The sequence below is a fragment of the Saccopteryx bilineata genome, chromosome 2, assembly GCF_036850765.1.
Source record: "Saccopteryx bilineata isolate mSacBil1 chromosome 2, mSacBil1_pri_phased_curated, whole genome shotgun sequence".
Lineage (NCBI taxonomy): Eukaryota > Metazoa > Chordata > Mammalia > Chiroptera > Emballonuridae > Saccopteryx > Saccopteryx bilineata.
Genome location: NC_089491.1, coordinates 288,949,367 through 289,200,766, shown reverse-complemented (window position 1 = coordinate 289,200,766; position 251,400 = coordinate 288,949,367). Strand labels below are relative to the sequence as shown.

The following is a 251,400-nucleotide window of genomic DNA, read 5'->3' as shown; positions in this document are numbered from 1 at the left end:
TGATAATTTTGTTGTTGTTTTGGGTGTGTGTTTTTTCCTTCTTTTCCAAGTGAGAGGAGAAGAGATAGAGAGACAGACTCTCGCATATGCCCTGACCAAGATCAACCCAGCAACCCTGTCTAGGGCTGATGCTCTGCCCATCTGGGGCCTTGCTTGATACTAAGGTAGCACCCAGGGCCAACGTGCTCGAACCAATAGAGCCATGGCTGCAGGAAAGGAAGAGAAAGAGAGAGAGAGAGAGAGAGAGAGAGAGAGAGAGAGAGAGAGCAGTAGGAAGGGTAGAGAAACAGATGGTCACGTCTCCAATGTGCCCTGATCAAGAATCAAACTCCAGATATCCATGCGCCGAGCTGACACTCTACCACTGAGCAAACCAGCCAGGCCCTTGTGATAATGCTTTAAAATACTTTCTTCTCTCCATATTATTTTTCTCCATGAGATATTTTGATATCCAACTATGATTCTCAGTTTGGGAATCTTCCTCTTTCAAATGTAATACTTAAAAGTGCAAAATATTTAGAAGTGAATCCTTCCTTCTTATCCCTAAATCTTTGGTTTGCTGTCATTAAGACAAGATCCAACAAGAAGGTTAATGGAAAATTCATATACTTTCTCAATGTAATACTGTGGGAGTAAGAAAGTAGGTTTAGGAAGGATAAAAGGAGGATAATTGAAATTTCTTAAGCTATTAGCAGAGCTGTCTTAATAATGTTTATGTTAATAATTATTAGGGTGACCACATGTTCCAGTTTGCCCAGGAGAGTCCTGGTCTGTGCCTGTGGTCCTAGTATAATAATTAATAGCACCCACTTTCTCTTTCAAAATCGTTATGGCTTGGGCACAAAATTAAGTGGTTACTTTATTAAGTATGTAAGACAGTATTCTGCCATCACAATGAAAGTAGGATCATATAACAGCTATACATTGAACAGTATATTAATGACAGTTTTCTGTCAAAACTTTAATTGCACATAAACTTTATCCTAGAAAATTTTCTCCTATGGATTTGTTCTATAGAAGTTCTCATGTTATGATCAGATTTTATATATATATATACAAATACGTAGTAAAAACTGGAAAAAATCTAAATGTTTGTCAATAGTCTAGTTAGACAGAATGGCATCCTATGTAGGCATTACAAAAGGAGACAGTATGAGTCTATGTGTTGATGACATAGTAAAATGTTCAAGACATATTTCTGAATCAAAAAAGTAAATTGTGGGCCCTGGCCGGTTGGCTCAGTGGTAGAGCGTCGGCCTGGCGTGCGGGGGACCTGGGTTCGATTCCCGGCCAGAGCACATAGGAGAAGCACCCATTTGCTTCTCCACCCCCACCCCCTCCTTCCTCTCTGTCTCTCTCTTCCCCTCCCGCAGCCAAGGCTCCATTGGAGCAAAGATGGCCCAGGCGCTGGGGATGGCTCCTTGGCCTCTACCCCAGGCGCTAGAGTGGCTCTGGTCTCGGCAGAGCGACGCCCCGGAGGGGTAGAGCATCGCCCCCTGGTGGGCAGAGCATCGCTCCTGGTGGGCGTGCCGGGTGCATCCCGGTCGGGCGCATGCGGGAGTCTGTCTGACTGTCTCTCCCCGTTTCCAGCTTCAGAAAAATACAAAAAAAAAAAAAAAAGTAAATTGTGAAATTATACATATGGCAGTACTTGTTATGGCTGGACCTGAGAAGCATTTGTTTTTTCATAATCTCCTCCAGCCCCCACCCTCACAAACCACAACAAATCATCATCAACCTAAATACTAACTGGTTACTATGCAAATGAAACTTCCTGTCTAACCAGACTGCCCCTTCCAAGCCTCTCCAATATAGTGATAGAAATTTTGGAGATGCCATATCCTACAATATGAATCCTGTTGTAATATGTATCTAGGAGGAAGATTCACAAAGCTATTGACTACTTCTAGGGAGTGACTGTTATTACCTTCTGTGCTTTTATGTTAACCCATAGTTATATATATTGCTTATAATTTTAAAAAGTAGTTTAAAAGAAATACATGTCAAGTCAGTTTTCCATGTGAGATCAGATATTTTAAGTGTATCTAGAGCATCTGGGAATCCTTTATTTACAGAGAAAGATTAAAGAACCAGATCTCTGGCATTTTTCCTGTAAATATACTTGTAGTGAATGTGGCATATTTTATAGTTATCTCCGAATTATCAGGGTAATTGAGGAAATAAAGTTAAAATGCAGCTTTGTGTTTCCAACTTTTTCACAATTATTTTAACTGGATCAGCTAAACACAATTACATTAGTCTCTTCCCCTGAATCTCTTTGGAAATGAATTATAAAATATAAACCAACTATTTGTAAAGGATGAACTTTCACTTTTATTTTTCCTTTCACTTTTCTGCTCTGTCTTCTAGGACAAGGGTGACTTCAAAGACTCATAGTAGAGGAGTGAAGATTTGAAGAAACTTCACTGTGAAATTCACAGATCAAATTGTACCGTCTCAATTTTTAAGGGTTACAAAATGTTCCCACTTAGTTTGTTTTTTTTTTAATTTTTTTTAAATTTTATTTATTCATTTTAGAGAGGAGAGAGAAAGGGAGAGAGAGAGAGAGACAGAGAGGGAGACAGAGAGGAGAGAGAGACAGAGAGAGAAGGTGGGGAGGAGCTGGAAGCATCAACTCCCATACGTGCCTTGGCCAGGCAAGCCCAGGGTTTCAAACCGGCGACCTCAGCATTTCTAGGTTGATGCTTTATCCACTGCGCCACCACAGGTCAGGCTTCCCACTTAGTTTTAACTTTAGAGTGAAACAAGAAACAAAAGAAAAATAAGCTGATATAAAAATCTAGAGTTAGAACTATCTTCCATAGATAAACGTACTTTAATTTTCATCTCTCCCTCTTCACTTGCACCTTCCTATCTACTTGGTTAACAATTATTCTTGGATTGAAGATGTCACTCAGGGTCACCTCCTCCTTCCTGCCTCCCTGCTCCCCTCCTACCCACTGACCCCCATTCCCACCTCTTCCTCCTTCCTGGCATGAGAACTTTTATTTATTTATTTATTTATTTACAGAGACAGAGAGTCAGAGTGAGGGATAGACAGGGACAGACAGACAGGAATGGAGAGATGAGAAGCATCAATCATTAGTTTTTCGTTGCATGTCGCAACACCTTAGTTGTTCATTGATTGTCCCTCATATGTGCCTTGATTGCGGGCCTTCAGCAGACTGAGTAACCCCTTGCTCGAGCCAGTAACCTTGGGCTCAAGCTGGTGAGCTTTTGCTCAAACCAGATAAGCCCTCGCTCAGGCTGGCGACCTCGGGGTCTCGAACCTGGGTCTTCCGCATCCCAGTCTGACGCTCTATCCACTGCGCCACCGCCTGGTCAGGCGGCACGAATACATTTTTAGAAAGTGCCACCTCTGTGCTACAGAAAGAAGTTGCAGAAAACACTCCAAACCATTTCAAGGTCTCCCAGGAAGGGATTCTCTTGGGCAGGTACAAGGGATTCTCTTGTTTTCCATTGGCTTGTTGGCTGGGGTTCAAAACCTTGTCTTCGTTTTTTTCCCCTTGTAGGTATTGGTTTGAAATACTTTTTGTAATTACTGCATTTTGTAGTTTCTCTACCCCATCCCCCTTTTTTTCTGGGAAATCTTGAGTTTGAGCCTTGAAACTAATCATAGCAGCAACATGCATTTTGCATACACCTGTTGTTATTGGCTTAGATGTGCACAACACTCTGGGTGAGCTGACTCAGGAGACACAGTGACTCATGTCATTTTCTTTCAAACCAAGGGTGACCTAGAGCACTTTAGGCCAGGAAAAAATTAGTTTTTCTCACTCCTGCTCTGTAGCTCTGACTGTAGATGAGTCTGAGCACCATCTCGGCCTCTATCAACATGACAGAATTACTTGTTGCTCTGTCTGATGGTAATGGCGATAGCACCTGGCAATAGGAAACCTTCCCTGCATGGCTAAAAGAGGTTGTGACCTGCTTGTACATGGATATAATGGGAGCGTGAAAATCTGCATTTGACTAGGTTAGAGACACAGTAATATTGTCTATGGCCATACCACCCTGAACACATCTGATCTCAGAAGCTAAGCAGGGTCGGGCCTGGTTAGTACTTGGATGGGAGACACAGTAATATTAACTGCGCAACTTTTATAAAGCTCAGTGAGTATGAAGCTATTAGATAGTCAAATCAGTTTAACACTTATTGACTGTTTCTAACATCTAACTGAGAAAGTAGACACTTGAATGGAGGGTGGGGAATGAGAGAACACAGGAAATGCCAGTCAGGGAAGTGAGATTTGGGAGCATAGAGATTGGTTATTAAAGACCATAGTGCTGGCCCTGGCTAGTTGGCTCAGTGATAGACCATCAGACCGGCATGTGGAAGTCCCGGGTTCGATTTCCAGTCAGGGCACACAGGAGAAATGCCCATCTGCTTCTCCACTCTTCCTCCTCTCCCTTCTCTCTGTCTCTCTCTTCCCCTTCGCAGCCAAGGTTCCATTGGAGCAAAGTTGGCCTGGGCGCTGAGGACAGCTCCATGGCCTCCGCCTCAGGCACTAGAATGGCTCTGGCTGCAACGGAGCAACACTTCAGATGGGCAGAGCATCGCCTCTGGTGGGCATGTCACATGGATCCTGGTTGGGCACATTTGGGAGTCTGTCTACCTCCCCGTTTCTCACTTCAGAAAAATACCAAAAAAAGACCATAGTCCTGGCACTATGGAGAAGATGGGGAGGGGGGTGGCTTGAAGGTCAATGCTCTATCCACTGCACCACCACAGGTCAGACTAACCTTACCATTTCCACATGTATACTCATGTCTATGCTCATATGTGTTTCTGTGCATATCTTTTCTAGAATGTAAACCACACCTTACTGCACATACTATTCTACGGTCTGGGCCTCGTGTATCTGGAAATGTGTGAGTGAAGAAGTGGCTGGGGGAAATTGTCCTCCCTCCCTCTGTTCTGCACACTCCACCCTTCCCACCCCGCCTCGCTGCCCTGTTGCAGGGAGGTTGATTGCTGTAGACCCGGTCCCTGCTCACTCAGGGGCCTCTTTGTTCACTGACAGGGTACAATGGCTCTGCTTAAGAAGATGACAAGGCTCTGCTGATTTGTACATTACTTTGCATATATTTTCTTTCGAAGTATAAGAGGCTTTTAAGTGAGCATGTTAGATGAAACAAAATAGTTTGATTAATGTAATCTATAGCCTGCCATTCAGGGCCTCCCATTTGTGGAATTAAACCTTGTAATCACAGCCCGGGGTAAGGAAGCCGAGCCTGCACACAGAGGGGAAGAGCTGGGATGTGTCGAATGAGACAAAGTCAGCAGGAAACAGCATGCCTGTCCTATAACTTCTCCCTTCTCTTATGCTTTGGACTGGACACTGGCCAGTGGGGCAAAGTGGGGAGCACAAGAGCTTCTCATTTGGGCCCTGCCTTTCCTTCCTACCCCTATAGCAGGGGTCGGAACCTATGGCTCATGAGCCAGATGTGGCTCTTTTTTTTTTTTTTTTTTTTTTTTTTAACAGAGACAGAGAGAGAGTCAGAGAGAGGGATAGACAGGGACACACAGACAGGAATGGAGAGAGATGAGAAGCATCAATCATCAGTTTTTCGTGGCAACACCTTAGTTGTTCATTGATTGCTTTCCCACATGTGCCTTGACCACGGGCCTCCAGCTGACAGAGTAACCCCTTGCTCGAGCCAGCGACCTTGGGTCCAAGCTGGTGAGCTTTTGCTCAAACCAGATGAGTCCACACTCAAGCTGGTGACCTCGGGGTCTTGAACCTGGGTCCTTCAGCATCCCAGTTCGACGCTCTATCCACTGCGCCACCGCCTGGTCAGGCCAGATGTGGCTCTTTTGATGCCTGCATCTGGCTTGCAGAAAAATCTTTAATAAAAAAATAATAACGTTAAAAATATAAAACATTCTCATGTATTACAATCCATTCATTTCCTACCGCTCATGTTCGTGGTTGTGGGTGGCTGGAACCAATCACAGCTGTCCTCCAGACAACACCAAATTTTTATTGGATAATGCATAATGTACACGGGTCATTGTATGGTTGTCATGGCATTACATTTTAAAATATGTGGCGTTCATGGCTCTCTCAGCCAAAAAGTTTCCCAACCTCTTCCCTATAGCCTTAATTTAACACTTTGTTCGCATGGGGATTGCTGCAAAAGCCTCATACATTTGTTGTCTCCCTGCCACTAACCTTGCCCCCTTTTGCTCCATCCTTAACATCTGTAGATAAATGAACTTTCTAGCATGAATATTTGTCTGTTTCTGTTGCCTGGTACTATGTAACAAGCCATGCCCAAACTTGGTGGAAAAAGACCAGCACCACTTTATCGTGCTCACAGACCCTGTGGGTCAGGGTTCAGACAGAGCACAGCAGGGCTGGTGTTCCTCTGCCCTGTGAGATCTAGTGCTGGAAAGACTTGAGAAGCTGAGACTGGAACCGCTGGATTTGGAAGATGGACTCCTAAGATGACCGCTGAGCTGTGCAGGGCATGCAAAGACCTGATGAAACAGTCCTGCCTGGATCAGTGTGTTACCCACCTTTGGGCTATAGAAGAGAAGCTACAAATACCCATCTCCTCCCCACTCGGCCATTAGAAACATTCCCCTCACCTTCAACCAGGGGTCTCAAACTCAACTCAGCATGTGGGCCGCAGAGCAAGATCACAGCCATTCGCACTAGGTCTACAAAAGGCAACTGTTACGCAACACTTTTCTCACTGCAGTTGAAAACAAAAAAAATCAGTACAAGCAGCACAATCATACATGCAGTTTACTCAGTGTCACAAAATGACCAGAAATGACTGTAGTTCGCATCACAACTGCTGTTAACTAAGCTAATATCTAGCTAGGATGCTAGAGAAATGAAAAATACAAGTAGGCCCCTAGGCTTACTTAATTTTATCCAAAATATTTTGAACTTCGTGGATTAGTCTGTGGGCCGCACAAAATTGTTCGCCGGGCCGCTTGCGGCCCATGGGCCGTGAGTTTGAGACCCCTGCCTTAAACCAAGTGAGAGGTCTTCACAAAAACCATTTGGAGATGTTAACCTGTGACTCCTGGAGTTTAAGGGACACAGGGACAGGAGATCAACTTTTATCTGAAGAAGCCTCACGATGAAAGGCTGGCTGGAAAGGCCGGCCTTGTACAGAACAAAGAGGACTCGTTGGCAGGAAGCTGCAATGTCACTGATGGATGGGCCGTGGAATGGAGGAAACCCCTCCATGGACCACCTGTGAATAGCATGATGGATGCCACCCAAGAGAACCACCTGGCAGGTAAGGAGACCTGGCAGAAGTGCACTATAGCCAAGGGTCCCTAGTAGTTAGATCTCCGAGGTGCAGATACCACAGCAGATGACAACCATTATCAGTCACACAAGTTGGAGACATTTGGCCCTAATTCTTCCTCAAAGACAAAAGAAAAGAGCAGCTAGTGGTGAAGGAAGGAAGAGAAAATACTGACCATGTGTTCCTCCTCCACTCCATGCTTCCAATACTGAAGCAAGCCTATCTGGAGGAATGAGAGGCTTAAAATGAATGAAAGATTGAAGGTTTAATACTAGACTTGACATGATTTTTACAGTACTCAAACGAGGGCATTCTTGTGACTGAATAGGATCAGAAAAACTATGAATTTCATTCTAGAATGGATTTTCTAGAGCAGAAGGAAAGAGGGTAAAAAGTTGCTTCTTCCTAGAGCTATAGTGTGTCCAGTACATTCAATAAACCTATAATGTGTTTTTTGTGCTTCTCCTGAACCTGTTTCCTGCTAAGGGGACTTGATCATATTTGGGGTGATGAACTTAGGTTGCTAAGGATCCCGTGAGACCTTTTGAATGTGAGTTAAAGGTCTAGAAATCATGTGCAGAGAAAATTGAAGCACACAAGAGTTTAGGTAACTTCTAATTGTGCTTCAGAACTTGATGTTACACATATGTTGCATACTTTTTGCATTTCAGTTTAATAAAATACATTCGTGGTTTTGTTTTGCTTTCTCTTGTTTCATTTTACAGCAAGCCATATTTCCTTATTAAGCAGGTGGTTGTTACCGTTCCAGATGTAGCCACTGAAGTTGCAGGCTTCATTTCTGACTTGATTTAGACCTGCCTGCTTCTTGGTACTCTTCCACTGTTAATATTAATAAGCAGCCATGAGGTTCTCAGATTCTTAGATCAGAAGGACTACAATCCTTCACATTTGTGAAAGGTTTAAAGGTTTGCAGATATTCTGGAATTTTAAAATATATCATATCATCTGATTTTCACAAAAACCTATGAAAGAAGTGCTGTCATCATTTAAAGAATTTATAAATGAAGAAAGTGAGAAGCAACTAAGTCAGGTGATTTGTCTGAGGTTACAGAGTTAATTAGTACCAGAGCCAGGACTCTGCTAACTCTGAACTGAGTGTCTGCCTGCAGTGAACACTATGGCTTTCTCTATCTTACTTAATACCCAGCCCTGTGTCAATATGATAAGGCCATTAATAACAGACTTTATAACCACTTGTGGTCGAGAGTTCAGAACAAAATTAACAATGACCGTGCCCCTGGAATGACTGTTTCAAAATCCTTCCAGGAGGCAATTGAGCCACCTGAAGTGTCTAAGTAAGTAAGAATTATATCAAGAATTCAGTTTAACATGGTGATTTTCCTGAAGCCAGCAGAGTTTAGGGTTCAAGTCATTCTAATAAAGAAGTCAGAAGCATGTCCTATCGCCTTAATAACTGGCCACACCCCCTTCCTTTCCTCTGGCAGTGGAACTTGGCCAGCAGCATATTAGAAAAAGTTATGCCTCCTTAGAGAGCTTCTCACCAGTCCCCTGGGATAAATTTGCAGGACAAGTTAAGCATGATTTTCATTATGGAAAATTTGCTATTGATTCATTTACTCTAATTATGCATTCTTTTCTTTATTTATTTAAAGAGTAAACAGATCTCTTCTGAATAAATGGAACAACAAATATGGCTTGTTAAATATGACAGACAGGATTCAAGCTTCTGCTCTGCCAATGATTAGCAGTGACCTTGGGCAAGTGATTTAAACCTTCAAGCCTCAGTTTCCTCATCTATTAAATTGGAATGACTCCAGAGAGACTCCTTGAGGTCCCAGCCATGAGACAAGTTTATGGAAGACTATTTGACCCCATCTAATTAGAGCACATGTAAGTGCTCTGGAGGAAGCTCTCTGTTTCCTGCTGAGAACATAGACACTGGAAGACCATCTGGCTGGAGCAGCTCCAGCCATATGCCCACATGGAACCAGAGAACAAAGCCAAAATGCACAAAGGAAGGCAGAATCGTTCCAGAAGATGGCGGGAAACAAGGTTCTGCTAACATTGTGTGAGTTCAGTCATGTCTGAAGCCGGCCTTATACCCAGACTTCCCAGCCTAGTGAGCCTATAAAAACCCTTTGCATTTATACCTCTTTGGTTCAGGTCAAACAAGAGAATCCTAAATGATATTCTACTTAAATTTGTAAAGAAAATAATGTAAAGCACTTAGCTAAATACCTGGTACATAGTAAGTGCTCAATAAAATTGTTTGGTTGTGCTTCTTCTGGAGTTTAGTTCAGAAAAGAAGAGAGTTCATAACTTGTTTTGAATACTGAGCAACTTTTGCCAGGAGAGGCTGAATCCCACGAGGTGTAATATCACAGATACCAAGAAGCCATTTCCATTCTCCAAAACACCTCTCTTTCCTTGGTACTGATAGCTCTAGATGTCAAAAAATAGTCATTAAGCTCTTAGTTTCAAGATCTTTCCATAGAAGTTTCTCATTTAAACATAGCAGCTATGTCAATGAGTTCCTTATCTCCATTCCTGGGGGTAGGTTTTAACAGTCAGAGGCCCATGGAGATAAATGGAGGCCAATGGGTGCCCTGAGGGAGCAAAGGGGACATGACTACACTCAAAGGATACTTCAGCACTGAAAGTCCAGCTATTTCTCTGGCAGTTTTGCTCTGTCCATCTTTGATGGGCAACCACAAGAAGCTCTCGGCTGAGATTTTTAGAAGGTATGTACTTTTTTTGAACTTAAAGATGCACATTTGGTTAAAATGGCTAGACAAGCCTTCCTTAAATGGAAAGCATCACATATAACCCAGTCCTCTCCTTCTGCCCACGTAGCCCCCAGATCCTTGCCCTCAGCTGCAGACACTAAAGACCATAAAGGGCGAGGCAGACAGACAGAGGACAATGGAAATAGACCAACCTGGTAGGGTCAAGGACTGTGTGATAAGAGAATGAAAACTTTGCCCCTGGCCCTGGCCAGATAGCTCAGTTGGTTAGATCAGTGGTCCCCAACCTTTTTTGGGCCATGGACCAGTTTAATGTCAGAAAATATTTTCACGGACCGGCCTTTAGGGTGGGACGGATAAATGTATCACGTGACCGAGACAAGTGTCAAGAGTGAGTCTTAGGCGGATGTAACAGAGGGAATCTGGTCATTTTTAAAAAATAAAACATCATTCAGACTTAAATATAAATAAAACAGAAATAATGTAAGTTATTTATTCTTTCTCTGCAGACCAGTACCAAATGGCCCACAGACCGGTACTGGTCCGCGGCCTGGGGGTTGGGGACCACTGAGTTATATCATTGTCCCAATGCACCAAGGTTGCAGGTTTGATCCCCAGTCAGGGCACATGCAGGAATCAATCAATAAATGCATAACTAAGTGGGACAGCAAATCTACCTTCTCTCTCTCCTAAAACAAAACAAAACAAAACAACTTTGCTCCTCTCAGGTGTGCAAGAGGCTAGTATCTTGATCATCTATGATTCTTGCCTCCAAGGGAGATGGCTGGATACGATGAATGGAGAAGCTGCTGGACCCAATATGGAGTAAACAGTTTAAAGTTCTGCCAGAACAAGAACAGACGTGCCCTAAGGGAAGGACCTGAGTCATATTTCAAAGAAATTAGGCAGATTCCTGGAAGCAACAATCTAAACAACTTTAGACAACTTATTTAACTCTCAAAGCTTCAATTTCCCTCTTCCTTCCTCACTCCTCCCTCCCCCTTTCCTCCATTCCTTCCTTCTTTCCTTCCTTCCTTTATCTTTCCTTTATTCCATGTTTCCTTTTTTTCTTACATTCTTTAACTTAGATCCCTTGTTTTCTTCCTGGTTTGGAGGATCAGAAAGGCTTTACAAAGCTGGGAATATTTCAGTTAAATTTTCTGAGAAGAATGAGAATTCATAAGATTATCAAGGGAAGGAGGACATTCCAGGCAGAGGGAACAGCATGTGCAAAGTCATAGAGGACTGTTCTGAAAGCGTGAGTGGCTCCATATGGTTAGAGCACAAGGCAGAGAAAGAAGAATGGCAGAAGATGAAACAGTGTAAGCTCGCATCCCACGAGCTGTTCTTCCTTGCTAACAGAATTTTGATCGTCTTGTTCAGGTGGTAAAGTGCCCAGAGCCAGAACATAAATCACAATTGCCCTAAGCCAATCATAGCAATCCCCCTTACCTTTGAGGATAATGCTTGGCCTAGGGTTGGGTATGGCACTCAGTACTAGCCAGAAAACTAGAAGAAATCTGGTGGAATGCATTGAGGAAAGAGCTTTATCCCTGATTTTAAAAAAGAAAGAAAACAAATTCTGTACCAAGAAGAGTTCCCTTTACTCTGCCTCCTTCCCTTTGTGCTTTGGATGCAGTTATAAGAGGATGTGATATCTAGAGTTGCCATCTATGACCTTAGTGAGAAGCCTGGGGTTGGACACCACACACTGAGGGTGGTAGAGAAAGAAAAGACGGTCAGAAAGTGGCCAGGCCAATGGTAAGACTGCCTGCCTTAGGACTTTTAGGTAAGAAAACAACAACTATCCTGTGGTTAAAGTCACTATTAATAGTGCTTGTAGGCCTGGCCAGGCAGTGGCGCAGTGGATAGAGCGTCGGACTGGGATATGGAAGACCCAGGTTCGAGACCCCAAGGTCGCCAGCTTGAGCATGGGCTCGTCTGGTGTGAGCAAAAAGCTCATCAGCTTGGACTCAAGGTTGCTGGCTCAAGCAAGGGGTTACTCGGTCTGCTGAAGGCCCACGGTCAAGGCACATATGAGAAAGCAATCAATGAACAACTAAGAAGTTGCAACGCACAACGAAAAACTAATGATTGATGCTTCTCATCTCTCTCTGTTCCTGTCTGTCTGTCCCTCTCTCTGTCTCTGTAAAAAAAAAAAAAAAGTGCTTGTAGTCAAATTTGTCACAGCTGCTATCACTCCAAAGATGACACGTGGGTATGGCTGTGGAATTTGGACCTTATACTGAAGACGAATGGAGCTACAGGAAGCTTTAGGCAGGAAAATGAGTTGTTGGATCTGTGCCTGTAAACCAGGGCTCTGGCTGCAGAGTGCAGAAGGGGCTGCAAAGGGAGAAAGCAGGCAGAGAGGATGGTTAGGAAGCTACTGCCATCGCCCAAGAGGTTAGGGAGGACCTAAACCAAAGAGGTGACGATAACTAGTGAGGGAGGGAAGAAGTGTGAGAGCTATTTTTAAGTCAAAATAACATAACTTAGTGACTAAGTGGATGTGAGATATGGGGAAGGCAGGCGAGTCAAGGACAGCTTGTGGATTCTGGCTCAACTGACTTGAGAGATGGGAGATCTGACTGTGATTCTGGCTTTGCCACAAGCTAGTCGAATGATCCTAGGCTACTTTCTGCATTTCAAGGAGGTCCGATTAAAAATATGAAAGCAGGTAGGTCTCATCTCCCCTGACAGCTCGACGCCCAGGAGCACATTTTGCTGAGAGGACTAAAAGAGTTCACGAGGACCACCTTGGAGAGAGAAAATCCTCTCTTTTCCTCCTGGATCCTCAGATTTATTTCTGCAGAGCTGGGTGGTGGGCGGCTTGGAGCTTTTGTCTTCCTTTCCAGTTTAGGCTGACAACAATGTGAGAAGTGGGGCGGAGAGCTCGGTGCTGCGTGAGTGATGCCCAAACACGTAAATTAAAACAAGCAATGCATCATTTCCCACACACCCTCAAGACTTATCCTTTATTAAAGTTCTCATAAAAAGTCTTGTCCACATCCCTAGGACTCACTGCTGGACATGAGCTCTTCTTCCCCTTCTGCAGTTTCTTTCCCATCCAGACCTGCCAGGTGCAGGGGGCAGCTATTTCCTTTAGACAAAACAGCTGTGCCTTTTTTTCCTAATGGCAAAATCAAAATAAAACAAACAATGGAACAGGTAACAGTGATGTCTTTACCCCAGTGGGGGATGATGAAAACCAGGCAGAAAGCCCAGAGACCGTTGCCAGGATACATGGATGCTGGTGGCAGAGGTCACAGAACCATGGAAAGGGTTGCACAAATAATTAATTAGTTCTGTTTTATTTCTCCTTCTAGAAGGATTGCTTTGGGCTCCCGAGACTTACTACAGTTGAAGTACTTACTCCTCTCTCCCTCCTATGCCACATTTTATATTAGTGTCACATGCTATCTCATGTGTGGGAGGAAGGGTTGAGGAAGGAACGCAAGGGTCCAGATTCCTCCCTGTACTCAGGGCAATTCTGAAGGCATCTAGCTCCAGAGCTCCCCACAGGACCAGCTGAGATCTCTGTGGCAACTGCATTATAATTCAATGTCTCCCTCTGCCTGGTTCTCTCCCACCCTTGGAGGTGTTGTTCCTGATACCCCCCCACCCCCATAAAATCCCTGTATGTATCAAAGAAAAACCAGAGCTGCACAGCAGTCAAAGGGGTAAAAACATTCTATTTACGACTATTGCAAATAGGAGAAAAGAGATCTCCATATAAAACTGGGTTCAATTCTGAATACAAGAAGGACAAGTGAGGTTTGTTTGTTTTTTGTTTTTTTGTTTTGTTTTTTTTTTTTCAGAGACAGAGAGAGAGTTAGAGAGAGGGATAGATAGGGACAGACAGGAACGAAGCAAGATGAGAGGAATCAATCATCAGTTTTTCGCTGACACCTTAGTTGTTCATTCATTGCTTTCTCATATGTGCCTTGACCGTGGGCCTTCAGTATACCGAGTAACCCTTTGCTCAAGCCAGCGACCTTGGGTCCAAGCTGGTGAGCTTTGCTCAAACCAGATGAGCCTGCGCTCAAGCTGGCAAGCTCAGGGTCTCAAACCTGGGTCCTCTGCATCCCAGTCCGACACTCTATCCACTGCACCACCGCCTGGTCAGAAACAAGTGAGGTTTTATAGCCAGAGTAGGGTGGGGGTCGGTGGATGGGAAATTACTAATAGGAAACATCAGGGGTAAGAGGGGATTCTGACTAAATCAGCCTAACAGAATTCTTGCTGAAGGCAGGCCAGGGGGGGTCACACATCACATGGGGGTGGTAGGGGATAAAGAATTTGATTAGATATCGAGGGTGATCAGGTATTGAGGGTAGGAGGTTCTCTTCAAACTGACTTAATAGGATTCTTGCTAAAACTGAGTGATGCCAACCTTACAAGGATATATGCTGAAGTCAAAGGTCAACACCTAGTTGAGAAGAAGCCTTGGAGGAGACCCTGTAGAATCTGGTCAAAGACAGAGTCTGTCACATGCAAATTTCTATTTCCTGGGAAACTTGACTTATGACACCAACATAGAATCATCAGTCAACTCTATTTTACTCCGTGTACACACACACACACACACACTCTCTCTCTCTCTCTCTCTTCTGTCTATTCTTATTGTCATCATTTTATTATTTTAAAAATATATTTTTTAATTCCAACAAAGAAGCACAATCTCAGAATAAATTTAAAATGCTTTGAGTCAAATAAGTTTAGTTTAAATGAAACTAAAACCACTGGTTGACAAAGATTTCTTAGAAATGACATAAAAAGCATTAATCATAAAAGAAAAACTTGGTAGATCAGACTATTAATATTTAAAACTCTGCCCTTTGAATGTCACTAAGAACAGATTAGGAGAAAATATTTTTCAAAAACATATTTGGTAAAGGATATATTTGATAAAGGACAAGAATATATAAAGTGCTCTTACAAAGCATGAAGAATATAAACAACTAAATTTTTTTTTTTTTTTACAGGGACAGAGAGAGAGTCAGAGAGAGGGATAGACAGGGACAGGCAGACAGGAACAGAGAGAGATGAGAAGCATCAATCATCAGTTTTTTGTTGTGACACCTTAGTTGTTCATTGATTGCTTTCTCATATGTGCCTTGACTGCAGGCCTTCAGCAGACTGAATAACCCCTTGCTCGAGCCAGCGAGCTTGGGTCCAAGTTGGTGAGCTTTTTGCTCAAACCAGATGAGCCTGTGCTCAAGCTGGCAACCTCGGGGTCTCGAACCTGGGTCCTCGGCATCCCAGTCTGACGCTCTAACCACTGTGCCACCGCCTGGTCAGACTAAACAACTCAATTTTTTATTTATTTATTTATTTATTTTTTAAACAACTCAATTTTTTAAAGGGGCAAAGGTCTCTTAATCAAAAAAGAGATAAAGATCGCAAATAAGCCAACAAAAAGATGCTCAACATCATTAATTATTAGGGACATACAAAGTAAAATCACAATGAAATGTAGCTACAAACCCATTAGCATGGCAAAAAGGAAGCAAGCAACCAACCAACCAAAAACAAACCCTAATAATACCAAGTGCTGACAAGGACATAGAGTAACTTGAACTCTCACACATGCCATTAATAATGCAAAATGGTACAGCCATTTTGGAAAAACAGATTTTATAAAGTTAAGCATGCATTTTCCAAATAACCCAGCAATCCAGGGCCTGAATTGTACACTTTAAATGGGTGAATTGTATGGTATGTGAATTATTTTTAAAAAGGAATAAATGGGGGCCCTGACCTGTTGGCTCAGCGGTAGAGTGTCGGCCTGGTGTGTGGAAGTCCTGGGTTCGATTCCCAGCCAGGGCACGCAGGAGACATATCCATCTGCTTCTCCACCCTTCCCCCTCTCCTTCCTCTCTATCTCTTCTTCCCCTCTGGCAATCAAGGCTTCATTAGAGCAAAGTTGGCCCGGGCACTGAGGATGGCTTCATGGCCTCCACCTCAGGTGTTAGAATGGCTCCGGTTGCAACAGAGCATCACCCCCTAGTGGGCATACTGGGTGGATCCCAGGAGACTGTCTCTGCCTCCCCACTTCTCACTTTGGAAAACTACAAAAAAAAAAAAAAAAGGAATAAACAGGGAAGTAAAGCCTAAGAAATACAATCAATAAGAGTGTGATAACTATGTATGGTGCCTATTGGGCGTATCAGAAATACCGAGGGAAACACTATGGAAAGTATCTGATTGTCTAACCACTAAGCTGTACACCCGAAACCAATTCTAAATAAATAAATAATACATACATAAGCAAAGGAATAAAGATTATTCTACTCACCAGCATATATTGTGAAGAATTTTTAAAAATCAGAGTAAACAAACACAAAAATGAACTAATGAAACACAGTAACATGATGAATCTCAAAATAACAATACTAAGTAAAAGAACCCAGACACAAAAGACTAATTACAGTATGATTGCATTTATAGGACATTCTGACAGAGAAAACTAGGGGGACAGAAGTTAGATCAGTGTTCGCCAGGGCTTGGGGGAGAGGTTTACTCTAAAGAGATAACAGGGAATTTGGGGGTGATACAAATATACTATATCTAGATTATTGTTGGTTACACAACTGTTTACTGTTCTCAATTCTCGTAGAGCTATATACATAAAAGAGTAAATTTTATTGTATTAAATGAGACCTCAGTAAACCAAACTTAAAACAAACCTCACTGCATTGTCCTTTTTGTTTTGTTTTAACTCAGACTAGTGACAACTTAGTCACATAGCAAGCCTGGCTTGTGCATATGAAGGGAAGCTGGGAGAGCGGATAGTGGCTCTAGGATCCAAACAGAGTCCCCTAGACAGGTGGAGCCTGCGGCCCGTGCATAGGCTGAGGGAAGGAGTTCGCTGTGAGGGAGGAGACCAAACTTGCTGGAGGGGAGGAGGGGCTGAGGATGGAGAAAGAAGATAACTTGAATCAGGATTCTTGATGGTAAACAACAGAAACCCAATTCAAACAACCTTAAGCAAAGAGGGAAGTATTTGGCTTTCATAACTGAAAAATCCCAAAAATGTAAAAGCAATGTTGTCAGTACTTGTTTTCGCCCAGGCTGTTAAAACAAAATAGCATAATCTGGGTGGCTTAAACAGCAGACATTTTTTTCTCACTATTCTGGAGCCTGGAAAGGCTGTGATCAGGATGCCAGTATGGTCAGGTTCTGGTGAGAGCCCTATTCCTGGTTTGCAGATGGCTACAGGCTTACTATACTCTCTCATAACAGAGAGGGATGGAGACTCTGGTCCCTTCCTCATCTTTTTTTTTATTTAAGATTTTAGATATTGATTTTTAGAGAGAGGAAAGAGAGAGAAAGAGAGTGGGGGGAAGCGGGAAGCATTAACTCATAGTAGCTACTTCCCATTCCCATATGTGCCTTGACCGGGCAAGCCCAGGGTTTCGAACCGGTGACCTCAGCATTCCAGGTTGTGTGCTTTTACCCATTGTACCACCACAGGTCAGGCCCTTCTGTGTCTTATAAAAAGCACAAATCCCAGCATGAAGACCCTACTTTCATGACCCCATTTAAATAAATTACCTCCCAAAGAGCACACCTCCAAACACTATCACATTAAGGGTTAAGGCTTCAACACATGAATTTGGAGGGGACACAAAACATTTATCCGTAACAGTACTCTAGCTCTGTATGTCCTAGCCTCTTTGCCTCTCCTCAGCCTCTCTCTGAGTCTGGCTCCCTCCATTTAAGATAGGCAGGCTCATTCTGGTCTTATGGCTGGCAATTCCAGAGAGAAGAATTCAGCCAACTGTCTTCTGGTGCCCCTACCCATCCTTGAAACAGACTCTAATTGCCCTTATTTGGGTCAGGCCTCACTTTGAGATAGGGAAAGCAGAGTCACACCGACAGCCAACAGCACATGGGAAGGGGCAGGGGGAGTTAGAAAGGAATGAATGCAGGGTAGACAAGAAAATAAAAAAACATGGTAGGTGCTTATCATATACCTGCAAACTTGGGAGAGGATCAAATTCCAAGGACAAGTGAAGAAGCCACTTTGCAGGGGGATTCTTTGAGACAGATGGGAATAAGATAAGGATGGATGAAACACAGAAAGGGTGGGTGGTTTTTATTGAAGAGAGGCGAATAGGGTCAGGAAAATGAAGTTACAGTATTTGCATCTGTCAGCTCCTTTTTTCCTCTGTGAAGAAGTAAGGTCATTTGCTGGAAGTGAATGAATGGGGAAGTAGAGGTGGAGCCCTTGAAAGAATGGTTAAAGTTTTGGAGGAACTGGTAGAGAGATTTGGGGAAGGAGTATATAGGGACAAATAAAGGGATTACCAAATGGTACTGAAGTTGGAGATAAAAAACATCCCATCCATCCCTCAAGGCCTTGATTGAAATACGTTCTCAACAAAATTGTACCCCTATTGGAAGATTGCTTACACTCCTCTAAGCTTCCTGCCCTTTGGGGTCACTCTTAGAGCCCTTACATTTCCACAGTATTAAGTATTCTGCTAGGCACATTCATCAGTTTCCTGAGTTTGGAGACTGACAGTTTGGATAGTGAATTTAAATACTGATTACCTGAGGTCCTTGAGTTTTGGAAAGTGAGTAGAAAAAGTTTGGAAAGAGATGAATTTATTTTAAAATGGATCTGCATCTATTCAGTTCTTAAGTTTGGTTAGCAAAAGTTCTGCTAAAGAGTTTGAATAGTGAGGATAACACAGCTGTGTGCATACGTGTGGACATGCATGCATGACTGCATGTGTGTGTGTGCATGCCTGTTAATTTGCCTGCTGTATTGTACTCTCTTGAAGACAAAACCCTTGTGTGACTAATTTTCATGTTTCCACAGGTCCTAAGGTGGTGGGTGCTGAACACTTGTTAAATGAATAAATAAAAGCCAGCTTTCCTTTCCCCACTCTTCTTTGTTCTTACAAAACCTTACTGCTCCATTAAGACACTTTACGGTGAAACTAAAAGAACAACTTTAAAGAACTACTCTCGTAATTGGGACTGCTTCCAACTGCAATTATAAGCATGTGTTTTTCTTTTTCTTTACCCGCCCTCCTCATTGGACAAAACCTGAATCAATTCCAGGGGATGGATTTTGCTGCTTGTGTAAAATGTTCTGGCTTCTAGTCAAATGGACATTGCAGGAGTGTATAAAAATGGCTTTGTTCTCCTCACGAATGAATTCATTTAAGCAGCGCAGTTTCGATTTCTTATTACCTTTTGGGAGGAAGAGCATTAGGGAATTTAAAGGTATCATTATTGTATGAAAAGTGCTGAATAAGGAATATCTACGTGGTAAACAACTCCCTGAACTGCCTGAGTACATCTGAGATAAGGGAGCACATTCTTTATTGTGCCTGAAACCTGCTTCCTATGCAAGGACAGTCCACGCCTTGCTTACAGAGGAACAATAACATGTAACCTTGAACATACAGAACAGCTCTGTTGCTTGTTCCTCATTTGTAACTGTATCCTTAGACAAGGCTGAATCTCTGTGACACCAACGAAAAGATTAAAGGAGTCTGATAAATGGCTGCAACATCTTTGTTTCTGTGTTTGCGTGTGAACGAGACTAACACTAACACGTTGTTGCTGTTTAATAAATAGTCACTGGGAGAGTAGATGAATAAAGAAACAGACGCCCCTGTTAGATCCAAGCTTTATAAAGGCATTTTCCCAGGAGAAGGCAAAGAACTGAGTCCCCTAGACTCTATGTTTTGTAAGTATCCTAGGATTGGGTTCAGGGACTCACGAATTTGGGAAAAGGGAAGAAATACACATTTCTGACATTGGACTCAGGATGGAGGTGAACCCACTCCAAAGTGGGTGCTTCCATATTTCAATTCTTAACAGCCAAAAATGTGGTTTGTCTAAATAGGAACACAGGGAAGCAAAACATCAGATTTAATCTCCATTTACACTTCTAACTAGCTTTGTGGCTTTTGTCACATCATGCAATTCTCTTGAGCCTCAGTTTCCCAATTGTAAAAAGAATACATCTCATAGGGGCTTTATGAGAATTAAATACTATATATAAACATGTGTAAGATTAAGCCTGGCATATTTGTTCACTAAACAAATATTTATGTGCCAGGTGCTAGGGACGTAAATACAAAAGAGACAAGATTATAGTCTCGTAGGAAAGACATAAAATAAACAAATATGGAGATAATTATGGATGGTGCATTATGGGAGCAAGAAGAAGGACATTTAAATCAGATCAGGGAACCTAGGAACACTTCCTGGCGGAAGCAATGCTCAAGCTGAGTTTTGAAGAAGTAGGAGTTACATAGACAAAAATGGGAAGGTCATTCCAGCCAGTGGGCTATATATGCAAAGGCAGGAGGGTGTAAAACCACTGACTGTTTAGGGCACAACAGATAGTTCAGTAAGAGTGGAGCAAAGGTGTGTGTGTGAGAGAGAGACAGAGACAGAAAGAGTCAGAGAGAGACAGAGACAGAGTCAGAGAGGCAGCTCATGAGGTGAGGCAGTCAGAGGTCAGATCATGAAGAGCTTTGTGAACTTTATCACCAAAGGTATGGGTACGGGAGGGGAGGGGCAAATGAGGTTTATGTTGAAAAAGAGTACCCTGGTGAAATGTGGGAAAAAGATTGTAGGGGTGCAGCTTAGAGGCATGGGGCTCAATTTGAGACCCCTATGGTGATTCAGACCAGAAAAAAATCATAGTCTGAGTTAAAGTAATGGGGATGGGGAGGAGGAGACAAACATAGAGCTGTTTGGGATGTTAGAGCTTACAGGGCAGGAACATAGGGCAGGCTGTGAAGAAAGTGAAAGTGTCTAAAGATGATTCACATCCAACTAGGTGGATGACATTGCCATTCACTGAGAAGGAGATCACAGGAGAAGGAGCAGGTCTGAGATGGGAGTGGAGTGGGTAAACACAGTGCTTTCCATTTAGGGCATGCTCAATGTTATTGTTTGGATGATTTACAGATTATATGGATTTGGATTAAAAGTGTGAATTGGGAAGAACAACCAAGACTGCTAATTGTTCCAGTGATCACATTTAATCTTCATTTGCACTTCTAACTAGCTTTATGGCTTCTTATTCTTCAGTACTGGAATTCCTCCCCTTTCTTCCTCCTTCCCTCCTTCCTTCCTACTTTCTTTCCTTTACTTCTTTCTTTTGGTTGTTGTTGCCAATTATATGGGCACCTAGAATAGAAACTACATTTCCCAGCATCTTTTGCAACTGGGTGTGGTCATATGACTAAGGTCTAGACCAGTGGTAGTCAACCTGGTCCCTACCACCCACTAGTGGGCGTTCCAGCTTTTATGGTGGGTGGTAGCAGAGCAACCAAAGTATAAGTAAAAATATAGATTTAACTAGAGTAAGTTGTTTTATAAAGATTTATTCTGCCAAACTTAGCAAAAATCCGACATAAAGGACTTGGTAAGTAATTATTATTATATGCTTTAACTTGCTGTAACTCTGCTTTATAAATTTTATAAAGTAAAGTTACTTCCCTACTTTATAAATCACTATTACTGTGGAACCAGTGGGTGGTTAGAAAATTTTACTACTAACAGAGATACAAAAGTGGGCGGTAGATATAAAAAGGTTGACTACCCCTGATCTAGAGAATGACATGCAAGTGAAGTTTCATGTGAGAAGTTCTGCAAACTCAGGTTCAGCCCATGGGCACCCTGTTCCCTTCCTTTGGCATCTGTCCCTCTCTCCATCTTACTGCCTGGAAGGTGACAGATGTTGCAATCTTAGACAATAAGGTTGAGGCCACTTAAAGGAGAAAACCAGAGAGAAGGCTCCTGGGCAGAGCCATCACGTTGCCCCCCTCCAGAAGGGATTACTCATTCTGGATGTGTACATAACGCTTCCCATGAGGCTGTAAATGGAGTCCAGAGTCTGGGTCTCTGATAACAGCTCTGGACTATTTCTCAGACATTTACGTGAAAAAGAAAAAAATCTCAAACTTCTCCTTTTGTTGAAGCTTTTTAAACTAGCCATATTTGAGTTTTCTCCTGCTTGCTGCAACATCTCATCATAAACCACACAAAGAGTCAGCAACCCATGGGAGAGAGTTGAAGTCACCAACATGGGTCCAGTCACCCAGGCGCAGTGCCCAGAGTGAGAGGAGCAGAGGGTGACGACAGAGCCTGGAAGGCAGGCAGTCTAGGGGTCCCTCAGACTGTGTTCTTCCTGAGAGGCTCCTTGGCTGGTTGCTCTTTTCTTTCCTGCCTCTGGGAGGAGAGAAAGTCCTCTCTACTCTTCCAGATGTGAAAGCATCACAGCTGTCACAGACCTGCTACTCTAGCCATAGAGTTGTGGTTGGGTGCGGGGTGAGGAAAGGAGCAGCAATGATTTTAACAGGTTTATTGAAATAGAATTCACATATCATGTAGTTCAGCCATTCAAAGTGCACAATCCAATGCTTTTTATTATTGTCACAGGGTTAGTCAACCATCACCACAATCTAATTTTACAACAATTTTACCCTCCGAAAAGAAATGGAATTTGATGCTCCTTAGCAGCTGCTCCCTGTTCTGAAGCAATGATTTTTAACTGTGTCATTGGCTGTCCCTTGTAAATTTGTTATATATATATATATCAAGAGAGAGAGAAGAAGGGAGAGAGTGAGAGAGGGAGAGGGAGAGAAAGAAACATTGATTCATTGCCCCACTCATTCATGCTGTCACTGGTTGATTCTCATATGTGCCCTAATCCGGGATCTAACCTGCCACCTTGGCATGTTGGGATGTTGCTCCAACCAACTGAGCTACCCAGCCAGGGCCCGCTTTTCAGTTTTAAAGCAAAAGCAAACCCACTCGTGATACCAATGCCTTGAGCACAGAGAGGGAGAGGATGAGATGCTGAGGACACTGAGGTTCTCGGGTAACATGGAGAGTGGACCAGGTCTTCTACCTTTCTCTTTAATGCCCTTTGACCTTTGTGAGTAACGCTGTGGGCATAAAGACTCTAAATGAAAGTTAAGGTACCATGAAAGTATAATGACCTTTTTTTTCTTTATTATTTTATTTATTTATTTATTTATTTATTTATTTATTTATTTAGTATTTTTCTGAAGCTGGAAACGGGGAGAGACAGTCAGACAGACTCCCACATGCGCCCGACTGGGATCCACCCGGCACGCCCACTAGGGGCGACGCTCTGCCCACCAGGGGCGATGCTCTGCCCCTCTGGGGCGTCGCTCTGCCACGACCAGAGCCACTCTAGTGCCTGGGGCAGAGGCCAAGGAGCCATCCCCAGCGCCCGGGCCATCTTTGCTCCAATGGAGCCTTGGCTGCGGGAGGGGAAGAGAGAGACAGAGAGGAAGGAGGGAGGGGGGAGTGGAGAAGCAAATGGGCGCTTCTCCTATGTGCCCTGGCCGGAATCAAACCCAGGTCCCCCGCATGCCAGGCCGACGCTCTGCCGCTGAGCCAACCGGCCAGGGCGACCTTTTTTTTCTTTAGAAATAATTTCAAACTCACAAAAATGCTGTAAGGACACTCTGAGGAACTCTGATATATCCTTCACCCAGATTACCCAGTTGTTAACATTTTACCACATTTGTATTTCATTCTAAGTATTTATATACTTTGTTTTTTTCTGAAAATTTTGAGAGGTAGTTAAAGACATAATGCCCCAGTATAACTTAATACTTTAGTATAAATTTTCTAAAAACAAGGACATTTTCCGACATAACTACAGTACAAACATTGATGCAGTGTTACCATCTAAACCACAAACAATATTCAAATTTTACCATCTGTTCCAACAATATCCTTTATGGGTCTAGAATCACAGCCAGGATTAGGAATTGCATTTAATCTTTATGTCTCTTTGGTCTCCTTTCATTTGGAATGGTTTCTTAGCCTTTCCTTGTCCTACATATTTTAAATATTTGTGGGGAGAACAGCCATTTATTATGTGGAATATTCCTCAGTTTGGGGTATGTCTGATATTTCCTCATGATTAGCTTGTCGTCGTGCATTTTTGGCAGGGCTAACACAGGGTAATGCTTCGTTTTTCTCAATGTTTCATATCGGGGTCCTTGATGTTGATTTGTCCCACTATTGGTGCCATTAAATTTGGTCACTTAGTCAAGCTGGAATTTGCCAAATTTCTCTACAGTAAACTTAATTAATAAGCATTTTGTATATAATAATGAGTTAACCAGTATTTTATTGGGAGATACTATGAGAAGTTGTAAATATTCTGTTTCTCATTAAATTTTTCTCCACTAGTTTCAGCACCCATTGATGATTCTTGCCTAAATCAATTGTTATTATGACAAATGGTTTTCTATATTTATTAGTTGGCATTCTCCTACGAGGTAGAGTTCTCTCTTATTTATTTATATCATTTTGTATGGATTTATATGGACTCTTGTTTTATTTATAGTGGGTTCTGATCATTAGCCTTGCCATTTACTTTGATTCTTAATTGCTCTCAATTTGGCCAATGGAGTACTCTTCAGGTTTGATATGTCTTCATCATGCGTGAGTATTATCTCACTTTCTGGTACATCAAGATATTCTGAGTTCATTCATTGTCCTAGCCTTGCATAATAGTTCCTGTAACAAATGATCACTGACTCTGAGGCTTAATAAACAGAGATTTATTCTCTCACAAATTTGGGAGCCAGAATTCTGAAAGCAGTATCATTAGACTGAATTCTAGATGTCAACAGGACCTTACTTCCTCTGGAGGCTCTAGGGAAAATAGATTCCCTGTCTCTTTCAACTTTGGCCATGTCACTTTAGTCTCTGCGGCTGTGATCATATTGTCTCGTCCTCTTTTGCCTGTAATCTCTTTCTGCCTCTCTTATAGGGGTGCTTGTGATAGCATTTAGGGCCCACCCAGATACTCCAGGACAATCTCCTCATTTTAAGGAGAAATTTAGTCACATTTGCAATGATTCTTTTTCTAAAAAATGATAACATTTACAGGTCCCAGGGACTAGGATGTGAATATCAATTACTGGGCCATTTTTTAGCCTACCATACTCTGGAATCAGTCATTTATTGAAGGACTGTTGGGTTCTTTTAATGAAGAATGATATTCAGTAGCCAAGATGTGGATGCTCGTTGTTACTTGAGTGTCCTTATTCTCAGAAACTCTGCACCTGAGCTAGGAAATAGATAAATAGATAGATAGATAGACAGATGACAGAGATGTATGTCTGTAAATATGAATTCTATTATGTATATATCTACTTATACACACCCATAAATACACATTAATCTATTCACATAAAACCCAGGAGATCACACAAATATCTTCAATCCCAATCCAGGACCACAGAGTCTGTCCAGCCTTCCTCCTTTCTGTATCTGTAACTCAAACGTAGATCTGTCTAACAGTGAGAGACCTGGCTCCCATTATTCTCAGTATGCTTACTTATTTGCTCGATTCCCCCATAAGCAATCTCCTGGCCATGCCAGCTAAGTCCATACAGCCCTGCCGTCCACACTGGCTTTAGGGGATAAATCCCATCAGCCTAGGGAAAGTGGGAGGGCAGATAGAATTGTCTAATGGAAAGAGGCACAGTATGATTTTGTTAGAGAAAGAGAATTGTCTGTGTGAAAGATAAATCTTTCATTAGCTCAAAGCACCTTTAATTGTCATCTTGCATTTGTTATGCTCAAAGAGGGGTTCCCAAATCCCAGTAATGAGGGAACAATTTTCATTATCCAACATCCTTAAGAGCCTCCCTCCTAAAGACTCACGGTGACAGTGAAGGGTTCAGAAGTTTCTTTACACAGTATGCATATTCACATTCAGGGCTGCATTGTCTCATCCTCTAAAAAAAATGTGAATTGCCAGACACGCTGAATCTTAAATTGCTTATAGACATGAAATTTTTCAGTTGGATGAACAGCTTCCTATTAAAAAACCCTAGAAGACCCTGGAGGGGAGCAATTTTAAAATCCTCTCAGAAACACTAACAGCTGATTTTGCCCCTCACTAACTCCTCTTCTGATGTTAGCAGGAGGAAGGGTGGGGTTCTGCAGTGCCATTTAACTTCTGGACAAACACTGGATTTATAGTTCTATTGTATAATGTCATTGTCTAACACCGAAAATGGTTTTCCTATCGGGAAACAGAGACTGGTGGTGGTGTGACAAGCAAGGGGAAATTAGTGGATTAGATGCATTTGCGTAACTCTTCCAGACAAAGTTCTTCAGGCATAATTTTGTTCTTTACTCTCTAGATTAAAAAAAAAAAAAGGTCAGATTGAGGGGTGGGGGTGGGGAGAGCTACCTTAGCTGTCACAATTCCTGGACTGCTTACACGTTAATAATGTTACAAAAATACAACAGATTTTGTTTTTGCTGCTATCGTGTATGCCAGGCATCTGGGGTGAGAAGAGGAAAATGGAAACCTGAAAGCCTCCTGAAATTGTGGGATGATGACAGTAGCTTTTGATGGCAGGGACTGAGTCTGATATCCCTTTTCAGTTACCAAGTTTCGAAAATTAAAGGGGGACAAAAACAGGCTGCTACACAGCACAGTTCTGAAAAGGAAGACTGCATGTCAGGACTGAGAGGAAATGACAAGGCAGATTTGCAGTAATTTAGCCTTTTTTTTTTTTTTTGCTGGGTCCAGCTATGTGGTGTGACTTTACTTAAACATTCAGAGGAGTTGTATCCACTTCAAAGCGACCACCCAGGGAGCCCACGCACAACTCCAAAGCGCATGTGGTCTTTCAGAGCACTTTGGAAGCATCTGCTGGAGTTAACTTCAGAATTGCTTTATAAGCCACATTAAATTGTAGGCTGTGACTATAGTAACATCTATTTTTCCCCATCAAAACTAGAATTTCCAGCCACTTATTATCCACTATTATTCCACTAATTTAACCTTAAAGACTTGAAATTTCTACACACGAAAAAAATCTTGCTCAAAAGTCTGGTAATGCAATTCAAAAGCATATGCCACTAGCAGTGGTTATGACATTTATACTTATTGGGCTACCTGGAATATGCAAACACTTTCCATGCATTTTTTCTATCATTTTGCCAATGAGGAAACTGAGGCTCAGAGGAAAGTTAAGCAACTAGGTCAAGGTCCCACAGTTAAAAAGTGGCAGAACTTGATTGGCAGCCAGGTCACCTGCCTCCAAAGCCCATGCTTTTTGCCCTGTGCTACGCCTAAATGAGCACGCCACGATTTTTTTTTATAATGGCATTAGCCCTAGAAACACGTATTGACCCACAAGGTGGACATTTGAAAAGCACCGTGCTCATTTGGTTGTATACCTTCTTTCTTCTGTGTTTAAAGCCTGTCACATTGTGTTATTGGTCACATCTCACCTTTTACGTTGCAGCAGAGAAAATGTTTACAACTGAAAATGCTAATGGCTCGTTATCCGCAAATGAAGATGGTAAATGCTAATATTACCATTGAGAACAAGGATTCTTAGGAACTGGAGGTGGGGGGAGGGAGTTCAGACTCTCACATGTGCCCCCAGCAGGCATCTCAAGGGGGCCCGGTTGTGGGCTTGGTTTGGAAACAAAGCAGTGCTTTGTCCTAGCGCACTTGTTACCCACCCACCCATTGAAATTTATGATTAATTTCAGAAAATGAAAGGAGAGCCCACGATGTTTTAAAGTTTAGCACAGGGGTTTTAAAACGCAGCTCTGAGAAGGGAAGGCAGCCTCTGTTTCAGCGTTCTAGAAATCTCTGCCTCTGCACCAGAGAACGCTGACTGTGAAAGCCAGCGGTAAGGAGGTCAAAGAAAACATATCTTCTGTGCCCATTGTTTAATAATTCAGTGCAAACCCTCCTTCTTATGCCTCTAAAAATCATTATTGTTCTGAGAGGGGAGCCGCTGAGCCAGGCAGCAGCCCCTGGGCACAGACAAAAACAGAACGGAACGTGTGAAGTTCCAAAAACTACAGACATTCCAACCTGCCCGCTCCTCTCGACTGAGACCCCCGCAGTGAGAGACAGGTGCTCCTGAGCGTCTGTTACATAGACAGTTGTGAATGGTGGGGTGCTCTTTCCCTACAGATTTGTAGCCACCACGTAAACAGTTGGGTTTAAGAAATATCTCCGTTTGCATCAGCCTATTATTGTTCGATTAGAGAATTTGAGTGTGTGGCCTTGCGCCTCCGGAAAAAGTCAGGGTGGTCGATTGTTTTCCGGGTGATGTGCTGCATTTGAAAAGCACTGTGAGTTCAGGCACCTTGTATCCGCCCTCATTCTGCTCCTGGATTTCCATCCTGGTTTTCTTCCGGATTCATCTTATTTTCAATAATCTGTGACTAGATAATAAGATTCATAAGCTTCAGGGACCGTATGTTTTATTCACCAATGTGTGCTCAGCCTGTAGCTTAGTATTTGGCACAGAGTAGGTATTCAGTGAATAAATAATCCAGAAGCCTTGCTGTATCCCACTTGGGCTCTGAGCTGGTCATTACCCAAAGCCTGTCTGAGTTCACGCAGTCGAATTTCAGAGAGAAGGGGGGGGGGGAGTCAGTTTTCAATGATGCATGGGCCAGGCCCTCCTTGCTACCACTTGGAAGGCACCACTGTGTACCCTGCCAGCTTGTTGGAAGGAAATTGGTGCTTGGAGGGGTCCACCAATTCCTGTTTTGAAAATATAAAATCTGAATTTTTCTCTATGGCTCAAGGCTCAATCTGCAACGTGGTCCCCACTGGGGCGGAAGCCAGGGAGCCCTGGACAGCTGCCAGTGCCATCCACATGGTCTGCAGCGATAGTTCTCCAGAGGGGGTTCTTGGTCCAAGCCAAAGAGGCCAGTCCTTGGATGGCCCTGAGAACAGGAGACCAGCTGCAAAGTGGGAAACGATGTGTTATGAGCAGAGAAGCGTGAGACAGGGTATGCCAAAGCTAAAGAGAAGCCGGAGCAGGCAGGAGGCCCGGACGGAGCCAGGACCCAGCAGAAGGCAGGTCCCGCGTGGACAGAGAACCGTTCCGGTGAATCTCATCTATGTCCCCATTCTGACATGAAGCCTGTGTTCTATTCATATTTTCTGGACTATAAAATAGCTGCTACTACTGGAAGGGTACTCAAAAAAGAGAAATTAGCCTGACCTGTGGTGGCGCAGTGGATAAAGCCTTGACCTGGAAATGCTGAGGTCGCCGGTTCGAAACCCTGGGCTTGCCTGGTCAAGGCACATATGGGAGTTGATGCTTCCTGCTCCTCCCCCCTTCTCTCTCTCTGTCTCTCCTCTCTCTCTCTCTCCCTCTCCTCTCTAAAGTGAATAAATAAAAAAATAAAAATAAATAAAAATTTAAAAAAAAAAAAAGAGAAATTAAGTAAGAAGAACAGAAGCCACAGGGCTCAGAGTGAGGGCACAGGACAATAATTCTCATTAGAACATGAACATCACCTGGGGAGCTTTTGCAATCCATCGATGCTGGGCCCCACCCCTAGAGATTCTTATTTAATTGATTGGAAGTGGGGCCCAAGCACCAGTAAATTTTAAAAGCTCCCAAGGTGATCCTAATGTACGCTAGCTAAGATCAAGCAAAAGTGGAACAGGAAGCAGGGAGAATATGCCTACCCACTTCACTTCTTGTCCTGCGGCTGTGCACGCACCCTAGTCCACCCCACGCACTGCGACCTTGTCCCGCCTCTTCCTAGTCCACACATTGGAGGAAGCTGATTTTGTAGCTCAGGCGACCTGGTTAATTGGGACAGTCCCCTCGCTTTCTCTTTTTGGCAACCAATGTCCTAAGTCAGGTGAAGACTAAAAGCCTTACATTGGAATCAGTATGATGGAATTAGCATGTAATACAGTGGTTTCGTTTTAGACCTGGGTTGCCAGTAGCAGATAAAAATATAGAACAGCCAATTTAGTTTTAACTTTTAAATAAGCAAAGAATAACGTCAGTATAAGTATGCACTATGCAATATGTGGGACAGAGTTATGCTTTAAAAAATTATTTATCTAAAATTCAAGTTTAACAGGGCACCTGGTATTTTATCTGGCAATCCTACTTTAGACTCAAAGGTTATGTTTGAATTTAAGAGCATGACTAACTTTTTATAATAAAATTGAAAGGATTGGGTTACGGTGCATGCATTCGGTAGCTATAGGTCTTGATTTGCCAGAGATGTCCAACAGAAGTAGTAAGCCCCCTTTCACCTCAAAGGTGTCTAGTTTCTATGATAAATTTATGTGGTCATCTTTGCATGGTGACCCAGGCTGAGATACCTTGCTGTCCTCAGTAAGACAAGGCTCACACTTGTTTAGTTCTATAAAGGGGATAATCTCGGCTTCTCTCTCTGGAAGCTTGGGCAACAAAACATGAATCCATGTAGGCTGCTCCTGTTAAACCCCTTGTACCTTGCTGCCTTGCTATTACCCTACTCTGTCTGGGGGAGGGGGCCCTACCCATCTGAGGGTCTGCAGGAGGCTGGGATAACAAATCTCTCTGTTCCCAGCGTACCTTGTATGTGCCAAGAGCTTCACACCTTACTCTCCCTTGGGCTACAGAACTCCTCTTACTTGCTCACCAGATCCAGAGACTAAGGGAGGTAATTACCTTTAACTTGTGTTTTATTTGCCTGGACAGGACCACTGGTCTAGAAGAAAAAGAACATATTCTTAATTCCACCTTTAAAACTAGGAAACTAGTCTTTAACCAGATGAAAACAGTCAGTACTAACCTGACTGCTGTTTGTTCTATGCTGCCCTTCTGTCTGTGTCCCTCTAACTATAGTGGGTTGACCATCCATAACACCTTAGACTCCTCAGAAGAATCAGCCGGGGCCATGGCCCTGATTTAGATATTGTTGGCCTGCCTCCCTGTGTGTATCCCAGCCATTACGGGATGGCATGTGTTACAAAATGCCTCAACTTCATACTCTGCCCAATATTAGCCTTACATTTGCCTCTTGCTTGGATCACCAGACTTTCTTCTCTGGTTTATCCCTCTACCTGTCCCTCTCCTTGGGTTAGGGCTTTCTAGATCCCTGAGTTACAGCATTCTTAAAGCTATAAGATACATAAGAGATAAGTCCTCTTTTATCTTTGGTCTCATGGGACTCCTCAGGACATTATACCTGAGTCCCTGGATTACCTATCGCCTACCTGTTAGCTAATTGGGAGCACCATGCTGTCTGGGGGACTGTTTCCAGCCCAGCCATGTTACTCAGCGTCTCAGATCTCACCAGGCTGGGAGAACCATACAGGGTCATATTTCTTCTCACTTCATAGCCTATTCAGTCTTGTCTCCACTTTCTCTATCCTCTCTCTCTCCAAATATTGCCAAGAAAGCCTGGGTTGCTCATCTGGTCCACACATCAGCCTCCTGACATATAGCTGCCTCCTGAAACGAAATAAGAACTCTGATGAGTCCTTGCAGGCCACCCTCCACGCCTGCTGATCCTAAATCCTAATGCCAACTATCATAAATGTGGTTGGCTAGTCTCCCTGCAGACACCTGGACAGGTTAAGAAAGCCAAAGGGGAGTGAGGGTAGGGAAGAACTCTAGTTTGCAAAATCATTTTAATTATGTGACTATAATTATGTTACCTAGTTGCTGATCTTGGATTTGCTGAACCAACTTGTTTGGGTATCATTCCCCCACTGGGCCGTTGGGGCACCAACAGCTTCTCATGCCGCAGAATGGACAAAGACAGGGAAGGTTTCCCAGACATGCCCCAGCCAGGCTGAGTACCCAAGTGTATCATATGGCTGGCCTGTGCAAATGCCTGCTCAGAGCTGCCAGACAACCGGATGCTGAGAGTCATCTGCATATGTGGATCTCCATGGATCCCCTGTTCTCTAAACCCCTGCTGCGTACTCCGCCCATTTCCTGCAACACCACCTGTTACCATGGCTGGATTGTCCTGTCAGTGAATATGGGGTCCTTGCACCCACCCCAAGGGATTCACAGAGATTCCCTTGGCCCCACTTCTTGCCATACATGTAGCTTGGCTGCCAATAAGCATCTTGTCACCACTGTGGTTTAGATTTGGCCTTTCCAATAACCCTCAGCCGAATGCCTTCTGGGCTTCCATCTCAATGGCATGGTGGAGGGGGCGGCAGATGGAAAAGTGGAGCACGTTCAGGCAAGAGCAAGCACTGAGAGGTGCCAGGAGGGAGCGGAGTAAATATACCAGATAACCCTGCTTCCCGATAACCTTTTTGTTTCCTTTCCTCTTATCGCTAATTCACTGAGCCTGGAATGTGGTGACTCAAATCCCGCAGTAGAACTGAAAATAAAAAGGCCAGTACAGATTTTTCCCACCCTAAGACGACTGGTAATATGACACCTTAAAAAATGTAAGCATGGCCCTGGCCGGTTGGCTCAGTGGTAGAGCGTCGGCCTGGCGTGCAGGGGACCCGGGTTTGATTTCCGGCCAGGGCACACAGTTGAAACGCCCATTTGCTTCTCCACCCCCCACCCCCTCCTTCCTCTCTGTCTCTCTCTTCCCCTCCTGCAGCCAAGGCTCCATTGGAGCAAAAGATGGCCCGGGCGCTGGGGATGGCTCCTTGGCCTCTGCCCCAGGCGCTAGAGTGGCTCTGGTCGCGGCAGAGCGACGCCCCGGAAGGGCAGAGCATCGCCCCTGGTGGGCGTGCCGGGTGGATCCCGAAAAATACAAAAAAAAAAAAAAAAAAAGTAAGCATAATGTTTTTGATCTTCCTAAAGAACTAAAAAGTTGAGTTAAGCAGATATTTAAAACATAATTTAATTGACCCAAAACTTTAATTTATACCCTTACTTTTTCAATTTATTCCTTTCATTTACCACTTTTCAAAATAACCCGTTGCTTTTTAATTTTATTTTTCTTTTTTTTTCTTTTTTTTGCATTTTTCTGAAGCTGGAAACAGGGAGAGACAGTCAGACAGACTCCCGCATGCGCCCGACCGGGATCCACCCGGCACGCCCACCAGGGGCGAAGCTCTGCCCATCCTGGGCGTCGCCATGTTGCGACCAGAGCCACTCTAGCGCCTGAGGCAGAGGCCACAGAGCCATCCCCAGCGCCCGGGCCATCTTTGCTCCAATGGAGCCTTGGCTGCAGGAGGGGAAGAGAGAGACAGAGAGGAAGGCGCGGCGGAGGAGTGGAGAAGCAAATGGGCGCTTCTCCTGTGTGCCCTGGCCGGGAATCGAACCCGGGTCCTCCGCACGCTAGGCCGACGCTCTACCGCTGAGCCAACCGGCCAGGGCCTAATTTTATTTTTCAATTATAGTTTACATTCAATATTATTTTGCATTAGTTTCAGGTGTACAATGTATATACTTTTTTAAAAAGAGCTTTACTGGGGTGGGGGGGGAGGAGAGGGAAGGGGGAGGGGGAGGGGAGAGGCACAAAGAAAACCAGTTAGAAGGTGATGGAAGACAATTGGACTTTGGGTGATGGGAATGCAGCATAATCAAATGTCAAAATAACCTAGAGATGTTTTCTCTGAACATATGTACCCTGATTTATCAATGTCACCCCATTAAAATTAATTTAAAAAAAAATTAAAAAAAACATAAAAAGAGCTTTACTACCATGAAAGGCTAAATACCAACTTAACTTGTTGGAGGGCAAAGTTACACCATCTTATAAGTAAATGCTACTGAACACTTAGGGAACTGGATTTTCCCTATGTTAACTTAGCCAGCAATGGCATAGGTCATGCAGAGTCATTTCTGATGCATATCATCTGTGCAAAACTCTAACTTCAGTAGCTCCTGGGCCAGAATAGGAACATTCCATCAGAGCTCAGGTGGAGCCCCAAATCCAAATGCCAAGTATCTCTAAATGTAACTTATAGTATTTTTTTAATTTATTGATTAATTTTAGAGAGAGGAAGGGAAAACAAGACTAAAACATTGATCTGTTTTTGTATGTGCCCTGACCATGGATCGAACCTACAACCTTTGTGTTTTAGGATGGGACTTTAACCACCAAGCATCCAGCCAGGGCTAGTCTTTCTTTTGTTATTGAGACACCCTCGGAGGCCATTATTATTATTTGTTTCCTTCATAAGTATTAAAAATAATTTCGCTGTAAAAAGGAGGGAAGTGTTTAAAGTCATCTCTTCTGGGCATAAAATATAGTTGGGCATCAGATGAGCTGATTCTATGGAAGCTCAGTGATGGGTACTGGGTTTTGTTACACTATATCCTTTCTCTGTCTCCTTCTATCTCTGTCTCTGTCTCTCTGTTCTATCTATACACCTATCTATACATGTATATAGAATTTTCCATAATAAAAAGTTTTAAAAATTATAGAGGCCCTGGCCGGTTGGCTCAGCGGTAGAGCGTCGGCCTAGCGTGCGGAGGACCCGGGTTCGATTCCCAGCCAGGGCACATAGGAGAAGCGCCCATTTGCTTCTCCACCCCTCCGCCGCGCTTTCCTCTCTGTCTCTCTCTTCCCCTCCCGCAGCCAAGGCTCCATTGGAGCAAAGATGGCCCGGGCGCTGGGGATGGCTCTGTGGCCTCTACCTCAGGCGCTAGAGTGGCTCTGGTTGCAACATGGCGACGCCCAGGATGGGCAGAGCATCGCCCCCTGGTGGGCAGAGCGTCGCCCCTGGTGGGCGTGCGGGGTGGATCCCGGTCGGGCGCATGCGGGAGTCTGTCTGACTGTCTCTCCCTGTTTCCAGCTTCAGAAAAATGAAAAAAATAAATAAATAAATAAATAAAAAATTATAGAGATGTAATGTACAAAGATATCAAGTGCCTGAATCTGGAGGAACTAGAGGGTCAGGATTATAATGGCCAGCAGTGAGATCAAACAGTAAACAGAAGTTGAACTGAAATAAATTCCTACATCATTTAATGTGCCTGCTTAAGTAAACTGAGTGAGATGGAACGTATAGTCAAAGGTTCAGAGATGGAGCAGACTCAGGGAAACAATTGTCAATACAACTTTGAAAATGACAAGAGTAGCTTTCAGATATTTATTTTTACAGCACTGTGCATACTCCTGAGAGGTTCTGGAGACCCCAGGATGAAAGAATCTATACTAGACAATATATTATTTTCCTTTGGGGTTTATACCCAAGCAGCTAGTTAGGGTAAAGGGGGTAGCAATAACTGAGGACTACCAATAACATGAGCAACTACAGAGTTCTGGTGGTAAAGGGTCTTTCTCTGGATCCGGCTTCAATGAACAAGATCTGCTATAGTGTAGAGTGCTTTGATGTCTAAAATTAAGAACATTAGACTCAGAGCTGTAGAGCCAAGAGCACAGGCCAGTCCAGGCAGCAGGGATGATGCCTGCTTCCTCACTTCCTCCCTGAGCAGTCATGTCATGTGTAGTAACTTCCAAGAACTTGCATTTGTGGGGCTGTTGGCTAAATGCAGGGTTTCTCACTGAGATCTACAGAAGTGCCATCATTTTGTTTCATTGAGAAAATGAGCTATTTGTAAATGGATTTCACTATGCAGACTTTCCAAGTTGCTTCCTTAGAACCACCTGTTTAATGTGATCTTTTTTTACTTCAGGGCAATCTTTCTTCCACAGCTCTCCCAATGGAAGGCTCTTGGGTAACACTTTTACTAAAAGTTAGGGTGATGTGGCAGAGAAGTACAATTATACCATCACCCAGCCAACTCCTTAGAATTGAACAACACCTATTTCTGTTCTAATGATTGTGGGTTAGCCCTTTGAGGATCTCACCCTGGCCACCTTTCCCCTACAGGGTACTGGCTGTCCACCCTGCTTAGACTTTTCCCTGATCTCTTTTTTTTGTGAAATTAATAAATAAATATTACAAGCATAGTTCCGTTCAATTTTTTTGAGGTGCCTGAGCCATTCTAGCGTCTGAGGTAGAGGCCATGGAGCCGTCCTCAGTGCCCGGGCCAACTTTGCTCCAATGGAGCCTTGGCTGCGGGAGGGAAAGAGAGAGACAGAGAGGAAGGAGAGGGGGAAGGGTGGAGAAGCAGATGGGCGCTTCTGCGGTGTGCCCTGACCAGGAATCAAACCCGAGACTTCCACACGCCAGGCCAGCGCTCTACCACTGAGCCAACATGCCAGAGCCCCTGATCTCTTTATATCTTTTCTATCTTTCCGTTATTGGCCACCAGTTAACACTCTCATATGGAATCATAGGACTTTAGAGGCCAAAAGGGCTGTAGACAATGATAGGATTCAGCTGGTTTGCACTGGTTTGGCAGAACCGATACCTAATTTTTTGTTGAGTTGGGTGAACCAGTTGTTAAAACAGCCCTTGGAATCAAGGTTCTCTCTAAGGTGGGCACCTGGCCAGTTGCCCAACGTGGAAATCACAAATTTACATTCCTTATTCTTTTTTAACATTCATTTGCGCAACAGCATGTTCTAAACTCCCATAGTTATGTTCATTCAGTTCATAGGGGAAAAAAACTGGATGGAACTATGCTTGTAATATTTATTTATTCATTTCACAAAACCATTATACCTTTGATGAAATATTACATTTTAATTCCCTTGCATTTGTCACTTCAGTAAAAAACATATAACCTAAAGAGAAAAAGTGCCAAACAACCAGGGAGTGACAAGCTGTCATTGGAAATATCTTAAATAACAGTTTTATTGTTTTCTGTCAGGTATTATTTAATGTTTTTTCATTAATCTGTTAAAACTCTTTCTTATAACACAATCTAGTTTTGTGTACCTCTTTCATTGTTCTTATTTAAGTATTAAATGCATGAAATAATAAACTACCTTTTGGTGTATCTTTTTTTTATACTTAAAATGGTCATTAGGGCAGAGAACTGATTGTTAAATTATTTGAATCCCACCACTAGCCTTACAGCTAATTTAAGCCAACCCCCTCACTTATTAGAGGAAAGGAACAGAAATCCTAGGGCAATTGGCCTGCAATATAACAGCCAGGCCAAGGCAGAGCAGGGCCTAAAAATGAGGTTTGCCTCCTCATCGGGGACTCTTACACAAAACTATGCTGTTGCCATGGTTCTGAAGCTAGCAAGTCAGACCAATTTGAGATGCTTATGGATGGATGAATGCATAGCATCAAACAATAGCTCTCTCTGGATGAAAAGAAAACCTGGCTGGTAATTGAGACCTCTGAACCACACATGATGAAAGGAGTGAAAGGCTCGGCAGGCTGCTGCCCTGCCCCGGGGGGTGGGTGGATGCAGGAGGTGTGGGGAGTGGACCGACAGAGACTGTGGTGAAGCCGTGGCTCCACTGTGTCCCAGATGGATCATGTGGGATGCCCCTTGGTTGCATGACACTGTTGTAGGCACCCTGTGGATTTTACATCACCCAAAGCTATAAATGGCTTTGCACTTAAAAAAAAAAAAATTACAGGTCTCCCACAGCCCACAAAAATATGCTCCACCCAAAAAGAAGCCCGTAATTTGGCTGCATCCAGCTGGGTTAAACAAAATCGGAGCCAGGGTTGGCCTGTATTGTCCTGAGAGGTGGCCTAGCATTAGCAGGATGAAAGAAATGTGAAATTACTCACAATGGGCCGGGCGTTCTCTCAGAGTTACACAGCAAGATCTTGGCTTCAGCCAGGTAAGGTCTGCTAGCTGCATGAAAATCACCTCCCAGCTATTATTTATAATTGTATAGCACTTCACATTTGCAAATTGCCTAGCGATGAATTGAGGCAATTTCTTGTAACAATTCTGAGTGGGAGGTTGAAGATTTTAACCCTTGTTTTTACTGAGACGCAAAGATACTGAGACAAATATGCATCAACCATAAAAATACCTGGACAGTCTATTTATTTTGGCACGGTCTGTGGTCTGTGACTTGGCTCCCGTTAGATGACCAAATGTTCCGTTTGTCTGGGATAGAGGGGTTTCCTGAGCCGTGGGACTCTTAGGGCTAAACGCAGGGCAGTCCCAGGCAAACCAAGACAGTTAGTCACCCCCTACACTGAATGATGTTATCTGTGCCTGGTGCTAATTCCTGGGCCATTTCTGTCTGCATTTTTAAACAAATATGGCTCTATTTTTTTTTAAACCCTAATTCATTTTAGCTTGCTGTGTTTCAGAAGGCAGAATCTGGAATTGAGTTTTTGTTGCGTTCTCACATTAGAATCCTTTAACAAAAGAGGTTTGCCATCATTTTTACTTGCTGATTGATTGTTCAGTAGTGTTTCATTTAGGGAGTTCATATGCCTATCACTGACTTCTGAAGTGTTTTTAATGTTAAGTGTCTTATAGATGGCTTAAAGCAAAACATGCACAAGAGAATATGATTTTTTTGTTTTTAAGTAATCTGACTTGAACACCATTCTCTGTCTCCCTAGACACAAAGGTCACACTTCCTTATCTGGGATAGATATTTTCTTTGATAGGAGAACATTGGAAGTTACAAAATTCAGATGGCCACCAGGGTAGATATAAAGGAATAATTTACTTTTGGCTAAGAAACCCTAGAGTCAAAATCAGCCCCAACTAGAGTCATAGACTATTTTATCACCAGTCAAGAGGACAGCTAAGAGACATGCATGCCAACATTTTTAACAGTAGGATGTCATAAATTGGATGAAGTTTTCATTAGCATTACAACATTAAAAATTCAGAAAGGTCTAAGTGAGGCAATATAACCACTGGCAGGGGCAGGGCCTGCTGATGTGAGGCCTCAGGAGACAGGTTGGTGGGAAGGTGGGCCCCCATCACTTGGTGAGTTACAGGGACAGCTACAGATTAGACTTTATCAGCAGAGCTCTGTTGTTAATACAGTCCATTGTCCCGGGTGGGAGATTGCACAATCTCTTTAAAGAAGGTCAGGGAAGCATAGAGGGTACAAAAAAGGACTCATATAGACACAGAACTGGACTGAGGGTCAGGTCAGACAGACAGCTGGTTTAGGTATCAATTTCTAAGGAGCACTTTCAAGAATAAACTAGAAAAAGGGTCCCAGGTAAATTCATCACCAGATTCCACATATAACTGGTAAATTGCCCAAGTGGCCTCACCCCAGTGAAGTATACTACCACTCTTCCCCTGTGTCAGCACTAAGTCAATTTGAAAATCACTGAATTCTTAACCCACCTGGGATCCCTGCATTGTTTGGTCTGTCTCAGAGAAAGGCCTAGAGTATTTTCTCATGCCAAGTACAGGCTGGTCCAAAGAAGGCCCTGCTTCCACCTCTGAGTATCGGGTTGTCTCTGAAGAACTTATTCTCTAAGATTCCAGTGTAAATGGTAGGGATTAACACTGTGGGCCTTGAGGAAGGGACTTAACAGTTCTAACAGCCTGGGCTATATCTAGAGGTGACTTCCGATCACCTTGAGGCAGCTTTTTTTCTCTCTTGCCTGGTCCTTGCATGGTCCCTGCCTGGTTATCCAGGTGTAATTGTGTGCAGGCATCTGTTATCTTGGGAAAAAGGGAAAAAATGGATCTTTCTATGATCTACAAGCGCCCATCCAGATGCTACTTCATCTTAAGGGTGTTTAGGTCTTGGCACAGGGTCAGCAGCCCCAAATCCTCTTTTTGTCCTGGTGAGTTTCTCTTTTGGGGTACCCTGTCCTCAGGTGGATTGGTTCATCCTTACCAATCTGGTGGATTGGTCCAGAAGCACTGTCTGAGGCTTGGCTTTGACAATCAAAGGAGCTTCTGTTGTCCTGGGACTTTGACTGTGCTCAGGCCAGCCTACAGCTACACAGGAAGGCCCTCAGGATGTAGCTGCCCTGGCCGGGCACCGAGAGTGTGAACTTACCACAGAGCCAGGGGTTTGTTGCACCAAACCAACAAGGATGTCTCTGTAGAGAAGACGAGTTTTGTTGGATTGTGCAATGCTAGCCTTTGACAGCCCCTATTGGCCTGCTTAGGCCATTTGTCTACCTCTAAATTAATGACAATGGTTGGAATGATATCCTTGGTTAGTCACCTTGGTCACCTTGGGTTAGCATATTCTTCAGTACAACTAGCAGAGGGATGGGGCACTGTGGTTGTGCAAGAGACAGCCTCCCTAGGACCTGAGGACATGGGGAGGGATGAGTCAAAACAAAAGGGGAACCATTTCTGGGTGAACTATTCTTTCGGTGCTCTCTCACAAGCCAGTGGTTTTGCAGGATTCCCACTCCACACAGAAGAGAAAGATCAACAATGTGATGGTGTCCTTCCCCTTCCCCTTGCTCCATGTAAGAGACGAACATGAGTTTACTACAACCCATTTGGAACATTGTTCTATTGACCTGCTAGTGGGAACCCAACCTAGCTTTTCTTTAAAAATATAGTTGAGGCCTGACCTGTGGTGGTGCAGTGGATAAAACATCTACCTGGAATGCTGAGGTCGCCAGTTCGAAACCCTGGGCTTGCCTGGTCAAGGCACATATGGGAGTTGATGCTTCCTGATCCTTCCCCCTTCTCTCTCTGTCTTGTCTCTCTCTCCCCACTCTCTAAAATGAATATGTAAAATATGAACTATATATATATAATTGAGTCAGAAAGTACAATAGTGAAAACTAAATTCCTTTCTATTCCCCAAATAGGGTGGTTAGTAGAAAGGACATCTGGAGAAAACAAGAAAGAAAATGACTCCATTTCCAGTACACATAGATGTATCTTTTACCAGGGGGCCTGGTATAGTCACTATTTTATTAATTCTTCTAAAACCTCAGAGTGGGAAGAGGCAAATATAGAAATGTGGTATTCTCTCTCTTTCTCTCTCTCTCTTTCTCTGTTTGTCTTTCTCCATTTCAGAAATTCAAGAAAAGTGATCAAGTCACGGTAGAACACAAGGAGTGTCCTTGGTTGCTATGTGTATGGCTGGCATCCCGACAATTCAGACCATTGAGTTGGAAGAGGAAGAATGTGATATAGAACAGCTCTTTGAAGAAGTTAGTAGTCCAAGTTTTAAAGAAAGCTTTTTGCCTTGAGGCATGCAGGTCAGTGAGGGTGTCTGAGAGCTCTCTCTAGCCCCAGCAGCAATAAGAACAACAATAAATGTGCTGACTATGAGAACACCCCTCTGATTAACGTGTTGATGAGAGAGGACTGGGAAATCATTTACAGCAGGGTCTTAACAGAACATACCATGGCCATGCAGGAGGGATTGGAGTCCAGGAGAGCATCTTGGGAACCACTGGAATGTAATGAAACGCATCACTGAGTTCCAGGTACAAAGAAGAGCTAAGTATTGTATCATCACGATGGGCTAGAACATAGGATTTCTTGATTTGAACTCATCAAGCATACTAACAAAGAAGTTAAGCCGTTGGAATTATAATTTTTAAAATAAATCCATTGAATTGCATGTGAAAAATCAAAATTTTTTTTCTGAACAGGGCTTGGGAGAGAGGAGGCATCCCTGATGCTGAGTCACTGGTGAAATGTATGTTCTCTCATACAGGCCCTTTTCGCCTTCATCAGTGTTTTCTGACAACAGGCAAGGCTGCACCCTGCCTATCCACTTCCACTTGGCCCGTAGATTTAGGTAACCAGTATTCAGCAAGGTTGTGAAGCAGGTAATTTAAATTGGTCTTTAGCCTCCCAGTGCTCAGGGCCCCTGCAGTGTGCCGGTTTTCCTCAGCCTGGGAGGGAAGGGTGGGATCTTGGTCCTTTTAGTTTAAGGTGAATGAGCTGCAGTCATGACCTAAGAATGTTAACATCATGAACTTAACTGTAAATAGTAAATGAAAGACCTTGCCCCTTTAAAATAGAATTTTAGGTAAAGAGGAGCAGCCCTTCCCAAGCCTCCTGGAATCACATCATACTTATTCCTAAAAGCACTGTTGAGAGAATTTGTCATTTTAGGACATGTGAACTCTAGGGAAAGCGGTAATTCCTATTTTTTACTCCCAACAAGTTTCCTCTGTTTCCAGAGAAAAAAAAAAACTACAACAAATAAACAAACCAGCCAAGGACTAGATTATAGAAAGAGGGTGGCTGATTTGAAGAAGCTGTGAACAAAATGGCCTGGATGCCACCTCACAAGCAGAAGTGGTTTCCCTGTAGGCACTCTGTGTTGGATCTCTCTCCTCTTCCTCAATCCCTGCCAAGGCGCTGGTCTCAGGTCACTGGGCTTCTCTCTCCCCCAGACTCCAAGGATCCAGAATTCCAACTCACCCCAGCCTCTTACCACCTCTCCCCCACTGGTCCAGGGCTCTCCACTCTGGTCCAGGTTTCAATCATCCTTCTGCATGCATTACTTGCAGCTGCTTAACTAGCTGATCATAGCTTCACACCCTTGTTTCCAGTGTTCAAAACTCAAATCTACAAGTTATTGATCAGTAACATTTTTTTTTGCATAAGGACCAATTCAGTCAAGGAGAGAAATAATATAGGAAACCATTATATTTCCATCACCCATACTCAATAATTACCAAGGGTTTGCCATAGTTACTTGACTTCTCCCCCTTTTTTGTTTATTTGTTTTATTTGCTGAAGTGCTTTAAAGTAAATCCCAGACATCATATTATTTCACCTCTGAAGCTCTCAAAATAGTGACTTTTGAAAACATGACCACAATGCCATTATCACACCTACCAAAATTAACAACAGTACTTAGGTATCATGAATACCCAGTCTGTAATTAGCTGCCCCTTGTTGGCTCTGTAATGTCTTTTTACAGTTGCCTTGTTTGAATTAGGACCCAAACAGGATCCCCACATTACATTCGGTTATCGTTTATGCCATTAAAATTAATTTTCCGAACCCCAGTGGTTTTGCTTTGAGCTCATTTCAAAAAGCAACGTCAATGACACACCTTAGTATATGTGATTATAATGCTCAGGGCTGTTGTTTCTGTTGCTGTTATTGTTGTTTGTTTGTTTGTTTTTTTCATTGAGATGAGACTTGGTGGTGTGTGTGGGGGAGGCTTGGGAGAGAAGGGCATTAAGATATTGGCATGCGAGGAGGCAAATGGCACTGAATTATCAGCAGACGAGAGTCAAAAATAATAATTATAGCTAGCACGTGTTCAATGCTTAGTACGTGCCAGCCATTGTTTTAAATGCTTCACATGTAATTACCTCATTTTTTTTAAAGGTAACTGCATTGGGAGATTTTAGGATGCTGGTGAGACAGAAAGAAAGTGCTGCCTGCTTTGGCTGGGTGAAGGCTATCTAAAGGGGGTCATGGAGCTCGGGAAGGTGTTGGGGAGGGAGCATGGGTGGGTGCAAAATACTCTGAAGACTGAATTGTTTTCTCTACTCTCAAATGTAAAATACTATAAAGGGAAGGTTTTTGCTGCCAAAAATATATTCTTGGAAGGTCAGGGGAAGGGGAGGAGTAAATTATTGGTGTCCCTTTAATTCTTATTCCAGACAAGTCTCATTCTTTCCCCCCTCTCCCCCTGTGTCTGAAGTCATATGTGCATGGTCTCAAAATGTCACATCCCGGGTGACAGCCTCTGTGATTCATCACCGGTGTTGGTCGCAGAAGGCCGGCTGGAATGGCTTAGCCCTGTGAGTAAGTGGGATTGTTATTCAACAATATAATAATTCTGGCTTCTTAGCCCTGCAATGGGACCACTGGCTGTATTGCAAAACTTGGAGGGCCAAGCATTGTTAAATACTGCTTAAAGGGCTCCAGATCCTGACCTTGAAAAATGAGGACAGAAGGCAGCTGAAGGTGGTGCTGAGGACTCCAGCTCGAAGCACCATGGAAAGTGGCCTAAGCCCAGGGAAACCTCTGGGCTTGAGATGAGTCAGGGGCAGGGGTTTCCAGGGGGCCTGACTACTGGGACACCGTGAAGATCAAGTCAGGGACAGGCTGAGTTTGGTGCCGGGGAAAGCTGGGTCTGGACACTCGAATCTCATCTATGAAACAAATGTAAAATTGAGGCAGTCCAAGTTCAGGTAACAGCTACATAACCTCGGGACGAAGCTAGCAGAAGATGTTAAGATGAGGGATAGCCCTGGCCAGTTGGCTCAGCGGTAAAGCGTCAGCCCAGTGTGTGGAAGTCCTGGGTTCGATTCCCGGCCAGGTAACAGAGGAGAAGCGCCCATCTGCTTCTCCACCCTTCCCCCTCTCCTTTCTCTGTATCTCTCTCCTCCCCCTCCCGCAGCCAAGGCTCCATTGGAGCAAAGTTGGCCTGGGTGTCAAGGATCGCTCCCTGGCCTCTGCCTCAGGTTCTAGAATGGCTCCCATTGCAGCAGAGCTACAACAGCCCCTGGTGGGCATGCCGGGTGGATCCCGGTTGGGTGCATGCGGGAGTCTGTCTGCCTTCCTGCTTCTCACTTCAGAAAAATTTAAAAATAAAAATAAAAAAAGATGAAGGACAAAACCAGGGTGATAACAATCAACACAGAACAGTTCCTCTCAGTAGAATTGCCTTCCATCTGGCTTCTGCAGCAGATCAGAGGACCTGACATGACAGTAGGATTTAGAGGCATTGTTCTCTGAACCTAGTGTTTTTCCTACATGACCATCCTGTGGGCAGGCATCCCGGACCTCTCCCAGTGCACCTACTCTTGCTGTAAGGATCCACAAAGAACCGAGTACAGCTTGTGGCAGGTGGGTAAATACAAGGGAAGAATTGCTTCTCTGGGGAAGTTCCTGGGCATCAATCATTGTTGGTGCAAAATATTTGGGTCCCAGCAATCCCTCTACTGGGTATATACCCCCAAAACTCAGAAACATTGATTCGTAAAGACACATGCAGCCCCATGTTCATTGCAGCATTGTTCACAGTGGCCAGGACATGGAAACAACCAAAAAGCCCGTCAAGAAACTGATAAAGAAGATGATTGGATAAAGAAGATGTGGCACATATACACTATGGAATACTACTCAGCCATAAGAAATGACGACATCGGATCATTTATAGCAAAATGGTGGAATCTTGATAACATTACACGGAGTGAAATAAGTAAATCAGAAAAAACCAGGAACTGCATTATTCCATATGTAGGTGGGACATAAAAGTGAGACCAAGAGACATTGATAAGAGTGTGGTGGTTACGGGGGGAGGGGGGAGAGGGAGAGTGAAGGGGGGAGGGGGAGGGGCACAAAGAACTAGATAGAAGGTGACAGAGGACAATCTGACTTTGGGTGATGGGTATGCAACATAATTGAATGACCAGGACATGTTATCTTTGAATATATGTATCTTGATTTACTGATGTCACCCCATTAAAAATAAATAAATAAATAAAATTATAAAAAAAAATAACGTTAAAAATATTTAAAAAAAAATTGGGTCCATCCAAGCTTCCAACATTTATCACAGCCCTGGTTACACTATTCATTTGACCTTCGAGTAAATACAAGTTTAAGATGCATAAATATCATTATCTTATTTTCTGCCTTAGGGACGCAAATCTATCTAGAGATCTACCACCAAAATATAAATATAAAATCAAATGGGTTTGCACACCTAATGACCCCCTTCAGTGGTAGAACTGTTTAATGATAGTTTAGTCTATGGAAACCCCAGTGACCAGGTTTCAAACAGTCTCAGCTGGGAAACCCAAGTCTTTTTCTTTTGGAAATTCTCAATGATATGTTTTCAAAGCAGCTGATAAAACAGTTAATTATAGTGAGGTGTTTGGGCTCCTCTGTAACATACACTTTCTCCTAGTCTATGATTGGAGCTTCTTGTCCTGTACCCTGAGCAGGACTAGCTAATGCTACCATATATTTTTCTCCCCTTGGGGGAAAACCTCCTTAAATTACCACATAGGTAGAACTTCAGATAAAAAGGCAAAATCTAGCATAAGAGCATTCAATTGATTTTCATTAAAAGTCTGGAGAGCTAAGTACCACACTCTCTCCATTTTTCCAAAGCCAGGATCTTCTCTCTGTAGTGGAAGTTACTCGGACTGAGCCTGGAGAGCTCTTAGCCGGTTAAGAAAGAAAACCCCCCTTTGGAAATGTGAACTGTAAAGAAACAGGCAGCGACATGTGACTTATGTCTCAATAAACCTGTTTAATTTTAAAAAAGAAACAGGCAGCGAGAGGACTAAGAACTCTGACATCACCCTTGATTTGAAATTAGCAGAATCACTTAGTGCTCTTGGTGGAAATTGGTTCTCCATCTAACAAAGAATGATGAAAAGTTGATTCAATTCAATACAGGCTCATATATCCAACATCCAATATCCAACGGCTTACTCCTCATCTCCATTGTGGAAGTGGAATGAACATATCAAACACGTCCCAAACTAAACTTCCAGTTTCGTTGACGTCCTACCTCCTTGCCGCTGACCACAAACCTGGTTCCACTGCATTTTTCCCCATCTCAGTTCATCATCACTTAACCTTCCAGTGATTCAAGACAGAAACAGCTTTGCCATCTCCAGGGGAGTGAATCTTACTGGTTTCTGCTTAACTCCACTCCTTTCTCCCCACCCCACCACCACCATTTGGCTTTTACATATAGGAAGTTAAAGCAGAAAAGGACCTCACAAGTCTTGGATCTTACCCTTGTTTCAAATAAGAAAACTAAGGTCCAAAGAAATTAAATTATTTGCCTACAGGAAAGCTAGGGGCAGGGTGAAACCAAAGTGTGTTCTGTTCTCTCTGCAGAGTGACTTTTGCAGAGTGACTTTTGGAAAGGCTGGATGGACAAGGGTCCTGGTTTCTTGGTAAAGCTGGTGGGCAATGCTGGTGTTGTCAGGTGGCACCTTGGTAAGCTGGCCTTTTCCTTCTGGTGGCTGTCATCACCACTGCCCGATGCTTCATAGAGCCAATCTACATCACGTGGCAAAACTCATGTGTTCAGACAAGATGGCTAGAAGCAGTTATGGCTTGCTCTGATGCAGCAGCCAAAGGTCCCAGTTTAGAGGGCCCGAAGGCAGCAGGGGACAGGCTGAACAATGGCTGAGAGCTCCCGGTTGCAGTAGGAAACTGATGTACCAGCTCTGGTGTTCGCAGAGTGTGAGATCATGGGTGCAAGTCTCCGGTCTCCAAGGTCTTTTCATACAAAAGGGAGATCCTAAGACCCTTTAAAATGCTCACAAAAGGATCACAGCTACCATTTGCTGGAAGTTGATAAGGACATGGAATGCACAACCACAGTGCTGAGGACATTTCTATAGAGCCAGTCACCTGACGCTGATGATGCTTGGGGTTCATATTTGTAAGAGACATAGAAATGGAGGTGGAGTGAGGTCTCTCAGAACAAGTCCTGGTGTTGGAAACAGGGCAAATGCCTGATTGACCTAAATTTGATGGAAGTTTGCCATTCTGCCCACTCCTTTGAAAAAACCCCAAAAAGGCTTCCAGCGAATTCCTCAAACTGTTCTCTAGTTGAATCAACTTTAAAAATGACCATAACCTGCCTGACCAGGAGGTGGCACAGTGGATAGAGCATTGGACTGGGATGCCGAGGACCCAGGTTCGAGACCCCGAGGTCGCCAGCTTGAGTGCAGGCTCATCTGGCTTGAGCAAAAGCTCAACAGCTTGGACCCAAGGTTGCTGGCTCAAGCAAGGGGTTACTTGGTCTGCTGAAGGCCTGCAGTCAAGGCACATATGAGAAAGCAATCAATGAACAACTAAGGTGTCATAAACGAAAAACTGATAATTGATGCTTCTCATCTCTCCGTTCTTGTCTGTACCTATCTATCCCTCTCTCTGACTCTATCTCTGTCCCTGTATTAAAAAAAAAAAAAATTGATCATAACCTTAGGGTAGTTTTAAAATCAGTCCTCTCCTGCACTTCTGTATAACATTGACCATGTCACTAAAATGGGCTCTGAAAGCTGCTTCTCCACATTATAACATAGCAATAGTTCAATCCAGAGCCTCACTGCATAGAGTAGACGCGCAATGAACATTTATTAAATTACAGTACTTCTTGAAAAAACTGTTTCCTCTTCTGAACTGGAAGCTTATAAAAAACATGGCCCTTTTTGTTGTTTTGTTAATCCTTTCAAAGTTCATCTCTTGTGCTCACTTATGCAAAATTCTTAGCTCCGTGCTGAGCATGCGATAGGTATCCAGGGCATATTTGCCGGCCCAGAGGGAGCAGGAATGATCTACAGTCTTATTCATATGGGTCTCTCAGTATTCCCTTTCTGTGTTCTCCTCCCCCCACCTCAGGACCTCACACCACACATACACACACATTCAGCACACGCCCTCTGCCATCCACCCTGGCCGGGGCACCAGTGAGGGCCACCGGAGTGCTTTTTCTATATGGATGCACCCAAGACTACAGCCCTGCAAAATACTTACTTTCCAGGAACCATACGACTCAGTTCTGCTTTTGTAATGCAGCCAGAGTGCTGTGCCAACAAGCTCCATGCACGGATGGATCTTACTCTTCATGCTACTCTATCAGAAAACTCCACCGGGCCATTTGCCCATTCATTAAATTGTCTCGTGTGGACGGAAGGATGGGGGATGGAGCTGGGAAAGCAAGCTGTCTGTTCTATGTTTAAGTGAATTTATATTAAATTTTGAAGGGATTGTGATTCTCTCTTTTTTTTTTTTTGAGGTTGAAACCATTTTATGAGTAGACACCGGAGAAGAAATGTGATTATGTGATTTTTCATTTTCTATTGTATTATTCTCACGGCTGTTTATTGTTCTGATGTCTTCCTTAAACAATAATCTACCTTCAAGATGAAGGCTGGATCTTATTCCAGAATGACTGGAGGAAAGAGCCCTGGCTTTTCAGAACCATTCAAGGTTTCAACACTGACTTAACCTCCCCAAGCCAAGATGTCTGTTCTCAAAACAGTGATGATAATAACTGCCCTGCCTCCCTGAGGAGGTTCATTTGAATAATATATAGTCCTCTTGAATATTCCTTGAAAAAATGTCCTTGTGTAATTAAGAATGTGGCCCTTTGATTTTTTTTTTTTAAGAAACTGCTGAGACTGGTAATGACCATAACATAAGACAGACCAGAAACCAGGTCAACAAAGACAATGGGAAAATGGTGATGGGAAGGGACAGAGGCATTAGAGTGCCCCCCAGTGACAATTTAGGCATGCCTTCTAAAGGCAGAGGGCAAGGATGACCCTGTTAGTGCGACCTGTAGTGAAAAAAGGAAACAATCTAATACTCATCTCTCATAGGAGCATTTAAATGCCATAAAGAAAAACACACACAAAAAAAACTAACGTATTTCATGCGGTCAAATTGTGCTCCAACTTGCTGGCTTCCTTTCTAAGGCTTGCCACTTGGTATTCAAGTTGCTGCTCTGGGAACACAATGAAGTGTTTAGATTCCATTAAGAAACCTCAAAAAAAAACCAAGCAAACCTTGGACCTTTTGAGTTAGCAGGAAAGCTTTTAAAAGCTTCTCACAAGCTATCATTTGTGCATTCAGAAAACCATTAGGACTTCCTCCTTTGGAAATACATGTGATTTTTTTTTCTTTTTAGCTTCTGATTTTAAACATTAATGTTTTCTTACAATGACCCTTATCCTCAAGAACAAATTTCCCATGCCTTATCAGACGATGCAATCAATTTCTGAGATGCTGAGGTGTGGACTGGATTTTTAACAGTAAAGTGACATATCTTTATATATAGATAATATATAGTGATGGGAGGAAATCTGGAGACAGGAATTGGAGTAAAAAAGTGGGACACATAAGCAACTTGAATACTTAGACATGCAGTAGGAATCACAAGGGCTTGGGAGAGCCTCATGCCTGAGAGGGGGTATTTGCCAGTTGTGTGGTGGAGACATGGGGACCAGACAAAACCACAGGTAGCAAACATGTTCTCTTCACTCCTAATGCTCTCAAGAAATGTGGACTTGGGCAGACACCCCAAGAATCATCATGCAATGGTTGACAAAAGCATGCAAACTCTGGAGCAAGCTCTTGGGCTTGACCCTAGCTCTCTTGCTACCTGCATGAGCTTGGGCAGCCAGTGTCTACAGAGCCCCAAGAGCAAAATAGCAGACAGTTCATATCAAATTCCACAATTTCCTATTGCACATGACTAATAGCCTCTTCTTCACGCAACAAACCTGACTACTAAATTTATGAATTAGCTGGGCCTTCCACGTTCTTTGCAAAGGAGAAAGAATATATGTGTAGTTATAAAAAGTGTAGGCTTTGGAGCCAGACTGCCAGGATTCGAATGCCAACCTTATCACCTACGAGCGGGGTGGTAGGTATATTTAATATTTATATATTATTAAATATAAACATAAATGTGTATATTTTAATCAAAACTGAACTCATACTATGCACAGTTCTATAATTGGCTTTTTTTCTCACTTAACAATATGTTGTGAACACAGTAAAAATTGTACTTTAAAAACATAATGTTAATTTCTGTTCACATTTTATTGATGAATATGCAAAGTTTAATCAATGCTGTGTTGTCAAACATTTAGATTATTTCCAGTTTTATCCTATTTCATTTTTCTAGTATAGGTGCTACCAAAATAAGTGCTATAACACTTATTTCTTTTTAATTTTTCATTGATATGAGAGAGAGAGAGAGAGAGAGAGAAAGAGAAAGATATGAAAGGGGGGGAGGAAGAAGGGGGTGGAGAAGAAAGAGAGAGAGATAAGCATCAATTCATATAACACTTATTTCCTAAGGATAAAAATTCCAGTGGAGAAAGAGATAAACATTTTAAGGGTTTTAATTCGTATTGCCAGAGTTCCCATTAGAGAAGCGGTACTAATTCGTCTTTCCCTAGTGGTTTTTTAATGCTGCTTCTCTGCATACTATTCAAATGTTTGCCAACTTGCTAAGTGGAAATGAAATGTCATCAGTTATTTTGCATTTTTTGATATCTAAAGAATTTGAATAATTTAAATATATATATCACATATTTCTTTTTTTAATACAACTGATAATCAATTTATTAAAAAAGCTGATTTAAGCATCTGCAATGGTGACTTCAATCTCAACTCCTGGCTCAATAATGATGGAAGTAATTTGTTTAACAATCTCAGAAGGGCTGTGCAAGTCAATGGACATTTGTGGATCCTCATCTGAAACCGATCCCAAGTCTTAGAACCCTCCCTGCAGGGAGTTTTTCTTGTAGTGATTCTCAGAGTCTTGGTAGGCATCCGAACGGGTCCTTGCACTTTGAGATTCTTTTCCCTTGAACCTTTCATCAAGTCAGCACACACCTCCAGAGATTTTACGTTGCAGCTGGTTAGAGTAGTTCTAATTTGGTGACTAGCCACCTCTGGTTCCACAGGTGTCTTTCTGGTATCTTTAAAAGCACAACTTGTTCCTCAGTGAGAGCGAACAGCGGTGAGTCAGGAGCAGGAGCAAGCAGGATGCAGTTCGCTAAAAGAGCAACAGGATCTTCCTGAAAGAGTCACATATTTCTTTTTTGGTGACTTATCTACAGTATTTATGAGTTCTTTGCCCATTTTACGGAAATTTTATTTTCCTTAATTTGTAAGAGCCCTTATCTGTATGATAGGTTGTAAAGTTCTAAGAGAGGGTTAAAATCTTTCTTTACCAATTCTCACAGTAAGTAAGAATAGGTGGAAGAAGCAGAATACAAAATTGTATACATAGTTGGGAAGACAAGATGGCGATGGAGTAGGCGGATGTACCAACTTCCACCTCCCAGAATCAAAGTGGATTACAAATTGATTTTAAGAACCATCATCTGGAAAAACCAACTTTGGACTAAACTAAGAGGACTCTTCAACCAAAGAACACTGAAGAAGCCACACTGAGACTGGTAGGAAAAGCAGAAACGTGGAGAGGGCTGCCCAGCTCCCCGGAGCAAATGGCAGCAGGAGAGACTCATGTGGTGGGAAGTTAGTTTAGCAGAGAAGGGAGGGTCCTGAGTCCCAGGAACAAAGCCCCAGCCTGCAGGCCCAGAGCCTAGAAGAGGCGTGTGGACAGTATTTAGCTGAAAACAAGACAGGATACTGTTTGTGAGAAACTTATTTCTCAGACCCGAGATTCTTCTTAAAGGGACTGCGCAGAAAACCTCTCTCACAACCACTCACCCAGGGCTCCAGGGAATGGGGAGAGAGGAGAGGACTGGAGTAGCAGGAAGAGAGTGTAATCTAGGAGGCACAGGGAGAAGCATTTTGAGAGACAGCCACCCTAACCCCTGGAACGAGTCACTCCCCAAATCTGAAGTGAATATTTCCCCTGGAAACAGCAATACCAGCAAAGGGAAGCAGGACACCAGCCAAACAAGCTCTCGTGCGGCACTCAGAGCAGAGTCACTTAGAAGGAGAGAGCCTTCGGGAATACAGTAGTGAGTCTTAGGGTCTGAGCTGCAGCGCCCCCACCCACACAGCTGAGGGCTCACCCAAGGGTGGGCAGCCGTGGGACACATAAGTGTGGTTCTATCAGCAAGGGCGGAAGCCAGCTGACCACCACTGAGGCCCAGGTGTGAGCTCAGTCTTGCCCGGTTGGGGAGAAGGGGATGTGCAAAAGTGGTCAAGCCCAGCTGCGGGCCGCCTGCAATCCAGCCTGCAGGGAAAGGGCAGGAGCCCCGGAAGGGGCGGAGACCTGCCCTTGAGCAAATGCACTGGAGCACAGCCTTGCCACGCCTGTGGAACCAAGGCTTGTGGCCTGACTTGGGAGCAGGCTCCTCCCCAGGGGTGGAGCCAAAAGCCCAGAACAGGCGGAGTTCCACTACTGAGCATAGGCAAGCAGTCCCGCCTGGCCTGTGGAGCAAAGGCTTGCAGCCATCCCACGAGCAGGCTCCTACTGCAAGGGCAGGGCAAAAGCCCGGAATCAGGCGGAGACCCGCTACTGAGTGTGGGCACACAGTCCCACCTGGCCTGTGGAGCCAAGGCTTGCAGCCATCCCATGAGTGGGCTCCTCCTGCAGGGGTGGGCGAAAACCTGGAATCAGGCAGAGACCCGCAGTTGAGCAAAGGTGCTCACCCCTGCCCTCAGGGCTGAGCATAACGCCACCTGCGGGGGTGGGGCGAAGGCCAAGGCTAATGAGGCGTATACACCTGAGCACGTGATCACAGCCACTCCTGTGAAGGAGAGGCAGAAACCACAGCAACAGCCACAGTGGGAAGGCACCCCAACGCCCATACCCAAACACCCTAGGCAGCAACAGAGAGGAGGTGGCGGGTCTGCAGACAGACCACACCTAGGGAACACAGAGGCCATACCCAGTGGACTCCAGTGGCCAAAACCTTCTTTACACAGACAAAATGAGAAAGCAGAGAAATGCAACACAAATGAATCAAGAGAAATCCCCAGAAAAGGACCTGAATGAGTCAGATATAACCAAATTACCAGATGCAGAGTTTAAAGTAACGATTGTTAGGATGCTCAAAGATATATTTTTAAATTATTTTATTTATTCATTTCAGAGAAGAGAGAGAGAGAGAGAGAGAAGGGGGAAGGAGCAGGAAGCATCAACTCCCGTATGTGCCTTGACCAGGCAAGCCCAGGGTTTCAAACCGGCAACCTCAGCATTCCAGGTCAAGGCTTTATCCACTGTGCCACCACAGGTCAGGCAGGATGCTCAAAGATATTAGAACGACAATAGATGGTCATTACAAACACCTAAATAAAGAGATAGCAAATATAAAAAAGGACATTGAGCCCTGGCCGGGTGGCTCAGTGGTAGAGCGTCGGCCTGGCGTGTGGGGGACCCGGGTTTGATTCCCGGCCAGGGCACATAGGAGAGGTGCCCATCTGTTTCTCCACCCTCCACCCCCCCTCCTTCCTCTCTGTCTCTCTCTTCCCCTCCCGCAGCCAAGGCTCCATTGGAGCAAAGATGGCCTGGGTGCTGAGGATGGCTCCTTGGCCTCTGCCCCAGGTGCTGGAGTGGCTCTGGTCATGGCAGAGCGACACCCCGGAGGGGCAGAGCATCGCCCCTGCTGGGCGTGCCAGGTGGATCCCGGTCGGGCACATGCGGGAGTCTGTCTGACTGTCTCTCCCCGTTTACAGCTTCAGAAAAAAATACAAAAATACAAAAATAAAAAATAAATAAAAATAAAAAAGGACATTGAAATAATAAAAAAGAATCAGTCAGAAATGACAAATACAATATCAGAAATGAAGAACACAATGGAAGAAATTAAAAGCAGGATGGATAAAGCTAAGAATCAAATCAGCGAGTTGGAGGACAAGATAAATAGAGGCATGGAAGCAGAGCTGAAAAAAGAAAAGAGACTCAAAAAGTCTGAGGAAACTCTAAGAGAGTTCTGTGACAACATGAAGAGAAATAACATCTGCATCATAGGGGTTCCTGAGGAAGAAGAGAAAGAACAAGGGATAGAGGCTTTGTTCAAACAAATCATAGCTGAAAAATTCCCTCAATTTTTCCCTCAAAAGGCAGGAAAACATCTCACAAGTACAAGAAGCACAGAGAACTCCATTAAAGAGAAACCCAAAGAAATCTACACCAAGACACATCATAATTAAAAAACCAAAGCTAAGTGATAAAGAGAAAATATTAAAAGCTGCTAGAGAAAAAAAGACTATCACCTACAAAGGAGCCCCCATAAGGATGACTTCTGACTTCTCAACAGAAACACTTGAGGCCAGAAGGGAATGGCAAGAAATATTCAAAGTAATGCAAAACAAGAGCCTACAACCAAGACTACTTTATCCAGCAAGGCTATTGTTTAAAATTAAAGGAGAAATGAAAAGCTTTCCAGACAAAAAAAAAACAAAAAACTGAAGGAATTCACTACAACCAAACCAAGGCTGCAAGAAATGCTAAGGGGCCTGTTGTAAACAGATCAAAGAAGAAAAATAATATAGCAAAAGAGGAATACAGTTTTAAAAAATAAAATGGCAAGAAACAATTACATATCAATAATAACCTTAAAATGTTAATGGATTAAATTATCCAATCAAAAGACATAGGGTAGCTGCATGGATAGGAAAATAGGACCCATACATATGCTGTCTACAAGAGACACACCTTAAAACCAAAGATGCACATAGACTGAAAATAAAAGGATGAAAAAAAATATTTCATGCAAATGAAAATGAAAAAAAATCTGTGGTAGCAATACTTATATCAGACAAAATGGACTTTAAAACAAAGACTATAGTAAGAGATAAAGAAGGTCACTACATAATGATAAAGGGAGCAATCCAACAGGAAAATATAACCATTATAAATATCTACACATCTAATATAGAAGCACCTAAATATATAAGGCAGACTTTGATGGATATAAAGGACAAGATCAACAGCAATACTATAATAGTAGGGGATTTCAATACCCCACTAACATCACTAGATAGATCCTCAAGAAAAAAAATTAACAAAGAAACAGCAGACTTAAAGGACATACTAGATCAACTCAATTTAATAAATATCTTCAGAACATTTCACCCTAAAGCAACAGAATATACATTCTTTTCAAGTGCTCATGGTACATTCTCTAGGATAGACCACATGTTAGGGTACAAAAGTGGTCTCAACAAATTTAAGAAGATTGAAATCATATCGAGCACTTTCTCTGATCACAATGGCATGAAACTAGAAATCAACCACAACAGAAAAACTGAAAAATACTCAAACACTTGGAAAGTAAATAGCATGTTATTAAATAACAAATGGGTTAACAATGAGATCAAAGAAGAAATTTAAAAATTCCTAGAAACAAACAATAACAAGCATACATCAACTCAAAATTTATGGGACACATCAAAAGCAGTCCTGAGAGGGAAGTTCATAGCATTACAGGCATACCTCAAGAAGCTAGAAAAAGCTCAAATAAACAACTTGACCCTGCATCTGAAAAAAACTAGAAAAAGAACAGCAAGTAAAGCCCAGAGCTAGTAGAAGGAAGGAAATAATAAAGATCAGAGCAGAAATAAATGACATAGAGGCTAAAGAAACAATTCAGAGGATCAATGAAACCAGGAGCTGGTTCTTTGAAAAGATAAACAAGATTGATGAACCTTTAACCAGACTCACCAAGAAAAAGAGAGAGAGGACTCAAATAAATAAAGTTAGAAATGAGAGTGGAGAAATAACAACTGACACAACAGAAATACAAAATATCATAAGAAAATACTATGAAGAACTGTACGTGAAAAAACTAGACAACCTAGATGAAATGGACAAATTCCTTGAAACAGATAATCCTTCAAAAATTAATCTGGAAGGGCCCTGGCCGGTTGGCTCAGCGGTAGAGCGTCGGCCTGGCATGTGGGGGACCCGGGTTCGATTCCCGGCCGGGGCACATAGGAGAAGCGCCCATTTGCTTCTCCACCCCCCCCTCCTTTCTCTCTGTCTCTCTCTTCCCCTCCTGCAGCCAAGGCTCCATTGGAGCAAAAGATGGCCCGGGCGCTGGGGATGGCTCCTTGGCCTCTGCCCCAGGCGCTAGAGTGGCTCTGGTTGCAGCAGAGCGACGCCCCGAAGGGCAGAGCGTCGCCCCTAGTGGGCATGCCGGGTGGATCCCGGTCGGGCGCATGTGGGAGTCTGTCTGACTGTCTCTCCCCGTTTCCAGCTTCAGAAAAATACAAAAAAAAAAACCCCCCCAAAAAAAATTAATCTGGAAGAATCAGAAAACCTAAACAGACCAATTACAACAAATGAGATTGAAACAATTATCAAAAAACTCCAAAACAGAAAAGTCCTGAGCCTGATGGCTTCACAGGTGAATTCTACCAAACATTCAAAGAACTAACTCCTATCCTTCTCAACCTATTTCAAAAAATTTAAGAGGAAAGAAGACTTCCAAGCTCCTTTTATGTGGCGAGTATAATTCTGATTCCAAAACCTGGCAAAGACAGCACAAAAAAAGAAAATTATAGGCCAATATCCCTGATGAATTTAGAAGCTAAAATCCTCAACAAAATATTAGCAAACCGGATCCAGCAATATATGAAAAAAATCATACACCATGATCAAGTGGGATTTATTCTGGGGAAGCAAGGCTGGTACAATATTTGCAAATCAATCAATGTGATTCATCACATAAACAAAAGGAAGGACAAAAACCACACGATAATTTCAACAGATGCAGAAAAAGCATTTGATAAAATCCAGCACCCATTCATGATCAAAACTCTCAGCAAAGTGGGAATACAGGGAACAAACCTCAACATGATAAAGGCCATCTATGACAAACCCACAGCCAACATCATACTCAATGGGAAAAAGTCAAAAGCAATCCCCTTAAGATCAGGAAGATGGCAGGGGTGCCCTTTTTCACCACTCTTCTTCAACATAATTCTGGAAGTCATAGCCTCAGCAATCAGACAAGAAAAAAAAAAGGCATCCAAATTGAAAAAGAAGAAGTAAAACTATCATTATTTGCAGATGATATGACATTGTATATAGAAAACCCTAAAGTCTCAGTCAAAAAACTACTAGACCAGATAAATGAATTCAGCAAGGTGGCAGGATATAAAATTAATACTCAGAAACCAGAGGCTTTTTTTTTTTTCATTTTTCTGAAGCTGGAAACGGGGAGAGACAGTCAGACAGACTCCCGCATGCACCCGACTGGGATCCACCCGGCACGCCCACCAGGGGCGACGCTCTGCCCACCAGGGGGCAATGCTCTGCCCATCCTGAACATCGCCATGTTGCGACCAGAGCCACTCTAGCGCCTGGGGCAGAGGCCACAGAGCCATCCCCAGCGCCCGGGCCATCTTTGCTCCAATGGAGCCTTGGCTGCGGGAGGGGAAGAGAGAGACAGAGAGCAAAGCGCGGCGGAGGGGTGGAGAAGCAAATGAGCGCTTCTCTTATGTGCCCTGGCCAGGAATCGAACCCGGGTCCTCCGCACGCTAGGCCGATGCTCTACCGCTGAGCCAACCGGCCAGGACCAGAGGCATTTTTATACACTAACAATGAACTGTCAGAGAAATTAAGGAAGCAATCTCCTTTACCATTGCAAGCAAAAAAAAAAATACCTAGGAATAAATTTAACCAGGGAGATTAAAGCCTTGTACTCGGAAAGTTATAAAACATTGATAAAAGAAATCAGGGAAGATACAAACAAGTGGAAGCATATACCGTGCTCATGGTTAGGAAGAATAAACATCATTAAAATGTCTATATTACCCAAAGCAATCTATAAATTCAATGCAATACCGATTAAAATACCAATGACTTACTTCAAAGATGTAAAACACATATTCCAAAAATTTATATGGAACCAAAAGAGAACACAAATAGCCCCAGCAATCTTGAAAAAGAAGAATAAAGTGGGAGGTATCACACTTCTGGATATCAAGTTATACTATAAGGCCATTGTACTCAAAACAGCCTGGTACTGGCATAAGAATAGGCATATAGATCAATGGAACAGAACTGAGAACCCAGAAATAAAACCACACTTTTATGAACAACCGATATTTGACAAAGGAGGTAAGAGCATACATTGGAGTAAAGACAGCCTCTTCAACAAATGGTGTTGGGAAAATTGGAAAGCTACCTGCACAAAAATGAAACTAGACCACCAACTTACACCATTCACAAAAATAAACTCAAAATGGATAAAAGACTTAAATGTAAGCCATAAAATCATAAGCATCTTAGAAGAAAACATAGGCAGTAAGCTCTCTGACATCTCTCATAGCAATATATTTGCCAATTTATCTCCACGGGCAAGTGAAATAAAAGACAAGATAAACAAATGGGACTGTATCAAACTAAAAAGTTTCTGCACAGCTAAAGACAATAAGAACAGAATAAAAAGACAAATACACAATGGGAGAATATATTTGACAATATGTCTGATAAGGTGTTAATAACCAAAATTTATAAAGAACTTGTAAAACTCAACACCAGGAAGACAAACAATCCAATTCAAAAATGGGAAAAAGAAATGAATAGACACTTCTCCAAAGAGGACATACAGATGGCCCATAGGCATATGAAAAAATGCTCAACACCACTAATCATTAAAGAAATGCAAATTAAAACCACTATGAGATATCACCTCTCACCAGTCAATGGTGCTCATCAACAAAACAACACAGAATAAGTGCTGGCGAGGATGTGGAGAAAAGAGAACCCTCCTGCACTGCTGGTGGGAATGCAGGCTGTTGCAGCCACTGTGGAAAACAGTATGGAGATTCCTCAAGAAATTAAAAATCGAACTGCCTTTTGACTCAGCTATACCACTTTTAGGAATATACCCCAAGAACACCATAGCACTGTTTGAAAAGAAGAAATGCACCCCCATGTTTATGGCAGCATTGTTCACAATAGCGAAGATCTGGAAACAGCCCAAGTGTTTGTCAGTGGACGAGTGGATTAAAAAGCTTTGGTACATATATACTATGAAATACTACTCAGGCATAAGAAATGATGACATCGGATCATTTATAACATGGATGGACCTTGATAACATTATACTGAGCGAAATAAATAAATCAGAAAAAAACTAAGAACTATTTGATTCCTTTTATAGGTGGGATATAAAAATGAGATTCAGAGACATGGACAAGAGTGTGGGGGTTATGGGGTGGGGGGGAGGAGAGGAAGGGGGTTGGGGGAGGAGAGAGGCATAAAGAAAACCAGTTAGAAGAGGACAGAAGACAATTGGACTTTGGGTGATGGGAATGCAGCATAATGAAATGTCAAAATAACCTAGAGATATTTTTTCTGAACATGTGTACCCTGATTTATCAATGTCACCCCATTAAAATTAATTTTTTAAAAAAACTATATACATAGTATGATAGCAGTTTTATTTTTTATTGTTTTTAAATTTATTGTGTTAACATGGATTCAAGTGTTCCATTCAATATAACATCCTCACCCCCCAACAATGAGTTTTATCTTTCTAAGCACATAAAAACAAAGTAAAACCTGACCAGGTGGTGGTGCAGTGGCTAGAGCGTTGGACTGGGATGTGGAGGACCCAGGTTCGAGACCCCAAGGTTGCCAGCTTGAGCGTGAGCTCATCTGGTTTGGGCAAAAGCTCACCAGCTTGGACACAAGGTTGCTGGCTCAAGCAAGGGGTTACTCGGTCTGCTGAAGGCACACGGTCAAGGCACATATGAGAAAGCAATCAATGAACAACTAAGGTGTTGCAATGCACAATGAAAAACTAATGATTGATGCTTCTCATCTCTCTGTTCCTGTCTGTCCCTATCTATCCCTCTCTCTGACTCTCTCTGTCTCTGTAAAAAACAAACAAACAAAAAACAACAATGTAAAGCCACAGCCAGTTGGCTCAGAGGTAGAGCACTGGCCCAGCCTGTGGATGTCCCAGCTTTGATTCTGGCCAGGGCACACAGGAGAAGTGCTCATCTGCCTTTCCACTCACCCCCTCTCTCTTCTCTCTCTCTCTCTCTCTCTCTCTCTCTCTCTCTCTCTCTTTTCCCCTCCTGCAGCCATGGCTCAATGGGAGTGTGTTGTGGACCGTAAATGGCAAAAAGCCATTGTAGATTCAAACTTAGCAAAAGATTAAGTTCTCCCCCCTCCATCTCCATATTTGGCTATTATGCTGAGTATTTGCACCCACTCTACTTGCTTCCTTGGGTTGCTGGAAGCAATATACATGCCCTTCCTCTGACTCTTTGTTTGTTTCAGATGTTGGTAGATTTCACTAATGTATCCTGTTTTTTCCTTGGGAGAGTTCCTGTCTTAGCCTTGGATTTGCAACTTTGTATCAAGGTCCTTGATTTGCATATGGCTATATAATAAAGCAACCTGGGGCTATGGGGCACTCGGATACTGCCAGGCATTTTGAAGAGTCCTCCCAGTCCCATCGTTTTTGTTTTGATAAGTGTGTTTCCTTAATTCTGCACCATTATTAGGAGCCGCGCTGGTCCAAGGCAAGTGGCACCTGAACAGGGACTTGAGTACAAGGAAACTAAAACTGAAGGAAGGTGACGGAACTCCCCAACATGAAGTGCGCACAGTGAGTAAAGAAAGTTTTTGGGGAAAGTGTAGTCAGGAGTAAAAGGTTATGAGACAGATAGGGTAAAAAATAAGGGACCTTTATGTAGAAATGTTTCCGTATGAAGACAAATCATTGTCTGAAGAGTATCAGGGTGAGCTGGAAACAGAGGGATGTGAATATGAGGATAACTTGAAGTCTGAGGATGACAGGGGGGATGAAAAATCTGTAGCTATGGCTGCCTTAGCTGCAGGGCCTCTGCTGCCTTCATCTCCTTCCTACATTCAACCCTCTGCTCCTCCGTTCCCTTATTGGGTTGATTGCAGAGTCTATAGCTCAAAATCTGGGAAATCCTCTCTCCAAAAATCTATAGACCAGGCTCAAAATGTAGGGGAAACAATAAATGATGGCTTTACTCATTTTCCTGTTGTAGAAGGACAGGATGATACAGGGAGACTAGTGAGAGAACATGAACCTGTACCTTTTAGAACTCTGAAAGAGCTTAAACTTTTTGTGTTCAGTCTGAGCCTACTGCCCCTTTTTCACTTGGATTATTAGATACTATTAGGGCAAAGGCTCTTCCCCCAAATGACTGGAAGGTGATTGCTTGTGCTTGCCTCTCAGAGGGTGATTATTTGCTGTGGAAGTCAGACTTCCATGAAAAGGCCGTAGAGGTAGGAGAGAAATCTCAGCATAGTCAACCTGATCTGCCGGTTACAGCAACTATAGAATTTGAGAATGGATAGGAGATTCAGATATTAGGAAAGTTACAGCTTTTCCTGTCATAATTTGATTTTCTTTAATGTTTTAACTATGATCTTCTGAGCTATCATTTTGTTTCTTTCTTATTCTTTGCCTGGAAATTGAGGCAGGGGACCTGTGTTGGATCTGACTATAGAAAATATCCCAGCAACTGCTGAGAGCAAATTTTCTCAGGGAGATTTTGTTTATTCACATCCTTCAGTCCCTCTGTCAGAAAATGCCCTGACTAATATCAGGCAGGCATCTTTCTAATCTGGATGTGCTCTGAAATCCCGGGTTTCTCTCTGGTTTTTCTGGTTCATCTAATTCTTGTCTCTGTTTAGTCTTTGTTTAATGTTGTCTAAAATGTGTCTGTTTTTAAGGCCAGAATTAAGTTTTTTTGCATGCAAAAATTGGAAATGCTGGCTCTAATATTTAGAAAAAATAAAATGTTTTTAGAACTTGTAAGGAGAGCTCATTTAAATTTAAATAGAATAGAATGTAGATCCTTAAGACTTACTGATTTGGTTAGTGCATTGTGAGGTGTGTTCAGAGTTAGGAGCCAAATAACAATTTAAGTATTAGGATTGATCAAAGTTATATGTTATACTTGTGTTTTTTGTGTGTAAATTGTCTTGTTTATGTGTAAGGTTATACTCAGTTAGGCAAAACAAAAGAATTGAGCAAAATTAAGCAAGGCCCTAATAAGTCATTTCAAGAATTTGTCTCATGGCTAATTCAGGCACTTAGAAGAATAGTATAAGGATGCTAATTCTGCTTTTCAGGCCACACCCTGCAAAAGGGTCCCAAGAAAATTGGTGATTTAGCTCCTCTGATTTTGCCAATTGATTAAAATAAGTAAATAAATAAAAATAGGTCAGGAATGCCCTGAAATGGAACTAACAATACAAGGGTGTAAATTTAAAGGACTTTTAGATACTGGTGGAGCTGATGTATCTGTTATTGCTGAGCTACATTGGCCTCCTTCCTGGCCCACTCATGTAGCAGCCACAGAATTACAAGGTGTATAGGGCAGAGTAAATCCCCTCAACAAAGTTCTAGTTTTTTACATTGGGAAGATTAAGAAGGTCATTCTGGATTTTTCAGCCTTATGTGCTCCCTGGATTGCCAGTTAATTTGTGGGGTAGAGATGTTTTAAAAAATAAGGGAGCGTTGCTTGTCAGTCCTAATAATTTAGTCAGCACTCAAATGCTTGATCAGGAATTTTTGCCCACTAAGGGACTAGGGAAATAACAGTGGGGAAATCTCACCCCCATAGAAGTGGCACCCAATACCAAAAGGTGTGGATTAGGATATCAAAATTTAGCATAGGGGCCTTGGTAGCTCCTGCTACCCCAGAAAGGCATTGTGCAGACCCAATTACTTGGAAATCAGATAATCCTGTATGGGTAGACCAATGGCCCCTTTCTCAGGAGAAACTTAGGGCAGCTGCTCAATTGGTACAAGAGCAGTTACAGCTTGGGCACATTTAACCATCCAATAGTTCGTGGAAGAATATGCCTATATTTGTCATTAAAAAGAAATCAGGAAACTGGAGACTATTACAAGATTTGAGAACAATAAATAAGACTGGAAATTATGGGTCCTCTCCAGCTAGGACTCCCTTCTCCTACTGCCATTCCATGGAATTTTTACCTTGTAATCATTGACTTGAAGGATTGCTTTTTTACTATTCCTTTAAGCCCTCATGATTGCAAGTGTTTTGCATTCAGTGTTCCTTCACTTAATTTCCAGGCTCTAATAAAGCAATACCAGTGGAGAGTTTTGCCTCAAGGTATGGCTAACAGTCCCACCTTGTGCCAAAAATACGTTTCTCAAGCTATCTCTCCAGTATGAAGGCAGCACCCTAAGATATATATAATCCATTATATATATGGATAATATTCTTATTACTCATTCAGATAAAGACACTGTGTTGACCATTTTGCAACAACTAGAATATTCTTTGAAAGAATCAGGATTTTATATAGCTCCTGAGAAGGTATAGCAATCTTTACCTTTTTCTTATTTAGGACAAATTATTGAGGGACAACAAATTCATCCACAAAAATTAGAAATCAGAAAAGATCATTTTCAAACTTTAAACAATTTCCAGAAATTATTAGGAGATATTAATTGACTTAGACCTTCTTTCAAATTAACTACCGGGGAACTGAAGCCACTTTTTGATATTCTTAGAGGCTCAGCTGAACCATCTTCTCCTCGGCTACTTACACCTGCGGGATAACAAGCTTTAAAGCTTGTAGCCTTGCAGCAAGCACAATTAAAATGCATAAATCCTGAAGAATCAATTGCCTTACTAACTTGTCCCTCAAGTTACACTCCAACGGGACTATTGTGGCAAGCTTCACGTCCTATGAATGGATTCATTTAGCTGTTCTCCATATTTTGATCTTGTTGCCTCCTTGATTATCAAGGGGCATAGGCGACCCTTACAGTTTATAGGTTTTGAGCCTCAAATTATTGTTGTTCCTTTTTTCAAAGGATCAACAACAATGGTTCTGGGAAACTTCCACTAAATGGCAAATTGCTTTTGCAAATTTTACAGGCCAAATTGATTCTCACTATTTACTTATGGTTGTTTCCACTATAGAGATTGCTATCTTAGGGACAACTGCTGATGAACTATTTCAGCAATTTCTCCTTCTTCAAAGACTTGTACATCAACATAGAGCTCCATGTTTTATAGGACATACTTGAGCTCACTCTATGCTCCCTGGAGCTTTAGCACAAGAGAATGCCCTTTTTGATCAAACTACCCAAAAGAAAATTATTGGAGCAACCATGATAGATCAAGCAATTCAGTCTCATACTATTCATCACCCAAACGCTGCAGCCCTGCGTAAACAGTTTCAACTTTCTCGGGAAGCAGCACGGCAGATTGGTAAATCCTGTCCAAGGTGTCCTATACTACAATCTGTCCCTTCATTTGGAGTTAATCCTCAAGAACTCCTATCAGGACAACTTTGGCAAATGGATGTTACTCATGCACCTTCATTTGGCAAACAGTCCGTTGTCCACATTACAGTGGATACTTATTCTGGATTTATAGTAGCCTTTGCTAGAACAGGAGAGGCTGCTATACATGTTATAGCTCATTGTCTGTATGCATTTTTTATTATTGGACTTCCTGATGTGATTAAAGCTGACAATGCTCCTGAATATGTAGCAAAAGCATTTACTGTATTTTGTCAAACCTTTCAAATTGCGGGTATTTCTTAAAATCTTTAAAGTCAAGGTATTATTAAAGTGTAGCCAGCAAATATTTAAGGTCAATTTTAAAAAACATATAGAAGGGGGAGTCATATCCTGAAATTCCTGCAAATCTACCTTATCTTTAAAAAAATTTCTTTTGAATGCTGATGAACAGGAGATGCCAAATCTTTTTCTCCTGCAAACTTCTACCCTCTTTTATTTGATCCAGCTAATAACACTGTTTTGTCTTTTTCCAAATACAATAGCTCCAGATATTTAGGCAGATAGGGACCCTCAAGCCCTTCAGCGAGATCTTCTGAGCATGGCTTTTAAGGTACCAAGAGGCAGAAAAAGCCCAAAGGACATCAGGTAAAATACTAGCTCTTGGGATACACCCTCAAAAGGCTCCAACGCCCCAACGGGGCCTCATAGGACTCCATCTGGGCCCTGCTTCAATAGTGGAAAGGAAGGTCATTGAGCTAAAGCCTGCCAGACTTACATGCCTCTGCTGTGAAGAAACAGGGACACTGGAAGGTAGGCTTCCCCCTCGCTCCTCTAAGGGAGGGCTCAGTCTCTTCCAGCCCTGCTCCAGCCACCTGTGACTTAACCTTGCCCAGAATGCTGGAATTTGCCACTGAAGGCTGAATGTGCCCAGGGCCATCGGCCCCATCTACGATACTGTGGACAAGCCTAGGGTATTTCTTCCAAGAAGCAGGTAAACTGATCTCATTTACACAAGGGCCACTTAACTATGTCTTGCCTAAATATTCAGGTTTTTTATTCTTCCCTCGAAGATCTCTGTTGTGGGTGTTGATAGTCCTATTTTCTGCTGCTTTGTTTAATATATAGTGTTTCCTTTATTCCTCCTACCTCAATGCCCCACTCATATTTTAGGCTATGACCTACTCCTAATTTAGAGCTCCTTTTTTCCTTTTTTGCCAACTTACAAATTTACTTCTGCCACCCAGCTTAGTGTATCCCAAGGTTCTCCTCACCACCCCATGGCTGTAAAGCTCCAGTATAAGGCCCCCTGGGTTCATCTTTCCAATTTAAAGAAAAGGGAAGCTCCATCTTCATGCGTGTTGTGGATGGCTGTGGAGTCTACCTGGGTCATCACCAGCTAGAAGCAGCGGTCATTGGGACTTTGACACTAGCTGCAGAGTGTGGAAGTGTGACAGCAATTCCAGTGCCATGTGGACTTTTCCTGGATTTGTTTCCTGGACTCCTGCTCCTGTGACAGCTTTTGATGGACTGAATGGGGTTGGGTTGCATTTGCAGAGATTTGGAATGGTGTTGGTGCCAATTTGAACTTGGTGAACATGTTAAGGACACTACTCTTTTATGGATTCTTGTTGTATTGGCCAAGAGTTTGCTTAAAGGCTTTAATCACTGTAATGTATTAGAATGTTTGTTTGGGTATCTGTTAGCATTGACTATACTAATTTTGTGTTTGTTCTGTATTTTTTCAGCCTGCCTCCAAATTAGAATCTGGGAAACTAGGAAATCAGATGAGTGCAAATTTCAGCACACAAATTAAAAAGAAAAAAGAAAAGGGGGATATGTTGTGGATTGTAAATGGCAAAAAGCCATTGTAGATTCGAGGCTTAGCAAAAGGCTAAGTTCTCCCCCCTCCAGCTCCATATTTGGCTATGATGCTGAGTATTTGCACCCACTCTACTTGCTTCCTTGGGTTGCTGGAAGCAATATATTGATACATGCCCTTCCTCTGACTCTTTGTTTGTTTCAGATGTTGGTAGATTTCACTAATGTATCCTGTTTTTTCCTTGGGAGAGTTCCCGTCTTAGCCTTGGATGTGCAACTTTGTATCAAGGTCCTTGATTTGCATATGGCTATATAATAAAGCAAACTGGGGCTATGGGGCTCTCAGATACTGCCAGGCATTTTGAAGAGACCTCCCAGTCCCATCGTTTTTGTTTTGATAAGTGTGTTTCCTTAATTCCACACCGTTATTAGGAGCCGCGCTGGTCCATGGCAGGAGTGAGTTGACCCTGGGCACGGAGGATAGCTCCATGGCCTCCACCTCAGGTGCTATGAAGAGCTCGGTTGCTGAACAACAGAGCAATGCCCCAGATTGGTAAAGCATTACCCTCTAGTGGGCTTGCCAGGTGGATTCCAGTTGGGGCTCATGCAGGAGTTTGTCTCTGCCTCCCCTCCTCTCACTGAATGGAAAAAAAAGAAATAAAAGGAACTCTATAAAAATGTTAATAATTTTCTTTTTTCATACTTTTTCTTATTTTCCAAATTTTTGCAATGACATATTTAAATTACAATAATTGTGTACTTTTTCTCCCAATTAGATTGTAAGTTCCTAAGGAACAGAGATACCAATGCTTCATTTGTTCCCTGCAGTGGTTGACAAGTATTTGTCAAATAAATAAGTGAACTAATGATTTTGTTTTATTTGATCATAGAAGCTTTATTCTCAGTGACATGTTCATATGTTACTTCACTGTGGTCTCGGTTAGCCAACCTGACAAGCAGAGAAATTAGTTTAAGAAACGAATTTTAGAAGAGGCAGTTGGTGGTATTCAGGTTATATCTACAGGAAGCAACCTTAGAAGTTGTCAATAAACATCATCAATTAACTTCCTCCCCCTCACACCTGGTCTGAAGCTTGCTCATGGGGGATAGTACTTCATAGACACTAACACGATACAGGAACATGTAATAATGTCACTCATATCTTACTGTTAGATAAAAGACCACTCATATAAAAATTTCCTTGTCTGCTTTTTAATAAAAAATCAGTCTCAGAGTTGTCACCATGGTTTCTAAAGATGAAAAAGAACCAAGACTTTGGACTTGTGGATATGAGATGAAGAGGTGGTGGGTGGATAAAGTGGTACTGGGTAAAACACTATTCTCTGGGCACCACATTGTGACAGGGAACTTCCTTCATGATGTGGGGCAGAAAGGAAATTTCTGGGACTACTTCGAATCCAGGCTCGTTGGCAGCGCAGCAAATGGGATGCCATCACTGTGTGAAGCAGTCCTGATAGCTATCGTAGGGTGTGATCAGGCTGCTTGCATCTGAGTCTCCTACTATGGGCAAGGGCAACTGTTAAGGAATATTGAAAAGTAGCCAAGAAATGGTATTTCACTTAGTCAAGCTGGGGTCACAGTTGCCTTGCCTCCAACGACAATGAGTCAGAAGTTCAGCTCTTTGAGGATCAGCTCCAGGTGGGAACAGGGGCCAGTGGATGTTTAGTGCCCCTGGGTTTAGGAAGCAAAGCCAAGCCTTGGGAGATTGGTGCATGGACCCTGCAGGGAGGACTCTCTTTCCTGAATAACACAGCCCTCTAGGAAGGTGCGCTGTGCCATTCTTGTTGATCAGGGGTTTTTTTTTGTTGTTGTTGTTGTTTTGATTAGTTTTTTAAAAAAAGAGCAGAGTGGTGGGGAACAGAGGTGGGGTCAGTTGAAGCCCAGACACCTTCCCAGGCAGATGGGGACTTGCCAAAATGCCCCGTTGACCCAGGAGGGGCCTTGTCTAATCAACTACAATTTTGAAGATGTCCAGTACAACTGCCTGATACTCCTGGTCAGCTCCCTTTGACATTATTTTCTCTTCCTTTGCCTACACCTACCCCTCAACACCTCCCTGCATGTGACTTGCTGAAACACCCTCTATTTGCTTACTTTAGTTGGAAACATTATATTATATGGTCAAATAAATCAGTGTGTTCAGCTGGTGTATTTGAGGTACAGCACAAAACGCCTTGTGTCGCTGGACAGAAGACACTTAGAAAAAAATCTCACTCATTGTCTTCCAGGTAATTTGTTTATTTAAATACTTCTCTTCCATGGAGCCAGATCAGGTGGTGGCACAATGAATAGAGTGTCAACCTGGGATGCTGAGGACCCAGATTTGAAACCCTGAGGGCACTAGCTTGAGCATGAGCTCACCAGCTTGAGTGCAGGGTCACTGGTTTGAGCATGGGATCACAGACATGACCCCATGGTTGCTGGCTTGAGCCCAAAGATCACTGGCTTGAATCTCAAGGTCACTGGAGTGAAACCTAAGGTCGCTAGCTTGAGCCCAACACTACTGGCTTAAGCAAGGGGTCACTGGTTTGGCTATAGCCCCCTAGTCAAGGTATATATGAGAAAGCAATCAATGAACAACTAAGAAGCCGCAATGAAGAGTTGATGCTTCTCATCTCTCTCCCTTCCTGTCTGTCTGTCCCTATCTGTCCCTCTCTCTCCTATGCTCTCTCAATAAATAAATAAATAAATACATACATACTGTTCTTCCATGGAGAAAATTCCAAATGACAGTAAAAAGAGAAAGGGTTCATTTAGAAAACACAGTAATAGTATAACAGTATTTTCTTAGGGTATTAATTAATGATCCTCTAGTTGCTAAATTTAAATCCCATACAATGGTAGATATTAAAATCACTTTTTTTTTTTTTTAATTTTTTTTTGATATTTTATTTATTAATTTTTAGAGAGAGAGGAGAGAGAGAGAGAGAAGGGGAGGGAGGAGCAGGAAGCATCAACTCCCATATGTGCCTTGACCGGGCAAGCCCAAGGTTTCGAACCGGCAACCTCAGTGTTCCAGGTCGACGCTTTATCCCACTGCGCCACCACAGGTCAGGCTAAAATCACTTTTTTAAAAAGGGAGCTTTGCACATATTTCATCTTTCCCAAAGAGCCACCTCTACAATTCCTTTAAGTATTCTAGAAAACAATCTGCAGTTTACAAAGTGCTTTTGCACATATAGGTATTTTCTCTTGGTCATTATGTGTTAACGCACGATGGCATTTCCCTCATGTTTTCAATCAGGATGCCCAGATAGGTGAGGTGAGTTGCTCAAGGTCACCCAGCTCCCTGCTGCTCAGATTTGATCAACACTAGTTCCCTGAATGTTCACAGCAACTCTGTGTTGCCTTCTGGTGTTTAAAACAAAATGGAAAACAACGTATTATCCTTGGCACTATTGTATGGCCTGATTATATTTGACTTAGCTTTGCACCTAGACACCCTTTGAAATGTGATTCTGAGCTAGGAAAAGAGCTATTTTAATACACCCAATGGGAAGCTTAGTTGAATTTTTCCTAGTATGTGCCCATGACTAAGAGAACACAATGCCTCAAGTAGTTGTTCCTTCTGCATGCACTCTGGTAACCTTTGCTACAATGGCAAAGTGAGAATTAATTTGCTCTATAAAAACACTAGAAATGTATTGTAACAGTTCAGGAGAGGCAAGTGGGTTAAAAATTATTTTTAAAAGATGATAAAATAAAGGAGAAAAATTTCCTACTTATGTCTTAGAGAAATGTCTCTGTTCCGGCTGGGGAGACCATACAACAACCCCCACCATTAATACCTATCCGGAAATTCAGTAACAGAGGACAGCCCACATCAGAAGCAGCTCTCTAAATCCTCAGGAAATGCACCTTATAATGCACACACCTCCCCCACAACAACTGCTGACTTGCCAACACTAAGACATTTGTGTAGGTAATATTACCAGGATTAGTTTCCTCATAGAGACATTTCCTGGCTCCAAATAGCTTTCAAGTATTTTAAAACAGCTGAAAAGTTTGTGATCAATTATGACAAAGCCAAAATAGTTGTTTGACGCTGTGCTTAGCAATAAAGACAGGGTTTGATCAGGTTATTCACCAGATTTCTCAAAGAACAGACTCTTGTCCAACAGCGTTCAATAAATTGAGTTTCCAGCAAACAAAGATGAGAAGTTGTCAGGGTTCAAGTTCATACTGGGTTCAGGAATTCTCACCTCCTGCGTGTCACCGGGCACAGCCATCACAGGTATCTTTTCTCTATTGAGAATTTGGGCCTTATTGTATCTTTGCGGGTTTGTTTTTTTTTTTAAAGAAAACATAACCTGTTATGTGCCCACTATTTTGTGGCAACTGTTAAGAAAGCCCGGGGGATGACTCATTGTCCTTTGAACACATCATTCTCATTCCTGCCCCCACACTTTGGCTCACGCGCTTCTCCTCGAGGTGTCCTTGCCCCTTCTGGCCTGCCCAGAAAGGCTACGTGCCTGCGAGCCTCAGCCCCAGCCAAAACACTCATCTTCCTCCCCCAGGTCAGTGCTGCCTCCCTCCCCTGGAGTCTCAGAGCCCTCACTGTCTGCCTAACACATTTACAACTCGGCATATCCTCTCCAGTATGGATAATTATCTTCCCCAGCCTGTCTCTGGAAATAGGCTATAAGTCCCATCAGGCCATCTTTCTTTAAAAAATTTCCCTAATGGCATGCCTCCATCCCAATAGGTACTCAAAACCATCTCTTGTAGGTTCATGAATCCTAATCTGTCTGTGCTTGGAGATAGGACTATCAGTTTGGGTAGCAGAGCTGTCATCTCCCAGCATTCCCCGGTTTAAGGTGTCTGTGGACTGTGGACTCGTGTTTACAGTGTCTCAGGACAAGGTCAGGGAGGAGAAGCAGTGTTTACTTTATAACTCCATTTGAATGTGTGCTGTCTCCTGTATGCCTGTCAGCGCAACCGGTGGCAAGGACGTAACTAAGAATTATGAGGATTCAGGAGGGCTGAGTGTCCTGGCTTAATGGAATGCCAAGCTCAGCTCCAAGAAGGTCAAGGAGACGGGAGGAAGAAAAGACAGCTTCAGGTTGGGAAGGGTGCCTCCTCCTCTGCCCCCGGCCACTGGAGAAGACACCTGGAAGATTCAGCACTGCACTCAAACTCCCTGTTGTTGCTTTTTCTGTGGGGCTCAATTCACCTGTTTCAAGAAGCAAGGGGGCAGATAGCTCCAAGTTCCTGGGATTAACTGAGGCTTTTTCCATGGAAGAGCTGACAAAGCAAAGACATTGGGAGGAGGGGAGCAGAGACAGCAGAAAGTTATCTCTAGGAGCAAGTGAGGAGAAACAGCCCCGTGGAAATATCAAAGTGGATATGACAGAAACCCCAGGAGAGGGAGGGTCGTTTTTGAGTGAGAGTTGTTGGGGAAAGGATTCAATTGCGTGGAAGGAGGTTGGGGAAATTTTTACCTGACTCTACAGAAAACTTTGCTGAGTTAAGGGGTGAGTAATAGATTTGAATTCTGATGACCTAAGGAGTATGTAAAGAATTTAACTACGCAAGGAGGCAGCAACTGTAGCAGTAAGAGCATGAGCCCGGAGTAGACAGAGCTAGCTGGTTTAAAATCTTAGCTCTGTGTCCAGGGCCAAGTTACTATCTCTGAGTTTCAGCTTCTTCATGTGTAAAATGGGTGTTGTCCAGAAGATTAAGGGAGGTAATATAAGCAGGTAGCGTAGTCCCTGGCCCTTAACAAACTATAGAAATGATCCCTGAAAGTATAGTCTTGCCTGGTCCTTAATAAGTGGTAGTACCATCCATATGGAAGGATGGAATATTTCTTAGTCTCTTTGGGGGCAACTTGGGCTTTGAAGCCTCTTGAGAAAATGAAGGAGGGACACAGTCAGAAAGAAATGCCTCATGGAGGGAAGGGCCTTGCACTTCCAGGAACTGATGACGTCCGATGTTGCATTTGAAATTATTTCCTGCCCCAGACTATAATAGCTCTGTCTGCTCCCATTAGCCACATCTTCAGAAAAGTCTGTTATGTGCAACTGCTTTGTGTCAATGATGTTTTGCAAGAGAAAGGAGACAAGCGGAGTCTGTGTGTGTAAAGCAGAATGCAGACAGGAAGGGACTGCGCAGGAGGCAGGACTTCAGGAATTGATGGGTGTATTAAGGAAGGCAATAACATTTTTTCAGTGAATGTCAGAGGCAAGAAGGGAAGTGGACTTGGTAACGACCAGATTATACTAACACATGCAACTGTCTCAGGTAGAGGAAATTGAGAAATAATCCCTAGTTATTGAACTAACCAACCCAGAGCCCAAAGTCGATAGGAAGGCTTTTCTTGGACTCTCTGCCCAGAGGCAGTTCATCACTTACTGATTAAGTTAGGTCGAACTGACTCACCTGGAGTAGCTCTAGTACATTCTAATTAGCTGGTACCCGCTAAGCTTGCAAAGCCAGCATCTCTGAGTGTCAGCTGTGGCTCTGTGCACTCAGCCTTCTCATCTGTGTGACAAGAAGTTTCCCCCAGGTCACCAGCCTCAGGGGTAGGCAGAATAAAAATGAATACTAGCACGCAAATGACTTGACTCAAAGTGGGGAAGAAGGATTTCTAGGATGGCTTCCAACGGCCATCATGTTGTGTACAGGGCTGCAGTGACTCTCTCTGACTCCGGCCTCCACTAAGGAAATGATTCATGAAAGCCCTCCTATAATGCACCAGCCCTGCGGCTGCTGCCCTCACCACTGGCTTGCCGTAGGGCAGGGATCTTACACATAGGAGCCTCCTCCTGAGGGCTGGGAGCATCGCCCACCCCCGGAAGCAGCAAGCAGGGACAGGACATTCTCAGGCTCTTACTTACTCAGGTGCCGCCCATGACGTCTTCAAGAAGGTCAGCAGCTCCATCAAGGGCACTTGGTCAACTGCCGTCATTCATTTCCTATCTTATTCGCCCACATGGGTGGCTGGAAAGCCCCTCACAGCCTAAGTCTCCGGCATTTCTCCAGGCTGCCCCCATAGGCACGCCTGCTGCTACTCTGCCATTCTTCGCTCTCCCATCAGTGGCCTCTCCCTGCCTCTCACTTTGTCCGTCTCTCCAATTTCCACCTACACCTGAGCTTCTGTCCTTCTCATTGGAACTGATGCCAGTTTCAAACCCCGGACTCCTTTGGACAGAATCCCAGCTTTCTTCTCTCTCACACACCTAGGACTGGACTAACCTTTGCAATTGCAAGCAATGAAAAGAAAAAAGAATACATCAGCTATCATTTTAAAATTAAAAACCACAAAGTAAATATAAACTCCAATGAATTAAATGATGAACACTTCAGTGGTTTATTTTTTCTTTTTAACTGTCAAATTCTCCTCCTGCCCAAATATTTTGGAAGCTTGATTTGCTGGTACTCAAAGCCTGCATTTTGTCTGCCTATTAGTGAAGCAAGTATGCTCCCCCCACCTCCACATCTCCCCTCCCAAGCCCACCCCCATGCTCCCCTGGATCTTAGAGGCCCATAAGGACTGACCAGCCCTTACTTCTCACTTTTTTCTCCATCTTGTCGCTCCCTCCCCATTCACACAGACCAGGTATGTGTGTGTGTGTGTGTGTGTGTGTGTGTGTGTGTGTGTGTGTGTGTATATATATAGCTGTGTTGTCTTATGCTCACTGAATTAATGGCTACTCATTGCGATTCAAACCAAGACAACCAGAATACCACGCACAAGATAAGCATTAGCCTAGAGATATGTGTTGACTCTCTACTAATAGCCATTTCCTCTCTAGCCAGCCCCAGTCCTCCCAGGTGACAATTGGCATAGGGAGAACAATTTAAGCAACAGGCTGCCATGATTGTTTTGACCCCAAGCAAATTTACACAGGTCACCAGAGCATCCATCATTTCTCATTGCAAGTGTTTTAATGCCAGTAGAGATGGTTATGCATAATTTATTATCTAATTGACTTGACCAAAAAGCCATGAGAGAAATCACAGACATACCCAGAAGCCCTCCTCTTCCATTCCTTCCCTCTCTGCCCCTGCTTCTCTTTACCTTTTTTAAATCAAAGTGTATTCAAACTGAGTTGACTTTTTATGTATAACTCAAATATTTATCTCATGACCTCATTCTTTGTGGCATAACCCCCTTCCTTCTCTTTCTCAGAACTTCCTTGAATCAAACGTAACTATTGGACCGTACCTAGCTCTGCCTTTAATTAGTTATTTCACTTGCAAGCAGCATCTCACGGTGGTATCATTACCGGTGAGGGAGCCTTTTTGCTGGGGAAACCAGGAGCTATGTCTGCTCACTTGGGCAGTGCAGCCATTCCTGGAACCTTAACCCTGCCTTTAAAAAGTATTTTTGTGTCCCAGTTTTGATTTCCGGTCAGGGCACACAGAAGAGTGACCATCTGTTTCTCCACTCCTCCCTCTCTCCTTTCTTTCTCTCTCTAACTCTCTCTTCCCCTCCTGCAGCCATGGCTCAGTTGGAGCAAGTTGGCCCTGGGTGCTGAGGATGGCTTCATGGCCTCACCTCAGGCACTAAAATAGCTTAGTTGCTGAGCAACGGAGCAGCGCTCCATATGGGCAGAGCATTGCCTGGTAGGGGGCTTGCCTGTGGATCCTGGGGAGCATGTGGGAATCTGTCTCTCTGCTTCCCTGCTTCTCACTTAAGAAAAAAAAATAAGTATTTTTCAACAAACTCTTTTTGTGTTCCTGGCCTGCCTTCTTGTTTTCTTAATGACCAATATGCTTTTCCCCCAATTTACTCGCTCACTTTGTTTCTCCTAACTAACCTTGATATCTTGAGAGTCCTCTTTTCCAAATTCCCTGCCTGTCCATCACTCACTCTCCATTAGACAGAGGTGCTGCAGGAGGGAAGAGGAGTCAGCCAGGCTAACATTTCAGAGATGATTTAGAGATTCTACTCATAGAAAAGAGGTTCTCAAGATGTACAGCAGGGTGAAGACCAGGTAGAGGAAGCAAAGCTCACAGCATAAAGAGTATGTTTGTTTCCCAGAGCTGCTATAACAAAGAGCCCCCAACTGGGTGACTTAAACAACAAAAATTCATTGCCTCAGTTCTGGAAGCTACAAGTCTGAAATCAAAGTGTTAGTAGGACCATGCTCCCTCTGACCCCTGGAGAAGAGCATCTTTCTTTGCCTCTGCCAGCTTCTGGTCATTTGCTGGCAGTATTCAGTGTTACTTGGCTTGTAGCTTTGTTACTCCAGTATCTGCCTTTGTTGTCACATGACATCCTCCTGTGTGTCTCTGTCTTTACATGGCTATCACATAAGGACACCAGTCATATTGGATTAGGGTTCAACCTACTCCAGTATGACCTCATCTTAACTAATTACATCTGCAACAACCCTTTTTTTCCAAATAGGGTCTCATTTTGAATTGCTGGGGGCTAGGACTTCAATGTTTCGTTTTATGGGGTGGGGGTGGGGGGACACATTCAAACCATAACAAGGAGCAGGCCCATTCTGAGAGTACTTGGTAGTTCCATTTGGCAGGAAAACTGAGTATGACCAGGGAGTGGAGGGAGATAAAAACAATCTAGCAGCTAAAATAATGGAGAGTGTCACTGTGGACTTGTTAGCTCACTGTAACGTGGGAAAGGCCTCTGCATGTCTCATTCTAGTCCAGAAGCTTACACTTTTCCACCATCGATCAAAGGAAAATAGAGAACTAGCACGCAGGTAAGCCAACGATGTCTTCTCTATCTATCTGTGATTTCTTCTTTCATTAAATCCATAATATTTATTGAGCGTCATGTGCCAGGAACCATCCCAGGCTATGGGGATTCAGCATCAAACAAAACAGATCCGACTTCTGCCCTTCTGGGAAAAGTACTCAAAGTGTAGTCTTACTAGACTTTAGCTGTGACCTTCCTCATCAACGTGTAACAGTGTTTAGGAGGAATTCTGAAGTAGAGAAATTTAAAACCAACAGGTGGCAAAATGGAAAACAAAACATGAAGTCACTTTAATAGCAGAAAGTAAGTAATCATACATGGGTGGCAAGCTTGTGTAAAGCTCTTTCTATGTCAAGGCCAGTGCCCTTGACATACCATAAAGGATCAGATAACAAGCTCCTCCTGGCTGCTAGGGCATGCTCGTCATTCCCATAATGAAAACAGAAAACCCTCAACTGACCCTGCAGCAAGGTGACAACATAACACATCGCCCAGGACTCAGCCAGCAGCTGAAGTTCAAGATGTACAGTGGGAAATACACAGCTATTTCTCCCATGCATTAAGGATAATTGGACCGTGCCTGGACAAGCACCATGCGTTGGAAGCAAGCCTTCGACTCTAATCTGGCAGCACACTTGTTGATAAATTGCAAAATGTCTCCTGGTTTCCATGGCAAAGAGGAAGATGTTGCTGACATGTGACTCAGTGCCATTATGTTCACTACAGTTAATATTTTCCATAAACTGCAGATAGACTCCGAATTGGCCGATATTTGCAGAAATATATATTCTAGCCCTACAAAATACTCTGTAGAATCACCTTTCAAAGGAATAAAGAAATAAAGTACATGAGGCAGCTCATCTCTTATCATTCAGCAAGTGCCCCCCCCCCCACCGGCAGAGAGTTTTCCATTAAATAATAGAATATATCTTCACAAAAAATAGGGAGGAAGGAAGGAAAAACAAGTAAGATAGTCACCGTCATGACAGAGATTCACAAATAAGTCTGCTTTTCTCTCTTTCCAAAAACATATTATAATAGACTGTGTTTCTCTGTGCTTTTTGAAGGTAGCGGTGAACACATGATTTACTTTGGCTGATGAAATGTGTGCAGAAGTGGCTTACGTCAAGTAAAAGCTTGAAGAGCCAGTGCACAATTTGCTACATTCTCCTTTACTGCTGCTTTAGAAATTGTGGACACAGGTATCAAGACCGCTTCTGTCAGTGTGTGTCCCTGATGGCTCTGATGGACCGAGGAATAGAGCGTGGGTGAAAGCAAAGATTTATGGTGTTAAGCCATGGAAGTTTTTTGGGGGGTTGTTACTGACATAAAACCTATGCTGTTGTGACTGACATTAGCAGTAATTTTTTTCATATCAACTCCTACTAATCAACACTCTCCATGTTAATGCAGCAGAATTCTCAGATGGGTGAATAGTGCCTCTTACAGGAGACTGACTCCTCTGTAAGAATCAGTGTGCACCTGCCTTGGTACATCTGTCAGGGATGCCAAGGTTGGTCTTCAGATAGATTTTAAAGGCTTTAATAGGAAGCTACTAGAATATATTTATTTTTACTACTCAGTTGTAATATATGCTTTGACTATAACTATGGAGTACTTCAAAATGATAAAAATTAATATAATTTTTTAGTCAGTACTCAAATATGAAGAATAAAGGAAAGGAATAAAGGATTATTGTGAAGAACAAAGGGATAAAGGAAAAAGAAGGAAAACCAAGTCAACCGAGTGCTATTTGAATAGATTGTAGCCATTGAGTTAATGTTATTTGTTAATTTACAAATACTCAAGAAAAGAATAAACAAAAACAACAACCAATAACAATTAAGAAAGGGTAATGACAGAAACTCAAAGCTAAGTATATCTCACTCTACATTTTAAGACCTCTATTTCTTACTGTGATGTTCAGAATACTAAGTGGATAATCAAGCACATCTTAAACCAAGCACATCTTAACAAAACCTTTTTTCCTCTTCATTCTCAATTCTTGGGTTCCAAGTCTAAAGAAGAAACAAAATTAAGGTTTGTCTGCTGTTTAAAATTAATATATAACTACATAAACAATTGTTCTGTTCACTATGTCATACCATATGCAAGGTCTGTGTACTTCCTAAGCATTAAGATCGGAAGGACAAAGAAAATCCAGCAAGCCCATCACATTTAAGAAAAACAAACCTAGCTCTATGTCGCCATCATGTGGTCAATATGTATATTACGTTTCCAATCATCAGGTGCCCCCAGCAAGATGGGCATCTGGAATCTTGAACCACCCAGAGAGAAAACTCAATCTCATAGGATTCATTTTTCATACCCCCCCCCCCCGCTCCTCTCTCTCTCTCTCTCTCTCTCTCTCTCTTCTCTTCTCTTTTCTTCTCTTCTCTTCTCTTCTCTTCTCTTCTCTTCTCTTCCTGCAGCCATGCCTCGATTGGAGCAAATTGGCCCCAGGTGCTGAGGATGGCTCCATGGCCTCCACCTCAGGTGCTAACAAGAGTCGGTTGCTGAGCAATGCCACGAATGGGCAGAGCATCACCCCCTCCCCGTCGAGGTGCAGGCAGCAGTCTGCCTCTCTGCCTCCCCTCCTCTCACTGAGTAAAAGAAAAGAAAAATAAATTATATTTTATAAGAAAACAAGGTTTCAGTCATGTTTTTATGGCTCCTTTATCCATCAAACCAGTAACTGTATCATCCCCCTCCCCAAATTAGAGATGAATAAGAAAGTTTTTAATTTCTTACTTTCAAGTTCAAAGATACTTTCCTTAAACATCTTGACTCCTAATGCACATGCAAATAGTTCATTTTAGCTTCTGCCAATCGACTAATAGCTCCCTTTGCATTTAATGAATTCAGATCACAGTGTTTATTTCTATTTAAAATTTTTTTATTAATTTATTGTGTTTACATAGATTCTAATGTTGCCCATGTTTCGCAGTACATCCTCGCTGTCTCCTTCCCCGTAAAGCCCTCCCACCTTCGCTCCAGGGTTTGCTTTTCTGCTCTTGTCCCATCCTATCACCTTATCATCCCCTTTCCCTCTGTCCACTTTCCCTCTGTATCATTTGATCCCGCCTCTGTCTCTATTCCGCTCCTCAGTTCATATTGTTCGTCGCATTCCTCATATGAGTGAGGTCATATGATATTTTTCTTTCTCTGCCTGGCTTATTTCACTTAACATAATAGTTTCCAGTTCCATCCATGTTGTCTCAAAAAATAATATTTCCTTCTTTTTCATAGTATTCCATTGTGTATATGTACCACTGCTTTTTAATCCAATCATCCACTGACAGACACTTGGGCTGTTTCCAGGTCTTGGCTATTGTAAACAATGCTGCCATAAACATGGGGGTGCATTTCTCCTTTTCAAACTGTGCTATGGTATTCTTGGGGTATATTCCCAAAAGTGGGATGGCTGGGTCAAAAGGCAGTTCGAGCCTGACCAGGCAGTGGCGCAGTGGATAGAGCGTTGGACTGGGATGCGGAAGGACCCAGGTTCGAAACCCCGAGGTCACCAGCTTGAGCGCGGGCTCATCTGGTTTGAGCAAAAGCTCACCAGCTTGGACCCAAGGTCGCTGGCTCCAGCAAGGGGTTACTTGGTCTGCTGAAGGCCCATGGTCAAGGCACATATGAGAAAGCAATCAATGAACAACTAAGGTGTTGCAACGCACAACAAAAAACTGATGATTGATGCTTCTCATCTCTCTCCATTCCTGTCTATCCCTCTCTCTGACTCTCTCTCTGTCTCTATAAAAAATAATAATAATAAATAAATAAATTTTAAAAAAGGCAGTTTGATTTTTAATTTTTAAAGGAATCTCCATCCTGTTTTCCACCAGTTTGCATTTCCACCAGCAGTGCAGGAGGGTTCCCTTTTCTCCACATCCTCGCCAGCACTTATTCTGTGTTGTTTTGTTGATGAACACCATTCTTACTGGTGAGAGGTGATATCTCATTGTGGTTTTAATTTGCATTTCTCTAATGATTAATGATGTTGAGCATTTTTTCATATGCCTATAGGCCATCTGTATATACTCTTTGGAGAAGTGTCCATTCATCTCTTTTGCCCATTTTTTGATTGAACTGTTTATCTTCCTGGTGTTGAGTTTTACAAGTTCTTTATAAATTTTGGTTATTAACCCCTTATCAGACATATTGTCGAATATGTTCTCCCATTGTGTGGTTTGCCTTTTTATTTTGTTCATATTGTGTTTAGTTGTGCAAAAGCTTTTTAGTTTGATATAGTCCCATTTGTTTATTCTGTCCTTTATTTCCCTTGCGCGTGGAAATAAATCAGCAAATATATTGCTGCGAGTGATGTCGGAGAGCTTACTGCCTAGGTTTTCCTCTAGGATGCTTATGGTTTCACGACTTACATTTAAGTCTTTTATCCATTTTGAGTTTATTTTTGTGAATGGTGTAAGTTGGTGGTCTAGTTTCATTTTTTTGCAGGTAGCTGACCAATTTTCCCAACACCATTTGTTAAAGAGACTGTCTTTACTACATTGTATGCTATCACCACTCTTGTCAAATATCAATTGTTCATAAAGGTACGAGTTTATTTCTGGGTTCTCTGTTCTGTTCCATTGATCTATATGCCTGTTCTTAAGCCAGGACCAAGCTGTTTTGAGTACAACGGCCTTGTAGTATAAGTTGATGTCCAGAAGTGTGATACCACCCACTTTTATTCTTCTTTTTCAAGATTGCTGAGGCTATTTGTGTTCTTTTTTGGTTCCATATGAATTTTTGGAATATTTGTTTTATATCTTTGAAGTATGTCCTTGGTATTTTAATAGAAATTGTATTGAATTTATCAATTGCTTTGGGTAATATGGACATTTTAATGATGTTTATTCTTCCTAGCCACTAATGTGAAATCTACCTTCTCCTAGCCACTTCTTTGTAGCTTCCTTGATTTCTTTCTCTTTTTTTTTTTTTTTTTTTTTTTTTATTTTTCTGAAGTTGGAAATGGGGAGGCAGTCAGACAGACTCCCGCATGCACCCGACAGAGATCCACCCTGCATGCCCACCAGGGGGCGATGCTCTGCCCATCTGGGGCGTTGTTCTGTTGCAACCAGAGCCATTCTAGCACCTGAGGCAGAAGCCATAGAGCCATCCTCAGTGCCCAGGCCAACTTTGCTCCAATGGAGCCTTGGCTGTGGGAGGGGAAAAGAGAGACAGAGAGGAATGAGAGGGGGAGGGGTGGAGAAGCAGATGGGTGCTTCTCCTGTGTGCCCTGGCTGGGAATTGAACCCGGACTCCTGCATGCCAGGCCGATGCTCTACCACTGAGCCAACAGGCCAGGGCCAGATTTCTTTTATCAATGTTTTATAATTTTCCGAGTACAAATCTTTAAACTCCTTGGTTAAATTTACTCTTAGTATTTTATTTTATTTTTTTGTTGTTGCAATAATAAAGGGTATTGTTTTCTTAATTTCTCTTTCAGATAGATCATTGTTGGTGTATAAATATGCCTCTGTTTTCTGAGTATTAATTTTATATCCTGCCACCTTGATGAATTCATTTATCAGGTCCAGTAGTTTTTTTACTGTGGCTTTAGCGTTTTCTAGGTACAGTAATATATCATCAGCAAATAATGATAGTTTTACTTCTTCTTTTCCAATTTGGATGCCTTTTATTTCTTCTTCTTGTCTGATTGCTATGGCTAGGACTTCCAGAACTATATTGAATAAGAGTGGTGAAAGGGGACACCCCTGCTTGGTTCCTGATCTTAAGGGGATTGCTTTTAACTTTTGCCCATTGAGTATGATGTTGGCTCTGGGCCTGTCATAGATGGCCTTTATCATGTTGAGGTATGTTCCCTGTATTTCCACTTTGCCAAGAGTTTTTATCATAACTGGGTGCTGGATTTTCTTGAATGCTTTTTCTGCATCTGTTGAAATTATCATGTGGTTTTTGTCCTTCCTTCTGTTTATGTGATGAATCACATTGATTGATTTGCAAATATTGTACCAGCCTTGCCTCCCCAAAATAAATCCCACTGATCATGGTGTATAATTTTTTTCCTGTATTGCTGGATCCAGTTTGCTAATATTTTGTTGAGAATTTTAGCATCTACATTCATCTGGGATATTGGCCTACAGTTCTCTTTCTTTGTGTTGTCTTTGCCTGGTTTTGGAATCAGAATTATGCTTACCTTGTAAAAGGAGCTTAGAAGTTTTCCCTCCTCTTGAATTTTTGAAATAGCTTGAGAAGGATAGGAGTTAGTTCTTCTTTGAATGTTTGGTAGAATTCACCTGTGAAGCCATTTGGCCCAGGGCTTTTGTTTGTTGGGAGTTGATAACTGTTTTGATCTCATTTGTTGTAATTGGTCTACTTAGGTTTTCTGATTCTTCTGATTGAGTTTTGAAAGATTACATTTTTCAAGGAATTTGTCCATTTCACCCAGGTTGTCTAATTTTTTGGCATACAGTTCTTCATAGTATTTTCTTACAATCCTTTGTATTTCTGTTGTGTCCGTTGTTATTTCTCCACCCTCATTTCTAATTTTATTTATTTGAGTCCTTTCTCTTTTTCTCTTGGTGAGCCTGGCTAAGGGTTTATTGATCTTATTTACTTTTTCAAAGAATCAGCTCTTGGTTTCATTGATCCTCTCTATTGTTTATTTAGTCTCTATGTCATTTATTTCTGCTCTGATCTTTATTATTTCCTTCCTTCTTCTTCCTCTAGGTTTACTTGCTGTTTTTTTTCTAGTTCTTTTAGTTGCAGGATTAAGCTGGGTTGTTGTTTTTTTTTAGCTTTTTCTAGCTTCTTAAGGTATGCCTGTAATGCTATGAACTTCCCTCTCAGGACTGCTTTTGCTGTGTCCCACAGATTTTGAGTTATTGAATGCTCATTTTAATTTGTTTCAAGGAAATTTTTTATTTCTCTTTTGAACTCATTGTTGACGCAGTCCTTGTTTAATAACATGCTGTTTAGTTCCAAGTGTTTGATTGTTTTTCAGTTTCCCTACTGTAGTTGATTTCTAGTTTCATGCCACTGTGGTCAGAGAAGATGCTTGATATGGTTTCAATCTTCTTAAATTTGTTGAGACTCATTCAACAAGCCCTAATATGTGGTCTATCCTAGAGAATGTACCATAAGCACTTGAAAAGAATGTATATTCTGCTGCTTTATGGTGGAAAGTTCTGAAGATATCTATTAAATCCAGTTGATCTAGTATATCCCTTAATTCTGTTGTTTGTTAATTTTCTTTCTTGAGGATCTATCCATTGATGTTAAGGGGGTATTGAAATTCCCTACTATTATAGTATTGCTGTTGATCTCTCCCTTTACGTCCATCAAAATCTGCTTTATATATTTAGGTGCTCCTATATTAGGTGCATAGAAATTTATAATGGTTATCTCTTCCTGTTGGATTGCTCCCTTTATCATTATGTAGTGACCTTCTTTATCCCTTACTATAGTCTTTGTTTTAAAGTCTATTTTGTCAAATATAAGTATTGCTACCCCAGCTTTTTTTTCCATTTCCATTTGCATAACTTTTTTTTTTCATCCTTTTACTTTCAGTCTATGTGTATCTTTTGTTTTGAGGTGTGTCTCTTGTAGACAGCATATGTACGGGTCCTGTTTTCTTATCTATTCAGCTATCCTATGTCTTTTGATTGGAGCATTTAATTCATTTATATTTAAGGTTATTATTGATATGTAGTTGCTTATTGCCATTTTATTCTTTAAAGTTATATTCCTCTTTTACTATATTCTTTTCCCCCTTTGTTCTGTTTACAACAAGCCCCTTAACATTTCTTGCAGCATTAGTTTAGTTGTAATGAATTTCTTGAGTTTTTTTTTTTTTTTTTGCCTGGGAAGCTTTCTATTTCTCCTTCAATTTTAAACAATAGTCTTGCTGGATAAAGAAGTCTTGGTTGTAGGATCTTGTTCTGCATTACTTTGAACGTGTTTTGCCATTCCCTTCTGGCCTCAAGTGTTTCTGTTGCGAAGTCAGATGTTATCCGTATGGGGGCTCCTTTGTAGGTGATAGCTTCTTTTTCTCTAGCAGCTTTTAATATTTTCTCTTTATCTCTTAGCTTTGGTATTTTAATTATGATGTATAGGTGATAGCCTCTTTTTATCTAGCAGCTTTTAATATTTTCTCTTTATCTCTTAGCTTTGGTATTTTAATTATGATGTGTTTTGATGTAGATTTTTGGGGGGGGTTCTCTTTAGTGGAATTCTCTGTGCTTCTTGAACTTGTGTGTGACTTTTTCCTACATCAATTTAGGGAAGTTTTCAGCTATGATTTCATTGAACAAGGTCTCTAACCCTTGTTTTTTTTCTTCCTCTTCAGAAACCCCTATCATGCAGATGTTGTTTCTCTTTAGGTTGTCACAGAGCTCTCTTAGAGTTTCCTCAGATTTTTTCAGTCTCTTTTCTTTTTGCTGCTCTGCTTCTGTGCTTTCACTTAACTTGTCCTGTAAGTTGCTGATTCGATCCTCTGCTTCATCCAGCCTGCTTTTAATTCCTTCCAGTGTAGTCTTCATTTCTGATATTGTGTTTGTCATTTCTGTCTGGTTCGTCTTTATGATTTCCGTATCCTTTTTGATGCTTTCAATTTTTTTTACTAAAGTGTTCATTAAGTCCATCCATTGTAGCTTTGAGATCTTTAAGCATCCTAAAAATCATTATTTTATACTCTGCATCCAGTAATTTGATTACTTCTGATTCGTCCAAGTCTTTATCAGAGGGTTTATCTTGAAGCATATGACTTATGCTTCTCTGCCTACCCATTATTCTCTATGACTTGTAGGCTTCTTACAACTGTGATCTCCTTACCTAGTAGAGCCTCTTTGAAGTCTTAATTTGTCTGTTTTCTTAACTCAGTGGTAGTCTTGTTTATTGATCTCAGCAGGGGGCTTATTTGGAGTTGTATCCAGAAATGCAGTGGGTGTAACCTGAGACTCTGAAGCCAGCTTCTCTGGCCAGCTTCTCTCCAGGGGTGGGGTGCTTTCTCTGTTTCAGTAGGGGAAGGTGTATCTCAGATATTCATGGAGACCTTAGTTACTGCCCCTTCTCCCCACTTCCTGTTTTCAGCTGTGTCTTGTTTGCTCTGATTGGAGTTGGAGAGCTTTCTGGAGGTGGGTCACCCAGAACCACTGTAGGCTTGTGCTTTATTGACGGTTCAAACCATCCCCCAGCTATGGCTGCCTCCGCACTGGATGAGTCAGCTTCTCAGGTCATCCATGCATTCCTCTGCCTGTCACCGTCTGTCTCTCTCTCCCCACTTTCCTTTTGGAAGACAAGCCAGCCCTCTCAGCTCACCTCATTCCCAGGTCCCCAGGCAAGGAGCTGTGAGTGATATTCTCTGCTCTTCTGTTGTGGACTGTAAATGGCAAAAAGCCATTGTAGACTTGAGGCTTAGCAAAAGGCTAAGTTCTCCTCCCTTCATCTCCATATTTGGCTATGATGCTGAGTATTTGTACCCACTTTACTTGCTTCCTTGGGTTGCTGGAAGCAATATACATGCCCTTCCTCTGACTCTTTGTTGGTTTAGATGTTGGTAGATTTCACTAATGTATCCTGTTTTTGCCTTGGGAGAGTTCCCGTCTTAGCCTTGGATGTGCAACTTTGTATCAAGGTCCTTGATTTGCATATGGATATATAATAAAGCAAACTGGGGCTATGGGGCTCTCAGATACTGCCAGGCATTTTGAAGAGTCCTCCTGGTCCCATCGTTTTTGTTTTGATAAGTGTGTTTCCTTAATTTCGCACCATTATTAGGAGCCGCACTGGTCTGCGGCAAGTGGCGCCTGAACAGATGACTTGAGTATGAGTACGAGGAAACTAAAACTGAAGGAAGGTGACGGAACTCCCCAATGTGAAGTACGCACAGTGAGTAAAAAAAAGTTTTTGAGGAAAGTGTAGTTGGGAGTAAAAGATTATGGGACAGATAGGGTAAAAAATAAGGGACCTTTATGTAGAAAGGTCCATATGAAGACATATCTTTCCATATGAAGACAAATCGTTGTCTGAAGAGTATCAGGGTGAGCTGGAAACAGAGGGATGTGAAAACGAGGATAACTTGGAGTCTGAGGATGACAGGGGGGATGAAAAATCCGTGGCTATAGCTGCCTTAGCCACGGGGCCTCTGCTGCCCTCAACTCCTTCTTACATTCAACCTTATGCTCCTCCATTCCCTTATCAGGCTGATTGCAGAGTTTATAGCTCAAAATCTGGGAAATCCCCTCTCCAACAATCTATAGACCAGGCTCGAAATGTAGGGGAAACAATAAATGATGGCTTTACCCATTTTCCTGTTGTAGAAAAACAGGATACATTAGTGAAATCTACCAACATCTGAACCAACAAAGAGTCAGAGGAAGGGCATGTATATTGCTTCCAGCAACCCAAGGAAGCAAGTAGAGTGGGTACAAATACTCAGCATCATAGCCAAATATGGAGATGGAGGGGGGAGAACTTAGCCTTTTGCTAAGCCTCAAATCTACAATGGCTTTTTGCCATTTACGGTCCACAACACTCTTCTCCTTATAATGAGAGCCCTTCTGGGCTCTCTGTCTCACCCCACCTTCATTCCTGGAAGCAGGGGAGACCCTCCACACCTTGGCGCTCACTACCAGGTTCGGTGTGGCTTCTTCTTTGCTTCTTAGTTTTTGAGACCTGTTCTTTTAATCCAAAGTTGGTTTTTCATGCTGATTGTTTCTAAATTAATTTGTAATCTAGTTTGGTGGTGTGAGCTGGGAGTCTGTGCGTCTGCCTACTCTGCTGCCATCTTGGTTCTCCCACAGTGTGTTTTAGTAGATATAAAAGGCCCAGACTGCTTACAAGACTGTAGTGTTAGATGCTCTTGGTCACTCACTTAAATGTAAGGCTAATGTATATCACTTAATCTTTAAAGGGCACCTTCTGGAAAAAGAATAGAACCCAACTGAGGACTTTTATGAGAAAATTATCCAGATTTTTTTTTAAAAACCTACCATTATTTAAGTGTGCATCACAAGACTTAGCACTTAATTTTACTACCTTACTTGATTTTCTTATTTTTTCATGAATCCTAATATTATTTCTCCAACTAAAATTTGTTACTTGATGGCAAGAATGATGTCAGTCTCCCCAACTTCTGTACTTTTTACTGTATTACATTACCTGAAAGATTAATAAGTCAGCATTTAATAGTTTATTTTTAATTTTTAGGTCAAAATAACAATATGAAAATTTAAAAATACGTTTACTAATAAAGAATGCTTGCTAAATACCATCAGTGTACTGGGTACCATCAGTGTACGAGCTGCTATTAACAACCACCAAAATGTTCCAAATGTTGGACAGAAGTCAGCTGACACTATGCACTAAATTGAGTCTACTGGTTTCCTGTGGTCCAGATTTATCAAGCAAAATGGAACCTCTGAAAGACTAATTATCTAAGAGTTTGCTAGAATTTTGTTTTATAATGGTGTTTCATTTTGCGGCATGTGATTTGCCCTTATAATTGTATCCATGTAATGATGATGTGTAGCATTACACAAGACTCTACCATAAAGTTAGTTTCTAAACCCACAAGCTCATCCCCAAGAAGACTGTGATTTGTGTTGAATCAAGCTGTCCATTATCATCAAACAGACTCTGTTGCAGTGGTCTCAAATTTAATCACATTTTCTTAAATTTTTAGTAGGAAATATCTAATTATTCCTGAGAACTTGAGGATGTGATTTTTCAAAATTAAATTTTGCTCATTATACAGATTTCATAAAAACTCCAAGATCAGGAGTCTGATTTTCCTGTTGTGATCCTTGTTCCTTTTTGCATATAGTATAATTCTGCTGGTTATTTTATTTGAAGGTGGTCCAGTGAACTTCAAGATTATGCAAATTAGATAATATAATCTGACTCTCTACCTGCTTATCTGTCTATATTCTAGGATCCTACTAATGTGCTTAAAGCATTGGATTAAAGGCCACGGGTCCTAGAAGATTATGTCCTAGGTAAATGCTGTCAATTTGATTTAGTGTAATAAAAATAAGCCACTGACCTATAAGAACCCTATTCCTTTATTACTTGCAAAAATAATGCAGTCTTTGTTAAGCAAGGTTATTCCTCTTAGGAGTAGGTTAACATATATTCCAATTTTTAGTTTATGCTGGGTAAGAAAGAAAAATGGCCAACTACATTTCTGCTGTTTTCTTATTGAATTTTATTTATTATTAAGTGAAAACAAGCGACATTGCTTAATATTATTATACCACTGTGCTTTTGCTCATTATACTTCTGCCTGATACGCCTTTTCCACATTACTTGTAATATTTTATTGTCCTTATCCATTTTCTATTTGTAAGCCCTTAAAGATCTATGACTTTTACATATTCAACCATTTATTCAATAAAGATTTAGCTATGTGCTAGGTCTGGAGAATATAGCAATAATAAAAACAGACAAAAATCCCTGCCTTCATGGAACTTATATAAAAAGGACATAATAAATTAGTAAAATACATTGTAAGTTAGATGGCGGTAAGTGTTAAAGAATGAGATAGAGAGTGTCCATGAGGATGGGGTCGCAACTTTTAATAGGGCGGTCAAAGAAGATTTGACTAATATGACATTTGAGCGAAGACCTGAAGGAGTCAAGGACAAACTATGTGGATATTTGGAGATAGAATGCTCCAGAAAGAGAGACTAGCAAGTGAAAAGGCACTAAAATGGGATTGTGCTGGATTATGCCTGGTTTGTAGAACCATAGGAGGCTCAAGTGGCTGGAGCAGAGAGAGGAATAAATAATAGTGTCTAAAACAATAGGACTTTACATTTTTATAAATTAATGAATATTCTGATAGTAATATAAAAAATGTCAATTAGTCACAAAACTAGAATTATACTAAACCCAAACAGTTACTTTTGAATGGAAATATTCTGCCTGCTTGCCCAAACTTTGGTTTTGCCACCAAAAAAGATATGACTTTTATTCATCTAGATTTCAGGTTAGTTCAGGATGTTGTGTCAAAGTATTTCACAAACCAATTCACAGCTTCTTCTCTTTGCATGTCTTCTGTAAAGTACAGTGTGTCCATAAAGTCATGGTGCACTTTTGACCGGTCACAGGAAAGCAACAAAAGACAATAGAGCCTGACCTGTGGTGGCGCAGTGGATAAAGTGTCAACCTGGAAATGCTGAGGTCGCCGGTTCAAAACCCTGGGCTTGCCTGGTCAAGGCACATATGTGAGTTGATGCTTCCTGTTCCTCCCCACCTACTCTCTCTCTCTTTCTAATGAATAAAAGCTTTAAAAAAATGTAAAAAAAAAAAAAAGACAATAGAAATGCGAAATCTGCACCAAATAAAAGGAAAACCCTCCCAGTTTCTGTAGGATGATGTGGCAGCATGTGCGCATGCACAGATGATGACGTAACACCGTGTATACAGCAGAGCAGCCCACGGCCATGCCAGTCGAGATGTGGACGGTGCAGAGGAAAGTTCAGTGTGTTCTGTGGCTCACTAAATTCTAATCTATGACCAAAGTGCAACGTGAATATCAGCGTGTTTATAACAAAGCGCCACCACATAGGAATAACATTACTTGATGGGATAAGCAGTTGAAGGAAACCGGCAGTTTGGTGGAGAAACCCTGTTCTGGTAGGCCATCAGTCAGTAACAAGTCTGTAGAGGCTATACGGGATAGCTACCTAAGGAACCCTAAAAAATCTGTGCATGAGCCCACATCGAACTGCACTGAATAGGTATGAAACTGGGAGAGTTTTCCTTTTATTTGGTGCAGACTTCACATTTCTATCATCTTTTGTTGTTTTCCTGTGGCTGGTCCAAAGTGTGCCATAACTTTATGGATACAATGTTCTTATGAAGAACTAGAGCCAATAGCGAATATAAACATAGGAAAATGCCAGCAAACATTGTCTAATATAACATTCAGATCTCTCAGCAAACTTTAACAGTACTATTCAGAGTCACTTAAAGAAATTGCCAGTTTAAGAACTTACTTTGCCTCCAAAACTTATTTCTCAGAACATCACTCAGAATTTGTATAAAGTATACTATACATATAATACTTATTTTATTTGCTGGAAAAACTCACTGTTAGCAGAAGATGGGGCCATGAACATGTGTACAACCCGGAAACCACTACAAGCAAAACTGATGAGAACTAGACCCTTTTCTCCTGCTTGCTCTTTTCCCTGGCTCACTTTGGACTCCAGATGTTAACATTTTCCTGCCACTGCTTTCAATTCAATTCGTTAGTGGATCCCTTTAAATTGTAACCCTATATGTTGATTGTTAAACTTTAATTCTAGCAGAATTATAATACTTTCTCCTGTCTTCCTGGTTTCTCGGGTGATTTTTCTTGAGATTCAGAAAAACATATACAGTTCCCAAGAAATGCTTGAATGGAACACTAATTGTAAAAGATCTAGTCCCTCAAACTCACCAGATCCTGATAGTTTTGGAGTTTTGATAGCATCTTCAAGAAATCAAAAGTTCTCAACTGTCAACGCCCTCCAGCTGGATACCTCTAGGAAGGCACCTGTAGCAAACAGAGTTGTACTTACTACTTCTTGTAGCAAAGGAGAACACAAACCATGGGGAACGGTGGGCTGGCTCATTAAGAACATGCTCAGTAAGAACTATTATGGGATTTGGGCTTTCGTTGGTGATTTGGGGGAGAGGGCAAGGAAGCAGGGATTTATTCTTGATTGGATGCTGTCAGAAAGCCAGGGCAACCCTGCAATTGGGCATCTTAATAAAATCTTATCTGTAGGAAGAGAAGACTAGCAGGAGCATAAAGCTATAATACATAGTAAAGAAGTAGTAATTTTTAAATTTTATTTTATTTTTTTTGCCAAAAAAAGGATTGTTTGATGTTTTATGGTTGGCAGAATGATTTTGTTTTTGTCTGTGCTTAGGCAAACTTATGGAGTGCTTTGCTTGGTCTTACCATGTTTTCAGAATGCCCTTGTTTGAACTTGGTATTTCAAGAGATTATTTCTATTTTATAGGAGAGTAACATGGTTTAGCTGTGAGTAACAGTACTGCTTCTGACTACCAGAAGCTTCTCTTATTACCTTCTCTACTTACTAGCCTCTCTACCTTGCTTTCCTACTCATTAGTTGTGCAGCCTTGGCTGAACCATTCTGTGCTAACTTCCTATGTCTAATGTGAAAATGATTCTATCTACCTAAAGTAGTAAGAATTAAGTCCCTTAAACAGTAGGGGATTCAATTAGTTATCACTTTTTAATTTCTAGAATATGTTCATCAGTTAACCCTAAATTGGATTATGAGCGCCTTGAGGGCAGGGACTAAGAATGGCACACCTGGATACTGTTAAAATCAAACTCAAAAGGCAATCAGATGTGAAAATTCCCTGAGCAGACAAAACCAGTTTAGTCATACAAGTAAAGCCAATTTAGCTTATTTTGCAAGGCAAACGAGGCAAACTTGACCTGGGCCATTTTTTGTTTATGCCTTTGAAAATCACAAGCAAAATTTAAATTCTTCCCCCAAACTGATATGAGTTAGCCACTAACCAATTCTCTTTTAAGAAAATTCTTATATTAGGACCGATCACTGTGACAAATAAACAGTGACTGCCTCTACACTATATAAGCTGCTTTATAACACTATCTCTCTGAGTCTCATTCCATGTTTGAGAGCTCTGAGCTTACAAACTGTCTCTTTGGTGTGTGCATAACAGACTTTTACTAATTGTTGCTTAAGTGATTCATTGGTTTTAACTTTTTTTAATGAACTTTGACAATATTCAAGCTATGTTAAATCCTGATCCAAACTCTCATCTCCCTGCCTTTTCTCCTTGTTCTCTCATCCTTTCTACCCTTTTCTCCTGCCCACCTTCTAATGTCTAACCCCAAAGGGTCAATAACCATTTAGAATACTTTCTTTTTACCATTCTGATGGTGCTCATTGCAGTGTTTTGAGTACTAAAGGACTGTAGTGTTCTGTCTTGTTTTTTAACACTTAGGACATAACTACTCAGTAAATGTTAACTATTATAATCATGTTACGGCTCTTTTATTTTTGTAAGTTAAGGACAGATCTGTATCTTCCCTTTTGGTTTCACTACAGTGTCTACTTTAAAGCACAGTGACAAAGGTTGAACTTGTTAGGACAATCGTGCTGAGGGCCAAGGATTGGGGGCTAAAGCCTGTGAGTTGGGGGGATTTCTCTCCAGTGCAAAGCAGGACACAGAGAAGAAATGACTTGGCAAATCGATCACAGTTGGGTGAGACGTGAAGGCCCCATCTCCCAATTTTTCAGTCGTTATTCAAGTTACAGCCTGTCAGCTGAGCTTAAGTGATTTCAAGAGGCTTTGGCTAGAAATAAAAGATGCTTATTCAGGGTATTAAGGTTTCAACCAGAAATACAACTGGAGAGAAGAAAGAAAAACTGATGGTTCTTAAAGTAAAAAGTACATTTCTGAGAAGAATCAGTCCTGCAGTGAACGTTCTTCTGTATGCCTTCACGGCGTTACCATAAGTTATCTGAAAGTCTAATGTCTATCCAGTCATTTTTGCAGAATTGGAAAGTTCAAAAATTTCCATTTGCAGGCTGGTTAGAAACAAGAATGGAATCATTTCCTCATAAGTCAATCTATTTGATTTTAATAATTTAGCAGTTTGTCTATCGTGACTCCATTTTATTTCTTCCAGCCAAACTCTCAAACAACTAGATGCAGGGATCCCAACCCTCTTTGGGGGCGCCTGGGACACAAACTCGGGGAAGCGGGCGCGCAGGCGGAACCTTAGTCCTTCCCTCTATGATTCCGTGACTCCACTCCTACAGCTACACTACCGACTCGAAGGCCTCCTTCCCCCGCGTTCCAGGGGGCTATTCTGAGAACGGGTAGGAGTTTGTGACTACTAATTTGAGCTAAACGATGAAGGGACACCCCAACACAGAACAATTTCTCCAAAGGGCGTATGCCCGGGACACTCCACGAGTCCCATAAAAAAGACGCCGCCTAACGGGGGACTGCGCACGTTACCCGCACCTGCGCCAAGCGTGGCGGGGCGCGTGCTCGTGCGCGCGCTCAGGGCGCACGCCGCCCGCGCTCACGTCGCCCCGCCCCTGCCGCACGGCGCCCCCTCTTCAGGACCCACTGGCCGCGCCGCTTGCTGGACCCGCGCCGTTGGAGGGTCCCCGGGCTGCCCCGAGCCCACAGTTAGCCTCAGGAAACCGGAGGAGACCTGGTCACCGCGGGAGAGCTGCGGAGGGGAGCGGAGCCTGCCCTGCACGCCCCGGGAGAGACGGGGCCGGGGGCGGAGTTTGGGGAGGGAGCGCAGAGTGAGTGAGCCGGGTTCCGGCTCCGGCTTGGGCTACGGAGCCAACCCGGTCGGCCGGGCCCGTGAGCCGGCGTCACACCCGACCTGAAGAGGACCGAGTGGACGCAGAGGGTCGGAGGGGGGCGAGGACACATGGCCTCTCCGTTGCTGGCCGCGGGGACCACCACGGGCGACAGTAGCGGGGAACTGAGCTCGGGGGACGACTCCGGCGACGTGGACTCCCTCCCGAGCCCCGAGACCGAGGCGGCCCGGAGCCTGGCGGAGCTGTTTGAGAAGGCTGCGGCGCACCTCCGGGGCTTGCTGCACGTGGCCAGCAGGGAGCAGCTCCTGTACTTGTACGCCAGGTACAAACAGGTAAAGTCGCGGGGAGGCCTGGGTGCGGGAGAGCGACGAGGGGCCTTCTCTTTCCAACACAAACTAATAGGAAACGTGCTTGGTACATGGCCAGTAATGAAGTAAGAGTGTGTGTGCGTGCGTGTGTTCTGTTTTGTTTGCTTCTTCGTCATCCTATAAAAATAAGCATCATTACGGACATGGAAAGAACCTGTCGGCTGTCCTCGGAGTGATGTTTAGCAGAATAACTGTTTCTCTGTGTCTTCGAGTTGCTGAGTGACCATGCGCTAACGCTTTTACCAGTTTTAGGGTCTTTATGGAATGAGGGTGACAAAGTAAGATTTGTCATTCATTCTTGCCAAAAGGGTCATATGGATGTAAAGTGAAAAAAATTATTTTGAGATCCGAGAGAATAATATGATTGTAGTAAAAAGGGTGAATGCAATACAACATAAGGTATTATTACTTTTGTTGTACTTTTTTTTTTTAAACCCCAACTACCTTAGCTGATTAGGCTTCTGTCTGTTAGAGACGACTCTAAAAATTTTAGAGCTCAAAAACAGATGAAATAATGGCCCTCTTTTACTGAAAAATGATTCTCGGAGAGCGTAGATAACTTGCTTAGGGTCATACAGCTAAATCAGAACTACAACTACCTTGTAGCTCCTGACTCTAAGACCCAGGACTTTACTTGGAAATGTGGAAATACAAATAGTAGTCATGTCATGTAAGACCTATTTAATTTGTCGTTTGGTTAGGTAACAGAGGGAAAAATTATTACTTCATTGTAATCAACAAATACGTGTTCAGCATCTTTTATATGTGAAACACTTGTGTGTGATGCCTGTGGGGAATGCAGAGAAGCAAGGGCATCACTAGACTTGCCTTCAATATACAGAGTTACTTGCAGTCCAGATTTAAGCACTGAAAACTTATTGACAGGAGTGAAATAACAATTCAGGAAAACTCAAAGCTCACTTCACTGGAAGCAATGAAGTGCTGGATAATAGCCCATTTTATTTTATTAAATTTTTAAAAACTTTTCTTTTACCTCATGGTATTTATTTCCCCTGTGTTCTTTTTCTTTCTTTAATAGTTGTGGGCTCCCCTCTGTATTATTCTTCAACTGAATATACTGAATAGAGATGAACCTTTTTTTTTTTTCTTTTGTGGATTGATGAATATCAATTGAATTGACCTGAGAGATACTGTTGTAGATACAAGCAGTATAAATCATAGTGTTGAATGAAAATTGCCCCTGAATTGGCCCTGGCATTTGCTTTCTTGGGTAAGTTCTGGATGTCTGTTTTCTCTTTGGTCACTTACCCTGTCCTAATAATATTAAAATGAGAATCTCAATTATTTAACAAGAATTGATTGAGCACTTGTACTAGGTCCTGGAGCATGGCTGTCTGATGATTCTCTGAGCAGCTTAAGAATAATTTTCTCCAAATTCCCTAGAAAACATTTTCTCTCGGACATATCTTTAATATTGTCATTAGTGTCATCATTGTTAAAGGTCTGATTTCTTAGTAATCAGTAAAATAGTCGCCTGTTAACCACTCTGTCTCAAGTGTACTCTCTTCATCCTGACAGTCGGAAAGAGGCGTGTCCCTCACCCTTACAAGAACTTAACAGTAGGATGTCTACTAAAGATATTCTGTATCTGGAAAATAAAACTTCATTATTAGAGAATAAGATAATGCTTATTTAGCTATGACACAGTTTTCATCAATAGCTTCTAAAATATTTTATTTTTAGCAAAATTCTGACTGTTAAAAATAACATCTTTGATAGAAAAAGTTGAAAGTCCAATCTAATTCCTGCATGACGGATCAGAATTTCTCTTGAAATAATTACATTTTGTATTCAGAATAGCATCCTATATTGTGGGCTGAATGAGATAAGGTTGTCAGCAGGAAGGTGATGAAAATAAGCTATGAATCATTTTTCCTCAGGCAGAGCCCTAAACTTACTTAATAACTGTTTTTGTCTCAGATAACTTTTTAGCTCCAAAATCATCTTTTAGTGAAATTTCAAAAAGATCACACCAATTAACAGGGTGTTTTTTTGTTGTTGTTTGTTTTTTGTGCACTAGCATACATTCTCCCAACAGAAGATAAGTAATTAACATGTGAAAATCATAGGACAATGAAAATTTTAAACTCCTTTTGGCTTCATTGTATAGGTACTGTCAGCACTAATACAAGTTAAACTACTCATGTCCCCCTACTTTAACCTGGGTACACTTGATTCACCTTTGGCAATCTTTGTTGAAATATTCTGTTTCAAGGACACTGGATATATATCATTTATCATAGAGAACAGAGTTTAGATGCTCAGTTAAAGTGGTACATTTTATAACTCTGCTTTATAGCTTAGGGTTGATTATCTAATACTTTGGAAACTCTTACTCATGATGTCCTAAAATCCTATAGTTTTATTTTCTCTGTTGTTTCTGGATCCAGAACTGTTCTTCGAATTTGGGCATGCAAACACTGTGTCAGTTGGGATATAGGGTCAGCTGCTGGACTTGTATTTTCAGCTCACCATGGTCTAGAGCAGTGGTAGTCAACCTGGTCCCTACCACCCACAGGTAGGCGTTCCGGCTTTCATGGTGGGTGGTAGCGGAGCAACCAAAGTATAAAATAAAATAAAAAGATAGATTTAACTATAGTAAGTTGTTTCATAAAGATTTATTCTGCCAAACTTAGCGAAAATCCAACATAAAGTACTTGGTAAGTAATTATTATTATGTGCTTTAACTTGCTGTAACTCTGCTTTATAAATTTTATGAAGTAAAGTTACTTCCCTACTTTATAAATTACCATTACTGTGGAACTGGTGGGCGGTTAGAAAATTTTACTACTAACAGAGATACGAAAGTGGGCGGTAGGTATAAAAAGGTTGACTACCCCTGGTCTGGAGGTAGGTGACCGAGAACTGGTAGGGTGTCTGCCTCATGCAACCTCCAGCAGTCTGGTTTCTTTCTGTTCTGTAGCCTGGCCTTCCCCCAAGGCTGCAGTTCTCAAATTATGGTCTATAGACCCCAGAGAATGCCTGTGACTTAGGGGATCTGTAAGATTAGACTATTTTCATAACGCTAAGACACTCTTTGCCTTTTCTCTGTGCTGTCATGGTGGATAAAACTGCTGATACATTAGCATGAATCAAGGCACTCGCAGTAAATTGTACTAGTAATCATATTTCTTTGCCACCATGTACTTAGAGAAGAAAAAAGCCAGTTTCACTTAAAAATGTCTTTGTTGAAGCAGTAAAAATTATTGATTTTTATTGAATATGAACTCAACTACAAGTCTCTTTAATATCGTGTGTGATGAAATAGGGGGTACACACAAAGCACTTTGGCCGCACACTGAATTATATTGGCTATTTTGAGAAAAATACTTGTGTAATTTTGGGGTTGCAAGCTGAGCTATCCACTGTCTAATTAAATATTTTTACTTAATAGAACAACTCACAGGTGACTTGTACTTATTCAGATTTGAGTATTTAGCAGAAAGTTTCTTGAAAATGAATGAAGTGACTGTATCACTTTAAGGAAAACAGCTGACAGTATTTGTTGCTAATGATAACATTTAAGCCTTCAAGTGAAAATTAGGAATTTGGAAAATCTTCCACATGAGCTTGACAGCTTCCTAATAGTTAAATACATTTTTTTTGATTAGTAGTGATTTTGATTATTGTGAACTTTTGTAGTATAATGAACTGTGTCAACATTTGGGAAGTCTGCATAACCTAATTTGCTTAATACTGCTTGGAATAATATCACAAATTATGTAAGGATAAAAGAACCTTTCAAAGTGCAAGTCAGACCAGTGGATTTAATGTACCAGAAATGAAAATTTCATTAATATAACTTCAGATTCCAGATTGCAACTAACCTTAAACTGCCACTTACTAAGTTTGGTATGGTATCAAAAATGAGTATCAACAGTTACCTGAAAATGCTACTAAAATACCACTTTCTTTTCTAACAGCATATCTGTGTGAAGCTGAATTTTCTTCATATATCATACTTCAACCAAAGCAACATATTGCAGTAGATTTCTGAGACTGTTTTAGGCAGTCGTTAGAGATTTGAGAAATGTAAAACAGTTTCACTTTTTTTACTATATTTTGTTTTTTGCTTTAGACTATATGGTTGTTTGTGTTTTTTTTTACAAAATTTTGTTATTTATGTTAACATATAATGAGTTTTTTATTTGTAAATGAATTGATACGTATTTTTAAGTGTCTTAATTTCTAATGTGTAAATATCAATAGATATGAGACCAAAATGTTTGAGAACTGCTGCTATATGACCCTTTTCCTATGTCCAGAGATAGCTCACCATTGCCACATGCATGTCCTAGAAGGGCAAAGGAAAAGGGAAGGACAAGTCCCCTTTCTAAGAAAAGATATTTGTATGACTTAACACACTTTCAGTCCCCGTGCCTGAGCAGAAGTTGCATGGCTACGTGTAATGCGTAGCTGGATGGTCATGTGTCTAGCTGAGACTTCTGTTAACTGTAGGAAAAATGGAGAATAGATATTGCTGTTTGTTTCTGCCACTGGCTGCTGTCTGGTTAAAAATCCAAAATAGTAATAACAGCTGTTTTTATGCCCAATAATCTCATTTCATATTTCTTCTTTTTTTTTTTTTTTTTTTTTTTTGTATTTTTCTGAAGCTGGAAACGGGGAGAGACAGCCAGACAGACTCCCGCATGCGCCCGACCGGGATCCACCCGGCACACCCACCAGGGGCTATGCTTTGCCCACCAGGGGGCGATGCTCTGCCCCTCCGGGGCGTCGCTCTGCTGCGACCAGAGCCACTCTAGCGCCTGGGGCAGAGGCCAAGGAGCCATCCCCAGCGCCCGGGCCATCTTTGCTCCAGTGGAGCCTTGGCTGCGGGAGGGGAAGAGAGAGACAGAGAGGAAGGAGGGAGGGGGGAGTGGAGAAGCAAATGGGCACTTCTTCTATGTGCCCTGGCTGGGAATCGAACCCGGGTCCCCCACACACCAGGCCGACGCTCTACCGCTGAGCCAACCGGCCAGGGCCTCATTTCATATTTCTATCAATCCAGTAGTTCAGGTGATATTAGAAATGCTGAAACTGAAGCCTAGCTTCTGTGTAACATGTAAAACTGAATGTTATAGGAAAGGTATATTGGGTTTTGGAGTCAAACAGTCCTAGATTCAAATCCTGGCTACCAATTAGGATTTACTAACATGTGGACTGCGACAGGCCCGCTCAACTCCTCTGTACTCATTTGGAAAAAGTTTGTAATGGGAAACCTAACGGACTGTTGTGTGGCTCGTTTGATATAACACAGGTGGAGCTTTCATGCAACAAATACAGCTCTGCTCTCTCATCTCCTTTGTCCCTTCATAACAGGGCTGCTGCTCTCTACGTACATGTTTTAGTAACAGCCAGATTAATTGTGCTGGATTGCTAAGCAAATGATAAAGATAATGATAGTTAGGATTTTGAAGATGGATGAGATCATTGTGGACTGAAAGCATTCTTAGAATCTGAACCTTGAGTGGGAGGTGTGGCATTTTGAAAAGCTGAGGGAAGAAGAAGAGGCATTTCTGGTGAGGGGAATTACATTGAGCAAAACTTAGAATAAAAATTTCTAAGGTAGCGAGTAGACCAATCTGGCTAGTGAGTAGACCATCATATTGATGCTAGCAAAATTCGAGTGTAAAAGAGTAATAGGAGCTAGTGGGCAGATCTCCGAGAAGTGGATTGGGTCAGATTGGGGTACATATTTAGCGTTAGGAAAAGTAGGTGTTTTGCTGAACACGTATGTAATGCATTCATTCTATACTCAACAACATTTTTACTATCTTAAGTTAGGCACTATATTAGGTGCAATGATTGAGTTAGTAACAGTTTCTTACAGGCTATATTCTCTTAGAAAGATGAAACTTTACACAAAACTTTCTAACAAAGTAAAAGTGAAAAGTGCTATTATATTGTAGATGGGTAATCAGAAAGGGAGATTTGTTCTGGCAGTGGGAATTGGGATAGATAGGGAATTCTGCACTTATGTGAATTTCATTTATACTTACAATGATGATAATTACTGCATAATTTAACTGGATTGAAAAATAAGCATTTACCACAAACAAAAAATTATTGTGGAATAGATAAAATGTATATTGTTGAGACATTTTTTGCACAGCTTTCAAGATGTAAATTTAAATTGATTATTTTCATAGTAGAACACTTAAAAAATAGTGTGGTTTATCCTGGAATTTGGGAGAAATAAAGTGCTAATTGTGTTATGAGCATCAGCATAAATAAACAATATTATGAATTGTGATAAACTGTACTTTAATGTTTATTTATTGCATGTTTTAAAATTCTATATTATAAATGGTAATTAGGATGGCATCATGTATATTTGTCATATATAATTTGTCTATTAGGAATGCAACTGTCACCCATATTTTTTAATGTATTATAGTATTAGTGTTATTTTATGTAATAAGCAAAACTAGCCTATATTTAAAGTTTGGGCCTGACCAGGAGGTGGCGCAGTGGATAGAGCATTGGACTGGGATGCGGAAGGACCCAGGTTCGAGACCCCGAGGTCGCCAGCTTGAGTGCAGTCTCATCTGGTTTGAGCAAAGCTCACCAGCTTGGACCCAAGGTCACTGGCTCAAGCAAGGGGTTACTCGGTCTGCTGAAGGCCCACGGTCAAGGCACATATGAGAAAGCAATCAATGAACAACTAAAGGTGTTGCAACGCTCAATGGAAAAACTAATGATTGATGCTTCTCATCTCTCTCCATTCCTGTCTGTCTGTCCCTGTCTATCCCTCTCTGTGACTCACTCTCTGTCTCTGTAAAAAATAAATAAATAAATAAAATTTAAAGTTTGGGGGTTTTTATTTGCTTTTGCAAAGTATGTTATGTTTTGTTATTCTATAAAGATGCAAATATTTTCTAAGAATACATAGTCAATTTGAAAATGAAAAATTTCTCTGCGTTTCTTTGAAAAATAAGTTCTTGATTTCTCCTCCTTTTCATTTAGGTCAAAGTTGGAAATTGCAATACTCCTAAACCGGGCTTCTTTGATTTTGAAGGAAAGCAAAAATGGTAAGAAGTTCTTGAAATCTATTGCAGTTAATTGAAATGGTTTAGGTGTTTAGGAATTAGATAGGGGTGATCAGATTAAAGAATTATTTTCATATTAATCTCTGCTGTAGACTGCTAAAGGCAGGCTATTGGAAGAGAGATTAAAAGAATCCGATTTTAGCTAAGTCTCCTAAAGGATTCTTGTGCCAGGATGTTGGTATGCAAGTATATAGTTCACAACTGACAGACATCCCTTACGGAAGAATAGCTCCTTAGAGAGTGACCAAATGCACTGATGCTGGCGACTTTACTGTCCCATCACAGAGTCACCACTTCTCCCCTGGAGGGATCTTTGGGACAAGGCTAGGAGACCGAGAAGGGAGAAGAGCAGGGAAGATCCCATTTCTTACTCTTCTCCGCACCCCACTTTTGTCTCATCCCTAGTGGTCTTCTCTTCCTTGCCCACCCCCCACAATAAAGAAGTGCTGACCATATCCTCTGGGAAGAGGGAGAAAAAACATGCTGAGTTCACTTCTGTCCTGAATTATGTTAAAAGATTATACTCTCCCCAGTTTTTGTTATAATTCAGAGGATTCCTCTTATCCTATGAGGCCTTATTTCCTCTTACCTTGTCTAAATGGAAAAAAAGAAATTGCCACAGTAAGGAACCTTAGTTACAGCAGGAAAGACTTTGGAGCATTGGCCCTATAATTAATGTATAAAGGGAAGGGTTTTAAAAAAATGAAATATGGTTGTAGGAAGAAGTGCTAAAAATAGATTCTAACTTACGTTCTATAGCAGTCCTGCTAAAAATGTGGTCTCCAGCACGAGGTGCCCGTCTGTGAACTGTTTCCTAGCCCTAGGGAGATGCAGACCTGGACACCAAATGTACATCATGTCCGGCATCCAGCATGCTGTTTAGTTCCACTGACTCATTTGTGTGTGGGACATTCTCAGTCAAGGAAGCTGGGCTTTGGTTTTCAATTCTGGCCCAAGGTTTCTTTGCTGGTGATTACGATTAGGTCTCTGACTGGAGCTTTATTACTATTATGGATAATACCTGATTTAACTTTTATTACATCAGGGTTTTTTGTTTTAATTCATGAAATTTCATAACTTCGATATTTTTCTCTATACTTGCCTGTTTTTTAATTGTTTTTAACAATTTTAAAAAGTTTCAATTTTATAACCACTATAACAGTTCAGGTTAGAATCTAAATTGGATGCTAAAACTATTAGATGAAAAACAACTGGGGACCTGTGTTTGTCCAGTCTGACCCACAGTTTACTGATCCATTACAAGGAGGGAAACGGCAGATACTGCTTTAACAAGTCCTTAGTCTTATCGTTGAAGATGGGACAGACTATCATGTGTCCTCTGACAAGATGTGTTGAAAACGACATGTCACCCGTGTATTGGTCTTGACAAAATATTCAATCTGATTCTAATCCTAATTATTCATTTTTGGCATGAACACTGTAGGTGAGGAAGCGATCAGACCAGTCCAAATTGAGGGATATTTATAAAACAACTGGTTTGGACTCTTGGAAATAGCAGCATCATGGAAGACAAAAGAGCTCAAGATACATGAAACTCTGTGCTATGTCTGAATCTTTCTGGCTCCTGGTCTGGGAGAAGAACGCTATGAAGGAAATTATTGGGAAATCTGTACTGATGTTAAGTTTTCTCAATTTGATATATGCTGATATATCTAGGGGTGAAGTGTTAGGACGTATACAAGGAACACTCGAGAGTAAGTAAAAATAAATTTAGAAATCCTCGGAAAGATGTTATATTCATCATAGGAGCAGGAAGGTAGTTAGGAAACTGTGGGACTGAGTTCTAGTTCACAGTGGATCAGTGGCTATACTTACTGGTGGGAAATAGAATTGTCAGGGAAAAACCAAGAAGGATCCTGGCTGCTTGCAGAAAAGAAGACTAAACTGTTTCTCAGGACGAAAATATTACTCTTGGTTTTAGTGCAGGTCTTGCCCTTTTGCATTCTTACCTCTGTCCTCACCAGCCCTCACTTTTGAAGTCCCTTCCTAAGGCCTTAGGATCTACTACTAGCAGCTTATAGCTAAGATAACAGCAGAAGGCGGATGTGTATTTCTCACATCTTAAGAAAGAAATTTGAGACATTTTCCCAGGGAATGTTGTTTTGTGTGATGATTAGTTTCCATATTACCAAAATACCGTAAGCACAGCTAATTCATAAGATGGGAATTACTTTTCTTGGTCTGTAGATCAGACATTTTTCAACAGGGGTAAAAGTTGGTTTGGGGGAGTTATAAAATCTTAGATGTTACAATGGTTCATGGTCTTCCAAAATTCAACAGATAGTCAATATATGTGGATTATTAAAATTCCATGGGGGAGGGCGATTAGAAAAAAAATATCTAAAAGGCTCATTAGGTGGGGTGATAAAATTGGTATTGCTTCCTGACCAAGTGGTGGTGCAGTGAATAGAGTCTGGGATGCTGAGGACCCAAGTTCAAAACCCCAAGGTCGCTGGCTTGAGTGTGGGATCATAGACATGACCTCATGGTGGCTGGCTTGAGCCCCAAGGTCGCTGGCTTGAAGTCCAGCATCACTGCCTTGATCAAGGAGTCACTTGCTCTGCTGGAGGACCCCTGCCCCCCGTCAAGGCACATATGACAAAACAATCAATAAACAACTAAGGCACCACAACGAAGAATTGATGCTTCTCATCTCCTTTTCTGACTCTCTCTCTCTCTTACACACACACAATTGGTATTGCTGTAGACCAATGTAAATGCAAAAGGAGAGGGCTACTCATCTATGACATTATATCCTATCACCAGGCCCAGAAAATGTGTGTTAATTTTTTTTAATAAGAAACATGCTGTTGTGTTACTTACATGGGTAATGGTGGGTCATTTGGTTATTCTCTGCTACAGGGAAGCATGGAAAGCACTTGGTGATTCAAGCCCGAGCCAAGCAATGCAGGAGTACATCACAGCAGTTAAAAAATTAGATCCAGACTGGAATCCTCAGGTAAGACTTATGATGATAAATAATACTTTTCAAAAAACATAATCTTTCTCACAAATAAATGTTTAAACTTAGGCTTAAGTAACATTCTTAAAGTTTTGTTTCCTCAAATCAAATGACTCGAAACTTATTGCATATTTATCTAAAAATACAATTGCTTAAACATTAACATAACCACTAATACTGAAAACATCTCTGAATTGTAGAGACTTTTTAAATAGCATAACAATAATTTCAACTATTTAAAAACTATTTTAGAATTTGAAAGAATTTAACACCAGATCATCATTGTTGAAAAATGGTAGGTGTCTCTTGGGGTTTTTTCATGAGCCCCTTCTGTGAAAGTACAAAGTGCTTATTGATAGGAATAAAATATGACTAGCACTTGCTTCTGCCTCTGTGTGGTTTCCAGTATATTGGAGAAGACAGAACACACTGGAATATGATCAGGAGTATAAAACGGTAACAACCAAGTACTAGGAATTCAGTGGAAGCAGAGATTGCTTCAGACTTTGGGGCCATTGGGTGTTATTCACTTAAATGTACTCTTTTTTTTTTTTTTTTTTTTTTGCATTTTTCTGAAGCTGGAAATAGGGAGAGACAGTCAGACAGACTCCCGCATGCGCCCAACCGGGATCCACCCGGCACGCCCACCATGGGGCCATGCTCTGCCCATCCTGGGCGTTGCCATGTTGCGACCAGAGCCACTCTAGTGCCTGGGGCAGAGGCCAAGGAGCCATCCCCAGCGCCCGGGCCATCTTTGCTCCAATGGAGCCTTGGCTGCAGGAGGGGAAGAGAGAGACAGAGAGGAAGGCGCGGCGGAGGGGTGGAGAAGCAAATGGGCGCTTCTCCTGTGTGCCCTGGCCGGGAATCAAACCCGGGTCCTCCACACGCTAGGCTGACGCTCTACCGCTGAGCCAACTGGCCAGGGCTAAATGTACTCTTTTTTTAGTAAACTTATTGGAGAACATCTATAAAGAATTTAATAAGAGGTGGAGTTACAACTTTATTTTAAAACATTTTTTAAAATCATGGTGGACAGGTGTTTCAGTGGAATAAGGCTGGATTGATACCATGTCAAAAATACAAATTGAACATTTCAATAAAATATCTAGGCCAAACTTTTTAGAAGTGAATGAATTCAGCAATTTTCAATGTTTTTTGATAAGTTAGTTCATGGTTACATATTAATTACCATTATGAAGGAATTTTTTTTTTTATTATTACAGAGACAGAGTCAGAGACGAGGGATAGACAGGGACAGACAGACAAGAACGAAGAGATGAGAAGCATCAATCATTAGTTTTTCGTTGTGCGTTGCAACTTCTTAGTTGTTCATTGATTGCTTTCTCATATGTGCCTTGACCGCGGGCCTTCAGCAGACCGAGTAACTCCTTGCTGGAGCCAGTGACCTTGGGTCCAAGCTGGTGAGCTTTTTGCTCAAGCCAGATGAGCCTGCGCTCAAGCTGGCAACCTCGGGGTCTCGAACCTGTGTCTTCTGCATCCCAGTCCGACGCTCTATCCACTGCGCCACTGCCTGGCCAGGCTTATGAAGGAATTTTGTTCCATCAATCATGGAATCTTAAAATGTCAGAGTTGTGAGGAACCTCAATGATTATGTGTTCTGATGTATAAAAGTGTATCTTAATTATGAGTATAAAGAGAAGCAGATATCTTTGATAACGTGACTGCTTTATGGGTGCCGTTGAAATCTTTTCTGATGTTTTTGATGTACATGAGCATTCTTAGAAATATACCTTTTATTAGTATTTTTAATAAAACATCAAGTTTTCATACAAATATATAGCATAAAAGACCTAAAAACTTAACCTGAAATTCAGTGGTCAAAACAGGTACCCCTCTGAGCTGAACTCATCTTGAATGCATGTGGCATATTATTTGAAAAAAGACAAACAACTTGAATTTGAATGTTTTTAGATGGACTCCTCAGGTCCAGTAACTGTGGTCTCAGTTCTTTCTGTTGATCTATGCTTTACTGTTTCCAATGCCTGGCCTAAGTAGACAAATATTTGAGTTTATAACTTCTGATAAGTGATAGAATTTATGATTTCTTACCTTCAATATCTTAATTACTAAATTGAATTCTGTTAACTAGGACTCTTACAAATGCTTTCAGAGTCCATGGGTTAGGTAGTTCTTTGTTATGGAAATCCAGATAGGCATTAAGAGTGCTTTTTAAAAATATCTGAATCTCTCCGATTGAACATATACTTGATGTGTAAACCAAGCAGAATCAAAGGTACCTTCAGATAAACATCATTCTTTAGTACATTGTTCCAAATATATTTTGACATCATAATCTAGTTGTAAAGAGGAATTTTGTTACATTTAAATTTTTAGTTTGAGCACTCTGAGCTGGTCCCTTTGACTCGGCATGTTCTCCTTGTTTCTGACTGGTATGGGCAGATCGCGACCCCAATCTCAAGAGATTTGATTCAGTTCATGATCTTTTAGGTTAAAGACTCATTTTCTTTTGATACTTGTTTTTAAAACCAGTGAAATAATAACTCATGCTATATGTGCTGAGCTCTTACACATGTGTCTGCCTTTGCAATCTTTATGAGAATCTTTAGAATTAGAAACTATTATTGCCTGTATTTTAAAATAAAGAAATTTAGGTACAGAGAGGTTTAGTACCTTGTCTAAAATTAGGCAGCTAATAAGTGATGGTAATGGGATTTGAGTCTGTGCTTATGAGTTTAGAGCCCCACTCTTAACCACTCTGCTCCCTGTTCTGTAGTTTACCATTATATATATATAGCTTATGATATAGATGTACACACACATGTGTAAACTTGTGTATATTTGTATATAAAAATTCAAGTTAAGGTCTTTACTTTTTAATCAAAGCCGCATGGTACCTTGAAGTATAAAATGAACAAAGCTTTAAAATGCAACCCTTGGACTATGTTTTGTTATGTTTCATCTTAAGAATGTGTTGCATAATTAATATAATCAAAGCAATTCCTTTGCTTTATTTATTTTTTGGAAGGAGGAGAGTGGGTTTTTATTTTTATTTTTGACAAATAAAAACTATATATGTAAGGAGTACAATGTGATGTTTTGATATTCATCTATAAATACATTGTGAAATGATTATCACAATCAAAGTAATTAACATATCCATCACTTCCCATAGTTATCGTGTGTGTGCGAGCACGCACACATGTGCGGTGAGAACACTTGCGATCTATTCTCAGCAAATTTTAAGTATATAATACATTATTATTAAGTAATTACTAATAACAATACATTATTATTAACTAATATATACCTATACCAGGTATATTTTTTTTAAGTTTCAACAATAATACAAGGAACCTCTGGATAGCTTTTATCAAGAAACCATTGTTTTTCGTTTGCTTTAGCATACATACAACACACATACATATATATATATATAATTTTTTTTTGAACCATTTTAGTTAAGTTGGTGATATCATATCTGTTTACCACTAAATGCTTCAATTTTTCCTAAGAACAAGGACCTCTTATACAACTCTACCATAATTATCAAAATTGGACATTTTTTTCCCGTATGATTTTTGTTGTGAATTCTTTTGAAAAAAAAATTTATTTATTTTTTTAAGAACACTTGGGCTCAGAGTCCCTGCAGGGCATTGAGACACACACACATATATAACTTTATATATATATATATATTTTTTTTTTTAAGCATATTTAAGGTGTACAGCACAATGATTTGATATATATAGTGAAACAATTACTGCAGTCAAGCTAATGTATCATCTCACATAGTTTCATTTCTTTGTGATGAAAGCATCTGCTATTCTCTTAGCATATTTCTGGTATAGTACTGTTTAGCTATCTATACTTATCCTATATACCTTCAACTTGGTGCCCTTTGACCAACATCACATCCCCTTCCCCCAACCCCTAGTAAACATCATTTTACTCTGTTTCTATGAGTTTGACTTTTTAATTATCTTGAGTTCACATATAAGCGAGATTGTATAATATTTGTCTTTCTCTATCTGGCTTAATTCACTTAATACGTCCTCCAGATTTATCCATGTTGTCACAAATGACAGGATTTACTTTTTTCTCATATATGAATAATAGTTTTATACTAAACTACATTTTATTTATCCATTAATCCATATACCGACACTTAGGTTGTTTCTGTATCTTCGCTATTACGAACCATGTTGCAGTGAACATGGGAGTGCAGATACCTCTTTGAGATTCTGATTACATTCCTTTCTATATACAACCAGAAGCGGGATTGCTGGGTCATATGGGAGTTTTTTTTGTTTTGTTTTGTTTTTAATTTTGTGAGGAGAACCTCCATATTGTTTTTTGTCATGGTTATATCAATTTACATTCCCACCAACAGTCTACAACAATTCCCTTTTTCAAAATCAGGAATGTTAACATTGATTCAATATTATTGCAAAACCCATAGTTCATACTCAGATTTACCATTTATTTAAAAAAAGTCCTTTGTAGTTATTTTAAAAATCCTGACTCATCATCCAATCCAGGATCATGCATTGCATTTAGTGGTCATGTCTCTTTACTTTCCTTTAATCTAGATCAGTTTCTCAATTTTGCTTTTTCTTTCTTGTGATATTTTTTAAGAATATTGGCCAGTTATTTTGTCGAATGTGACTTATTTTGCATTTGTCTGTTTTCTCATAATTAGATTCAGATTACACATTTTTAGGAGGCATACTACAGAATCGTGTCCCTCTTAGTACAATACTCAAGGAGAAACATAATGTCATTTGTGCTAATATTGGGTTATGTTAATTTTGATCCCTTGCTTAAGGTGGTGCCTGCCTGATTTCTCTACTGTAAAGTTCCTATTTTCCCTTTCTAATTAATGAGTAATTTGTGGGGAGATACTTTGAGACTAAGTATTCTTTTCCTAATCAGATTTCACCCACTAGTTTTAATATCCATTAATGATTTTCTAACTCCATCATTTCTTCTACATTTATTATTTGCCATTCAGCTGTAGGAATGGGCTTTCCCTTCTCTACCATTTATTTGTTTATTCATTGTCAAGAACTGTGAAAGGACTAGGACTACTTGCAAGCTAATAAGTTAGCCTGTGTTTCTTAGATGCTGGCAGAGGTACAAGACTCCTAGGTCTGAGCCAGAGGACTTGATTATTCATGGCATGGCAAACTGCATGAGCTTCATTTGATTTGCATGTTCCCCTGGTCCCCCAGGGATGGCGCAGGTGGGCCTAGATAGGTTCCTGCAAATGCAATGGGTTGTGCTCTAGGGAGCACTGAGCTTCAGGGATTCACCACTTTTAGAGCAGGTGGAAGCAAGCCTGCCCTGTCAGGGGTTGAGAAGACATTACCTCATCCATGAAGGTGGCTCACTGTACACTCAGCGGTGAGAAATGGCTCAGGTAAAGAGTGGTCAGAGCCTGGCATGCTAGATACGAATGCAGAGTAGAGACACTCAGGATTCGTGGTTTATTGTCTCTCCCAACAGTGATGTATTTATGTCAGTGTGTATGCATGGATTTTTAGTTTATTCAGTGGCTCTTGTGTCCCCTTTTTTATATATCTCCATCATTCTTTGAGCATTTTCTTCCTAGCACAAGATGTTTCAGGCTCTATTAGTTTCCTGCAATTGCCATTGCAAAGAATTACAAGCTGGTTCCTTTGTAGCTTAAAACAACAGAAATTTTTCGTTCACAGTTCTGGAGGTTCAAGGTCTGAAATCAAGGTCTAGCAGAGCTATGCTCTCTTTGAAGCTCTAGGGAAGAATCCTTCCTGGTCTTGACCAGCTTCTGGTGGCCTCAGGTATTCCTTAGCTCGTGGCAGCGTAACTCCAGGCTCTGTCTGCGTCTTCACATGGCCTCTTTCCTGTGTCTCTATCCACATCTCCCTCTCCTTTCTCCCACACAGACACCAGTCATTGGATTTAGAGCTCTCCTTATACCTCATCTTAACTTTTCCCCCTCCAGCTTTGAGATATTGTTGGCGTATAACATTGTATAAGTCTAAGGTGCACAATGTGTTGATTTGATCTGATATATATTACAAAGTGATTACCACCTTAGGACGTAATACCTCCGTCACGTCACATAATACTGTTTTCCTTTTTGTGTTTAGAACATTTAATATCTACTCTTTTGGCAATGTCAAGTATATAATAGAAGATTAGTAACTAGAATCACCATACTGTACATTAGATCCCCAGAACTTGTCTTATAACTGGAAGTTTGTGATCTTTGATCAAAGTTTTCCCTTCTTTCTCCCCCATCCTCCACTCTCAAGCCCCTGGTAAACACCACTCGACTCTGTTTTTATTAGTTTGGCTTTTTTAGATTCCACATATAAGCGATATACAAAATTAATATTTGTCCTTCTCAGTCTGACTTATTTCACTTAGCATTAATGCCCTCAAGGTCCGTTCATGATGTTGTAAATGGAAGAATTTTCTTCTTTCTCATGGCTGAGTAATATTCCACTGAGTGCAAGAGAGTGTGTGTATAAGTAAGTGTATATAAATACGTACATACCACATCTTTATTCATCTGTTGACAGATGCTAGATAGTTTCCATATTTTGGCTATCATGAAAGTTGGAAATACTGCTGCAATAGGGGTGCAGCTGTCTCCTCAAGACCCTGTTTCCATTTCCTTTGGGTATGTGCCCAGAAGTGGGATTGCTGGGTCATATGGGAATACTACTTTTAGTTTTTGAGGAAACACTGATTTGTAAAGATATATGTAACTCTTTGTTCATGTGCATAATGTGATGAGTACTGTTTCTTTTGAGTCCTATAGAAAGGCTTTTGAGTACTAACAGAATAATTTAATTTGAACTTATTTGGTATCTGTTGGTTTTACACATCAGGCAAAAAATTCTTAATGCAAAAACAATTTCAGCAGATCTCATTTTAAAAGATTAATAACGTGTATTTTGCATATATAGATAAAATTTTAACCTAATCTATAATAGAGCACTGTTTCATATTAAACCAAATATAAAATGGGGCCTTTTGTCTTTTTTTGATCACTTTTTAAGGTACTGATTTCATTCATTCTACTCACTAATTGTACACTTAAGTGTGCAAGTTACAGCTCTAAGGATTAGGGATACAGCAGTCAACAAAAGAGAACCACCGTGCTTTAGGAAGCTTACAGTCTGGCAGGTACAAGCAGTTAAATAAGTAAGTGTTATAGTGTATTAGAAGTTGATTAATGCTGTGGAAATACAGCAGAGAAGAGGATGAGTGTACAAGGGTTAGGATTACATTTTGAATACAAGGATAAAGGAAGGCTCACTGAAGAGATGACACTGAGCGAAGGTTTGAGGGAGTGGAAGAATGAGCCATACAGTTACCTGGGGAAGAGCATTGCGTGTCAAGAGAAGGACTATGTGGGTCACTAAGGAGGACCATGCCTGGTGTGCCCTGGAAACTGCGAGGTAGGCTCAGTGGTGTGTGGTGATGGGGGCTGGGACAAAGCATCGGGGAACAAGGTAGGGTCAGAACACAGAGTAGTCTATCCTAAGGATTGTGGCTTTCACTCTGAATGGGAAGGGAAATACACTGGTTGTGGACTTGAAAAAAAACACAGATATTCTTCTACATTGTCCAGTAAATATTTTAATGAAAGTAATATAGGCATATGGAAATAATTCAAACAGTGGAAGAGGAATATGAAACTTCATAAAGTTTCTTGCCCCATACATTATATACTCATTCAATCCTACTTCTAGAAGTATCTCTCCATTTGTGACTGTTTCTATAATTCTGTATTGCTACTTTCATTACACTAAACTCCTTTCTTTTAAAGAATTTTTTGTTTTGTAATTTGAGCATTTGTCTGACATACAGATGAAAGTTAATCTAGATAGTTCCTGTAGTTCTGTTTGACATCTACCTCAGCAATTTTCGACAGGTGTGCCACAAGAATTTTTAAAATATACAATCCTTGACTTTTTCGTCAGGGGCACTGACCTCTTTTCCCTTTGATTATCAAAAAATGACAGCAGTCAACACAACAATATCCATCAGTGTGAATGCCCTGTCTTGAACCATAAATATAATAGAGCTGCATCTTAGTGGTCACGTTGCACAATAAGTGCAACTGATTGGCTAATTCTTGGTATCAAAAATCCTTATATACAAGTATAGGTACCAGATTTTTTAAAGTCATTTTGTAGCAAAAAAGATAAGTAATTACTATTATTATTTTTTGTAAGTCAATCAAAATTATACCTGTTTTTGTCAGATCAGCAAAAATATATTTTTTTGGTGTGGCCCAGAATTTTAGTGATTAGTTTATGGGTGCGGTCAGATGAAAAGTTGAGAAGAGCTTTCTGCTTTGCCTCCGTTCCTGTTCACACCTGGTAAAACCTCTTGTGACCACCAGAGGGAGCAAAGTTCATTATAAAAAGTTTGATTTTATTCTCGGGAATGCTAGGGCTTTCTGTGTGTTTTAATAGTATTGTTAATACCTTGGATACTGACCAGCTAGTCTCTTGCCTTTTTTTTTAAACCCTTTAGATCTTTAAAACTTTTATGTTTACTTGGGATCTTATTAGTAACTTTCTGTTCACTTTACTGGTCACTATGCTATATTTGTGTGTTGTCCATGAAGACAAACAGTATAGATGGAGAACTCACACGCCACTCTCTTGCCCTGATAGCTGAATAAATGGTTGTCTAGCTATCCAGTGGCCATCTAGTCCTTTGTTAAACTTGCTCTGTTCATCTGGGGCTTTTATAGCATTATCAACTTACCTTTACCTAATACAAATTCATTGAAAGCATCAGAGTAGATAAATTTGTACATGGAGTGTACTTACCTGTAAAGGTACCGTATAAGTTTTGAAATGTCTGTTTAAAAAATTAGATAAGTATTTTTTGCCACAAACTAATTTTTGATATATTTCTCATCATTCAGATTTAATTGTTGTTGACTACCAGGTATTAGTATTGAACTGAATTTCTTTTCTCTGGCTGCTTTATACTAGAGAATCATTCCTACCCTACATTTTTTCATGTATTAAGCTCCTCATCTTAGCAAGACTCTCCTCTACCCTTTATACTTGCTAATACTACATGGAGCATACAGGCTTCTGAAAGCCTAAGACCATGTTGGATTCATTCTGTATCCTGGCCATACTGCCTACAGTGCCAGCAAGATTAGCACAAGGCACAGGTGTCTACTGAATAGTTCTTAGATTATTCTAATGTCCTTCTCAAATCCCTTGACATTTCTCTCTCAGCACCTATTTCTGACCCTCTCTTCTGACTCCTTTCTTGCTTCTTCAGGTTCCGGGGCATAACTTATGCTCAGTATTGGGGGGATTATTTAATTCAGCTCGCATTTATAGAGCATGTACAGGATGCTCTTCCAATTTCTCAAAAACCTACCTGGAAATAAGTAAGAAATTCAGCATTTATGGTTAAGGACTAACTTATTACTAAAGATTAAAATACACACACAGGGAAAGTGAATTTTGCATTAAGATTTGAATGTTTACCACTTTTAAGATGATAGGAATATCATGAAGCAGAAGTCTGCATGATTAAATAATTTTTTGCACAAGGATTTATCCTGTGTTGATGTTTCTCCCTACCACAGTTTTAACTATAGTCTATGTTGATTCTAAATTTACTTTTTAGCCCTGACATTTTTTGTGTGATCATGGCTCATGGTTTTTAGACCAGGGTCACAAAAAATATTTTTTTAAAAGTGTAACGCCTGCAGGGGCCAGGCCATTAACATGAATGAGTAAAGTGCACTTTACACAACTGCTTTTCTCTTTGTATGTCATCACTTGACTAGGCTGTTGCAATACCTCCTACATATTCTACCTGTCTGCATCGGTACCACTCAGTTCTGGTTTCCACACTGCTGCTAAATGGTTTATCTGAAATACCTATGGTGTTTTGGGTGAGCCAGAGGGAAGGAGAGACTTTAAAAGAGGTTGAAGAGTATTTGCAATAGGCATCTCTCCAGAAAAAAAAAATTTTTTTTTTTTAAATAGCTTTATGGAGCAGAAGATTTTTGAGTCAAGAACAAGGCAGGAAAATCCAGAATTCCTAGTCTGGATTATATCATATTATTTGAGATACAGGTAAATTGAACTGTCTATAGAGGGCAGTGTTTCACAGTTTAAAGTTACTGTAATCAGTACTATACTAGATTTCTGTACTTGGAAGTGCTGTAGTCTTTGTTTTCTATTCAGATCTATTTGTTGTAAAACCTAAGGGTGACAATGTTAATTTGTCCTTTGAAATTTGCTTGAGCCAAGATTTATTGAACCATTCAGGCTGCATTACTTAGCGTAAACTAATACTGTAATCCTACTGAAATCTTATAATAATAATGATTAATTATATGTCATCTGAAATTTTTAAAGAATTTATGCTCTTTGAATGTGATTTTCCCAGTAAACTAAGATAACAAATCAGTTACGTTTTACTTCTTTTCTCTAGCATTTCTGCTGATCGGTGTAAAATCATGAAATCATCCAGTTTAATTACTGTCATTGAGCCATATCTTAAAAAAACTGAATTAGAAGATTTTTTTTAAATTTGTTAAAGTAATTATTGGTGATACACACACAAACATCTATTACCTTTGTGTTTGTCATATCTTCCAAGCAAATTTAAATTGGGGTTGTTTTCCTTTAGACCAACAACTCTCCTCCTATGGCTTTATCTGGAATGGCCAAGGCTGCCTGATGAGTCTTTCCTCAGTCATGATGCTGTTTGTTGTCTCTGGGTGGTGAGTCATTCTTGTTTGTCAGTAAGGTGTGTAGCATTCTTTCACAGTCTAACTTCTTCTCAGGGGTCAACTAAGTATGTAAATCAACTCTGAGTAATGAAGTAATGGAAGAGTTAACATGTTTGGTTCCTAAATATGTGATGTTATAGGATATGTTTACTTAAAGAGTTTCTCTAACTCTACTTGAAACCCCCTCAGACCAGGCCTTGCCCCATACTATATGTAAGTTTCTAAAATTTCAGCACATCAGAAATAATATTAAAAGCACAACTTCAGTAATTAGAGATGTGTTTCCAAATGTGTGTGTATGTTTTTTAGAGGTTTTTAAGCAAACACATTGGTGTAAACCTCCACTGAGGCTAAAGACCATGTATTTGAAATAATTTGCTATACCAACTACACTCGTTTTCTGTTGTTTATTCATTTGATCATTGTATGCTTAGATAAAATCTGTAGTCTTTTTTGCTACCTTATGCCTGTTGAAAAAGAGTGGTTATTTATCTCCTTTTTTCCAAGATGACAGATTAACTTTAGATTATTTATATCATGTAGGAATAAGAAAATATACAATTAAAAGTAAATAGGACAACAGTTCTTAAGTTGCAAGTTTCTAGTAGGTTATTTTCACAAGTTAATGCAAAATGCTCTGAAATTTTAGAGAACTTAGAATATACTTCTATTGAAATAACACTTTCATGAAATGGGTTCATTTGAGCCTGACCAAGCAGTGGCGCAATGGATAGAGCATAGACCTGGGACGCAAAGGACCCAGATTCAAAACACTGTGGTCGCCCGCTTGAGCAGAGGCTCATCTGCTTGAGCATGAGGTCACCGGCTTGAGCGCAGGATCATAGACATGACCCTGTGGTTGCTGGCTTGAGCCCAGTGGTGGCTGACTTTAAGACCAGGATTGCTGGCTTAAGTTCAAGATTGCTGGTTTGAAGTCCAAGGTCACTGACTTGAGCAAGGGGTCACTGGCTTGGCTGGAGCCCCCCGGTCAAGGTACATATGAGAAAGCAATCAATGAACAACTAAGGTGCTGCAGTGAAAAATTGATGCTTCTCATCTCTCTCCCTTCTTATCTGTCTGTCCCACCCCCTCCTCTTTCTCTCCCGCTAAAATAAGGGAGAGACAACAAAAAATGATTATTTTAACCCATTTCCACACAATGGCATTTGTTTAAATGTCAGTCATGTCCTTTAAAAATCTGTTCAACATAACTTTACATATTCTTTTAAAATATATTTTATAGTAAGCACAAGCAAAGTGGCCTTTAATGCCTGGATATGATAAGATGTTGTAGATATAGCATTTGTTTCTATGAAATAGTAAAAGCTGCATTGCTCAGTTTTCTAGGCCACTTTTTAAATTTCTGGATCCTCGTCAGCTGTGTAAATACAGAATCAGGGAAGTTTGAGATGTTCTAGGTATTTGAAATGTAAAACATGCCCTAGGTTAAGTGTGTGCTGTTTCACAGATAGCCCTCATTTCATGCAGAGTCCTGGATTTAAATAACTCATATCATTGCTATTCCAAGTAGTACTTTTGCAGTCAAACATCTGAAAGGTGATTGACTTTTTTCTCATAGGTCCATAATTTATAAGAAAACATAAAATGAAGACTAGACCAACATGATTTTGGTGCATAGTTATAATCTTAATAGCAGTACAGATAATAAAATAAAGACTAAATCTGTTCAGAATAGACTAGTTTACTAACTGATCAACCTAAATTTTATAACTCCTTTTCATTGTTTAGTTTGTATTTTTTTGTATTTAATTTGTGTTGGATGTCTTCGATTTTTATGTCTTTTGAGAAATTTATGATCAAGTACTTTATTTATGACATTATAACCTCAGCTTAGGCAATTGATTGAAATACAATATAGGGAAATTTATGTGTGTATTTTTTAAAATGCTTAAATTAGGAAAATGAGCCAACATTGCAAATGTGGAGTTGTTTTGGAGCAAGGTAGGAAGGCAATGGCAGTTTAATTTCTTTATACTCCTTTTGCTCTTTTATTATTAGAATCTTATTTACCATATTTGATTTGATTTGCTTTGGAAATTTGTAGTCTATTGTCATGTTTTAAAGTTGACAGAAGATTATAACTCATTGAGATTATATATGTAGAAATGTATTTGTAAACTGTAGAATATAATGCCAATATAAATTATTTTTTTTATTATGCCACTATAATATTTAACAGAGGGAAGAGTTTTTTTAATATGCTACCAAAAAATAAATGGGTTGCTATGTTAGTGTAGCTGGGGAAGTTAGTGAGTGATAACATAGCACATGGTAGGCCATGCTGAATAAATTACTAGGTTGAAATTATAGAGAAATTATTCAGAGGGAAAAGTTAATACATGAAGTCATATTCCTTTAATTTAGAGTTATAGAAAATACAGTTTTTCTCCATATATATCTAATCTGTCAGCTGTATGAATTAGATTTTGTTTAACCTAGTTGGAAATATGTTGATTTAAAAAAAATACTGCAAAGGCTAGGGTTTAAAACACTGAATGCTGCGTTGTTTTCAGTAGCACAGCCGAGCATCCTCTGGGCGCTGTGCAGTTACAGGCACATCACAGGATGTGTAAGACATCCGCTGTTTGACATAAGTCATAATTTGAGACCAAAAATATTAGTAGCTTTATAGCCAGAATACTATATGTTTATTGGTTTTTTTCAGTTTTTAGAGAATGGCAGAGGTGAAGAGGGAGAGTGAGGTGATAAGTTTGACCCTTGGATACAATGTAAAAATTAAAATGAAAACAAAAACGATTAGGGTTATTATTATTATTATTATTATTTTTGAGAAAGAGACAGGAACATCTAGTTGCTCCTGTATATGCCCTGACTAGGGAATCCAGCTAGCATCCTCCACGCTCCGGGAGGATATTCCAACCAGTGGAGCTTTCCGGCCAGAACTTAACTTTTTTTTTTTTAACAACGGATAATCAATTTATTAAAAAGGCTGATTTAAGCATCTGCAATGGTGACTTCAACCTCAACTCCTGGCTCAATACTGATGGAAGTAATCTGTTTAACAATCTCAGAAGGGCAGGTCAATGAGATGTTTGTGGGTCCTCACCTGAAACCAGTCCCAGGTCTTAGAACCCTCCCTGCAAGGAGTTTTTCTTGTAGTGATTCTCAGAGTCTTGGTAGGCATCCGAACGGGTCCTTTCACTTTGAGATTCTTTTCCTTTGCACCTCTGATCAAGTCAGCACACACCTTCTCCAGAGACTTGACGTTGCAGCTGGTTAGAGTAATTCTAATTCCGTGAATCGCCACCTCTGGTTCCACGGGTGTCTTTCTGGTATCTTTAAAAGCCGCCTCCCCCCATCCCGGCATCCGTCCCCAAAAGAGCGAGAGACCCGGGGCAGAGTCCCGCCACCGCTGCAACCGCATGGCGCCGCCCTCCGCCTCACCATGGCTGCGGTGCGGCTTCCTGACCGACTTGTTCCTCGGCGAGGGCGAACAGCGGTGAGTCAGGAGCAGGAGCGAGAGGGACTCGGCTCACTAAACAGCAGCAGCATCTTCTGAAAGAGCCAGGGCTTAACTTTTATTGATTTTTAGAGAGACAGAGAGAGAGGAGGGGGAAGGGAAGCATTCATTTGTTGATCACTCAGTCGTACATTCTTCAGATGCTTCCCCTGTGTGCCCCAACCAGGGATCAAACACACAACCTTATCATTTCAGCATGATGCTCTTAACCGACTGAACTAACTGGTCAGGGCCGATCAGGGTAATTCTTGAAAGGAAAAAAAAGAGTATAAGAGCAAAAATAGATTTTACTACAACTTTGGGTCTGAATTTCTTGGCGCCTGTACTTCTATGGAAAAGGTTCTATGTTGGAGATGGTTATCATATGGGACAGGAAAATTTGAACTGGACAGTGGCAGTGAAGCTTGATTGGCTTAGAGACAAAGATGGTGGCCAGCAGGGATCATTTTTCTGACTGATACTGAAGCATTATGGCTAGAACTTGAGGACATACAGAAACTGGATGGAAATGCCAACTTTTCGAAAATGGCATGCTGAAATTTCTTTATCCGTGTGAAATATATGCAATAATTATGGAAACTGGGGGTAAGGAAATTGTCATGTTCTTACCTTGTCCTTTTCTGTTATAGCTGGACAGAATAACCAGTGAAGATTTTATGATATTATAGATAAGTAAACTGATAACTTTAAGTATCTGATTAGTAAATTGGAGTAATTTTAGGAAGTAGGGCAGAACTGAGAATAACAGAATCCTGTAGTTTAATTATAGACTGCTAATGGATGGGTGAGAAATTACTGCCAAAGTTCATAAGAAGCTAGCCCAGGGGTCCTCAAACTTTTTACACAGAGGGCCAGTTCACTGCCCCTCAGACCGTTGGAGGGCTGGACTATAAAAAAAACTATGAACAAATCCCTATGCACACTGCACGTATCTTAAAGTAAAACAAAATGGGAACAAATACAATATTTAATATTAAGAACAAGTAAATTTAAATCAACAAACTGACCAGTATTTCAGTGGGAACTATGCTCCTCTCACTGACCACCAATGAAACAGGTACCCCTTCTGGAAGTGCGGCAGGGGCCAGATAAATGGCCTCAGGGGGCTGCATGTGGCCGGCGGGCCGTAGTTTGGGGACCCCTGAGCTAGCCCCAGAAGAAATACAAATGCCAATAAATAGTGAAAGATGCCCAGTCTCACTACTAATCAAGAAATGTGAGATAGAACAGTATATACTACTTTTCAGCTGATGGATTGAATTAGAGGGTTTGTTGGCAGAGCATGTGGAAGTCACAGGCCTACACTTTTAGTGGAGAGTCAATGGACAACAGTCTTCAAGTGTTGTTTACCTTCCTGAAAAGTTGGAAATCATCTAAATGGTCATCAATAGGGAAATGGTTAAGTAATGATATATAATGGAATACTATCTAACAATAAAATGAATGATAAAGTTGTCCATTTATATATATATATATATAAAAATATGAGATAGAGTGCAGGTCAGTATGTTTAGTTTGATCCCATTTTGACAAAGTCACTAGACAAATCACAAAGTGGCCTTTGTACACACTTATGATTTTCAGAATTTTCCTAAGTGTGTGACTGCAAACCATGAGCCAGAGTTGCTTCATAGTAGAAGATGGAAATAAAATATGAGAATGTTATTTCATGGGATTTGGAGATAAATAAAATATAACTTTAAAATCTATGTAGATTATACTTTTCCTTTAATAGTATTTACTGACATTATAATTGACAGTGAATTCTTACTTGTCTCTTCCTTCCTCTAAACTTTAAGAGGCTGGGTCACCCTTGTACTCCTAATTAGGAGGCAGTGACTATAAGTTTAATTAATGAATAAGTGAGAAATAATGCACATATACAATGAAGTAGGATCTCTGCTTCCTACGTCATTTGTTGAACTATAACTGAGCTTTTTGGACATATGTTATGATGTTGCTAAAAATATTTCAAAGCTGCATAAGTGAAACCAGCATTCTCACTTCATTTATTTGAACAGTTTCATTTTATATGTCCATACCATTTCATAAAGCAAGGTAGTGAACCACCAGTCTGTTTCCACATTATGCAGCCTAATTATAAACTCAAAGTTCGACTTATCCTGGTAGGCAGCAGACCAATCAATCAATATTACAAATGATAGGCCCCAAAGGAGTGTTTACCAGTTACTTTAGCCAACTTATACATGAGTAGCTTAAGACCACAAGTAATTAGATAGGGTTCAGAGTTGAGTCCCTGTCAAGTGAAGACAAGTTTCTTGGTATTTGAGAGTTGTTACCTACTTTATGCTGATTGTTATTCTAAGTAATCGCTGATAGTTTCTGTGTAGGTGTTTCAGCTTTCACTTTTCAGTAGTAAAAGCTGAATAATCTTGATTATAACTACTAGAAAAAAAAAATCACTTAGAAGCCACAAGTTTTCTGGATCATTAGAAAGTATTTCTTAAGCTTTTGGAATCTTAAGCTTTTTGGTCTATTATTTTTGGCACAAGCAATTTACTAATAAAGATAAATTTTAATGAAGATTTGTTGTAATTGTTTTAGTAATAAAAAAATTATTTTACTTAAAATTTAAATACACCCAGTAATACAGCCTTAATTTCTTTCTCGAACAAGTCAAAAAAACCACAAGTGTTGGGAAAATGCCAGGCTCTTGTTGAATGAGCATGATAATCAAACTGTGAAATCACTTGATAGATTTCTAGTCACCACCAAAAGCCTGTGAACTTAAAAAATTAATTTAGAATATTTAAAATACTGTCTACATCAGGGGTCTCAAACTCGCGGCCCGCGGGCTGCATGCAGCCCACCGAACAATATTGTGCGGCCCGCAGACTAATCCACGAAGTTCAAAATATTTTGGATAAAATTAAGTAAGCCTAGGGGCCTACTTGTATTTTTCATTTCTCTAGCATCCTAGCTAGATATTAGCTTAGTTAACAGCAGTTGTGATGCGAACTACAGTTTCTGGTCGTTTTGTGACACTGAGTAAACTGCATGTACGATTGTGCTTGTTGTACTGATTTTTTTTGTTTTCAACTGCAGTGAGAAAAGTGTTGCGTAACAGTTGCCTTTTGTAGACCTAGTGCGGCCCACCAAATGGCTGTGATCTTGCTCTGCGGCCCACATGCTGAGTTGAGTTTGAGACCCCTGGTCTACATTTACCCAAATTAGGTAGTAGAACTATCGTCCTAACTAAACTTAGATAAAAGGATACTAAGATAATTAGTTTGATGTAGTTATTTTTCTTACTGTGAGAAATATGATGATGCCTCACCTTTGAAATATTTTACATGGTTAAGTGTAAAGACAGTTTAAATTGTATATCAATCATTGTTTTACTTTTATTTATTTTTTATCATTAATCATCATATTAATAATTTCCTAAGTGTTTTTTAATGTTCTTCCCAATCATGAGATGCTGTAATTCTGTGGATGTTAAGGTAACATACAAAATATTAAACTCCTGTAATTTGTGTTGTACTACGGTGACATAGCTACTGAGTTAGAAAGATTCAGGAATATGTTCATTCATTTGTTCATTTACCATTTTTCATTGAATCAACTTGCCTGGCAGCAGTGCTAGATTTGGGATATAAAAATAAGTACTATAATACTTTCCCTCAGAGAGATCAAAATCTACTGGAAGAGAAAAACATTTAAACTGGTCATTTTGGTGAAGTGTGAAGAATACTAATACTGTTGAAAACAAAGGGCTGTGAAATCACAGGAATGACTGCTTGTTGATGTTGGAAAGCCACTAGGTAACCTTTAAGCTGGGCCTTAGGGGTTGAGTTAGTTTATTAGTGGAAGAAAAGAATGGAACAGCATTTTAAGTAGAGGCAGCAGATGCAAGGGAGTAGAAGTATAAGAGAGTTTGGTATATTCAGAAAATGGAGAGAATTTTAATGTTTATTGGTCATTAGTTAAAAAAATATGGGTAAGTAGATAGGTCTAGAGTGTTACTTTAACATTACTATGAAGTTCTGTCAGGATTGAAGAGAAACTACCCTTTATAAAGTTCTTTGTGTGTGAGAGAACAAGTGAGCGTGTGTGTGTGTTAGAGAAGGTGAGAGAGAGAGCAAAGCATCAACTCTTTACTCCACCTAATTGTGCCATTGATTGCTTCTCATGTGTGCCCTGACTGGATGAACTCAGGATTGAGCCGCGGGGCTAACCAGTGACTTCAGCGCTCCAGGGTGGTGCTCTATACACTGTGTCACCAGCCAGGGCCCCCTTTTTATAATTCTTTAAAAGCAAAAACATGTTTTGCTTCTAAATTTTATAATGCATTCATATATTAAAAAATATTTTAAGTGCCCACTACTTGGCAGACCTAATGTTATTACTTGGGAATTATTAATGTAATGATTTAAACTTAAATGTAAGAAGTTGAGATATTGACCTAGAAAAATTTATGTATGGAAGATCTTGGTTTTATGACTTTATTTAAAAGAATAAAGAGGTAGGTTAGGAGGGTGTGAATGTATCTTTAGTGCCTAAATTTTTCAATTTTTAATGGTACATTTTTATAGGAAACTTACAGAGCAATATGTAAATCTAATATTCTTTTTTTTTTTTTAAGATTTTATTTATTCATTATAGAGAGGGAAGAGAGAGAGAGAGAAGGGGGAGAAGCAGGAAGCATCAACTCCCATATGTGCCTTGACCAAGCAAGCCCAGGGTTTTGAACCAGCAACCTCATTGATTCCAGGTTGATGCTTTATCCACTGCGCCACCACAGATCAGGCTAAATCTAATATTCTTAAAGAAAAACTGTTCAAACTTTTGGAATTCTAGATGTGATATAATACACTCAATAGTGTAAATAGGCCCTGGCCGGTTGGCTCAGCAGTAGAGCATCAGCCTGGCATGCGGGGGACCCGGGTTCAATTCCCGGCCAGGACACATAGGAGAAGCGCCCATTTGCTTCTCCACCCCACCCCTCCTTCCTCTCTGTCTCTCTCTTCCCCTCCCGCAGCCAAGGTTCCATTGGAGCAAAGATGGCCCGGGCGCTGGGGATGGCTCCTTGGCCTCTGCCCCAGGCGCTAGAGTGGCTCTGGTCGCGGCAGAGCATCGCCCCCTGGTGGGCGTGCCAGGTGGATCCCGGTCGGGCGCATGCGGGAGTCTGTCTGACTGTCTCTCCCCGTTTCCAGCTTCAGAAAAAAAAATTTAAAAAAATAGTGTAAATAAAAATGCATTTTTAAATCATCATAAAATATGTTGTATTCATTTTTTCCCATTGGTTTTAGAATGCTTATATGTATCAAGGTACAGAAATTGAAAATATTCTGTCAAGGCTGTTTTATCTCTTAAACTTGTAATTTCAACTGGGCTATCTTTGTTTTACCAAGGTCTGAAGGATTCTCTTTCAGAAACCTTTACAGTCCAATACAAACCTATCCAATATAGTCTATTGGATTTGTTCAGCCCTATTGTGAGGTAGACCTTATTTACTAGATTCTGGATTCTGTCATAACTCATATTAGCCAAGGTAGAATGTCAGAAAGGAACAACTATCACTCTTGTCTGTAAAGGAACAATCAGTAAATCAGGGAAAAGGAAAACCCACTAAGGTGAAGATATTTTAGAGTGGTTGGCAGTTCAGGTTTATCTCATGTGGTGAGTATTGACTATACTAGACAAAATTCTTTCAGATTAGTGGGGGGTTTATGTTTTGTTTTGTTTTTTTAGGAGCACAAAACTCTTAGACATTACTTAATATAGCTGGGAAGTATCCTTCCTTCTGACCATTTTGAAAGTAATAAAATAGACCCAGATTAGGCTGTTAGTTAATAGTAATGTAAGAAATAACGAAATTTTCTTTCAACTCGCAAAATATTATGGGTGCTTTGAAAATAAATGACTCCAAATTTATTAATTGTTTTAGGAGTTACAACCTCATTGCAAGAGGTTGCTTCCAAATCACTTGTATAGTAAATATTTTTATAGAAATATGGTCATAAATAATCTGAGGAAATCCTTCTTGAATATGATGTATTTACATTTCAATTTTGTGTTGTTGGTTCGCTGCCTTAAAATGGAATGTAATTAGAATAAATAACATGCTAATGGCTTCATTTTACATTTTGAGTCAAAGCTTACTAAATTAAACCTTTACTCCCAAAGTAACATCTTGAAGAAAATCATGCAGTTTACCGGGTTTAAATGTTTCCTTGAAATCTTGTGTGTTTGACTCCTCCATTTGTAAAATTTGAGAGTATTGTATAATACAACTAGATGCATAACAGTCTTTTCCTTGTACAAGAATTCCTCATTTAGTAGAACCCTGAATAAGAGGAATTTATGAATTAAATAACTAATGGGCTTAAATTTTTCCTCTTCCCCATGGGACTTGAGGATCTTGGCATTGAACACATATTACCAGATGGGGTGCCAGAGTCTTCTTACTGTTTAATATGTTATAATTAAACTAAAATGAATGTTGTACATTTAAATGTACTAACAGCTATTAGTGAGATCCCCAGTTCCTAGTAAACAGACTTTTATATTGGGACTAGAATAGTCACAAAGGACTAGTCTTCTCATTTGCCTGTCTGTCATCATCAGGATATTCATCAGCTGTTCACCCCCTGTGAGTCCTAGCTGATGTGAGCTGAGCCTCCATAGCTGAGCTAAGATTGAACATTTCAGTCTCTGTTTTGATGAACTGAAGTGTGTTCTCACATCCAAGATATCCTTACCAAACTATACATATATAATTGGAGGGGAAGTTTTAGGTAATAGAATAGTAAATTATAGTTATGGAAAAATGCAAAAAAAATAAATTTCTGACCATGATTTTAAAATTAGAAATGTTAAGGTAGAGTGGAGCCAAATTACTAGAATATTAGATATTTCTCAAGAATAACTGGACTATCTTAAGCGTTCTGATATACTACCAGAGTGCCTGATGAGCTTGTCGCGTTCAGTATCTTAATGTTATGAATAATTTTAGAGTTTTATATTATGAATTTTTTAGTGCATTTTACTGTTGATATCCCGAGACTGTCCTTGCTCCCCAGGTTCAAGAGAGGGGAGTGGAGAACAGGCATGAAGACCCTGGGTACAAAGGTTAACATCACAGTGGCCAAATACATTATTTGGGGAGAGGGGAGACAATGCATGCCTCAAAAAGTAGCTGGGCCTTTGCTAGCAGCAGAAGGGCTTTGCCTCAATCAGAAGGGCTCACAGAAATGGCCTGCAGAACAGGTCTTACTCCTAGAAAGACAGGGAAAAGGTTCAGTTGGTCTGGCACCATTTTGGGTGGGGTGACAGAGGGCAGCTGGCAAACCACTCCCACAGACACCGCTCCTGCCCCAGCTCCCAGTTGTTCTGCTGACTCCAGTCGTTCCTCATGGCTGGGAATTAGGGAGGGGATGCGGTGTTCCATATGGTCAGACACCGTTCGCTACTGGCACCTGGTGGGCCTGGCAGATTGAGGACATCCAGGTCCAAGTTGAGACCAGGAGGCACCTCCCCAGCCAGCTCTTTTAGAGGATGACTCAAGTCCAGCCATCCTCTGAAGATCGAGCACCATCTCAAAACAAGTTTCTGAGTGGCCTCACTGTCTTGCCCATGACACTGTTATTTCTGCTGTTTTTCAAACTGTTCTAGAGGTAGAGAGATTCCTGGTAACTCTGCAACCATTCTGGACACTTTTCTGTGATCTTCAGTGGTGGTTCTGTGTGGTACCCTGCACGACAGGGAGGATGTTCCCTTCTCCAAGCCCTTCGCCATGCCCAGCCCTTCCATGGCCTTGGTCAGCTCCTCTTCTGACATGCCTGAGTTCTGCAGATCAGCGGCATTTTTCTCCACTTGTGTCTCCTTTAGGCAAGAAGAGAATTATTGTTGGGAAGTTGCATAACTGCCCACTCTTCCAGGAGCCTGGGATCTATTGGAATTGTTCCACCAGGTGGGGCTCTTCCTCAGCAAGGTCCTTCATTGCCTTCTCGAATTCTGAAGTGGCTTGGGAAGCCAGCTCACTGTCGAAGCTTCTGGAAAAACTTCTCTTGGGAGGCATAGAGGGCATCTTAGCAGTGTCTTCTGGTGATCTCTTTTGGGGCCTTGAAGCATCATGGGCCATTGTGCTAGGAAGAGGTGTCGCAGGGGTCTGGCCTTATTGAAATCATTAAGAGCACTTTCCAGAAGCAATTCCAATTCCTGGTCTATGTTGACTCCCACCCCACACAGTCCTCTGCGACAACCATTTTGCTTACCACTAAATGTCTTGATAGCAGGTACTTTGGTTTATATACTTTTTAATGATAAGTTCAGTGTTTAAGAGAGTAAATGCTTGAAAGTACTTACAGTGTTGAATTGAATTGAAATGAAGAAAGTTAGGGATATTTGTTAACATAAATTATGCCTCATAATGTGGCGCCTATACTCTTTGAATGTGGTTCTGACAATTATGCACCTTTTTCATTGTCTTTTTGAAGACATTCCAGTTGCTGAATCATACTTATTCACCAACCGGCTATTTTGAGCCATTCTAAGAAGATATGCATTAAAATAGGTTGTATATTATCAACATTGATAAAAAGTTACTGCCTGTAGTGCAGCAGATTTCTGTAGAATAACTCAGTGTTTATGTATGTCTGTGTGTCTTTACATAATATTGTATGAAAATTATGTTTCTTCAGTTAATTTTGCCTCTCGCCAAAGAAGCCCCTCATGTGATTCATTTTTAGCCTCTCCCTCTCAAGTGCTTATCATTTTCCTCTGGCTACTGACTAAGTTTTCTTAGCACTGACCTGATTATTGAGATCTTTTGAGTAATAATCAACTGACAGGCAAAGGCAGATGTCATTTTTTCCTAGTCTAGTGGGCCAATGAGTTAGTAACCTCTGATCTCTCACTGAGACAAGGTGAGATGGAATAAGAGACCTTTCTTTTCTTAGGACTCTGCACATAAATGCTGAGAAAAGATAGGCCCCTATTAAACAAGAAATTGGGAACAGTTTAGCCTACCAGGACCCTTTAGGACTGACAGAGGAAGCAGGATTCAACATGTGAAGGACCCACATGTGGTGGGAGTGACTCCTCTCTATGTGCTAAGTGAATGTATTCTCAGGCTTAGGCCCCGAAAGTTCAGGTTTTACTGCCAAGGTAAATTTCTATCCCAGCCCTTGCCCCCTGCATCTTTTCCCTTTAGATGTATTCATAACTTTCCCCAGGCTTGTTTTAGTTGTTGAGTGACTCCAGTATGGTATGTGGAGGGCGAGGGAGACAAAGATCTGTATTTAGTCTGTTATATTTCTATTGTTTTGAGGGTAAGCTTGCTGTTTATGTTGCCTTTTTGATGTTTCCAGAGTTTTCAGGCTTCTAAGGCTTCTGTTTAATATAATTTTCAAGTATTCAGTTTTTGTTATAGTGTGATATTATGAAAGATAATTTATTTGAATTCTTGCTAAATAAAGATTAGCATTGATCATACACATGGTCCTCTGTGTATGTTTTACAATTTTTTGACTTTATGATGGTGCAAAACATTCAGTTGAAAACATATTTCGAATTTTGAACTCTTTTTCTCTTTTGGGCTAGTCGGTATGACCCTGTCTTGTGATGCTGGACAGGGACAGTGAGCCACAGATCCTGGTCAGCCATGCAGTCACGAGGGTAAACAAAAACCAGGGCATAGTGTTTTAAGGATGTGTTTTGTGTTTTCACATCCATCACCTACAAAACCCCCATCTGTGCCTCCTCCTTCTGGTGAGAACAGAGGAAGGAAATGGCTCAAGATGAAACTAAGATAATTGCCCAACTGGAGGCAATTGTAAGTGCTCTGAGCACATTTAAGGTAGGCAAGGCTAAGCTCTGATGTTTGGCAGGTTAGGTATATTATTATAAATATATTTTTTACTTATATTTTTAACCTATGATGGGTTAATCAGGACATCAACCCCATCATAATTTGAGAAATCTATTTTTATTTGAATTTTTCTGATATTCTTCAGTTAGTTGATAAGTATAGGTGGGAATACCTTTTAGTATTGCATATTGTTTCTTCTTCGTGCTTTATCAGTCTCTTATCAGAGGAATGTCCTGCATGCCTGCTGTTCCTATAACCAGTGTCTTTACATGTTCCTGGACCAACTGCATCCCAGGTAAAGTTTGCCATGAATTATTTTCAAGCTGACCCTCAATAGTAACTGAAAATACCAGAGCAATTAGTGCCCACACATTAATGGTCTTCTTATCTCCAACCTTGCATGTAATTGCTGCTGTCAAATACAATTACTATCTGTGCAAGTTTCTTACCCTGGAGGCAGTCATGCTTGCCATTGATTTAGAAAATGAGAAGAGAGTTTTATTTTTTTTGTTTGTTTTTTTTTTGTTTGTTTGTTTTGCATTTTTCTGAAGCTGGAAACAGGGAGAGACAGTCAGACAGACTCCCGCATGCGCCCGACCGGGATCCACCCGGCACGCCCACCAGGGGGCGACGCTCTGCCCACCAGGGGGCGATGCTCTGCCCATCCTGGGCGTTGCCATGTTGCGACCAGAGCCACTTTAGCACCTGGGGCAGAGGCCACAGAGCCATCCCCAGCGCCCGGGCCATCTTTGCTCCAATGGAGCCTTGGCTGCGGGAGGGGAAGAGAGAGACAGAGAGGAAGGTGCGGCGGAGGGGTGGAGAAGCAAATGGGCGCTTCTCCTATGTGCCCTGGCCGGGAATCGAACCCGGGTCCTCCGCACGCTAGGCCGACGCTCTACCGCTGAGCCAACAGGCCAGGGCCGAGAAGAGAGTTTTAAAAACTTTTTGAAGGTTTTACTTATGAACATAGCTCCTTTGAAAATTTAAAACTGTAAATTACCGTTGCCTTTTTTGTTTTTAAAAGACTGACCTGAATAAGTCTAACAGTATAGTAAGAGAAGAACACCAAAAATGACCTGAAGGTTCATATATTGTAATTACATATCTGGATAAATAATTATGACTACATCTTCTATATCAAGGGTCGGGAACATATGGCTCACAAGCCAGATGTGGCTCTTTTGATGGCTGCATCTGGCTTGCAGACAAATCTTTAATAAAAAAAATGACGTTAAAAATATAAAACATTCTCGCCCTGGCCAGTTGGCTCAGTGGTAGAGCGTTGGCCTGGTGTGCAGGAATCCCGGGTTCGATTCCCGGCCAGGGCATACAGGAGAAGCACCCAGCTGCTTCTCCACCCCTCCCCCTCTCCTTCCTCTCTGTCTCTCTCTTCCCCTCCTGCAGCCGAGGCTCTATTGGAGCAATGTTGGCCCGGGCGCTGAAGATGGCTCCATGGCCTCTGTGTCAGGCGCTAGAATGGCTCTGGTTACAACAGAGCAACGACCCAGATGGGCAGAGCATCGCCCCCTGGTGGGCATGCTGGGTGGATCCTGGTCAGGTGCATGCGGGAGTCTGTCTGACTGCCTCCCTGTTTCCAACTTAGGAAAAATACTAAATAAATAAATAAATAAATAAATAAAACATATGTATTACAATCCATTCATTTCCTACTGCTCATGTTCATGGTTGCTGGTGGCTGGAGCCAATCAGAGCTGTCCTCCGGGACAACACCAGATTTTTATTGGATAATGCATAATGTACACGGGTCGTTGTGAGGTCAGGAAGTAAACTTCCCTCCTTTTAATCAAGTAGCTAGCTAATTGCAGAAACCCTATTGATGAAGAAGATAGCTAAAAGAAAAAAAGATGAGGAGTATTGTACTTTTCAGCAGGAATGGACAGAGGAATTCGCCTTTGTGGAGAGAGCAGGTTCTGCAGTGTGTCTAATATGCAACGATAAAATTGCATCCATGAAACAGTGAAATATAAAGCGCCACTTCAACACACGCCATACTACATTAGCATCGACATATCCAGCGTGAGACAGCAGGGAGAAAGCATGTCAAGAGCTACTGTGCAGAGTGCAAGCTAGTCGGCAGCAACTCTGTGTTTGGACCCAACAAGGTGACTGGAATTCAGCTAGCTTTGCTGGTGCTTTAGCAATTGTGAGAAACAGAAACCCATTCACAAATGGGGAGTATACCAAAACATTCATGCTTGATGTTGCCAGTGAATTTTTTGACGACTTTTCGGATAAAGACAAGATAATCAAACGAATAAAAGACATGCCTCTGTCAGCAAGAACTGTTCACAATCATACCATCATGTTGGCAAATCAAATTGAGGCAACACAAGTGAAGGACATAAATGCAGCACCATTCTTTTCTCTCGCTTTGGATGAGTCAACAGACGTAAGCCATTTATCCCAGTTCAGCGTGATTGCAAGGTATGTTGTCAGTGACACACTATGTGAGGAAAGTCTTGCTGTTTTGCCTATGAAAGAGACAAGAGGGGAGGATTTATTCAAGTCTTTCACTGAGTTCGCTAAAGAAAGAAATGTACTGATGGATAAACTTATTTTGGTGTGTACTGATGGTGCTCCGTGCATGGTGAGGAAAAACAGGATTCATAGCGCTTCTTCGTGAACATGAAAAGAGACTCATCCTAAGTTTTCACTGCATCCTACATCAGGAGGCGCTTTGTGCTCAGATGTGTGGCGAGCAGCTTGGTGAGGTGATGTCGCTGGTCATTTGGGTGGTCAACTTTATTGTTGCTTGAGCTTTAAATGATCACCAGTTTAAAACACTGCTGGATGAAGTTGGGAATAATCATCCTGGTCTGCTTCTGCACAGCAATGTGCATTGGATGTCAAGAGGGAAGGTACTCAGCCGTTTTGTGGCTTGTCTGAGCGAAATCCGGACTTTTCTTGAAATGAAAAACGTTGAGCATCCTGAGTTCGCTAACACTGAGTGACTCCTGAAGTTCTACTATCTCATGAACATCTGAACCAGCTCAATGTGAAAATGCAAGGCATTGGAAATACAGTCTTATCCCTTCAACAAGCAGTGTTTGCATTTGAAAACAAGCTAGAACTCTTCATTGCCAACATTGAAACATTTACTATACTTTGAAAAACTGGCAGAGTTTAAAGATGCATGCACAGCAAGTGACCCTGCTCAACATCTTGATCTCCAGCAGCTAGCTGGCTTCACATCTAATCTCCTGCAGTCATTCAAAGTGCGCTTTGGAGAATTTTGTGAGCGCACTCGTCTTTTTAAGTTTATCACTTATCCACACGAATGTGCACTGACCTGAGTTACATCCCCGGTGTCTTCGTCAGAGACTTTGAGCTACAAGCTGCTGACCTGAAGGCCTCAGACATGTGGGTGAATAAGTTCAAGTCACTGAATGAAGACTTGGAAAGACTTGCACGACAGTAAGCAGAGTTAGTGAACAAACACAAATGGGAGAAATGAAAAAACTTCAACCCGCAGACCAGCTGATTGTCAAAACTTGGAACGTGCTTCCCGTCACATACCACACATACTGCAGCGTGTGAGTATTGCTGTACTGACAATGTTTGGCTCTACGTATGTATGTGAGCAGTCTTTCTCACACCTAAAGAACGTTAAGACCAACCTACGATCACGTTTAACGGATGGAAGTCTCAATGCCTGCATGAAGCTTAACCTCACCACGTATCACCAGACTACAAAGCCATCAGCAAAACCATCAGCCCCAGAAGTCGCATTAATAGTAGGAAGTACTTTATTCATCATTGGTTAGCAACAGCATAACAATGTTATTAAAAAGAATTCAGAGACTTATTGTAATTTAAAAGTGTTGGTCTTACATAAAATGCACACATTTACTTGTATTTAGTGTTAAACATATTGTATGGCTCTCATGGAATTACATTTTAAAATATGTGGTGTTCATGGCTCTCTCAGCCAAAAAGCTTCCCGACCTCTGTTCTGTATGAATTAGTACCATATTGGCCACAGTTCAGGAAGTGGAAGTCTAAGCTGGTGTTACTTTTTTTTTTCTTTTTTCTTTTTTTTGTATTTTTCCGAAGCTGGAGACGAGGAGACAGTCAGACAGACTCCTGCATGCACGTGACTGACCGGGATCCACCCAGCACTCCCACCAGGGGGTGGTGCTCTGCCCACCAGGGGGCGATGCTCTGCCCATCCAGGGGGCGATGCTCTGCCCATCCAGGGCGTCGCTCTGTTGCGACCAGAGCCACTCTAGCGCCTGAGGCAGAGGCCATGGAGCCATTCCCAGGGCCTGGGCCATCTTTGCTCCAATGGAGCGTTGGCTGCCGGAAGGGAAGAGAGAGACAGAGAGGAAGGAGAGGGGGAGGGGTGGAGAAGCAGATGGGCGCTTCTCCTGTGTGCCCTGGCCGGGAATCGAACCTGGGACTCCTGACTATTTTTTGTTTTGTTGTTCAGAGTAATGAAATGTACTTGGTGGATTGTAAGGGTTTTATAAGAGTTCTTTTAGCCATAGTATATGGGAAAATCAGCTCATATTTTAGTGATACAGATTAAACCATTTGGTGAAAAAGTGGGGTTTCTTTTATCTTTTAAAATTTGCATATCTTTTTAAGCTAGTATATGTAGTATATGCAAAAAAATAGGAAACTGAATTTTGAAGGTTTGGATCAGGTATCTACTTGCACATATTTCTTTTTTAAAATTTATTTTCCAATAGTAATTGAAGCATTTATGTAATATTTCTAGATAATTGATATTCTTTTTTTTTTTTTTTTTTACAGAGACAGTGAGTCAGAGAAAGGGATAGAGAGGGTTAGACAGACAGGAACGGAGAGAGATGAGAAGCATCAATCATTAGTTTTTCGTTGAGCATTGCAACACCTTAGTTGTTCATTGATTGCATTCTCATACGTGCCTTGACCGCGGGCCTTCAGCAGACCGAGTAACCCCTTGCTGGGACCAGTGACCTTGGGTTCAAGTTAATGAGCTTTTTTTTGCTCAAACCAGATGAGCCCGTGCTCAAGCTGGGGACCTCGGGGTCGAACCTGGGTCTTCCACATCCCAGTCCAATGCTCTATCCACTGCGCCACCACCTGGTCAGGCTAGATAATTGATATTCTTATTAAATGTCCATTGTTAAGGTTTTAGGGAATGATTTTTTTTTTCCTCTAATGGAGCCTTGGCTGCAGGAGGGGAAGAGAGAGAGAGAGAGGAAGGAGAGGGGGAAGGTTGGAGAAGCAGATGGTCGCTTCTCCTGTGTGCCCTGATTAGGAATCAAACCCAGGACTTCCACACACCGGGCCAACACTCTGAGTCAACTGGCCAGGGCAAACTTTTTTTAATGTATACTTTAGAAAAAACTTTTAATTTGGAATATTGTAAATATGTAATAATGGTTCCTAAAGTAGCTTGGAAAGGTAGCATAATTTAAGAAAAAGAGCACAGGCTTTAGATACCAGAAGATCTCAGTTCTGCCACTTATGTGGCATTGGGTACTTCACCTCTTGTATCTTCAGTTTTATAATCTGTAAAATGGAGATATATTGTCAAATGTAAGGCAGTTATTCAGGTTTTAACATTTAAAAATTCTGGATATGCCTTTAAATTGATGGAGTATGTATTATTTAATTGGTTATATTTTTTCTTAGCATTAAATAAAATAATGATGCCCTTTATAATTTGATGTCTTAGTTAAATGAAATACAGAAAAAATGTCAACTTTATAGAATTGCTTTGAAATTGGAATGGTGTAAAGTATAAGACACTTGTTCAGTCCTAGTTTGCTGTCCTATTTTTCTTTATTTTATTTTATTTTTTGTATTTTTTTGAAGCTGGAAATGGGGAGACAGACTCCCGCATGCGCCCGACCAGGATCCACCCGGCACGCCCACCAGGGGGCGATGCTCTGCCCAACTGGGGCATTGCTCTGTTGTGACCAGAGCCACTCTAGCACCTGAGGCAGAGGCCACAGAGCCATCCTCAGTGCCCGGAACAGCTTTGCTCCAATGGAGCCCCGGCTGCGGGAGGGGAAGAGAGAGCAGAGAGGAAGGAGAGAGGGAGGGGTGGAGAAGCAGATGGGCGCTTCTCCTGTGTGCCCTGGCCAGGAATCGAACCCAGGACTCCTGCACGCCAGGCCGACGCTCTACCACTGAGCCAACCGGCCAGGGCCTTTCTTTTTTTTTAATGTTTATTTTTTATTGATTTTAGAGAGAGAAAAGGAAAGATAGGAACATCGATCTGTTCCTATATGTTCCTTGATTGGGGATCAAACTGTTAACCTTTGTGCTTCAGGGCAATGCTCTAACCCTGTGGTCCCCAACCTTTTTTGGGCCACGGACCGGTTTAATGTCAGAAAATATTTTCACGGACCGGCCTTTAGGGTGGGACGGATAAATGTATCACGTGACCGAGACAGGCGTCAAGAGGGAGTCTTAGACAGATGTAACAGAGGGAATCTGGTCATTTTTTAAAAATAAAACATCATTCAGACTTAAATATAAATAAAACGGAAATAATGTAAGTTATTCTTTCTCTGCGGACCAGTACCAAATGGCCCATGGACCGATACTGGTCCTTGGCCCGGGGGTTGGGGACTACTGCTCTAACCAACCGAGCTATCCGTTCAGGGCTCCTTCTTTTCTTAATGACAGAGTTATTTTGTTAGGTTGATTGATTGGTTGGCTGGTTGGTTTTGGGGTTTGTCGTTTTATCGGGAGAATATTAGATAAAGACTCTTGGTTCTTATTGTAAGTTTCCACCTCAGAACATCTTGTATTTGTATTGCTGAGACACTTGAGCTTTGGAGAAATAGCCATATTTTGGAAAAATATCTAATGTCTAATATAAACTTATATAGTGTTCACTTTGTTCTGAGCACTGTTCTATTTTCTACATATATTTAATACTTTAAACATTCATATTCCATAACTACTATCCCTATTTTACAAATGAGGAATCTGAAGCAGAGAGATTAATTTCCCCAAAGTTGTAGAGCTAGACCTATAAACAAATTAAGCAAACAAACCAATAATACAGAAGCCAAAAAGGTAGCACATGGAAGCAAGAAACCCCCTCATTGCATCTATTAGCCTGACAACATGGGAATAGTTATTTTTCAAATGGGGAAAAAAAAGTTTCACAAGGTTTTAAGTCTTGACCCTGCAACTGACTAATGTGGATTCTGAATCCAAATGGTAAAGATTCAGCCAGTAACTTATCCTTTCTTCTCTGAGTGAAGGAGCATTTCAGTGTCTCAAATAATATAGTCTGAGGCAATGTAAGAATTGGCAAATTTTATCCTATTGGCTGCCAAACTGGAGTCTTTTCCTTTAACTGCTGATGCAACATAAAAATATCTTAATGGATTTTGAGTAGAGAGAAATGGAATCAACTTAAGTCTCTATAGAAACATTTTCTTGGAGTGGAAATCTGAGGCTAAAGTAGCCAAAGTTTACTCCTTCTTATAGATGAAGTAGATGGAGACAAAAACTAATGCATCTTTGGCAGCTTTGTTCTGAATTCAATCTGATAATGGCAGATTATTTTGGAAATATTGTTTCTGCTTAAGATATAATCTTCCTCTTCTACCCCCCAGAAATAAAAAGTTGTCAGCAGCATTCTAACATACTTTGTAAAGCCTTTGCTTCAGAAAAAAGAATTAATCCCAGGAAGAAAAATTATATTTAGAATACACGATAATCAAATTATGGAGTCATATTTCTTTGTAAGGATTTTAATTACAACTCTATTATGTTTCATGTACAAAGATATTCATCATATCTTTATGAGTAGGAAAGTAAAAATAACCTAAATAGACAACAGTCAGAAAATGGTTTAGTAAATAGGGTGCATTACTGTGTGGAATGTTATGCTGGTTTTTAAATTGTTTGTAAGACTTCTACTCCTGGGCATGAAGTAATAGGGATGAGATTTATCCTTTAGTTCAATACAAGAAAGAAACTAGACACAATAGATGAAACAGTATTTTCAGAAATGGCACTAGAAGGTAGTATAAAACTAAGAAAGAAGGGAACCGAACAGAGGAGCTCTACTTTTGTCTCAGCTTATTGCCTGGAAGCAATTTTCAGGCTATAGTGAAGGGAGGAGGAATTCAGAAGAGCCTGGTTGTCTTACCACTTTGAGCTAGAAAATGCAGGACTAAATACTAGCTAGAATGATCCTGAAGAGGGAAAGAGAGTTTTGGAGATCTGCAGAGGGATCCCTTTGACTGCATACTAACTGTGTGTGGGGGGGGGGGTAGGCTGGGAAAAGAAATATAAGAAAGCCATAGGTCAGACAATTCTTGGAGCTGACATAGGACTGAGAATGTATGGGGCGTGTGGAGGAGACCTTCAGAGGATTTCATCTCAGTAGTGAGGCTAAATTAAGCTCTAGATTAAAGGTTTCTCTGCTCCTGCCTTAACAAAGTTTTAATGTAGCTTTGAAAGGGTCAGATTGATTCCATGTAACTGAACCCAGGCCCGAAACAAAATCTAACGTCATTTAAAGAAGCACAACAGCCCTGGCCGGTTGGCTCAGCAGTAGAGCATCGGCCTGGCGTGCGGGGGACCCGGGTTCGATTCCCGGCCAGGGCACATAGGAGAAGCGCCCATTTGCTTCTCCACCCCGGGGCCCCCTCCTTCCTCTCTGTCTCTCTCTTCCCCTCCTGCAGCCAAGGCTCCATTGGAGCAAAGATGGCCCGGGTGCTGGGGATGGCTCCTTGGCCTCTGCCCCAGGCGCTAGAGTGGCTCTGGTCGTGGCAGAGTGACGCCCCGGAGGGGCAGAGCATCGCCCCCTGGTGGGCAGAGCTTCGCCCCTGGTGGGCGTGCCAGGTGGATCCCAGTTGGGCGCATGTGGGAGTCTGTCTGACTGTCTCTCCCCGTTTCCAGCTTCAGAAAAATACAAAAAAAAAAAAAAGCACAACAAAGTCAGTGAACAAGAGTGTCTTTTAAGCTTTTAAGGACAGCAGGAAAATATGACCTTAACCAAGAGGAAAACCTGTCAGTGAAAGCAGAAATGATAGAGATGAAAACAGCTCTTATAAATATAGTCTATATATTCACAACAGTAGAGGAAAACATGAACATGATAGAGAAATGGAAGAAACAAAAAGACCCAAATGGAACTTCTAGAGAGGAAAGAAAATAATATCTGATATGAAAAATACAAGTGGATAGGATTAACAGCAGATTGGACATTGCATACAAAAAAGATAGTGAACTTGAAGATGTAGCAAGTAAAACTAAAAAAATCAAGCACAGAGTGTAAAAAGACTGAACAAAAAGTGAACAGAGCCCCATGAGCTATGGGAAATTGGGAAGCAATGTAGCATGTTGGAGTCCCAGGAAGAAGAGAAGAAGCAAGAGAAGAGTAGAAAGAAACAAAATTTAGTAAGTGATTGCCAAAATCTTAAACATTTGATGAAATTATAAATCAGCATTTTTCATCCTTTGCCCATTGACATTTGGGCCTGGATAATTTTTGGTTGTGGAAGGCTGAACTGTGAATTGTAGGATATTGAGCAGCAACTCCAGTCTCTACTTACTAGATGCCAATAGGATCACCCACTTGCAACAACCAAAAATTGCCCCAGACATTACCAGATATCCTTGGAGGTACAGAGGGGACAAAAGAACCTCCCCTACTTGAGAATCACTGCCATAAACCCATAGATCCAAAAATCTCAGTGAACCCCAACTGGTAGTATCAAGACACATCATAATCAAATTGGTGAAAAAAGAATCTTAAAAGCATCCAGACTCCATTGCCCCCCCCAAAAAAAACAAATTAGGAACAAATTAGGAACAAAGGTAAGAACTACAGCAGACTTTTCAGAAGTCTGAAGTCAGTAGGAGCAACATTGAAAGGAAAAAAACTATCAACATAATTAAATACCACTTAAGATAGCTTTTGAAAATGAAGGTGAAATTTGCTTACCATGATAATAGGCATTTATGAGAAGGCCACAGATAACATTACATTCAATGGTGAAAGAATGAAAGCTTATCCCTTAAGATAAGGAATAAGACAAGGATGCCTGCTTTTACCACTGCTATTCAACAGTGTATGGTAAATTCTAGCCAGAGCAATTAGACAAGTAGATGAAATAAATGGCATCCATATTGGAAAGGAAGTAAAACTAGCTTTGTTGACAGATAACATGATCCTACATGTAGAAAACCCAAAGAATTCCCACCAAAAACTTCTTAATGAATTCATCAAATTTGCAAGATAACGAGAGCAGAATGCAAAAATCAGTTGTGTTTTTGTATACCAGCAATGAACGCCCAAAAATGGAAACTTAAAAAAAATTTATTGACAGTAATATCAAAATAATAAAATACAATATGTAGGAATAATGTTAACCAAGGAGGTGAAAGAGTTTACACTGGAAACTACAAACCTTTGATGAAACAAGTTAAAGAGGACTTAAGTAAGTGGCATCCCTTACTTAAGTTTATCCCTTGTTCACAGATTGGGAGATTTTTATATTGTTAAATTGGTAGTACTACCCAAAATGGCCTACAGATTCAAAGCAATCTCTATCAAAATCCAAATGCAGAAATGAAAACGCCAAACCTCAGATTCACATGGATTTGCAAAGGGCCCCAAATAGCCAGAACAATATTGAAAAAGAACAAAATTTGAAGATTCACACTTGCAATTTCAAAACTAACTACAAAGCGACAGTAATTATAACTGTGTGGTACAGGCAGAAAGATAGACTTACTAGACTAGAAGTGAGTCTAAAAGTAAACCCTCAGTTTTATGGGCAGTTGATTTTTGATACAAGTGTCAAGACTGGCAATATTACAGAGGTGGGTTTTTTGCAGCAGCTACACTTGAAGCCTTTCAGACAGTAATAACATGCAAGTTTACTGCTTCCCCATTACATGTTTGGAAGAATGTTATTTCTAAATTTAATCATCTTGAGCTTTTTGAGAATATCAAGGGGGCAGGGCCTAGCAAATACTGATTTTGCAAAGTTTCTATAATAGTTTGGTTCTTTATATATATATTTTTTGTTGTTGTTGTTATTTTTCTGAAGTTAGAAACAGGGAGGCAGTCAGACAGACTCCCGCATATACCCAACCAGGGTCCACCTGGCATGCCCACCAGGGTGCGATGCTCTGCCCATCTGGGCCAGAGCTATTCTAGCGCCTGAGATGGAGGCCTTGGAGCTGTCCTCAGCGCCCGGGCCAACTTTGCTCCAGTGGAGCCTTGGCTGTGGGAGGGGAAGAGAGAGAGAGAGAGACAGAGGAAGGAGAGGGGGAAGGGTGGAGAAGCAGATGGGCACTTCTTCTGTGTGCCCTGACTGGGAATCTAACCTGGGACTTCCACACACCAGGCCTACTCTCTATGGCTAAGCCAACTGGCCAGGACCTTTCTTTTATTTTTGATCTCCTTCTCTCTCTCCCACCTTCTCTCCCTTCTCGTCCCCTAAAAGTATTTTCTTTATGGATAAATTTGAAGTTTTACTATAATTTAGTTTCTTTTGGGGGGAACTTTAATTTTGTTAATGTAAATGTGGTTTTCCTGATCATCTTTATTTTATATTTTGTCTTCCTTTTCCAAATGGAACATCCATATTGTCTGCTATGAATTGAGGTGACATCTTGGAACCAGCTAGGAGAATGGCTTTCAGGTGACTCCAGAGGCTGTGGTGGAATGACCTTAGCTTGCTGGTGGGTGCTCATGCCACTGCTGTGTTGGCCTGAGAATCCCCTTGCCTTTCACATACCACCTCAAAACTGTTCCGAGTGCCTTGGAGGAATGGTAGACAAACTTTTAGTATTCCTTAGCAAAGTAATATTGTGTGACTGGTTTAAATACACACTGCTTTAATCCATGTGTCTTTTTTCTACCCCGCCTGTCCCCCACAGTCACCAGAAAAGAAAGGAAAAGAAGCAAATGCTGGTTTTGGTGGTCCCGTTGTTAGTTCTCTGTATCATGAAGAAATCATCAGGTAAGTTTCTCTGCTGGTGTTTGATCAGAAGGACATCTGTCTACCTAATGTATATGTATTCTGTATATATATATATATATATATATATATATATATATATATTTAATCCTGAAAGCTTCCATTTGTGAAGAACTTTTTCTTAACCTGAAGCTGATTTGGTGGTATCTCTAGCAGGATAATATATAAATACCAGGAAAGCCTTGTTAAGGTGTATAATATTTAAAATCAACCAGCGTCTGATAGTGGCCCATCCCACCATGCAAGTAGTTGGGAGGGCAAGGGTTTGTATCTCAGACAGTCTGAATCTATGGATTGTTGTTATTGTTAGTTTTCCTCAAAATACCCATTATTTTAAAGATTTTAATGTTTTTATAGTTTATTTACTCTAGCTGCAAATTAAAAGATCACTTTGGAGTATAAAATGGTATACCAAGGAAACCATTGTGGAGGCTCCTCAGAAAATTTAAGCAGAGAATTACTGTGTGATCCAGCAATTCTAATTCAAGTTCTACATCCCGAAAGAATTGAAAGCAGAATCTGAAAGACATGTCTGCACACCCATGTTCACAGCAGCACTACTCACAGAGCCGGGAAAGCCACCAAGTGTCCACAGACAGAGGGATAAACAAAATATAATGGAGTATTATTCAGCCTTAAAAAGGAAGGAAATTCTGAAACAGCTAGAACATGGATGAACCTGCAGGACATTATGCTAAGTGAAGTGAGCCAATCACAGAAAGGGCAGTACTGTACAATTCCACTTTCTTGAGGTATCAAGAGTAGTCAGATTTACAGAAACAGAAAGCAGAATGGTGGTTGTCAAGAGCTAGAGGGAAGGGGAAATGCGGAGTTACTTAATGGGGGAAGAGTTTCAGTTTTGCAAGATGAAAAAGTTCTGGAGATTGGAATTGTTCAGGTGTACAATTCTATAGCATATCATCTGTACACTGTACTGTACTGTAAGTGATATGAAATGGTTGTGCAACAATGGGAATATGCGTAGCACTACTGAACTGTACACTTAGAAATGGTATATGGTAAATCTCATGTGTTTTTTGCCACAACTTAAAAATATTTAAGGTAATTTTACATCATTTTTTCATAAAGGTCTTAAATTTTGTATGTTAACTTAAAATTTCTTGGATAATCTTTTTCTCTCAGCACTGTGTATAAAACAGGAAAAGGGGTCTGCCCTGCTTTAAAGTCATGTTTCTCCTTCTGAAGCTGGTTAATTGTTCTGTAGTATAATGGAGGGGATATGGTGTGAGGCTAATGAAATACAAACAATTATGGAGCCAGACTACCAGCATTCAAATGTTGGTTCCACCACTTAATTAACTCTGTGACCTTGGACGTGTTACTTATCTGTACAATGGGGGTAAATAACTACAGTACCTTTTTCATACAGTACTTACATGGATTATAGGAATCATACAGGTATCCTAAAACAGTATCTGGCACAAAATAAGTTACTGTATCACTGTTAGCTTTGATAGTATTGTTACTCAGAGAGAGTCCCCACAGTCAAGACCCAGTTCATGAGGCTTATGTTAGGAACTAACATCATATATCAGTCTAGTTACCTAGAATATGGCACATGTTGTTTGCTTTTACAGAAGAAATTGGAAACGGGGAAGGGAGAGCCAGTGCTGTTAGATCTGTGTTTGGAACTATAGAAGCAAGAGAGATAGAAATACATTAAATGAAGCATGTACATATCTATTTCAGTCTGCAGTAAGATTTGATCTTCCCTCTTATATTTTGTAGTTTGATGTTGTGTAATCTATCAGAATTTTATTAATCCCACTTACACAGGCGGCCATCTGGACCTTCTCTAAGCAAAACCAGAGCAGTATACAGCTAAAATGATTGATGGGCTCTGGAATTGATTAGTTGTTCTGTGAGACAAATGAACTGTTTTGGCAGAAAATACCAGAGGTCACTGCTGTGGTCAGACACAAAAGCCTGTAGAATTTTAAAGAGATTCTTTCATCATTGACTTATGAAGTTAAAATTTTTAAACAAGAATAGATTTGGAAAATATTTTAGAAATATCTCTTCATTGGCTGTTCCTCAGTTCTGATATAAAATGGAGGATGTAAGTAATTAAAACTAGAATGAAAAGAGACTTGGTTGGGGTGATGCGCACAGTGTACAGATGATGTGCTGTGGAATTGTACACCTGAAACGTGTGTAATTTTGTTAACCAGTGTCACCCCAATAAATTCAATAAAAAGGAAAAATACTAGACTGTTCTCTAGTTCTGATTATAAAATGTGATTATTTTATGCCTTATTTTTGCATTTTTTTGGTAACAATATAAACTTGAATGAAAGTAGTATAAAACTGTCACACAAATATTATTCTCTAAAATTTTTCTGAAAGAGGTTTGATTGGAGGAAAAGTTACAAATACTATTTTATTGTTAGTGACTTATGAAACGGTATAAAATTCCATGTACAGCGGATCCTGGGTTACAACAGTTCTGTTCCTACAACAGTAACATAACCCCAATTTTGGTGTAAGTCAAAACACACCCTGACCTAAGTCACTAACCTATCCCAACACTGTTGTAGAACAATCCTAGCTAGGACATGTAACACAAACATGTCGCGTTACTGCATATTCTTTTACCACATGCAACCATACTGGTTCGCCCACATAGTCTGTAAAGTACAACACTATGGCGTAAGCCAAAACACTCACATCTCAATTTTTAAAGTTTTTATGGGACTGAACGTCATAAACTCAAAACGTCATATGTTGAGATTGGTATAACCTGCTGACCCCCTGTAGTCATTTATTCAGAGCTTTATTGTTAGATAGCAGTCTGTTTTGGGTAAGGTATTAATTTTTCTGGTTTTAATGAATCTGTAAATCTCTGAGGCTTCAATAGTATGTGTTTTTAAAAATTGAATATTTGGATGTTTATGCTTTCAATCGGTTAAGTCATCTGAGATACCACTGTCCCATTAATACCACTGCCCTTAGCACCAAAAAGATTATCTTGCTGCTTTTCTGTTTGGATGGTAATAGTGAAATCCTTCTCTATTTCAGTGTGTTGCCCATGATCAGCATTGTGTTAACACTTTGGTGATAGGTGATAAATTGGATGACATATGTCTTGTTACATTCTGGTTATTCTTTGAGGACTACACAAGTGTGGATAGGCAAGTGGGGAACTCCCCCTTGAGAATCTGACTGCTCAGAATGAACTTGAGTTATGGATTTATTCAGCCTGTAAAACCTCAGCTGGCATAAATAATTGAGAAAGCAAAGGTTTGTCTGTGGTGCATACCTCAGGGACTCGTGGCTCCCTTCCTCCTCTCCACCGCCCTTTCTTATGAAAATGATCCCAGTTGCACTCCTAGATAATAACACACCAAGCAATTAAAAGCCATGGGTGGCTGGAGAGAGGAGAAAAGGTTTAGTTAATGAGCTTTTCCTCTTCCAGTGCCCATGAGAGCTTAGGAATGACAAGGCGATTAAAGGGAAGAGATAATTATAGATTATGTGAAAATGGGTCCCCTGAGATAAGTGGGTCTTGACATAAACAGTAACTGTTGTAAGAGTCTCCTGGCTCTCATATTCACCCTTTTCTTATGCACTTTATTTGCTTCTGTGTCCTCAGTGTCATGATGCCAACTAAGCATACAGGCAGATCCACCTGTTTGCAGATCAACAGCCCTATCTGAACAAGAGGGTCATCCATCAACTGAAACCAGTCCGTCATCTTCTCTTCCTCTCTCCTTCTTTCCTTTTTGTTCCCCATCTTCCTTTTCTCTACTTTATTCTTTCTTTTCTGTCTACTCTTTCTTTTAATCTTTTCTTTTTTCTTATATCCGTAACTGCATGTACTACCTGTGAAATACTAGGCAGTTAGACTTGTTTACAAAGTTTAGTGATGTATGTGTGCACACACGTATGTTTATATAAGTATGTATACTTATGAGTATATCATTCTTAGGTCTCTGTGTCATATTATTCTGTCTCTCTCATCCCCTAACATATCAGAAACTCTGTTACTTCAGATTCCATAATAATCCACATTTATCTGCTGCTTCTTATTGCCACTATCATGCCCTTTGCGTTATCATTGCTGCTTTTAAACAATCATTATCTCCTGGCCAGGACACTACAGAATGGTTTGAGAACTGGATTTCTCACTTCCTGTGCTGTGTCTTCCCCAGATTGATAACTCAGACCTCATCATACCACTCTCCTGCCTAAAGCTTTTTAATGATTTTCTATAGCACTTAGGGTAAAAATTTAAAATCCTTAGCATGTCTTACAGGGCCCCTCACCATCTTCTCCTAATGCCATTTCCCCCCTCCCTGCAACCTCTGTTCACTCTGCTCCAACTACATTGGCTTATTTTTATTTCCTTGAAAGTCAAATTAATATTTACTAGAGGAATTGATTGACAGTGTTATATAAGGGTATATGAGAAATGACCCCAACTTAAAATATGTGCTAAAATCTTATGGTAATAATGTCAGCTAATATTTATTGACCCCTTCTTATATGCTAATAACCATACTACAATTGTTACATATTATTTCACATAATCTTCAGAATGATCCTGTGACATGTATGTATTATTAATATCTGTGTTTTACAGTTGAGGAAACTGAGACTCAGAGGTTAGGTTACTTGCCCAAGGTCAAATAGTAACGCTGCTCTTAATTGCTACAATATGCTGCTCTGGAAATGTTTGAGGAATCATTGTAATCTCCAACTGATGAAATTGAACCTAACAGTTGTTATTACATTAATATAGTAAATATCTTCACTTTGAAATTTTAAATTCCATTCCACTTAGTGTTTTTAAAAATGTGCTTTACTGGTAAAATTGGAGACTGTAGACATTCATTTATCAATATACTGATGATGATGTTTTTTTTTTTAATTAATTGTTTTTATTGATTTTAGACTTACCTTAATGGTTGAGAATATAACTCAGCTCTGCAGAGCCTGTTAGCCAAGGGATTCTATAGATTTTTTTTGATGTGGCTACTAGTTTTGCAAGAATTGATCAGAATTGAACTGGTTTTTCTTATAGACACTGAAAGTATCCAAAATTTTCAACCAACTTTTTTAGAATTTAGCAGGCTTTAAGACATAAAAATGCATTTTCAATAACTGATGTCTTTATAAATCATAACTAAATAACTTATCCAGTATAATGAGTTATCTACAAGAAGTATACATTGGTCTTTTCTTTGTCATTGCTTACTTGAAGAAAAAGGAAAAAATGTGAGAAAAATATGTTAATAATATATTAACAACATAAATAAGATAAAAATAAAATTTTTTATTTGAAACTTTTAGAATTTTCTAGTCGTTTAGGTACACTGCTTATATATTATACTGTGAAAATAGTTATTAGTTAGCGAAAGATGATGTTGCCATTTTCACACAATAGGAGGATGGAAAACTCACTGGTTATTTCCCGTAATTGAAACCAATTGCGGACCTAGTAATAGCCTGAGTTGGGAGATTGTGATTGAACCAATAGGGGTGAGCAAAAGTAGATTTTGCAGTTGTAATACAAATAATACAATAATTAATAATACAAGACTATATACTCTGTTTTGTGTACTCACAACTGTAAGCCTACTTAAGCCCACCTGTGTTTATGAATTCTTTGTCATCGTTCACCTGTCCATTTGGCACCATATTTTGAACCTACGCTATTACTCCGTTTACCCTAAAATACCATTGGTTTTGAACACTATTATTTAAATACTTGTAAGTGGGGAAAATGCCACTAATCAATTGGAGGATGCTACAAATTTAAGATCTATAAGAGATGTTAAAGTATGAAAAGATTTGTATTTTAGAATCAATGAAATCGGGCAACTTAAGAACAGTTTCCAAACGTCTATTTGTCATCTAGGATTTTAAGAATTATTTTAAGGACAAAACAGCAAACAAACACTTTTTTATATGCCTTGTTCTGAATGTCAGGCTTATTGAGCATAGATGCTGCTCAAGTGTTTGGCCTCTTCAGGGTTTAGGATCAAGATATTTTAGAAAATAGATACAGTACCATTTGCAAGATAAGTACAACTGGGCTGGGCATCCTAGTATAGACTCTCATCTGTGGTCTTCCGTAAGATTGAAACTCAAACAGTGTTTTACAAGATGAAATTAACATCTAAAGTTTGAATTAGATGTTAATTAAAAGTGGCAGATTTTCCTGTGCTAAATATGACAGCTATGACTGCTATTTAATCCCTGAGTAAGTAGCTGATTTACTGATTTTGTGCCTCCTGATTAAATCATACACCATCTTCACAAAAATCCTTTGAGGAAGATAGATTTTTTCAGAGAGAGAAGCAGCGGTGAGTAAAATTAAATATGCCTGTATAAATTTTATATGTTCTTAAGTTAAAACATGCGTTTTTAAAAATACAGAGAGTATTTTAATTTCTAAGTAGACATTTTATCTCAACTTCTAAAATATTGGTGGTTTAGTCATATCAAAGACTATGTAAAGATATAAAATAAAGATTATATATATTTATATGTAACTATAGTATATAAAGATTATATAAAAAAGAATCAACATTAGATTTTGGCATATACAATAGAATGTTAGAAATCATTGTCAAATGAAATCAGTGAGATGACATCATTATTTCCCAATGTTATATTTGAAAAGAGGAGCAATCCATTACCTTTCATATTGGTAACTTCTGGCCATACATCCAAAAAATAAATTAGAAACTTAAATTTCTACAAAGAAGTAGTAATCACCAGCAGTACTAGTGAATTTTGTAAGAAAATATGCAGCCTTTCATCCTAGAAAGAATGACTTCCAAGGAGATTCACAGGGTGGCTTTTAGGTGAATTTACCATAGGACAGGATCCATTCTTCAGTCTCAAAGACCTTGAAAAAAATACATATGCCCCTGTCAGGTAGCTCAGAGTGTCATCCCGATATGCCAGAGTTTTAGGTTCAATCCTGGTTAGGGCACATACAAGAATCAACTAATGAATCCACAACGAAGTGGAACAACAAATTTATGTTTCTCTCTCAAATCAATAAATAAAACATTTTGCCTGACCAAGTGATGGCACAATGGATAGAATGTCAACCTAGAATGCTGAGTCTCCAGGTTTGAAACCCCAAGGTCTCTGGGTTGAGTGTGGGGTCATAGACATGATCCCATGGTCACTGGCTTGAGCCCAAAGATCTCTGGCTTGAAGCCCAAAGTTGTTGACTTGATCAAAGGGTCACTGGCTCAGCTGGAGCCCCCTGGTCAAGGCACATATGAGAAGCAGTCCATGAACAACTAAAGTGATACAATGAGTTGATGCTTCTCCTCCCTTCCTGTCTGTCTGTCTCTCACACTAAAAACATAATAAATATTCTTTAAAAAGGAATCAACCAATGAATGCATAAAGTGGAACAACAAATCAATTCTCTCTCTAAAAGTCAATAAATTTTTTTAAAGATGTTAAAAGACACATAGATGAGCAGACCCTCAGAGACAGAGTAGCAATAATAAAATTTGAGCCTGAGGTGTAAACTAAAAGGCTTATTTATTTATTGAAGGGGTTCTACAAGTGCTTAAGTACCCTGGGTACCCTCGGTGTATTGAGGGACCCAGAAAGACAAATTACGATTCAGATGACCGTTACTAGTCAGCTGAACTTGTAAATAAGAGTGAAAGAAAGTGAATTATTTTATTTTTTTTATTTTGGTTTTTACAGAGACAGAGAGAAGGGTAGACAAGGACAGACAGGAAGGGAGAGAGATGAGAAGCATCAATCATCAGTTTTCCATTGCGACACCTTAGTTGTTCATTGATTGCTTTCTCATATGTGCCTTGACCGTGGGGCCACAGCAGACTGACTAACCCCTTACTTGAGCCAGTGACCTTGGGTCCAAGCTGGTGAGCTTTGCTCAAACCAGATGAGCCCGCGCTCAAGCTGGTGACCTCGGGGTCTCGAACCTGGGTCCTCCACATCCCAGTCTGACGCTCTATCCACTGCGCCACCAGCTGGTCAGGTGAAAGTGAATTATTTTAGAGTTGCTTTAGCCAAGGTTCTAATGAAGCTTTTGAGCAAACCGTCTCCCAGCCGAGAAATAGCTCAGGATGCTTTTTTCTCAAACTGTTTCTTTTGGTCAATGTTCACAATTGGCTGCACTGACTTTTTACCCCTTAGTTCTCTCTTCGTTTTTGCCTTTTTAGATGTGTTAAGGTTAGTGTCTGAATCAAGTAGCTCTTCCAGTCTGTCTGGGAGACATTTCTTTTTCCTCTCATTAGTAGCTTATTTAGTTTGAGAAAAATTTTATTTCCCTTTTTTCAGATTTTGGAAAGTGAATCACTGTTTTTTTTCTCCAACTGACTCGCTGCTCACATTTGTTCCCTAAAGAATGTGCAGCGAGGGTGCCAAGGCTCTTTGTGGTCTGTGTCCTGCCTATCCCACTAACATCCAGCCATAGCCAAGTGCTTGCGGTTCCCTGGACGCTGCTTTTTGGTGATAGTTTCACTTTCTCTTCACAATCCTTCAGTCATTCTCCTGGGTGGTCAGCTCATGCTTCAGAGCTAGGCTGGTATGCCAACTCTTCTGTTTTGCTTTCTTGATCATCCTTGATTGGTTAGCATACTCCTTGCTCTGGGCCTCTACTTTCTAGAATATTGGGTTAGAGCAGCGATACTCAAAAAACCACCTTGCTGGCCCTGGCCGGTTTGCTCAGTGGTAGAGCGTCGGCCTGGCGTGCAGAAGTCCTGGGTTCGATTCCCGGCCAGGGCACACAGGAGAAGCGCCTATCTGCTTCTCCACCCCTCCCCCTCTCCTTCCTCTCTGTCTCTCTCTTCCCCTCCCGCAGCCAAGGCTCCATTGGAGCAAAGATGGCCCGGGCGCTGGGGATGGCTCCTCGGCCTCTGCCCCAGGCGCTAGAATGGCTCTGGTCACAACAGAGCGATGCCCCAGAGTGGCAGAGCATCGCCCCCTGGTGGGCGTGCCAGGTGGATCCCGGTCGGGCGCATGCGGGAGTCTGACTGTCTCTCCCTGTTTCTGGCTTCAGAAAAATACAGGAAAAAAAAAAACCCACCTTGCTGATGTAGCCTCTAAGTGACTTTTAGGAAACTTTGTTCCCTTTTACATTTTTAAGATAATACATGAAAAATTATTTAAAAGCTTAAATAATTTTCAAGGGCATAATTTTTGGCATAAATAATGAAAATTTAAATAATGAAAATTTAAAATAAACACTCTTTTAGATGTATCCAGTGAAATCCAAATGCTGTAATGATAATCCATTTTTTAAAATACAGAAACATGCTGTCATTGAGAGAAACTGGAAAAATAGTACACAAAATCTGTTATTTCTTACAACTGCATGTGATCTTCAACTGTCTTAAAGCTCAATTAAATGATATCCTGATCTTGACTTAACAAGTTCTTTAGCAGTTAGAAATTTTGTATCATTTTTCCTTTTATTCTGCTCCCACATAATTTTATTTCAATGTACTGTATTTTTATAGTCATGTCACACAACTATAATTCTATAACAAAAATATGTATATAAGTTGGACTTTTAAAAAATTTAGTTTTTTGTTACCCAAAAACTTGAAGCATTAAAATTTTTTCTCAATTGAGTTATAATTATTTCTATACAGTTGATCAACATTATGAATTTTAAATACTTATTAACCATAAGTAAAACTTTATTGAAAATGTGTCAAAATGGATGAAGTTTTAAAAAATAGTTTAACAGATGAAGTTTATTTTTATTAGAATGAAACAGTTGAGCATCATTTCAGTGGTTTTTTGTTTTATTTCACCTCTTTTATCCTCTAACCTTAGTTATAGAAGGTTTCCCAACACCAAGTTTTTACCCAAGTTGTCCCTTTATTTGGCTACCATGGAAGATTTTGTATCTTAAGGCAGTAAAACATAGGGTTGATATTTTTCCCCAAAAAACCTTTCTTAGTATATTCCTAGCATTTTTATGCAAAAGGTTAACAGGTTTAATTGTCATTTGTTAAGTCTTAGTAAAGTTTTTTGGTATACTTCCTAGAAGTGGACCATAGTAAGGAAAGAGGTATATACCTCCTTTTATAAGCTAATGGCGGAAGGGATAAGTGATTGAGCAGAGGTAATGCTGAAAAAGAATGATGGTGATATATTTCCCACGGGAACCTTCTCAGGTACATCGGTTTAGGGAAAAGTGCATTTATTTAGAAATTGAGCTGAAAATTGATTCACTTAAAATTTTCCATACCTACATACCCCTTTGAAGGTCTTTGTGTACCTCCAGACCCCACAGGTATACATCTTTAGTTTGAGGTATTAGGGGCATCTGTTTATATTTTTGTGGGTTTATATTGTATTTTTGTGGCTTACTCTTCTTGTGTTTTTATTCAAGAAATAATTTTCCATTGTCCACTTACTGAAATTCTGTTTTTATATCTGATTACTAGTTGCTTGGTAAATATATGAACTGAATTTAAATATTTATTGAATGTATCTATGAAATAGTTAGATAGTTGAGGTAGTTCCATAAATCTGATTTTTGATTCAGTGAGATGGATGAAGTAGTACTTAAATGGATTGTAGGTGGCCTGCCATGAAACCTAACTATTTGAAATATTCTTTTAACAGGGAAATGTAATCTTTGTAGAAAGTGGTGCAGATAGCATATTTAGGAATGAGCAAGGTTCTATTCTTCCTGTGATTGATGAAACATGACCATACTTAAATACCACCCCTCTTTTCCATTAGGGTGTGTCTTTATATTTGAAAAGAATTTCAAAGAAAGCCAATGATTCTTTTTCCTTCAGATACATTAATATTTCTGTCAATTTCAGAAAAAATATAAAGAGGCATTCTTCTGTTTTATGCAAGTGACAATATGGGACATCCTTGAGGGTATCATTACAAATATAATTCATAGTCATCATAAAGAATGGATATAATAATTCAAGAAAGAGTGGGAGAAAGATAACTGGGTAAGAATCATAAGAGAAAGGAAAGTAAGTTGAGAACATGTAGAAGGACACTAACATTTATTGAGGCTCTACTGTAGTTGGTAATGGTCAGAGTCACTTGCACATGCCCCATTTAAGTATGGATCTGGAGGGGAAGATTGCCTCTGGGAGACTGTATAAGCAGGGAGATGTAGAGGGAAGAGAAAGAATTTGATTTGTATATTGTACATGATCTTAAAGGGGCAAGAAAAGAGATGTGGAAAGATGTTGCTCCGGATGTTTCTCCATATTGGCCACTAGATGGTGACATTGTATTGACAGCTTGATTGCTGGGAAGTAAGCTAGTCAGTCTGGGAGTGTTGGTAGATAAATATTTAACAACTAAGCCTGTGTGTTATCAAAAGACCATATAATATGTTCCTTTAAACATTTTTATATTAGTCACTCAACTTTGTATCGCATTTGTGGTGATTTTATTGAATTTCATTTTGATATTTAATTTACATTGTATATACTACCCTAAACTATGTGCCTTACATATTTAGCAATGATAAACTGAAGATAAGCAGGTATTCAGATGAGAAACTGCCCCCTGCCTTCCAAAACATCATATGCCAAATCAAACTATATATTTGATGCATATAAGAAACATGGACAAGATATTAAGCAAAACAAAAATTTAAATATGTTCATACTACATTTACTCTTTTACTGTTTGTGGCATAGGTATACATGCACATTTGGGATTTAGGAAGAGGGACCACTCAGAAAGTCCTCTCATCTATGGGTGAATAATCCCTAGCTTTTACTGGGTATGAGTAACTGACATCCCAAGAGTGCTCCTTAATTTCCTTTCTGTGCCCTTCCATCAACACCCCATTATTTTTTAATTCAAAACAACTGGTGAGTAGTATATTTTACAGTATGACTTAAAATGACACAGTCCTTTCTCTCATAGTTGAAGTGGCTTCCTCTTGAATTAGAAGGGTCTCTGTTACTGGATTGGAGGAAAATAAGTCCCTATTATTCCCAAATTGGTATTTTGAATGCACGTTTTCATAGAAACTATTTTTGTGGTGAATATAACCGAAGTGATACTATTTGCAACCTTAATTTTAAAACTCAGACTTCTCCTTTTTGGGATTTTAGCCTCAGACTTCTCTCTTTTCTTTCTAGTAGGTAATCTAGAAAAGCATTTTTCTCTTCTGCAAAATGGACGTTTTGGAGACCATATATTCCTTTTAAACATGACTTCTTCCTGGATACGTACCTTATTTCCTCCAGCTTGAAGCAGGCTGTTGCTTGTCAGTACTCTTTCAGGCCTTTCTAAACATCCAGTTTTACCTTGTGTTAATGGTGTATATAGTTTATCATTCCAACTATACTGTGCATGTATTGAATGCAAAGCTTCTTGTTTATCCTTGTTATCTGTATCAACAAAATCTTGTCCAGTGCCTTGCATGTAGTAGATGCTCAATTAAATACATTAAAAGCAGTGTGTTTTAAGTTAATTAACTGACTAAAAGTAATTTAGTAGTGGCTTTTAAATTAGAAGGGCTCCTATGGCTAGGGTTGAAGGTATTAATTTCTGATGAGTGAATGGAAGCTGTGTCCTTAAGGTTATAAACACTAGTTAAAATTTTTGGAACTCAAATTGCATTTCTTTAAGCATGTCTAGAAAGTGCAGTCCATGTATGGAACGATTTCATTGTTAGTATTTCAAATTACTTATTCTTTTGAGAATTTCATTGAAGGTACCCCACACACACCGAAAAATGCACATGCATTTACACAGGTTAGTTTGTACCCTAGTTTAAAGAACTCATAGATCTCATGTAAAGAATTGCTTTCACTTCTAGAGTAGACTACAGTCGACTAGTCAAGATGTAGGTAGATAAATAGAAAAATGTACTATATACAAAATCGAGTGATCTGAGTAAGTTCTAGCTCTTTTGTTCTGCCTGTGATAAATGCGATGCCATTTTGCAGGTCATATAATCTCTCTTTACCTATTTATCTGTGAAGTTGTTGGATAAGAGTAAGTGAATTTAATACATTGATATGCTTAGAATGGTGCTGGCTACATAGTATACTTTTCCATTTGTTCCCAGTCCTTGTTTCTGATAGCTTATGAAGGATTTCTGAATTTTGTGATGCTCTAATTATCTTACCCTTTTAATTATGTTTTAATTTTCTTCCCTTAAGAAAATTAGTGTGTATTTTTAACTGGATTAATAATCAATTTATTCTGTTGTTCTGTAAGACCAGCAGTAACCTGCATTCTGATCTCTTGATACCTCTGATCTCTTGATACCTCTGTACAGATAATACCTCCTCCAGTGCTGCACTTGAAAGTACCAGATATGTGCCTGTCAGTGTGTAGAAGTAACTGGGGAGAGAAAGAGCACTGAGATGATCTACTTGGCTGTTATATTAATATTCTAGTGTGATTGTTGAAGTGATGATGCTTTTTCCTATAATTATAGCTGCTAAGAATTTTAGTCTTTTCAGAGGTTGGATATATTATCTCTTACTGAAAATCCATTATTGTTCATGTAAAATTTATTATAAAAGTAGAACTTCCATTAATGTTTGTCGGCAACAAACAAGTTGTGTTAAAAATATGTAACTTTTATGGATTACCTAGTAGTAAGACAATCCCTTTTTATTTTTACCTAATTAGAGAAGAAGACAAAAACATATTTGATTACTGCAGGGAAAACAACATTGACCATATATCCAGAGTCATCAAATCGAAAAATGTGGATGTGAACTTGAAAGATGAAGAGGTAGGAAAAACATGCCCTGTAATCATTGTTTATGCTTTCTTGTTCTGCCCCAGGGCTTTTTTCTGCATGGGAGGCCTGTGAACTTGAACTGAAAACACAGTATGGTTAAGATTACATCAGAATATCTAAATGAGATGGTGTCACCCAGTTAAGATACTTTCTGTGTTTGTATCCATCATATTTCTGTCCCTTACAGAAGGTACCAGGTGAAACTTGCACTCATAAATAACTTCTAATTTGTTCATGATAACGGGAAAGACTGTTAACATAAATGAAATCTGTAGGTAATATAAAAATATTTAGAAGTAGTTTTAGTGTCCTCTTTGTCATTATATTATAAATGATATATTTGTCCTTTGCTCAGTAAATATATTTCTAGAAAGCTGTCAGAATTTTGGTAAATTCAGTCATTTAAATGTGGGCCCACTATTTAAATACATTTTGTAAAATACATTACTTAAGTTTATTTGTTGTGTGAATAAAACTGTTTACATATTGAGCTTAAATTGTTCGTGATTTATAGTTGTTAAAAAAGGAGCAGACTTTCCTAATTCACTTTTAATCATTTTTCTCCTTCTTTGGTAACATGCGAAAGCTGGTTGAAATGACCAGAAGGTAGCAGTTGTTGGGAAGAGGACTTACAGCAATCATTAATGTGTAGAGTAGACAAATAATCAACCTAATGTATTAATTGAGAGCCCTCTGTGTAGGTGAGCCCTTAATACAGGACGAGGCAAAAGTAGGTTTACATGAAACAAAGAGTTTATTCTTGTATTATTATTTACTAGTTATATTATTTTTATACAAACAACTGTAAACCTACTTTTGCCCACCTTGAATCATCTGACTTTTAGGCAACACCTTTCCTGTAACACATTGTCAGTGACATCTGGGACTGAAAACATAAGGCTATATACTTCTACAGTAAAGGGGACCAGAACTACTGAGTGTTCTCCTCCAAGTAATGAGACAAACAGCACCTAGAAAGATTTAGCTGGAGAAAAGCAGATGCCAAATTGTGAAATAATAAAACCAGGTCATGAGTCCACTAGGGGTCTTTTTATTTTATTTATTTTTAGTAAATCAGGCATGATTGCATCCCTTGATTTTATTGTCGTTTCTTATTTTTTTGCTCGTGAGTTAAGATTTTTATAAAATGAGTAAAATTAATACTTGTGGCTAGCTCCAACAGAATCAAACAGTGCTGTGTGTCCTGTAACAAACAAGCACTCTCTTCCTGCATCCTCTCACAGTTGGTTCTGGCTCCCTTATAGCAAAAACTTCAGTTCTTATAGTGGTTCCTTTTGTAACTTACTTACATAATTCTTAAAATATTTGCTTCTCTTGATTTTCCAACTTTAGACATTATTGATTTTCCAACTTTAGACATTATTGATTTTCTTCTATTTTATAGGATTTAGCTGTTTTACTCAACTTTCACTCTCCCTTTCTCCCCCCCCCAACAGGTATAATCACAACTTTTAGTTTTAGCTTTTTTGATTAAATCCATTGAATCAATGTTTATTATTATTATTACCATTTATAATTAGTTACAACATACTTAATATGAATTATATTATGATTACATAACTGAAAAGTTAGTTCATTGCTGAGCTAACTTTTGGATTAACTTTTGCTATAGTATAAAACAACCCCAAATTTCAGTAACTGACAAATATAATTCTTTCTTGCTATATTTCAAAAGAGTGTGGATCACTTGAGGCTCCGCTAGGTGCTGTTAGCCCTGCTTGGGATCATTTCATCTTGCTTGCATGTGTCTCTTCATTTTGAGATTAGTCTCATTAGATACTGTCTGGGGCAGAAAACAAAGGCAGGCAGACCAGACTCCACAAATACAGTGGTACCTTGAGATACGAATTTAATTCATTCTGTAACCGAGCTCGTAAGTCAGTCAACTTGTATATCAAACTGCCAATACTGGACTCGTGCGCCAACTAGCGGCATCTTCCCAAATCATGACTTGTATCTTGGAATTTCGCTGGGATCTCGAACAAAAATACGGATCGAGTCGCAGCTTGTATCTTAAAAAATTCGTATGTTGGTCTGTTCGTATCTCAAGGTACCACTGTACATTTAAAGATTTTGTTTGGATATCACATATGTCACATCTGCTCAGATTCCTCTGGCCAAAAATTCACAAGGCCAAACCCCAGGTCAGTATGGTAGGAAGTATTTTCAGTTATAGAGAAGCAAGGCAGGTGTTGGAAGGGAATGAATAATTATATAGTTATAAATAATATAGTCTGCACACATGGTACATTTTTTTTCCTTAAGGTTGATAATTGCCTGGGTTTTTTTGTTTTTATATTTTCCTAGTAATCTATGTTTCTATCATTAATTTTTCCTTCAAATTGCCCGACAGAGGTGTCTTCAGTGCAAGCAAACACATCAGGTAATCAGTCCCATATATTTTTAGCAATGTTCCTTCTGGAATCCTCTTTCCTTCTTTATCTCTAATCTGGACTGGCTGCTTTCCTGACCTGATGCATAGATGTCATCCCAGGATTACGCCTTTTCACTGTCCTGGGAGTTCTCTTCCTGTTTCTCCTGGGTTCCTCTATTTTCTGGATCCCAGGTCTTCAACTCGTACTGTTTATTCTCCTACTTTGATGGAATAACTCTCTCTTTTATTTATTTACTGGTTTTGAAGGAGCATTTCCTCCTGCCTAAGAAAGGAAAATGTTTTGAGATCTTCCTTGAAAATGTTTCCATTAGAGTTCTTGGCATATTCGAAATTCTCAAAAATTGATAAATTAATGGATTATTGAAGAATGAATAGGAGCATTATAATGGTGATGAGCTGGACTACATGGGTTCAGCTCTTAGCACTGTTACTTCCTAAGCTATATGATCTTTCAACTTTATTTTGTGACTCAGTTTCCTAATGTGTAAAATGGGGATAATAATAGCATCTGTCAGGGTTGTTATGTGGGCTAAATGAACTAATATATATAAATCAGTTAAACAGTACCTGACACACATATAGTAAGCACTCAGTAAGTAAGTACTTAATAGAGTTTAGCTATCTGGGGGGGGGGAGGAAGGGAAGGAGAAAGATGAGAAGCATTGCTCGTGTTTGTGTCACTTTCGTTGGGTTTTTTTGTTTTGTTTTTTTTTGTATTTTTCTGAAGCTGGGAACGGGGAAGCAGTCAGACAGACTCCTGCATGCGCCCGACCGGGATTCACCCGGCACGCCCACCAGGGGGCGATGCTCTGCCCCTCCGGGGCGTCGTCGCTCTGTCGCGACCAGAGCCACTCTAGCGCCTGGGGCAGAGGCCAAGGAGCCATCCCCAGCGCCCGGGCCATCTTTTGCTCCAATGGAGCCTCAGCTGCGGGAGGGGAAGAGAGAGACAGAGAGGAAGAAGAGGAGGAGGGGTGGAGAAGCAGATGGGCACCTCTCCTGTGTGCCCTGCCCAGGAATCGAAGCCGGGACTTCCACACGCCAGGCCGACTCTCTACCACCGAGCCAACCGGCCAGGGCCCAATTTAGTTGTTGATTGCTTATTATATGTGCCTTGACTGGGAGCTCAAGCCGGCAACCTTTGGGTCAAGCCAGAGACCATGGGATCATGTCAGTTGATCCCACGCTCAAGCCAGTGAGCCCGTGCTCAAGCCAGCAACCTCAGGGATTCAAACCTGGGACCTCAGTGTCCCAGGTCAACTCTCTATTCACTGCATCACTGCCAGTTAGGCAAAGCTTAGCTATCTTGATTATTCTCAATAATATGAACGAAGACTGTGAATATAATGAAAAGATGGATGAAGAAGCCACTTACCTCTTTTATTTAATTATTAGAGCAGTTTTAGGTTTACAGTAAAATTGAGAGAAAGATACAGAGATTTCCCAAGTATAGCCTCCTCCATTAGTACAGTCACTCACCAAAACAGTACCAAGGATGAACCTACATTGAGACGTCATAATCTCCCAATGTCCGTAATTTACCTCAGGGTTCACTCTTGGTGTTATACATTCCAGGGGTTTGGATAAATGTATGAAAATAGTACTAAAAATCAGATTGGCACATGACCTTTGCAAAAATCATTGGACAGCAGTGAAAGGGATGAAATAAATGTCAAGAACACAAACAGCTTACACTAATAACACATTTTATTGTGAAAATAAAAGGAACACTTGTAAAAGGTATTGGTTCTGTCATTTAGTTACTTTGATGTAGTAGCTTCCCAGGTCTGTTAGTTTGTTACCCATCAGCTCCCCCACCTGCCAGAGCGTTAGATGAAGTGCTTACGCATTCATAGACTGAGACGCCGAGAATTCAGTGGGGTCTCTCATTGCTCCGAGCAGATTTCTGCCCTCTCAGCCATGACAACTCAGGCTGGGCTTTGAATACTGATGGCAAGCCCTTTTATTATTAATCAGGGATTTGTATGAATTAATTTAAGAACACGAGGGAGATGAGAGCATAAAATGAGAATTAAACTTAACATCCTAAATAAAATAAATAGTACTGCTTCATGATATTTAAAGCTCTAGCAAATAAAACTATGACTTGGTAAGCCTTGGTGATGAACCTCAAAGTTAAATTGCTAGCTAAATACTTTTAGCCCCTTTATCAGGAAAATGATACTTTTTAGTAATAAGTTTGGTAACAATTACAGTTTTGAAAGGACATCCAGTTCTTTTCTGTGTTTATCTGTGTGATATATGAACTTGAGATATTTCACTACTAATCGCCTAGGATTCTTTGGGATGGTGTAGGACTTAATTTAAAATGGTTATCCAGCTGGTTCAACTCAATTTCATTCAGTCTTGCCCTTAGATAAGTAAAAATTACATTTATTGCACTTAAAATTTGCTGTAAGCACATAAAGAAATGTAATTATAAGATAGGCTATATTTGTATTCATATTTGAAATAATCATGATTACATTGCCTGAATGCATCTATTTGGTTCTGTAACTATTATAGCACATGAACATGTGTAAGATGCCTTTTAAATAAATCATTAATATTTCAAATGAAGATATGATATTATGCATAAGTATAGTTCCTGATATATATCTTTTATATATTCAAATTGTAATTACTACTAATAGAGTAGGGCATATATTTCTAATTTGAGGAGATTACATGGTGTTTTCTACTGATACAGTAATTGGGACATAGTTTATGTTTCACATAAGAGAAAAACATTTTGTGGTGATATTTCCTATTCAGGAAACTATATATCATGTTTTAAGGTCCAAGTTTATAGCATCATGGTGCTATGTGCACTCATTTTTTTACTTAAATTATAACTTTTATTCATTTTTTAACCATTTGCAGAAATATTTGGAAATTGAGGTTGGTATGAAGAGAAATATAAAAAAGAAGATCTAAGAATCTATTAATTTATAAAATGGTGATTCGGTTTTTATCATTGAGCCGTAGTAATGTAGCCCACACACATCTCAAATATTTATGGTTTTTCCCAAAAAAATCTTTTTAAGGGTAAAGAATGAACAGAAAAATTTGTAAACCATGTGTGATATGATATTTCTTATCAGTTGTCCTCAGATCAGTGTCATATACAGTACATAAATACATGCTTATTAATATTTTAAATCTTCATATTAATTTACATTTTTAAGACCAATGCAGCAATGTAATAATAATATTTGAACAAAATAGATTATTTCAATGCAAGCTATCTTTGGTCCCCCCCAAAAGCATTTATACAGTTCGTTGGTGGTCCATAGATTCCTATCTAGTGCACTCCCAAATCCCTCTTATTAAGCTACTACTTTAAGTTCTTGCTATCCTTTTGAAGGTATAGTTGTTAAACTATTTTCCTTATGTTCATTAATCCTTTCAAATATTTTGAAGGAGATCACCTTTCTCTTGACGCATTTCTTTACTTTCTTGCTGTGTTTTAAATCTGTGGCTCACATCAGTACGATTTACATGCTTTTGTCTTGAGCAACTGCTGGAAAATCTGACAAAACTGTTAGTATTAACAAAGAGCATAAGTTTCAGGAGGCAGAGTCAGTGTACTAAGTCTAAATTTATGCTTTTATTTAAGATTGAGAAGGAAGAAAAAAATGCATCCTCTTCTTAAATAATTTAAATAACTTTATTTAAGTGTTATTTTGATTGTATAGTTGATTAAAATATTAATTTGAAGGAACTTTGTTCATTTATACAATGATTGAGAAATGTTAAATTATGCTCATTTGCATTAATAGTATTTAAAAATTGAGCATATAGTACTTTACATCAGAAATTCATATTTAATACAAAATCAGAAAATGGAGAAAGTAGTTAAATTCTTACGAGCTTTGGCAACTTTTTTTTTTTTTTTTGTATTTTTCTAAAGTTGGAAACGGGGAGGCAGTCAGACAGACTTCCACATGCGCCTGACCGGGATCCACCTGGCATGCCCACCAGGGAGCGATGCTCTGCCCATCTGGGGCATTGCTCTGTTGCAACCAGAGCCATTCTAGGGCCTGAGGCAGAGGCCATAGAGCCATCCTCAGCACCCAGGCCAACTTTGCTCCAATGGAGCCTTGGCTGCGAGAGGGGAAGAGAGAGACAGAGAGGAAAGAGAGGGAGAAGGGTGGAGAAGCAAATGGGCGCCTCTCCTATGTGCCCTGGCCGGATATCAAACCCGGGACTCCTGCATGCCAGGCCGACGCTCTACCACTGAGCCAACCAGCCAGGGCCGGCAACTTTTTTATTGTAGTAAAATATACATTAGAAAAGTTACCACTTGGGAAGGTAGGCTTCTCTCTCGCTCCTCTAAGGGAGGGTTCAGTCTCTTCCAGCCCTGCTCCAGCCACCTATGACCTAACCTTGCCCAGAATGCTGGGGTTTGCCACTGAAGGCTGAAGGTGCCCAGGGCCGTCGGCCCCATCTACGACACTATGGACGAGCCTAGGGTATTTCTTCCAAGAAGCAGGTAAACTGATCTCACTTGCACAAGGGCCACTTAACTATGTCTTGCCTGAATAGTCAGGTTTTTTATTCTTCCCTTGAAGATCTCTGTTGTGGGTGTTGGTAGTCCTATTTTCTGCTGCTTTGTTTAATATATAGTGTTTCCTTTATTCCTCCTACCTCAATGCCCCACTCATATTTCAGGCTGGGACCTACTCCTAATTTAGAACTCTCTTTCCCCCTTTTGCCAACTTCTATTATGAATCTACCTTTGCCACCCAGCTTAGTGTATCCCAAGGTTCTCTTTACCATGCCACAGTCACAGAGCTCCAGGGAAAAGCAACCTGGTCTCATCTCTCCAGGCAGAGGAGAACAGAAGCTCCATCTCCACACATGCTGCAGATGGCTTTTCCAGTCTACTTGAGTCATTACCAGCTAGAAGCAGCGGTCATTGGGACTTGGACGTGAGCTGCAAAGTATAGAAATGTGACAACAATTCCAGTGCCATGCGGACTTTTCCTGGATGTGGACTTTTCCTGGACTCCTGCTCCTTGTGACAGCTCCTAACAGACTGAACTGGGGTTGGGTTGCATTTTTCAGGGATTTGGCATGATGTTGGGGCCAACTTGGACTTGGTGAACATGTTAAGGACACTACTCTTTTATGGATTCTTGCTGTATTGGCCAAGAGTTTGCTTAAAGGCTTTAATCACTGTAAAAAAAAATAGAAGACTGGATAAAGAAGATGTGGCACATATACACCATGGTATACTATTCAGCCTAAGAAATGATGACATCGGATCACTTACAACAAAATGGTGGGATCTTGATAACATTATACGGAGTGAAATAAGTAAATCAGAAAAAAAAAACAAGAACTGCAGGATTCCATACATTGGTGGGACATAAAAACGAGACTAAGAGATATGGGCAAGAGTGTGGTGGTTACAGGGGGGGGGGGGGGAGGAAGAGGAGGTGGGGGAGGGGCACAAAGAAAACTAGATAGAAGGTGACGGAGGACAATGGGTGATGGGTATGCAACAGAATTGAATGACAAGATAACCTGGACATGTTTTCTTTGAATATATGTACCCTGATTTATTGGTGTCACCCCATTAAAATAAAAATTTATTTATTAAAAAAAAATTTACCACTTGAACCATTTTTAAGTGTATAGTTCAGTGGTACTAAATTCATTCACATTGTTATGCAGCCATTACCAACGGTATCTCCAGCAATCTCATCTTTCCAGTTGAAACTCTGCACTCATAAACACTCACTGTCCATTGCCCCTCCCCCAGCTCCTGGCAGCTGCCATTCTACTTCCTGTCTCCATGTGTGACTTCTCTAGGCACCTAATGTGAATGGAATTATACGATATTTGTCCTTTTGTGACTGGTTTATCTCACTTAGCATAATGTCTTCAAGGTTCATCTATGTTGTAGCATGTGTAAGAATTTCCTTTCTTTTAAAAAGTGATTAATATTCTGTTGTGCATATATATTGCATTTTGTTCATCCCAAGTCATTGTAGACACTTGGGTTGCTTTTGTATTTTGACTGTTGTGAATAATACTGCTATGAATGTGGATGGACAAATTTTTGTTTGATTTTTTTCAATAATTATGAAAAATTTTAAACATACAGGAAAGTTGAAAGAATTTTACAGTGAATGTCTATATTACTACCTCCTAGGTTATATTATACCACTAATATTTTACTATGCTTGTTTTATCAGCATCTACCCGTCTCTCTGTTCATCATCAATCTTATATTTTGATGTATTCTTGATCATGGTGTTTTGCAGATAATACTTTTCATTCTGAATGCTTCAGTATGCATATCATTAATTAGAATTCAGTATTAGTTTTGTTTTACATATGGTGAAATGCACAAATCTTACACATTTGATTAATTTTGACAAATGCATGTACCTGTGTAATCAAAACTCCTATCAAGAGACAAACGCTACTGTCACCCCAGAAAGTCCCCTCATTGAGCTCCTTCCCAGGTGGTTCTTAATTCTACAAAGGTAACAACTGTTCTGATAATTCTTCTACTATAGACTGGTTTCACCTCTTCTCAAACTTTATATAAATGGAATTATGTACTTTTTTGTTTGAGGCTACTTTTATTTATCATAATCTTTTTGAGATTCATCCATATTGTTGTACAATATCTGTACTTCTTTTATATTGCTGAGCAGTATTCCATCATTTGACTGTATTACAGTTTCTCTGTTGTCTTACAATGGATACCTGGGTTGTTTTCATGCCAACTTATTATTGCTGTTACTACTTATTTTCTACAGGATGAAGTAGTATCTCCCTTTCTTATTCCTTCCCTCTTAATCACTAACATTATGGCTTAGTAAATGCTTATGAAGGGATTTTATAAATTCTCTGACAATTCAGCAACACCATTTCTCTCTTCCTTAGATCTTAGCCGTGAAAAAGATCAATTAGTTGCCGGTTTTAAATGTGTGTCATGCATATTAATGTGCAGTTTTCTTTTTAACAGTGGTAAATTAATTGCCCACAGGTAGCTACTGGCCTCTATGAGATCTTAAACTATCTTCTAATCCTACTCCTATCTTTAAGTTTTTGAAATAATATCATTGGTTCACTGTTGAGAAGGAGGTGGAAGTCAGGCATTGAGCAGTTTCTGGTGGTTGTAGGTGGGGAGTTCTCACTGGAGCAGCTCCTGTAGCAGTAGCAGCAGCAAAGGGGAGAAGATGGGGACAGGTAGAGGACACTGTCATCATAGATATTGGTACTAAAGCCAGCCTCTACTGAAGTTGTAAATTGAAACTCAGTTTTTTTGCAGAGAGAAATTTAAGTCGATGATGTGTTTACAGTATTTCATTTGCTAATTAGACAGTACTGTATATTATACTATCTTTGATAAGTGGCAAGGTAACATCTCTTAAAAATTTAAACATACCAACTTGCCATGTTTTTGTCATCTGTATATATGGTTTACATGCTTTGTGTCTGTTCTTCAAATATCATAAGAACATCAAGACTTGTTTTATAATACAATCTCTTCATTTAATTTGTGATATCCCAGAAAAAAATCTAAATTTTAAAAAAATTACATGGTTTGAGGACAAGTAAGTAAGAATATCAAAGAACATTTAAAATATTAAGACCCACAGTGTATTTTCCGGAAGGTATGAAAGTAATACCACTTAATAGGTTAGCTGACACCCTGCACTCTCAAAGCACTTTAGAGTCATTCATCTGTCTGAGGTAGGACAGTATTGGTACCCTTGCTTGGTTATAGATGAGAACCCTTTTTTCCCCATGTTTTACTGTATTTGAATTCCTGAATTGGATTTATCCAGAGCTTTCTAAACAATGCTTGTGGTCTTCTGGTGACCTACCAAAGATTCCTTTGAATAATGGCTTTTGCCCCTTATCTCCTGAATACTTTTGGATTTTTTTTTTTTTCAGAAGAGTTGTTAAAACTACTCTTCTGCAAAAACAATTCAAAGAATTCTCGGCTTTTGTGGTAGTAGTAAAAATTAACTTAACTTGGAAATTTGTGAGAGATTATAGCATTCACAGAAGATAAAACATTTGTATGTAAATAGATGAAATATTTCACCTATTCATGAATTTGGAGAAAGTCTTTAAGCAGGTACAGCTTTAATATGCACCTAATTCATGGTTTTCCTTGAGGAAAAGAAACCACAGGTGTTTACATCCCTATTTTGTCATAAATGGCTGTGAGAATAGTATCACTGCAAGTTATTGGTTATGTTTTTACTTAAACTGATAATCTTATCTTAGAGCATGTTATGGGAACTTTATAATTTGAAGAAGTGTCATCCTATTCAGACACAGGGCTGTGCTGATCTGTGTTCATTTAAATACAAAACATCAGAAGGCAAAAATTCCACAGCCTTATTTATTTTATCTATGCTTATGTACTAGTATGTTTAATCCTTTTCTTGTTTTTGAGCTTCTTAATCCTGCATTAAAATATTGCTCATTTAGATAGTTTTAATGTAGATATCTTCAGCACTTCTACAGGGAGTCATTGTCAGAGAATTCATTCTAATTCAAGGTTAATTAGTGTACCATTAAAATAATGTGTTTCAAAAATTAATTACATTGCAGGTCAAGTAATGTGTTAAAAAGCATAGTGTAAGTGTCTGAGAGCACATCATCTTCCTTAAAGCATTGCCACCCTTCTGGAAAATATATCCAAAGTGAAAATCACTACTGAGGTCCAGCCATAGGTGTTTCCCCTACAGTAAATTTTTGACACCACATATGGGAAATTTAAAATATAACTCCCATTAAAAGTAAAATGTGTTGCTTCTCTTTCCCATTGAAACAGCGTAGGATTTATATTTTTTTATTAATCGATACAACCCTATTGGGTTAATTCTAAGGAAATCAGGAACCTGGTGGAGAAGTAGAAATTACCCGTACATCCAGTGATAAAAGTACTAGATATATTAATGTTATGTTTTCTTACTTAGCTATTAGGTAGTTCTGGTAGGTGCCCTGTGAAAGTGGATCACACATCATTTTTAACTATGAAGTAATTCTTGTTAATAGTTTAACTTAACAGCCATAAAATGTACACTTAAAGTTAGAACTAAAAATGATAAAGACTTTGAAGTTTTATCTGATTTTTTTAATGTAAAAGCTGTGGAACAGTTACATTGAACTATAGAATATTTTATATACTGGTATTCTGAGAGTCTTATTAGAACATCTAATTATTCTTATGGAGAATTTTGAAATCAGTGCCCTGGTACAGCAGATCATTAGAGTTACAGAAATTTTAATACAGGAAATTGTTCTCCACTCAACAGTACATTTTTTACTTGGCTTTTAGAATTGTCTCCAATTTAAAAAAATTTTAGTGGATTCTTAACAAAATTGTTTTACTACTACAACTAATTTTGAATAATTTGCCCACATGTTTTAATTTTCTGCTTCCCTTCCTGTTTGGGTTTTGTGTAAGCCTATTGGGAAACATATTCATAGGTAAATTAAGAAAGAAGTTAAGCAAATGAAAGAAAAGGAAGAGAACAATTTGTAAGAAAGATGTTGTCTTTGTTTTTTGTTTGTTTTTCAAGAATAGATCCTGGTTTAATTAGTTGAACTAATAGTACTTGAAGATAAAGAGAAGGTCTAGAAAAGCTTTCTTAAAAGGTGGGGTTTTTTTTTCTTTAAAGTCATCTTTGAATAACTTTGTCCTACTTAAATCTTTTCTAAAATGACACAAAGCAAGGATTTGAACTAAATGTGAAAAAACATTCCAGTTCTTGAAAATGACAACATCACTACCACCCCCAAAAGTAGTATTAAGCCATAGATCACTCATTTCTTCAGAGAAGCCCTTAGCTTTGGGGGTTTTGTTTATTCGTTGGACTAAGTAGGCTTCTTTTATTAACTAAACCAAGATTTTTTGATGGTACAGAATAGAATTAACACGTTGATAGTAACTGAGTTTATGGTAGACAACAGTTAAAGTAATGTTTCATATTAGTACTTTTTCTCCTAACAGTTAATCATCTATTATTCTCTTTTACAAGTGGCTTTCACAGTCAGCGATTGAAGATAACCTTTACTACTGTTTTTGAGATATTTAAGAGTATAAATTTGGGATATTACAGGGAAATGCTTACTTTCAAACATTACATTTTCTTAGTTTTTAAAGAATAAACAAGTAAGTTGAGATACACTATATTTAGATTGTTTTCTATTTACATTTTAAGTATTCGTGATAATGTAAGGAAACTTTTACATTTATAAAGTAGTACTTCAAATATACAAAGCATTATTTTGTGCACATTCATTTAACAAATATTATTGGTATTGTTAGTATTATCTTTATTTCCACTCTGTAGGTGAGGAAACTTATCAGGCTGACATAAGTCATTGGGCTAGAGCCCTGGTTGGCAAACTGTGGCTCGCAAGCCACATGTGGCTCTTTGGCCCCTTGAGTGTGGTTCTTCCACAAAATACCACGTGCAGGCACTATCTTGATAAGGAATGTACCTACCTATATAGTTTAAGTTTAAAAAATTTGGCTTTCAAAAGAAACTTTAATCATTGTACTGTTGATATTTGGCTCTGTTGACTAATGAGTTGCCTACCACTGGGCTAGAACATAACGAATTCTAGAAGTAAAACTCAGTATTTCTAATGATTTAGAAAACTTTACTATCTTTCCCATGGAGCATTTTCTACCAGTCATTCTGAGAATAACCCAGTTTTATATATTACTTTGGCTTTCTTAAAACATGTAGCCTTATATGGCCTCAGCAGCTGTATTAACAAATGTCTCTTTTTCCATCTTTTTAGGGCAGAGCTCTACTCCATTGGGCATGTGATCGAGGACATAAGGAACTAGTCAGAGTCTTGCTACAATATAGAGCTGATATTAACTCTCAGGTAAGAGTGATGAAGAGGGAGTTTGTTTAAAACATTGAGGTCAAATCCATATACCATAAAATTCACCATTAACTATTACAAACTGTACAATTCAGTAGCATTAGTACAGTTAACAATATTCTACAACCCTCACTGCTATCTCGTTCCACATTTTAATCACCCCAAAATGATAGCCCATGCCCTGTAAGAAAACCGTGGATAGGTAGCCGTCGCTACCCACATCCTGCCAGTGTATTTCTGGGATGTTCTTCTGTACATGACCCTGTTTCTTTTTCCTTGTACTTGTGCTGTGCTTTTTTAAGTATTACAGCTTCAAAATATGTTTTAATATCTTTTAAGATAGATTTCTTCCCTACTTGTTCAGAATTTTTCCTGTTATGTTTGTTTTTTTCTCTTTGAACTTCGAAATCATCTTTCCAGTACTTATTTCCCCAACCACCACCACCATCACCATCACTATTAAAAACCAAACAAAACCCACAGACTGTTGGTGCACACATGTCTTTGATTTGGATTGTTAGTATTTTTTTTTAATTATTTTTAAATAATTTTGACATTCAGTATTATTTTATATTTGTTTTAGGTATACAGTATAGTAGTTATACCATTATATAATTTATGAAGTCATCTCCTTGATAATTCTGCCTACCCCTGACACCCTACATAATTATTACAATATTATTGACTATTTTCCTTATGCTGTACTTTATACCTTGGGACTGTTTTGTAATTTCTTACTCCCTTTACTTTTTTTACACCCTCCCACCTCCCTCCCATTTGGCAACCTTCAGTTTGTTCATCATATCTATGAATCTGTTTCTGTTTTGTTTGTTTATTTATTTTGTTCTTTAAATTCCACTTGTCAGTGAAATGATATGGTATTTGTTTTCCTCTGTCTGACTTATTTCATTTAACATAATACTGTCTAGGTACATCTATATCGTCGCAAATGGTAAGATTTCATTCTTTTTTATGGCCAAGTAATATTCCATTGTGTACATGTGCTACATCTTTATCCAGTTGTCTTGAGACAGAGAGAGAGTCAGAGAGAGGGATAGACAGGGACAAACAGGAACCGAGAGATGAGAGGCATCAATCATTAGTTTTTCGTTGTGCATTGCAACACCTTAGTTGTTCATTGATTGCTTTCTCATATGTGCCTTGACCGCGGGCCTTCAGCAGACTGAGTAACCCCTTGCTCGAGCCAGCGACCTTGGGCTCAAGCTGCTGAGCTTTTGCTCAAACCAGATGAGCCCTCGCTCAAGCTGGTGACCTCGGGATCTCGAACCTGGGTCCGTGGCATCCCAGTCCAACGCTCTATCCACTGCACCACCACCCGGTCAGGCCAGTTGTCTTTTGATGAGCACTTGGGTTGCTTCCATATCTTAGCTCTTATAAATAATGCTACAGTGAACATAGGGGTGTATATATCTTTTTGACTTAGTGGTTTGGATTTCTTTAGAGTATTTTGGAGGGAAATATCCCCAAGTTAGGCATAGCCTGAGGTTTTTTGCCTATGGGTTTCCTGTATTCTGTTTGTTTGGATAATGTAAAGGTAAGAAAGACAATACAAAAACTGCCATACATGGCTCTATAGAACACTCTTTACTGAATATCAGCTTTAATGCAAAGTAAAAGTTCCATGTAGGTTTTTAGGCTGAATCAGTTGGGACCATATGCCTGGCTAGTGTTTTCTTCATTCTCTTTATATTCACATGACCAGTTTAGATCACCCTACCTTTGGTTTTTCCTTTGTTATTGACAGTCCTAACATGTGATCTAGTTTCATTTGGGGGATACTCTGGCTTTGTCAGTTTGAGTTGCTAACATGTTTTCAAGTCAGGGCTTTTGGCAATTAGCTCTCAGAATAGCTTTCCCCTTGTAATTTCTTCTTTAGTTTCATTATTGAAAACTCTTTTAAGATATAGACAATACAAACATAATAAATGGATAAAGGTTCATCTCTTTCATGACTCAGTCTTTCTTAAACAACATTATTATTGACTGGCCTATTGGTTGCCAAAAAAGAAAATCAATTTTATTAGAAGTATTTGCTTGACCACAGATCTTGGTTACTAAACCAACTGAGACAGGCTGATGTTATCAACTAGCTGAAGACTAATTTTTACCATTAGTCTGAAACTGAGCAGTAATTAGAGATATGTCACAGTCTACTCTTTGTTTTCCTGTCATTTTTACCCTTCAGTATATCTCTTAGATATTTTTATTGCCCTGCAGTTTCTACATTCTGTGACTCTGATGGAATTGGAACTTGTAATTTTATTTCTAAGAAAGATCCTTTATAGATTTCATTTGTTATCTGGCGATATTATGGACACAGTTTTGTCTTTTCCACTGCTTAATATTGATTTTTAGTTCAACTCTGGAAGCGAGGTTCTTAAGATTGGGATATGGGTTTAATACACACATACACACCCTGCAGACCTCTTGAGTAACTTTGATCTTTCAAGTCTGGAGAAAGACAAGCTACTCCCAAAGTGCATTAAAAAGTATTCGAATGCTGAAGATTTATTGCTCAGTTCTCTGATTTATTATAAAAAGTATCATTAAGGAAATACGCGGGGTGAAGGGAGCAGTAGGAGCAATGGTCACGTTAGGTGTCCACACTGTGCACTGGGTGTTAGGAAATTCAAAAGGATATTATTTTGAGTGGTACTGAAACATTTAAAGTTTATAAATTATATAAACTCATGGTTTATATAATACCGTAGAGCAACACACCCTCTCAGTCAGTACTTTGGTGGTCATCTGGGTTTTGTGAAAGATTTTGAAAACAAGATATTAACTAGACTTATGTAGTGATTATTTCACAATGTATACAAATATCAAATCACTGTGTTGTACATCTGAAACTATTGATAATATTACATGTCAATTATACCCAATAAAAAAAGAATACTTGTGGAATGAAAGAATAGATTAATGAATCGGAACAAAAAGATTCCATATAGATTTACAAAATAAATAGAACATATTAAAAAATGGGGATAATGGCAATTCTGGATTTTACCTGGCTGATGTGGGGCTTAAAATGATGGCAGTGGGCCCTCTACCTTGAGGCTGTCCCGCTGCTCCTGGCCAGGTCTGCTCCTCCCAAGTCCACCAAGCATCCTGCTGCCAACAAAGCCTTGCCAACACTGCTGTTGACTCTATCTCTGCCCTAGTCAGAACTCCCTAACCAACTGCACTGCCTACAGGATAACTGTCAAATCCTTGTAGATTTGAATTCACAGTTTTCTGTCATCTGAAAAAAACAAATCATGAGAAAGGTATAAAGCAGTAAATAAAACCTTTATGTATATTGTCTCTTTTAGTCATCACATCAACCCAATTTAGGTATATTTCTGTTTTTACTGATGAAGAAACAGGAGCTTTGAGATGTCATAGAGCAGGGGTTGGGAACCATTTTGGCTGAGAGAGCCATGAACACCACATATTTTAAAATGTAATTCCGTGAGAGCCATACAACTACCCGTGTATGTTACACATTATCCAATAAAAATTTGGTGTTGTCCCAGAGGACAGCTGTGATTGGCTCCAGCCACCTGCAACCATGAACATGAGCAGTAGGAAATGAATGGATTGTAATACATGAGAATGTTTTATTTTTTTTTTTTTTTTTTTTATTTTTTTTTGCATTTTTCTGAAGCTGGAAACAGGGAGAGACAGTCAGACAGACTCCTGCATGCGCCGGACCGGGATCCACCCGGCACGCCCACCAGGGGCGACGCTCTGCCCACCAGGGGGCGATGCTCTGCCCATCCTGGGCGTCGCCATGTTGCGACCAGAGCCACTCTAGCGCCTGAGGCAGAGGCCACAGAGCCATCCCCAGCGCCCGGGCCATCTTTGCTCCAATGGAGCCTTGGCTGCGGGAGGGGAAGAGAGAGACAGAGAGGAAGGTGCGGCGGAGGGGTGGAGAAGCAAATGGGCGCTTCTCCTGTGTGCCCTGGCCGGGAATCGAACCCAGGTCCTCCACACGCTAGGCCGATGCTCTACCGCTGAGCCAACCGGCCAGGGCGTTTTATATTTTTAACATTATTTTTTTTTATTAAAGATTTGTCTGCGAGCCAGATGCAGCTATCCAAAGAGCCACATCTGGCTCGCGAGCCATAGGTTCCCGACCCCTGTCATAGAGCTATTGAGTGACAAAATCTAGATTTGAACATGTCATTCTGACTCCAAAGCCATTTTAAAATATGTGACATTCATGGCTCTCTCAGCCAAAAAAGGTTCTCGATCCGTCTTAACCTCTCCACTGTGAAATTGAGTACGTTTCATTCTCTTATTTTCTCTACTTACATATATATATAACATTAGAAGAGATGTAGTTTTCCTTCATTATTTAAAATAATAGAGGTGCAAAACACACTTATTTAGTTACATATAGTATAAAAATCTTAACAACTTAATACATTTTTGTATGCGTATTTTTTTATTTGCCACAGCTTTTTTTTTTTTGCCACAGCTTTAATGTAAAGTAACATATATATGTGCAACTCTCACCCACATCAAATTAGAATATTTCCAGAAGCCCTAGAAAGTTTGTTCTCTTAACGTACTTTCTGCCAATATCAATCTTCTCACACCCACTCTGTGGTAACTATTATTCTGATCTCTCTCACCATTGATTAGTTAGTTCTACCTCCTCTTGAAATTCAAACATTTGGAATCATATATATTCTTTTGGGTCAGGCTTATTACATACAAGATAACATCTGTGACAGTCATCCATGTTGTTACATATATCATTTGTTCCTTTCTTTTTACTTCTCTGTGTAACCTTTCATTGCAAGCATATACCACAATTTATCCATTCTCCTGTTGATAGACATTTAGTTGTTTGAGTTTTTTTTCCATTTAGTTTTGTTTGTCTATTATGAACAAAGCATCTGTGAATGTTCTTGAACATGAGCATGTGCATAGTATATATTTTCATTTCTCTTGGGTCTTGCTCAGGAGTAGAATTGCTGGGTAAGGTAAGTGTGTTTCAACTTTTGAGGAACTGCTGATAGTTTTTCAAAAAAACAGCCCCATTGTACATTCCCACCAGCAAGACATGAAAGTTCCCGTTCCTCCACATCCTTATCCACACTGTTGTTTGTCTTTTGATTATAGCCATGCCAGTGTATCTCACTGTGGTGTTGATTTTTATTTCCCTGATGGTTAATGACATTGAACATCATTTACATGCTTATTTGTCCATTTTTACATGTTCCTTGGGGAAATGCCTATTCAGATCCTAAGCCCAATTTTTTTCAATTAGGTGGGGTGGGGAAAGACCATGGAAAAGATAGTAAGGCTCTTTGGAAGCAAAATCTATTGTGGGATGTAAGGGACTTAGGGCCAGCAGTTTTGAGGCAAATTATCATTGGTGACTCATGTTGCCATCTTCTTACCTGTTGCAATATTTACGTGGGTGAAAGGACCAACAGTGGTGACCTCAAAGGGAAAATAATGTCATGACACAAATCTGAAGACTGTGAGTACAAGGGGGCTTGCATAGTCAATGGTATTAGTGGGATAAATGACTTCCTGAATCAGAGCTTTTTGGCCTTTTTCTTTCAGTCTCTCTCATTTGGCACCACCCTGGTGGGAGAAGGAGAGCTCTTGTCTGCTACCATCGGGCAGGAGGGAAGATAGCAATGCCAGTAAATAGTAGTAAGTTACACAGAGAGAGAGAGAGAAAGAGAGAGAGAGAGAGAGAGAGAGAGAAATACCTAGATCAACCATTTAAAAAACCAGTACCAAAAACATTTAATAACAAACACTGTAGATAAATTAATGCTTAGGCAACTTCACCATTGAGGTCATCTGACCTTGAAAGGCTTTAAATTACAGATTAAATTTCTTTAACTGATATATAAGACTTTCGCATTTTTTATGTTTTTCTTTTGTCAGTTTTAATAAGTTGGGTTTTTTACAGATTTGTTCATTCTATCTTAAGTTGTAAAATATTGACCTGCAGTTATTCATAATATGGTCTTGGCATCATTTTAGTTTCTCCTAGAGTATGTAGTGCTATCTCTTTTTCATCTCTGATATTGGTAATTTATTTTTACTGATTATTCTTGCTAAGGGTTTTTCGACTTTATTAATCTTTTCAAAGAATGAGGTTTTAGCTTTGTTGATTGTCTCCATTATACATTTGGTGTCATTGCTGTCGGCTCTTTATTATTTCCCTCTAACTTTCTTTGGATTCAGTTTGCTGCTCCTTTTCTGGCTTCTTGAGATGGAAGCATAGATCATTGATTTTCAGCTATTCTTTTCTAAGAATAATAGTGTACAGAGAGGGATAAATTTTGCTATGTACTACTTTAAATTCATTTAGAAGATTTTGATACATTTTTATGTGTGTTGTTTAATTGCTAACGTTTGTGGATTTTATAGTTCTTTCTGTATTCATTTTTACTTTGATTCTATCATGAGAGAACCTACTCTGGAAAGTTTCAGTATTTTGAAATGAACACTTGCTTGTCATTGGCCCATTTATTATGTGATGTATTTTGGGGACTTTTATGTTCATTTGAAAAGACTGTAATTTGCAGTTTGGTTTAGTCTTCTACAACTATCATTTAGGTAAAGTTGGTTAGTGGTGTTAGTCAAGTAGTCTGTATTTTTACTGATTTTTGTGTGTGTATGTACTTGTTTATCAGATACTGAGAGAATTGTGTTAAAACCTCCAATTGTGATTTATCTGCTTTTCCTCTTAGGTATCTTTATTTCTATATAACTTGAAACTGTGTTATTAGATATAAATTTAAGACTGGTTTACCTTCCTGTTAAATTGATCCTTTACCACTGAGAAGTGTCCATTTTAAAATTTATTAGTTATTGCCTTAAAAGTGTACTTTGTTCAGTGTTATATGGTCACATCAGCTTTCCTTTGTATAGTTTCACCTTGTCTATTTTTCTGTCCTTTTACTGTTATCTCTCTGTCTTAGTTTGCTTGGGCTGCCATAACAAAATACCATAGACTGGGTGGCTTAACAGACATTCTATTTTCTCACTACTCTGGGGGCTTCGAGTTCAAGAGCAAGGTGCTGGCAAGGCTGGTGAGACCTCTCATTGGCTTGCAAATGGCTGCCTTCTCACTGTGTCCTCACATACCTTTCCTCTGTGCACTTGTGAAGAGAGCTCTCTGTTGTCTCCCTCTTCTTACAGGACACCAGGCCTGTCAGGTCAGAGCCCCACCCTTATGACATCATTTAACCTTAATTACCTACTTAAAGTCCCTGTCTCCAAATACAGTCACATTGAAGGTTAGGACTTCCCCATTTGAATTTGGGGGCAGAACATAGTTCATTCGTTAACACTGTGTCTTTATATTGAAAAATGTGCTTCTTGTAAATAGCATGTAGTTGGGTCTTGGTTTAATCCAGTCTGATAATTTTTGTATTTTGATTGCAGTGTTTATTTTATTTAATGTAATCACTGGTGTAGATCTGTTTAATTTTACCATTTTTTAATTTCTTTTCTGTTTGTCCCACCTGCTTTTTGTTCTGTTTTTTTAGTCCCAACTTATTTTGTATTTATCAAGTATTATTTCATTATTCCACTTTACATTCTTTATTGGGTACTTGCTATTCCTTTTAGAATTATTATTTTAGTGATTATGACAAAAATTACTGTTATTAGTCTACCTTAAATTAATATTTTTGCCATATCCTGAACAGTGTAGAAATCTTAAAATGCTATAATTCTGTTTATTTTCTCCTGCTTCTATTGCTATAGTTGTGATATATTTTTACTCCTATATTTGCTAAATACCTCACAAGGTACAGTTTTTCCATAAAAAATTGTATTTTATCTTTACTCACATTTATCCTTTCTGATGCTCTTTCTTTCCTTCTTGTACTTCCTGATTCTATCTGATAACATTTTTCTTTTGCCTAATAAGGAACTTAACTTTGATATTTTTTATAGTTTTGATTTCTAGTGATGAATCATCTCAGCTTTAATTGCTGAGATAGAATAGAAAGATAATTTTGCTTGATAGAAAATTCTGTTGGTCAGTTTATTCTCTCTGCTTTTTAGAGCTATTGCTCCATTTTCTGTTACAATCCTCAGAAGGGATGTCGTAGAAGTGATACTGTGTTCTCAGTGGACCCAATCCAGTGGCACATACCTTCAGTTTGTTCCATTACTGAAATTGTTTACTTTCTTCACTTGGTTAAGGTTGTTTCTGTCAAGATCTTCACAGTGGCCTGACCTGTGGTGGCGCAGTGGATAAAGCGTTGACCTGGAACACTGAGGTCACCGGTTCAAAACCCTGGGCTTACCTGGTCAAGGCACATATGGGAGTTGATGCTTTCTGCTCCTCCCCCTTCTCTCTCTCTCTCTCTCTCTCTCTCTCTCTCTTCTCTAAAATGAATAAATAAAATTAAAAAATTGAAAAAAAAATCTTCAACAGTAAAATTACTATTGTTCCTTGTAATTTATGACTGTTTTGTGGGGAGATACTTGGAGGTTATTTAAATATCCTGTCTTTATCAAAATTTCAACTTATTCATGCCTTTGTATTTATCAGTTTGGATTCCTAGTTCCCTATTATTTATTCAGTGTTATAATGTATTGTTATCATTATTTAATTTTATGTTCAAATTGTTCCAGATTTGGTCAATGGGCACCACTTCAATCTGGCTTCTGTTTCCTTTTGACATACGCCCATAATTCTTTCAGAATTTTTATACTTTCTGGCTTAAAAAGAACTTGCAAGTTGATCTTGAACTTATCTCTTTCCCAGCCCTGGAAACAGTAGTTTTTCCAGCGTTCTGGTTCAGTTTAGTAGGATGGTATTTAGAAACCAAGATCTGAACAGTAGGTATGCTCGTGCTGTTGGGCTATCACTCTCCCCGGATATTCGCACATGTATACATACACACACACATACATACGCATTTACATCTGTGTTCATTTTTGTGTGTGTGTGTTTATGTGTACCTTAAGCTTACACCCATACTTCTACTTCCAGTTCAGTTCCACAGGATTCACTCAGTTTTCTCTTTCTGTACTTGTAACTCTTTTCTCTGATGAGGTCAGAGAAATCTGACCCCATTATCTTATCACACTTATTTCATCAGTGCCCAGTGTGTAACCAGTCTCTCGTGCTCCCGTCATGCCCTCTCCTGCATGGATACACTCAGCATACCAAAGCTCTGACACTTTGCCCGGGCCACTTTTTTGGAGGATGCCCCCTTCACCCCTCTTGGTCTCTGACACGTTGAGGCGAGTTGCTTTCCCAGGTGAGTGCCCTCCTCACTCAGCTGAGGTAGCGTGCAGTACAGTGTTAGCCTTCCGCGGGGCTGTCCTCTTCACCTTGCTGGGTCTCTGACACGTTGTGCTGAGCCATCTCTCTGTGGGGATGTCCTCCCATCCTGCGTGAGCTCTGACTCCTGACTCTGGGCTGCTAGCGTTGGAGGCGGATGCCCTCCTCGTCCCAGTTAGGCTCTAACGTTTGCTCTGGACCATTACAGCTCTCCCCTTATCCCCTTTCCCAGGGACACCTTCGCCCACTGTAACGGATTTAAAACGGAACTGTTCAAAAAAGGAAGAGCATAATTTTTTATGATATATTGCACATTATATATAAAGGGCCAATAACTGAAGTCAGTGTTATTTACCTCAAAGAGGGCACCCTTTATTCTCTGTCATATATAGTTGGAGGGGTCTGGCACCGCAGGCTGATGAGGAACTCAGCTGGCTGGGGCTGGGTTGTAACTATCATTGGACCCAGTCTACCTCTGCTTTCCCACAGATCCTGGGGAAGATTCATTTGGTCTTTTGCTTGTGAGCCGATGGGTCTCTGCCCCCCTGTCCTGAAAGACTGGTAAAGATTCAGCCTGAGTGGTTCTGCTCTGAGCTTTGTTCTCCAGCGTGCCTCACACTGCTTCCAGTTTGGGCAAGTGTGTTCAGGCTGAGATGTGCTATGTGAGGCAGGCCCCTTACTCAAGCAGCACTTTGTCTTTCAGACATTGCAAAGCATCAGGAGTCCTGTGAGCCTGTTTGAAAACTCTGGCTTCCCACCCAGCCCCTGCATTCATACAATAAATCATGTGAGAGAGCAACACTTTTGTGTTTGGGGCTTCTAAAATTTTTGAATTGTTGAGCCAACCCCACACACCTTCAAAAGTTACGCTGATTTTATTTCCTCAAGTGTCATCATTCATTTGGACCACTCTCTGTCCTCAGCCTGTGCCCAGAATCAGCAAATGTCCCCAGGCTACGCAAGCCCAGGAGAGGACCTGTCATTCTCTGAATAGTTCTCCATTATAGTTCACTCCAGGACTTGCAGATAATATAATATATGTCTTTATTAATACTTTTTTTTTTTCAATTTACCAGACTTCTTGTGCTGGGAAAGTTAGTCTGTTGTATCTTCTTCTATCCTACCTGAACCAGATACCTGTCATATATATGGGTTTTGTACTTTTTTTCACTCTGTATTATTATACAGTAACCATCATTTTCATGTCACTTAATATTTTTCAAAAAGCTTTTTATTGTTTTCTATAGCTTACCTGAGGACAGTAGTGGAGTATGTGATATATGTGAGAATATATGAGAGACCATAAGATAAGTGGGGTGAGTCTTTTCAGTATACCCCTTTTTTTGAAGATTTGGGGAATATGAATAATTTAACTTGGAAGTGGCTCCAAAAGTGATTTGATACACAAACACACATCAATATATAACTGGAGACTAGGGTATAAAATACATGCAAATGACTTAGAAAAAGCAAAATTTCAATGGAATTTCATGTTTTCATTAAGGCCATGTGGTCACCTATTATAGTCTTTCATTTCTTCCTATCTTCAGCAGTGTTTCAGTATTTTTAGTTTAGATCTGTCTTCCCATTTTTCAGTATTCAAATACATAAATATCACTAAGGATCTCATTTTCTAATTTTAGGAAATATGTATTGATCTTCCTTTTTTTTTTTTTTTAATATCTGGCTCTAAAAAAGTCCACTAGAAAAGGCTTACCCCCTCTCTTTACTGCTCTTTCTTTATTATATAGTAGTCACTATTCCTGAACATGCAGTATTAGAGTAAATATTTATTTTATTTTTCCGAAGTGAAAAGCAGGGGGGAGACAGACTCCCATATTCACCCAACCGGGATCTACCCGATATGCCCAGCAAGGGGCAATGCTCTGCCCATCTGGGGCGTTGCTCTGCTACAATCAGAGTCATTCTAGTGCCTGAGGCGGAGGCCATGGAGCCGTCCTCAGTGCCCAGGCCAACTTTGCTCCAATGGAGCCTTGGCTACAGGAGGGGAAGAGAGAGAGAAAAAGGAGAGGAGAAAGGGTGGAGAAGCAGATGGGTGCTTCTCGTGTGTACCCTGGCTGGGACTCGAACCTGGGACTTCCACACGCCGGGCCGATGCTCTACTGCTGAGCCAACTAGCCAGGGCCTAGAGTAAATATTTATATTAGGCTGAAAAGGTTAGATGTTTAAGAAAAAAATAGAATATACTAGTAAATGACATTGGAGTGTGTTTTTTTAGACATTTATTTAACATTAAAATTTACTGTTTTCAAATTCTTAAATTCTTTTATACATTTATAAACCCATTTACATATGTACATTATATTTGGCATGTATCTAGAGAAATTACAAATCATAACTAAAATTTGAGTATCAGAATTATAGTGACAGAGTACCTTGAGGGACCTTGGCGTTCTTGTTGAAATAACATTAAACTAATTAATTATGTCACATTAAATCAATTCTAAGGTGATTTTATTTTATTTTTTTTATATTTTAATGTCTTGAAATTGAGGAATGTCTTACAAGTCAATATTAACCAAATAATGTAGTTGTCATTGCCTGTGTTTGAGTGAAGTTAGTCTTTAGTTGTTAATATTGTCACTTCAGTTGAGGTAAGTTCATTGTTACATTGGCTTTAATTGCCATTTAAAATATTTTCAGAAAGATGACTATAATTGCATTTTGTAAAAATGTTTTATATATAAAGAAAGGCACAGAAATAGAAGCAGGGAATAAAGTTAATATTAGTAAGAGCAAACATAACATCATTAGAGGAATGACCATCAGTCCATAACCATGTGTATATGTGTACATGACCAAAAAACCTCTTAAAGGAAAGGTTACTTTCTGTTTAGAATCCAGCTGTTGAGTAAAATACTGAGCACTGGTTATCAGTTCCAAAGGCATAGGGTGCCGTGCACCAATTATTAATCTGGGGGGAGACTCCAGCTACCTGGAGGATAGCAAAGATCATCACTGCACCAGAAACAGAAGTCCAGACATTTCTATCCATTGTATCTTGGTGTCCAAGTCACTAAGGAAAACACAACACAGTCAAGCACTGGATTGAACAGTGCTCACACAGCAAAGAGATAGAGCAATATCAGCTTCAAAAGTAGGTATTGGCCCTGGGTGGATGGCTTAGTGCAGGGGTCAGGAACCTATGGCTCACAAGCCAGATGTGGCTCTTTTGATGGCTGCATCTGGCTCACAGACAAATCTTTAATAAAAAAAAATGTTAAAAATATAAAACATTCTCATGTATTACAATCCATTCATTTCCTACCGCTCATGTTCATGGTTGCGGTGGCTGGAGCCGATCACAGCTGTCCTCCAGGACAACACCAAATTTTTATTGGATAATGTGTAACATACACAGGATGTTGTGAGGTCAGGAAGTAAACTTCCCTCCTTTTAATCAAGTATTCAGCTAACTAATTGCAGAAACCCTTTTGACGAAGAAGATGACTAAAAGAAAAAAAGATGAGGAGTATCGTACTTTTCAGCAGGAATGGACAGAGGAATTCGCCTTTGTGGAGAGAGCAGGTTCTGCAGTGTCTAATATGCAATGATAAAAGTGCATCGATGAAATGGTCAAATATAAAGCAGCACTTCAACACACACCATACTACATTAGCATCAACATATCCAGCGTGGGACAGCAGGAAGAAAGCATGTCAATAGCTACTGTGCAGAGTGCAAGCTAGTCAGCAGCAACTCTGTGTTTGGACCCAGCAAGTTGACTGGATTTCGGCTAGCTTTGCTGGTGCTTTAGCAATTGTGAGAAATGGAAAGCCATTCACAGATGGGGAGTATGCCAAAACATTTATGCTTGATGTTGCCAATGAATTTTTTGACGACTTTTCGGATAAAGACAAGATAATCAAATAAAAGACATGCCTCTGTGGGCAAGAACTGTTCACGATCGTACCATCATGATGGCAAATCAGATTGAAGCAACATAAGTGAAGGACATAAATGCATCACCATTCTTTTCTCACTTTGGTTGAGTCAACAGACGTAAGTCATATATCCCAGTTCAGCGTGATTGCAAGGTATGCTGTCGGTGACACACTACATGAGGAAAGTCTTGCTGTTTTGCCAATGAAAGAGACAAGAGGGGTCAGTTTTTCATTGCGACACCTTAGTTGTTCATTGATTGCTTTCTCATATGTGCCTTGACCATGGGCCTTCAGCAGACCGAGTAACCTCTTGCTCAAGTCAGCGACCTTGGGTCCAAGCTGGTGAGCTTTTCACTCATACCAGATGAGCCCACGCTTAAGCTGGCGACCTCGGGGTCTCAAACCTGGGCCCTCCACATCCTAGTCCGACACTTTATCCACTGCGCCATCGCCAGGACAGGCCGGACTTTTCTTGAAATGAAAAATATCGAGCATCCTGAGTTAGCTAACACTGAGGAGCTCCTGAAGCTCTACTATCTCATGGACATGACTGAACATCTGAACCAGCTCAATGTGAAAATGCAAGGCATTGGAAATACAGTCTTATCCCTTCAACAAGCAGTGTTTGCATTTGAAAACAAGGTAGAACTCTTCATCGCTGACATTGAAACAGGTCATTTATTACACTTTGAAAAACTGAGAGAGTTTAAAGATGCATGCACAGCAAGTGACCCTGCTCAACATCTTCATCTCCAGCAACTAGAGGGTTTCACATCTAATCTCCTACAGTCATTCAAAGCGCGCTTTGGAGAATTTCGTGAGCGCACTCGTCTTTTTAAGTTCATCACCCATCCACACGAATGTGCAGTGGACAGCGCCTGAGTTACATCCCCAGTATCTCTATCAGAGATTTTGAGCTACAAGCTGCTGACCTGAAGGCCTCAGACATGTGGGTGAATAAGTTCAAGTCACTGAATGCACAACAGCAAGCAGAGTTGGGGAGCAAACACAAGTGGAGAGAAATGAAAAAACTTCAACCCGGCCCTGGCCGGTTGGCTCAGTGGTAGAGCGTCGGCCTGGCGTGCGGAGGTCCCGGGTTCGATTCCCAGCCAGGGCACACAGGAGACGCAGCCATCTGCTTCTCCACCCCTCCCCCTCTCCTTCCTCTCTGTCTCTCTCTTCCCCTCCCGCAGCCAAGGCTCCATTGGAGCAAAAGATGGCCCAGGCGAGCAAAAGATGGGGATGGCTCCTTGGCCTCTGCCCCAGGCGCTAGAGTGGCTCTGATCGCAACAGAGCGATGCCCCGGATGGGCAGAGCATCGCCCCCTGGTGGGCATGCCAGGTAGATCCTGGTCGGGCACATGCGGGAGTCTGTTTGACTGCCTCCCCGTTTCCAGCTTCAGAAAAATACAAAAAAAAAGAAAAAACTTCAACCCTCAGACCAGCTGATTGTCAAAACTTGGAACACGCTTCCCATCACATACCACACACTGCAACGTGTGAGTATGGCTATACTGACAATGTTTGGCTCTACGTATGCATATGAGCAGTCTTTCTCACATCTGAAGAACGTTAAGACCAACCTACGATCACGTGTAACAGATGGAAGTCTCAACGCCTGCATGAAGCTTAACCTCACCACATATCAACCAGACTACAAAGCCATCAGCAAAACCATGCAGCCCCAGAAGTCGCATTAATGGTATGAAGTTCTTTATTCATCATTGGTTTAGCAACAGCATAACAACGTTATTAAAAAGAATTCAGAGACTTGTTATACTTTAAAAGTGTTGGTCTTACATAAAATGCACACATTTACTTGTATTTAGTGTTAAACATATTGTATGGCTCTCACGGAATTACATTTTAAAATATGGCGTTCATGGCTCTCTCAGCCAAAAAGGTTCCCGACCCCTGGCTTAGTGTTAAAGCATTGTCCCCGCACTCCGAGGTTGCGGTGAGTTTGACCTTCAGTCAGTGAATACAGAATTAAATGAAGTAGTGAGTTAATACTTCTCCCCCCCTTCCCATACTCCTTCCTCTCCCTCCCTTTCTCTCTCCTTTCTCTCTCCCTCTTTTCCCCTTCCTTGCTTTCACTCCCTCTCTCTTTTTCCCTCTCTTTCTCTCCCTTTTTCTCTCTCTTCTTCCCCTGCCCCTCTCACTTCCCTTTTCCCCTTCCCCCTCTTCCTCTTCTACTTCTTTCTCTTCCCCCTCTTTCTCCCCCTCCCTGCCCCTATCTCTCTTATTTCTCACATCAGTGGGAAAAAATTTTTAATTGTTTTTTAAAAAGTGGGTGTTGGTCTTCCATGGCGAGTGGGGCCATTTGCCTACCCATGCCCGCCCCTCTAATGCTGCAGTGGAAGGAATCCTGTCCCCTCCCTGAGGAGAACAGACGTAGTAATGGCTTGGCCAGGTATCATATGACATACACACTTTAAGCAGAGACCAGAGTATTACTGAGCTTGAGACAAGGAAAGATATTTCCACACAAGGTGATATTATGCCTTCAGAACAGATTCCTAAAAGTAGAATTGCTGGGTCAAAAGCTAAGTGCATATTTAGTTTTTAGGTATTGACACTTTCCAGTCAAGAGTTGCATCAGGCTGCATTCCCAGTATCAGTATATGAGAATGCCTTTTTCCTTACCGTCTTGTCAATATATTGTGCTGTCACATTTCCCAGTTTTTGCCAGTCTGGTAGAGAAATTTTGCCTCAATGTTGTTTTAGCTTGCATATGTAAGTTACATTTTTTTCATAGGCTTGAGGATCATTTTTATATCCCTTTTTGGTATTGTCTCTTCACATTTTTCTATCAGATATTTGGCCTGTTATAGCTCAATTTTTAAGAGTCATGTATATATTAGGGATATTAGCTCTTTGTGGTATGTGTTGCAGATATATTCCCCCAGTTTTTCAGTTTACTTTTGCTTTTGTTTATGGTATCTTTGACCATAAAATTATTTTTATTTTTATGTAGTCAAATGTGTCAGTCTTTCTGTTTATTACTTCTGAATTTTAAGTCATGGCTAAAAGTTTTTTCTTACACCCAGGATAAAGAGGAATTTACCCATGTTTTCTTTTAGTACTTGTAGTTTTTTGTCTTACATTTAGATCTTTAAATGTACAGTGTGAGATATGGACCTAGTTTTGTCTTTTTTCAAATGGTTTCCCAGTTGTCCCCGCATCATTTATTTAGGAGTCTATTCCCCGGTGATTTGAAATGCCACCTTTGTCATACACTGTATGTTTGGTTCTAATTGTGGACTTTATAGTCCACAAAGAAACTAGTTTCTTTGTCAATTCATGCAATAATACAACATTATTTAAGAAAAAGTCTCCATAGTTAGGTACTAATGTCTAGAATGCCTATGTCTCCATTATAGTTTTTCTTTTTAAGTGTTTTTCTGGCTATTCTTGTTTGTTTTATAAGAACTTTAATATCAGTTTCTTGACTCCATAAAATTGCTTGTTGGTATTTGGAGAGAGGGGTGTTGCATTGAATTTATAAATTTGGGAGAACTGCCCTGGCTGGGTAGCTCAGTTGATTAGAGCATCGCCCCAAGTACACCAAGGTTTCATGTTGAATCTCTGGTCATGGCATGGACATGAATCAACCAGTGAATGCATAAGTAAGCAAAACAACAAACCAATGGTTCTTCATTCCTCTCTCTAAAATCATTAAATCATTTTTAAATAAATAAATTAGGGAGAACTAACATTCATAATATGAGTCATCCTTTCCAAATATAGGAAATAAATATCTTTCCATTTGATCAAGTCAACTTTTGTGTATTTCAGTATTTAAAATTTTTCCTCATATAGGTTTTGTACACTTCTTGTTAAATTTATTCTTAAATATTTAATCTGTTGCTATAAGCATTTACTATTTTTGAGGTTTTCAAATAATGTGTGAGATTTTTAGATCTCTAATTTCTTTACTATAGTTCCCATGTCATTCATATGAGGTTAAATCATTGTCTACATTTAAAATGTTTCGACTGTAAGTGAAGGTGTAAATATATTAAATTTTTCTGGTTTCTCATCACATACTGTCCTTATGGCCCTAATTAAGGGGTTATTTGGAAAGTCTGTGCTAATGTGTTAAGTCACCTGTATAATTTGCTGCAGAATTGCTTTAATTCCACTTAAGAATATGCAATTAATAAAAGGTGTGAAAACAGACGCTCTTTGCCAAAACACAATACATCTTGTCATTTGATCTATTTTCCTGCTGAGTGGATAATTATGAAAATAGCCTTAGTGTTCAAATTATTTCTTTAATCCTTGATTCTCTCACACATTGTAGAGTCCAGCCTGCATACCAGTTTGACTTTCTTCCTAGATTACTAATATGTTTTGGGTGCTGAGGAAGAAGTGTTACTAGTACTTGAGCTTAGAACCTCTCCTTGAGAAAACATAAAACTCCTCTCTAAAACAAATGGAGTTTTACATAATCTACAGAACCCAAGTGATTGTGCATGTGGCAGAGGGAGGAAGTGAAGAGGGAAGATTAAACCCAATAGCTGTACTCTTAAAAACTGGACTTGTTTTATTTTTCATTATAGGAATGATTTTCATGTATACCTATTTCTTTCCTACAAGATTATTTGATAAGAATACTCCCATTTTTTAAGGCTGAATAAATCACTGATTTATAATGTTATGGCATATCCTTTTACACTCAGAATGTGCCTTCCAAATACACATTGAATTCTTGGTATTTTGAGGGTAGAGTTTGATTTTGCATTGCTTTTAGTATTGAAATTACTACTATAGTTAGGCATTCTAGTTAAATCTTTTGCTAATATTTCCTAGAACCAATAAAAACACAAAATTTTAGCCCTGGCCGGTTGGCTCAGCGGTAGAGCGTCGGCCTAGCGTGCGGAAGACCCGGGTTCGATTCCCGGCCAGGGCACACAGGAGAAGCGCCCATTTGCTTCTCCACCCCTCCGCCGCGCTTTCCTCTCTGTCTCTCTCTTCCCCTCCCGCAGCCAAGGCTCCATTGGAGCAAAGATGGCCCGGGCGCTGGGGATGGCTCTGTGGCCTCTGCCTCAGGCGCTAGAGTGGCTCTGATCACAACATGGCGACGCCCAGGATGGGCAGAGCATCGCCCCCTGGTGGGCAGAGCGTCGCCCCATGGTGGGCGTGCCGGGTGGATCCCGGTCGGGCGCATGCGGGAGTCTGTCTGACTGTCTCTCCCCGTTTCCAGCTTCAGAAAAATGGGAAAAAAAAAAAAAAAAAACCCACAAAATTTTAATAAAGAAGTAAAAGGGTTTTTTACTTTGTCAAAAACATCAAGTTGATAATATAAATAGTTTTTAGGATTCTCTTTATACAATATACTTTCTAAAAATCTTACAATTTCAATATCAAATACCAAATACTACATCCCAGAATATGAACATTCTTACATTCTTTACATTTTTAAATAATTTTTTATATTGAGGGGGTAGGTCATAATGTTAGAATGGTATATTTAGTGACTCCTGACCCCATCAATTATTGTTATCAACAAGATCTACAATTTTTATTGGCCAGTATGTAATCTGTCCCAATGGGTTATGGATTTAAAATAAACATTTGCACATTTTTATGCTTTGCAAGCTTGCCAGGTTGCCTTCTCATTGACATTCTGATTTGTCAGTTTTTAATGCATTAACCAGTTGTAGGAAGAGTGCATAAAGCCTAGTATTTTTCCTACATGATAGTATTTTTTTCTTGAAGCCCTGAGATTATTAAATGTTTAAAGTTACGTTTTTGCAAATGATTGTTTTGAAGAGTTATTCTCTAATGAAACCCTAAAATTAGCAGCAGGGTGCCAAAGTGATACATTCTCTATGCAAAGAACATGTTTAGAAAGCTGGATTAAAGGGGGAAATTCCAATGAAGGAAAAGAAATAAAAAGTAAATGAGGTAATCAAAGTCAAAGAAATTGATATTGGCAGGTCCTGAATGATGTTCCTAGATGAGCAATCTTTCAAAATACTTCTTGTACATTGCTGCTATTCCTTTATTTATTATTAAAATAACATGATCCATGAGGAGCTTGGGGTGACTCTCAGCCTAGCTAATTCTAATTAATCCAGTCAGGGAGAGCAGTAGGGTAAGTGGAGCAGTCTATCGGATTGAAATTCATAACTTAATTGAGGTCAAAGTCCCGGTCTGGGAGAACAAAAGTCTTTTGCTAGGACCAGGCAAATCAATAGCAATAAATATCTGGCTTGGATACAAGTAGCTTATAGTGACAGATTATCTGACAGTGGCCAGAGGTCTTGGTTCTGTTGAGGGCAGTCTTGAGCACGCCATGGTTCTTGCTGATGTTCAATCCATACCCATGACACTTGGAAAGAAGTAAGTGGCACTCAGCAGAACTCTTGAAAGTCTTGTGGAAGCACTGTGTGTGAAACGCCAGTGACTTCTATTTGTTGTTATCAAATGAACATTTCCTGATGACACATTTTTTAAGTGACAAAGGAATTTCTATCATATTACCAGTAAGATCTGAAGGATTTGCAAAGTTGAGAGCCAACTGTCCCATTAATAATTCAAAAAGTGTGTATAGAATTGCTTTGGCGGAGGAATATAACTCAGGGTCCTGTTGTCTGGGTTTGTATGTAACTAAAAGTTAGAGGACCATGCTACGTTAACATTAAAGAGTTAATGTTAATGCTTCAAATGATATTTGGTTGTGTGGGAATTTTGCTTGTTTTTAAGTGCACACTGATATATTATATTTAGGAACAAGATAGAATTTCTTTAATCTTTCAACAAAAAATAGAAAGATAAAAAGAAACAAAACATGGCAAAAATGTTATCAATTGTTAAATAAGAGTAATATCTTAGGTCTCTACCTTTATATATATTGTATATTTTTTTCATTAAAAGAACAACAAAAAAGAAACCTGTGAAATAAAACCAGTAAGGCTAGTGTATTAGCAGGAAAGGTTTCCCTCTGTCCCATACTTTTCATACTTTTCATACTTTTAATTTCTACTTAGTTGTCAAAAAGCTTAGCTGTTCTTTTATGCATTATATTACTTAATTAGTATAAAACATTGCATTCCACTCATTATTTGAGTCTGAACTACCATCTGAGTGAGGGAAAGAAACTCCTGAGATTTGCAGTCGTTGATCTTGTAAAAAGGCATGGAGAGCTTTGTAGTATATATTCCATCTCCACGGACATTTCTCTGGTCCAAACTGTTATTCCTTCATATATTATTGTGGCAACTTATTAACATGACTTTTTTGATCCTATGTAATTATGACACAGATTAGTCTTCCTTAAATGTCATGATCTAAATGCTCATTCATTATCTAAATGATTCTATTATCAAAAACCTTTAATAGTTTATCTATGAATCATTTCTCAACTTTTATGATTGATTCTCAAAACTCCACTTCTATGACAACTGTTTTCCTAGTATTCCTCACTTTATGAAGTTGGTGAGGCCACATTTTATATCCTAGAAGTTCCCAAATATGGATCATCAGAATTAACTATAGATCTTTTTTTAATTTTTTTATTTATTTACTTTTTTAGATTTTTTTATTTATTCATTTTTATTAGAGAGAGAGAGAGAGAGAGAGAGAGAGAGAGAACAGGGGGAGGAGCAGGAAGCATCAACTCCCATATGCGCCTTGACCAGGCAAGCCTAGGGTTTTGAACCGGCGACCTCAGCATTCCAGGTCAACGCTTTATCCACTGCGCCACCACAGGTCAGTAACTATAGATCTTTTTTAAAGTAATCTTCAACTCTAGAAATTGTGACTCAGTAGGTGAGTTAGGGTTAGCGGGTGTTGGGAAGGTGAGAATCTCAAAATTATGAGTGTCTACACAAAATTCTGTAGTGCCAGGTTTGTAATTCTAAACACTGTGTTCACCTGCCAGTCCTTCAGTGCTACCTTTCTTTTTTTCTTTCTTTTTTTTTTAAGTGAAAGGAGGGGAGATAGTAAGATAGACTCCCACATGTGACCAAGATCCACCCAGCAACCTCTGTCTAGGGCCTGGGGCAGTGCTTGAACCAATCAAGCCACTGACTACGGGAGAATAAGATGGTTGCTTCTCCTGTGTGCCCTGACCAGGAATCGAATCCAGGACGTCTGTATGCTGGGCTGACACTCAAGCCACAGAGCCAATTGGCCAGGGCCAGTGTGCTACCTATCTTTAGTAGTTAGAATAAAAACAGACAGCCTGACCAGGCAGTGGTACAATGTATCCATTGGAATGGGGCACAGCGGACCCAGGTTTGAGACCCCAAGGTCACCAGCTTGAGCGCTGGGTCACTGGCTTGAGCATGGGATCATAGATATGACCCCATGGTTGCTGGCTTGAGCAAGGGGTCACTCATTCTGCTGTAGCCCCCAGTCAAGACACATATGAGAAAGCAATCAGTGAACAACTAAGGTGCCACAACAAAAATTGATGCTTCTCAACTCTCTCCCTTCCTGTCTGTTTGTCCCTATCTGTCCCTCTCTCTGATTCTGTCTCTGTCAAAAAAAAACAAAACAAAAAACAAAACTAAAAATATTTTTTAAAAAGAATAATATCAGACAAAACAGCTTCATTCCTATATGAATCACCAACAACTATTCAGAATTATCAGATGTGGTTTCATTTTTAAAGGAGAGATACAAATTTACACATAATCCTATTGGCTGAGTGCTTATTAGTTTTCAAATACTTATACAACATGTGTCTGCATATTTGGTCTTTTTTTTTTCCTTATAATCTGTGAAATGAATTTTTCCACATAATAATAATCCCAAGTCACTCAGCTGCTGAAAAGTCAAGATTCAAATCTAAGTTTTCCAGTAACAAATGATCTCCGGTAAATTTTCAGTTAGGTTATCAAAACAAAGTGGAAACATCAGGCTTTTTAGAGAAGATATTTTTAAGCAGAACAAAAAACAAGGCAGTTCAGGCCTTGCACATGCTGCTACCCCAGAGTAATCCATGCCCAGCCATGATCAACCCCACCATGTTCTGCATGTTCTTCAACATTGCCATTGACAGCAAGCCTTGGGATGTGTCTCCTTTGAGCTGCTTGTAGACAAGGTTCCAAAGACAGCAGAAAACTGTGCTCTGAGAACTGGGGAGAAAGGATTTGGTTATAAAGGTTCCTGCTTTCAGAGAATTATTCCAGATTTATGTGCCAGGGTGATGACCTCACACGCCACCATGGCACAGGCGACAAATGCATCTATGGGGAGAAATTTGATGATGAGAATTTCATCCTGAAGCATACAGGTCCTGGCATCTTGTCCATGGCAGATGCTGAACCCAACACAAACGGCTCCCAGTTTTTCATCTGCATTGCCAAGACTGAGTGGTTGGGTGGCCAGCATGTGGTCTTCAGCCAGGTGGAAGACAGCATGGATAGTGTGGTAGCCATGGAGCACTTCGGGTCCTGAGATGGCTAGACCAGCAAGAAGATCCCCATTGCTGGCTGTGAGCAACTCTAATAAATGAAACTTGTGTTTTATCGTAACCACCAGACCATTCCTTCTGTAGCTCAGGAGCACAACCCTTCACCCCCACCTGCTTGGAATGTTCTGTCATCTTCGTGCTCTTGCTGCAGTTCATGGAGTTCCACACTTTCCTTACCCCTTCTGAGTTTAGCTGGATTGCAGAGTTAAGTTTATGATTACAAAATAAAAACTAGGCCCTGGCTGGTTGGCTCAGTGGTAGAGCGTCGGCCTGGCCTGAAGAAGTCCCGGGTTTGATTCCCGGCCAGGGCACACAGAAGAGGCACCCATCTGCTTCTCCACCCCTCCCCCTCTTCTTCCTCTCTGTCTCTCTCTTCCCCTCCTGCAGCCGAGGCTCCATTGGAGCAAAAGATGGCCCAGGCGCTGGAGATGGCTCCTTGGCCTCTGCCCCAGGCGCTAGAGTGGCTCTGGTCGCGACAGAGCAATGCCCCGGAGGGGCAGAGTATCGCCCCCTGGTGGGCAGAGCGTCGCCCCCTGGTGGGCGTGCCGGGTGGATCCCGGTCGGGCGCATGTGGGAGTCTGTCTCTCCCCATTTCCAGCTTCAGAGAAATACAAAAATAAATAAATAAAATAAAAATAAAAACTAAACAACAACAAAACTAGGCAGTCCAACATGAGATCATTTTCCAGTGTTTCTGCAGATTGTGACCTTTGTTCATTTGGAACTCAGCTATTTTCTATAAGTTTGTGCACACACCAAAATAATAATAAAACAACAACTTCTCTCTGGTAGCCAATTGGGAGGCCACAGGTGTAGTTTTCTAATGGATCATTTGGAATCTAAATGTAGTCGAAGACTATATACCCTGAGTTCAGAAAAGCATGGTAGAAAAATTCCTATCCAAGCAAGATAAAATTAAAGAAGAGGAACCTCAGTTCTCAAGAAAACTCCACTAAATTTATAGAATGTTTTTTAACAGTTTTATTTAACTAGTGTTATTATATATATTTACTTTGTCTACCCTGTGTTTCATCTCCAGTTAGACCACGAATTCTTTAAGTTCATAGATCATGTTTTCTGTTTCTTTAATATTCCTAGTGGTCTCTTGCATAAAGTTTGAAATATAGTATGCATTCAGTAAATATTATAAAATATTGAAAAATGCTTGTTCCTTTGTAGATAAATATTCCTTTAGCCTGAAACACATATACATGCATGTGCATATGTGGACACATACACACATGCAAAATCCTTTTCTCTAATTTTCTTTTTTTTTTATATATATAAATTTTTATTAATGTTAATGGGATGACAATAATTCAGGGTACATATATTCAAAGAAAACATGTCTAGGTTATCTTGTCATTGAATTATGTTGCATACCCCTCACCCAGAGTCAGATTGTCCTCCGTCACCCTCTGTCTAGTTTTCTCTGTGCCCCTCCCCCTCCCCCTAACTCTCTCCCTCCCTCCCTCCCTCCTGCGTCCTCCCTCCCCCTAACCTTGGTAACCACCACTCTCTTGTCCATGTCTCTTAGTCTCGTTTTTATATTCCACCAATGTATGGAATCATGTAGTTCTTGTTTTTTTCTGATTTACTTATTTCACTCCATATGATGTTATCAAGATCCCACCATTTTGCTGTAAATGATCTGATGTCATCATTTCTTATGGCTGAGGAACTGATATTTTCAAACAACAGCTCAGATAAGGGCCTAATATCCAAAATTCTCTAATTTTCTGCATTAAAGCATCACTTCTTCTGGGAGGAACCTGACCTAGCCCCCATCCTATCTTCTTCCAAATGCAGCCTCCCTTTGGATATGCTCTCTAGTGCCCCTGTAATACACTTTGTTTACATCTTTCATAGAATGTATCATTCTTTATTAAAGTTATCTCCATTCATAAGACTCTAGACTCCTTGAGAGTAGGAACTTTAATATTTTTCTATTGCCAAATCCTAATGCATTACTGGATGTATCATTTAATAATTGTTTAATGTGAACAAAGAATAAAGATTTAGAATAGATATAATGCCTCTATGAAATTGATTTTTATAAATTTATAGAAAGAAAAAGAAATAGATTAGTAAAACTTGATCTTTTTCTTTTATTTTTAAATTTTACTGCCATTTATGACAACATGGCTGGACCTTGAGAACATTATATTGAGTGAAGTAAGTAAATCAGAAAAAGCTAAGTAAAACTAGATCTTAAAGTTATCTGAATACTTCATGACTTTGTTAACAACTGGTCAGTATGCTTATTTTTTCAGTAGAGAATTGTTTGAGAAGGGCAGGCCTGAGCAAACCTGCTATAACACATAGATAGACATTCTTAAGCAGCGATGCTAAAGTCTTTGTTCTAAAGATAAATTAGATGTAGTCTTAAATGAAGGTTATGCATTATGAGACCACAATACCTATGTTGAAGTGACTTATTGTTCATGACAAATATCTTGGCAGTGGACTGGTTTTGTTTCATGTAGCTGTTATTTTTCAAACAGTTTTTTTCTTAGAAATGCAGTTTCTTATTTAACATACTCTTTTAACTGTGAATAATTGGTAGAAATATAGAGAATCTTGTAAAACTGGTAGAACATACGAAAGTTGAAAAAAGAAAGAGCTGAGGTATAAGATAATCATGCCTCTCTTTTTTCTCTTCCCGAAATGTAAAATTTACATCCACTTTGTGCTTTTAAATCACATCTTCACCAGGAATGCAGTTGACTTTATATAGAGACCAGTCCAAATGGCCCAGTTCACTTCAGGGATCCAACCCAAAGGTAGATCATTCTGCTGATATGTGTGCCTCTAGGCCTGTCTAGTGGCCAAGGGACAAGTGAATGGAAAGTGGGGGAATGGATTGGACTTGGACATGGGGGCTAAGGTGTCTGTACTTAGTATGTGAGGCTTTTTATGATCCAGGATGGAGCCAGTCAGTGGCTGAGGAAAGAAGGGGTTCTGGAGCTCCATTTGTACTGTGTCCTAGGAACATAGAGATGTTGGAGAGCCTACTTACCAGTTTGGTAGTTTTCAAATTGCTTTGTGAATCCCCACAAGGTACCTAGAAGTTTCCCTGTTTTTAGGAATAGGCTTTTGAATAAGATTTTAAGAAAAAGTTCTCCTATAATGGATTATGAAGGTAGAGACTTAGTCTAGTCCTCTCTGTGTACCAAGCCTTTAGTATTATTTAGTAATACTAAATAGTTAGCATTTTGTATTTGTTGACTAATAAGACAAGTATATTTAGCCCCTTATGCAGAGCAATCTTTACATTTGCAGAAAATGTAGGCAGAGTTTTCTGGTTAACACAGAAATGTCAATGCAAAGGAAGTCTGAAAATTGTGAATAAAGGTAACATATCAGTATTTAGAGGTGAAATATGTCTTTTTCTATTCCATAAAATAAATTTACATATACTGGCTCATGTTATCCTTATAGGAGCCCTGTGTGGTATTGTCCTCATTTCACTGTTAAGGAGACTAAAGTGCAGAAAGGGCATGTGAACTGCTTGGGACACAAAGCTAGTAGGTGGGAAACCGTAGTTCACACGTCAGTGTTGCGATGGCAGATCCCGTGCCTTTCCCCACACCTGCTGGCGTCGTACTCTGTCACACTAAGTGCTTTTAGAGTTCCCAGCCATCTCCTGCATTTTATGAGCATTATAGTAAGAAGTTCTGCATGCCCATAACAGTCTTTCATTTATAATGAAATTCCTCGATGTAGACATTATCTTGTTTACCAGGTTTTCCCCTTCAGCGTGACTTCTAATCCATGTTTTTATTCTCACAGCTCATAATTTTCTTTAATAAGTTATATTTTTCTGTCATTTTTATATTGAATACTTCTTTTGCTAAGTTTGTATCTGAGAATAAACAACTGGCTCACAGTACAGTGTGAATCAAGTTCAAATTACTTTGAGTTCACAGAACACCCAGTGTCATCTTATTTTTACATCTAACTGAATTATAGGACACTGTCAAAGTATTATGTCCTGGTATAGTAAATTGCTCCTTCTTAATGGTCCCCTAGCTACTTTCTCTCTTGCTATTGCTATAAACCAGAAATTGTTGACATCTTACATTATTGTAAGCTTGAAAACAAAAGAACTGTTTTTTATCCCCAAGCAGTCTACCTTCTTCTTCACTGTAAAGGTTTCTGAACATCCTAGTTACCTGCAACAAAATCATAATGTTTTATATACTTTAAAGTTGACTATGCCTTTGGAATTGGATTAATTCTGGAATTCTGTAACTTTTTAAAAAGCAGGCAGTTCTTCCTCATTGAACTCAAGAAATGGATCACTCATCTTCCTTAAAACTTGTTTCAATGTTGAAGTGGTAGTTCATTGATGATTTTGGAGATTGATTATTTAAATGTATGCATGTTATAAAATATGTTGTCTGTGCTTAATGTTGCCGAGTCTGAAATGTTCTTCCAAATGTCACATTATGAGGATGAATTAAAGATGAAAGAATTATACAAAGTAACAAACGAGTCAAAGGAGTAAGGTCTAGAAATGGTCAGGCTTGCTTTCTTGATGTCAACCTGATATACAGTGGTTAACAGAATAATGCCTGAAAGACAGGAATAAGTGAACTCAGGAAAAAATTCTTCAAAGGAAAGGCGATCTTTCAGTAAAACAAGTGCTACAGAATATTTATGGGCCATGTTCATATGCACATATGTCAAGATAGATTATGCACAGATATCACCTGTAGAAATGTTGACAGTTATTGTAGACCATAGGCAAACAATGAGGCTGCAGTGTAGTGTTGATCTTACAAAAAGCCAACTTGTGCTGTCATTATGGTAACAGAAATATAACCTACAAAAGCCAGAGCATATTACTATTGTATACATTAAAGACTACAGTTAATATAAAGCATAAAGTTTAGGTTTTTGTATTTCCAAAGGGATGTTGATAAATTTGAAGACTATAGAAAAGGATTTTTAAAAATCAGTCATTTGGAAATGGAGTTTTTGAGGAAAGTGCCATGATCACAAACTGACATGGGTCAGATGCAGCCCAGAAATCTATATTTGTTGGCGCTCATAGTAGTTTCCCACAGTTTATTTGCAATTTGCTGCCAATTAATTTCACATAAAAATAGAGATTTTAGAACTGTCTCGAATAATCTGAAACTATGGCAGTCCTGGACACATTCCCATGTGGCCACAACCGGCTAGCGCTTAGTGACTACTGCACTCTGTTGACAGTCCTGGAGCTCTCCAGCTCCCCCGTAGTCCCTGGACTGCCTCCTAACCCAGTTAGCCTCACCCTTTCATAGCTACTACCTGAAGTCATTTGAGAGGTCTGTAACCTTGTATGTAGAAAGGCTAGGCTTGGAGTCCAGTCGCCCAGATTCCAGTTTCTGTTCTGCCATTTAACTGTGTGACCTAGAGAAAAGCAGAATTGTAAAATCTTAAAGGTAGAAAGGAATTCAATAGTCATCTGGTCAACTTCCCACCTAACAGGAATTCTCTACTAAACTTCCAAAGGTGGGTATGCCAGCTAGTTTCTGTTTGAACATATATCTTTATTTCACAAAGTAACCTATTTCATTTTAGAATGCTCTAATTGTTAGAATTTTCTCTTATATGTCTAGTTTACATCTCTCTACATATAATACTAAACCTGTACAATTATATCAGGTACCTTCTCATTACTACAGAACAGAGTAGAACTACAATATGACATGAAGACAAGGTCTCTGAATACTTTCTTTTATTTAAAAGTGTAATTTGTGTGTAAAATGTGCTTGGCCATCAAAAGGGTGAATGCTTTTATGGCTAAGCACATTAGAGACATAAACATTAATATAATATTAGACAGATTTTAGCCAGACCAGTTAGAGTTTTATTGTAGACTTAGTAACCAGTCTTTATTGTACCATTGTTTTAAATATTTGCCATCACTTTAAAAACAAGAAAGGAAAAGGGAAAGAAAGAAAAGGAAATAAGACTTAAAGACATCTTATGTTCTTGTTGATATAATGGCATTTGTCAATGTGTTCATACTTTTTAATTTTCCAGGACTTGCAGACTTAATCCCATGAGCTCACTTCTAATATCATAAAGGGTATGAGCTGTCTGTGTGGTTCAAGCTGCCACTTGAGGGTTTCTCCTTTCTGTGGAGCTTTCTAATGGAATTCAAGGTTCTCTCTAAGGGTGAGTGTTACAAAGCCTGCCCAGGCTGCTTGAGAGCAGGAAGTGCACCATAGGTTCAAGGACACATGAAGTTTAATGTGCACAGACATGCTTCTGCTCCTGCTCCTGCTCCTGCTTCCTCCGATTGGCAAGGTTAACTCCGAGAGGCTGAGCTTTTTAACATGATTTGATTAGACCCACCACTTCAGTCCTTTCACTGAGCCCCCTCCCCTGCAAGCACCGGCCCGCCACCTTCTTTGTCTCTGCAGTCTTTGCTTTGCCAGTTACCTTTTCTCTCTCTTCCTTTTTTCTGACTTTGTGTCAAATTGTGACATTTTGTGAAACAGAATAAAGAATTCAAAAGTGAAGTAATTTGCTTCATTGAAAGTTTCAGTGTGAAAATTTTTCATACTTAAGGATTGTTTCTGCACGTTTTATAAAATCCCTTACCTTCATTTTCACTCCTTACAGCATAAGGAAAGATAGACTTGTCACTTACATTAGCAATTCACTTAGATTGACGGATAAAATTTCACAGTTCTGTATCAAGAATTGGCTTATATATCATGAATTGCTTTTACAGCAATTTCTTTAAAATAACCTTTTAATCACAAAAACTACAACCATGTGCAAAATTAGACTAGTAAGTGTAATGAATGTCCATGTACTCATTACCCAGTTTCAGCAATTATCAGTTGGTGGCCAGTTGTGTTCAATCTCTATGGATACCCTGCATATAGGAAGGATAGAGGAAAGCTGTGTGCACCAGAGAGAAAGGACAGGCGTGTAGAATTTTTGCAAGCAGTCTTGATAGGTTCATATACTTGCTGAAGCCCTTCCATGAATCTCCTAGGAGTCAAAGTAAAAATCCAGAATTAGAATTCCTGCATTCTTGAGGTCGCCGGTTCGAAACCCTGGGCTTGCCTGGTCAAGGCACATATGGGAGTTGATGCTTCCAGCTCCTCCCTCCTTCTCTCTCTCTGTCTCTCTCTCCTCTCTCTCCCTCTCTCTCCTCTCTAAAAAAAAAAAAAATATGAATTAAAAACAAACAAAGAATTCCTGCGTTCCAGCAAAGAGAACACTATATATTCTCAACTTTTGTTTTCACCTGAAAGTCAGGATGTGGGATGCTGGCATAGGTTCTCATTAAAAAAGCGTCGTTAAGCTAATACTAGAGTCATTTAATGATTAAATATTCATTATGGACTCTCAATATATACATTCCCTTAGTCCAATGTTCAACTCCTTTTCCCTGTAGTGCTTATTAGTTTGTGTTTTTAGAACTAATAGTTCTTTTCCAAAGTTGAAAGATTAGGAGACTTTCAACAACTCAACTTTAAGTTGTTAGGAACTTAAAAGCTGGAGTTGCCATTAAAAGATACTAGCTTTTAAATAGTAATTTCAATTGACAAAGCATATTTATTGGAAGTATAGGGATAGCTGATTGTACATGACAAGAATCTTCCCCAACCTGCTGCACATCCTTCTTTGTCAGCTGGCACTTGGCTAAGCCTCCCTCTGGGCCAGCTGTGGGCACAGGGTAGACTCAGAACACAAGCAGTTAGTAAAGGGGCACTAGCAGTCAGCAGAACTTCTCTATAGAACTATCTCATTGTTAAACCCCATACCATATGCACTAATATGAGCTAAAAGTACTTTTAAAAAATAGGTAACAAGGGCCTGGCCAGTTTTCTCAGTGGTAGAGGTCAGCTTAGCATGTGGTATTTCACTTTAGAATGCTAGGATTATCATTTGTGTTTTACATAGTTTTTCTTTCTATCTCAGTGTGGGGAAAAAGGGCATAGAGTAAGGTACACAGTTCTAATTTGAGTATGGTTAAAAATATTTTTTTTAAGGTGATCATTCAGGAAAGGAACTGCCCTCATTTATAGATAGCCTTTTTTTTTTTCTTTAAGTGAGAAGAGGGGAGATAGATTCTGGCATGCACCCTGACCGGATCCACCCATTGACCCCCGTCTGGGGCTGATGCTTAAACCACTCCAGCTGTCCTCAGCTCTGAGGCTGACATTTGAACCAGTTGAGCTACTGACTGCAAGAGGAGAAGGGGGAGAAGGAGAGGAAGAGAAGCGGATGGTCGCTTCTTATGTGTGCCCTGACCGGAGATCAAACCCAGGACGTTTGTAGGCCAGGCTGATAGTCTATCCACAGAGCAAACCAACCAGGGCCTAGACAACCTTTTATTTTTTTAAGTCCTCCCTTCAGTATTTATTTCTTCTATAACATTTAGTGTTCTATTGAAAAGAGGAAAATTCAACAGCAGCAAAAACTCAGAATGTTTAATGGTTGTATCTATTCACTAAATACACCAAAATAAATATATGATCTTAGAAGATAAACAGATACCAATTTATTATATCTCTAAAAATACATGCAATCCATATAACATAAATCATTTTGTTTTCATTAATTGATGTTCCTGTAGTACTTGAAACATTGTAAAGTGTGGGGTTTTACACCATTTCAGGTTGGGAACACAGTATCTTTGCAATACAGTGCCTCTTTCTGTGGGGAGACTGTTGAATGCCTGATCTCCGTGCTCCCCTTTCGGTTTAGCTTTCTTCAAGGCCAAATTCTCTTAAGAAAAACTTTTAAGACATCAATACAAAAATATCGCTTATAAAAAGATTAACCATTGCCTTCAATACATTTTAAAATAATTTCTTTTTTAAAAGTGTTCTTAAAATTTGTTTCAGCTATTTTACAGATTCCATTGTAGTTCATTTGTTTGTTGTTTGGACTGACGCTGGACTGCTGTTTAAGGTAGTGCCCTGGCCTCTCTCGATAGAAGCCTAAGCATGTCTAAGCACCTATCTAAAAAAAAAAAAAGTTGCCCGCAACGAAAACTATCCCCACCTACAATTTATTAAACCTTGACATACTGCATTACTTAAAGAGTTCTCAGAGAAAATTAAAACCCTTTTGACTGGGTTTTGCAATGCAGGGAAATTTTTAGTGACATTTAAAAGGTTTCTCTTGTGTTCCTCTAATGGGATAAATAAAAAAGGCTTGTTTTAGCCCAGCAAATGGGGGGACAATCCAATTTCCTTGATTCCATCAAGACACTCTTAAAGCATTAGCCTGTGCAGTAAAAAAAATTCAACTGACCCCCTTTGCCTGATGGCTTTGAAAAGTGTCCTGATGTGTAGGTATTTGCCCAACACAGCATACTTGGTTATTGGTCTTCCAACACATTCGTTGATGGAAAAATCTTATGTGAAGCTCCAATAAATGTCAGTGTATGTTACAGACTATAAAAACAGTGCACCAGTCTAGAATGGTCTCTCTGATGGGAAGCTTTTCACTGGCAGATGAAAAGAATTCGGGTCAAGTATGTTTAATATTAAGGAAAAGATGAATCGTTTAAAATAATACTTTAGGAAACTTTTTATTACATTTAATTTTGCTGTAGTTGATATTTATTTCTGTCTGTTCAAAAGATGGTGCTCATTTATGGAGAATATACTAACAGAGGGTAGTAGTCCTCAAATATTGGCTTGTTAAATCACAGGTCCCATGCCAAGAGTCTCGGGTGGGGTCTAATTTACATTTTTAATAAGTTTTCAGAACCCACCCTTGGAGAACCACTGACCTAAGCGATCTGTGAAAAGAGATACTCACCTCTGGATTACTGGTTCAAAATTGAAATCAAATCATTTAGTCTGAAAGTTATTAACATCTGAGAGCACTCTACTGTGTGAAAAATGTCGTGATGGATATCAATACAGTCAAATGGAGAGGCATGTATTTGACATTTGGCCTCCTTATTGGCAGTTTTTAAAACCCATTCTAAATGTAGGGGTTGGGCAACATGAAGACAGAGCTTTCATTTTAGAGAAAAGTATGGGTGCCTGCATGTTATTTAAAAGAATAGAAACTGACTCGCTGCAAAATAGTAAAATGAAACTGTCTCTTATGGTATCCTGATATTTAAATTTTTCTGTTTAACAAGAGCTTCTTTCCTTTATGTAAAACCCAAAGTACCTTCTCATTAAAAAAAAGTAAATTATATTTTATATTCTGATTCTTTGAAATTTGGTCATTTTGTTTAAGATATATGGTGTGTTATCTAGAATATTTCACTCTAGCTATATCAGAAATATTCCCTTTGAAATAGTTAGAATTGTTTAATAACCTGCTTTTATTCTATAGTCTATAAGTTAGGCACATGCTATTTATTCATTTGTCCTTAAAATGCACCTGTGTAGTAAATAGGCAAAAAAAAAATTACCTTTTGACTAGAAATTATCAGTCAAAGGTTTGTTGGCCTTCAAAAATCATAGAAGCAAAATTAGAATAAAAAAGGCTCAGGGATCTCAGACAGACCCTACTTAAATAAGGTGGGCCAGCCCCCAGTCTCATTTTCTTCTGTTAGAAGAATATGAATGATAGTTATTCTATATGTTCTTATAGGATCTGAAGGCTTTGTAGTGATAATGTTCTCTTCCACACTTCTTCTCTCAGGGCAAGCACCTTCCATCTAAACAAATTTCCTTCATAAAAATAATATATATATGCCTGACCAGGCAGTGGCGCAGTGGATAGAACATTGGACTGGGATGCAGAGGACCCAAATTCGAAACCCCGAGGTCGCCAGCTTGAGCACGGGTTCATCTGATTTGAGAAAGCTCACCAGCTTGAGCGCAAGGTCGCTGGCTTGAGCAAGGGGTTACTTGGTCTGCTGTAGCCCCACGGTCAAAGGCACATATGAGAAAGCAATCAATGAACAACTAAAGTGCTGCAACAAAAAATTGATACTTCTAATCTCTCTCCCTTCTTGTCTGTCTGTCCCTATCTATCCCTCTGACTCTCTCTCTGTCAAAAAGAAAGAAATATATATATATTTATACATATTTGCAAGACACTTTTAAAAGGGCATCTACATACATTGATTTCACATCACCTCAAAGCTATTGTTTGTTTTTAATGTTTTCCTTTTCAAGTCATGGAAATTCCATATAATAGACACAGAGAGGCCCCCCCCCCAAAATATATATGACTAAAAGAATGCTGTTCATCATAAACATTTTTGTTCATTGGCACTGTCAACTTTTAAAAATATTTGTCGAATTTATGGCTAACTTTGATCAAAATAAATGGTACTGTTTTTAAAGAGTTATCAGTTGCCTTGTGCTTCCTTTGGGAGTAAAGGTATTATCTCCATTATGTAAAACTCAGTTTGAAAATAATTAAAGGTGACTTTGAAATTGCCAGGAGTTAAATGAATGGAATCTTGTAATCAGCACTTTTCTGGAGCCCTCCTGCATTTCCCTAGAGTCCTCTGAGCCCTACCTACATTTTGTGATTCCCTTCCAGCACCATCTTTCTTGTTTTGATTTGTTTTTTTCCCCTCTACTAAGGATAGGTAATCAAGTCAAATGATAATGCTCCACCTTGTACTGGGCACTATTCTGCTTCCCTTCCCCTGGGGGCAATGAGTACTGAACTGGAGTCCTGAGAAGACCGCATGGAGAGGAAGTCAGTGCAGAAGTGGGAGCAGTTCATCTCTGCTGCTCTGATATCCGACAGCTGGTCTCACGTGGGCCTGGTGCCAGCAGTGTCTTTACAGGCTTTGTGGCAGAGATTATTTAAAGGAGATTAATCCCTCTAAACCCCTTATATTTTAATTATTTCTGTATGTATTTATAAAACCTGCAGTCTGCTTGTTTGAGGACACAACTGTCCAAGCCCTGTCTTTAACCTGGTTTCCACAATCAAACAAGTGTATGTATCTCAGTTACCACAAAGAACACACCATTGATTTGATTTTCCTTTTTATTAAAATTGATTGGGCTCTTTTTGTTGTTTTTGTCTTGGTTGGTTTTGTTTTTTGGTTTCTGTTTGATGTTATCATTACTGTTTTTTGAAAGGATAACTAAAGTTAATATGACTTATTTTAGAATATCTGCTAAAATAGCTATTTTTGTGTTATGTGACAAGAATCTAAACCTGTGGACATGTAGAATGTGAAAACCTTACAGTATTAGGGTAGTAGGCCTTTCATGGTATTCCTTTTTATTTATTTTATTATTTTTGTATTTTTGGATTAAATGAGAGGCAGGAAGGCAGACAGACTCCCACATGTGCCCTGGACCGGGATCCACTGGGCAAGCCCCCTATAGAGAGTGATGCTGTGCCCATCTGGGGCCAAGGTATTCTTTCTTGAAGATAGATCAGTAGACATGCCTACCATGGTTTCCAGCATTGCCGGCTAACTTGATGCCTGATCAGGGCATCCAGAGCAGAGTTCTACCTCCCTAGCTTATGTTATTGAGGACTATAAAAAGTTCCTCTGAATTTAAGAGATCACACAGTAGAAGGAAGCAAAAAAATATCACAAGAGCTTATGAACTGTCCTCTGTGCCCTTAGAGCATGGTGTCTCGGTCACCGGGGAGGTGCTTCTGACACCAGGGAGCAGTTCTATTTCTTCACGCACTCCTTGTCCTTCCTTCAGGTACTGAGGAAGGGATCATCCTCTAGGGCAGCGGTCCCCAACCCCCGGGCCGCGGACCGGTACCGGTCCACAGAGAAAGAATAAATAACTTACATTATTTCCATTTTATTTATATTTAGGTCTGAACGATGTTTTGTTTTTAAAAAATGACCAGATTCCCTCTATTACATCGTCTAAGACTCACTCTTGACTCTTGTCTCAGTCACGTGATACATTTATCCGTCCACCCTAAAGGCCAGTCCATGAAAATATTTTCTGACATTAAACCTGTCCATGGCCCAAAAAAAGTTGGGGACCACTGCTCTAGGGGGTCTTCCATTTTCCAGCCAAGCTCTAATAGGACCTGTCTTAATTCAGAATCTGTTCATGGTATTTGTATCTTCGAAACAGTGGTTTTAGATTGTTTCATTTTAGTATAGGGTTACTACTTTTAGTTACTGACACTGTCTTTTCTCCTCTTAGATTTCTTCATGTTTAACTGAATGAATATTGACAGCATTTTGGGGGTAGAGGAGGAATCTTGGTTAGCCCAAATGTTAGTAACTACTGTTTTATTATCCAGATTCAACAATATAATTGTTGCTTATGATCTAGATATGGGAATTAGACATTGAAATTACAAAACTTGCCATTGTCTTCATTTGTGAGGATATAAATTTTATTCTGTTGTTTGGTGTACTATATCACTTTGGGCAAGTTATTTAATGGTGTTGAATTGCATTTTCCTTATTTATAAAATGGAGCTATCACCTACTTCAGGATGTTGGTTTCGAATAAGTTAGTATATATGACTGTTCTATAAAATGATAAACAAGTGTAAACTTTTCTTAAAAGAAAGAAAAGCATGGCCTGAGTAGGCAGTGGCACAGTGGATAGAGCATCAGACTGGGACGTGGAAGACCCAGGTTCGAGACCCCGAGGTTGCCAGCTTGAGCACAAGCTCATCTGGTTTGAGCAAGGCTCACCAGCTTGAGCCCAAGGTCGCTGGCTCGAGCAAGGAGTCACTCGGTCTGCTGTGGCCAAGGCACATATGAGAAAGCAATCAATGAATAAGGTGCCGCAACGAAGAATTGATGCTTCTCATCTCTCTCCCTGCCTATCTGTCCCTATTTGTCCCTCTGTCTGACTCTGTCACACACACAAAAAAGAAAAGCACGTCTGAATTAAAAAGACCTTGTTAAGTTAGGTAGTATAGTTAAAGATCTTTATACCATTCATGTTTTGTGAATGGTTTTTTATTTGGTGTTTGTTGAGCTTTTCCCTTCTTTCCCCCCCAAAAATGTTTTCCCTTGTAATTGTTATTTTTCAAAAATATCCTTTAACGTGATAGCTATTATGGAAGCATATATTACCATAGAGAAGTAGATTCTAATATGTTATTATAATGAAACAGTAATATATTCATTATTATATATTATATATGACCTAATAGAAACAATCTATATTCATTATGTATGTTCTCATATTTGAACTGACCAAAACTTCCTGTGCATACAATGTTAATTTTTAAAACCGTAGCAATATGCCAAATTCTATTCAAATCAAAGCTAGGGAAATTCTGAGTTAGAAATTCTTACCTTACTTGAAGATAATTAAAACATGCTTCAAAGTTTTAAATAAAAGATTGTCATGCTTAGGACAAGGCTTTCAAAAGGGATGGGAGACCAAATTAATTATAAGGGGGCTCTTGTAGGAATTAGTGGATTAGGATATTAGGACCTGGATAGGGTCCATTACTGTAGAGAAAGAAAGAATTAGAGATACGGTAAAAAAGGAGAATTCAATCAACCTTACTTGATGAAAGACAAAGAAAAGGGATAGAAGTTGACTATGATTCCAAAGCCATGGACAAAAAAGATTTCTATTTTTGACATGGCTAATTTTAGGGGGCTATCATGAAATCCTTGGGAAAAAATGTCCTCAAGAAAAAAAAGCCAATAGAGGACATTTGTACACATAGAGATGTTCCCCAAAGAGTGATAACAGATTCTAAGAGAAGGCTGAATCTTAATTTTAACACCTCGGAATACTAAAAAATCTTCATATAAACATGAAGATCTTCAGAGAAACCTCAAAATCCCAACAATGTTTAAGAGCAAATCCCAGTAGTGTTTAAGAGCATAAGCTTTGGACCCAGACACTGAAAGCTCTGGCTCTGTCACTTGCAAATCATGAGACCTCAGACAAAGTTACTTAACCTAAACTTCAGTTTCTTCATTTGTGACATGACATCATTTAGTGCCTATGTCATAAGGTTATTGGGTGGATTAAATAAGAGAACACATGTAAATTACTTTGTGCAATAAACAGATTAGCCACTACCATCATTGTTTTACCTCACAACCAACTAAAATCAGTCTTTCTTGTTACATTGACGAGTTATAGGGAGAATGGTATAGAAAACTGACTGTCATGAAGGTTAACTGGAATGCTCATCTTTGTCTATTTTACTACTCGTAGAAGACATTGCCTGTATCTTTATTATAGAATTCTAATGCATAGGTGACTTGATGAAGTCTTTTGTTTTTATTTTTAAACCTGTATCAGAAGTACAGCCTTTTTATTTGATCCTTAGTTGTACAGCCATACACAAAAGTTATTAAATTACAGTAGGACTAGGGGAGGAGGCGGAGGAGGGGAATGAACTAAAGCTAACATTTATTGAGACTCTATTCCCTTTAATGCAGTCATTCATCCCCTTAATAAAATCAGTCACTTATGCCAGAAAAATAGCTCAAACATAGTTTTATCTTTGAATGTATGGATTTTTTCCCCCATAGGCTATGTCCTATTTTATTGGGTCCCCAAAGAAAGTAGTTTATTAAATATTTCTTTAGGAAACCCAGGAAAGAATTTATGCAACAGGACTAATATGAACAGTAAAAACTAAAGTAACAATCTCTCCCTGTTTTTAAACATTTTAAAAAATTAACCCTAAAAGAGGATGAAAGTGTGCGGACCACCATTTGATAATATTTATAGTCAAATAGTTCTCAAGAAATTTCAGTATTAAAATCTGAAATCGTGGCTTCAGGGCAAATAGAGGGTTAACTCTCTGAGCTGTAGAAGCAGATTGTGTTTTCCTTTTGTGATCTGGGCTGACAAGACATCAGTATTCTATTCATCTGTTGGGAATTAGGCTGTTAATCCAATCAATGACTCTTGAGTGAGCTGTGGCCTGCCTCCCCCACTGGGGAACAATCGGATCAAACTGCAGATTGTTTAAGAGCACAGTGCTGTCCTCATGTCAGGTGGAATTCTCAAACATTCCCTGGTGAATTGGGGATAGGGAAGCTGTCTTGGCCCATTTATCCGGCTCCTTAAATAACCAGGTATCTGCCTCATCCATACGAAAGCATTTGGCAATAGTGACAACAGGAACGCGATAGAAATTCGTTAACTTTACCTCACAAAGGTGGGTGAAAAGAAGAAATGTTTTCAAACACCTCCACAAAACAACTTATATAAAGTTTTTTTACCTTATTATTTTTTTTCTAGTCCTTAAACCCTAAATCATTTTTTCTGCTGGGCTTGGGGGAGGGGGTTGTTCTTAACTGAATTTTGTTAACCACCATGAGCTCTTTCTGTAAATTTACCCTGTCCTGCCTATAGTTTTATAAGTCAGCACGGTACAAATAAATTTTGATGCAGATTATAGGAACACTAATTAAATAAAATTTTAATTTTAAAAAATCTTTCTCTGACAAATGCTAATTAAATAAAATTTTAATTTTAAAATACCTCAGTCTGAGCATACATAATTTTGACATCTTTTGCAGCATAGCAAAATTTGATTTCTAATTACTGATTTAATAGTCCATTAAGTACATTTGGAAATTATTATTGAACTGATTACATAGATGTTCAGAGTTGCAGTTCTCTTCTGCAAAATGCTGTCCCAAATTTTTTCTTTTAAACAGTAAAGTGACATGAGCCATCATAAAGCAAAATATCCACAATGGCAAAAAATTCTCAAAAGAAGATACTCACTGTTCCAATCGTAGTGGAGACTGGATTAAAGGATAATTTTATTGCTTTTATATTGCTATATTACATAAGTGTTCCAAAAAGAATTTCCTAAACCTGTCAAATCCTTTCATTCTGTGAAGATTTAGTGTGTACCTTTTATACACCCAGGCCTCTTCTCAGCGAGAATTATCAGACATACAAGCTCCACACTCTTTGGGAGCATACATTATAGTGAGGAAGACGTACCAAAAACACGTAAACAAGTAAGACAATATCAGATAAGTGCTAAAAAATAAGTAAAGCAAATCGGTTGCTATGAACAGAGTGATAAAGTAAAATTTGACCAAGAAGCTCATAGTTAAACTGAGGCTTCAGTGGAGAGAAGTTGCTGTAAGTCATACCCCGAATCCCTGAAACAGGATGAGGGAGCTTGACATACCAAGAACAGAGTACTTACATGCACTCTGTACTCCATCCAGGCCAGTGGGTTTTAGGCCTAGCAAAGGATCTGAATGTCCTTAGGAACTTTGTGAAAATAGAGATAGCTGTGCCTGTCCCCAGAAATGCTGACTCATCCCGGCCAAATGGGGTAGAACCTGTGTGTGCAGTGCCATGAACAGTATTGAAAACCTATCTCTAGCTAGTGTGGTTTCTTCCCTTGAACACATAATTTGCCACTTCTGTCCATTCCTTTGCTCATGTTTTTTCTTTGCCTATAATGTTAAACTTTCTCTCTCATACGTACATTCCTCTCAAATACCAGAGTACTACTTATGAAGTATTCTTTCCAAAGAAAGTTGAATGTAAATCCAAGAAAGCGTATAAATAAATACATGTGATAATGGCATAAATGACGTCAAAGGAAAATAGAGGCAAGTCTGGACTGTGGGACAGTCTGCTGAACAGCTGACTCTATTTCTATTGTATAACAAGTCAGTGGCATTAAAAGTGAGGGAGTCTAGCCTTGGCCATTTGGTAGAGTGTCTGCCTGGCTTGTGGATGGCCCAGGTTTGATTGCCGACCTGGGCACACAGGAGAAGCACCCATCTGCTTCTCCACCATTCCCCCTCTCCTTTTTCTCTCTCTCTTCCCCTCTTGCAGCCAAGGCTCTATTGGAGCAAAGTTGGGCCTGGGCACTGAGAACAGCTCCATGGCCTCTGCCTCAGGTGCTAGAATGGCTCCAGTTGCAATGGAGCAACAGCCCAGATGGTCAGAGCGTCGCCCCTGGTGGGAGTGCTGGGTGGATCCTGATCAGGTGCATGCGGGAGTCTGTCTCTCTACCTCCCCGCTTCACACTTCAGAAAAATAAAAAATAAAAAAAGAGGAAGTCAGCTCTCAATGAAAAATTACCTAAGCGATCTAACAATCAAATGCAACATGTAAACCTTATGTGGATTCTCAGATGTACAAATCAATTATAAAAAGACATTTTTAAAGCACAGTCAGGAAGATTTGGTGCTGTGGTTATATAAGTAAATTTACATTTTTTTAGAGTCCCATACAGAGATGTATAATGTCTGAAATTTGTTTTAAATTATTTCAGTAAGAAAAAAGGAATAAATGAAGCAAATAGCAAGATCATTATAGTTGTTGAATCTTTGAGATGGGTATATGGAAGTTCATATTTTCTCTTTTTGTGTATGTGTGAAATTTTTCATATAAGATGCTTAAAGGGCATGAGTTTTTTATGTTTATCTGAAGGAACACGAATATTTAAAGGTTGAGAAGTGTAGTACTGCACCATTTTTCCTTACCAGACTGATAAAGTTAAGGATACTTAGCCACACTATAAAAAGGTACTGCTATTGCTTCTCAACCTTTTGGCTAAGATCAAGTATAAAAGGGTACTGCTTAGCTTGACCTGTGGTGGCGCAGTGGATAAAGCGTCAACCTGGAAACACTGAGGTTGCCGGTTCAAAACCCTGGCTTGCCTGGTCAAGGCACATATGGGAGTTGATGCTTCCTGCTCCTCCCCCTTCTTTGTCTCTCTCTCTCTCTCTCTCTCTCTCTCTCTCTCTCTCTCTCCCCCTCCTCTCTAAAATTAATAAATAAGAAATTAAAAATATTTTTTTTAAAAAAGGTACTGCTTAGAAGGGTCTCTTAGTGAGTGCTGTAATTCCTCACTACGTTCAGAGTATGACTTGATATTCACTTGACTTTTCAGGAATAAGTTTTCATCATGAAAGTGAAGAGTGAATGAGTATGATTGCGAAGAATCATTTCTTGGATTTCTCCACTGGACATCTGAGTATTTAGAGCTGGCTATTCTCTGTGGTCTGAAACATCTGAATGGAGTAGAATGAAGTATATTGAGTTTTTACTGAATAGTATTATAGAAACAGTAATGCAGTAAGCGAAACACCCTACAGAAGAGAAAGCAGTTTGGCTCTGTTTTCTTTTGTACTTAACTTTAAATGTTAGACTAGCTTAAAAATTTAAATACTAAGCTATAGCTTTTTGATATAAACATACTTGAAAAGTACAGCAGCTATCCGAGAACAAGTAAAGATGAGTGTGTGGTCATCTTTGAATGTGATGTTAGGAGATAATAGGAATTACACAGCATGCTGACATGAGACTATAACTTAAGCTATTGTCTTTAACCTGCAAAAATAAAAATTAAACCACATTTCTCCTTAGTTGTATTTATTTGTCCTGATTCCCCTTGGTCTTTTTCAGCCCATAGTACAGTTGAGAAAACATAGATTTTGATTGTGAAAGGGCTGGAACCTTGGGCAAGTTATAGATAATCTCTCTGAGCCTCATTTTACCCATCTTGAAAATGGGAATAATAATGTTTCTGTAATAGAATTGTTGAGAACATTAAAAGAAACAATGTGAAACTTTCAGCACAGGATAGGAATTCAGCCAGTATCTGTTTCTTTTTCTTCCCTTAAAATCTCAATTACCTAGCACCCTTTAGAAAGGTAAACATTCCAGATTAGTGTTGGTTTCAAACAGCTGAATGGTTGCAGTCTGCTTTTTATTTTTTAAGTGTTTTTCTATTAAATAGTTTTTTCTAAAATATATCCAATAATTTGTTGCTTTCTTTTTAAATCATTGTACTGTACCATGGGTATTTATAGACAGTGTGAAGCAGAAGGCCAGAGCTTCTCTTTTCTCTTGAGATTGCTAAAATCTACTGGTTGGCTTGTAGCCCAGCCCTCTTTAGAGCTGGCTGGTCTCTGTGGTCTGAAACGTCTGCAACTTGCCACCGCTGTCACGGCTTCTCATTTCTGCTGGCGGCTGCTGTTGCTGCCCCCTTTCTTCCAATTACCATTAGGCTTTGCTGGCCCTCTTACCATTTCTGCTCTCCTTGCGTTCCTTCACTTTTCCCTTTCCACATCTCTTCCTCCTCCTGGTGCATCTCATATTTCATAGACAGAGACCGGCTTCTCTTTGCTTTCTCAGACCAGGAAGAGGCGTCCCCTACAGTGAGCCAGCAAGTCACAGCATGTTTCCTGTGGTCCTTATCAGCGCCCCCCCCCCCCCCAGACAGTGGGCCCTATTCCAGGAACTTGAGAATGCCAAAAATCATGTCTCTGGATTAGTGAGGTATAACGATACTGGTTTTCGTACAAGTAGTTTATTTTTATTGATTTATTCAGCTCTTATTTTGTGCTACATACCAGGGATAAAGGAAATAGGGGTCTGTAAACTATGTCATGGTCCTTACCTTCAAAAGAGCAGGAGAACACAGACTTACTCATATAATACCAGAGAAAAGATGAAGGTGGGTGAGAGAAAGTAAGGATTGCGAAGGTTCATGGTTCCGCTTCCAGTTATTAAGAAGACTGGCTGCTTTTAAGTCCAATTTCAGAGAAGTGGGTGACAGTTTAGAGTCCCGCATGAGTCAGATCAGAGGACCAGGCCAGATGGCGAGGAGCTTCCATGGTTCTCCCCCATCTTAATCACATAGGGGAGTTATGGGTACATTTTTCCTTTTCTTATTTGAGTCTGGGGTTTTAAGTTTTCTACATTATTTTGCCATTTGTGTTCCTTACGAACTTTTACTTATTTGGATAGAAAATATATGAAAGTATAGTGTAGGGCTTGCACATTTCTGTGCTTTTGTAGTTTGAATTTTAAGCATGGTTGAATTCATCTACATTTTAACTTTATGTGATTTTGTTTATTTTTAATTCAACTGAGTATTTTTATTTTACCCTAGTGTATAATCCCTTACAGAGATTTCAGATGTATGACTGATTTTAATTTATTGGAATTGTTTTTGCTGCTGTTTATAACAACTCCATATTTATTAAATTTGAACGTTTGTGTTTTTTTTTTAAGCTAAAACAGAAAGGAAAAGCATAAATAACCATGACAAACAACCCTCTTCTGGTGTGGTCATTTGAAATGAAACAACCAAAAAATTTAATCAACTTTAGAAAAATTAGCTGATATAAGTTGTAAACCAGATGAGTAAAAGCTTTCACTTACTCATTCTTGACATTCAATTCCATTTATTCTTTGTAATATATTTTAAAACAGAATGTTTATAAAGACTAAGGTTTGGGTTCCTATATCCTGTTTTGAGGATACCAAGAAAAAATGTTTGGAGTTACATTCTTGCTTTAATACAAATTCCACTTTAACATACAAAGATGAATAACAGAAGGTAAGATTTTGTAGATACGAGATGATGTGTTTTATTAAAGCATCATAATTATAATAGTAAGAGTATTATAGTAGTTGATTTAAAATAATTATTGTTTAAAAACTGGACAGGGTTTATGTTAGTTTATAATCATTAAGTTCATTGATCAAACATTTGAGTACTTAATGTGCTAGGCATACAAAAGATGAATGAAAGAATTGAGTCCCTAAAGACTACAATTTGATTAGAGAATAATTTAAAATAACCGTCCTTTGTTTCACCCAAATACCTGTTCTTTAGCTATATCAAGGTAGTTAGACATGTGAACAATTCAGAATTGAGAAAAACTCTTGATGTTCTTTTTAAAGTACTTCTTTTCTCTAGTACCCTTGGAAGACAGAAAAGATAATAGAATTAGAAGACAACTTGGTTGTCCTCCTCTCTTTCTGTTCCTCCACTTGCCAATCAAGTCTGTGACTGGAGTCATGGTTCTTAGGTTCATATCCCTGCTCTAATTGATTTCTAGGTGGACATGCTCTAAGTTGAAAGATCAAAAATACCAGTATTTCACATTAAACCCTGTAACACATCAGTTCACAGCATCTGAACGCAAAAGCCACAAATTAGGCATGGTTATGTGAAGAATACAGCAAACAAGGTGGGTGGGCTGGTGGGGTAGCCCGCCATGCTTGTCATTGTAAAGAGCTATTTATAATAACTATGATTTTAACTGTTTTGGTGTTTATTGGAAATAGCTAATAATTGTAATTGATGAAAAATGTTTGTAAACATACAGATGCTATTCCAATTCAGAGTACAAGTGAAAAGTAACTTTTTCCTATTACATGCATGCTCAAAGGGTAATGTTCCAATTATTTGGAAAAAACCCGTCAGCAGGTTTTTCACTCTCTAAAATGCAAGTTAAATGAGGTGGTACTATCCTTACTTTTTTTTTCAAGTGAGGAGTATGCCTGTACCCTTCAACTGAAGGCTTAACTCATATCTAGAAAATTCTTTTCAAAAATCATAAAATACATTTGCAGACTTCTAAATTGTTAAATTAGTTTAATCATAGTCTATTATAGAGTCACAAATCTCATAAAAGGAGACAATACATTCTAAGCTTAGAAATAATACTAAAATTACCCCAAATTATATTACTAACTCATAATTTTTATCACTACCTCTAAAACCTCATAGCCAGTTTTCTGCAGTGCCTCCTCATATATTCACTTGAAATGCTATTTTTAAAATAAAATTATTTAATATCAAATTATTAACTAAGAACAAAACCTTTTATTAGGCACATGGGACAATTCACCTCCTCCATGCAGCTCTGTTACTCTTTTAATGACTCATGCTGCCTTAGTACTATATCTTTAGAACTGACATTGGCAGAGATAGTAGATCCAATGTGAATCAAATTAGAGTATCAATGTCATTATGGTCAAATGACCATAAAAAAAAAAGAGAAATCCAGTAGCACTAAGCAGAATTTTCTGCTCATAGAGAACATCTGGAAAGCATGTTGTTTCCATGACTGCAGTATTATATATATATAATCTTGACTTGAAAATGTAGCTTTTGAGTCAGCTTGATAAAATGTATTTAGCAGTAGGGAAAACTCAGGACTCTGCTACAGAGTTTTATGCACAGAAAACAGCAGTGGTATTAGTGGCTCCTCTGTATCAGTTCTCAGCAAAATAGTTAACATTTTCATCAGTGTTTCATATGGTAGAATAAAAAAATAAACTTTGATTTGATTGAGTGTCCAATCTGGAGGGAGAAGAAAACTAAGTTTTTAAGGAAAATAATTATTAATAAAATGAGGACATGATCAAAAATAATAAAAGTGAGATAGGATTAGTTCAGAATACATGGAGCAGAGAACCTCTCAAGAATGACCAGCGTGTTCTGTGCACATATAGAAGAAAAAAGGGCTAGAAGTCAACCTGAATATACTAGTGATTTTGCACCTGGTTAACTATTAACTGCATCTCTTGTTCATCATCGTTTAGACCCACATTGGACTATTACATCTGGCATCATACTCCACATTATAGGAAATATTGTGGGGATTTTTTTTTAAGGTTCAGGTAAAAGAAGAAAGGGAAGTCAAGAGATTAAAGAATAAACCGATGAGGAATGATTAGTATGTTCATTCTTTCATCTTATGAAAGCACACACTGTATGCAGGACAGTGAGAGTCTGTGGATGAAAGACTCAGTTCTCGCCTGTGAGCAGTGAACAGCCTCAGGAGGAGAGACAGATGAGTACACAGTGTGTGCTGTGCCCGTGTAGGAAGCGGGGACACCAGACCCACCTCAGGCCTGGGAGTTGTCCTGAAGAACATGATCTGAGTTGAAAAGGTTGTAAAATGAAGGTTTTTAAAACCCAAAGCTTTAAGAAGGAAGTGGTAAGTGTAAACCAACATTGGCCAATCTCAATACCCGTGGGGTAGAGATCTCCACACCAACCACCATCAGGAAACAAGTAAACAGTCTGCCCACCAACACAGAGCTGACATGGAGAGTAAGTCTTGGCTGGTGCTCCAAGACCAGTTGTGGGATGTGAGAAGGGAGAGAGGTTTGCCCTTTTTAAATTTACACTACTTAAGTGTTCGGAAATCCCCAAGCTAATAAATCAACACAAGGATCTCATACTGATAATATCCCCATGGTGGCTGGCAGAAACAAAAGCGAAGTCATTGTGGAGGGAAAGAATTTCCAGGGAACACAACACAGAATCTTTCACAGATAAAACCCCACTCAAAATAAATTTCCAGTCCAAAATTATAAAGCACACATTAGGCAGCCCAACAAACACACATGTATTGTCACTCCACCTCCTCTCCCTGAATTCAAATAAAAAATATATAGTGATTGTTAGGGACTAGAAAATAAGTCTACTTAAAATGCTCAAATGTATCAATGATAGATTTTGAAACATGGAGAAAGTGCAAGACAGTATCTTTAAAAGCTTGCAGGAGAGTTTTCCAGCAGAATGGAGAGCATTTACAGAGGCCTGAGTCCAGGAGCTGTTCTGGCTAATAATTGAATTACACAAATGGAAGGGAAAGGAATTGGGAAGAAGATGACCAAGGTTTGGGTCACAAATTGCCTTGCATTGCATATTAGTGAAGATTCTTGTTTGCAAGTGACCAAAAGATCACTGTGTCTTAGGAGTATGTTGTGGTTGTCTCACCTAACCAAGAAAGCAGGGTATAGTTGGAATAACAAGAACCAGACTCTCTTTCCCTGTCCATCGCTCACTTCTCTCCTGCTCCTCTCCCCACTACAGACTCTGTTCTCCAAGAGGTAGAGAACATTGCCATTTGCAGTTTTTAGCTCACGCCTTTTTCTTTTTTAAGAGGTGGTGAAATACACATAACAAAATTAACCTTTTGACCATTTTGAAGTGTGAAGGCCCATGGTATTAAGTACATTCACATTGTTGTGCAACAATCACCAGTGTTCGCCTCCAGAACTTTTTCACCTTCCTAAACAAATTCTGTACCTATTAAACAGTCACTTCCATTCTTCTCCCCACCCTACTATTCTAATAAACATTCTCCTTTTCTCCAAGTTAAAGACCTTCATCAAAAGTTACTATGAGGCTCAAAAAACTGATTTCTTCATTTCCTATATCTGATAAATCTATGAAACATTGTAATATCAGATGTATTTGCTATCACTGTGTACTTCCATACTTTTGCAGTAATTTAGACTTCTGTGTTATTCTTTTACAGGACAATGAAGGTCAAACAGCTCTACATTATGGTAAGATGTTTCTGAATTGTTAATAATCATTTGAAACTTCTGTGTGTTTTATCTCAACTTTGTCCAGCCCTGTGTAGTGCTTAGAAAAATGCCTGGCCACTAGCAGAGATATAGTAAACATTTTTTTAAAAAGCAGATTAATAACCTCTAAAGTTGGAGGTACATTAAAATTCTTATGGGCAAATTAATAGTAAATTGGGCATTTCTGTGCTATCAATAGAAATGAAGTCTTCTCCATCCCTCCTTTGAAAATGTATTACTTAATGTTTTTTACTGTCAGTGACAACTAAGATACTAATTACTGTTACTGTAGGAGCTAGAATCCTGCAAGCAATACTTTCTTGGTGTAGTTTGAAGTGAAGAAAAATAGATTTTATTTTTTAACTCATTTCCCCTACTAATTAGCGTCATTAATTTCATTTAGATCATCTATAAAATAGAGGGTAGGCCTGACCTGTGGTGGCGCAGTGGATAAAGCGTCAACCTGGAAACGCTGAGGTTGCCGGTTCAAAAAACCCCGGGCTTGCCTGGTCAAGGCACATATAGGAGTTGATGCTTCCTGCTCCTCCCCCTTCTCTCTCTCTCTCTCACTCTCTCTCCCCTCTCTATAATGAATAAATTAAAAAAAAATCTTAAAAAAATAAAAAATAAAAAAATAAATAAAATAGAGGGTAGTCTGTAAGATGGACATAGCATGGCTTTAAAGAGCTACTGGGTAATCAGTGAGATAAAAGACATTGAAGTATTTTGTAAACTTTGAAGTACCAGTAAAAGTATTCTTTCTTTTATTCTATTTGGGTGTGAATATAGTTGAATAAAAGACAGCCATCAGTATTTAAATCAGATTAAGGATGCACCTTCAGACTTTGGGGAGGGAATACATTAGGCTGTTTTGCCAGTTTCCTCAGTCCCCAGATTCAGAAGTAACCCAGACGCCCCTGGGCACTTTTGTCCATTGCTTCACATTTGCTTGGATGTCAGGACCCTCACTGGATTGTCAAGGAGTCTAGATTACTGGGCTAGCTGTTATGGAAACTTATCAGCCTGATAATAAAGAGTAAAGTGTCACCCAGCATACCCCAGCTCATTTGTGAGTTTAGCTAGTGTAACCTGGGTACCAGAAATTAGCAGGAAAAAAAATTGTGAGTCGGTCTCACTAAAATTCTAAATTAAGTGTATTTTAAAAAGAAAGATCGGTTATTGATGAAGTTGAATTTATCCCAGGTATTCAAAGATGATTTAACATTTTAAAAATTTATAACGTAATTTTCATATTATGTGCAAATTATGTGAAAAATTATATGGTTAAATCAAATGCAGAAAAAGCATTTGAAGATATCCAGTGCTTTATTCTAAGAAGTGGAAAAGTGATTAAGACGTTGAACTCTTAAGTGAGACTTCTGGATTCAAATTCTAGTTCTACTACTGAACTTGAACAGATTACTTAACTTGACTATACCTGTTTACTCGTTGAAATAGGGATAATAACCGCAGAGATTTATTTTGAACATGTGAGTTATTCCATGTAAAGTACTTTGAACAATATTTTACAAATGGTATATACTCAGTGTTAGCTAATATTACTACTTATGATAAAACTCTTAATATACTAGGAATGGAAGGAAAATTCTATGACATGATTAAGTTATATATCAGAAACCTAATACAAACATTAAAGATGGAATATTTGAAGCATTTCCTTAAAAATCAGGAACAAGAAAAGGATGTCTACCACAGCTATTGCTCTTTAATATTGTATTGGAATTCTAAACTACACAGAAACGAAAGCAAAAAAATTAAAGCTATATGGGATGAATAAAAAGAAAGAAACCCTTCATTAATTTCTAACAATATAAGTAGCTATATAGAAATTTAAGACTCTAAGGTCAAATTATTAAAACTAATAGTACAGTGTTTAGCCAAGATGCTGAATACAAGATCATTTTTTAAATTACATTCTTAAACATTAGTATAACAAGGTAGAAAATGAAAAAACTTAAAGGTATTATTTATAATAGTAACAAAATCCTAAAACTCATCCTACCAAAAGATATACAAAACCTTCATAGAAAAAATTACTTTTTTACATTTATTTTTGTTTTAAAGATTTTATTTATTGATTTTACAGAGACAGTAGGTATAGGGGCAGGGGCGAGAAGTAGTTGCTTCACTCTAGCTGTTCATTGGTTGCTTATCATATGTGCTTTGAACCAGGCAAACCCAGGGTTTCGAACTGGCGACCTCAGTGTTGCAGGTCAGCTGTCCATCTACTGCACCACCACAGGCCAGGCAAAATTACATTACTTTTTTAAAAGATTTTTTAAAAAGACATAAATAGGGGCCCTGGCCGGTTGGCTCAGTGGTAGAGCGTTGGCCTGGCGTGCAGAAGTCCCGGGTTCGATTCCCGGCCAGGGCACACAGGAGAAGCGCCCATCTGCTTCTCCACCCCTCCCCCTCTCCTTCCTCTCTGTCTCTCTCTTCCCCTCCCGCAGCCGAGGCACTGGAGCAAAGATGGCCCAGGCGCTGGGGATGGCTCTTTGGCCTCTGCCCCAGGCGCTGGAGTGGCTCTGGTCGCAACAGAGCGACGCCCTGGAGGGGCAGAGTGTCGCCCCCTGGTGGGCGTGCCTGGTGGATTCCGGTCGGGCGCATGCAGGAGTCTGTCTGACTGTCTCTCCCCGTTTCTGGCTTCAGAAAAATACAGAAAAAAAAAGAAAGAAAAAAAAAGACATAAATAGGGCCCTGGCTGGTTGCTCAGTGGATAAAGTGTTGACCCAGCATATGGATGTCCTAGGTTTGATTCCTGATCAGGGCACACAAAAGAAGCAACCATCTGTTTCTCCTCCCTCTTCCCTTCCCACAGCCAATAGCTCGATTGGTTCAAGCATGGCCCCTGGCACTGAGACTGGCTCCATTGGAGCTCATCAGCCTCAGATGCTAAAAACAGCTCGGTACTTGAGCATCAGCCCCAGATGGGTTGCTGGTGGATCCCTGTTGGGCACATGAGGGAGTCTGCCTCACTATCACCCCTCCTTTCACCTAAAAAAAAAAAGAAAAAGACAAAAATAGGAGAAATAGTCCCTATTAATGAATGAGAAAACTCAGTATCATAATTATGGATTCTCCCTAAACTACAAATTCAAAATTCTCATAAGAATCCCATCCCTCATTCCTTCTTCATCTGCTCGCTCACACATTTTTAGTCCCTTTTCCATGGCATGTGGTGTGTTTTCCTTTCATATCTTCATATAGAAATTATATAAACAGCTAAACTAGACTGAATGTGCCCTTGAGATTGTAGATAGGTCACTCTGTCATCCCCTGTTAATCATTAGAGATGAAAGTTTATGGTGTGAGAATGTGTCTATTTTGGTTTAATAAATATAAAATACGTATCTAACAACAGGGTCAGGATTTTTCAAAAGGCCTTTCTGACTGGTTTTAAAATAAGCTATATTTGCTTTATGTACTGATATAGAAGAAATGTCATAAGATATTAAGTGAAAAAATTAAGGTGCACAACAGTGTATATGGTGTGCTGCCATGACTATATCTGTACATATTTGCTAGTAAATGTATAAAATAATCTCTGGAAGGATACACAAAAAGGTAAAGTCTAGGGAAGAGGAGACACTAGAGGGACTAGAATACAAGCATAGGATAAACATTTTTTCCTATCAACCTTTTAATACCTTCCGTATTTGGAACCACAGACATATATTACCTGTTTGAAAATTAAATTAAAATTATTTTAAATCTAAATATCATAGACTCAATAAGTACTATGACTATGACTTACCTTCTCCATTATATTGCATTCATTCAACAAATATTTATTGAGCACCTACTATTTGCCAGATAAACTGTGTCCAACACCCTCTTTTAAGGTAAGGGATGCTCCAGACTTTGGATGTCCTTCACCTCCCACCCAATAAACAAGGATCCTGTAGCCATAGTGGTGAGTGTATGAGCTAACACCAGATCTAATCTGGAAAGCTATGGGCTTGGTTCTCATTGCCAGCAAAGCCTGGAAATGATGCTTCCTGACCCAGAAGGAACTGAGACCCTGCACATAAGCTAGGACCTTCAAAGGGCTGTACCCTCAGTTTAAAATATATATTTTTTAATAGATTAGAAAACATCCCACTGGTGTGAAAAAGACAAAGAAGCTTATTTTCCACAGCCCCACCTCACACAAGTTTAGGGTTTAAATTTATAGTCTATGGTTGTTTCAGGAATCCTCAAGTCAGGAAGTGTTCATAGTAAGGGCAGTGATTCTCAAAGTGTGCGCCCCAGAAGATTTCCAGGTGTGCCCTATGGTATTCTAGAGAAATATGTGCCTGTTAGGGGCCAAAAAACCAACAGGGTTTTTGGAGTTTAGATTTTTGGGGGATAGGTGTGGGGAATTGGCTGCAAGCTGACAGTCTGCCCAACCCCCCACCTCACTTGCCTGATTAGGTTGCAAAAGGCTGTTAAGCTGTGGTGCTGGATTGTTTACACTACCCACCATGTTCCCGGGAAAGATTGGAGGCAAGTTTCTTCTATCCTTTGGTGTAAAGTTAAGATGATATGTATGGTGGGGGTTTGGGATTGATGATTAAACATAAGGAATTGTCTCTTGAAGCCTTTTAGATTTCTATAAAAGAAGAATATGTAGCAGTATCTAAAAAAGCTTTGAACATTTTACTACAATTTTCAACATCCTATTTATGTGAATTAGGATTTCTACCCTCAACATAATTAAGAGTAAAAAGAGAGGAATTCTTTAATGTATTGACAAGGAAATGAGAGTTTGCCTTTCAAATTTATGCCCACACATTGAAGAAATCGCTAGGACACGTCAGACTCATGTTTCTCATAAACACAAGACTGAAAAAAAGATTCGCACCAGTGCCTGCTGAATTTACTAAATCTTACTAAGAATGTATCTGTATATATAAACAGATAACTTTTTTGTCGTTTTTTATTTTTTAACCCCTTTTTTATGAATTTTAAAAAGCATAACTCAAAATGTAACATAAAAATGTTTTTTAATGTCAGAATAAATTTAATTTTGTCGTATTTATTTTGTTTAATTACCATAAAAGCACGCTTGGACTTTGTATTCTTTTTCTTTAATATTTGACTTAATTATTTTAACGTATTTCTCAGAAATTTGTATATAGTGCACCTACAATTATTTGTAGGATTTTAAATGCACCCTGACTTCAAAAAGTTTGAGAACCACTGCCTTAGAGATTTGGCGGATATAAATGTAAACTTCTCTTGAAGGACACATCCTCAGCCAAAGCAGCACAAAATTCATGGAGAAAGATGCCTTCTGCACTCACAGTCCACAGTCACAAAATATACTTGTGTGAACGTTAGCACAATTAACCATAGGATTAGAATTGGAGGAACTTAAATAAAACTATTACATAGAAAGTATCAACATCAGTATATATAAAATCAAGGAATCAAAAACATAAGACTGCCACTCCAAAAAGGAACGGCAGTTTTGAAAGAGGACCAAAAAGAACTTGAATAATAATAATAATAAATAAAAAGTACAGAAATCTTACAATGGCTATGCTAAAGTGCAGAAATGGCACAATTAAAAATGGTGAACTGAAGATAGTTCTAATCTAAACGGAGTACAGAAAGAGCAGAAAATGGGAAAGAGATGTGGAGTATAAAGAACATTCAGTATCTTTTAATATAATAGAAGTTCCGAAGGGAGAAATTAGGGTAGGATCAATATTTGAGTATATATTTACTGATAATGTTTTTTTTGTTTTTTTTCATTTTTCTGAAGCTGGAAACAGGGAGAGACAGTCAGACAGACTCCCGCATGCGCCCGACCGGGATCCACCCGGCACGCCCACCAGGGGCGGTGCTCTGCCCCCCAGGGGGCGATGCTCTGCCCATCCTGGGCGTCAGAGCCACTCTAGCGCCTGAGGCAGAGGCCACAGAGCCATGCCCAGCGCCCGGGCCATCTTTGCTCCAATGGAGCCTTGGCTGCGGGAGGGGAAGAGAGAGACAGAGAGGAAAGCGCGGCGGAGGGGTGGAGAAGCAAATGGGCGCTTCTCCTGTGTGCCCTGGCCGGGAATCGAACCCGGGTCCTCCACACGCTAGGCCGACGCTCTACCGCTGAGCCAACCGGCCAGGGCCTGATAATGTTTTTAACTGATAAAACATTGGAATCTGCAGATTCAGAAATTAGGTGATCAAGATAAGGTATTCATTCAGTGAAATTCTATACAGCAGTGAGAAAGAACAGTTAGTTCAAAACCTTGGATGAATCTCATAAATACACTGTTGAGTTCAAGGTGCCAGATGCAAAAGAGTGCATACTGTTTACTTCCTTTTTTTATTATTATTATTAAATTTAATGCAGTGACATTGATAAATCAGGGTACATATGTTGAGAGAAAACTTCTCCAGATTATTTTGACATTTGATTATACTGCATACCCCTCACCCAAAGTCAAATTGTCTTTGTCACCTTCTATCTGGTTTTCTTTGTGCCCCTCCCCTCGCCCACCCCCTCTCTCTCCTTCCTCGCCCCATACCCCCCCCCCCCATTACCATCACATTCTTGTCCATGTCTCTGAGTCTCATTTTTATGTCCCATCTATGTATGGATTCATATAGTTCTTTTTTCTGATTTACTTATTTCACTTCGTATAATGTTATCAAGGTCCATCCATGTTATTATAAATGATCCGATGTCATCATTTCGTATGGCTTGAGTAGTATTCCATAGTATATATGTGCCAAAGCTTTTTAATCCACTCATCCTCTGATGGACACTTGGGTTGTTTCCAGATCTTCACTATTGTGAATAATGCTGCCACAAACATGGGGGTGCATTTCTCCTTTTGGAGCAGTTCTATGGTGTTCTTGGGGTATATTCCTAAAAGTGGGATAGCTGGGACAAAAGGCAGTTCGATTTTCAATTTTTTGAGGAATCTCCATACTGTGAGTGTTTTCCACAGAGGCTGCACCAATCTACATTCCCACCAGCAGCGCAGGAGAGTTCCCTTTTCTCCACATCCTCGCCAGCACTTATTCTGTGTTGTTTTGTTGATGAGCGCCATTCTGACTGGTATGAGGTGATATCTCATTGTGGTTTTAATTTGCATTTCTGATTAGTGATGTTGAGCATTTTTTCATATGCCTATTGGCCATCTGTATGTCCTCTTTAGAGAAGTGTCTATTCATTTCTTTTTCCCATTTTTTGATTGGATTGTTTGTCTTCCTGGTGTTGAGATTTACAAGTTCTTTATAAATTTTGATTATTAACCCCTTATCAGATGTATTGTCAAATATGTTCTCCCATTGTGTAGTTTGTCTTTTTATTCTGTTCTTATTGTCTTTAGCTGTGCAAAAGCTTTTTAGTTTGATAAAGTCCCATTTGTTTATCCTGTCTTTTATTTCACTTCCCTGTGGAGATAAATCGGCAAATATATTGCTGCGAGAGAGGTCGGAGAGCTTACTGCCTATGTCTAAGATGCTTATGGTTTCACGACTTACATTTAAGTCTTTTATCCATTTTCAGTTTATTTTTGTGAATGGTTTAAGTTGGTGGTCTAGTTTCATTTTTTTTGTAGGTAGCTGTCCAATTATCCCAACACCATTTTTTTTTTTCTTGTGGGAGAGAAAGAGAGAGTCAGAGAGAGGGACAGACAGAGAGGAAGGGAGAGAGATGAGAAACATCAATTCTTTGTTGCGGCTCCTTAATTGTTCATTGATTGATTTCTCATATGTGCCTTGACCGGGGAGCTACAGCAGACCGAGTGACCCCTTGCTCAAGCCAGTGACCTTGGGTCCAAGCTGGTGAGCTTTGCTCAAACCAGATGAGCTCACGCTCAAGCTGGCGGCCTCGGGGTCTCGAGCCTGGGTCCTCCACATCCCAGTCCGACACTCCATCCACTGCGCCACCGCCTGGTCGGGCCCAACACCATTTATTAAAGAGGCTGTCTTTGCTCCATTGTATGCTCTTACCTCCTTTGTCAAATATCAGTTGTCCATAGAGCTGTGGGTTTGTTTCTGGGTTCTCTGTTCTGTTCCATTGATCTATGTGCCTGTTCTTATGCCAGTACCAGGCTGTTTTGAGTACAATGGCTTTGTAGTATAACTTGATATCAGGAAGTGTAATAACCTCCCACTTTATTCTTTTCTAAGATTACTGAGGCTATTTGTGTTCTTCTTTGGTTCCATATAAATTTTTGGAATATGTGATCTATATCTTTGAAGTATGTCATTGGTATTTTAATTGGTATTGCATTGAATTTATAGATTGCTTTGGGTAATATAGACATTTTAATGATGTTTATTCTTCCTAACCATGAGCACGGTATATGCTTCCACTTGTTTGTATCTTCCTTGATTTCTTTTATCAGTGTTTTATAATTTTCCGAGTACGTCTTTAGTCTCCTTGGTTAAATTTACTCCTAGATACTTTATTTTTTTGGTTGTAATAGTGAAGGGGATTGTTTCCTTAATTTCTCTTTCTGACTGTTCATTGTTGGCTTATAAAAATGCCTCTGATTTCTGAGTATTAATTTTATATCCTGCCACTTTGCTGAATTCATTTATCAGGTCCAGTCGTTTTTTGACTGAGACTTTAGGGTTTTCTATATACAATATCATATCATCTGCAAATAATGATAGTTTTACTTCTTCTTTTCCAACTTGAATGCCTTTTATTTCTTCTTCTTGTCTGATTGCTGTGGTTAGGACTTCCAGGACTATGTTGAATAAGAGTGGTAAAAGGGGGCACCCACTCCTGCCTTGTTTTGCCCATTGAGTATGATGTTGGCTGTGGGTTTGTCATAAATGGCTTTTATCATGTTGAGGTATGTTTGCTGTATTCCCACTTTGCTGAGAGTTTTGATCATGAACGGGTGCTGGATTTTATCAAATGCTTTTTCTGCATCTATTGAAATTATCATGTGGTTTTTCTCCTTTTGTTTATGTGATGAATCACATTGATTGATTTGATTTGCGAATATTGTACCAGCCTTGCCTCCCCAGAATAAATCCCACTTGATCATGGTGTATGATTTTTTCCATATATTGTTGGATCCGGTTTGCTAATATTTTGTTCAGGATTTTAGCATCTATAATGTATTCTTCAGAGATATTGGTCTATAATTTTCTTTCTTTGTGTTGTCTTTACCTGGTTTTGGAATCAGAATTATGCTCACCTCATAAAAAGAGCTTGGAAGTCTTCCTCTTGAATTTTTTGAAATAGCTTGAGGAGGATAGGAGTTAGTTCTTCTTTGAATATTTGGTAGAATTCACTTCTGAAGCCATCAGGCCCCAGACTTTTCTTTGTTGGAAGTTTTTTGATAACTGTTTTGATCTCATTTGGTGTAATCAGTCTATTTAGGTTTTCTGATTCTTCCAGATTGATTTTTGGAAGATTGTATGTTTCAAGGAATTTGTCCATTTCATCTAGGTTGTCTAGCTTTTTGGCATACAGTTCTTCATAGTATTTTCTTACAATATTTCATATTTCTGTTGTGTCAGTTGTTATTTCTCCACTCTCATTTCTAATTTTATTTGAGTCCTCTCTCTTTTTTTTCTTGGTGAGTCTAGTTAAAGGTTCATCGATCTTGTTTACTTTTTCAAAGAACCAGCTCCTAGTTTCATTGATCCTCTGTATTGTTTCTTTAGCCTCTATGTCATTTATTTCTGCTCTGATCTTTATTATGTCCTTCCTTCTACTACATTTGGGCTTTACTTGCTATTCTTTTTCTAGTTCTTTTAGATGCAGGGTTATTTGAGCTTTTTCTAGTTTCTGAAAGTGTGCCTGTAGTGCTATGAACTTCCCTCTCAGTACTGCTTTTGCTGTGTCTCATAGATTTTGAGTTGTTGTATGCTCATTGTCATTTGTTTCTAGGAATTTTTTTTATTTCTTCTTTGATCTCATTCTTAATCCATTCATTATTTAACAACCTGCTATTTAGTTTCCATGTGTTTGAGAGTTTTTGAGCTTTTCTGTTGTGGTTCATTTCTAGTTTCATGCCATTGTGATCAGAGAAAGTGCTTGATAGGATTTCAGTCTTCTTAAATTTGTTGAGACCACTTTTGTGGCCTAACATGTGGTCTATCCTAGAGAATGTACCATGAGCACTGGAAAAGAATGTATATTCTGCTGCTATAGGGTGAAAGGTTCTGAAGATATCTATTAAATCAAGTTGATCTAGTGCAGGGTTCTCAAACTCAACTCAGCATGTGGGCCGCAGAGCAAGATCACAGCCGTTCGGCGGGCCGCACTAGGTCTACAAAAGGCAACTGTTATGCAACACTTTTCTCACTGCAGTTGAAAACAAAAAAAAAATCAGTACAACAAGCACAATTGTACATGCAGTTTACTCAGTGTCACAAAACGACCAGAAACTGTAGTTTGCATCACAACTGCTATTAACTAAGCTAATATCTAGCTAGGATGCTAGAGAAATGAAAAATACAAGTAGGCCCCTAGGCTTACTTAATTTTATCCAAAATATTTTGAACTTCGTGGATTAGTCTGTGGGCCACAGAAAATTGTTTGGTGGGCCGCATGCGGCCCGTGGGCCGAGAGTTTGAGACCCCTGATCTAGTGTGTCCTTTAAGTCTGTTGTTTCTTTGTTAATTTTCTTTCTTGAGGATCTATCTAGTGATGTTAGTGGAGTATTGAAATCCCCTACTATTATAGTATTGCTGTTGATCTCTCCCTTTAAATCCATCAAAGTCTGCTTTATATATTTAGGTGCTCCCATGTTAGATGCGTAGATATTTATAACAGTTATATCTTCCTGTTGGATTGCTCCCTTTATCATTATGTAGTGACCTTCTTTATCTCTTATGGTCTTTGTTTTAAAGTCCATTTTGTCTGATATAGGTATTGCTACCCCAGTTTTTTTTTTCATTTCCATTTGCGTGAAATATTTTTTTTTCCATCCTTTTACCTTCAATCTATGTGCATCTTTTGTTTTAAAGTGTGTCTCTTGTAGACAGCATATGTATGGGTCCTGTTTTCTTATCCACGCAGCTACCCTATGTCTTTTGATCGGATCATTTAATCCATTTACTTTTAAGGTTATTATTGACATGTAATTGTTTATTGCCATTTTATTCTTTAAAACTGTATTCCTCTTTTGCTATATTCTTTTTCCCCTTTGATCTGTTTACAACAGGCCCCTTAGCGTTTTTTGCAGCCTTGGTTTGTTTGTAGTGAATTCCTTGAGGGTTTTTTTGTCTGGAAAGCTTTTTATTTCTCCTTCAATTTTAAATGATAGCCTTGCTGGATAAAGTAGTCTTGGTTGTAGGCTCTTGTTCTGCATTACTTTGAATATTTCTTGCCATTCCCTCTGGCCTCAAGTATTTCTGTTGAGAGGTCGGAACTCATCCTTATGGGGAATCCTTTGGAGGTGATAGTCTTTTTTTCTCTAGCAGCTTTTAATATTTTCTCTTTATCACTTAGCTTTGGTACTTTAATTATTATGTGTCTTGGTGTAGATTTCTTTGGGTTTCTCTTTAATGGAGTTTTCTGTGCTTCTTGAACTTGTGAGTCTGGAGGAGACAAGATGGCAATGGAGTAGGCAGACGTACCAACTTCTACCTCCCAGAACCAAAGTGGATTACAAACTAATTTTAAGAACCATCATCTGGAAAAACCAACTTTGGACTAAACTAAGAGAACTCTTCAACCAAGGAACACTGAAGAAGCCGCACTGAGACTGGTAGGAAAAGCAGAAACACGGAGAGGACTGCCCAGCTCTCCGGAGCGAACGGCAGCAGGGAGAGACTCGCATGGCGGGAAGTGAGTTTAGCAGAGAAGGGAGGGTCCTGAGTCCCAGGAACAAAGCCCCAGCCTGCAGCCCCAGAGCCTAGAAGAGGCGTGTGGACAGTATTTAGCTGAAAACAAGACAGGATACTGTTTGTGAGAAAGAGACTGATTTCTCAGACCCAGGATTATTCTTAAAGGGACTTCGCAGAAAACCTCTCTCACAACCACTCACCTGGGGCTCCAGGGGACGGGGAGAGAGGAGAGGACCGGAGTAGCAGGAAGAGAGTGTAACCTAGGAGGCACAGGGAGAAACATTTTGAGAGACAGCCACCCTAACCCGTGGGATGAGTCACTCCCCAAATCTGAAGTGAATATTTCCCCTGGAAACAGCAGTACCAGCAAAGGGAAGCAGGACACCAGCCAAACAAGCTCTCCCGCGGCACTCAGAGCAGAGTCGCTTAGAAGGAGAGAGCTTTTGGGACTACAGTAGTGTTAGGGCCTGAGCTGCAGCGCCCCCACCCACATGGCTGAGGGCTCGCCCGAGGGCGGGCTGTGGCGGATGCAGAAGCGCGGTTCTATTGGCATGGGCGGAAGTCGGCTGGCCACCACAGAGGCCCAGGTGTGAGCTCAGTCTTGCCCAGCTGGGGAGGAGGGGACGTGCAAAAGTGGTCAAGCCCAGCTGCGGCCACCTGCAATCCAGCCTGCGGGGGAAGGGCAGGAGCCCCAGAAGGGGTGGAGACCCGCTCTTCAGCAAGAGCACAGGAGCACAGCCCTGCCCCACCCACAGAACCCAGGCTTGTGGTCTGATTTGGGAGCCGGCTCCTCCCGCAGGAGTGGAGCCAAAAGCCCAGAACAGGCAGAGTCCCGCTACTGAGCATGGGCATGCAATCCCACCCGGCCTGTGGAGCCAAGGCTTCCAGCCGTCCCATGAGTGGGCTCCTCCTGCAGGGCCGGGGCGAAAGCCTGGAATCGGGGAGACCCGCAAATGAGCAAAGGTGCTCACCCTTGCCCTGAGGGTGGAGTATAACGCCACCCACGGGGGCAGGGCCAAGGCCAACGAGGCTTGTACACCCGAGCACATGATCACAGCCACTCCCATGAAGGAGAGGCAGAAACCACAGCAATAGCCACAGTGGGAAGGCACCAGCAACACCCATACCCAAACACCCTAGGCAGCAACAGCAGAGGGGGTGGCGGGCCTGCAGACAGACCACACCTAGGGAACACAGAGGCCACACCCAGTGGACTCCAGTGGCCAAAACCTTCTTTTACACAGACAAAATGAGAAAGCAGAGAAATGCAACACAAATGAATCAAGAGAAATCCCCAGAAAAGGACCTGAATGAGTCAGATATAACCAAATTACCAGATGCAGAGTTTAAAATAATGATTGTTAGGATGCTCAAAGATATTAGAACAACAATAGATGGTCATTACAAACACCTAAATAAAGAGATAGCAAATATAAAAAAGGACATTGAAATAATAAAAAAGAATCAGTCAGAAATGACAAATACAATATCAGAAATGAAGAACACAATGGAAGGAATTAAAAGCAGGATGGATGAAGCTGAGAATCGAATCAGCGAGTTAGAGAACAAGATAAATAAAGGCATGGAAGCAGAGCATAAAAAAGAAAAGAGACTCAAAAAGTCTGAGGAAACTCTATAAGAGAGCTCTGTGACAACATGAAGAGAAATAACATTCGCATCATAGGGGTTCCTGAAGAAGAAGAGAAAGAACAAGGGATAGAGACTTTGTCCAAACATATCATAGCTGAAAACTTCCCTCAATTAAGGCAGGAATACTTCCATTTTTATGAAAGTCAAAGCCAGGAAAACTCGTCTCCAGCCTTAGACAAGAGAGTTGTTGCCCTGGGGAAGTGGGGTGAGTAGTGTTTAAAGGAGTGAACTTGGCAAGGGTGCTTCTGATATTCTAATTATTTAATTCTTGATCTATATGCTAGTTAGTTATATGGATAAGTTTATGTTGAGAACATTTATATACCTGATTTTGGTACCCTTCTGTATGTATTTTATACTCAAATAAAAAGTTCACACATTAAAAAAAAGGTATGAGATAGAAAAAAAAGTTCACAATAAAAAAGAGGTCCAAAACTGAATGGATGTAAAGTGTTGTTTACTATTTTCATGTATGTACTCTTCTTAACCTTCCCAACGTGTCTGAGCTCAGCCTGGTTTCCTACATTCGCAAATGAAACACTGAAGTCCAGGGAGGTGAGCTGACCTTGGCAGGATAACAGGCTGTAGGTAGCAGAGCCAGGCCACCTGGCCAGGTCTTCTGATTACACTTCCAGGTCTCTTTTCATAATTCCATAAATAACTACAACCATGGTAGCCTTCTAGAAATAAAAACAAATGTAAATTCTTTATCATTGGTCACCTCTGTGAGTGAGTCAAGGCTATTTTTCAAAAGTATTTATGAGTGAACATATAAATATCTGTATGTATACAATATGCTTTTATAGTCTTATTTCTGTTCACTGAGAGTTTAGACATTAATAAAAATTATTCCTGATTTGGGAATCCTGCCCAAAATTGATCTAGTAAAACAACCTCTGTTTCTCTCTCAGATTATAATATTCATTGTAGAAAAAAACAAAATGTACATATTATAATCAAGATAATTAAATGCTAAAATATCATTAGTTAGAGGTTTTGGCATACAAATATATAAAATTAAAATATTCTGAGAACCAGGAATGTTTTGTAAAATTAATATTTTAAGTTCATAATCACTTATAGGAGTGATTTATTTTTAATTTAGATTTCTTTTTTTACCAGGCCACCACTAAACTTTTGCATTTTTAAGCTCATCAGAATAGTTTGGAATGTAAGAATTATTATCTTCTAAATACCTACCAAATGCCAGGGAATCAGCTGGGCATATTTTATCTTTTTAGCCACTTACTATTATTTAAACTTCTTTTAACAGGCATTCAGTCACCATTTGTTGACTCATTTTATTTTAGAACCCTTAACCTATTCTTGGAACTTTCATAAAACTTTAAGTATAGTTGAATCCAGTGACTACAGACAAGGTTGGGGATGTCTTGGGACTTGGCTATTATTTTTTATGAATTACGGTTTGACTTGACAGCTGTCCTTACATTGACAGCTCTTCTGATTATAGCAGTTGTCAAACTCCATCCTTAAGCAGGTTGTAAATCCTGGCTTCTTCCGATTAAAACTGGGTCAGAGCCAATGGCAGGTTAACTAAAGGCCAGTATTCTACTACTGTACATTCTTACTAGTTCTTTCTAAATAGGCTTTGCATAGCAGCATAGTAAAACCCTTATTTGTCTCTATTTTGGTGTTTTTGAATCTTCAGATATTGGCCCCCCTGTTATTTTGTGATTAAACATGGTTCCTGCTGAAGAGTATATTAGTATAAGTGTGGTCTTCCTTGTAAATGGCCTGTTAGCCTTCCCCCTCTCTCCCCCCACTGGGAATACTAACATCATTGCATCTGTGTCTCCCAGGGGAAATCAAGGCTTTTCCTTGCACATGCAGTCATGTGATTTTAGAGTGGGCAGGCTTTGTATCCTCATGAGCCCTCGCGCTTCCACGTAAAGCACCATCTGTTCTGTTCCCTCCACGCTGTTACAGGCCAGTGGGAGGAGGCATTAGAGTGAAAATAAATAAAATAAAAAAAGAAAGAAATTCATCATCAAAACCCTGAGGATTAATGGAGTTAGAAGGCTCACTGCTCTGAATGAAAATTCATCTTCACCTGTGCCAGTGTCAGAGCTGCCTCTGTGGCACTTGACAAATAGAGGCTCCCAGGGTACCATAAATTCAGCAACTGTTCTACTCCCTGTAGACTTGCTCAAGCTTTACCAAGATGGGCTTATGACTATTTTTGTGTTTCTGGCACATTGTGGGCACCAATGTATCCCCTCATTAATTGGGTGAAATGTTAGCCCTTTTCTTTCTCATCCTTCTCTCGTCTTCTGTGCCTTTGTCCATTTGAGGGGGTGGGCAGCTCACACACCTCTAAAAGATGGCCCCGCTTCATGATTGTGCTTCAGTAAAGATGCTAAGGTCAGAGAAATCAATTAACTAATGAATTGTGAGCAAACACTACGTCCCCAGTATAGTGCTAGATGGAGGGAAGAGTATAAAAAAGCATGAAATCAAGTAGTTCACCATTTAATTGGGAGTTTAAAGCCTGTCCTTTTTTTAAAACTATTTGTTGGGCACCTATGTGTGCCAGTAGGCTCTGCTAAACATAATCATAGTTGATGCCTATCAATAGTGAATCTGCAAGAGGTGTTGCCATGGTTCCTGCCTCACACCCGGTCAGGTTCACCTTTGTGGTTTCCCTTCCTTCAAATCAGTTCTCTGTCTTTGCTTCCTTTATGTCTGTCTGCTACAGCTTCCTAATTCCTTATGCTCTTTGTGTCAGTCTATCTTTGCATGAATGTCAGGCATTGGTTAATAAAACTCTTTTCCTTATTCAGAAGTACTGTTTTGTAACCTTTAAACTCCAAACTGAAATCTCAACTTTACAGTTAGACTTGAGCAAAAATGTTATTCATATTTGTTAGGTTAGTGGATTGTTAGACAACCCAGATAGCCCGTTCTCAGCTGGCCAGCTGTTGTCCTGTAGATGTGGAATATAAAATGTTAAGTTCCGTTCCTGGGTTAGTACCTGTAGATTATATCATCCCTCGCTACTGGAGAGGTCACTTCATCATATAGCATATAGAAATTAATGCCCCTTTGTCTGAGACGGCCAGTTTAGCTTAGTGTTTTCAGCCAAAGCACACATCGACTTAGCCTTGATCTTCATGCTTAGTAGTCTCAAGTGTTGGGTTAGATTTGAGCCAACTGTGGTCTGACAGATCATGCTAGTTATTATCCTGTATTACAGATTTATACACTGGGAAATTTATTCCTCTGATACTGCTTTAAAAGTTCCAATTTTAAAACCTAACTGTTTCTCACAGTAAATTGAGACTGATAGCTGCGGCAAAAATGTTAAATGATTATTTCTCAAAATATAAATGTCATGTAGCTAGTTCTGTGCAGGAGAAATATCCTCATCTCACAGCTACTTAATACTAGGTGAGCCTGACCAGGCGGTGGAGCAGTGGATAGAGCGTCGAACTGGGATGCAAAGGACCGAGGTTCGAGACCCGGAGGTCGCCAGCTTGAGCACGGGCTCATCTGGTTTGAGCAAAGCTCACCAGCTTGGACCCAAGGTTGCTGGCTTGAGCAAGGGGTTACTCGGTCTGCTATAGCCCCACGGTCAAGGCACATATGAGAAAGCAATCAATGAACAACTAAGATGTCGCAACAAAAAACTAATTATTGATGCTTCTCATTTCTCTCCATTCCTGTCTGTCTGTTCCTATCTATCCCTCTCTCTGACTCTCACTCTGTCTCTGTAAAAGAAAGAAAAAAACACGAAAAAACTAGGTAATGTGTCTTTAACTTTGTTATATTTTGTAAGAAGCTGTCTTCCAGTGGAATCTAATTTGGTGTACAGTGATTCATGGTATAATGTTCATTATATTATTTTGGGAGATAATTTTAAATTCTCGATGAGTTGTATTTCTGAATACTTTCTGTTGAATCCTGGTTCTTGGTAAATATATCCAGTCTTCATCTTCCGCCCTGTCTGTGCCATACCCCAAAATAGGATCTCTACCACCAGTAACCTGTCCCTGGATGAAAATAGGCCAGTCTTGCCTTTCTCTGCTTTGTTCCTACTCTACATTCATTCATCAAATAGTTTAACATTTATAATCTAGTAGCCTTCTAGGAAATGCCACACACTGAAGGCAGAGTTAGGGTTCCCAGTTGGTCTGATTTTAACTCAGAAAAAGTGATAAGCTCTTACAAGACACATAGACTGTTTCACCTTTGGTGGGGCTACTGAGGAAAAGGCAGCCACCATATAAGAAAGCCTCGAAAATTAACAAATTCTTAAAGTGAAGTAAAATGGCATTTTAGAAGAATTCAGATCCAAGAAGAGTCCTCACTCCAGTGCTCTTCTTCATGACTGGATGCTCTTAAGAGAACTTGAGAGCAGAGAGAAGCCCTCCTCTGTGGCATATAGTCATGAAACCATGCAACTTCCCTGGACCCGTATTTCATATGAAGCAAAATCCTCAAAACACTGGCGGGAAAGCAGAAAACTTTTCTGTCCTCCTGTCCCTGGGCCCAGGCAGATACCCACTGCTTTTGAAGGAGAAATAAAAGCAAAATCTTTTCTGCCAAGGAGAGGCAGGGGACCCCGGGCCCCAAACCCTGCACCAACACAAAGCAGGGGTCTCGGACCTCTTGAGCAGGGCAAACTCTTTCCCATTCAAGACATGTTTTCCTTCATATTAGACAGAGTTGAGCTGACATGTGTGATTGGGGGTACAAGAACACTGAGAAATCACCACACCCAAGAGGCCTGAGACTGACACCAGCCGGAGAAGACAAGGAACTCCGAAGATGGCAGCAGCCCACAACTGGAAGAATTTTAAATGAGTTACCTATGGCATCAACAAACCTCAAACCCTGTTCAACTGCTGACTAGATTAACTCAGCACCATACTAACGGCATGACAGAAGAGGCATAATTTCTGGGGGTAAATAGTATTATTTTCTTCAACCTTCACAGTCCTACATCAATATTCTGCATTCAGTCAAAAATTATGAGCCTGACCAGGCGGTGGCGCAGTGGATAGAGTGTCGGACTGGGATGCGGAGGACCCAGGTTCGAGACCCTGAGGTCGCCAGCTTGAGCGCGGGCTCATCTGGTTTGAGCAAAAAGCCCACCAGCTTGAACCCAAGGTTGCTGGCTCCAGCAAGGGGTTACTCGGTCCGCTGAAGGCCCATGGTCAAGGCACATATGAGAAAGCAATCAATGAACAACTAAGGTGTTACAATGCGCAATGAAAAACTAATGATTGATGCTTCTCATCTCTCTCCATTCCTGTCTGTCTGTCCCTGTCTATCCCTCTCTCTGACTCACTCTCTGTCTCTGTAAATAAAAAAAAAAAAAAAAAAATTATGAGACAGCTTGACCTGTGGTGGCGCAGTGGATAAAGTGTCAACCTGGAAACGCTGAGGTTGCCGGTTCAAAACCCTGGGTTTGCCTGGTCGAGGCACATATGGGAGTTGATGCTTCCTGCTCCTCCCCCCTTCTCTCTCTCTCTCTCCCCTCTCTATAATGAATAAATAAAATATTTTAAAAAAAAAAATTATGAGACACAAAAAGCAATGAAAAAATAACCCATTGTCAAGCAGTAAATCAGTAATTGATAGAGCAAGGAGATAATTTAACAAGGATATGAAAGACTGAACAGTCCTGTCAATCAACTTGACTTAATTGATATCTATAGACCTTTCCACCTAATGAATAATATAAATATTATTTCAAGTACACATGGACAGTTTACCAAGATAGACCATAGTCACTCTAGGTGATAAAACAAACCTCAGCAAATGTAAAAGAAACCATACAAAGTTTGTTCTATGACCAAGTCAGAATTAAATTAGAAATTGATAACAGACATATATCTGGAAAATCCCCAACTGTGAGAAACTTAAACACACTTCTAAATAATTCATAGCTCAAAGAAGCAATTTCAAGGGAAATTATAAAATACAGTGGTATCTTGAGATATGAATTTAATTCATTCTGTAACCGAGCTCGTAAGTCAGTCAACTAGTATGTCAGTCAACTCGTATATCAAACTGCCAATACTGGACCCGTGCGCCAACGCACCAACTAGCAGCTGCTTCTCGAATCTCAAACAAAAATACAGACCGAGTCGCAGCTTATATCTTAAAAAAAAAAATCAAAATTGTATGTTGGTCTGTTCGTATCTCAAGGTCCACTATATTTTGAACTAAATAACAATGAAAACACACTTATCAGAATGTGTGGGGTGCAGCTAAACGCCATGCTTAGAGGGACGTAAATGCTTTCACTGGAAAAGAATAAAAGCCACAAATCAATGGCCTACAATTCTACCTTTAAAAATTTGAGAAAAAAGAGCATATTAAGCCCAAGATAAGAATAGGACTAAAATAATAAAGATCAGAGTAGAAGTCATTGAAATAGAAAACACAAAAATCAAAGAAACCATTGAAAACCTTTGGAAAGGTCGGTAAAACAGACCTTTAGCCAGACCAATTGAGGGGGGGACAAATTACCAATTTCAGGAATGAAAGGAAGATATCAATTTAGCATCTACAGATACTGTGAAGTAAATTGGGGACATTATGAACAATTTTATGACAATAGATTACTTAAGGAACTGGACAGATTTCTGAAAGGACACAAACTTTTTCTCAAAAAGAAATAATCTATATAGATAGCCCTATATTTACTAAAGAAATTGAGTTTGTAGCTAAAAACTTTACCACAACAAAATCTTTAGGCCCTGATTGCTTCATTGGTGAATTTTACTAAAATGTTTGAGAAGAAATAATACCAATTCTATACACAAACTCTTCAAGAAAATAAATGAAGGAACATGCCCAATTCATTCTTTTAGGCTGACGTTACCTCAATACCAAAACCAGAAAAACCCTAGAGGAAAAGAAAACCTATTATAGGCCAATATCTCTCATGAATATAAATGCAAAAATCTTTAATAAAATGTTAGTAAATTGAACCCAGCAATACACAAAAAGGACAATAAATCATAAATGTTTATCCCAAGAATTCAAGGTTAGTTCAGCAATTGAAAATCATTGTATGACACCATATCAACAGATCAACCCCAAAACAAAACATACAATCATCTCCCCATGTATAGAGAAAGCACTTGGAAAATTCAGCCTTCTTTATGATTTAAACACATATATGTACTCACACATACATATATACATATATTACTCACACACAGCAAAATAGGAATAGAAGGGAACTTAGTCACCTTGAGGAAATTGATAGCTTACATTACCCTTGACAGGGAAAGGCTGGATGCTGTCCTTACTGGGAACCGGGCAGAGGTCTCCATTCTCTCCACTTTGATTTAACGTATGGAAGTTCTAGCCAGAGCAGTAGGCAAAGGAAAGAAATAAGCAGCATATAGATTTTAAAGAAAGAGATAAAACTTCTTTTATTCACAGATGACATGACCACCTATGTAGAACACCCCAAGGAATCTTTTTTTTTAACCATTAAGTTCAGCAAGTTTGCAGGATACAAAAGTAAAAGATAAAAATCAACAACCATATTCCTATAGTCATATTGAACAATTGGAAGTTGAAAGTTAAAAACATAGAATCAGTATACAAATATCAGTTTAACTTTAAAAAAATTTTTTAAGATATGTATTGATTTTAGAGAGGAGAAAGGGAGAGAGAGGAGTGGGGAAGAGTGGGAAGCATCATAGTAGTTGTTACTCTATGTGCCTTGACACGGGGGTGTTGAACCGATGACCTCAGCACTTCAGGTCAACGCTCTACCCACTGTGCACCACAGGACAGTCATCAGTTGTTTTTCTTGATATTTGCAGTGAGCCAATTTGAAAAATTTTTAAATACCATCGACGGTAGCCTCAAAAAAACATGAAATTCCTAGGAATAAATCAAATCAAAATAAATGCACAATTTGTATACTGAAAATTCCCAAACATGGCTGAGAGAAATTAGGGGAACTCTTAGTAAATGGAGAGATAGCATTGTTTGTAGATCAAGAGACTCAATATTCTTAAGCTGTCCGTTCTCCCCAAATTGACCTATAAATTCAGTGCAATCCGTATCAAGACTGTGTGGTGTTGATATAAAGATAGGTATGTAGATCAATGAAACGTGGCAAATAACCCAGAAAGACCAAGTATTAGAACCAAAGATGCTGCTGGTGCTCTTATCACTTAGGAAATTTCAAGGGCTGTAGGAGTTCTGTGCCAGGAACTGGTTCAGCAAGTTTGCAGAGACCAATACAGATTTTTTTCTATTTCCCACTCCCTCATTATCAGCATGCCCCACCAGAGTGCTACATTTGTTACAGTTGAGAAACTTGCGTTGACATGCTAATAATATAATCATATTACTTAGTAAGCACCCAAAGTCCAAAGTTTATATTATGTTTCACTCCTGTATATTCTGTGAACAAATGTAAAATAACATGTACCCATTATTATGTATTAAACGATTTCTATAACAGATACAGGCTTACTCAGATTATATATTCTTGTATGAGTTTGGGAGATTGTGTCTTTTAAGGAATTGGTCCATCATCTATGTTATATTTGTGGGCAAAGAGTTGTTTTCAATATTCCTTTATCATCTTTTTATGCCCATGCATTCTGTAGTGATGTCCCCGCTTTCGTTTCTGATATGATGTCCTCCTGACCCCCAGTTTCGCCTTCTGATTTCAGTTTCCCACAGTCATAGCAACTAGATGTTATACTTACTGGTGGGAATGCCTACCTTTGGAAGTGTGGCAGTTTCTTATAAAAGTTAACTATTGCCCTGGCCGGTTGGCTCAGCGGTAGAGCGTCGGCCTAGCGTGTGGAGGACCCGGGTTCGATTCCCGGCCAGGGCACACAGGAGAAGCGCCCATTTGCTTCTCCACCCCTCCGCCGCGCTTTCCTCTCTGTCTCCCGCGCTTTCCTCTTCTTCCCTCCCGCAGCCAAGGCTCCATTGGAGCAAAGATGGCCCGGGCGCTGGGGATGGCTCTGTGGCCTCTGCCTCAGGCGCTAGAGTGGCTCTGGTCGCAACATGGCGATGCCCAGGATGGGCAGAGCATCGCCCCCTGGTGGACAGAGCGTCGCCCCTGGTGGGCATGCCGGGTGGATCCCGGTCGGGCGCATGCGGGAGTCTGTCTGACTGTCTCTCCCTGTTTCCAGCTTCAGAAAAATGAAAAAAAAAAAAAAAAAAAAAAAAGTTAACTATTCATTTACCGTGTGACTCAGCAGTCCCACTCCTAGATATTTACCCAAAAGATGTGAAACATAAAAGACCCACACAAAGATCTGTCCAAGTGTTCATAAGATCTTTATTCATAATGTTCAAAATCTGGAAGTAACCCAGATGTCTACACATGTCCATATAATGGAATACTGCTTAGCAGTAAAAAGGAAGGAACTTGCAGCAGCATGGATAAATCTAAAAAGCATGCCCTGGCTGGTTGGCTCAGCGGTAGAGCATCAGCCTGGCATGCGGGGGACCCGGGTTCGATTCCCGGCCAGGGCACACAGGAGAGGCGCCCATTTGCTTCTCCACCCCCCACCCCCTCCTTCCTCTCTGTCTCTCTCTTCCCCTCCCGCACCCGAGGCTCCATTGGAGCAAAGATGGCCCGGGCGCTGGGGATGGCTCCTTGGCCTCTGCCCCAGGCGCTAGAGTGGCTCTGGTTGCAGCAGAGCGTAGCCCCTGGTGGGCGTGCCGGGTGGATCCCGGTTGGGCGCATGCAGGAGTCTGTCTGACTGTCTCTCCCCGTTTCCAGCTTCAGGAAAAAAAAAAAAAAAATCTAAAAAGCATTATGTCAAGTGAAAGAAGCAAGACACAAAAGACTATATGCTACATGATTTCCATTCCTGTAAAATGCAAAACTATAAGAACAGAAACCAGATCAGATCCGTGGTTGCCAGGGGCTGGGGGGAAGGGGCAGGTTGAGACAGGAGGGAACTTTTGGAGTTGATGAAAATGTCCCATATCTCTGTCGTAAAAGTAGTTGCATAAATAGATACATGTGTCGGAATTTAGCATGTTTTTTAAAGTGATATTAATTTAATAAACTAGAAGGAAAAAAAAAACAGGGAATCTCGCTCTATGTTAATTGGCATAATCCATAATAAATGAATGTAAATTGTAGTAAAAAAAATACAAGTGGAAATTTTTTTTTTTGTATTTTTTTTTTTTTTTTTTTTTTTTTTGTATTTTTCTGAAGCTGGAAATGGGGAGAGACAGTCAGACAGACTCCCGCATGTGCCCGACCGGGATCCACCCGGCACGCCCACCAGGGGCAATGCTCTGCCCACCAGGGGGCGATGCTCTGCCCCTCCGGGGCGTCGCTCTGCCGTGACCAGAGCCACTCTAGCGCCTGGGGCAGAGGCCAAGGAGCCATCCCCAGCGCCCGGGCCATCTTTGCTCCAATGGAGCTTGGCTGCGGGAGGGGAAGAGAGAGACAGAGAGGAAGGAGGGGGTGGGGGGTGGAGAAGCAAATGGGCGCTTCTCCTATGTGCCCTGGCCGGGAATCGAACCCGGGTCCCCTGCACGCCAGGCCGACGCTCTACAGCTGAGCCAGCCGGCCAGGGCCACAAGTGGAAATTTAATAAAACTGGCACTAACAATTTTTACCTCTTAAGTTTTTTATATCCCAACCATATAAATGTTTCTGCTGGTAAGGACACCATTAGGAATTTTCAATATTCTGTATGTCATTTTCAAAAATAGTTCTCTAGCATGGTAAAGGAAACCACCTTCTGTAGTGCTTTTGGCCAGGGCGGTCAGGTAATATAAATATATTTAACAGAGTATCCAGAAAAAGTGCTAAAAATCCTGAGGCCCCAACATATGTCTTCAGAAAGTCCCCTAGTACAATAGAAATAGAGATAGCAATGTGTATGGTGGGCTTGTTTGCTTTTAGTTTCAAATTTTACCTCCATACTGGACTCATCAGTATAGATATCCCTTAGCACAGGGGTAGTCAACCTTTTTATACCTACCGCCCACTTTTGTATCTCTGTTAGTAGTAAAATTTTCTAACTGCCCACCAGTTCCACAGTAATGGTGATTTATAAAGTAGGGAAGTAACTTTACTTTATAAAATTTATAAAGCAGAGTTACAGCAAGTTAAAGCATATAATAATAATTACTTACCAAGTACTTTATGTCAGATTTTTGCTAAGTTTGGCAGAATAAATCTTTATAAAACAACTTACTCTAGTTAAATCTATCTTTTTATTTATACTTTGGTTGCTCCACTACTGCCCACCATGAAAGCTGGAACACCCACTAGTGGGCGGTAGGGACCAGGTTGACTGCCACTGTCTTAGCACCGTGTATTTATCACATCCCAAACCAAGATTATTTCCCTCCCTCCATGATTTTCTGATTCTGTTCCCCTCCAGAAATTCCATATTCTAGAAATAATGGCATCATCATCTGTGTGATTTCCCCAGACTGGAAATATAGGTGTTGTCTTTGGTTCTTATAACTCTTCCTCATTGGTCTTTTGGATTGAACTGTGAAGTTTTTTTAAGTATTAGGTGTATTATCTCTTGTCTGTCTTATGTATGTGACTGTTCCCCAGTTTATGGTGTACCTCTGTGTACAGTACTTTTGTATGTGTGGTATAGCTGGGGTTTTTTTTTAGAAATTAAATGTAATGGGGTGACATTGGTAGCTGTTTTAAATTTTTATGTGTTCAAATTTACCAATTTTAGATTTCCATGTATTCATATTTATCAGTAATTTTTATGGTGTCTGGGTTTTATATCAAGTGTAGAAATACTCAGGTCATTTTATTCAGTAAACATGATCACAGGCCTTAGGCCAATGAACATTTTAAAAACCTATAAACGTATTTGAAATAAGATAGTTTTCTGTCCCAGAAAACCAAAGGAAAATTGCAAAATATGAATTAATTAAATAAATGTTTGTCTATAAACATATCAGCTTCATTAATTATTACATTCAGTGTTCACAAACAGTTTTTTACATACTTTGCCATGTCCTCCTGCTCCTTGAATTTCACTGACTCTCTTCTTCGGTCCTTCTTTACATTCCTGCTAACGCTGGTGAATTTCAAGCCCCCTAAGAACTATCACAATCTCCTAATGGGTCTACCACCACAAATTTCTAGACTCTCCAGGTCACTCTTTATAGAATGAGCATCGGAACACAGAAGCCAAATCATGCCGCTCCCCAGCTCATTAACCAAACCTCTTAGGATGGCTTTCAAGGCCCCTCTATGGTGGGATTGAAATCCAGCCTCTCTACTTTTGACGCTTTGTGTTTCCTGTGAGCCAGCAGCCAGTGATAGCGTTCCCAGTGCTCGTGTGTCTGGCAGTGGTGTGTTTTCTCACTCTGCAATGCCTTTCCTTCCCGCTTACCTGGAATTTTACTGTGTCCTTCAAAGCTCAGTGAAGTTATACCTACTGGTGGTGTTTTTCCTGATTCTTCAACTTCCTCCTCTCCAGCCTCTGCATGGTGGGCGTGGGTGTGTGTCACAGTATTTGTTCATTCTTTTGTGGTAGCACTGCCATATTCCATATTAATGTCCTAGCTGTTTTATAAGTTCCCCAGACCAGGAGTCTTACCTATCACTTTGATAGGACAGATAGAGTGTTCAATAAAATACTCATTGAATAAAGCTGCTTATCCTTCTTTATTTCCCTTTTTTCCCTAAACTTTTGTTGTTGCTGTGTGTGATCATACTACAAAAGAGTAATAAACTGTATATGAAGTTTAAAATGTACCTTTTAAAAAAATGTACCCACCACCTAGCTTAAGTAGAACCTCATCAACATGTGTGTATGTCTATCCAATCACATAACCTTCCCTAAACCCCATCCCCTACAGATTAGCACTGCCCAAATTTTATGTTAATGATTTCCCTTATAGTTTCACTACATTTTTGTGTTCCTGAACAATGGTGTTTAGTGTCTATTTTTTAAATTTTGCTTAAATACAATCACACTGTGTATATTCTTTTGAATTTTTTCCTTCAGCATTATGTTCTGGAGATAAACTCATGTGTGAAGTTAGAGTTCCTTAGTTTTCAATGTTGTATGGGATTTCACTGTGTAAGAAGCAGTATTTTATTTTTACATGTTATTCTGAACAAGCATTGGGTGCTTTACACTTGGGGTCTGCATGAGCAGTGCTGCTCTGTGCGTTCTTCCTAATGTGTCCCAGAGAAGCCATGCAGTGCCTAGTCCATAACTGGGGGGAGCATTGCTGGGTTAGAGCATGTGCATTTGTCTGGGGTCAGTGGGTCATGCCGAATTGTACCCAAATTGCCCGCAACCGTAAGCCCTCCTACGGTCTTGGGTAGTGTTCCTCGACCCAGTCCTCCTCAAGGCTTGGTATTGTCTTAAGTTTTTCATTTCACCTACCTACCGGTTATGAAATGGCATCTCCACGTTTTAATTTTATTTCTCTGGTTACTAATGTGGTTGCTCATCTTTTCATGTAAATTGCTATTTGTTTCATCTATGTGAAATGCCTAGTTTTGCCTTTATCTCACTTGTCTCAGCGCCATCTAATTAATGGGTCCTGTTTTTTCACTGACCTGTGATGCCAGTGTTGTCATAAATCAAGTCTCCAAATATGTGCAAAGGAACGCACAGCTCTGTGTTCTAGGGCTTCTGTCTGTTTGTCCGTCTTGGGGGCAGTACCACACCATTTCTAGGTTCTTTTCCCCTTCCTGTGCCTTCTGTGATTGGTACCATTTATTATATAGGGGGAAAGAAGATTATGTAAAGGAATGATCTAATTACTAGGTTAGCCTTTATTTTTTCATTTACAAATTTTAAAGTTCAGTTATTTACCCACTTACCCACTCTTCAAAGACAAAACAGATTTTTCTTTGACATTTATATTATTTTTAGCCTTTTGAGATAGTCACAAACCTATTATTATTCGTATCAAAGTACAATAGATCCTTTAACACTCTTTGTTCTTTCCCTTCATCTCATCCTTAAGAATAGAATCCAAGAGGCCTACAGTTTTAAAATGTGTTTCTCTGTTTGCTTCTGGGCAACCAAAAAAGTAAATGTGAGCTTCCCAACATTCCCAAGTCCACTGTGACGGCTCCGTTCTGGTTACACGGCCTGCTCCCCCTCCAGCCACCAAGGGTTCTCATTGTTCTGGCTCCCTTACTGCTCAGCACTTGCCTGTCCTACCCAAGTCTCGTTTCCCTTTGTTTCCGAGTAACCTCATTTTCATATCTATCCATTTCCCTGTCAGCTGCTGCCTGTGAGTTTCTGGACATCGTGGAGCTGCTGCTCCAGTCTGGCGCTGACCCCACCCTGCGAGACCAGGACGGCTGCCTGCCGGAAGAGGTGACAGGTTGCAAAGCCGTGTCTTTGGTGTTGCAGCAGCACACAGCTGGCAAGGCTTAACCGAAGGACTAGAGCCACAGTCTAACAGCGCAGGCTTCGATGAGGAAAGAAAACTGGGAAAATGACACTTTGTTCACCACCCATCATCTTTGGTGTATGTTGGCTAATAAAATCAGCTCTGAGGAACAGGGATTTTGAAGTCTCAGCAATTCATTCTACTTGCATACATTCCAGCGAGTACAGTTTTGGCGATGAACATGTGTAGTGTGCATAATACAATCCAATTCTGCTGAGCGTGCTCTGAAATTCATCACTGTTCTCGAGGGTGGGGAGAGGAGGAGACACATTGTATTTCACAGTATTAAACATGGCTGGTCTTTTAAGAAACATACAGAAGCAAAACATGACCGACAGTTCTACACTGACAGTGAGGGAGTTTCACAAAATCCCAGTGTGGTGAGGCTCACATACTCTGGTGGCATTTTGTATAGTGGGTCTGATTGGGGAGCTGAGATGTCTGTTCCCCTGGCAGACAGAATTGGGAAGCCAGGGAAGAAGAGGGGTGTTAAGAAAAAGAAAAAAAAAGGACAGAATTTTGTTACATCAAGATAGAGAAGTCTCAGGAAAAACCAGATTTACTGAAAACCTTAAAACTTTGGGCATTTTAAAATAAAATTTAGTGACCTCACTCTAGTATTGAAACAGGTCTGGAGAATTCACTGGTTAAATCAGGATACTGTACCTGAAATTCACCTTCACCTAACAGGGAGAAACTTCCTCAGTACCCTTTTCACTGGCTCTAATGTCCCTGTCACATAAAGCAGCAGTCTCTATATGTGGGCTCAGACCTGAACTGGGGGCCTGTTTGGGTCTAACATGAAATAGCTGTGATCCCCGAGTACTTAAGTGTGATTGAAGCCATTTCTGGATGCCAGGAGATTGTCTGTTATTGGTAGAAACAGACAAATACACCACAAAGGATAGACCAGTATGCTACTGTTGAAACTGGCTCTCTACATTTTCCACTGTAAGCCTAAAGAACTCCATCTGGCCAAGGCCTTGCATTTCTTAATTATATAAAGAAAGTAGACAGTTGTCATATGAAGAGAAATGAAACAGGTTGAGATACAAAGATGATTTAAAAAATTTTTCTAACGTGTCACTATTGAGATAATAAGTAATAAACTTGTGTGTTAGAGCCCTCAACAGTGGCTCGAGCTGACCTGCCCTGAAACAAGCCCCTTCAGAGCAGATATGAGACACACTGATGCTGTTACTTTGTAACTTTTCTAACCTAATTTCTTGTTTTCTGAGATGTAAGCCAAACCATTCCCAAGACTTCACTTTTTAATTACCTGTGGACATGATATGCAAGTTAGGATGCGCTGAAACAGTAGTTCAAGTAGAGCTTTCTCTTTGTTATCTGTGCTTTTCCCACAATCCAGCTGCATTGCAGCCTACTGTTTAGCTAAGCACTTCATGTTCCACATTAGTTGAACGTGTTTTAAGAGGCAATATTCATTAGTTACAGTAAAAGTGACCAAGGGTTCCATGCAGTTTTTAATTGATAGTACAGTTGATCCTTGAACAACATGGGTTTGAACTACACAGGTCCACTACACAGATAATTTTTCAATAAATACTATAAATGTATTTTCTCTTACGCTTTTTTTTTTAACTTGGAATTTCTTTTTTTTCTTTTTTTCTTTTTTTACAGAGACAGAGAGAGAGCCAGAGAGAGGGATAGACAGGGACAGACAGACAGGAACAGAGAGATGAGAAGCATCAATCATTAGTTTCTCATTGCGCATTGCAACACCTTAGTTGTTCATCAATTGCTTTCTCATATGTGCCTTGACCGCGGGCCTTCAGCAGACCGAGCAACCCCCGCTGGAGCCAGCGACCTTGGGTCCAAGCTGGTGAGCTTTGCTCAAACCAGATGAGCCCACGCTCAAGCTGGAGACCTCTGGGTCTTGAACCTGGGTCCTTCCGCATCCCAGTCCAACGCTCCATCTACTGCGCCACCGCCTGGTCAGGCTCTTATGCTTTTCTTAATGGCATTTTCTTTTCTCTACCTTAGTTTATTGTAAGAATACAGTATATAATACATAGAACACACAAAATATGTGTTAGTTGACTGTCATCCATAAGGGTTCTAGTCAACAGTAGGCTATTGATAGGTAAGTTTTTAGAGGAATCAAAAAATTATATCTGGATTTTTTACTACATGGATGAGCTGGTGCCCCTAACCCATGTATTGTTCAAGGGTCAACTGCACTTTGTGCATTTTTAGAACATTGGCAAGTCAAAACAGTGGGTTTTTTTCTTTTATTATCTATATATTGTATGTTCACCACCCTAAGTCAGGTTTCCTTTTGTCACCATTTATCCCCTTTACCCTCTCCTACCTCCTCCCACCCCCTTTCCATCTTGTAATCCCCACACATTGTCTGTGTCTATGAGGTTTTTTTTTCTTTGCTTAATCCCTTCATCTTTTTCACCCTGCCCCCAAACCCACTCCCCTCTTACAGGTAGGTGTCAGTCTGTTCCCTTGGCAGACAGAATTGGGAAGCCAGGGAAGAAGAGAGGTGTTAAGAAAAAAAGGGCCTGACTGGGCGGTGGCGCAGTGGATAGAGCATCGGACTGGGATGCAGAAGGACCCAGGTTCGAGACCCCGAGGTCGCCAGCTTGAGTGCGGGCTCATCTGGTTGGAGCAAAAGCTCACCAGTTTGGACCCAAGGTCGCTGGCTCAAGCAAGGGGTCACTCGGTCTGCTGAAGGCCCGTGGTCAAGGCACATGTGAGAAAGCAATCAATGAACAACTAAAGTGCCACAACGAAAAACTGATGATTGATGCTTCTCATCTCTCTGTGTTCCTATCTGTCCGTATCTATCCCTCTTGCTGACTCACACTCTGTCTCTGAAGAAAATAAGAAAAAGGGCAGAATTTTATTACATCGGGATAGAGAAGTCTCAGGAAAAACCAGATTTACTGAAAACTTCAAAACTTTGGGCATTTTAAAATAAGGTTTAGTGACCTCACTCTAGAATTGAAATGTACTTGCATATACTTCTTACTCTGTATCTGAGTCTGTTTCTATTTTGTGTATTAGTTTATTTTGTTCATTAGCTTCCACATATAAGTAAAATCATATGATGTCTGATTGGTTTATTTCACTTAACATAATACTCTACAGGTCCATCCATGCTGTCGCAAAAGGTAAGATTTCCTCCTTTTTTATGGCTGAGTAGTATTTCATTGTGTGAATGTACCACAGCTTTTTTTTATCCATTTATTTACTGCTGGGCACTTGGGCTACTTCCAAATCTTAGCTATTGTAGATAATGCTGCAGTGAACATAGGGGTGCATATGTTTTTTTGAATCAGTGTTTTGGGTTTCTTTGGATATAATCCCAGAAGTGGAATTGCTGGGTCATAGGCAGTTCCATTTTTAATTTTTTGAGTTAACTTCATACTGGTTTCCACAGTGGCTGCACCAGTCTGCATTCCCACCAATTATGCACAAGAGTTCCATTTTATCCACAGCCTTGCCAACACTTGTTTGTTGATTTACTGATAATAGCCATTCTGACAGGTGTGAGGTGATATCTCATTGTGGTTTCATTTTTAATTTCTCTGATGATTAGTGATGTTGAACATCTTTTCATATGTGTATCAGCCGTTTGTATGTCCTCTTTGGAGATGTGTCTAATCAGTTCCTTTGCCCATTTCTTGGATTGTTTGCTTTCTTGGTGTTGAGTTTTATAAGTTCCTTCTAAACTTTGGATATTAAGCCAAATGTATCAGCAAATATGTTCTCCCATGAATTGTTTACTCATTTTGTTGATTGTTGTTTCCTTTGCTGTGCAAAATTCTTTAGTTTGATATAGTCCTTTTTTTTCTTTTGTTTTCCTTGCCTGAGGTAATAATATATCAGAAAAAAATACTGCTTTGAGGAATGTCCAAAAGAAAACACTGCCTGTGTTTTCTTTTAGGATTTTAGAGTCTAACATTTAAGTCTTTAATCCATTTTTAGTTTATTCTTGTATATGGTATAAGAAGGTAGTCAGCCTAGTTTTATATTTTGCATGTATCTGTCCAATTTTCCCAATACCATTTATTGAATAGATTATCTTCACTCCATTGTATGTTTTTGCCTCCTTTGTCAAATACTAATTGATTATAAAAACATGGGTTTATTTCTGGACTCTCTATTCTGTTCCATTGATCTATATGTCTGTTTTTATGCCAGTACTGTGCTGTTTTGATTACTATGGTTGTGTAGTATAGTTTGATATAGGGTAGCATGAGTCCTCCAACTTTGTTCTTCTTTCTCAAAAAATGTTTACTCATTTCCAGTTTACAGGGTAGTTGTTATCTGAGCAAGAAGCTATCAAGGAACTCATTTTTTATCTCTCTTATAATTTGACCTTGATATATCTTAGACAAGTTTTTTATAACCTATTTTGCCACATCTAATTCTATATAGATTTTTTTAGGCACGAATATAAGTTGGCTTTTATTTTATTTTAAAGGTTTCAAATTTACATTCAAAGCTATCAAGAGCATTTTAAAATCAGTTTTCAAAAATCTCTATTCTTTTGTCTCCAGTATTTGAATTTTCAGAAACTTGACTGTCATATGACAATATATATATTATCTCCCCAAGCCTTAAGGGAAATGTTTCATTCATAAAATCCAGGAAAAACTGGGTGCTGGTTTGTTTTCATTCCCCTTAAATTACTGGATTATTATGTAGCATATCTCATGTTAGCCAGATCATAGGTTCATTGCCAAAAGCTGCAGTAGTTCCTACCAAGCAAAGAAAACAGGTTTGCTGGAGCAGAAGCGGTGAACTTCCAGATACAAGGTGAGCCATGTTTTCATATTGTTCAACAGGATATAACAAAGACATACTTTAATAAGTTTGGTTCTACTATGCATAAATTTTCTTTTTTGGACAGATTAGTAATGTTCAAGCCAATTAGTATTTTAAGATATCATCGAAAACGTTTTTCTGAAGGTTCATTTCTGGTCATGATTCAACAAGAACTTCAAAATAATTTTTCAGCACTTTGTAAAAATATATTTACTGAGATTAGAATTCAGTTTAACCTCATTCTTGGTTCAAACTTTGATTGTTATTTTTAGTGTACATGAATATTTTAAAAATCAAGTCGCCACTGTGATCCTAAACTGGAAGCCAGTGGGTTGGAGGACTTTTAAAGTCAGTTGAACAGTGAATAACTAAAGGCATTTGTCAGAGTTATGAGCAGTTACTTTTTGCTACTTTACCACTTGCATTTTCTATATTTATATATTGCCTTTCTACTCCTACCTATTCTCAATTCCACATTTATTTTATCTTGTCCTCCAGCCACCACTGTAGATGTGTGTTTATACACAAAAACATACTTAGACCCATTTTCCTAAAAAAGTGAAAAACTAGCCTGACCAGGTGGTGGTGCAGTGGATAGTGTGTTGGCCTGGGATGCCAAGGACCCAGGTTCGAGACCCCAAGGTCACCAGCTTGAGCGTGGGCTCATCTGGTTTGAGCAAAAGCTCACCAGCTTGGACCCAAGGTCGCTGGGTCGAGCAAGGGGTTACTCAGTCTGCTGAAGGCCCATGGTCAAGGCACATATGAGAAAGCAATCAATGAACAACTAAGGTGTCGCAATGCACAACGAAAAACTAATGATTGATGCTTCTCATCTCTCTGCGTTCCTGTCTGTCTGTCCCTGTCTATCCCTCTCTCTGACTCTCTCTCTGTCTCTGTAAAAAAATTTTTTTAAAAAGTGAAAAACTAAAGTTGCTTTCATTTCCTGAAGACACTGTGATCAGGACAACTCTAATGACTCTTTCTGTATAGAATATTTATCCATGACTGGCATCTACTTTGCCTGCTATCAGCTGATCTAAGAGGCCCTGACTGCCTTCCCAGTGGTTTTGGATACACACTGGTAAAGATGAAGAATAAGAAGAGGATCATGTAAATAACCATCAAAGGGGAGGCAAAGAAATGTATCTGACTCACTGTTCAGGACTCACTTGAGTCCAATACATCAGTCTTCTATATCTTGAGGGGTTCCATCCAGATCAGTAAGAAACTGAACCTCTCCCCTACAACAGTATTGTGCATGGAATTTTGAGTTCGGAGATCTCCTGAAGTTCATCTGTGGAGTCCACAGGGGTCTATGGATTCCAGTTAGAATCCTTTTTTCTGGCTCCTGATTAGAGAATTTCAAAAATGAGAATGTTGACTGACCCAATTTCCATGGTTTTAAGTGCTTTTATCAGACAATATATGGGGTGTTGCCATGCCTATTTGGAAAAAATGGGGAAAGTACTCTTTTGAAAAAATTTTTTAGCAATTGATCAAGATTGACCGCCACACTGGGAAATTTTTAAAGAGGGCTGGCCAGAAACTTGGCCCCTGACCTCTGATTCTGCTGCAAGGCAGAAATGAGCCCACCTATTAATTCTCTGTCATTCAATAGTGATACCTGCTTCTAGGTTTAGCTTTCTTGACTTTTCAGAATGCTTTCACAGAATATGTCGCCCATCCCCACAGTTGTCCTGTCAGGTAGGAGGTGCAGTGCTGGGAAGGCCACTTACACAAAGTTGACTCCAAGGCATGAACGAACAGGTTACCTCAGGTGCCCAAGATCAGAGAGTAGCAGTAGAGCGCAGCTGGGACCCCGTCTGCTGAATCGCAGCCCTTTCTGTTAAAGCACAGAACTCCCGTTAAAGCACAGAAGAGTTAGAGCTCTTCTACCTATGTGACCTGAGAGTTGACTGAGTGACAGGCACCATTCCAAGCCACTGGCATTCCATTTTGCGTTATCATGTATATTTAGAATTACTCCTGTTATTTCAAGTTATTGCAGGAGATGTCTTGAAAAGTCTCATAGAAATTCATAAATTACCAATCAAAAACTATCTAAATCTTTAAACCTGCTATAACTGTATCTCTAATAAAGATGTAAGAAGTCAGCCAACTGGCCACATATTGTTATCTCTTATGCTTGTCAGGTAGAAGGGTAACAACCAAAGTATAATATCTGGAAGCATATCTATTATATCTTTTTTTAACGTTTCAGCATTTTCCATCTAAAAGGTTGCTATAATCCAGTGAACCTTTCTATTAAATAGGTATTTCTTAGCTTCCTGCCAGGTTTAACTACTTGGTGATGGGTTATTATTCCATGTATAGTGTGGCATCTCTGAGGATTAATGAACAGGCATGGAACTAGAGCAAAGCTGAGCCTGGGTTGCAGGAGGGGTGTGTGCCCAGCCTAATATACGTTTCAGTTTAACATGAAGACTTTTGAATGTGTTAATAACATTTATCAGTTGAAACATGAAAGCTTTCATCAAACTTCAAGTCCCTAAAAGATCTCTTTATAAATAAATGTTTATCACAGAATAGATATGTAATCTACCAGCCACCATTTAGTAATGAAAATACTGAATTGAAATATTTATGAGTGAATTTTAAATTCCAATTCCTGTGGTGTTTTGGGTCAAATGCTGTAATAGAATTTATAGCCTGACCTGTGGTGGCTCAGTGGATAAAGCGTCAACCTAGAAATGCTGAGGTCGCCGGTTCGAAACCCTGGGCTTGCCTGGTCAAGGCACATATGGGGGTTGATGCTTCCAGCTCCTCCCCCTTCTCTCTCTCTGTCTCTCTCCTTTCTGTCTCTCTCCCTCTCTCTCTCCTCTCTAAAAAAATGAATAAATAAAATAAAAAATTTAAAAAATAATTTATAATAATATATTTAATCAATTCTAAGGCACACATTTTTTTCATATTTTAATGTATCCAAAATTGCTTCTTTTACAAACAATAGTATGTCATAGTTGAAATGACAGCATATTTTTTTCTTAGCGATACATATGCTAATGTATCTTACAATCAATCAATACATCTGAACTTCGGTGACATGACAGAAATTATACCTTACTTTTATACAGGACTTTATACACAGGCATCTTAATTGAACCTGAAAATTGTAAAGGTAGAAATAAGTTGGCATTTTCTCTATTTTACAAATGAGAAGTGAAACTCAAAACTTGGTAGGAAAATTGCTCAAGGTTGTATAACTAGAGACAGTAAAAATGTGATACCAAGTCCAAAAGTTTTCCGTGCGCCACGTTTTCAGGATAAGCTAAAGAAACAAAAGCAGCCACACTCAGAGGTGCGCGTTGTCAGGCTCCTAATGGCTTTTTTATATGCACAGTGGATTTTTCTTCTTAAAGCTTTGTAAAAAGCCTTCCAGGCAGTCTCCTATAATCGTGTGATTTAAAAAATTGTGACGATCACTATTGGAGCTTTACTTCGAACCTCTTTAATTATTTCAGTAACCACAGTTCCTTCAAGAGAGATTTTTGGCCAAAGTCTAGTGATTATCAGAGCGAAGGAAAATGCTTCCTTATTATACTTATCACCTAATGTTTATTATGCAGCACATGTGATCAATTTTTCAAATATGCATTAATTGGCATTACACTAAAGAATGGAACAGGAAGAGCTATTTAACCTCATCTTTATTCACTTATCCTTGAAATATTCCTGTCATGCTCCTCCTCGCAAAGCAGAACCTAATGGCTTGAACCTTGGACATCTTGCAGGGACTGGCATTTAGTTCTTACTATTTTTTTCTCATATATAAATTCACGTTTCCTGTGTTTTATTATATCTTTTTTTTCTTGGAACAATTATAAATGTCATTATTTTACTTTTTTTTTTTTTTTTTTTTTTTTTTTCATCTTTTCTGAAGCTGGAAACAGGGAGAGACAGTCAGACAGACTCCCGCATGCGCCCGACCGGGATCCACCCGGCACGCCCACCAGGGGGCGACGCTCTGCCCACCAGGGGGCGATGCTCTGCCCATCCTGGGCGTCGCCATGTTGCGACCCTCCTGGGTGTCGCCATATTGCGACCAGAGCCACTCTAGCGCCTGGGGCAGAGGCCACAGAGCCATCCCCAGCGCCCGGGCCATCTTTTGCTCCAATGGAGCCTTGGCTGCGGGAGGGGAAGAGAGAGACAGAGAGGAAGGCGCGGCGGAGGGGTGGAGAAGCAAATGGGCGCTTCTCCTATGTGCCCTGGCCGGGAATCGAACCCGGGTCCTCCGCACGCTAGGCCGACGCTCTACCGCTGAGCCAACCAGCCAGGGCCTATTTTACATTTTTTACGCTCTCTTCTGTGGGGACTTGTGTACTGGAGTTACTCCTGAGGGCAAAGTTCCCTCCTCTGGCAGTAGAAGGTCTGCCCGGCCCAGCGCGGTCTGCCCACAACGTAGGGGCTCGTTTGTACTCAGGGCAGGCTCTTTTTTGCTGATACTATTCCTGCATGTCTGGAAGGAATGAACATGAGTTCGCAATAGCACACTGAGGTTAAAACCCAGATGGAACCATCCAAGGGGCTGCCCCAGTAACACGCATGTGCCTCATGGTGGAACTCCAGGCCCTCGGTGTGGGTTCCTCTGGTACGCGGGGAAACGACCATTGGAACCCAGCACTACCCAATGTAGTGA

The 251,400-nt window shown here is 39.9% G+C and overlaps 1 protein-coding gene and 4 pseudogenes across 2 annotated transcripts; 2 read left to right on the top strand and 3 right to left on the bottom strand.

Moving 5' to 3' along the window:
• Positions 1-50,606: 50,606 nt before the first annotated feature.
• On the bottom strand, positions 50,607-72,934 carry LOC136322532 (small ribosomal subunit protein uS10-like; annotated as a pseudogene).
• A 19,832-nt stretch (positions 72,935-92,766) lies between these two features.
• On the top strand, positions 92,767-242,056 carry ACBD6 (acyl-CoA binding domain containing 6). Of its 2 annotated transcripts, XM_066255127.1 has the most exons (8): positions 92,767-93,335; positions 100,359-100,423; positions 103,325-103,421; positions 139,398-139,480; positions 153,113-153,218; positions 166,438-166,527; positions 214,088-214,118; positions 241,770-242,056. In XM_066255127.1, exons 1-8 carry the CDS (start codon positions 93,114-93,116, stop codon positions 241,922-241,924), a joined length of 849 nt encoding a protein of 282 aa, XP_066111224.1. In that variant the 5' UTR covers positions 92,767-93,113; the 3' UTR covers positions 241,925-242,056. The 2 variants fall into 2 exon arrangements, with proteins under 2 accessions (XP_066111224.1, XP_066111226.1); XM_066255129.1 differs by lacking the exon at positions 214,088-214,118.
• On the bottom strand, positions 117,160-117,589 carry LOC136324277 (small ribosomal subunit protein uS10-like; annotated as a pseudogene).
• Positions 125,294-127,829, bottom strand: LOC136324269 (peroxisomal biogenesis factor 19 pseudogene; annotated as a pseudogene).
• LOC136323294 (peptidyl-prolyl cis-trans isomerase A pseudogene) lies at positions 188,505-189,314 on the top strand (annotated as a pseudogene).
• Positions 242,057-251,400: the final 9,344 nt, after the last annotated feature.

Coding starts and splice junctions, on each gene's coding strand:
- ACBD6 (XM_066255127.1), top strand. CDS start 93,114: ATGGCCTCTCCGTTGCTGGCCGCGGGGACCACCACGGGCGACAGTAGC. Junction 93,336..100,358: donor TGTACGCCAGGTACAAACAG/GTAAAGTCGCGG, acceptor CTTTTCATTTAG/GTCAAAGTTGGAAATTGCAA. Junction 139,481..153,112: donor TATCATGAAGAAATCATCAG/GTAAGTTTCTCT, acceptor TTACCTAATTAG/AGAAGAAGACAAAAACATAT.